The sequence below is a fragment of the Mirounga leonina genome, unplaced genomic scaffold (genome assembly GCF_011800145.1).
Source record: "Mirounga leonina isolate KUSES-001 unplaced genomic scaffold, KU_Mleo_1.0 Mir_91, whole genome shotgun sequence".
NCBI lineage: Eukaryota > Metazoa > Chordata > Mammalia > Carnivora > Phocidae > Mirounga > Mirounga leonina.
In genome coordinates, this window is record NW_023270839.1 from 29,071,886 (window position 1) to 29,360,243 (window position 288,358).

The following is a 288,358-nucleotide window of genomic DNA, read 5'->3' on the forward strand; positions in this document are numbered from 1 at the left end:
GTCCCGCATCGGGCTCCCTGCTCCTTGGAGCCTGCTTCTTCCTCTGCCTCTCTCTCTCTCTCTCTCTCTGTCTCTCATGAATAAATAAATAAAATCTTTAAAAAAAAAATGTAATAAGACATTTCACCAAACTTTATTAATAAAGTAAAAATAAGGATGAGCGTCCTTCTCTAGGTACCTTCTGTTGGTGTTTAATGCTCCTGATGCCATGGTCAGCCCCACTTTAACCCTTCCTTGACTGAGGTTTTCTGACCTGTTCATTAGTTTTCAGATTTTTACCTAACAGGAAAACATTTCTAATATATACCAACCTTAGTGGGAAGGTAGAATTTGATATATACTATTTTGTGTTATACATGATCTTTCAGGAGTTCACTGACTTTCTAAGTTGTGGTATACTTCTTTATAAGTACTTACATGTTTTGGTTTGGTCTATTCATCACACTCATGTAAAACTACAGAAACATGCTTGCTAGTGTCATCTGATAATATGAAGACTGATAGAAGAGAAAAGCTACCTGTCATTTTGTACAACCTTAGATGGACCATGGCTTGTCCTACTCCGACATAAAACATTCTCAGAGGATTATCTTTCAGGACCCAGAAGAAAAACTATGTGCTATTTACTATTTATTATTACCCACTGAGCTGGGGAAAGCCTTGACCTTTAAATAAATTGTTAAAAACTGAAACTAGCCCTTGATCCTGCGAGTACTCAGTTAACATGAAACATTTTAAAAGAAGAAACTTCTGTAAGACAACCTATTTAGCTTGTTTATGCCAAACTGCTCTCCCAGTTTGAGTAAAAAGCTTGTTTGTGCATTGGAGTGCCATTATGGTTGACTATAATTAAGATTATTATAAAAATAGGCATTTTTGGCATGTGTAGTGATTTCAATTATTTATAATATTATATTCAATAATAATAGTACAGGCAGATGGTGCTTGAGAAATTGAAATTATTAGTCCCAATGCAGAGATGAGAAAATTGAGCTTCGGAGTATTAAAAGAATTCCTTTTCTAATGTCCCACAGCTAGTGAGAAAGTGAAAGAGCAAGGACACAATCCCCTTACTTCAGACTTCCTATTCAACGCCTGCTACAATGAAAAAATACTTGCATTGAATTGCATAGATATTTGGGGAAAGTGATCAAGGACAAAAGAAGTTAGAAGTGGTATAAACGAGACTGAAAGGTAGATACAGAACCCTCTCCTCACCTTCCCAAACCATTCAGTGACTTCCTCGTAGCCTGGGGATTTAATTGTTACGTGCTTTACCTGGGCCTGGAATTGTAGATATTTGGCTGGTATTTTGGACATGTTGACTGACACTGTGTAAAAAGAACACTGTAAAGATTCCTTCACTAAAGCTACCTATATTTGCTATAACATGTACTAATTTTAGCAAAATGCCAGAAGTGGAAGAACTTCTCACTGCTAGTCAGTTTCCAATAAGAACAAACTTATGAGCATGAAGGTGGGCGTCCCGGTTTCATTTCTGCCTGGGGCCAGGAGCCACTACCTTTCTCAAGGCAGAACATCCATGCGATAACTCAACACCCTCCATGTGAGCCTCTACGTCCTCTGTCTTCTAGCCTCACAGATCAGGTGCCCTGGGCCTCTCTGCTGGGACACAGCCTTCGTTTGATTTGCACACAGAACTAACTTGAATGCAGTCTCCTCTCTTGAGAACAATCAGAGGAAATGGTTTCATTTGGAAGATGAAAGTAAAATCTCTCCAATATCCTTGGATCAGCCTCTATTTCAAATAATCTACTAAATTTCAAATCTAAAACTAAATCTACTCTATTTCAAATAATTTACTAAATACCCTGGCTTCTTAGATGTTCACAAAGAATGAAAGGATAGACTTGTGCTATTTCCCAGAAAAGCTCAGGTGGTAGTGGAATAAAGCAGAGTTTTCTTCCTTTTTCTTCAGAGAAAAGCTTGAGCTTGAGAGAAGGTAAAGAATTAAGATCCTAGTAAATAAAGAAACAAAGCCTCATACTACCGACATGTACGAGAGCAGAATCTGACTTCTGTATTAAGGGAAATGAATGTTTTCACATTATGGGAACCGCTTTAGCACAACCTTAAAATAGTGCTTTCGAGATGTGTGAGGACATAGAGAAATTTGTCTCTACACTTTAAACCTTTTCTCTTCCACAAGGATTTTGAGTAAGAATACGCTTTGGACTAGAGCTAAGAGAATGGGAAAGAAAATTTCTAGACTTGAGTGTTGCTGCCACCTACATGGCAGGAAGACTACAAACAAAACCCAACACCTTTCCAGAACAGAATCAACTGCAGTGTGCTTTCTATGGTAACGTACTTTAGAAATCCCCAGATGTCTTTTACTTGACTGTCCCAAAGATCACTGAAATGATAGTATTTTATATTTTTGCCTCATTTCCTATCTCCAATTGGACCAAATGGTTTTGTATAGATTGGTGGAAATACACTGATTATTTGAAATAGAGGCTGATCCAAGGATATCTTCCTTATAAAAACAATCCTAAATGCACCCTGATCCCCGTGGCTATGACTGTTTTAGGGATAGGATGGAGGCTCTTAATCTGTTACAGGTTTGTTCTTTTTTTCTTTCTTTCCTTCTTTCTTCTCTTACGATGGAGGCTCTTGATCTCACTGTTATAGGTTTGTTCCCTTCCTTTCCCGTTTCCCCCTTCCTCCTTTCCCCCTTCCCCCTTCCTCCCCCTTTTCCCTTCCCTTTTCCCTTTCCTTTCCTTCCCCCCCCCACCCCCTGGCACTCTTTAAAACACAAAGGAAAAGTTAAAATACTGTTTCTCTGTTGATTATGATTATAAATTGATACAGAGGGAGATAACATAGATGGAGAATTCTTTTGATATAGATAAGAGAGATTATTTCTGTTAGGAAATGTAGTCCCCATTGCACAATTAACAGAAAATCTCTTTAAAAGTCTAAAGGAAACTTGTGATATGTCAAGAACACATCATAGACTGTTCTTTTGTCTTAGATGGCATCTGAGAACATGATGCTCAGTTACTGAGGCTGTGTGAAAACACCTTCTCCCTAGAAAATCCACATGCAAGATTGAAAAGCCAATTATGACTTTATAGATAATTGCAATTAAAATAATTGCGAAGTGAAGAAATGATAGGTTTGCAAGCAAGTACCAACCACTTATTGCTATTGTTTAATGTTATGAATACTTGGTGTTTAAAACCTTAGATCCTTGAATGAAAATCACTGCTACCTTCCCAATTAGTAGTGTGTTGAAGACAGAAGGGATCCCTAAAATTGATGATAGGAAAACATGCTCTATGCAATGAAAAAAAAGCATTTGGAGAAACAATGTCAAAAGGAAGAACCATAGATGCCCAGTATTTCCCCCTGTACACTACTAGAAGTAAGCCATTTCAAACATTCTCAATGGTCTATGACTTTAGTTTTCATAAGATATTAAAATAACTATTTCTTACCATTTGAATTGTCACAGCCTATTTACCTGCAGTATACTTTCTGGGATAAAGGTGAATCTATCCAGACTTAATGAACAGGGCCTGACTAGGGGGTGGCCAAAAACTCAGTAATCAGGATAAATGTATTTTAATACAATATTGTAATAAGTCAGATTAATACCCCCAATCCATGATATCAAAATTTAAAATAAAATGGGATCTGAGAAGGTTGGGATGAGGGTGACAGGAGTGAGGGTGCCGTCCCAGTCTGCCAATGAGATGAGATGAGGTGACCCGCTGTGTCTTCCAGGGGTCGCAGGTTGGATGGAAACCCCCAGGGGCATGCTCATACTGGGAGACTTGCTCATTTCTTGTTTGCGCTTTTCGCATACATGCCATCTGTAGGTTCCTTGCTGATGAAATCACAGCACAAAATGGTCTGGGGACCAGTGTACAAGAAGCCACATAACTTCGTCAGACAGAAATTCACTCAAGACAGCTTTAACTTTGCAACTTTTTTGGTCATGCTATTTTGAAATTATTTTAAAGTGCTCACTATGTACATATTTACAAAGCAATGACTTTCATATTTAATTAGACACAACTTTGGGTACTTGACATGTACAACAAGATTTTGTGGAGAATCAAAGTGTACATAGTATAGTCGTGCTTTTAAATAACTGTGGAATCAAAATGTGTGCAATATAAAATTTCAAAAATTACATGAATAAGCCCATTCTGTGGAAATAAGATTTCAGAATCAATTGGAATTAATGTATTCTGAGCCTTCATTTTAAGCACATGGCATAAAACTGAATTCTTAAAAATTCAATTATTATAATGTGCCCTCTAAAGATTGAAGAGAAACACTGTCTTTTCTAAAATGTTCACTTGAATAATAATTTTTTTAAAAATACAGAACGTTGGAGGGAAATGTGCAAGGAAGGAAATGAAAATCACCCAAATACTACCATCTAGAGATAGAATGTTAATATTCAGCAAAATGTTTTGCTATCATTTTTCTAATGGTGACATATTGAAAGTAGCCTTAACTTAGTTTCTAAAATAGCAACAGAAAGTTTCAGGCCTGAGGCCACCTCTCTAATTGTGTATTTATAATATAATAAATTTTACCTTATATTTGAAGTGCTTTACAATTCAGATTGCTTTCCATAAACCATCTTGTGGAGCATCTTTCTTTGCCCGAACCCTGGGAGGGAGCTTTAGACGCGCTATCTGAACACAGGGTGGCGAGACCTTGGTCCTTAAACTTACATTCTTTTCTGGAGTCTTTCTTCAGCAATACAGCCAGTATATAACTCCACAGTGAGTAATAGAATCCCCACTTGCAAATTTGAAAATATGATATTCCTTGGAGGGAACTAGATAATCATAAATATCACCAAGATTAATGCCAGAAGAGGAACACAAGACGATTTTTTAAATGAGTTTTTATTACCACAACAAGAAAAACTCTGGATACAAACAAATGAGTTGCTTGCTAATATAACTGCTCCACTTGTTACCTAAGGCTAGGCCAAGAAAGGATAAATACCTATTCAAGAAGCCATCAGTTTTGGGTTTTTAGCTGTGGTACCAAGAGGTTAGGGTCACCATGTGGTTGATCCAGTTAATTGGGTGGCAACTTGCTATTTAAATTCTCCTTACAAGAGACATTGCTGAAACATGCTGAACATAAGTCAATATAAAGAAATCATTTTTAAACAGACTCGTGGATTTGTCTACATTTACACATGGATATTTGAGAACATTATTTAAATGTCTTTCTCTAAAACTCTAATTTTTAGGAATTAAAAATTTTAACAGCCAATGGTGTTGGCCTCCAGAATTCATATTGATAAAAGATTATAATTACTCATTTAATATGAATTATTAAATTTTAGCAATTGCACAATGTGATGCCAAAAAAAATCTTAAAAGATCTCATTTAGTAATGTCATGGTTATGCCAGTTCTAATTTCCTTTATCTGGTGATATCATAAAATATTTATCAAGGATTCAATATTGGTTTCCTTAGACCTGGGAAATGCTGAATATGGCAACTGTTTAAACTTATTTTTAATCTTCACTGAAAAGGGAATAATAGAGCCAAGCTATAAAAACAAAGCAGCTTATTTTTAATAAATATACCAGAACTTGAGCATCCAAGTAAGTTTTAACTATTAAAATTGCCCTCTTAAGAGAATATATACATATTTGATATTGCCACCTTCAAAAATGTTCTTGGCCTTCCTTCTTGTAATGGCCTTCAGAACCTATACACAGCTTGTAAGACGATGTTTTCCTTGCTACCTTCCTTTATTTTAAAACTTGTTCCAAGTAGCTTTGAACTATGTCCAATGTGTGTGTATGTGGGGGGGTGGTATATAGGATGATTTTCCAAAGATGATAATTTTCTGTGATTATTCATATTGACAATATTTTACTCTGTGAAGTACAACTCAAAAGTAATTTCAAGCAATGACATATTTTAGGCGGGGGGGGGGAAAGAACACAGATTTATGTCTGCTTTAAAGGAGTCACACTCACTAGGTGTCTATGTTCTGGTATATTCATCCGGGTGAGTCATTAATTATAAGTTCCTTAAAGGTGGAGACCATGCCATTCCAATGTAGAGTTCTCTAATCTCCCCATTGCATCCCAGCATAGGACCTGATGCTACTGCCTCAAATATGTTTGTTAAATTGAAGTGATTGGAACTTCCCTATCAGATAGATAGATAGATAGATGATAGATCATATATTTAACATTTTATTTCCATTTTTTATGGATTAGGCAATATTTGTATTCATATACACACTAATCTTTTTGATGATTTTCTATAAATCCAGGAACTATGCAATATAAGTCACAACAAATAAATCAGATCACTAAGGGGTTTAATAGATGAGCACTTTGTCCTATTTATATTGCTTTGCATATTTTAAGAATTCTTGCTAGTCACACTTCTTTCTGGGACAAGAACTACAAGAGTTTATACTTAATATGGATCAACTGCAATGTGCTGTAAGTAGATATATAGTTCACATCTATATGGCCAACAAGATCAACGTTTGGCTAAAGACATTAGCTTCTATGTCATTAGAAGTCCAAATGAACCTGACCACACAAGATTGGTCCCTGTTATACTATCACTTATTTGGGCTAATTGATGACTAAATGGAACTGGCTATTTGTTGACAACATTTCATGCTTTGATGAGATTTACTGCAGGGTGACTGATCCATATTAAAGCATATACTAAAACAAAATGTCCTAACCTAACAAATCGAATAAGTCTGGTGAAGTTTTAGATTAGATGAAGCAGTATTAAATTTGAGGAAGTATTGTACGTTACATATTTAAAAGCAATGTGGTTTTAATGTTGCTTATATAATCCAGCAACTGAAAAGATGGAAGAAAATCTAAAACTGTTAAATTTATGTCTGCAGACTGGCATTCCTTGTTAATTTTAAAGGAAAGTAAGAATCAGGAATATAAAATGATTTCAACAATGATTTTCTACAATTAGATCAATTCAGATATTTTCAATCAGTAATTACATTTTCAATACACTCTTTCCAAAGTATTAGCATATCTACTTACAACCTAATAACTTGACCGATAACAGCATAGTTTTTATACAACAATAAACAAATGGCATGCTTAGGTTTCATCATTTGTCCCAATCCAACTCCTATAGGTAAGATTCCACTTAGCACAGCTTGCAGGAGCAGACCTTCGCTATCCACGAATGATGCCTTGGCCTACCTAGAAAGGAAACAGATTATCAGGTTATAGCGTGAAATAAAGAAGAAAGAAAGAGGGAAGGAGGAAGAAAGCGAGAGAGGAATGGAAAAAGAGATGGAAGAATGAAAGGAAGAAAGGAGTGAGAAGATAAATGAAGGAAGGACAGATTTACCTATAATTTCTATCTCTCTATATCTCTTTTCTATCCTTTAAGATCATAAAAAATATTCTTATAAGCTAGGCTTCAGATAAATATATTTTAATTGCACACATTATTAATATAGGTTGTTTTTTCTTTTAATTGTCAACAAAGATGAAAGTTTTCAACAAGATGATTTGGGCCAAAAATTAATAAATTTCCAATTATCTCTGTTGCTCTCAGAGAAACCCACAACCGCAATTTTAGGATCAAAGGTTATAAATGTTAGTTGAAAAATGGTTTGAATTATAGAATCAAAAAAGCATTTATTTCTCAGACTACTTGGATGGTTAATGTAGGCTAAAAAGTATCACTTGATTTAAATTATTTTGACTAGGAAACATATTGGAGCACTGTGCCTTAGTAATCTATTTCTAAATACATATATATTAATGACATGATCATGCATAGTAACTCCCACTCCTACTGGCAAAGACTCAAAAAGCTGTTTTTTTGTTTTATTTAAATATATATGTGTGTGTATAAGCCTAGAATTTTACGTTTTAAAAATTATTAGGTTGATGCTTACATTTTTCCATCTGGGCAACTTTTTAAGAATGTTGATATTGTTCAACACAACTAGAAGAAGGGGTTTATGTGTTTTTACTACAGAAATTATTCTTACTCCTTCTAGAACATTTTTTTTAGCACTAACCCTAAGAAGTGTGTTCTCGATAGCTATGATTGATGGGCTGCTCACACATTCCACATTTTTTCTGCTTCATGCATCATCATCAGCCATCTCCAACACTCCAGTCCTGAATCTGTCCTACTTTCTGTTACCCGATTTTTGCTGTTGATTCATGAGCTAGAATAGTAAAAGGGAAAAAAAAAAACAACCCTTCGCCTTGGCTTTTCACAATGTAGTACATCCCCTGGAAACTGTGAGAAATCTACTTTTGTTCATCAGATTCATGCAAATGCAATATTGATTGACAATGATGTATATAGATCTATACACATAACGTGCTATATAAAAACCACTAAAATGTTCTATTAATGGCAGAATGCATACTGATTATAAACTACTTCAGATGTGTGAAAACGCTGATGTGAATGCCTTTTTTTTGCTACTTTCAAGCTCTCTCATCACTACTATTTTCAGCTGAAGCTATGTTTAAGTGCACTGTCCCTAGTGCACTAGGAAGTAAAATTCTTAATTTTCCAAGACAGTAAGGTGATAAAAGCTCAAGGTCTCTCATTAACACTTGGATAAAAATTGTGAATGTCACACTAAATTTTTTATCATCATGAGTGCAAAGATGGGGGACAAGGAACACTTTTTATGATATTCGGGAGAATAGGAATTGAGCTTTAATCATTATGCATGAAGCAGTTAACAAGAAGTTAACCAGCAAGAGACTGCACTAAACTATTTTTGTGATAGCATCTTTCAGATTCAGGAGTGATGAGGCTTTAAAGAGCCAAAGAAAGAAAGCCTAATGGCCCTAAAATCTGAAAAAAAGGGAGCTGTGAGTTCACAATGTTGTCTCGGTGCTTCTATTACTAGACATCAAAGTTATTCCCACAGGTTTTGGGAATGTATAAATGCCAGTGAAGAAGCAAGTAGACTTCACAGAGTGTAAGCCAGAAACTTCAATCTGGGATTCACCTGTGAGTCAAAACTCTTTGCTAATGAATTATTCCAGGGAAAAGACACTGCTGAGGGAGACCTTAACCTATCAGACAAGACCTCCAGGTTCACTAGCAGGGTCAGAGTAACAAGAATGCTCTGGTCTAAAGTTGCTTTGCCAACCTTAATGGACTGCAGGCACTCACCTGGGTATACAGCTTGAACCAAGAAAGAGATCACAATGGCATGAGGAATAGGTAGAGTGCTCTAGAGACCAGGTGAACAACCACTCTACCAGTCCTCTAAATTGTGACCTATATGCACACTCCGGCCCATTTACAAATGGGTCATCCTCGTCAATTCAGTGCTGGAGAAGCAGTTATGTCAATGAAAAATAAACAATCTGCAGATTGAGTTCAAAACCCTTTGCATTCAAAGATAATCAACACATAAAGTCAATCTTACTTTTTATATAAACTTAACATTTTGATTTTATTAATGACATTTTCAAATGTTGCATCAATGTTTAGAAAACTTTAACTTCCCCTTTAAAAAAGTAAACTATTATAGTTTTTCTGTGCTTCAATATCCCTTTGTTCTCTGCATATGGAAAGGAATTGGTATCAGCGATATGAAGCTCTAAAGGCAAAGGAGAATGATGTTCAGGGGATTTGCAAAGAAAAGATTTTATTTGGAAAGAACAATATATGAGGCAATATTCTTGAACTGTGCTTGGATGGGAAAATGATTTTTTGTTTTCATTTTCTATATGCCGTTTGAACAACTGGTTTGTTCATTAAAAATGATGTAATAAATATATTAGTCTTTTAGAGTTGCATAGATAAAACCATGTAAGGTCAATAACCATTAAAGCTAGAAGACTGACCACATTCAACTTTGTAACGGGGGGATTTTGCGTGTACATGAAAATACTAAAAGGACTTTTAAGTGAATGGTAATATGCCAGGTGAAAATGGTAAGAACGATGCGTTCAGATTTAGATGCACTCCTGTCCATGTAGGGAATAACGGATATACCAATGCAATTAGAAGCTCAGCTACTGAAGCACCTCTATTGGTCTGACGACACCTTCCCAACGCTTATCCCTTAAAACCCCCAAATTTGCCTTCTCTTCTAACGAAGGTGGTTAATGTGCTTTCCAAAGGAACCCCACTCATACCTGGCAAACAGAGGTAACTCAGCCACGAAAGTAACATTTATAGTTTTGGAGCTCTCCCTTTGAATAGCTTGTTATTTTTTTAGTTCATTTTTGGACACTGAGACGTGGACAGTCATATTTTCACGGTTCAAGAAAGTCCCTCTACGCCACCAATTTCACAACCTTCCTTCGGGTTCAGTTTTAAGAATTTTCCCTCTCAAATGCTCCTACTTCAAGGAAATGCACTCTCTCATCAAAATCTTTCTTACTAAACAAGCACCTCTGTCAGAAGTGTCTTAATTTCTTATCACAGAATTTTATCCACACAAGGAGCAATAAATAATTCATGTCATTGCCTCTTTGTTGTGTGTCCCTGAACTGCACAGAGCTAGAAGGCTGACAGCTGTATCAGGACAAGCACCAAAGATCTGACATGACAAGTGACTAACAAGTTTCTTTCAGTTCATGGTGAAAGAAGACAATGGCCCAAAGTGCAGAAAGAAATCCTGAAACAAAATAAAACTGCTTCTTTCTTTTTACCTAAGTGTTTGCTATGAGCTTATTTCCAACCCACAAGCCCTGGTCATTTTATAGGACTGCCCAGCCCCCTTTATTCCTCACACTCGCTTGGCCATTTACGCCTGGCCACGGATCAATATGAGCAATTCTTGGAGAAATACGATGTCTCCATGACAACCAAGCCACAAATTCTCAGTGGAAGGCAGTGAGACCAGTAGTGAACTCTCCAGAGGTTTCTAGGCCTATAAGGCAAGATGTCTTAAAATGCAGGAATGGACAGAGGAAAAAGCCAGAGTAATTCATTCTTTATTACCAGTTTAATGATGTCCGATGTAAAGAACAGTACTCACTTTTTAAGTTAAGATTCTTTATCAGTACCTATCTTTTCTAATTAATCTTTGTTTTGATAATACCCTTTTGTTTATATCAATCAGATAAACTATGGAATATCTGAATTTTACTACAATTCCACTCATATTGAGGGATGCCTGAAATGTATTCTACTTTTGAGATGACATAAAGCCAATCTATTCTTGCCAAAAACAAGGAACACTTAGGTGAAAACTTGACTCGGGGATTTAACTGCCTCAGGTTGATAGGAAACTGTTTATGAAGACAGTTTAAAAATCTAGTCAAAAGTAGGTAATTTTTGTCAAAACTAAAAGCAATTTTAAAACACTTTGATGGGCATTTAATGCTACCAGCACCTTCTCCCTTTTGGAGTGGGACCAACCTACACTTGTTTCTTAGATATGAGGGCAGGATGTGGGGTTCACGTTCTGATTAAAAATTTCTGCCAGCGAGCAAGATGCCATTTCTCAGTTCCGTGGGCTGCTAAAGCAGAAGTGTGGTTGAGAAGAGACATACGGCAGCAGTACGTCTTTTGAGGAATCTTGGCATAGTGGAGGGAACTGAAACACAATGCCATCGCCACTGGGCCTATTGGGGTTCCGAGATGACTTAGGGGACCTGGCCTAGATTGCAGGCTGCACCTTTCACTGAAAATTAAATCTCAGTAGCTCTCCTCGGGGAAGGATCAGGGGACTGTTTACAGCTGCCCCCTGTCAGCGAAGGCTACAAGATTTGGAAATCTCTTAACTAAGCTGACAGGCCACAGAGAGGATGAATCAAAAATCTGATACAAGGATCAGCACACAAAGATGCAAGAGGGTCGAGGGTACACAGCAGCCAGAGAAAACAGGAAAGGAAAGCGTTCATTGGGAGGAGAGCGTTAACTCTTTCACTCACGGTCATAAGGAAACTTCTAGCACCTCATGGCTTTGTAGTGATCCGGACATGTCATTCAACTTTCACAGGATTTTTTTTTTTCTCTTTTGATTAATTAGTTGTTAAAAGACTAGGCATGTTTTGAAACAAGACAAAAACAGAAACAAAAATCTATGCTTAAGTGTTTCTGGCTCTATCCTTCTGCTACATTTCTGTCTATTCTCTCTACAAAGAAAACACAAACCTAAGTAACTTGGGACGTGGGTAAATTTTATGGCATGAGGAAGGGTTATCACTTTCTTTTGTTCTGCTTGTTCTCAATAGTTGACGTATCCATGAGTCCATTACTGTTATGCTAAAATCCTTTAGTCCCCGTTAGAGAGCTGTTTGTATTTAGAAAGGTGAATAGACTGTAATGATGGCAATCTGTGTCTAACTCTCCACTTCCGCTCAGTCCCATTATTTGAAATATTTAAAATGCTACCATTTCTCCAGTTTTCAATCTCGGCCTCTATTAACCAGTTTAGCCTAAAATTGATGATAATGAACTAATAGTGTCAGCTTCCCTTCTCAGTCATAAAGCCTTTGTACTTCCTCCAACTGAATCCTTGATGAAAGAGGCAAAGGTAACAGCTCCACACTGTGACCCCTGGAGGTGACCATTAATTTGATAGCGCAGCTGCTAAGAGAAAACAGCATTACAATGTCCTCCCCGCCACCCCCTTCCAAGGACCCCAAAGCTGTGTCAAATTTATCATTTTATACTTGACTATTTTTAAATGGCTTTCACCTGGACTCTCAGACTCTTCCAAAACGCATCTGTCAGGCATGTCCTCAGTGTCTTGGAAGTTTGCCGAGTTTGAGTTGCTGTCATGCTTGACCGGACTGACTGGAGCTATTAAAAAGAGAGAGAGAGAGAAAAGAGAGAGAGAGCGATGAAAAAGTAGTAATAAACACCATTAAAACATTTCCTTTCAGTTCCACAGATATTTCCAGGGACGCACTATGTAAACACAAATAATAAATTGAAAAAAAATGTATCCTCTAAGTATGTATTGGAAGACATGTAATTAGTTGAAAAATCTATAGATGAGACTTTATCTTACAAGAAAAATAAGTTCATTGCATCAACTTAAAAGCTACAAAGTAACAAAGTGATCCCTCCAAAGTAGAAATCATATTTTTAATGCATAAATCTAAAACAATATCGTCAATTAACAGCCATGGGACACAGACGAAGAACATGGGGCTGGTCAGTTAAAAAGAGCAGCTCTGCATGGGTGCGGTGGTTCGTCTTGTCACACAAATCACAGCTGACGAACACTTTCTATAAATTTTGTTTCTCCTTCATCAAATGAGAAACTTCAAACACCAAAAAATAAATAAATAAATAAAAGCCCTATGTAAATAAAATTTAAAGTACAGAATAGTTGGCAAATGATTAATAAGTAGGGCCAATGTTTTGAATGGTGACTTCAGACAATCTGTCATCTTCTGAGTATGAATTATGAACAGAAAGGGGAATGAGCACAGAAATCTAAAACTTCCTATAAACACATAACACCTCTAGCTCTGTTAGAGAAACAGACTCAAGTTTCCACATTTTTGCACAAGTTGTAATACTTGGTCTCAATTATCTCCATAAGTAGCATATTTCCATATTCTATTCATTCAAGGAATCACTTGTCGGGAAAAGTGGACATTGTCTTCATGAAAAAAAGTCAGTGAATAACAAAACAAAGCAAGACCACAATAATATAAATACGTCATACTTACTTGTCTGAAGCCAAACTACATAAATATGTATATTATCGACCACTGCTAATTTTATCTATTGCAAATTGCTGCAGTAAACACTACTACTGTCTCTTCAGGTCTTGATAGAACACACAACATATTATTTATAGGCCATAAATGCAAACAAGAAAATATATAAGCCATACATGAAATGATATGTTTGTTGGCCCAGGGGAGTAGGTCTGGCCGCTGTTCCTAAACCTCCACTGGGAAATGATGGAGCAAAGTCTGGAGGCTGTGTCACTTCACACACATACTCAGTAAGTGACACAAAGGAACGCCACCCAAGGTCCAAAGCAGCATGAGCAGAGCTCACGCCTCTCACATTCCTCATCTTATTTCCACGGAGTGCACATAGCATTGGTGATCATAACCTGAAGCCCACAATATACACACTTTGAAGGAGACTAGGAACATAATTTCGGTTCAAATACTCTCATAAGTTTCACCAATCCTCTCAGAACACAGCGTAGTTCTCCTCTGTTCTGTGAAAGTGTGTGCATAGAGTTTGAATTCACTGCTTTGAAACCTTTTATCTGAGAACAAAACATGGAATGTATGAAATTCTGGCATTTAAATTTTCCAAAAAAAAAAAAAATGGAAGTAGGTGCCATCTCTGTTTTATGTACCTCTGTCTGCCTGGGCCATAGGAGGTATTCTTAAAAGACTTGTGGAATGAATGAGTGAACGAGTGAGTGAAGCAGACGGATCATGCTAGATGTCCTCCTGATCTGAGAGGGTATGTGCTTTGAATTATCTTCAACTAAATCCAATCAGTGCTTGATTAGGCCCACTTGAGAGTACAAAGGGTGCCTATTTGTAAAATGGTGGTGCAGGTTAGTCTGTAATTTGGAGGAGAGACACATATAGCCTAAGTAGTTATTGGTGTAGCTGCCTTTAATTTAATTTTCCTCAGTTTAGATCATACTAACAGATTATTTTGGAATCCACTGATTTTTGTTAACACGTTGAAGTGGGTAATTAAATGCACCAAAGTTGCAGACACTGGTCAAGATTTACTGGACTGTTTTAATAATGTTTTTATTTCTATATATCTTACTAATTTTCTGAAATATTTACATTGATACTTATCATAGGGAATGAATCATACAGCTGAATCTATTATTAACAGCCAGTGAGTTAACACCTGTGTTTATTTGGGCAAATGCATTGCACTTGTCCCATATACTGTTCTTTAAAACTCTCATCCACTCATTCATTTACTTATTCTTCCAGCAAGACTCTGTTCTAGATGTAGAGCCCTCAAGAAGGAAGAGAGCATGGTATTAAAACAACAAAGTAAATGCCTGTAACAATTTCCAGTGGCAAAAAAAGTGGTCCCAGCATGAACTGACATCCCACGCCTCTCAAGAAAGTCAGAAAGCTAGGTGTAGTTGTAGCTGCACGATCTTCATTAGACTCACACTAGTAGGTACTATGCAGCTCTTTTTGTATCTACCTCAGATTTTGGAGGGTGTCATTTGTGGGGGGGTAGGAGAGTAGAAAGGGTTAGTCTTCAGATATTTTGCTTAATTACATTTTAACTTCCAAGTTTGAGAGGGTACAAGATTTCTCATTTTTACTGGCTAATTTATAGAGTACCTGGTTAAATTTACTAAAGAAGAAATACCTACCTTCTGTCAATTGGGACCAGCCCACATTAGAGAGGTTAATCATTGCCATTCCACTTTTTTTTTTTTTTTGATAAGCTAATCTTTGCTGTTGTTCTTTTGGGTGTTTTCTGTGATGTTTCATCATTAAACTCAGACAATAATGAATCATTTCAAAAAACAATGAAATCAACAAATACTGATCTAGTGTTTATTATGGGTAGAGGTCTGTGATGGACTATGCAAGGGGTAAGAAAATTAAAGGCACTTTTAATGTGCCCTCATACAACTTGTGATCTAGTTGAGGTACAATGAAAAGTAGTAGGAACACTAGAGACAATATTCCAAGAATGACATAGTTTTTAGGAATGCAGAAGTAATTCGCCTGTAGTAGGGGGATTGGGAAGTGAATTTTAAATTAGATCTCCTTGAAAAGGTATATGGGTAGCCCAAAGGGAGATCATTCAAGGCAAAAGAAAAAAGGTGTGAACCCAGGCATGGTCAAAAAAATACATTAGCCTAGTGCCACAAATGTATTTAACAGAATGTTGCTGCCTACTTTTGTATGCATTTTTAATGAATTCTCCTAACGTGTCTCTTTGAGCTTTTCCTAAATTGCTGTTGTGGCTAATTCTTATCACCTGTAGAAGTTAGCTATAGACAGGTTTTTCCTTGCCCTAAATAGTCAATAATTTGATCTTTACTGATGGGCCCATTCATCACAGTAAGTTGTCCTTTCACTATACATATTGACTTTTATTTATCAATACCAAAGTCCATTTGTAGCTCATCACTAAAGTTCTTGGATAATTTCAGTAATTTTGAAGATGCATTTTAAAGCTTGGCAGAGAGATAACTTCTGACATCAATATAGTGCAAATGATTGTTAGGTTCATCCTTAACTTAAAATCAACTGTTTATTTCATCTGTAATGGATTCTGAGATAGTCCACATTTGGGGGATGAGGAGCGAAAAAGACAAACTCTTTTTGACCGTTCTACCACCGAAAGAGGTAAGGCTATTCCATTTACTCATCACACACCTAAAATATTCACAACTGAAGGGCCAATGTTCTAAGTATCTTTGTAATATCTTTAATAGCTAAATAGAAAAGTCCATGTACTTTGTGTGGATGTGTTCGACTATGATGTGTTTAACTATGACTGTAATTCTATATCCTAAAGAAATGAATAGTTCAACGGCAGAAGAAACCCAGAGGATTGTATGACAAAGACACTATAGAAAGACCTACTATAGGGCAATGTGATAACAGGGTCATCAGTGGTTACGCTCCTTCATCTCTGTCTATTCTCTAATTTGGTTTCAGTTAACCTCTAAAAATTCCCATCTTCCCTTTGTCATCATTTGTAGAAAGATGGTATTAGTTTTTAAAGGTGGCTAGGCTTAGGCAACAAACAATTCCAAGAACTATTCCCCCTGGCCCCAAGAAGAGAATGACCACTGAAAAATGTCCATTCACCTCCACAAACAGCAGCTAGTCCTTCCAAGTAAGCCAGTTCTGTAGACTAAATAGAGCCCTTCCTTGTTAAAGATCCATGTCATTTACAGTGTAAATAAAATCTGCACTACAAATAATGTTTTCAATACAATGACTTATGAATGATTTAAAAATAGATCCCATCCATCACATGTATGGACTTTTTGGAAGTATTGGGGATATTTATAGAAAACCATTAATAAAAAGATATAACAGTTTGAAATATTGGTCTGAATAGGATAAACCACTGTAGTAGCAGATAAAACTCAGACAAAAATCTTAATCACATCTTATTCAAGGGCATAAAGGAAGGTACAGGTTGCAGAAGTCAGGGAAGACTAAAAGCTGGCTCAGATTTGTGGAATGAGCAGTGGAGAAGTTAAACACCGGAGTTCAAATCTACTAGCTCAATACTGTGCCAAGAGTTGATGACTTTCTCGCTTGATCATTTAGGTCTCTTTTCAAACTTAAGGCATCACTATGAATCAGCTAAAAAAACAAACAAACAAACAAAAAACCCACAACAAAAAACTTTCTACAGGCTTAGAAGAAAGAAAAACTACATTAAATTCAAGAAGTAAATACTAATGCAATACTCACAGATCACCAAAGACTGCAATATATTTTAAATTAGAGGGAGACAAGTCAGTGAAAAGACTTGAAGTGATAACACCAAATTTGTAAATAAAGAGGATGTCATTTGAATAGACCCCAAATTCACTTTACAAAGTGGTTGTCTCAGGACAGATGTCTTATCAGGAAAACATATCTAGCTAAAGAACTATGTACTTATTACCCCTACTTTAAGAGTATCTGCTGAGATAATCAGGTGATAGGACCTCTTGATTATATTTGAATAGCAATAGCTGCATCCTGCATCAGGCTTCAGGCTGACTTTGTGTCAGTGTGGACTGGAAACTAGGGGAAAAAAATCATATAAAGATGCCCAGAATTAAATAAAATATCTAGTGCTTCTTTATAACTAAGTAATAACTGTTTTATGGACAAGTTCAGCAAGACAAGTTAGCATTAGACAACGCATTTTTTTGCTGTCTTTCTGCATTTGTAATCTGACATTGAATACTATTTTCTGGATGACATTTTCTAGTATAATTATTTGAAAGATGACATTTTCAACTGGTCAAGAAATGAATTTTCCAAAACGTTGTGAAGGGTAACTTTTATTTTGGTATCCTTACTAGCTGTATAGAATTAAAGTTGTTGTTTTATTTAAATAGTTTTGGGATATATGTATATTACACACACACACACACACACACAGAGGATCAAATTGTTGACTATTTAGTCTCAGGGGAAAAAAAAATCTGTCTATTGCTAATTTCTACAGGTGAAACACATGGCTGGACCAGCCAATTAATTTGGAGGAAGAAAAATGTGAGTGATAAAAAGATAATTAATGAATCTTTTAACTTTTTATAAAGATTTATTTATTTTTTAAAAGATTTATTTATTTATTCTAGAGAGAGAGAGTACAGGGGGAGGGGCAGAGAGAGACTCTTAAGCAGGCTCCATGCCCAGCACAGTGCCTGACGTGGGGCTCGATCCCATGACCCTGAGATCATGACCTGAGCCGAAACCAACAGTCGGGGGCGTAACCGACTGAGCCACCCAGGTGCCCCTTAATGAATCTTTTTAAACAATGCTTTATTTCCTCTCAGATATAGAAATTCCCCTGTCATCCGGGATGTTTGAGCAATGGGCTGTTTTGGTCAGGCTGATAAACAAGTGAGCACATCTCTAACCCAATGTGAGGCACAGGGCATGTACTCAGAGTACTTATGAAATGACTGAGTGAAATAGCTAGTAAGCATTCCTAAAAATTAAAAAAAAAATGATTAATTTCACTTGTAGCTTAAGGGGAAAAATCTTAAGGTGAGGCCTAGAGTTTACAGCTCAAACATACCCAAACAACCCCACCACCTATTGTTAATGTCAACAGAAAGTCTGCCTAAAGAAGGAGGCCCTATCTGCTTTATTTTTGAATGAAAAATAAAATTCCTCATTGTTTCGCACCCAAATATATGTATTAAATGGAACAAAAATAACTATCAACAATTTCATTAAGAGATGAACTTCTGAGTTCCCGGGGAGAAATATGTTATACTGGACAAAAGCTCAATTAATAGGACCCAGAATATCTGTTCTTTTTAATTCCACCTCTGGTCTTAATAGTGTGACTTCATGACCTTGAGCACACGTCATTTCACTCTCCTGGACTCAGGTCATTTTATTAATAAAATTAGAGAGTTGGACTGGACAACTTCCTTGACATCTTCTGGCTCTGAGACTCAAATATTCCTCCAGATAAAAATCCAAGTCCAACCAACCACCTGGTATATCATTGAACAGGGTCGCAAGATAGTAAGTGCCCACTAGGCTAGCCTTGGAAATAGTGAGGACTTCTGAAGCTCTTTGTGAACTAAGTAAGATCGGTACTACCCTAGGAGTGGCAATGTCCAGTCTGACTGAGGGACAGAGAACATCAGGGCAGCTTCACAGGGATACTTGGGTAGCTGCGCCCCCAGTGTGAGGCAGCCCTACGGAAAATGGCCAGGAAAGGACCGAGGCTATAGCATGGCCACTCCTGAGAACAAACTGACTCCTTGGCATAGAAAAGCACCTGTCAGATGTTTACCGATGGTGCAAAACACATCTTTAAAACAAAATATTTTAAAAAATAAGTTGTATCTCATCCTTCTTAGAATCATATTTATGCAATTTATTTCTTTAAACAACCCCTCTCTTCATTAATCAGCTTGGCAAATATGAACTTCGGTGCGAGATAAATCATCCCAAACTAAATTAACTGGGTCCACGTAACAACTGCAAGAAGTACAGATGCAGTGGAGGAGCCCTGGCCTGGATGTTAGACGGTCTGGGTAAGGGTTGGCTTCACATGCACTAGACTCCTCTGAGGAGTGGCTCCATCTTGGCCTTGGGGCCATAGATGAGGTTCTCGATTATTTTTTGCCAAATAAATGCAGAGGTGTGGTGTTCCTGTGGAACTGTATTTTCCTCAAGTCAAATCTCTTAAAGGGCAACTATTTCTATTCCTTTTTTTTTTTTAAAGATTTTATTTATTTGACAGAGAGAGAGAGAGAGAGAGAGCACAAGTAGGCAGAACAGCAGGGAGAGGGAGAAGATGAAGCAAGCTCTCCACTGAGCAGGGAGCCTGACGTGGGGCTCGATCCCAGGACCCTGGGATCATGACCTGAGCCGAAGGCAACCGCTTAACCGACTGAGCCACCCAGGCGCCCCTCTATTCCTTTTGTATGTAAGAATGGGGCCCATGAAGTCATTTGTCTTAGTCAAGGCTGACATGAAAACCAACTCTAATCAAATTATCTAAACTCTCAGACTGAAACAGACTACAGAGACAGATCTGAGGAAGGCTGGGGAGGGTCCAACAAAGGAAATGTGTAAGGTAAGGAGGGAAAAGGAAAGGAGAATAACAGGTAATAATGCAACTCTTTCTTCTCTTTCTGTTGCATTTCCTCAGTCCCCAAGAGGGTAGATCTTGAGTTACCAGTGAGAGTCTTGCCTGGATTTCTTTGTGTACTTCTTTAGAGCAACCATTTCCTTGGTGAGCAGTGTTCGCAGGAGAGAGGTGGTGAGCAGGTGAGCAGGCACTTTTTAAAACATCAAATCAAAATAATTTCCTCAACTTCCGTCCTTGAACGTTACTGAATAAATTCAGAGTGGAAATAACTCAAGGAAACATTACTTATTATTATTTTTTATATGTTATTATGTCTCATTTGGTGCAAGAAATAAACTGGTCAAATCAGCAAGCTCAATCCCAGCTTTCTATATTAAACCAGAGAGATAATTATTCAAGACAAAGAGATTCAGGAACATCTTATCTGAAAGGACTCTGTCATCACTAAAAGGAAGTATAGGAAATGGATGAGTTCTGAGAATGTATAGAAATTAACTCTCACACTCTTCATGCCATTTAGGTTCTGCAAAAGTCATTTGGCTTTTCTCATAAGGACCAAATCCAATGGTAAATACACAAATGCATTAATTTTACTGTTCAGAAGTTCAAGAAGTTGAAAGCAGGAATAGATTTCAAAGACAAAAATAAATATATCCCTACGTATTGGTAAATTGAAGAACAGTCAATAAAGGGAGAATTCTAAGAGGAAATTTAGAGTAGACTTCGCAGCTTGCATTTGAAAATTTGGAAGGTCAGGAAAACAAAAGAGACCCTTCAATCAAAAGAGCATCAGGCTAGCATCTGAGACTAGAGATAAACGTGATTTATATATGAACTTAAGATAAGGATTCCCAGCATGGGGCAATTTAAACCACAGCAAAGTCTACAGTTATCCATAAGGAAAAATAGCAAAAACATTTTCCTCCTGAATCAGTGGGAGGAGAAACTGTCAAAGGGCCCGACCATTGGAATTCATAAGAGCAGCAAGCCTTCCATAGGCCAAACCTCAGATGACACAATCAGCATGGGGAGAATGGTTGGCAGGCAGTCTCAAATTCCCAGCTGATAGTCGTCTCTATCTCAGGGGAAAACGTTTGTCTCAGATGGTTAATCAAGTGTCAGAGCTCTTTCATCTCCTAGATAGGAAATGGAAAATAAGGAAATCAAATTATCTAGACTATGCCTTAGTTTTCTAGTTCTTTGTCAACATTAAGAAGGATGCAAGGAACAAAAGGTCTAAGTTACCACATTTTGTATCATTAGCCTTGGTTACTCTGAAGGTGATTTATTTTTATTTGAATGTCATCAAATGGTATGTTAGTGTACTTGAGAACTTACTGAAATCGAATGGAAGATATGCTTGGATGCTAATTATGTGCTTAACCACTGTATTATAATATAATCGGTAGTAAGCATCACTCTCTCACACATGCACTCACACCAGACAGAGAAAGCATAGGTGGTCTGTTGGCATTGATTGCTTCTTATGGTCATGCATATAAAATGTAGCCACTCATTTCAAAATATTAATTTTGCTGGGGGATAAATCATCGAAAGATGCCTTCTCCAATCCTCAAGCTGAGTCACTGCATAACACTCAGTATTTGTACTAATATCTCTAAGTGATGGTTGCCCAAAATACAGAAAGGACCTTGATAAGTAGGAGAAACACCCATTTTGATACTAAGCCAGCCAGCAGCATCTATAAATAAAGGATAAGAGAAACATACCTAAAGAGAGCAATGTTTTAAAGAGCAAACATGCACATGGATAAAGGGAAACCAGGAACTGTAATGTAATGAGACTTTCAGAAAACTATGTTCAATACAAGAAAGGTGATATCATCATTAAAGAGCAAAGTAATAGGTAACAAAAGGTAAGGGACAGATATGTCTAGATAAGACAGTATAAAACAGCATCCTAGATTGGTGTAAAATATTCCTCTTACTAAGTTTTTACAAATTATTTGGAAGAATACTCAGGAAAATGCCCAGGACTATAGACAACACTAAGAGTTCTTGAGTTGTGAAATGTGAGACTGATTAGATTAAGTGTAGAAAACAATTGCAAGGCTGAATCACTGGGAATACGTGCTGTGTACACATGTCAGTATAGTAAATTCTGGGAACCATTTAAAGGAAACATGATCCAAGTAACAAGTATATGTAACAAGAACATGGCTCTGAGCTATCACTGACTATGAGTCAAGGACATTAGGCCAATGTAAAAATATAGGCGAATGGTTAACAGAAGGCTGGCACTTTAGGAAGGGGATAGTCAACACAAAAAACCGACCACAAGAAAACCAACAAGTGAGCTCAGGAGGCCTCTGGATCGGGAACGCTATATGTGCCTCCAACCAATACAGGACACAGTGGAATTTAAGAGGCCAACCAAAGGTCTGGAAGGAATTAGGAGGGAGGAGAGTCTATATCATATCAGAATATCTCAAGAAGAAATTAGAAAGACCAAGACTCCGGCATAGAAGTAAATCTGAAGAAGAATGTGAGTAATATTTATAAACTCATCAAGAAGTTATATACACCTACTACTGCCATTTTCTCATCTCTAGTTCTTTCAGCCCCGCAAGATCAATATACTATGACCCTACTTTCCAGTGCCACAGTCACTTCTCTATTTTAATAGCCTGATAAGACATGTTTCTCCCTCTAGTAACTCTTTAAACTGAGGCGAATCCTATCCCTAAAATCAGGGTCTGATCATGTAGCTTCCGTGTAGAAAAAGCTGCAAGCACCTCTGCTCAGTCACCAGTGGGGAATTCTGGAGCCATGGATTTGAAGACCTTTCATAATACAGAGGTTTCTCATTGAATGCTGGCCTTCTCCACTCCTCCCTCTCTTAGACTCTCATATATACTATATAGCTGGACGAGACTACTCAGTGTTCCCTGGGCATGCCATTTATTTTCTACATCCATACCTATGAAGATTCCCAGCTTGAGATAACCTCTGTCATCCACCAGTGTGATGAGTCCAATGCACCTATGGACAGCGATGGCTGGGGAAGCTGACTTGCTCTGCAGGGAATAAGGTTATGTGGACATACAATGCTCATTTCCCTTCCCTTCAAAGCACTTTAGAAAGTAAAAGTCATACATTACAAAATATTGTACCTAGTCCCTACAACAGAAGGGAAATTCACCGATTTCCACTCTCTTTTCCTCACACCCATAAATCATAAAGTTAAATTTACACTAGGGGTTTCATTTCTCTGAACTCAATGTACAGGCATAAAACAAATTTTGTTCTCACAGGACATCCCATTTTTGTTTCATTAGTTCAAGGAAAGGGTCACTCAATTTTTAAAGCATTTGGTTTGATCTTTGCTATGATTCATGCTATCTAACATCCACAGACACACTCTATATACTGAAATGTATCTTATATATGGAATGTGTCTCTATGGACCCTATAATGGTGGTACCTTCACATCAAGTACTCAAAAGCTACCTTATGGGTACATGAGTCTAGGAAAGGTGACCAGAAAAAGAAAATACCCTTATTTGTTGAATATTTAAACATTTATTGTTTTGCCCAAGTTCTTATTCCTAGGTATTCTCTCCCTCTCTCTCTCTTTCTCCTTCTGTCTCTGAAAGGCAAAATGCTTCCCTGGACATAGAGGAGGGAAAGCTTTAAAAAATATTCCCCAAATACAGGGCCTAAATTTATTCTCATTCTATTTTATACATTTACATTCTATGATTAACCATCTCACTGATTCTAGAGAGAAAGGTGATAAAAATTTTTATTAATATAATAAAGGAAAAAAGAAATAAAGATGATTTGTCATAATTTAACTAGATGAAATGAATTCTTGTGATCTTAATGTAAGAACAAACTATGATCTCTAAAGGAATACTGAATTATGGAAACATGATTTTTACATAATAGAACCATTTATACTTACCATTTAATCATATTAAATAATAATTCTTATGACTCTATTGGTTCACATGCTTTTTGTCTCTAAATTCTTTCCATGGAACAGTTAAGTTATTTAAAAAGGTTTTCTCATTCTATTGCTATTAAGAGGCTTTCTCCCCCTTCTCTAATGGCCAAAATTTGATTTTCCATGCTGGGTATCTACAGGGAACCATGATCATCAAGCTTTGCATAGAACCTCCCTTTCTTCATGAATTAAAGATCACATAGATTTATTCCTCAAAAAGCAAATAGGGAGAGAAGATTTGGATTAAACTCATTTTGCCAAATTATGGTTATTACTTTGTTTTAAAACCTAAAGATCCCAGATAGGAGGTTTGACCAAGCTCAGCACAGTTGGAGTCTGCAAAATGGCAGCTCAAACAAGAAGGAAGCAGTTCTCTCTGGGGGGATTTCTCTCATATTTCCTACAGTGAAGAAGTTCAACTTAGGGGCATTTGGTACAGTCAGAGTAGGGAGGTAAACAAAAATGCTTCAGAAGTCCATTTCATTGACAAATCTAAAACACAGATCAAATTGGCCTTCTTCCAAGAATAAACAGCCCCACATCTCCCGCATCCTGAGAAACAGAATCACAGAGATTCCAACCCACATATGGCAGAAGACCCTGGCCTCCAGTCAGCCGGCTAGTTATCCATGGAAGTGGCTCAAGGCTGACACTCAGATTGACTGGTTCACACTAATTTACTTCACACAGATTCCATTTATCTCCTAGAAGATCCCCTGGCAGCAGCTTATAATGGCATATCCTAGGATGCCTGCCTACATGCGTTTTTAAAGCGGCAGCGCTTGATGAATCTGAGTCCAGAAAACAGTTCACAGATTGAGGAGTAGGTGCAATCAGAAAACATTAAGAGGCACAGCTGGGACTCGGTAGCTTGCTTGACTGGTCTGAGCAGCTGAGCATTAACTGTGTCTGCTTTTCTGCTGGCTGCTCACTGCCACTGGGACAAATCAGAGAGCCACTCCCTTTTTCCTTGACTACCCATGCTCCAAAGGAAAAGAGAAAAGAAAGTGCATCACCATCCAAGTAGCACGTGCAGCTACAGGCAAAGCTAATTTGACCATTTAACCTTTACTCTTTACATACTACGATATTGCTGATCTCGGTACAACTACAGTGATAGTTTTAAGGTGCTGGATATTTGGACCAGGCAAAATGTTGCTAGGAAAAAAACCAAGGAAAACGTAACTCCCAATTGTTTTATTTACTTTCAACACTGTGGAGCTCGTTGGTTACCATCTCAAAGCTTGCCCTCGCGTGTCTACGGTAGAGCTTGGAGAAAAGACACAAAAGAGTTTGATATTTATCAAATGAATAAATGGGTGGGTGAACGAATGTATGAACAAACAAATCATATTCTCTGTTTGACATTAAAAGTGTGGCAAACCACTGACTATTTTTAAATTAAGGCATAAAATACGGAGAATCCTAATGGAAACATGGTCAGTGTCCAAAGGCAGAGGGAATTGAGAAGATCTTTTAATAGCAGTGAAGCTAACAGCATTAAAGAATAACAATTCAGTGGCAAATCTAAAGCAGTGACAGAGCACATTTAGTACTTAGAAGGTTAAACACTGGGCTGCAGTAGCTGGTTGATGGAAAAAAGTAGGATTAAGGCTTTTGCATGAGCCTTGACATGATCGTGTTGTCTGCCTGCTGCCGTAAGCTTTGAAAAACAGCTGGGATCATCTTCTTATAAGCTCCAACCCAAAGATGTTTAAGCAGTCCCCAATCCAATTAAACAGAGGTAAAGAGAAGAAAGAATTTTACTGAGCACCATCATCACATTATTTTTCTTAATGAAAAACAGCGTAATTGCGAGTTACACAGATCCTTAATCTCACATTAAATCTAATAGATTGCTGATTTCCACAGAGCATGGCTGTCCCCGCTTTCTATATTAGTGTGCTTAATTTTAGGTCATTATCCTTTATTATGTGACTTGTAATCCTTAAAGCCCATGATTGTGTCTGGATATTTGGCAAGGATTGTACTTGGCAATACAGGGATTCTACTTCTAAAAGTGATGATTTAATTGAAAGATATAGTATGATTAGATGTTGGAAGAATTACATATATTGCTTTTCTTTTGTAATTGGCTTTTTATAAGTGTTTCTTTTAATGACCACTGTTTAAGATCACCCTTCAGTTTTAGGACTGCTTAAAAAGACAGCTTTCACAACTGAAAGACAAGTAGCTGATTGTTATGGAAATTTATCCATATGCTGTTAAAATAGCCAATTCAAATACAATCCTGGCTCATCCACAAACTGGGTAACTGGTCAAGTTGCTTAATCTTTCTGTGTCTCAGTTTCCTCATCTACAAAATAGTAATAATGGTAATGTGATTAGCAGTAATAATTTAACCAGATGTAGAACTGTTGTTAAAACTGAGTTAAAACATGCCAAGTGCTTAGACTAGTGGCTAGAAAGCAGACAGCCTGAATAAATCCACTATCATTACTATTTCTAAATATGTCCTTGCCTAGAAATATGTGTAAATGGCAATAAGATGGCCAGCCTTCAGATCAAGGCTCTTTATTGTCCTAGCAATACAGTAATACTTAAAATTTCTCTGACCTAATAATAAAAGAAATATTTTTCAATAGTTATATAATCTTGAACTTCATTGTAGAAATCAAGGAGATAATGTTAGTGGCCCATTTCTAAAAAAACAGTTTGAAGGGCATGTGGGTTTGTATCCATTTGATGATATCTATAACCAAGTAAAATCCTGCACCAAGTCATCTATGATTCTCCTTTTTCCTATTAAGAGTGATGAATATGAAAAGAAGCAAAACTGGTTTCTGATAATGCAAGCATTCCAAGCAGTCTCCCACCATCACTTAAATATGATCCTGGATTGCCAGATTTTTTTTACTGGTTTCCATTCACATATAGTGTTTTAAGAATGTGCTAGGATTGAAATTGAAAGTCTCAGCCCCATCAATGGCAAAAGCATTACTGGAGGGTGGTCATGGGATGGAGCACAAAACAAAACATAGAAATAGTGGCTTACTCGTTACTGACATTACCTTTCTCACTTATTTCTAGGGTAGATAGTATATCAAATAAGGACAATAAAACAGCTCTTTTCCTTGAACATGAGGTTAAACCATAGGGGAAAAAAGCATCTATCTTAATTAATCACAAAGTTGAAAAAAAAAATGATGTATTTATTTCAGTTCATTATTATGTTTCATGAACATAAATCATACAGTTCTGTTTTTAAAGGTAAGATAGGATAAGTTAAGATTAATTTAGGTCCAATTCTGGCCATGCCTAAAAACATAGGCATGTTTTTAGTTCGATCCGGATATTTTTAATGCTGCTCCCCCTGTCTCCATACCTGTAGTTGGTCACAAAATTGTTCAGATCTCTACAGGATTGATTCCTCTGTGAAAACAGCTGAAATAACTGGATCAGAGACTTGGCAATTGGCAAGATGTTGGCAAGTACATTTAGATCTTAAGTATTGCCTTGCTTTTGGTCTTTTATAACATACTCCATGAAGTCGTAGCAATAGAATTTATTAACAAATCAATATTACAAATTTAAACAAAGTTCAAAATAGAAATAGAGTAAGAAGTGGTTCAAATTACTCAGAAGGGAAAGAAAATCAGATTGTTATAAGATTGTGATGACAATACTTTACCCCAGAAAATGGAGTAACATGTTTTAAAACTTCAAGGAAGGAAAAATTTGAGCTAAGATTTTCTATCCAGCAAAAGTGACCTTCAACTATAAAAGCTGTAAGCTGATATGAGCATGCAATGGTTTAAGGCATGTTATTGATATAAACCTTTGCTAAGGGATCTATTAGAGAATGAGTTTTAAACAACCAGCATAACTGAGCAGACATCAGCATAAGAGCAGGAGGTCATCAACAAATATACATATAAAACTAAGACTAAATGATTGTTTTAAAAATATGACTATATGCTCTGACAATGCAGGGATAGATCAACTAGGAAAATGAAAAGAACTGGAAGGATACAGAGAGTGTATAAAAAGTGAAATAAGCTCACTGATTACATTACCAGTATTATCTGAGAGTAAAAGAATATTATTTCTTTTTTTATTAAAGTATATTTGACATATAATATTAGTTTCATGTGTATAACAAGGTGATCTGACAATTATATACATTACTAAATGCTCACCACAATAAGCGTGGTTACCATCTGTCACCAAAGTTATTACAGTATTATTGACTATATTCGCTATGCTGTACTTTTCATCCCATGACTTCTTTATTTTATAACTGGAAGTCTGTACCTCATACTCCCCTTCACCTATTTCGTCCATCCCTCCACATCCCGCCACTTCTGGCAACCACCAGTTTGTTCTCTGTATTTATGAGACTGTTTCTGTTTTTGTTTGTTTAGTTTAAAAGAATATTATTTCAAATTAATGCTAGGAGAGAGGGAGCTGAAATGTCACTAGCATAGTTATTTCAAATTTCTCATAGTTGAGCATTAATCAGCAATGACAAAATAAAAAAAGTATTATATAAAGGTATTAGCATAAAGGTAAGCATTGGAACAAAAAATAAACTTTTCCAAATACTCCCTCCTCCCTGCACCCTTCATCCTTCCAAAAAAGACAGAGAAAGGAGAGAGATTTTGAAGAAAATCGGACAGACTATTTGGTGAAAGAATATGTACAATTTCATGTATTTGTGTGTATGCCAAATTTACCAACATCATCAGTCAATATTAATGGAGTTAATTAACCTATCAGAAGAAAAGATGATCAGACTGGTTAACAAAGTAAAATATAACACTATGTTGTGTAAGAGATACATACTAAAAACAGAGAGTAGGAAAGAGTAAAAATACAAGGATGGACAGAATATAAATAAATGAAAAGAATGCAGCAGCCACAGTATTATTGAATATGGTCACATGTAAACCAGAGCTCATTAAATAAAGGCACAAAGAAGCGTATTTTATGGTACTAAAAGCTACAATGCACAATGAAGTTATTTCAATTACTAATACATGGGCACGTAATAACCCAGCCACTTTAATAAAACAGAGACTACAGGAAGTACAAAGCGAAACACAAACTAGTGACAGATAACTTTAACATATCTCTCTCAATCTAAAACAGACAATGGAGAGAAAATATTGACAAGTATATAGAAAACTTACACAACTAAATCAATAAGATAGGTCTAACAATGAAACTCTGAATGCTAATAATAGACAGCACACCTGTTTTTAAGTGCACATAAAACATTCATGAAAATTGGCCACATCTTAAACTCCAAAGTAACCTCCCGATAGCCCAAGGAATTAGCATAGACAATATTCTCTGATCATGATACATTGAAACTGGAAATTAGTAAGTATCAAAAAAAACCCCCAAAAACCAGGGCACCTGGGTGGCTCAGTCAGTTAAGTGTCTGACTCTTCTTGACTTTGGCTCAGGTCATGATCTCAGGGTTGTGAGATCCAGCCCCGAGTGTGCTCTGCTCTGGATGTGGAGCCTGCTTGAGATTCTCTCTCCCTCTCCTCTACCCCTCCCCTGCTCACTCACATGCTTGCATGAGCTCTCTCTCTCTCTCCAAAATAAAAAAAACAAAATGAAAACAAAACAAAAAAATCTTTCCACCTGGACATTTAAAAATGTATTACTAAGTAACTTTTGGCTCAAAACGGAAATTCAAGGGGTGCCTGGGTGGCTCAGTTGGTTAAGCAGCTGCCTTTGGCTTGGGTCATGATCCCGGGGTCCTGGTATCAAGCCCCACGTAAGGCTCCCTGCTCAGTGAGGAGCTTGTTTCTCCCTCTCCCTCTGCCTACTTGTGCTCTCTCTCTCTCTCTGTCAAATAAATAAAATCTTTAAAAAAAAAATGGAAATTCAATAAAAATTGAAGAACTTTTTAAAAATTACAATAATGAAAGCATAACATAAAACTTAACAGAATCCATGAAATTAATGCATGATTAATCCCATTATGAAAGGATATTTTTAAGCATTAAAAACCCAATTAATAAAGGTGAAAATGAATTAAATACCCAACTCAAAAAGGTAGAGAAAGAAAAGTAAACCAAAAGAAACCAAGAGGAAAGGATTAGTAAAGATAATGAGTTAGAGAATAAATAAAACAGATAAATCAAGAAAGAAATCCAAAAGTTGTTTTTTAAAAAATAATCATAAAATGAGCCACTAGCAAATCTAATGAGGAAATAAAGGGAAAATTCATGATCACACAATATAAATAATGAAAGGGGGAAATACCTATCCGTAGAGAGGGAATTTTTTTTTTTTTTAAGATTTTATTTATTTATTTGACAGAGAGAGAGACAGGGAGAGAGGGAACACAAGCAAGGGAGTGGGGGAGGGAGAAGCAGGCTTCCCGCAGAGCAGGGAGCCCGATGCGGGGCTCGATCCCAGGGCCTTGGGATCATGACCTAAGCCGAAGGCAGATGCTTAATGACTGAGCCACCCAGGCGCCCCAGTAGACAGGGAATTTTAAAAAGTCCTAAGAGAGGAGATGATGCTCAACCCTATACAAATTAATTTGAAAATCTAGATTAAGTAATTCTATGGAAAAATTGTTAGTGATCAAAAGGCAAATAGACAATTACCAGAGCAGAAATGGGGAAAGAAAACTCATTTGATAAAATTTAATACTCATTTATATGAAAAAAAACCTTAATAAAATAAGGTTGTTGGCTATTTCTTTGCTATTAATAAAATATATATGCCTCCACCCCAAAGCCAGCATCCTACTTAATAAACACCAGTGACGTTTCCACCAAAGTAAGGAAAACAACAGAATGCTCACTATTTCCAACTACTATATAACATTGTGTTGGAAGTATTCATTAATGCAATTAGTCAAACAACAATTTGAGACATAGTAATTGGAAAGGAAGAAGTAAAGCCATTTTTTATTAGAAGATACATTTTCATATCTGGAAACCCCAAAGAATTCTAGAAAAAAACACTTTCAGGCAAAAAGAGAATTTAGTAAAGTAGTATGGTATATAAAATAATAGTTTTTAAAAATACAAACAAAACCAGTTTAGAAGATATAAGGAAAAAGAAGGCTCTATTTACAATAATTAAAAAATAATAAGAAATACCTAAAATTTATTATGAGGAAAACTTTAAAGCACTCTTAAAAGACCCAAAAGTAGATTTGATATACCTTATTCTTGTATGAAAGAACTTTGAGCCAGTATTGAATTATTTAACTATGTGAATCTAGTCCTATGGCATAATATCATTTAAAAAAATGTTCAGAGATATTGTCACAAAGATGCTGTTTTAGAGGAAGAGCATGGCCTTCGATCTGAATTCATAATTTAGTATTCAACAGACTGCACTCAGTCTCCTAAGAACTGTTAATTAAAATATGAGAAGATATACAAAAAACAATTTGAATATAAAATTTTTGAACAAAATTTAAATAGAGTGGGTATTTTTATTGAAATTTCTAGAAATTATTTTTGTTAGAAATGAACTGCATGAGGGACACCTGGGTGGCTCAGTTGGTTAAGCCTCTGCCTTCGGCTCAGGTCATGATCCCAGGGCCCTGGGATCGAGTCCCACATCGAGTCCCACATCCCTGCAAGCCTGCTTCTCCCTCTCCCCGCCCCACCCCCGCTCATGCTCTCTAATAAATAAAAATCTTTAAAAAAAAAAAATTCTTAAAAAAATGAACTGCATGATTATTTCATGCTTTAATATTGCAGAATCACTAAAGCACTACTATCATCACATCATTAGTCCTATGAACAATTGGTGCTGACTCGGTGCCAGGAACTGTGTGAGGTGCTGGGGGTACCCAGTGGTGATCAATCTCTCTAGTTGGGTGGTAATCTTTATATTTCAGTTTTCAGTGAGTCTAAGCACTAAACATCGGCCATTTACTGTACTCAATATAGGGTAAAAGGGCAGACAAAGAAACCAGGCCCAGAGTAGACAGGAGCTGGGAATGCCCAAAATTTCTTCCTAGCAAGAACTACATTAGTCTCTGCTGGATACCATGCATGGAATGAATGGGTTTCATCCACTTATTGTCTCTGCAGCAATGCACAAAGAAAATGGAGGTGCTCTCATGGCAGCAATTAATGCTGGGCAGCAAAACACCACAAAAGTCACTGATTTCCAAAGGCTGATAGGATAAGCTGCATGACTTTGTAATTGACCGCTTGGATTTGTCTGCTGTATTAAGTCTCTGCTGAATGTGAGACAACCTTACCCAATAAAAAATGACAAGTATCAAATTAATCATAGGCTGTCCATCCAACTCTGCTCACTCCTGATAATGGTTTAGAGTTACTGATCATCTCCTACTTAAATCTTCTTTTAAGTAGTCTGTGTTAGCATTGAATCATATTCCTGACCCTCCTTCTTCTAAATGTACCCATTGTGCATGTCTTTCCGAGGTAAGACTTCACAAATCGAAGAACGGCCAGTGCCGCCATATTCCTGTAGGGTAAGCAGAGTGGGCCTGATGTGAGGGCTTGGAGGCTAAGATGCCTCACGATTAGTCTCCATCACACACTGGCCTTGACATTCCTGTTGTGTATCTGTACCATGTGCAGAACCTCAGCTGACTTCAAAGAAAGTGATTTTGAGGAGAGTTAGTCACCAAAAAGAGAAAGGTAGGCATTAATCTTTAATAAGCTCCATTTACTAATTTATAGAGGTGACGGGAATTGGGGTGAGGTGAGAAAGGAAGCACGAGGGAACTATTTGTAGTGAATGCTTAATGAAGTTCTGACCATGCCTTGAACTGAGCTATTGGGGGGAGGGGAGAATGTATAGCTCGATCACATAATAGTACATATAACTTTGTATTTTAAAAGTGATTATAAGATTTTAAAAACTAGCTCTGCCCACTCAAAAATGGAAGAGCCATCTGCTAGGAGGAGCTTGCAGGTCATATGTAGTTAAGACATTTTTAGAACCCAGAGTCAGCAGAGACAGATTAATATAGACAGTACTGCAAATAGTGCTCTCATTTTTGTGGTCATCTTAATGCCAATATACAAAAGGTTCTGAAGGACAGGCAAGAAACTTTAGAAAGAGCTTGCGGAAACTTAAAGAAGAAAGAGAATATCTATGCTCTGGGTAAAAAGAACACAAGCATCTAAGTAAGAAGTCTTTGTGTCAGTTAAATATGGACAGAATTATTTATTCTTAGGGATTTTTATGTCATTCAAGGACATTTTCTTTATTCAACATTTTATTAATTCAACAACAGACATATTTTGGAGACCCTAGTAAATCAGATCCTATCCCAGGTGCAGGGGAAATAACAATAAAAGAGAGGCATGGTTGAGGCCCTCGTGGCTCTTACAGTTAACAAGGAAGAGACACTGAACAAGGAATTACAATCACATGTGATGGATGTCATGCAAGCTGACAACACAGCGCTTTTGGAATATGCAGCAATGGGACTTTAGACTATTTTGTTTCTTTTTTTTTAAATTTTATTTATTTGTCAGAGAGAGAGAGATACAAAGAGCACAAGCAGGGGGGAGCGGCAGACAGAGGGAGAAGCAGGCTCCCCGCTGAGCAGGGAGCCTGATGTGGGACTCAATCTCAGGACCCTGGAATCATGACCTGAGCCGAAGGCAGCCGAGTAACCCACTGAGCCACCCAGGTATCCCATTGACTATTTTGTTTCTTGAGAGAACTAGAAGGTAGTAAACTCTAAAAATCAAGTCAATCTTCAGAAGGTTTCATTGTTAACATGTACATATGTATATATGTATATGTATATATATACACACATCATGTCCTTTAATCCTTAATGCAACCCAGCCAAGTAGGTATATATTTCCTCATTTATCAATGAAGAAACTTTGAAACTCAAGATATTTAAAGTAACATGTCCTACTCACACACATTTGGCTTCAAAAACAAGCCTATTTGAAGAATTTTTTGTTGTTGATGTTAAAGATATGAGAAGAATGGTCATTTTTGACAAGAGCACATTAATGGTTAATTAGTCCCTTATAAAGGTGGAGTTTTACTCCTAAATTCACCTAGACTTTTGTTTTATAATTTAGCCATGTCCACTTTGAATGTGATGCCTTTCCTACCAAAGGCAATTATCTTGTCAGGATTCATAGTAGCCTATCGTTCCTAGTAGTGTGAGCCCCACAGGTACGGAGTGGCACAGCTCACCTATCTGGTGGGGTGGCGAGCATATGCTCCTATTCTAACTACAGCTCAACTGCAAATCAGAAGACCTCAGAACAAGCATGCACTTCAGGTGGTTAGTGGGAAAAGATGAGATGGGGAAGGAGGCCTACCAAGCCTTCACTGCTTCCCAGACTTCTGCCCTGGTCCTCCAAGTGTAACCTCTGGACCAGCAGTGTCAGCAATCAGTGGGGGAACTTGTTCCACGTGCGAATCTCAAGCCTGATCCCAGAACTACTGACTCAAAAACTCTGGGTGTGGGCACAGGAATATATTTTAACAAGCCTTTTGGGTGATTCTGACACAAGCTTGAATCTGAGAATCACTGACCCACTCTACACTCTTTGAACCATTTTTAAGTGCTCATCTAGCTTTGTACCTATAAGTGTAAAGAGATATGAAGGCAGAGATCATATAAAAGACTGGTTTATGTTTTATTTCACACAGAACATTTGAAGGATCAGGTTATTTCTCTTTCTCTCTTACCATGAGGGATACTGAGTTAGGAAGAGTAGTGACTTGGACCCAAGGGAATTAACTAAGGGGTTAGGAGAGATTCTGGGATGATTACTTGTATAATTTAATAACGGAATGACAGAGCTCTGACGACTCTATTAAGGCCACTTAAATTCTGATCTGAGGTCCAAACATACCCTCTATCTCCCTGCTTCTCTCTTTCCTCCATGGTCAATGTTGGGATTTCCAGAGAAACAATGGCAAGAATCATATACACCAGAGGCTGCAAACCCGGCTGTACATTAGAATCACCTAGAACAATTCATGAACCTACCTATGACTAGCCCAACTCACAGCAATTAAATCAGAATCTTGAGCTGGGGGAGGGGAGTGAAGTCCAGGTGATTCCAATTAGCAGCCAGCAATGGGAACTACTGACCGTAGCAATTCCATGGTGATTCAAGTAGGTAAACTATTTAGAGCACCCGTCTCAGTACTGGGCATATGCCACAGGTATTTAATAAATGTTCCCTCCTATATCCCTTTCTCTTACTCTACAAAAAAAGTTGTGGAAAGTAAAGGTACCAATTAACACCGTTTTCTAAGCAGTTAGAGTCCATGTGCCTCTCTACTCCTGACTTCTCAGGGTACTTTGCCTTTGCTAAGAGTTTCTAAAACTCATTATATTTCATATTTTATTGTCTAAATGTTTCCTCCTTGTTTGTCTTTTTTTTTTCCTCAACCCAGTTGTAATTCCTTGAATGCAGGAGTCTCCTGTTATGTTTCAAAATCCCTTTCCTTTCAGGACCTGATGTTTGTGATCATCCTGTTCTCTTATCCCCACTTTTCAAAATCTACAACAGGCAACCACCGAGCTGCTGATCCAGAAGCCATTCTGTTTCTACCGAACCTGCTTTAGCCTTGAACCATGATCTGTTCCCCAGATTTTTGCCTTATTCTTGTGCCCAACTCCATAATACATTCCCAAATTCATGTATTTAAACCCTGGTTCCCAGATTTAGGTCCTAGGATTCCCGGAGTTATCTGTGCCATCTGTCATTATTTGCTTTCCTTTTCATTCATGCAGGTTCTTCTCGTTCATGAAGATACATAGTTATCTTCCTGGCTGAACTGCTGGTGTCTTCCTTGGTAATGCAATTTCCGCAAATCAGAAGTTCAATTAAACTAGAAAAATCTAAGTTTAATTAAATGCAGTCACTTCCTTGGTGGCAAGTAGTGGGATAAACATCGAGGAAACAGACACGATGAGACATAATCTGTGTCCTATAGATGCTTCCCCCACTCATGGGTCTTGTTCAGGGATCAGCAAACTTTTTCCTAAAGGGCCCGATAGTAAATATTTTAGGCTTATGAGCCATACAGTCCCTATTCTAACTATTCAGCTCTGCAGTTTTAGGACAAAAGTAGCCACAGAAACAATGAGTTAATGGGTGTGGTTGTGCTCCAATAAAATTTTATTTACAAAAACAGACAGCAGGCTAGACTTGGTCTGTAGGCTGTAGTTTGCAGACTCCTGGTCTTGAGCATTTCCGGTTGGCTCATCAGGCCACCAGCTGAATTTCCACAGCATAACGAAGGCAGTAATGTTAATTGAGAGCTCATCAGAGTCTCTAAGCCCAGAACTATAACACTAAATTCTCTCCATCCTTATATGTATTAAGCATTCAATTAAACATAGCATTTACTTTGTCTTCCCCTTCAAAGCCCCATCTAACAACCACCATGGTCCAGCAGAGAAAAAGATGTGCTTTGGCTTCTTCCATAGGAAGTGGTTAGGGAAATGATCAGAGACTTCCTGTAAATATATTGTCTCTCACATAAATAGGACTCCATTCTAGAAGTGCTATAAATCAAGATGAAGAGAGAATGAAAGCACTATTAATTCAAGGAATTTACTGGGCCCCCGCTATGTGACAGGTCCTGGAATGAAGGTGTTGGGGATAGAGTGGCATGTGAAACACGCATGATCGCCATCATTTATGATGCATGGGATCTTGCCAGGAGACACACAATACATATGTAAACATAAAACCATGTACCTAGCCACTAATTACACATGGATTTTGCTCTGAGAATGGATAATGAAGTAAAAATAATGGGGCCTGGAGGTCAGGGAAGGCGGTGGCCTGTGCAGTGAGACCTGAAGGATGGGCAGAAATTACACAAAGAGTAGGTGATGGAAGAGATCCCTAGCTGAATGAACACCTTATAGGAGTTTGTGGAGGTCCCGAGGCAGGCAGAAGCTTGGTCCCATGGGGGCTGGGGACCCCATCGCTGGAGCAAAGAAAATGCAGAAGCAGCTGGTAGGGACTGAAGCTAGAGATGCAGAAGGACCAAACCCCAAACGTAACAGAACTCGTTAAGAATTTTGTCCTGTATCCTAAATGCAGTGAGAAGACACTGGGATAACTTATGCAGGGAGTGGCATGATTAGACTTCGATTTTTAAAAGAGCATTCTGACTGCTGTGTAAAAAAATGGCTTGGAGGGGAAATTTGATCAAACCCACTCTCCACCTTCCTCCTTCCAGCACCTTCTCCGCAGAAAGTGCCTTTACGCATCTTAAGTACAGAGTAAGGGGAAGGGTAAAGGGAGAAAGTCATTTCTCCCTTCCCCAGGGTATAAACTGGACACATTTATTACCATAAATTTGCTTCCCTGTGCAAACACATAATTATAATGCTATATACAAATCAAATAAGAAAATCAGAATCCCATTTATGAATCATAAAGTCACCATATCAAACAATTACTTTAAACAATGATTCAAACATTATGGTCTGCACAAAAAGCAGGGAACCAGAGGTGAGAACTCTCTCAAAACAGGATTCCGCTCATGAAAGGCATCAAAAAAGTAGGTAGTGAAAACAGATGTAGTGGGATGAGTCAGCTACAGAAGACGACACACACACACACACACACAGATGTGCACATACACACAAGCACGCACACACAATCTGCTGGGCAGGAAGCTTCTGACCCTGTCTGGCAGTTGGTCTCCATTTAGCATCACCGTCCTTTCAGATCAGGGTCAGTGAGGGAGGAAGTGAAGTGACCACTTGGCCATCTGCTGCTGAGCCCTATTCAGGGAAAAGACAGAATGTGGTTGTTTGGAATGCTCCGTAAGTATCACCTGACATTTTTAGATGATCCCCAAATGAGTTGTTGTATACATCCATCTCTGTGCGTGTGTGTACTTATTATGTATAAACACACAAAGACACAGATTCAGTGTCAGGCACTTTCACACTGGGAACAAAACCGTCTACCCACGATGAGAGTTGTAACGTTAGCTGTTAGCTGTGTGGTATGTTAATGCCTCACTGGGCTCGTGAATGCCACATATTCTCCGCTATTTGTTTACTAGCTTGTCAGAGTTATTTATCATATGCAGTGTCACAAAGCACATGGTCACATCTCATATGTCTGCTTCAAGGGCAGGACCAATGTGACCTTTGACTTTTTGTTTTATGAAAGATAAAATCATTCCTTAGGAACATTGTCTATGTGCACAGCTACGTAATCTGCTATTGAAGGAGTCCCAATCTTCTGCCATATTGCTTGTTAAATGTTTATAGCTAATTTTATAGTATGAGGCTAGATGTCTGAATATTTTCAAATCTATTCTCTACTGGAATGGGTCTTAAACTGCTTCTGTTTCCCTCTGTTTTATTATAGGAGACTTGGAAAATAATGAAGTAGTTTAGAAAAGTCTTTTTGTGCGTGTTAAGCAAACAAGCACAAACAAGCACAGGGATGAAAAAGCTGTTTAATACAGAAGAATGCTCCCAGACATCCTCTGAGTTGGAGGGCATGTTACATATTTGTCACTCATTTCTCTTCCTGAAGCAAATATTAACCAGTAAAAATCTAATGCCATTTGAGTCCATCCTCATTTGCTTTGGAAACCTATGACTGATTACCCAAACTCAGAAAGCGTCAGCATGGTCAGTACTTGTTTCTGGGAAGTTTGGAAGCCCTACAGGAAGCAGGAGAATTCAAAATGTGGGCTCAAAGTTTCAAATTACAGCCAAGAAAATGATTTCAACCATTGTCAACAGTCAATAGCATTTAAATCTCTAGAAATCTTAGGGAAAAAAAGTAAAAAGAGAAATAAAAACGAATGGCTTTCTTTTGAGGATCTTACCACAGCCAATGCTTCAGAATATTACATTTTTTAGACAGGGAGGAGAAAATCTAATGCCCGTAGAAAGGAGAAGTAATTTTATTATCTGGCAAGGTAGTGGCTTCATCATTAAAAAACTCACCCAACTAGAATACAACATCCTTTGACCTAGTAGATAAAAGGTCAGAAAGCAATTTTGAATAATAAATGAGACCTGTTGACCTCCTGACCCAAATGTGGCAGGGTCAGTGTTTTCCCCTTCACCAGATGCTGACGGCAGACACACACACACACAGACAGCTCAGCTAATGAGCTGCCTCAACCCAGGTTGTAGGTTCTGTAGTCTTGTGGGGTCATGTAGCACAAGAGAGGAAAGATTTTTAAAGCTGTTATCCGATGAAAAGAGGTATTTACAGAAATATTTCTTTTCTTTTACGAAGGCTCCGTTCCTGGCTTCTTAAATGCTTCCATTTAGCTGTTGAATTTAGTAGAAACCTGTGTTGGCCAACGTCTCTCTTCTAAGGCTGATTTCCTTTATTACTTTAGCACTGGCAAAACGTAAAAAGTCCTTTTGCTATATTTATTTCATTTATACTATGATGTTTACAACGTGATATTTGTAAGAATTTTCCGAATATGAAAGTGAGCCTACTTATCTCTAAAGATGTGACTTTTGCCCTTCATTTTACTGCAAATCATCTTCATATTTAGATAAGGGATTTAGATGTACATGGTATTAAGCTATATGGGTATTTCTGATATAGTAATTGGTTAAAACGTTTAACCTTATTTGAATGACACAGTGATCTACCTAGAATTTTAAAATTTTTCAATAAAAATACAGAAATAATGGCTTTAAACTAAACTATCTCTCCTTATAATTTCAATCTTTAAAATTTTTATTATTGCTTTTGGGGAAAATTAGCTGTTATAAAGTCAGCTAGGTAAATATTTACATTATTTTAATAAATATCCTTTAACATGTCTCATTTTTACATCTTTGATTAAGAATAATACATTTAATTTGTGTTTATTTGGTATTCTTTTAAATAAAAAAAAAAAATGTCAGGAGTCTGGCCAAATTCCAGTTTAGCTAATTACATTTATCTTGTTAGGTCTCCTTTCAGCTTTCACCTGAAAATGATATTCTTCTTCAGTCTTCATGTTAAACTCTTGCCAATTTGCGAATTGCGGAAGGGTCACTTAGAAAAATAACATTATCTCCCCTTGCAATAATATAATACAGGTGAGAAGGGGATGTTTTGAACCAACTTCCTGTTGTTTACAACAAATTGGAAAACAACAACAACAACAATAATTAACAGTGGAGAATTGGGAGAAAACGTCACCACACCTTCATCAGTTTCCCGTATCAGCCAAAATTAGAAACACAAAATGACAGCCAAAGCTAGCTGTTCAACTGGTTTCAAGCTTATTTCAACCTCATTCAACTAAATAAATATATATTGAACTCTTGGTAAGCATCATTTTGTTATATGAAAACATTGTTGTGCATATTGAACTTTTCTACAAAGCCACAAATTTTCCAAGTAAATGCACTTGAGTTAGATTTATGTTGAGGTCGCATTCTAATTAATAATATGGAATTCTCCTGCTGTATAGACATACACTAGCTAAACTGTGAGACAGGAGAAGAAAGGAAGTGAGTTTACAGGAGCAAGGAGAATAAAATGACACCTGCTAGGTATTGTGAAGCATTTCTTAGTTCCTTTTAAGCATTTCACATTTTCATTTCATAAGGTTTTACTACGATCTCAGTTGTGTCCTGGGGAATGTTTATCAATCTGCTCCTAAAAAAACAAAAACAAAAACCAAAAATCCTAGTTTGAACCATTGGCTGATTTTCTTGGTGTGAATTCTTCCACCTGACCAATTTGAAGCTACCGACTGATGTCCCTGAACACGGAACTGGGCAAAGAGGCGAACGACTGGCTCCCATGAGTAAGTGCTAGCTGGCTCATCGTACCACTGGACAGAGAACAGATATTAGTATCTTCATTTTGGAGTTGAGAAAACTGACATGGAACGATTAGGGAACTGACCTGAGCTGAAGAGGTAAGGATAGCAGGGTTGATACTAGATGCCTTTTACTACTGGGTTCTGAGTTTTTCTCCCATTTCTGTACGGTGAAGCCGGAAGGAGCATCAGAGATGGAACAAGCCGGTCTCACAAGAACAAAGCCTGCTGCCTGAGACACCATTTGTCTCAAACTCCTTTGACTAGATTTACTTCCTTTCCCTAAATAAAGATTGCTTTGTCCTTCTCTAAGCAGGTGCTCCTAAGAATGTATATGCTGAGGATGCATTGGTTTCTCTCTGCATTTAGGTACTTTGACATCCCTGGCCATCCAGTGGCATAGGATGGCCAGTAACAGGTGCATCCTTAAACAAAGTCTGTTCTTTTCTGGAGTCCCTTCTTATAATGTTCAATTGAGGTTATACACCAAATGAACCATTTTGGGGTAGGGCTGTGGTAGGGGAGGCAAATGGTCCAGTCCATTTACTCAAAAACAAAGCAAAAAATTTGTTTTCATCTGGCAGAACTGCAGGACAAATCTGGTCCAAATGGCTTCATTTAGTAGATTTTGAACTGCTACAGCTTTGTTCAGATTTTGAACAGAATCCATATTAAATGTCTAGAGCAGGGGTGAGGAACCTCTGGCCTCTGACTTCATTTCATCTAGGCGATGAGGCACATTAAAGGCAATATCCTGATTTATTCTTATAAATAGTAAAAGGCAAAATGTAGTTGAGGTTCTTTAGCTATAATCTATTAAAATGTCACAAGTTGGGGCTATCATTCTGTAACATTTTCATCTTCTCTCTTTTTGGGTGTATATTAGTTTTTCCCTTTTGGCTTATTTGTTTCTTTCCCACTTTTTTTTTTTTTTAAAGATTTTATTTGCTTATTTGAGAGGGAGAGAGAGAGAGAGAGCACAGGAGCAAGGGGAGGGGCAGAGAGAGAAGCAGACTCCCTGCTGGGCAGGTAGTCTGATGCAGGACTAGATCCCAGGACCTGGAGATCATGACCTAAGCTGAAGGCAGATACTTAACCAACTGAGCCACTCCAGGCGCCCCTGCTTCCTTCCCACTTTTATCCCTTCTCTCCATATGCTGTAAAAAATATATTTATTTGTTGTATTCTTTGCAGTTTTCTAATCTCCATTAATATAACAACAAACCATCTACTATGTCATATTTTTCTCAACTCATCTGTTCCTCCCCTATCACCTACAATGCAAACTAAATTAAAATGAGGTTTGGTTTATTTGTTTCATTTTTATTTTTCTTTAATTAAATTAATTAATTAATTAATTTTTAAATTTTTACTAGAGACGGGGGTGGGCGGCAGAGAGACAGGGAGAGAGAGAATCCAAGGCATGGCTCCATGCCCAGCATGGAGGACCATGCAGGCCTCAATTCCAAAACCCTGAGATCATGACCTGAGCCACCCAGGCACCCCTGGTTTATTTGTTTTAAATTCAGAGCACTTATTTGATTATTTTGCTGGATCTATGGCTTGCTATGGAAAAAATATATATATATTTCCCCACCCAGCATGATAGTATGACTTTGCTAAGAAGACAGAGGGTCTTATATCCATTCCTTAAAAAGTCTTATAGTACTCCACCAGAAAGGGGGGCTATTATATTCATTTTACAAAATAAGGATAGACAAAAGAAATTAGGTAATTTTTTTAAACAAATAGCAAAATAAACTGAGACCTAAATCTGTGTTTCTACATTATTATTCTAGATGTTTTCTAGTATGCTCCAGTGTTTCAAAAGCAAAATGTACACTAAATTTTTAAACATCTTTTCTTTGAAGATAAATGTTTTGGTGAGAATATATTCCAACATTTCTTTATGGAGTAAACAAATACTAGTGGTCTCCTTTACTTGCCAATGTAACTGTTTAACACGGCATAATGAAAAGGTAAGTATATAAATGGGACTCATACAATATCCACCCCTTGGAAGAAACATGTTACCAGCAGTTAAATAATGAGATTGAGTAAATTAACATTAGTATGAAGATACGGGTTATGATGATGAAAACCATTTAAGAGTTTCAGCATAAGCAAAAACTATAAGGTATTGTGTTAAAACTAAGGATTCAGGTTCCCTTCATTTTAGTTTTCATCACGTTGCAGAGAAGTCACTTTTTTTCTAATCTGTTCCCTCACAGAATCCACATAAGTGTTTCTAGAAGCACAGCCTCTCGTAGGGTCTGGAAATCAGCATGGTGACATCCTGCAGTGTTCCTGTACATGGATGGGTGGAACTGACTTATCAACTGTCACCTATATCACCCAATCAGCCATGTGAAGAAGGCTGACTTGGCACGGAGCTGGCAATTATCTGGTGAACCCAGTCCAGTGAACTGCCTAGACTGATAAAAGCTCAAAGAATAAATATAATTGCACTGGGAAATCATCGAGAATCCTTTCTGATGATTCAAAATGCAGTATCTTGACTAGATGCAGTTTACAAAAGCAGCGCAACCAAGCCACTGAAAAGAAGACAAAAAAATACAGACGGCTATCACAGGTATTTTATAACCTGGTTCAAAACATAGCATAAATTGGGTCTTGACAAAAATATAAATTACATTATAAAACATGCTGACGACATGTAGCAGTTACTCGCTCACTCATGTCATACAATACACGTTACACATACAGGACAATGCATTCACATACATCGGGCGCACACACACAATAACCTGAATGAAGAAGAGCACCAATGGGAAGGGGTTTCACTCTGAATAGGCAAAAAAAGAAAAGAGGAATAAAAGGTTTATTGACAGTAGGAAACTGTCGTCAACAATCAAACCATGGATACAGCCAAGGTTAGCTTGGCCAGAATAAGAAACTGCGATTTAAAAGGTAATTTACTTTATTAGCTCCTAGTGTATCAGGCTGTGCAGAGAGCTTAGATGCCAAGACGCAGCGCCACAGCCGGCCGAGCCAAGTGCACAGTGACAGCGTCACTACACTTAGTGTTCTGAGGCTAGGACGTTCTTTCCTGTTTTCTAAGTGGAGGGAGCCATTTGTGTTCAGCATATATTCAATTTTCTTGAACTGTCAGATAATCTTGGAGAAACAAGTTGACTGATGCCTTTAGTACGGTAATGAGAGTACCTCAAGTAAGGAGCACCATGCGTAACACTTTTGTGTGAACTTCGGGGTCCCTTAGACTTGAAGTTGGTTACAAGTTTCATCTTACATGCCATGTCCAAAGCAATTATAGTAACTGCTGCAAGAATACGTTCAGAAGATCTCTAATGCTCTATATGGACCCAACAAGAAACAATGCCTTGATCGATAAGCAATGTCTGCCATCAGCTAGGAATGAAAAAGAGGAAATTCTCATGGCGCCTTTTGTGATCTTGTGTAATGAGATCTAGGCTGAGGTCAAGAGATACCCAGCCCGATGAACTTGGGAAAATGACCGTCAACCATCCTGAGGCTCTATTTCTTTATCTTTAAATAAGGGGGGCTGCTATGACATAATTTCCAAGGTCCCCATTAGCCCTGAGATAATTTACTAGCACCTAATAGGTGTACAGTGAAATTACAATTCAAAAAATGTTTTACATGTATTAATTTCTTGTATCGTTACTATTAATTCATAGATAAAGAAACTAAAGCTCAAGGAGGCTGACCAAAGTGACACAGACAGTGGTGCCAGGATTCAAACGTTAGTTTCCATCCATCCAACACTGCCTCACACATATACAAATGTACATTTCTACAGACGTGCCAACAACATTTCCTACTTTAAATTGTCAAGTGCCAATCCCCTGACTCCTCCCTCCTGGGGTTCCCATCCCTTGCCCATGGTAGAGATTACTAACCTGGCAGCCTTTCTCACTGAGCCCTGAAATAGTATGAGACTCCTCCACACATCACTGCTGGGGCCACTACTAGTTAATGGGTCTCTCACTTAGGAGCGACCAGTCTCCCGGATTTCCTCTACAATGAAAACGGTTTCCAGCCAGAGCCGACCCCTGAGGCCCAGAAGAGAGTGAAAACAACAGATCCTTCTCTCCAGATCTTCCAGATCATGCCGTCTGCTTTGTGGGTCATGAAAGCAAATGAAATGAGCCCTAATGTTGTCCATGGAAAGCATTAGAGAAAGCAGTTCATTACCTTTGCTGAAATGGACTTGAAAAAAATCGACCACCCTGGTATATAAACCTGAAGAAAGAAAATGCTTCTTTTGGTTTCACTGCCATATCTGGACTATATGGAAAAGTGGGTAGAAATGGCTTCTCTTGTTGATGTGGAAATAGTAGCGATGGTGTAACCATGGAGAAGTGCGGGAGAGCTCAGGACCAGAGCCCAGTCCACTGTCTTTCCACTGACAAAGCTCCACTTCTACCCTAAATGTGTTTTGGAATCAATTGCTCATTTTGTAATTGGAATTTATAGCCTCCGTTATTAATTTTAATGTCTTATCCAATCTTAATAGCAAACAATTATCCTGTAATAGTATACCCTTAATTGCCACATTTTAAACATTATCCATGACATATTTGATTCCAGAGTACCTCTTCCTATCATCCAGCAGTTTTTGGGGGGATTGCTCCAGTAGACCCACCTGTTCAAGACAAACTAAATTACAGGTGCAGCCTAAGGTAGTCCTGACATTTTTTTTTAAAAAAGCAGAAAAAATTATCTGTAAATTCTATGTATCAAATTTCATTAGACAACTGAAACTTCATTAAATATTATTCTGTAGATACTACCTTCTATCTTTGGTCTTTAGGGAAATGGCTTAGCAGTGGAATGAAGGAGGAACAAGGATTATTTGATTAGCTCTCAAAATGATGATTTAGCAACTTAACATTCCATTAAAGTATGTTTAATGCAATGTTGAATTGATTGCCTAATTTATAAATTCAAAAAACTTAAAAATCCACCCACTAGGTTGCTGTGTAAGAGAGGACCCTATAATGTATTCAAACCTTATGTAGATGATTTCTTGATTTTCTGTGCAACTTCTTTCCAATTGAGCTAATGAATTAGGCTGGCTTATTCTGATTCACAGCAGTAAATGGCACCTGCCTTTTGGTTTCATTTGTTTGACTGGAGTTTTTATGGTGACACAAGAAAATGGCTTCAGAATAAAAGTCTCTTAATGAATTTTTTTTTCTTTTTGACTTTTCAAACAATGGGACATTGTACTTCTTAACTTACTCTACCTGTATACTTAAAATGTGTATTTTAAAAATTAAATCCATTTTTTTGAGAGAATCTCAGGCATGCAGATAAGCAGTTATCTCTTCAGTTTATTAATGTATGAAACAATGCAAGCATTTAGTCAACAGAAAAACATCAAAAAGGAATAGCAACCTTAAATGGGTTATTCAGTTATAATTTGCTAGGATGTTTTTCTGCTTGAGTGTTAGCATTTTTTTTTTTTAAGATTGGAAGACATGGACTCTGCTACTGACATAGTATTTCCATTTTCTTCTAGCCAGGGCTAGAAAGAAGAAATACTCTTCATTCTCAATATGAACGACCTTTAATGATGATAATTTTTAAGTACAATGAAAGTTTAAGAAAAAGCATGCAGATTTTCCTTTCTTTTTAAAATATGTTTTTAAAGATTAAGTGAAGATCAGCCTCCCCAATAGACTCTTATTTTCCCTTACAGTATCTGTAGGAAAAGCTCATTTGCAGACAGCTGCAATATGAGCTTCCTTTCCTTGCCCTGTCATTGACCTCCAACCTGATCTGAAAGAACCACCTTCTTTCAAAGTGAGAAGTTATTCATTTACTATAATAGCTCTATTCTGGGCCTCCTTAGCAGAAACTGGCAATTGTGCCCAAATAAGAAGGTTTTGTGATCCTGACTACTGTTCTTACACAAGAGGACAAAACCACTAGGAAATTTCTGTTCTGACAGCCACAGTAGGTGGCCATAAAGTTGGTGTTTAAAACTATGGCTGATGTGCAGTGATCACAAAAAAAGAAAGAAAAATCATTAGGAGTTTGCACTTGCTCTGGTTATATACTGGGGTTTGCCAATTATGTTCTCTTAACTTGACAGCTTATTCATTGAGCAAACGCTGCTACATTAGAAGTTAGCTGACAGTCTGCTGTATGCAACTTTAAAATAAAACCACTTCATGAAGAGAAGTGAGAAATATAAATGATAAGCCTATTGGATAATCATTACAAATAAATAAAAGCCTTTGATACAAGCAATTAGTCACAAGCATTACAAGTTGAAATGCAGTCCAGTGTTAAAGAGACAGTTTAGAAGCACATGGCACATTTATCACAGCTCCACAGACAAGTTATTGAGCTGTCTGTGAAAAAAACAGAGCCAAACAGGAAAGCTTTCAGCATCGAGCAGCGGTTGAGGTCCTTGATTGATAGAGCTAGATGATGCAAAGCTGTCCAATGGCTTTCTGCAAAATAAAGTGAAGGAACTCAAGGTCTTTCATGGCGCTCTCTGACCACAGATGAACAGCTACTTTATTACGGCCCAGATTGAGGTTGCGCCTTGCTCCATATTCTACCACTTTCAGATAGCACACGGTTGACTTGACCAACCAGCCATTGTGTTTAACATAAGGGGCTGCCATCTTTACATTGTTTTTTAGAGATTTACTATAAAGGACAGAAGATTGCACTGGTTAAAAGCTTGGCTTCTTTACTTGCCCTTACCAGCAACTGTGTTAACCGCCGTGAAGTGTGTTATGGCAGGTTTCCCAGGCTGATCTACTTCTTCCTTCCTGCACATGTTGTAACCCCAAAGAGTCCAAGCAAGGACGCTCAGTACCATGACCCTAATATGCAAAGTAGTTTGCCCCCCTGAGAATCAAGATGCTGTATTTATTCTTATTTTAATTCTGTGCTTTAAAATAATGAACGAGTTTTAGATAGGGCAAGGACACCCTTCTGAGTGTTGCTTAAGAAAAGGCCATCAACTTTTCAGCTGCTTTTAGTAGGCTTCAAAAACTGAAATTTGTTTTGCATGGAGTTTAACAGGAAATAGTAAAATGCATTGATCATTTTTAGCTTGATTCTTATTAACCAAATTTATTAATCTCAAAATAAATACTTTCCATTCTCCTAAAGTTATTCTTATTTATGTGTCCTCCAAAGAGGTAGAGAGAATAAATAAGAGAAAGACTTGCTTTAGAATAATTTTTAAAGGTTATAGTCTTCCACACTATCTTTTTATACATTATTTCCAAACAGTTCACACTCTGAAGATATTCTTAACATAATCCTTTGCCTGAGATTAGAAGATTAGAAATCTTTAAGTTCTACTCCTTTATTGACATTTTTTTTAAAGATTTTATTTATTTATTTGAGAGAGAAAATGAGAGACAGAGAGCATGAGGGGGGGGAGGGTCAGAGGGAGAAGCAGACTCCCTGCCGAGCAGGAAGCCCGATGCGGGACTCGATCCTGGGACTCCAGGATCATGACCTGAGCCGAAGGCAGTCGCTTAACCAACTGAGCCACCCAGGCGCCCTCCTTTATCGACATTTTAAGGCCAAACATTTTATTGACATTTAGGCTATTTTATTTTGAGTATCATAAATTGCATTGTTCAGAACACTTGGATTTCTATATTTCGTAAATGAGTAAACTGATATAGTACATTAAACAAAAAGGGCTTCATATGAAATTTAGTTCTCAGGATACATTTATTTCTAAAACTTAAGTGTGTAACCAAAACCTAGTATTAGACCTCCTCTCCTCCTCCCCCCAAAAAGATTAGGAATTGTATTCTAGTTTTAAATTTCCTGAGAAAGGAAACAAAGACACTGAAAACTATTAATCTGTCCAGAACCCAAATTCATATCCCAAATGTAAAAATACAAAGCAAAGTAGTTATAAAAAACATAGTTTTAAACATCAGTTTAGCGTCCGACTCTTGGTTTCTGCTCAGGTCGTGATCTCAGGGTGCTGGGATTGAGCCCTGAGTCTGGCTCCTCCGCAGTGTGGAGTCTGCTTAAGAGGCCCTCTCCCTCAGCCCCTATCCCCTGTGCACGTGCGCTCTCTCTCTAAAATAAATAAATCTTAAAAAAAAACATAGTCAAAGTATAACAGCGTTACTTTGTTTAAAGCGGTTCAGGATTGAGAATATACGTCTACATAAAACAAGCACATGTTTTGCTGCCTTCTGGCTCATCTCGCAGCTGAAAGGGGGAAAATGGTTTGCTTCTCTCTAGGAACTCACATATTTCTCAGTACCTCAATTTCTTGTTTATCGAAGTAACTCTCCCCTACTAGATTCTTAGACTATCTAAGACCTTACCCCACAAAAGTAAGAACTCTGCATTTTAACACGTTCCCTGGGTGATTCATATAACTAATCAAGTTTGAAAAGCCCTGCTTTAATGCAGTCCTGCTCAGTTCTGCCTGCATTTTAGGTCCACCTGAGGACCTCTTCAAAAATTGAGATGCCAGCACTCTATGATAGAGCAATTTAATCGGAATTTCTGACAGTTGGGTCTAACCACTGGTATTTTTTTAAAGCTCCCAGGTGATTCACATGTGCGGCTGAAGCTAGCCGCCACCATTCCTATCAGAGCTATGTAACCTACCTGCTGTGTTCGTCTTTCTACGGCAGCCGCTAAGAAGCTCAAGTAGTCCTAGGAATCTTGTAGATAAGTTATAATACGTATATATTTTCTAATTCCAGCTTTACTGAGGTATAATTGACAAGTGCAATAGAAAGATATTTAAAGTGTATGCTATGGTGGTTTGCATTAAGTGTATGAATTGAAAAAGGACTCCTCAATCTAGTTAATTAACACATCTATTACCTCACAGAGTTTTCTTCCTTCCTTCCTTTCTTCCTCTTTCTTTCTTTCTTTCTTCCTTTCTTTCTTCTTTCCTTCTTGTTTCTTTTTGTGAGAACATTTCAGTTCTACTCTCAGCAAATTTCAAGTTTAATTTTTTTAAGACTTCACATATAAGTGATGCCTTGCAGTACTTGTCTTTCTCTCTCTGGCTTATTTCATTTAGCACAATGCCCTCAAATGCCAACTATATTGTTCACAAATGGGAGTAAATTATAATATTAATTATCATTTTCTATTAAAAGCAACAAACGATAACTGAAAAAGTAATGTATATGTAGCTCATGCTAGTCACTGCACTAAACCTTTTCTTATATATATTTTTCATTTAACTCTCAGAGGAATATTTTTCCCATTTTACATATAAGCAAACTGAGACTAGGAGGGGTTGAATAATTGATCAAGGTCAGATAGCTCATTAGTAGCAAAACATCCAGGATTCAAAAGCACTTGTCTGACTACGAGCTTATGCTCTTAAATCTCTGTGTATTCACTTCTTACAACTTCTTTCCGCCTGTAAAATAATGTTCTCTTAATCGCCACCTCTGTTCCTGAGACACACAGACACACAGACACACAGACACACACACCCTACTTCTTTTTTTAGTTCCTAGCTCTGGTTTAGACTCTAGAATAATACGTGGGCCTCAAACTTCAGCATAAATTAGAATCAACTGGGGGGTTTGTTAAAACAGGTCACTGAGATTCAGTAGGTCTTGGGAGGGTCCCAAGAATTTTTACTTCTAGGGAGAGCCCAAGGGATGCTGATGCTGCTGGTCTATGCTTTAACAATCACAGGGTTGGATTAATTGTAATGGATGTTATTATATTACTTGTCTTTATTATGAGCTTCTTCAAATCATTTATGTAAATAGGGTACATATAAACACAAATAGGAAAGAAGGGAAAGAAGGATGATGATATATAAACTATGCTAATTAGAATTGATAATAAAGTTTTAAGTAAGAAGTGATTTCCTATGCCCTGTTGCAGACTCTTCCCAAGAGAAAAATGGACTTCGGCATTCTTTTCTCTACAAAGCTGAAGTTATACCTGGTGTGGGATGGCAGGTGATGCCAGCACTCTAAAAGTCAAAGAATCTGACATTATGACATTATTTAGAAAATAAATGAGCAATTATGAACAATTTTAAGGTCTCCTATGCTTTGTGTTCCCTAAGTTATTTAAATCATATCAAGATACATCTAATTATTCCATGAAATGTTTTGTTTGAAGTGATATAGTGTCTGAAACAATAAAAGCGAGGAATATTGTTGAGTTTATCTCAGTGATTTATGCTCTTAGCGTAAAATTGACAATTTAAGATACTCACTTGGTTTTTCTTTATCACTTTTGAAAAGAAATTTCCCACAAAACAAAACAGTAGCTAGGAAGATGCCCCTAATTATTTGTGTTGGCTATTGGTCAGATGAGTTTCAGAAAACAGTGTTTACATGAATCAGTCTCAGAGAAGACAAATCTTTGCAACTTTATGATTAAAGCCTAACAAGACTAATTTATTAAGTTGGAAATCAGCATAGAAAATATGAAACTATTTGAACAGCCTCTTTTTCTTCGTGGCCTGAGTAAAGCTTAAAAGAAACAAATATGCATCTTTTACTTATAACTTTAGTGGAACGTGTACTCTGAGCTATAAGATAAAGAAAAGCAAGATCTTTGTTGTTGTAACAAAGGCATTTTGAAAATATTCATTAACATCCACATCTGAGGTGAAGCTGTTTGATCTAGTAATAGGAATGTTAGCCAGAACACAATTCTTAAGATTTTTTTTTTTAATGTGAAATACTGTTCCTGTAGAAAGTTGGTTGGATGACATAAAGAGCACGGGCTTGCCTATCACACTGATTACTTGATGTAATAGTAAGCAAGCTTAAGTGAACTGTGTGTCTTCCATCTTTCCAATCACTTAGGGATGGGCCTCAGAGCTCGCCATCCATCATCCCTGGCCTGAAACATACGGTGCATCAGCAATCTTGGGCTGACCTAAATGATAGTAAAAGCCACTATGCTGTTCACAATAAGAAATTGTTGTCCACTGAATTACAGGTTTGTGATTAGATTGCTAACATGGCCAACTTGATGTATAAGTGAAGTGTCCAGGGAAGATATTCTTTAGGATCTTCTGAAGATTAATTTATACCCTTGAAATGTAGACCAATCACAGAGTCAAAAAATATGTCAAGGTATTTTTCTTGTAACCAAGAAAGCCCAGCTGTTACAACAGTCATTAGTTTATTTCTGGCACCTTTATCTGCAACAGAATTTAATAAACAAGGTGTCTAATGGCTACCACCTTGGCATGGCTAGAATTGCCCAATATGACAATTTCGTTAAAGTTAAATTCACAAGGGAGTAGTTATATACTATTAGAGATGTGAGATCTTGCTCATAATTTAAATTTACACATTTAAAAATGTTTAAATCTGTCCAAATGCCTATCTAACATTTCTAGTTGTGTGCTATGCTCTCATACCTCAAACTATGTCTAAAGATACCATATAAATTACTTGGTAGACAGGCTATGTATTATTTCCTCTGCTACCTTTCCTAAGACCAAATAGGTGGAATTTAAAATTGAACATTAAAAAAATTATCTCCAGGTCACCACACAGCCCTAAAAGAAGATTGGTGCAGGAAATAGGAGGCCTGCCTTTGCCTCTGGGTTCTGTGTCTGATTTGCTGTATATGGCCTTAGAGAAGCCACTTGGCTGCCCTCACCATCAGCATCCACATTCAGTATTATAAGGATGATTTTTGCTGGTCTAGCCAAAGTCTTATTCTGGAGGTTGGCATTCATTCCTTCAACATTTACTTCACACCCCTATTGTTCAATCACATTGCTAAATGCATGAAATGAGGAAGGCACAGATCCTGCTGACAGCCTAGTGGAAAGAGACAGACTAGAAAATAGGCAAGTGCAATGGAAAGTTTAGTGAGCAGAAAAACCAGCAAGGCACTTATGAAAAATGAAAATTCTGAGGGCCCGCAAGCCCAGATTCTCAGTCAACAGATCTAGCTGGGCTCAGATATGCAACTTGTTAACATGCACTCCAGATGATTCTAACACAGATAATCAGTGGTCTACAAGATAATTTCCTAAGTGCAAAGAATAAGTGTAGGTGCTTTGGAGCATACAGGAAAAAACCCCAACTGATTCAATCTTAAAAGCCCAGAAAAGGTTTGGGAAAAGGTGGTAGAGAAAGGGAAGCGTCACAGGCCTCATGTGGGCACAATGGAGGGAGGAGAGGGGAGGCGCTCCCATCAATGGAACTGCACAAGAAGGAGAGCTCTGGGGGACCGAAGATAGCTGAGTTAGAAAACAAGAGGCCAAGACAAGAGATCCATCTGCAGAAGTTGGAAGAAGCCTATCGTGAAGGATATTTGTTTCTCCTTTTAATAATTTACTTTTTGAACACGTGCATTGAATGAGATGTGTAAAAAGGATATACAATAAAAAGTTCTTCTTCCATCCTTTCTCCAGTTACCCATTTCTCTTTCTGGAAGGAAACCACCATTAACAGTTTCATAGATATCAAATGCATAAACGATAATGTATTAACATATATTCCTAACACCCTGTCCCAAGAAATAAACGAATAAGCTCCTATATTATGCATAGTACCTTGCATTTCTGGCATGATATTATTTTGGAGACTGAATCACGTCTTATTCTCTGTAAACACTGCATATGGTATATGGTATATACATACACCATGATTTATTTTACCATTCATCTGCTGATAGACAATTAGATTTTTCCAATCTTTGGCTCTTATAAGCAATACTGTAAAGAATAAACTTGTACCATAGTCATTTCAAACATGTGTATTTATTTAAAATCCAAGAAATAGAATTTTGGAGTCAAGGTAAGTATTAGCACTTCACATGTTGGTAGATTTTGGCCAACTGTTCTCCATGAGGCCGTACTAATCTGCAATCCCATTGGCAAGGTATGAGAGGACTGTTACCTTACTCTCCATAAAGAAGTTTGACCTTTATCTTGAGAAATCCAGAGAGTAAATCAAGGGTCTTAAGAGAAGGAATGACCTGCTTAGGCTTATATTTTAGAAAGATATCCCTCACTGCAATGTGGAGAATGGATGCACTGGAGTAGGTAAGATAGGAAGAAAGAAGGGCGATTAGAAACTCAGCAGTTAGCTAAGAAGAGATAACCTGCTACGGATTGTGTGGAAAGACAAGGATATTTATTGAGCATACATGCTGAGCACATAAACTGCATTATCACATTTATTACTTGCAACAACACTGATGGAGAGCTATTATTATTTCTGGTTTCAGAGGGAAAAACAAACAAACAAATAAAGCTGAGGCTCATAAGTTAATCAGTGGTCTATGTTTATGCAGGTAGTACATGGCAAAACTGCGACTGAAATCCATTGAAGTATTGGTTCAGAGCAAGTGCTTTGAACCACTGTGATATCCTGTTTGTGATGGACAAAAGTTGATTCATTTGTAATTTATCAAAGAGGCATAATTGACAGAAGTTGGTAACTGATTGTATGCCGAACATGAAGAAAAGGAACAGATCAGCATCATCTGCCAAGACTTGAAACCAAGAAGATTTACAACTGGGAAGCAAGAAAGGGATGTAGGGGGTAAAACTGATTTTTAGTTTGAGGTGCCAGTGGGAGGTGAAGTCTCAGGTATCTCTTAAGACTCTGAGAATCAGGAGAGCAGTCTGGTCTGGAGAGATAGTTGGGGGCATACGACCACTGTGCTAGGGAGTCACCAGCATGGATGAGCTCATCCAGGGAACAATATTTAAGGAACAGGTTGAAGATGAGGAGAACATGAAAGAAACTAAGAATAAGGGGCGCCTGGGTGGCTCAGTCATTAAGCCTCTGCCTTCGGCTCAGGTCATGATCCCAGGGTCCTGGGATCAAGCCCCGCATCGGGCTCCCTGCTCCGCGGAAAGCCTGCTTCTTCCTCTCCCACTCCCCCTGCTTGTGCTCCCTCCTTCGCTGTGTCCCTCACTGTCAAATAAATAAATAAAATCTTTAAAAAAAAAGAAAAAGAAACCAAGAATAAACCACGAGATAAGAAGAAAGGAAGGAAAACCAGAAGAAAATGTTATCCCCACGCCAAATAAAAAACTAAAAACACTTTGAATTACTTTACAAAGAAATTATTAATACTCTTTTTTTTCATTTCTAAGATCTCTCATGTATTATGAAAATAATGTTCATAAAATGTTCCCTGAACATAAGGGAAAAATAGGTTACTAACACATCTTCACCAGTACTGTCTTGTGGAGGTGATAGTCTAGGGGAATATCGCTTTCCCTAAGCTAGCTGAGAGTCCTGATACATTTCTTTAAAGCTCCAATAACCATGCAGAAAAGTGTCAAATTGAGGATTTAAAGGCAAGGTTGTAGTCCCAGGAGAATGTCTGGGAGTGATTCCTATGTACCTGACATAACTCAGAAGCAGGAGAGTTGCACTCAATGGCTAGGAGAATTCTCCTGCACCACCTCATATAAATCTACAGAGGGCTACCCGAAGGTTTATGTGAGCTGTGTGTCCAACACGTGTTAGAAAATCAGTCTCGTTATATTTTCCCTGTAAATCCTTCCAGGAGTCTCCGAGGTTTAAGGAGGACCTTCACATTTGGAATCGAGAAATGAGTATAGATTTTCTGAGACTGACTGGATTGTGTAATATGCAGTTCATACGATATATTTGGGGGGAAGAATATGTAGGTGCTGTCAGTCAATTGATGGATTCAGTCTCAAGAAGTTCTAACCTGCCCACTCTCCCCAATTCCCTCCTAAGGGGGGAAAAAAAAGACCTCTTTTCAAAGGGAATACATTCTCTGAAAGTGGCTGAACAATCTCTGTAGCATATCTAGTGTGTGGCATGACCTGGACAGATGACAATGATTTTCTTGTTTAACAGTTTATACCATCTGTCTTGTAAATTACAAATAATATCTCCCATGTTAGCAAATCACATTCTACTTCTGAATACACCGAAGTTGAGAATTAATGATTAGACTGAAATATAGAATATAAACACTTTTTCTGTGTTTAAACTGATTGTTATAGGAACAGAAGCCCTGAAAATTATATAAATAAAATTGTACTATTATTAAAACATTCTGAAAGAAACATTTAAATATCTAATATATACTATTAATATTTAAGTGAAAATAATAGCTAAAGTTTTAATAAATAATTTTAAGTTATCAAGCCAGATTTCTTATTTTATAAATAGATAAAACAGTGAAATAATTATTTCTAAGCTTTATTAGGAATATCTTAACTTCAATATTCCTCAATATTGAAGTGAAAATAATAGCTAAATTTTTAATAAATAATATTAAGTTATTAGGCCAGATTTCCTATTTTATAAATAGATAAAACACTGAAATAATTATTTATAAGCCTTATTAAGAACATCTTAACTTCAGTATTCCTCAATTCTATCAAGTTTTATCTTCAATGTCAATTGTTCATTATCCTGAACATAACACACTTAGTTGCCTTAAACAGAAAAAGGAAAACTATTGTTTAGAATGTTCCAAATCAAGCTTTGGTTTTAGACACTTTTTTCTCCTAAGTTTATTTTCTTTAAGTAGACTCTACGTATATTTCTAAATATCAGTCAATAAATGTGTGATTTTTAAAAACGGGGGCTTATTTACATCAGATGTAAAAGAATTCCTTTCCATTTACTATATGAATCACACATATGTGTATGCACTTGGAAGCAGCCACCTCATTTATTGACTTATTTTTTCGGTGCCAACACCCTGATACCAACAGCAGCAGCTTTAAAGGGCGTTTCCTCTGCAGCACGTAAACCTTTGTTTTTGCAGATTCTTTTTTTTTTTAAAATATTTATTTATTTATTTATTTGAGAGAGCGAGAATGAGAGAGAGAGAGAGTACATGAGTGGGGGAGGGTCAGAGGGAGAAGCAGGCTCCTCGCTGAGCAGGGAGCCCGATGCGGGACTCGATCCCGGGACTCCAGGATCACGACCTGAGCCGAAGGCAGTCGCCCAACCAACTGAGCCACCCAGGCGCCCGTTTTTGCAGATTCTTAAGATGTTCCGAAGAGTGAAACCAATTTCTATAGAGTAGAAAATTGGGATTTTTCTAACCAACCTCATACTCAAAACGGTGACTCTGACTTCTTGGTTGCCACTATTTGAACCACAATAACAGGGAGCTCATTATACAGTGAGACCGAGTGGTTCATCATTCAAGAGATCTAAGTTTTAATATTTTTCCTTAAGTACTATATACAAACCTCCCTATATGTCTAGCAATTGTCCTTGCTCTGGCTTCTAGAACAATCCCAACTTTTTTCACTAGGGTGCTCACTAATCATGTCCCTCATGCTAATATTTTATCTTTTGAGGCAAAACATTCCTATTTCGTCTAGTCACTATTTCACTTCATAGCTTAGTCCTCATCAACTCCTGCTCTAAAAGCAGTAACAATCACTTGTAGCAGGACTATAGACCATCTCACTCAAATATCCCACAACTCCATTATGTAGCATTATTTCCCAGGAATTGGGCACTTAGCTTCTGTCGAGGCAACCTATATTATAAGCATATATAACTTAAAGATACTGTTGGCACATACAAATTCGCATTGTCTTTTGAGGTCTAGCACAAAGAATAGAGGACGTTTTAATTATGATATATTTAAACTGTAAAATAATATTCAATTTACCAATTTGTCTTAGAGTAATTAGAAGAATTAGAAGAACTCAAGAGTATTTAAGCACAGTGGGGAATTCACTGAAACATACACACAAGTCCAAGGTTTGCTTTCCTCCTTATAGGACTTATGGTCTGCTCCTTTCTGCATACGTGATCATTCTTCTTTTTCTCTCTCTCTTGCAGATGAGACTTCTATGCTTTGAATTACTATAGCCATCCCATCCCTGTCTTTATGCGGTCATTCTGATTTATATCACATAGAAACTATATTGGGCTTCTACATTCCCAGCTTCCAATTTTGGGGACAGGAAATCTCATTTTGCCCCAGGTCTCTACTCACTACTGGTCCAATTACAGATGAGCAGGGTCACAAGGCTACATGACCAGTAGCTCATGCATCTGCACTGTAGATATAGGCTTCTCTGAAATGTCATGGGCAGCCTATAAAGGAAAGGAAGCATCAACAGGCATCCTGAGAGTTGTCTACAATAATACTATTGAAGCATGCGTCTACTGGCTAAAACTCAATATTAAATACAGAGCCAAGATTGATATCATCCTAGTCATTCTCTTGAATCACCCATTCAAGTCATGAGAATTCCATATGTCAGGAATTCCATCTGTGCACTGGCTTATGAGGCATTTATTTGCATTGGCAAGACCAAATGTAGAATCTGAGTACAGGGAATGAGCCACCTGGACATCTTAAAGAAATATAGTTTCCCTAGCTTTAATTAAACCCTTCCTCACAAAGTACTCAGGTTTGCTCTCACAAGAGTAATGATCTCATTTATCATGTGCCCCCCTGCCCCAGGATGTCACTATGTGAGTGAGTGAATATAATTTGCGTTATTTCAGATGTCTTTCCTTTTTTCTTTTGGTTTATTTGTTTATCTTTACAGTAATGATGAATTACCAAAAAGTGAACCAATAAAAAATTATTAATAATAATGAAAAACATTTAAAGTAGATGGACTTTGTGATCTTCATTGAAAGGTGTGTAAAACTGATGCACACTTTACAATACAGTAGAAGTGAGTTGGTCTTCCACCAAGGACAGTATATTTTTGTAGGTACACACTCTCTTTTTCTCTTTCTTCTTATGATCTCTTTCTCTTACACTGAAGAATTCCACTTTTAAAAAGCTTATATTAATATGAGAAAAAGACAGGAGACAATTTTCAGGATCTAGGACTGGGCAGTTTTTCCAAGACTTGACTCCAAAAGCACAACCCATCAAAGAAAAAAAATGATAAATTGGACTTCATCAAAATAAAAAAAAATTCTGTGGGAGAGAATGGGTGCATTGCTGCCAGAAATTCTTGACCTTTCTCTGGGAACAGCCCTCAGCAGAGGATCCAACTTGACTAGAGATGCCCAGAAAGTTGCATGCCCTGCTGGGGTGGCCTGAGACCAATGACTGACACTGGGGTAAAGAAAAGCCTGGGTCTTTTATCCCTATCCATGCTGTGCTGCAGGTATTGCTCTTCTGGAAATGCTCCTGACCCTCATCAGCATCCAACAGCAAGTAGGGTTCTCCTTGTTGGAGAACCACATCTTTATTATTTCACCATAAATACAAATTTTCCAGAGTGATTGGAGTTTTTTTAAATTCTTATTATTAATTGAAAACTCAACTAAAGGAAAGCAGTATTATGTTGCTGTATTACAGAATACCAGTGCCCATAGACTTGGGGCAGGGAAGAGATAAAGGAGGCAAATTTTTGATCAAGAGACTCTCCCACTTGTCACGGCTTTCAAATACTGCCAACCAACTCTGGGAGCAAATGTTGTGTTAGAAAACTGTTTTTCTTTCTGGGACATTCAAACGTTAACTGAGTTAACTCTGTTCTTTTGCTAAGTACCTCATTTTGTCCAAATGACACCCCCAGATGTGTATGTGAATGTGTGTGTATGTCCTTTATTCCAAGATACCATCAATTCCAAATGGGTTATCAATTTTATAACTGTTGTTAGGCTGAAGGAAGTTCTACATTAATTGTCCACATTTTCTATCTCACAATTGCATACTATTCATAAAATACAATTCCCTTTCTTTTCCAATATCCTAATAATGTTGGAGTCTAATACTGTGTGTGTTGAGGCTAGGATTCTTCTGATTCACTCTTGGCTACTGTCTTTCTGTACAGTGTCATTTGATGAACTGCTTTTTGTGATTCTTGCTTATAATTTTAACTCCTTTATCAATTTTAACATCAGCTGTTTAATTTGCATTTTCTATGTGTTAATGTCATAGTTTTATATTTTTAAAATATCTTTAATTGATATATCCCAGGTGTTATGCAGATCCTCTTGAAAGCCATTTGGAAGCTTCTTAGTCCTTTATAATGCATGAGTCGGTTATAAGGATAGCTCCAGATTGAAAATTTGATGATATCTTATAAAAGATTTACCTACTTCTACTGTCTTCAATCATATCTCTTAGTGTGACAGGCAGTCTTCTGAATACAAGGCCACGTTGTTTCAGTTTTGCATCAAAGTGTAATTCTTCCAAAGAGATTTTAAGTGACAACTAAAAATCCAAACTTAATTTAAAATTTAGCCACAAGCAGTGCTGCTAATATAAATAATTCAACAAAGGTGAAAACTAAACTCCACACAGCTAAGTTCATGCACAGGCAATGACCCTCATTCTGTAGGTGACTGGCGACTGTCTTTAACTTAGATTCATGTGTTCATTCAACAAATACTTATTTACAGCCTAATATTTACAAGCATTGACCTAGGTATAGGTAAGGAGAGTAAGTAACATAGATAAAATCTACACGTTCATTGAGCTTATGCTCCTCAATTAATAAGAGGTACCAGATTTCAGAAATGATAAAATGTGGAGAAAATGTGTAAAACATATCTCTCAGAATAGAGAAAAAAAAATGATGTTGCTTTAGTGTCTTTCAGATTTCCTAATTCAACTATTTCTTTTTTTCCCCCTAATTCAACTATTTCTAGTGCATTTAAGCTTATTAATACTTTTCCAAAAGAGACTGCTTTAATAGTCACATATTTTTCTTGGAAAGATGCTTCATTCATTATATAATCTCTAATGCAAACTATTACAGTTTTATATAACAAATAAGATAAAATCCAGACCTTTTTCTCCTCCTCTTTTTTAAAAAATTTCTATAAAACAAATTAACAGAAAATTTCCATAGGATATATTCCGTTTATTTTTTCTGTACTCAGATATGGAAAAGTATATATGGAGAGGGAGAAGGAGAACATAGGTATTCATGATGGCAGTGCTGGGTAGGATTAGAACAATTCACATATCAAGCCCTCACTTCAGTGCAAGGAAGACTTCCATTTGACACTATCCTAGAATGCATTTAAATAGGCTGCTAAAAATTAAGCATAAAAAATTAAACATAATACATATATATTTAAATTCATATGTACATATGTGTTTATATAATTTACATATATATGTTATGCTTTGATACATATTTCAAAAAGCAGTATAAGGAAATTAGTAGTAGATTTTTTGTGTGTGTGAGCAGTAACCTGTATGTTCCAAACTCAACAGGAGAATCACTACTAACTGTGTTTGAAAACTGCCAAGTGAACATGTACCTCCATGTGTAAATGTGAACTTAATCTTCAATGTTCACAGGAAGTGATTCAGGGCCAGTTTCTACAATATGCCAAGGAGAAGCTTTATTTCTGGGTACTGACACTTTATACGTATAAGGCTATAATCAATAGTATTTGTTACATGCTCTGTCATTGAAATAAAACTGCTTGTTCTGCAAATAAAGTTTTAATTATTAACACAAACATCTTAGTTTTGAAATACAGTAACCCTGTATATCCCCTAACACAGCTTTATTATCAGGCGTAAAAAATCAACCTAGAGTTTAGAAGCCTTAAATGTTGATATTTGAAAGGTATAGCCTGAGCTTGTGTGTTGCTTGGTTTATGCAAACAGGTCATCTATCTTAGAAGGGAAACTGAACTCAAGTTTCCTCATCTGTTAAAGGGAGATAGATATGGTTCTAGCTCACTAAGTTGTTACCAGAATTAAATTAGATAATGTGTGCAAAGCACAAAGAATTTTTGGGCTGCTACTAAAATTGGGGAATGGTAAAAATTTGAATTTGAATACTGATGCCCATAATTGGATTAGCATTAACCCCTTGCATTTCAACAGCTGCTGTCAACACCAACAAGACACAGATATTTAATTGCTAATGTTAAGCCCATGCAATCAACTACTTATACAGTCAACTACTTCAGCAGGGTGGAAAGAAGATATCTCTGGAGCCCAGAGAGACCTAGTCTCCCTGCTTTAGCCCCTTCGATCTTTGATCCATCCACTGTACTGAGAAATATCTAAATTATAAACCTGAAAACTTCCTACAGTATGGCATGCAAAACCATTCACAAGCTGGCCCCACCCCAACATGAAGCCTGCTCCACTCACCCGAGAGATTGCATTCTAATCACACCCCTCAGAGAGCTCTTATGACATTGTGTAATTGTTAATTTGTCAGACTGCACCAAGGGCCGTACCTCAAAGTACAGTAGTTTGGCTGGGGTCAAGTCAATCAGTGCATGCCTCTGACAGCTCCCAAGATAATCACACTTGAAAGGAATCCCCATTGTTAGCATCTTTCACAGATTCCTTGAGCTACCAGTAAGACGAATATTTTACAATGAAATTTTAAGGATATTCAGAAAAAAGAAGTAAGGTATAGTGCCTCCAGTTCCTCTGAAACTCTGGTGGGTTCAGGGCAGCCAGTCCCATTGCCCTAAGCAAAGGACACACTTGATGGACTCCCTGTCTCATTCCTTTTTGTATATGTAACAACTTGTGCAATGCCTATTACTTATTGGGCAAAATTTAGATGCCCATTAAATGATGATTCCTCCCCCAACCTTACAAATTCACACACACAATATTTTTCAAGCTAAAGCTACCTCTTCATAGTATTGAGCAAGTCAAAAACTCAGTTCCTGTAAGAACCTGGTGAAAACTGAATACAGCAGGTTTGGTGGGTACTGAGATGACTAATGAGCACACACTCACTCGGAAAAGGTTCTCTCTCCTAACCCTCTGCTACTCATCTCCAGCCTCACATCGTCACCCTAAAATGACAACTCGGTATGGCCTTTCTTGCTATTTTTCATGAGAAGCCAGAAATCCAGAATATTTGGGGAAATCTCCTGGTTTATACATGTTGGCAATTAAGTTTTTTTTCTTCTTCCCCCATCAAGTACTGTGCAAATTAAACAGAGTATACATACAGGGGAGCAGTCTGAACTTGTGCTCCAGATCTCTAAGACTTGGCAGTCTCTAGAAATTACAACTATGCATCTGAGCATGAAAGATCCACTGTTCTTTCCAAAAGACTAGGATGCTACTTGTAAGCACCCAGGCTGTTCATGGCTGGGTTCCAATGTGCTGTCTTTTCTTATGTAAGGACTTTGGTCAGTACCTGACTCACAAAATTATGGCTCTCATTTTAATCAGCAAGGAAGAATTTCTTCACTGTAAAATCTTATTAAGGGAATTTGATTGCAAATTGAATGTAGTCCAGCACCTCTCCAAAGCTCATTTAAGATATTTGATATTTGAGAGAAAAAGCCTAAAATGGGCATGTTAACTATCCACTGACCTATCCTATTCCAAATTCTATCCCTGCACTCTCAGACCATCAGAATATAATGTCTTAGACTACATTATCTCAGTCAATCAATGATATGGCTTCTGAGCTATGACTCAATATCATGTTCTTTGATTTTATAGACAGCTGATATAACAAATTAACATATTTAAGAGCATTTTTTCATAACTTTTGGAAAACTGGTTGGAGGTATATTCTATCATGCGATGTAATACTGCTTTATATTGGAATTCATAGGAGAAATTCCAGGAAGAACAGATCCAGAAAAGGATGTTTATCCTCACAGTTGCATCTGTATATGATTTCTTAATGGGAAATAATTTCTTTAGTTTCCAGGACAAACTTCAAAGACTACATTAAGTGAAAATAAGAATCCTTGGTTTGTTTCTGAATTTCTGAAGCCCTTACTGACCCCTTTATTTTTCCACTAATGTTAACATTGGCCTTAGGTTTTAGAATAACCCAGTTGTAATAGTTTGCTTTATTTGAGTGATTTTTCTAGGTGGCCAACATTTTTTGAAAAATTTATCTACTAAATTTTACATAATATTACATAATACATATACAATTACATAATTGTTACATAATATATGTAACAAATACAAAATCCATAATATCTATGGATTTAGATTCAGTGACCTACAAAGGATCTTGACTTGAAGGTCCTGGGAGTCTTATTGTCTGAGTACCACTCGTATGCCAAGAATATTTTCTTTTTAATTTATAAATACAATTTTCTAAAAATAAAAATATTCTGCTTCTATCATAGATTTTAGTGGGCATCTGCTTCCAAAATATCTGAAATTTGGGCCTGAATTTTTGACTCTAGAAGTACATTATTTGTGGTTTTTAAATGCATATTGTAATTCTAGAATTCCTAGAATTGTCACATTTGCTCATCACATATTTTTGAGGATCTGTTGGATGCCTTGCACTGACCTAAGCACTGAAAATATAATGGTGAGCAGGTTATACATACTCCTTTCCCATTATGGAGCTCACAGTTTCATGGGGAGTAGACAAGAAACCAGGCAATGACAATTCCAGGGCAGTCAGTGTGGTGACAGAGTACACAACAGGCCGCCTAACCTATTTTGGGGAAAGAGAAAGGGCATCACAGAGAATATAATGTTCCATTTGAAACAGGAAGGTCTCAGGCAAAGGTGGGAGGAAAGGTTTTCAGGCAGGGGCTGTAGACTCCACAAGGCTGTCTTTTTCATTATTGTATCCTCAAAGCCTCCTCACTGCTTGGCTCATGAGAGGCAAATGAATGAGTGATGGAATAGCATGTGTGAAGGACTGACAGCCAAGTGGGGACAGGTCCTTTAGAGGAACTGAAAAGATTTGGTGTGGCTAAATTGTAGAGTTCAAGGTGGGTGGAAGTATACAAGGTGGGACTCTTGAGGTATACAGAAGCCAGGTAAAAATGATCCTTGTGAATCATTTAAATAGCATGCACCTTACCCTAAAGAAAAGGGAAGCCATGTGCACTTCAAGAATTTTTTTAAATGCCACAGTAAAATTTTAAAAATAATTAATCTTTTTCCTTTTCTTCATAAGAACATAACCTTTGGTTAACTCTAGCTGGATTCCCTTGGCAACTTGATAAAGGCAGAGTGTTAACTACATCTCAAGGTGACATTACTGATAGTAAAAATGGATCCTCACTGGTAAATTGTATCTGGACCACAAGGAACTATACACGAACCATAGAAGTGTTCATCATCATATCTTGAGGCTTCCTTGTGAGTGGAGTTGGCAAGCCATGCCTACAGAATTGTTGCCGGAGTTCTAAGGCTGTCCTGCTGGGTGACTGCTGCAGCTGAGCTGCTGGACAGCTGTAAGGACCCCCGGGTGAGGAAGGCCCACTGCTGCCCTACACACAACTATGGTTCCTGGTCTTTGTCCCTCTCAGTAGATAGGACGAGGTGTGGTGTGTGGTCCTGTCGTGAGTCTGAATGTCTGGTTGAGCCTAAAAAAGAAGGGGGGTACTGCACCACAGGAGGGTGGTAGAAGAGTCAATATGAACAGATTTATGTTCACAGGATCACTTTAGCTATTGGGAGCAATTGCCTCTAGGACAGGTTACTCTAAGAATACATTGACCAAAATCAGTAATAGTCTTGCTGGAATAAGATGGAAGCCCACAAGAAGGGGGAAAAGAGAAAAGTATCCTCCTTCCAAGTTTCATCTAGACCTTGAGGTTCTAAAGCCCATCAATTGGGACTTACAGGAATGCAAACTGGTTTCCATATCTTTATGTGTGGGGTGCCTCTGCCACTTACTGGAGTATCATCAAACATGACTGGCAAATAAGAACAACTGGAGGGGAAAGGAAAATACTAAATGGCACCATTTAAAAAAAATCAGCAAATACTATAAAGAGTTAGGTTTGAATACTGTCTCACTCCTTAATTATCTGTATGACCTTAAGTAAGTCACTGGGCCTCTCTGAACTTCACGTTTCTGAGCAGAGAAACAAAGGATTTAGATTCAGTGACCTACAAAGGATCTTGACTTGAAGGTCCTGGGAGTCTTATTGTCTGAGTACCACTCATATGCCAAGTACTATACCAGTCTCTAACCCCTCTCCTTCCCCCCAGGAAAGACATTCAAAATCAAGTAAATACCAAATGCCTTTAACAGAAAGATCAAGGAGTAAGGGCCAACAGCTGGAGTCAGTCCTTAGTCCAAGATGGAACTGAAGGCTCTGTTATTTTTCTACACCTAAATTTCACCCTGTATAGCATGATGATCACATCTGTAACTGAAGAACTTTATTATGTGCTTTAGATTGCTCAAGTGGTGGGGGCTATGGTAGGCTCTGACAGGCCAATCTTAGCTGAGATCACCCAAGCTAGCTGCCCAATGTCCAGAGTACTTCCGGCAACATTTGTTCGTCTAAACCCTCAGTGACTGCAGAGGACTGACAGAACAAATAGGGATAGTTAGTACTACTGTGCTCTTCAACCATCTTGAAGAAAGACATAAAAACCCAGTAAAATTTAAGCCTGACATCTAAAACGAAGTGATACGAAGTGAAAACAATTTTAAAAAGCATGTGTCCGGGGCGCCTGGGTGGCTCAGTTGGTTAAGCGACTGCCTTCGGCTCAGGTCATGATCCTGAAGTCCCGGGATCGAGTCCCGCATCGGGCTCCCTGCTCGGCAGGGAGTCTGCCTCTCCCTCTGACCATCCCCCCTCTCATGCTCTCTGTCTCTCATTCTCTCTCTCTCAAAAAAAAAAAAAAAAAAAAAAGCATGTGTCCAAGAGATCTAAGCACTCCCATATCTTAAGGGGACATTAAAATGTACTGACATATGGTTATGTGACATTAAAAATGCAAAGGAAACCTTCGTTTTTACAAAAAGTTTCAAATGAGGAATTTTAGTGAAAAGCATTGCGTGTACTTCTAGGAAATCTCATCATGATCTCAGGGTAATAGCCATTTGTAAAAGAGCCCCGAACTGAGTCCCTGCCAGGGAGCATTATTGGAAAATGGCCCGTGCCGACGACTTCTCGGAACTCCTCTCTGTGCAAGTCAGCAGCTTGCTTGGCACCCGCTGGGCACCACACCAAGGCTCGGGGACGCATAAGGGTGCCCTCCGAGGTGACAGGGTTTGTGATTTATAATGAGTCTTGAAACAAGGCAGCTAGACAGCAGCACAGGCTATTCAAATCACAAGATCTTCTTTCTTTTACTAAAACATACAACGGAAAGTGGCCATTAAAAAAAAAAAAAGAACAGGGGTCACTAGGCAGGGATCTGCCGCAACGCCACGATGCCAACATATCAGGGGCAGGGCGTAAAGAGGAAACCGCACAGCCTCTCCTCATGACACCGACCAGCGGCTTCCAACCTGCATTCCATGGAATCGCAGCATTTCATCATCTGATTCAAACTATCTTTTTAAAATAGGTACTCTAGCTATTGGTAAAGAACTGTGAATTTAAAAAGCAAATTTTTATACTAATTTTTAATAAACTTGGAAACTATAAACCCATTGATTTATGCTGCCAAATAACTGTTTCTGTGAAGATCCAAGATTAATCTCTGTACTTATACTTAAGTTTATAAAGGTATCGTTGATTAAAAAGGTTGTATGTGTGTTTTAATGTTAGTAGTAGGTAGTTTTACTCTTATTTCAAGTGCTATTGAAGTGCTATTCTGCTAACCAGGGTGAATCATCATTTTTTCACTCTAATGTAGCCAAAGCAATATACCAAATGAATTGGATGGTGAGACCAATATTTTATATGACTGTCAACCATCTGTCTTAAGAAATATCCTTGAACAAAGTGTTTAACTTTGTAATATGTAAATTATTATAAATTAAACTAGAAAGAGAGTTTGTCTATTTGATTGATTGCTTCATTTTTACAAAAGCTCCAGATGCTTAGGGAAGTTTTAAAACACAAATTTGGACCTTTTCTCTAAGAACAAAAAGAAACCAGCCATTGGTAATAATCTTCACATATGTTCATGCTTTACACAGAAGATAGAAGTTATTGGTGAAGCTTGGCTTTATTTTTCTAATATTTTGTAAATTTTCAATTATAGACAATTCCATACAAAGATGAAAGGAACCTAATTTACTTTATAGTGTAGAAACTATTTTGTAGTAAGTTTCTGATATTTAAACAACTATGTATATGGGGAGAGCACAAATTTCTTTCTCTAGGATTCAAAGATGGAAAACTTTGCAACTTGTGTTTTTAAAAAGCACTTCATACTAGGAAAAGTCTATGAAGGTTTACTTGACTTTTTCCATTTCTGATTTGATAAAAGGAATGAATAATTTTGGATTACCGCTACACATTAAAAGGATAGATTAACAACATTAAAATTTATAATTTTGGCTTGCAAATTTGGGGAAATGAAGATTGGGCATGGAGAGGACAGGGAAAATGAGACTATATGCAAGACAACTAAGAAGGGAAACCTGCCAATTGTAATAAATAAGATGACCTTTGATGTCTTCACACTCTTCATATAGTTACAACAGGAGCATCTTAGTGCTTTGTACCATTCGTCACTACTTAGCAGTTTCATTTTTACATTTTTTCCCAGTACCATTTATACTTATGATTTATGCCTACAGAATAAGTACAGAAACCATACATCCCTTACATACAGATTCCAGAAGAAGACAGAACTCAGCTAAGTAAACTTGTAAATCCCATTCCGTAACGGTGTTATAAGACACGTGGTTTTCCAGTAAAACAGACTCCTGTAGCTTCACTTTTCACGTATGGACTTCTTCCAGGGCGGTACTGCTTTCTTAAGCTATATCATGGTGGAATCTTATCCTTTATAATGTTTTGGAGAAAGCTGAGGGTGGCGCCTGCACAATTTGATTTGGTGTAAAAATACACACCAAATCTGATTTCTGTTACATTAAGGCATTCTCTGACAAAATACACAGAACAAGAAATGAAGTGAATTGTGTTTTAGAAATATCTTGCAAGCTTGTTTCCCCGAATACCTGACCACTAATTTTAAAAAATGGATCAAAACCCACTTTAATTGAATATTTAATAGATGATTTAATGCTCAAGTTAAGATACATCTTAAATGCTAAATATAAAAATGATTTGTGTTTGCTTACTGGAAAAATTCGTAATACAAGCAAACATATGTGATAAACTAATATTTAAAGCAAATTTACTATGGGAGAAATGAAGTGACTATCTTCAATTTATAAACATACTACATTCATCAACTTGTATTTCTGACTAATAAGTTGGCTTTTATAATATGAATATCATAATAGTGGATTACCATTAACAGCAGAAATTAACTCATTTTTAAAAATTGTGTAATACATTTTCCCTTAAAATGAGCCGTTGGAAATATAAAAATGGTAATATTCTCCTAGGGAAAGGCTTGAATTAAGCTAAAGGGAAACATATCAATTCCCATAAATAAATGATCTTACTCTTTCGTGAATTCCATCCTCTACACGATGCCCCATGACGTAGTATGATTTATAGGAAAGAATCTAGGATTTGCAAATAGGAGTGTGTGATCTGGTCTAAGGCCATTTTCTAATGAGTCATAACAACATAGCAAAAGTACTGAAGTCTATAGTGCCCTGATTTTCCTCTCACTGAAATGGGCAAAGTCTCCCTTCATTCGATATCTGCAAAGAGAAATAAAAATACATGCCAAAAGCTTTTGAAAAAAGTAAAGTGCTATTTAAGTACTAGAAAAGTCATGCTAATGATCTGGAAAATAATCCACTTAATTTTTTTGTTTCTGAAAATAATGTTCAAATAGATACTCTGGGGGTTCTGAAATGGCCATTTATTCAGAGTACAATGTAAACAGACTTCAGCTAATTTGGGGGGCTTGAACTGTATGATCCCTAAGAAAATTCTAGAAGCTCCTTTGCATCTCTCAGCATTAAACACAGACACATTATGGTATCTGAGTACTACTATTACCTAGAGATTCCCCTGACATCTTTACTACAGAAAAAAGAACGATTAAAACCTTTTATTCCCTTGCAGTATTACCGGAACAGACAGATGTTAATGGGCATGTTACTAATTGACACAGGTGAGGAGGCAAGCCTGTACCGAGTTACAGGTATTTCACCATTACCTTCCGAACCACTGTTTCATACTGCAGGAGATGTCATGTAAAAAATAAATGATACTTCCCAATCTCAGCAGTTTGAAAGAAACATAAATCAATGGCGTAAGGGAAGCAGGTGATGTAATGACTCTAGACTTAAGTAGACGGCTTGAAGAGATGGATCATGAAGCTTAACCTTTGAAATTATTCACTGGATATTAATATAAACACATGGAAAAGCACATTTCAAAGTTACCTTGCTTTGCTAAAATTCTATTCATTAAATCAAGAGTTTTTAAATGGTAAAGAGAAATAATATATCCTATTCCTGGAAACCATCTAATAGCAAACACTTAATAAGCCTGGTCTTACTTAATGTTTCAGTTAAGGATGTTTGTAGAAAAGGAGGTCAATAATGTCTACATAAATCCACACACACAAAAAAGAAAAAAATGGATGGTGAAACCCAAACTTGTCAATAAATGGTAATGATACAAATACATCCAAATGAGATGAGAAATTGGACCAAATATTAATACATACAAGTCGGGAAAAAATTAAGAACTGATCCAAGGAGGACAGAGATTGAGATAATATATAAAGGAAGATAAATAAATTCAAATTAGCAACAAGAACCACAGCAACTTAGGAGGTGATACTAATATGATCTAGACTCTGACAGATCCTGAATGACATTTGGTGTTTGGTCTAAAAGCAGGAAGGCAAAATTTCTCTATGTAATGTGAACATACCTTCCTTCTCCATGTGAGACATGAAGCACTAATGTTCCATCTAGATAACCTAGGGTCATGAAGAGGCAATTAAAAAAAAAAAAACCTAAGAAAAGTAAGTTCTGCTTTACAAATAAAATACTAAACAGGTACTCTGTCAAAACTTGGACACAAGGGTTTCTTTCTATCTCCTGTTTTATTCACGCTCTATTTTGCGCTAAAACATCTCACTTCTCTTAAGATAATTTTTAATGGTTCCCTTTATGTTTTAGGAAAAAATGCCCATAGCAGAACCTTTACATTCTAGGTGCCTCGTCTTCTGCATCCAGACTAGAGCATCCTCATATCCTCTATCTTGTCCACACCAAATTCATCTCCATTTCCTGACCAGGCCACAAAAATCACTCCATGTCTGTCCTCATGTTAATCCTTTTGCCTGAAATATCCTTCTCACACCAAGCTCCTTCTCCTTGGTATTACTTGTGTCCTTCTAGAAGCAGATGTTAAGATGGAGTTAGAAGTGCAAAAGGTTTACTGGAGATTAACACTTGTGAAAGGAAAAAAAAAAAAAAGCAAAAGCATGATTGGATAAGAACCTCTCTATTCACTCTAGAGCAAAGACTGGCTGTTAGAGGAGGTCTGTGTGGACTAACAATAGCTAGGCCCTTGTACCACCACCTTGCTCAGACATTGTCCCAAGAAGAGTATGATCTCTGTTCCAATTTGGGGATGGATCCTGGAGGTGCCAACTGTCAGCTGTCAGCTAGCCACAGTCCTCCCAGCTGGGCAAGGAAACCTTTTAAGCAGAGTGATGGAAGCAGCGCATCTCTCCATGTCTGCCACACCACTATTCTCCAAAGTGCACGTGATGTCTACTCCTGTGCAAAACCTACAAAAAGTCATCCTCAGTTGGCTCTCCACACTTGCACAACAATGGGAATTTTAGTATCTCATACTGCATTGGGTCCCATTATGTTCACCGGGCTCTGCCTTTTGGAGAGTAGAAGCCACATCATATTCTGTTCAGATTCCTAGTAGATAGCTTGGGAAACATGGCACCTATCATATAACATATTCAAAAGAGGCAGAATGAATTGACTAATGGAAGGATGGACCTACCAGCTGGATGATTGATGGATCCAATCGGTTATTCCTTACTCTGGTGCAGAGACACCAAGGGAAATATCTTGCATATGTCAAGAGATATTATGAACATCTCAAAATATAATTTTAATATACTTTAAGTACTAATTGTATGGATAAGATACATCAAAAATTCGTATGTTCTAAGCCAAGGTTTTGGAATTACATTCCTAGTCATTTAAATGAACCTATGTATATCTTTTTAACCATTATTCTTATTTCCAGTTTTCTCAATTTACAGATTGGGCAAAGAGTTCATTTAATTGTTTTTTCTTTTAAATTTTTAAGTAATCTCTATACCCAACATGGGGCTCTAATTCACAACCTCAAGACCAAGAGTCACATGCTCCATCAACTGAGCCAGCCAGGTGCCCCTAGTTCATCTAATTTTTAAATTCTAAGATAAACTATGTTTATTTTGTATTGTAAAATAATAATTTCAATTGAAAATTCTGGATTTTCCTTTGATGACTTCCTTGGAGAATGCTTAGTAGCTCAGTAACACACATTCTTCATTTAATCAGTCAACAAATTGACTCTATGCCAGGCCCAGAGCCAAGCTTGGAGGACACACAGATGAAAGTGAAAAAATAGGACAAGAAGCTCTTTTTCTAATGGAGGAGACAGAACTGCAATCAGATGATTTACTATACAGACTGGGAAGTGCTATGACCAAAGGATAAACAACATGGTGAAGCACAAAGGAAGGAACAAACATTAGGGTTCTAAGAAAGGAACATCTTTAACTAGTTGGGGGTTACTTAGTTGGTTTTATCTCCCTGTGCACTTTTACAAGAGGGGAGGGACAGAAACAAGAAAATTGGGCAGATACTCAGACTGTGTAAGAATCCCTTTCTAGAAGGCAGCGGTTCTCAGTAGGGTTGGTACTGCCCCCTAGGGGAAGGCTTCAGAAACTGCTGAGCCAAGGAACATCTGGTTTCCCCCGCTGATTGTGGAGATACTGGCATTTAGTGGGCAAGGACCAGAAATGCCGGAAGTCTTGCAGTGCTCAGGACAGTCCTTCACAATGAAAAATTGTCCTGACATTTCGCATGGTTTCCACATATTCCACTGGACATTCATGAAACTGAAAGCCCTGTTTATAATTTCCTGAGCCCAGAATGTTAACTTTATTTTACACACAGAGATCTTTCAAAGTTTTTAATACAACCTGAATTTTCTAGGAAGGCCACTAACGCTGTATATCAAGAAATGGCCAAATTTGGCTGCTGTCGTTGTCCATATCTTTGCCAAGAAAATCCATTCGGACACCCATGTCACTGACACCACCATCACATGTATGGTGGTGGACAGGTGTTCCTGCATAGATATGAAAAACCCATGTTCACCTGTAGTAGGTAAAAGAGGAAAAAAAAGGTAACAACTCTTCTTTGAACCAACTGACTTCATTTCTTGTAGCTTATTCTCAGGGGTTGAAAATGAAGTACTCTGCCTTGTTATTGTTTTTGCCTTCAAATACCTGTCAGCATTAATTTTTCCAGGTTTCTAGACAGATAAATTACTCCTGAACTAAATAGATAAATTTGAAGAAGTGCCTCTGAATTAACACTTTAGGAAAAAAATATCATCCCTATAATGATCTTTTCCATTCTCCTCCTACCTACAATTAACATATTATTTAGCATTTCTTCCATTCTGCCTAGACTAGTTCTTTAATACATGTCTGTCACTGTCATTTATCATTCATCTGCTCACTCAGGCAACAAACATTTAATGAGCACCCATCATGCCCCACGTGGTGCATTAGCAGCTAGGAGCACAAGATTAATAAGTTCCAACTTTTGCCCTCAAGGAGTTCAGAGAGGTGGGAAAGAGGCAAATAACAAACAATTAGAGTGCCAGATGATACACACTATTTTAGAAGGATATACAAGAAGTGTAAAAAGCGATGTAATTGAAAATTTCAGTACCTTCCATTGAACCTTAGACATAATAAGTGCTAATAAGAGATGTTTTAAAATTATTCAAATTGTTCCAAGACTGAAAATTGGGCAGATACACTGACGAGTTAAAATGGAAAAATAAGGCTCCTGCCAGCAAAGTGAATGACATTTTGATTGAATGAGATATTCCAGTGGCACGAGGAGAAGAATGGATAATTTTTTCTTCAGCCACCATTCTCTAGCAGGATTGCCTTGGTGTGTGCCAGACACCACGCTATCTGCTGAGAATACAAAGCTGACTTATTCCCTGTTTTGTTTTGTTTTTATCTCAAGGAATTTAGTTGTACCATTTTTTTTTTTCCAGAACTAAGGGATGCATATCCATATTGGGTAGTGAGATTGGATTTGATGGAGGAACTAATACCACACCAAGTCCCAGGCTCAGGGATGGAATCAACAGGGAGGAGGCTGACCCAGCTGAACAGGTTGTCAAAAGGGCTCCCAGTTAGCAGCATAAGGGCTACTGGCTACAAGAGAATGGGATAAGCCAGAAGTCCCGAGACAGGCAGACAAGTCAGAACCCAGGGTGTGAATTCAAATACCGAGGAAACAGTGTTTGAGGCAGTTCCTTAAATCCTCCCATGGAAAAGCTGTAGCAGAATGAGGAATAAGCAGACACATTTCAGGCGAGGCTTGGGGCCCTCTGAAAACATCAGACTGGAAGCAACCATCAGGAAAGAGAAGCGTTCTGGGTGGTTACAAACTAGATTCATTCATATGTCTATTTTTAATTTCTTGGGAGCCTGCTGTGTATACCACCTGATCCAAGGATAGTGACGCTTAGAAAACACAATTGCAGTGGGTGTTTAAGACTATGGATGTCAGGCTGCTAAAGAAATGCAATCAGCTGATTTTCCTTGTCTCCTCTTTCTCTTACTAATTAGGAGTTGGCTGAATCTTTAGTACAAGCTATCCCACAGTCTATCCATTCATCCATCCACTCAATAAACACTTATTACCAGCTACTAGGTAAAGCACCATCCTAGCGGATGGGAGGAGAAAAGATAAATAGACCCGACCCCTGTCCTTGAGGGGTCAGTGTTGGCAGGCCAGTCTGAGCTTGGGAGAACAATAGTACAAAACACATCGATTTCAGCGACAGAATCTAGATCACTTTTTCTTTGTCAATGAATTTAAATGGGTGTGCAGACAATAATCAATAAAGTGGTGCCTGCACAACTGTTACCAAGGAAATATTTAACTCAGTTCCTTGATGCTACCGTCTGTGTGTAGCCGGGCCAGGTTGGCACTCTGATTGCTCATGAGGAAAAGAGACGATGAAATACTCTAGTTCATATGCCGAGATGAAAATCATCAATCTCAATCTCCGAGAAAGATGAAACTACTTCTGGAAAAAGAACGGTGAACTCTATCAGTCTTTCTAAGGCAATGCAATCTTGAAGATGATACAGAGAGGGCAGAGGAAGTGGAGAAGTTCACAAGAATTTATATGGGGGAAAGGGAAATGATGAAATTTCTCCATCAATTTTACAGGAAGCTAAAAATAATACAGGACATATATTCAACCCAAATGACAACTGTGTTTTTTGAAAGGTATGTAATGTATTCTAGGTGCTAAATAATTGACTTGCTTGTCATAAATAAATTCATCTTCATCTAACATATGAATACCTTGATATCTACGAAAGATTGTCTAGTATGTAATTCAAATTAATCTGTAAAAATGAAATTCTATGTTTCCTCTACTCTTCTTCCCCTAACTGCCAACCTCTACCCCTTTTGACTAATATGTATATGCCAAATCTTTTTTGGCATATACCCAACGTGGGGCTCGAACTCCCAACCATGAGATCAAGAGTTGCATGCTCTACTGACTGAGCCAGACAGGGGCCCCTGTATACGCCAAATCTTTTTATTTCTAGCACTTACCAGTTGGCATTTCTAGTTCTCAGGTGTAAAACCTTCTGTTTTTTAACCACTAAAACTTATATTTATATAAATTTATATTACAAATAAAAGACTTTAGTATTAAGTACATCTTTAGTGGAATAGCTTATAGTGACACACCCACAGGTTAGTAGAAATTAGGTATTTGATATTTTCTGGTTAATTTCTTCATGAGAATCTTTCCCCTGTTGTTTTGCCAAATATCTGGGTTTTTGCTGCCTTGTGACCCCCAACCTGGGCAATGCCTATTTCTGTAACTGTCATACAGGAAGCACTTGGTAAATATTTGCTAAATTTAGAGACAAGGAAGGAGAATTGTGGTTAAGTGGGAGGCAATGTCAACTACGGAAAAAGAACCCAAACTTTGAAGGTAGACTGCCTGTTTTTGACTCCTGGTTCTGCTGTTTGTTGGTATGGAGACCTTGGGCAAGGTACTTAACGTCTTCGTATCTATTTTCTCATCTGGGAAATGGGTATAACAATACTACTTATCCCCATGGAATTGTTGCCCGGATCAAATAATTTGAAGTATTTGAAGCACTTAGAATATACTAAGCCTGGGGCACCTGGGTGGCTCAGTCAGTTAAGCATCTGACTTCAGCTCAGGTCCCGATCTCAGGGTCCTGGGATGAAGCCCTGTTCGATGGGAGTCTATGTGTCCCTCTGCCCCTCCCCCTCCTCATGCTCTCTCCCTCTCTCTCTTACAAATACAATCTTTAAGGAAAAAAAAAAAAAACATACTAAGCCATATCAGTGTTACCTGTTTTCTTGTCATTATTATTGTCCTTATTCTGGAAGGCTGAAGCTTAGGAAAGGAAGGCATTGGAGCAATGAGATTCAAAAAGGACACAGATGTTTTCCAGAGAAGAAATTCAAGGCCTATGGGTTTCTCTCTAATGTCCAGTTTCCTCATTCATACATGTATTAATCAAATGATTCTTGGGAGGAAGAAAAAGGCATAGGTGGCTTTAGTACTCTTAGCCAACAGTTACCTTCTCCCACTCCAACTTTTTGCTTGGCTAAATCATGTTCATCTTTGACGTCTTGGATTAGGCATCTTTTTTCCTAAGAAGACTTTATGACCTCAAAGATTGGGTTAGGTGCTTCTCTGATGTGCTCCTGCAGCCTCTTCTGAGGCGTCTGACACACTTCATGGTTACCCTGATGCTAGCTTGTGTCTTCAACTGGAGATTTCCAATTAATTCCCTGTGGCACCCCCAACTCTTGGACCAGTAGGCATAGAGGAGTAATATAGAGGAGAGATGCATAGAGATTTATTCAAAGTCTTGGAGACAGCACAGTGTGCCACGGAGACTATCAAGTTACCTACCCTGAATAACCTAAAGCTTATCACATCTGTCCTCTTAGCTTAATCCACCCAAGGGCTATGGTTGGTATACTTTCTTGCAGAAAATAACAGGAAGGTCCTCTGAAGCATGTATTTTACATATATATATAATATATATATAATATAATGCATATATATATGCTTGTTTATGAACAATATACATACTATTAGTATATCAACATTAGGCCCATTATAAAATATATACAAAAATAGAAATTTCAAAAAGAAGTCATTAATATAACACACACGCGCGCGCACATGCACACCTCTGATATAACTTAAGTTTGGCAATGCCACTTACATCTTATTTGCTTAAGCTTGCATTACTAGTATTATCTTCAATCCATGGTTTCTTGGCAAGAAATCCTTGTCCATTTTCTGAGGGTTAGTTTAGTTAATACTAGAAAAGAAAATCTGTAGGTCATCTAGGCAGGGACACTTGAAACTAAACACAGCATGGACAGCCTTCTGTAATGGGGGTTTTCCAGTCTTCCTTCAGCAATCCTGGAATACCATATGCGAGTGACATTGCACGACCTGACATAGGAATCAAGTCATGGTACCAGGGTCAGCCCATGTATCAAATATTTTTGTTTGGAAAAATAGAAGCATAGATTTTCATTATCTTATTCATCCATATCTAATCTATCAGCAAATACTCTTAAGTTGCACCTTCAAAATACATTCAGAATCTGATCACTTCTCTATCCAAACCACCATATTTGTGCCAAGCTGCCATCATGTGGGTTAGCATAATGACCTCCCAACTGGTCTCCTTGTGTCTATCCTTGGCCTCTGAACTGCAGGCAACATGATCCCATTAAAATATGTGCCAGTTGTTTGCTCAAATGGTTTTCTATCTTGCTCAGAGAGAAAGCCTCACTATGACACTCAAGGCCTTCAATGATATGTCTCCCATTATTTTTCTGCTTCCATAAAGAGGAATGCATTGACCTTCTCATTTAGCCCAGAGAGCTCACAGAGGGTGGAAGATGCATTTACTGTAAATAAAGACAGTCAAAAAAGTTTCCCTGTGAGGCGGTCAACTGTTTCAAATTTTTTCCGCAACCAGACGGATTTCCTTCTGAGAAATTCAACAGGCAGAGGAAGCCTGTCTTGATGCAGTCCTGCCGATGGGCACCAGGACCAGAAAACTTTTCTGTTGAATGGATGTTTATTTCCTTTATTTTCCACAAATGCATGGTTTTACTTAAATAAAGAGCACATTTTCATTGTTTAGTTTTGTAGATAAGTCTTTGAAAACAATGCATGTAATAAAGATTATTTGCAACACCCACATTTGATGCATCATCTTCACAACTACACAGTTTAATGTGAATTTAAATTCAGCTAATAATTTCAGAGTGACAGTTTTATCTACAAAGCCTCCATTTCTATTTCAACCAGTTTATTTGATGGAACAATTTAGAGCACTTGTTTAAACTGATCCAAATAACATTCAAAAAAAAATAAAGGGAAATAACTTTCAAATGCATTTTAATAACAGAAACCACTGCTGTTTTTTAAAGCAATGAATCTTAGCTTCAGATGTGAATGTTAATTCTACAATTTATTAAATAGATGAAGAGAGCAATGTAACTATTATAAAAATCCAGCACTCTCCCATAAAATACTGACACACAAATACTAAGACCTTAAATAAAATACATGCTGTGAAATGTAACAAGTGAAAACACTGAAAATAAAATAAGACACAAAATTATAAAGTTCAAACACACATTATACTTCAATTTTCACTTCACTTGATTTCCACTGCTTTCTAGATGCATCTCATGTTCAAATAGTTCAAGAAACCTGGTGATTTTCTTTATTATAAGGGGGGAGATGGCAATGATTGAACACTCTGCATTTTCTTTGGTAATAGAAAGTATGATTTATGAGAGGAGAATAAAAATCTAAGAAAACCACTCAATAAATTATTCAATTTTTCAGATCATGCTGATTAGAGCAAATTTCCTTCATGCTGCCAGTATGGAAAATGTAGTTTACTGGATTAGAACACAGCAATTAAGAGAATGTCTGGGTTTGCCTTCCTGTTTTTATTAATTTTGTGACTCTAGACAAGGCACATCAACTCTTTTAAGCCTCACTTTATCCATTTTTGAAAAATGGGATAATAATGGAAACAAGATCTCAAAGTACAAGATAATACACCACTAGTGGCATTGAAGATAGCTGGCACAGGGATAGACTTTTTAAAAAATATTATTAATTTTAATGTGTCTGAGAAAGATACATAATTAGTATGTCAAAAAATGTACAGAGGCAATTTCTCAGGATAAGCCTAGGTAGCACCATGGGAATCTCTTTTTCAGAGAGTAGTTCTTTTCAGTGCTTCTCTGAAACTTCATTTCCATGAACAGGGACATTTAAAAAACTAAAATTGTTTACACAAATGACTCAAAGGTTGGGAAGAGAGTCAGGGTTCATGTGAATTATGTGAGAATTAAAGGAAAAAGTGATATAACATTCATAAAGTACTCAGCATAGTGTTGGAGTGTATTAAGAGCACAATAATTGTTATTATTTTTTCTTATCTATTATTGCCATATTAATATAATGCTAATAAACCAAATGTACTCCATTCTGACATTATAGAAGCTTAGGAGTATCCATGCATAATAAAGCCATCATCTGTTACTTTCCAAACGATTTACAAATAAGATGCATTAAGAAACTAAGAAACCAAGGGGCACCTGGGTGGCTCAGTGGATTAAACTTCCGACTTTTGATTTTGGGTCAGGTCATGATCTCAGGGTCATGAGATCCAGCCCCTCACTGGGCTCCTGGCTCAGCAGGGAGTCTGCTTGAGATTCTCTCTCTCCCCCTTGTCCCTCCCCACTCCCTGCCCCGCCCTGTGCGATAAGCACCCACGCACGTGCTCTCTCTCAAATGAATAAATAAATACAATCTTAAAAAAAAGAAGACACTAGGGAATCAAGAAAGAATAAAGGAAATTACCAGGGGGAAAAGGTGGAGAGGAGCTCACAGAGGGACAAATGAGCAAGGACCTGAAAATAACATAAACCATTTATCATAAAATACTTGGTAATAGGTTGCAGTGACACTGGATCTAAGTAAATCTGCCTAGGAATAATCAAACCTGGCGAATAGTACCTATACCATCCCCTTAACCTTTGAATCAGGACATTTGAAATAAATAAAATGGCTTTTTACTTATTTATTTTTTAAAAATCCAATTAAGTAATGCAGTCCATACCACTTAATAAAGGTGCAAAACTTTTCCTGTAATTTTACTAAGTTTCTCTGAATAAATTAAAAAATAATTTTTGTTTGTTTGGCTTTTTTGCTTTTTTTCCAAAAAGAGGGAAAGGAAGGCAATGTTAATTTTTAACATAATATTGCTCAGCAATTTTCCTTTCAATGCATGTTACATGTTTCCACGTAATTGCAATTGCAGTTAGTGTTTTCCTACAGGCAGTATTTCCCACGAACATATGTGCTCAGTATTTTGTGAATGTTTCATTTCATTTAAATAAAATATTCTAAATTTCATCCACCAATATATAAAGTAACCTTAATATTTTTGTATTCTAATTGTTATCACAAATTAACCTTATTTTTTTTTAACACTGGCAAAGGGTCATTTGGTAATGATCCGAAGATAGTAAATATCTAACTTAAAATCCAGCTGTCTTTAATCCTAGTAAGACCAAATTCCACAGTATATTTCTTATACCCAAGAATTAGTTGGGAACAGAACAGGGCCCAGTCTGGTGAACTTCAAATAATGGGCAACCCATGTGATAGCAAAACTTATCAAAAGTGTCACCTTGATAACCCGCCATGAATTTCTCACCCAGAAAAGAAGGCTATGGGCCAAAGGCTAAGGTAGACGTTCAAGCTTTGGGATAAAGCATATAAATGCCACCTAATGACAGTTAACACATGATGAATGACACTAGCTGTCTTTGGGGAGCTAGAAGAAACATATTAACGACACTACGGGTACCTTGCCGAATGAATCAAGAACCCACATGCACTCACTGAAAATTAATTTAAAAAGGAATTTTTCTCTTCTTGCTTGAAAGGTGTAATATAACTACAATTATGTGATATGATCAAAAAGGAGCTCCTTCAAACAAGTGAACTTACCAGATAATTAAAGCTAATTTCTGGACAACAGACAAATAAATGACTTGAAATTGCCATTGAGCTTTATCAAATTGCTTATTGAATTTACCATCTTCAGTGACTGTCTTGGCATTAGGAAATATTCTATCTATTTTGATCTTTGGCCTTCACTGAAGAAGCCTTTCCCTGCTACATATCCTCTCTCCCTACATAATGCTGTCCAATCAGTAATCTTATAAAAATAATAATAAATAAATATAATAGATCTTTAAGAATGACACCTGTTCTAGGATTTGACATTTTAAATGTAGCAACATTTTTCTGAATCCCAAATAAATAAAAAGAAAATCTTTCTGAGAGCTAAAAGAAATACCTAATAATTTTTAGCAACCTGGAACATGTAAATTTGTAACATGTTTCCCTGGGGAAAATATATATTTATTCATAAATTAACTTGTTCATCAAAAGCTTACTAGTGAGGTTGAAAACCAAATTTGTACTTACTTCTTTTTTACTGTTTTTTATTTATTTTTTTAAGTCACAGCTAATGGGCTGAAAAATCAGATAACATTTTACAGCAGAAATTGAGATTCACTTGCTAGCCATGAACCATAAACATTATCATTATGAAGTTACAATGATAAAATTTTGTTATAAAATCAAGTGGTCTACCTGTAAATCAGTTTAATTTTAGTTTCTACTACATTTCTTATTTTTAGGAAAGAAAAAAAAATCTAGCACATGGCTATCATCAAGGTATCAAATGGAAACAAATTTAGGACCCATCATTATCAAGGTATTCCTAAAATATCTCATTAAGCTATTACTGTTAATCTTATTTTCATTTTTAATCACTTAATTTAAAAATAGTTTTATAAACGATACAGATTTTTGTTCTGGAACATATTTATTGATTATGATAGAATTAAGAAGGTTTTTCAGAAACGAGAATTATAAGAAGAAACTGATAGCAGAATAGGTCAGAAACAGGGCACTTGGCTCAGTTTTTGCAGAAATATTCTGAATGCACTCTAAGTAGTAGAAAAAGTTCTGATGAAAGTGCATGCCAATAAATTTACACTTACTTTGCAGAGGCCAGGTGTCTGTAGTACACTGTAACTCTATCTCCTCCCCCTGGGTCCATTCCATCTTCTGCAGGATTTGCCTCATCTCACAGTGGATGTCCTCTGTCATGGACACTGGTTGACTGTTGACTGGTACCTTACTCAACGTCTTCATCTGCTGTTGAACTTCCGCCAAGAGAACAGCTTGTATTGCTTCAGTTACCTATAAAAGTATTTTTTAATCTTTTTTTTTTTAAGATTATTACAAATGTTTGGGGTCTTACATCAAGCTAAGAGCCTGAAATTTTGACTTAAATAGGTTTCACAATGTGAAAATTCCACTAGAATTAACATCTGAAACATTTGAAACGCAGATACTGAGCACTGGAACCCAAACCATCAGGCTGTTCTTTTGCTAACACAAGAGATTCTAAAAGGAAAGTTGAAAGGAGTTCTCAATTCTTTCTCCTAAGATACTCTCATTTCCACCAGAAGATAAAATGAATTTGAAGATATCATATTGCTCTTAAAGACAAGTTTAACTCCTCAAATTATGTCTAGCTCTAAAGCACTATTTAGCTAAAAACACTTGATTTAAACTCAGGTTTAATACAGAAAGTTAAAGTCAAGATTTTAATAATAAATCTCACTAAATTGTGTGTATGTGTATATGGTTTTACACAGTTTAAAAATATTACAAAGCTTGCCTTCCAATTATTGTACATGTCCAGTCAAGGATCTGTGATTGGGTAGAGGGGGAGGGGAATGCTTGTCACAGACATCTAATTCAGTATCTTCATTTTTTAAATAAAGAACCTGGGACAGGACATCCCATAGATATGGTGGACAGGCCTTCTGACCCCTGATTCTATGTCCTTTGTAGTGTATGTCCTCCCAAGGTTCTATATCCTCATCCCTTAGTAAAAGGCCAGTGACAACGTACCTTAGTCTCTTCCTGGCAAGATATGAGGCAAGGCCCAATAGTTACGTAGAATTCAAAGAAAGCCAAGAGCCGAGTCAGTAAGAGAAGAGGAAGAACACCACTGACCTAGGTGAACTTGGGACACTTCCCATTATCCTTCTCCTAGAGCCACACCTCAATGCCTACTCCTCTTCCCCTCAAAAGACTGCCCTATGTCAAGAGGACTCATGTCCCACCACTGCCACCGTCCCGTCTGCATTACCCCCAGTCTACCCATAGGATGCCGTCAGCTAGGGCTTTGGGTGGGACAACACCAACAGATCTAGAGATGCTGATGCCAAAAGCAGAAAAGGTATTCATCTAAATATTTATTTAGTTTCTTCTATGTGCCATGGTAGCGTGTGCAATCTTCAGGCTCCAGGGACACTCAGAGAGCTTAGCTTATGCTGAAGGCAGATGCTCACTGAACTGCCTGCCGGGGCAGAAGGAGCCAGGTGCTTGACTTTTAAATGTAGGAAGCTACCCCTGACCATCCCCCTGTTCTTGTCCACTCAAATGCTCACACTCAAATACTTGGTTAGGTTGTGACAAAAGGGTAATGAAGGATGTGATTTTACTATTGCCTACCAAGTCTACCAACACTGCAGTACCTCCTGTCACAATACAGGTAGGTAAGTGATGCTTACTCATGCATATCGTATGATGAGATACCCGACATTGTAAAAGCTATTGCAAACCATGGTTCTAACATATAGTTCTACATATGACGATACTGGTGAATCATGCCTATTAATAATATCTACCATGTGATGAGATATATATTAACTATTAGATATGATATTTACTAACATATACCATTCTATATTGTAATAAGTGAACCATGCTTATTATGTATATCATATGATGGGACAAACTGTATTAATTATTCATGAACAATTTTCCACCACTGAATTTACTTTGTTTTAATTTTGTCACACATTTTATTTGACAGCACTGCTTCCAAGATGAGGATGATATGGTAGAAAGAGCTCTGAATCAGAAATGAGAAAGCCTGAGTTTCTGATCCAACTGCACAGTTATCACAAAGGCAACTTCTGCAAAGTCATGTACTACTCTGGAACTTCATGTCCTCCCATAAAACAAAGTCCATGATGCTGAGTAAGACTAGGATGAGAGCTTTCAATCACAGAAACCTATATGGAACTTGCTGGTGTCCCTACCTATAAATCAGGAGGATACTGGAGGTTATCTGCAGACTTGTAATACATCCAGACTGTGGTCTATCCTTCCGATTGGGCAGTTTGGCCCTATGCTCCCATGGGATCGTGTCTGCCTTCTCTCACTGGGATTATTACCATATCTGAGGAGCATCTACAGTTGTGATTTAGATTACAATGTTCTATACCACTGGATAACAACTTGGGTCAATATTCTTTCCTAAAAATATATGGGGGTGTATGCAATTTCATTGAACATTTCTAATTATTAGATTTATATATCATGGCCACATTTTTTAACTATTGAATTTTGGGGCTTTTTGACATTGTCACTATCAATGTACATTATACGAGTAAATAATATTGAGTATCATTGAAAAACAAGAGGAAGCAGAAATAACTGCATAAAACATATTAACCATAATGAATAGGATACTCAGTCATAGCTTAAAAGCAAATACTGAATGGCATACACCCAATTAGAAACAAACTCAAACCCACATTTTGTGCTCAGTGTGAAATCAATGCTCAGCATGGCTCCAATCCACAGACAGATGGTACATCTTACAAGCATGTAATAATGTTACCAGTATCTGTATACAGTGGGTACTAAATAAATGCTAATGGAATTGAAAGAGATTCTGTACTTAAAAAATATAACATATAACGTGTAGAAAGTAGAATTTATTGATAATTTCTGACTATCAATACTTAAATCTCTCTAGTATATAAATATAGTTGATAAGTTTTGCTGATAGTTAGTAGGGATAGAATTTTCCCCAACAAAATATAAAATTTTTAGACCATATATTATATAACTTTTTGAATTTAATAATGGGCTAGAATTGAAAGCACTGCAGCTGTAAAGCTGTCTTCCAAATGTATAGAAATAATTTTCTTTGAAAAGACAGATGTGCAAAACATTACACTCTTACGAGGGAATGTGCAGAGATTTAAGTGAAGATTTACAAATCCATTGGCTGGAAAGAGACAGCCACAAATCTGGGCCATATACTTATTACTAGAAGTATTACTATGCCATAGGCAAGCTAAAAATTTTAATGGTTTTCTACTAAAATCTTGACATAGCAAAGTTCTGTAAAATAGCACAGAGCATTATGAAGACTCATGAGAGCCCCTGTGGCCTGCTTGTGGTTCCAATGTCCAGATTTTCCAGGACAAAAGCATTTTCTCAACACTCTGTTCACACTTGACTTTTCATGTCTTTGCAGCATCTCCTGGAAAAGCAATACTTGTCCCTGGAGGCCTGGATGTCATGAGTTCACCCACTGGTGTTAGATTATAAAATCGAGAGAGCTTTAGTGAAGCTTCGGAAACACGCAAATTAGCAACTGCAAAACCTTACTTTGCTTTTCCAGCATTTATTTCTCTGTTGGGTGTATTTCATGCCATTAGACACAAAAGAGACAATCTCCAGACAAATTCATTCACCTGCAAAATTAACATATTTTTACCCCCCCTTCAATTTCTGAGGTAGGATTTTGCTGTTTGACAGAAGCATTCGATTACCACCTAAAATACATTCAAAAGTAGATTCGACTTAACATGATTTGACTAACTGCTCAAATGAACAGCTTTATAAGGAATTTGAGGATTGGTTAATGAACACCTGCAAGAGCCGCTGTTGCTCCCAAAGGACCCAGGAATTATCATTCCCATTTTACACATGAGGAAAATAATCAACAAGTCACACCTATCTTCCAGAGCTATTCATCAGGGTAGTGGCAGACTGAGAGGAGATCTTTGAAGCTCAGACTTCCTATAAAGTGAGTAATAAATGCTCAGGTAACATTTGTCGCCCTGCGAGACTTTTACACAAGGTCACAGAATCATAGAACCTTACAGGTCCATTAGTCCAAACATGTCCAAACCACATTAAAATTTATTTGAAGGCCAAATGAGCAATTACAAAAGATCTTTAGTTAGAGCAAAAACAGAATAAATTTTCTGTTGAATTCTTTTCCTTCAGGATTTTTACCCCTCATTGAGGAATTCTTAGGCTACTGGGGGGAAAATAAATCTTACCTTTAATAGCGACTCTTAGATGATTGCAAACACGCCGGTAAAGTCAACATATACTAATGTTTATTTGATTGTCAAAGAGGCTTTTTGCATGGCTATTCATTCATTCATTCGTTAAATATTTATTGACAGGCTGTTGTGACTACTGCCTTTCTGGGCATTGTTGATTGAGGGGTGAGTGAGATTGACCAAGTCCCTGCTCTCAGTAAGCTTCTATGACAGCAAGAAGACAGAAGATAAGCAAGCAAAAAAGCAATGGAAGCATTTCCATTAAAAGCAATTGCAACAAAGAAAATAAACTGTGTACTGCTATGGTGACTGGAAGTATAGGGTGGGGGAGGGTGTGGTGACAACAAGAGGTAGGTAATCAGGGAAGACTTCGTAGAGGAGTTGGCTTTTGAGTAAAGACCCAAACGATGAATGGAAAAATTAGAATTCCAGCCCAAGAGAACAGTAGGGTCCTGAGGTGGAAATAAGCATTGCGTATTTTGGAAATAAAAAGGTCTGTGTGGCTAGTTAGAGCAGGGGGGAGAATGATGAATGAAGAGGTTAGGCTAGTGGCAAATCATGTAGAAACTTGCAGGCCCTGGTAACAAGTTTCAGTAGCCATTCCAATTGTGTTTATTTGGTTTTGTGGTGTCAACCCCACAGTGTGTTCTGAGTTAACTTTTTTGTTTTCCTATAACTAAGGATAAACATTTGTAATTGGAATTATTGCTATGCTTGTCTTGCACATTTGACATTATTAAGCTCATGGAGAAGAATTAAGTCCCAATAAATATTCATCTAATCAATGCACAGATATTTACTGTACAATGTACAAAGCTACCCAGTAAACTTTCAGGACCCACAAAAGCCTTAAAAGAGATAGAAGGACTTAAATTGGGCCTTGAAGAAACCCGTTCTCTCGAACAGCTTACAGATGAGGTACTCTTAAGATAGAGAAATGATTCCTGAGTCCACATACCAAATTCCCAAGCCTAGGGACTTTTATGTCATGGCACATTTTGAAAGCAAAGAATAGACAATTCTGCCACAAACCGAAACCTTAACAGGCAATAAGGTACCTGTAACAACAGGAACAACCCCTCCTCAGGCCCTCTATTCACCCCACCTAGCCTATGCATCCTTACATATGTCATTTCCACTTCTCCCCTCATTACTGGTCTCTGCATTAGTCCTGGTAAATGAAATGCCCGGGGAGGAAATATTAGCCACTTACGGGTACTCTCAGGTTAAGGGGAATATGCATGAGCCACTCACAGAATAGAAAGAACAGCAGGGAACTCTTCCAGTAACTTCAAGAACAAGCACTATGTCATACCTGCACAGAGTGGTCTCTCCAACAAGAAATGAGCTTCCAAAGTGAAACGTCAACATCGGGTATATGGGAGTCATTCTTACCTAGAAATACAGAGAACACATTTGTATCTCAAGAGTATTAAAACATGGATGCAATCCAATGATCCTCAACCCCGGCTGCATGTTAGAGTCACCTGGGGAGCATTTTTTCCACAAACACCAATGTCTGGGTTCAAGCTTTCAAAGATTCTGATTTAATAGGTCCCAGGGGGAGGGGAGGGCAGGCATTAATACTTTGTAAAAGTACCTCAGATGACTTTCATGTATAACCAGAGTCAAGAACCATTTATTAATTTATATGTATGTCTGACGATTATATGAATACATATTCACATCAAATCAAATTCATCTTTATACCCTAAACCCATCTTTGTAACTGTTGCCAACAGACTGCAATGAATAATGTTCCCACCCAAAACAGATTGCCAAATTTTACAGTTCTTTCCTCATGCAAATAGATCCTGACATACTACCTTGCCATGAATCAGCATCTATCACACAGAAATCATATAAAAGACTTCCTTTGATTTGTCCTTACCTGGCTATACTACTCTGATCAATAGATATAGCACTTATGTTTTAATCTGACTCATTTTGTTATGTATTGTTTCTTTTAAGTTTGCCCTTTTGAATGTCCTTTCTATTTGCCTTAATGTTCAGTGTGAAATTTTAAGAGTGAGCTAGGGCTTGGTTTATTTAAATTGATCCATAGAGTGTCCAGCAGCCCCCTACACAAAAAAGCACTTAATAAGTGCCTTTTCATTAATTGAAAATGTACATATTATCATCCAAATGAAAAATTGATCAATTAAAGCTTTCTGATGGCTAAAGTATATTATCTAGGTGCCAGATCGTGGGAGTGAGATAAGGAAAAATGATGACGGCTTGCATTGGAGGGAAAATTACTCTAATCATTATTTAAATTAATGTATTAATATGTGTTTGAAATTCTGGCATCAACTCTTTAAGATAGTATCAGTCCAGTATGCTTTTCATTGAATCACCATTTTAAATATTAATAGATATTGTCTATGTGTATATATATGTACAAATATATATTTTATAAATATTTTATGTCATATATTTTTTTATATATCACATTAGTGGTCAAGGGAAATGTGATAGAAAGTATTAAACATAATGTGAACTGAGAATATTAAAGGGATATATATGAAACTTCTGATTCATTATTAATATCGTTATTTTTCCCTGATGGAACATATGATGTGAATTTGAAATGACCAAGATCAGTGCATAAAACGTGTAAGTATGATAGAGCACTATGATTTTGAAGTCATATTTTCCATTTCTTCATGCGCACAGCAGGTAAGAGAAAATTTTCTTTTGATCACTCTCCTTCCCCTCCTCTCTCATTCTGATGACCTTGTGACTCTACCATCAAAGCTAAGTATTGGTCTCAACTTTAACTACTTACTGGCATCATGGGGTACTTCACAGTGCACTTTAATGTGATGTTAAAATTTTAATATGAGGTAGAAATGAGAGCCAACTTTTCTTGGCAATGTCAGTGGGCTAAAGAATTAATTGCAACATCAGGGGGAAAGATAAAAAGAAAACGGCCCAGGCCTACCAATATTACTGAGTCACCATTTTTGCTGACAGAAGTGGGTATTGGTTCCTGTCAACCCTTTAGAATGAGCACCTGAGAGTATTATTTTATTCAGGCTTTGACTTTACAGAATTAACCGCATAAAGCGATCCCCTCCTTTCCTTTCACCTCCCATCTTCCAATTACTAAAACACAAAACCATGTTTCCTTAGGATCTACATGAATCCTAAATGCTATAAATGCCACCTCTAAACATGGGAGGGACTATTCAGTAATAACACCAGTTGCTCCTGCTACTTTGGTTGGGGCGGCCAGAGGAAAAGCTGGAGCCTCCATGGCTCTGGTTAGCAACCCTCTCCGTCTCTGCAGAAACCACTTATATTATGCTATAAACTCTAATCCTTTTCTTAATGTTATGAAAAATGAAAACAAGGATGAATGCCCTAATAAGGGCTACTACTTAAGGAGAAGGCAGGCAACCCAGACTGGGACCATTTAGAGGGGACACTAGTTGTAATCCTAACTGAGAAGTGTGTTGACGTAATGCAAAGAGCAAGTGGTTTGGGACCAGACAGAGATGGCCTGGAATCCTGGCCCCTCTGCTCAACAGCTCTTTGCCTCTGAGTGAGTCATCTAACTTCCCTGAACCCCAATTTCCCCAAGGGTAAAACAAAGATAGTCCCTCCTACTATGCAAGGTTGTTTCTATATTGAAACAATATGTATAAAACCATTAGCATAATTCTTTGAATATACTAGACACTCAAAAATTGGAAGTTATTAATAAACTCTCACTTTAAAATATTCCAAATATTCTTTTCAGTAGCGTTGAGAAGGCCTCTATGTACCATTGTTCAGGGCATCTCAATGTATCGATGGTATACTGCAGAACTTCGCCAAGTCTAGAATCTTATTCCCATTTTACAAGTGTAGTAAATACAGCTTTTTAAGGGAGTAAAAGACATGCCCACAGCTGCACAAGTAGTAAGTGGCAGAACTGGATCTTAAACCTCAGCCATCTATTTCCAAAGCCATCATTCTATTTACTATTCACGCATGAATCCAAAGGTATTTGTTTAATTCCTTGAAGGCTTTGTTCTGGGAACTGGGGATGAAGCAGTAAATAAAACTGTCATAAAAAAATGATAACCCCCACGGAGCTTACATTTTAGTAGCAGGACATAGATGGCAAATGAAAAAAAAGAAAGATATATATTACATCAGAGAGTAAAAAGAATTACGGAAAACAGTAAAACAGGGAGTGGGATAGAGTGTGCTGGGGAGAAAGGAGGACACCTTCCTTGATAAAATGGCGTCTGAGCAAGCACAAAGGATGTAAGGTGGAGGTGGGAGGCAGCAGGTTCACCTCTGGGATCCGAGGAAAGAGCATTCCAGGCAGCAGAAGGCCCTAAGACCTGCCTGTCATGTTTGGGTCAGAGTAAAAGGTCCCGTGTAGCCGGACCACTTGAAGCAAGGGGTCTGTAAGTACAAGGAGATGAGGTCAGATGGTGGGGTGTGCGTGTAATGACAGAAGCAGAACAGCCAGGTTATACTGGGCCTTGTACGCTCTCCTAAGGACTGTGGCTTTTATTCAGAGTGGAACAGAAGCTGCTGAAAGGTTTTAAGCAGAAGCATAACGTTCTGACTTTGTTTCCAATAGGTCATTCTGGCTGCTTAATTTCGAATAGAGTATGGGAAGGAGTGTTAGGAGCGGAAGGGTGGTTGGGAGGCAAGGAGAGATGAAGACTCTGGGGGGGCGGTCCTGTGGGTAGAGAGAAACTCAGAACCAATATATCTACTAAAAGATTGGGTGTGGAGTACACAAAAAAGGGGAGGGTCAAAATGACACCAAAGTTCTTGGCCTGAACAACTAGAAGGGCAGATTTGCCACTTACTGAGATGTCAAAGATTTAGAGAAGCAGGTTTTGAGGATAAATTAGCTATTTGGCATCAAAAGAAAATCTAAACACCAAGACTATTATGCAGAAGAATTCAAGGATCAGTATACAACCTTCTGAAAAAGCTATAAAATTCTCTCATATAATAATCATTTATTTGGTAATAAAGATAATGATGTAATAAACTTCCCCATAAATCACAGGTGACCTTAATTTAATATCCAAATATTTCTTTTGCTGAAAAGTTTCAGACTTTCAGGCATTTCAAGATCATTTGATGAAATTCATCACATTACGTGTCTTATAACATTATTAATTTTAATAAAAAATCATGTATATTTCAAATACAGGCAGAATACAAAAGTATAGCCATGTGAAATGCAGACTAAAATAATAAATGCAAACACTGCTCATTCTAAACTGTAGCATGCGATCCAGTTATAGACGGGCTAGTTATTCTATTTCATAAAGGAAAAAAAAATCAGACTCATATCTGTAAGTCCTTTACCATTTCGTAAGTAACCACAGAAGCTTGAAATAGTCAAAATCTCATTCCCAGAACTTTTTGCCTTGCTGTGCACAGATTCCATTTTGAAAGACCTGTGGGAGGAGAAACAGAGGATATCATTAAAGATATATGAAAAGTATTTTTAGAAATAAATTGAAGATTTGAGTGCATGACCACTTCAAAAAATTTTGGGAATTGAACACAGATTATTTTTAGCAATCTTGTTCAACATTAATCTCTTTGGTAAATTTCCCCATTTTGTTCCTACCTAAAACCTTAATCCCAGTTTTGACTCTTAATTTACCAGAATTATTTTGTGACTCACTTTTCCAAGAGCAGTCCCACTACGTTAGGTCATGTAATTTGTGGTTAATGCAGTATTTTTGAATCCTAATATGTTGACATCTGCCAGAGTTCTCCCCAGGTACCGTAAGGACCCGAGGAAGGCAGGCCAGTGATTCAGTCATAGCAACTTTCAGATACTGTTTAGGGATATTCTCATAGGCAGATAGCTCTTTCCTTAAAATACAGTTACGTCATGCGCCCAGTTGTTAAGCCCACAAGGATTTCTCAACCCTCACAACCACAGTGAAATGTCAGTGAAATGGCCAAATCTGTTGGAAGGATTTGGTGTGACAAATCCAATACACATTATTTTGATTTCCTAAAAAATAACACGCAGTCTGACAGCAGATCAACGTCGAAGTGACTGATTTTGGGAAACAGTCTCTAATCCTGACAACTCCTTCAATAATTTGTTTTAATGAAGAATTTTGTGAAGAATTAACTAATGTATGGCAGCAATTTTAAGGCCATGGAGTGGAAGGCAGGCTGAAAGCCCATAATCCCCCCTCCGCACACCAGACACACCCTCTACGGCCTGTATGCCGTATCAGCGGTGAACTCAGAATGAAAACCTCCATCAAACAGTAACGAGTCCCCTGGATCTGTGGGATCATCATTAGGCAGATATAATTTGCTAGCAGCCCAAGTTTTTAAGAATTTGAAGAAATCTTAGCAGTCACCTATCCCACCCACCTCATTTTCTAAATGAGGAAAGCAAGGCTCGGAGGGGCTAGGTGACTTGTCCAAAGCTACGTGTGGCTAGTTAAACAACAAAACCAGGATTTATTCCCAGGTTTTCAGGCTCCAGGCTGACTGCATTTTTTCCATATCATGCTTTTAGTGCTTTATAATTTTCTTAGTCATAGAAAGAAAAGTAAAAGAAGCCTATATGAAACTTAAATGTGTGTATATGTATGTGTGTGTGTGTGTGTGTATATATATACACAGAAGAGAGGAAAATTAAGTAAACAAACCACAAAATTTTACCAGTCTATTCCTCCGTATTAGGGCCACAGAACAGAAAATGGGAAACCTTGTAGTATAGCTGTAGTATAGAAGCATTATAATGTAAGGAAGCATAACATCGAATCCTAAATAATCCACATAGACTTGCTACTAAACTGTGGGTCCACTGAGGGCAAGAACTGTGCTGACCATACAGTGCCTGGAACTGAGCTCCTATCACATAACAGAAATGTCAAGGACCGTTTACCACCATGTATGGGCAGTGCAAACAATGTCTCTTCTGTAAAAGCATCCCAATGATTTCATCTCATGCTAATTATTCTCTTCACTCTGAAAACCAAAATACTTACCTATAGTACAAAGATTTTTCCTCATTCCTTTACCCTACTTTCAGTGTTTTCTATTTATTTCATGTGCATTATTTTTATCATCTGAATTAGTTCCTACCCAAATGAGAAATTTATTTCTATTTCCTCTGTAGGCTAGTGCTAAGGACATATGCAGTAAGCACGTGAATTCAATCCTCTAACATCAGACTGAATTTTAGCAGTGGAAGAAGGTAAACACACAGAGTTAAGGTTGGTAATGAATCAGGCTCTTGAATTAGACTGGTGCTCAGCTTTAAATCAGCCTCTAAGGAGCTAAATTAATCTTGGAGTTGATATCTTCTCTCCGTAAGTCTCAATATCCTCATCTTTACAAAGAGCAAAGTAATAGTACCTATATGCTAGCCTTGCATATTAAATGAAATCATGTAAGTAAAGTACTTACATGGTGACTAATAGATATTAAACATTCAAAAAACAATAGCTATTTTTACTAAACTGTACTTTTTGTAAATGAATTACTGATCGCCACCTCTAGTTTAATATGCCAAAGTATAAATTAAATGGTGGGATTTGAGGCATGAAATTGTAAAACTTTTTCCGATGATATATGAAATACATTATCATTGGCATTTACTTAAATGTTCTTTGTTCATATTTAATTCACAGCAAGTAAAATGGATTTCAAGGTGTGTATGAGTCAATCTATCATCTATCTCTCGGTCTACCTATCTGTTAAATCATTCAGCTCCCAGCACTATGATTTTCCTGACACATATTATGAGAGCAGTGGATATTTGTTGAATGAATAAATTTTAAAATATATAGATTTATTGCCCAAATTATCTTCTGATCCCAAAGAATTAAGAGGAAGTTTTTCTTACATGTGTTTTGAGCTAAAGGAGCTGTTGCACGCTTACTTTTCATTTGAAAAAAGGAAGAAAGGAAGGAAGGAGAGGAGGGAGCGAGGGTAAAAAGCCAAATATAGCAAATAATGATAGTTTTTTTAATGTCCCAAATAACAGTAGTCAAAATCTTTATGCATGTCTTACCTGTCAGTTTCACATGCCAACTCTAAAGGCATGTTAACTAACTCATTAACTACAAATAGTCTGCTCAATAAATAAACTATAGTGCTTGACTCGTGCAAAGAATCACAATTATTCTCCAGTCCTCTTGGCATCCCAACCTGATTTGGAAGCGTGGACATGTATTTATTTGACAAGTCCAAAACTTTTTTGGAAAATAAATTAACTTTTGAATAGTCTGTTTTCATTTCAGCATTGCATTCATCCCACCCCGGCAGCATTAACGAGAAGCGATCTTCATTTGTGGCAAGTCCTAAAGAAACAGAACCCTGAAGCTTTAAAATATTGAGATGCTTAATGCAGAGATTATCTAATTCTTTATCCACTCCCCATGGCAAAAAGCAAGATAGGAACAATTTAGCTACGTCTATTGTGATGCTGGCATCCACTTTTCTTGATGGCTTAGGGTGCATCTTTTTGGAGTTCTTTGTTTTCTTCTGCCTTTTAATGCCATCACTTTCTTCTAAGAATTTGACAGCATTATCTCCTTGGGCTGGGTTTTCACCAACAAGCTTGGCTTGCGCCTCCGCTGAGAGAGAACCACAGGCAGTTTTATTTCTTTTTAGCGTCAATGTTTTCTTCTCCACTGTGCTTTTGGCTCTTCTCAGGATCTCACTACCATAGAATGAATTGGAAGGGTCAACATCACAGATTGGAGTTGGCAGCAAAAGTTCAACAAGATTTTCCAGATCAAACAGAAGGATATGAAAGCCAATGTTACTCCATTTTGTCTTCACAGGCAAGACATTAAAAGGTCCTGAGAAAGACTTGGCATCAGCAACCTAAAGGAGATTAAAAAAAAAAAAAAATTATGTGTCAGGGTTCTTATTTTTTAAGTGATTTTATTAAAATTTCCATATTAAAATGGCATAAAATGAAAGTATTAAGTAGAAGTACAATTAAAGGCAAGTTATTTCAATTATTTTGTCTGCTATAAAAACTTCCCTCTAAATTAAACATTCTATATTCCAATATTCCTTAAAAAATATTTTTTCCTTCCTAAAACTTTTATTTTTCCTTTAAAAAATATGAATTTGGCCTATGAAGTAAGATAGCATCAGATTAATGTCTTTTCATATATGATTTCATATCTTCCTATCAACATAGCCATGAAGACATACAAAGGGAAAAAAGCAGGTTTGAAAATTAAGGAGGGAGAGAGGAGCAAGATGGAGGAGGAGTAGGAGACCTAAATTTCGTCTGGTCCCAGGAATTCAGCTGGATAGGGATCAAACCATTCTGAACATCTACAAACTCAACAGATCGAAGAAAAGAACAGCAGCAACTGTCTGAACAGAAAAGCGACTACTTTCTGGAAGGTAGGACATGCAGAGAAGTGAATCCGAGATGATATTCGGGAGGATAGACAGCGGGGGCGGGGGCCTCTGTCGGCCGCTTCTGGCAAGTGATAGAGCCGCGGAGCACAAAATCGGAACTTTTAGAAGTCGGCTCCGCTGAGGGATGTTGCTCTGGTGGCTAAGCGGGGGGTGGAACCCTCTCTGGCACAATGTGGTCTCAGGACACTTGGGGTCACAGAAAGACTGGGGGTGCCTGAGTGCGGCAGAGCTCCCAGGTATCGGAGTGGGGAAGCTGGCTGCAGAGATGGAGCCGAGAAGTGGGCTCTCAGCTCAGGGTTGCCGTAAACCGTGATCCATGGCACAGTCGGGCCACTGCTCCTCCAGCAGGGACCCAACAAGCGGCAGATCCAGAGAGACTCCCCTTCTTCTCCCGGGGGGAAGCATCGCAGGAGCACACCGCAGGGATCTGCTGGGTTTGGAGACTCCACACAGGGTCATGTGCCAGAGACAGAAACGCTCGGTCAGAGGCTGGGTGAGCACAGAGTGCAGCCAGAGACTGGGGAGATGGGAGTGTGACTGCTTTTCTCTGGGGGCTCACTGAGGAGCGGGGCCCCTAGTTCTTGGCTCCTCTGGGGCAGAGATTGGGAGGCTGCCATTTTCTTTCTTGTCCTCCAAAGCTGTATGGAAAGCTTGCAGGGAACAAAAGCTCCTGAGAGCAAACCTGAGCAGATTACTTAGCCCGGACCAGCAAGGGTGGGCAATTCTGCTTCTGGCAAAGACATTTGGGAACCATGGCAACAGGCCCCTCCCCCAGAAGATCAGCAAGAACAGCCAGCCAAGACCAAGTTTACCGATCAATGAGAATGGCAGAACTCCAGCGCTAGGGGAATACTACTGCACATAGAATTCATGGCTTTTTCCCCATGATTTTTTGTCTTTCAGTTAATTTTTTTAATTTTCTTTTTTCTTTTTCTTTTTTTTTTTTTGAATTTTTCTTTTTCCCCTTTTCAAACAACATGTTACCAATCCCTTTTTTAAAAAGTCTTTTTTATTTTTCATTTTTAGAGTCATATTCTATCCCTTCATAGTAGTTAACCTTATTTTTGGTACATATATATAAGTTGTTCTCTCTTTAAAATTTTGGGATACAGTTTCTTCTAACAGACCAAAATATACCCTAAATCTCTAGTGTATGGCTTTGTTCTAGTCTCCTGCCTGATCTCCCCCCTTTTTCTTTAAATCCTCTTCTTTCTTTTTTCAACCAACTTCTTACCTTATCAATTCCTTTTATAAAATCTTTTATAATTTTCATCTTTACAGTCATATTCCATCCCTTCATCGTATTTACCCTTATTTTTGTACATTTATAAGTTTTTCTTCCTTTAAAATTTTGGGAGGCACTTTCTTCTAACAGACCAAAATATGCCCAAAATCTAGTGTGTGGCACTGATTTATGCACCAGCCTGATCATATTTGATCATATTCCGTTTTTTCTGTTGTTTGTTTTATCTTTATCTTTTTCTTTCTTTTTTCTTTCTTTCCCTTTCTTTTCCCCCAGTTTCAGGTCTCTTCTGATTTGTTTAGTGTATATTTTTCTGGGGACGTTGTTACCCTGTTAGCATTTTGTTCTCTCATTCATCTATTGTCCTCTGGACAAAATGACAAGACAGGAAAAAATCACCTCAAAAAAAAAGAACAAGAGGCAGTACCGACTGCCAGGGACCTAATCAATACGGACATTAGTAAGATGTCGGAACTAGAGTATCTTTAAAATACTAGCTGGGCTTGAAAAAAGCATGGAAGATATTAGAGAAACCCTTTCCAGAGAAATAAAAGAACTAAAATCTAACCAAGTTGAAATCCAAAAGGCTATTAATGAGGTGCAATCAAAAATGGGGGCTCTAACTGCTAGGATAAATGAGGAAGAAGAAAGAATTAGTGATATAGAAGACCAAATGATGGAAGATAAAGAAGCTGAGAAAAAGGGAGATAAACAACTACTGGATCACGAGGGCAGAATTCGAGAGATAAGTGATACTGTAAGATGAAACAATATTAGAATAATTGGGATCCCAGAAGAAGAAGAAAGAGAGAGAGGGGGGCAGAAAGTATACTGGAGCAAATTATAGCAGAGAACTTTCCTAATTTGGGGAAGGAAACAGCCATCAAAATCCAGAGGCACAGAGAACCCCCCTCAAAATCAATAAAAATAGGTCAACACCCCGACATCTAATAGTAAAACTTACGAGTCTCAGAGACAAAGAGAAAATCCTGAAAGCAGCTGGGAAGAAGAGATCTGTAACCTACGATGGTAGAAACATTAGATTGGCAACAGACCTATCCACAGAGACCTGGCAGGCCAGAAAGGACTGGCAGGATATATTCAGAACACTAAATGAGAACAATATGCAGCCAAGAATACTATATCCATCTAGGCTGTCATTGAAAATTGAAGGAGAGATAAAAGCTTCCAGGACAAACAAAAACCAAAGGAATTTGCAAACACGAAACCAGCCCTACAGGAAATCTTGAAAGGGGTCCTCTAAGCAAAGAGAGAGCCTAAAAGTGACATACACCAGAAAGGAAGACAGACAATATACAGTAACAGTTACCTTACAGGCAATACAATGGCACTAAATTCCTATCTTTCAGTAGTTACCCTGAATGTAAATGGGCTAAATGCCCCAATCAAAAGACACAGGATATCTGGTTGGATAAAAAATCAAGACCCATCGATATGCTATCTGCCAGAGACTCATTTTAGACCCAAAGACACCCCAAGATTGAAAGTGAGGGGGTGGAAAACCATTTCCATGCTAATGGACACCAAAAGAAAGCTGGGGTGGCAATCCTTATATCAGACAAATTAGATTTTAAACCAAAGACTATAATAAGAGATGAGGAAGGATACTATTATCATACTTAAAGGGTCTATCCAACAAGAAGATCTAACAATTGTAAATATCTATGCCCCTAACATGGGAGCAGCCAATTATATAAGGCAATTAATAACAAAAGCAAAGAAACACATCAACAACAATACAATAATAGTGGGGGACTTTAACACCCCCCTCACTGAAATGGACAGATCGTCTAAGCAAAAGATCAACAAGGAAATAAAGGCTTTAAATGACACATTGGACCAAATGGGCTTCACAGATGTATTCAGGACCTTCCATCCCAAAGCAACAGAATACACATTCTTCTCTCGTGCCCATGGAACATTCTCTAGAAGAGATCACATCCTAGGTCATAAATCAGGTCTCAACTGGAACCAGAAGATTGGGATCATTCCCTGCACATTTTTAAACCACAGTGCTTTGCAACTGGAACTCAATCACAAGAGGAAAGTCGGAAAGAACTCAAATACATGGAGGCTAAAGAGCATCCTACTCAAGAAAGAATGGTTCAGCCAGGAAGTTAAAGAAGAATTAAAAAAATTCATGTAAACCAATGAAAATGAAAACACAACTGTCCAAAATCTTTGGGATGCAGCAAAGGCACTCCTAAGAGGAAAGTATATAGCAATACAAGCCTTTCTTAAGAAACAAGAAAGGTCTCAAATACACAACCTAACCCTACACCTAAAGGAGCTGGAGAAAGAACAGCAAATAAAGCCTAAACCCAGCAGGAAAAGAGAAATAATAATGATCAGAGCAGAAATCAATAAAATAAAACCCAAAGAACAGTAGAACAGATCAACGAAACTAGGAGCTAGTTCTTTGAAAGAATTAACAAGATTGATAAACCCCTGGTCAGACTTATCAAAAAGAAAAGAGAAATGACCCAAATCAACAAAATCATGAATGAAAGAGGAGAGATCACAACCAACACCAAAGAAATACAAACAATTATGAGCAACTCTATGCCAGTAAAATAGATAACCTGGAAGAAATGGATGCATTCCTAGAGATGTATCAACTACCAAAACTGAACCAGGAAGAAATAGAAAACCTGAACAGACCTATAACCACTAAGGAAACTGAAGCAGTCATCAAAGATCTCCCAACAAACAAAAGCCCAGGGCCAGATGGCTTCCCAGGGGAATTCTACCAAACATTTCAAGAAGAATTAATACCTATTCTTCTGAAACTGTTCCAAAAAATAGAAATGGAAGGAAAACTACCAAAGTCGTTTTATGAGACCACCATTACCTTGATCCCAAAACCAGACAAAGACCCCATCAAAAAGGAGAATTACACACCAATATCCTTGATGAACATGGATGCAAAAATTCTCATCAAAATACTAGCCAATAGGATCCAACAGTACATTAAAAGGATTATTCACCACGACCAAGTGGGATTTATCCCTGGGCTGCAAGGTTGGTTCAACATCCGCAAATCAATCAACGTGATACAATACATTAACAAAAGAAAGAACAAGAACCATATGATCCTCTCAATAGATGCAGAAAAAGCATTTGACAAAGTACAGATTCCTTTCTTGATCAAAACTCTTCAGAGTATAGGCATAGAGGGGACATACCTCAATATCATAAAAGCCATCTATGAAAAACCCACAGCAAATATCATTCTCAATGGGGAAAAACTGAGAGCTTTCCCCCTAAGGTCAGGAACACAGCAGGGATGTCCACTATCACCACTGCTATTCAACACAGTATTAGAAGTCCTAGCCACAGCACTCAGACAACAAAAAGAAATAAAAGGCATCCAAATCAGCAAAGAAGAAGTCAAACTCTCATTCTTTGCAGATGATATGATACTTTATGTGGAAAACCCCAAAGACTCCACCCCAAAACTGCTAGAACTCATACAGGAATTCAGTAAAGTGGCAGGATATAAAATCAATGCACAGAAATCAGTGGCATTCCTATACACCAACAACAAGACAGAAGAAAGAGAAATTAAGGAGTCGATCCCATTTACAACTGCACCCAAAACCATAAGATACCTAGGAATAAATCTAACCAAAGAGGCAAAGGATCTGTACTCAGAAAACTATAAAATACTCATGAAAATAATTGAGGAAGACACAAAGAAATGGAAAAACGTTCCATGCTCATGGATTGGAAGAACAAATATTGTGAAGATGTCAATGCTACCTAGAGCAACTTACACATTTAATGCAATACCTATCAAAATACCATCCACTTTTTTCAAAGAAATGGAACAAATAATCCTAAAATTTGTATGGAACCAGAAAAGACCCTGAATAGCCAGAAGAATGTTGAAAAAGAAAAGCAAAGCTGGTGGCATCACAATTCCGGACTTCAAGCTCTATTACAAAACTGTCATCATCAAGACAGTACGGTACTGGCACAAAAACAGATACATAGATCAAAGGAACAGAATAGAGAGTCCAGAAATGGACCCTCAACTCTATGGTCAACTCATCTTCGACAAAGCAGGAAAGAATGTCCAATGGAAAAAAGACAGTCTCTTCAACAAATGGTGTTGGGAAAATTGGACAGCCACATGCAGAAGAATGAAACTGGACCATTTCCTTACACCACACACAAAAATAGATTCAAAATGGTTGAAAGACCTAAATGTGAGACAGGAATCCATCAAAATCCTAAAGGAGAACACAGGCAGCAACCTCCTCAACCTCAGCCACAGCAACTTCTTCCTAGAAACATTGCCAAAATCAAGGGAAGCAAGAGCAAAAATGAACTACTGGGACTTCATCAAGATAAAAAGCTTTTGCAAAGCAAAGGAAACAGTCAACAAAACCAAAAGACAACCGACAGAATGGGAGAAGATATTTGCAAATGACATATCAGATAAAGGGCTAGTATTCAAAATCTATAAGGAACTTATCAAACTCAACACCCAAAGAACAAATGATCCAATCAAGAAATGCGCAGAAGATATGAACAGACATTTTTCCAAAGAAGACGTTCATATGGCCAACAGATACATGAAAAAGTGCTCAACATCACTCAGCATAAGGGAAATCCAAATCAAAACCTCAATGAGGTGCCACCTCACACCAGTCAGAATGGCTAAAATTAGTAAGTCCGGAATCGACAGATGTTGGCAGGGATGTAGAGAAAGGGGAACCCTCCTACACTGTTGGTGGGAATTCAAGCTGGTGCAGCCACTCTGGAAAACAGTATGGAGGGTCCTCGAAAAGTTGAAAATTGAGCTACCATACAACCCAGCAATTGCACTACTAGGTATTTACCCCAAGGATACAAATGGAGGGATCCGAAGGGGTACGTGCACCACGATGTTTATAGCAGCAATGTCCACAATAGTCAAACTATGGAAAGAGCCAAGATGTCCATCAACAGATGAATGGATAAAGAAGATGTGGTATATATATACAATGGAATATTATGCAGCCATCAAAAGGAATGAGATCTTGCTATTTTTTTTTTAAAGATTTTTTTATTTATTTATTTGAGACAGAACGAGAGAGAGAAAGCACATGAGAGGGGGGAGGGTCAGAGGCAGAAGCAGGCTCCCCACCGAGCAGGGAGTCCGATGCGGGACTTGATCCCGGGACTCCAGGATCATGACCTGAGCCGAAGGCAGTCGCTTAACCAACTGAGCCACCCAGGCGCCCCGAGATCTTGCTATTTTCAACGTGGATGGAACTGGAGGGTATTATGCTGAGCGAAATAAGTCAATCAGAGAAAGACATGTATCATATGACTTCATTGATATGAGGAATTCTTAATCTCAGGAAACAAACTGAGGGTTGCTGGAGTGGTGGGGGGTGGGAGGGATGGGGTGCCTGGGTGATAAGACATTGGAGAGGGTATGTGCTATGGTAAGCGCTGTGAATTGTGTAAGACTGTTGAATCATAGACCTCTACCTCTGAAACAAATAATACATTGTATGTTAAAAAAAAAGAAGAAGAAGAAAGCAGGAAGGGAAAAATGAAGGGGGCGAAATTGGAGGGGGAGACGAACCATAAGAGACTATGGACTCTGAGAAACAAACTGAGGGTTCTAGAGGGGAGGGTGGTGGGGGGATGCGTTAGCCTGGTGTTGGGTATATAAAGAAGGCACGTACTGAATGGAGCACTGGGTGTTATATGCAAACAATGAATCATGGAACACATCAAAAACTAATATGTAATGTATGGTGATTAACATAACATAATAAAATAAAAAATAATTAAAAAAAAAAGAAAATTAAGGAGAACATGGGACGCCTGGGTGGCTCAGTCGGTTAAGCATATGCCTTCGGCTCAGGTCATGATTCCAGGGCCCTGGGATCGAGCCCTGCATCGGGCTCCCTGCTCAGTGGGGAGCCTGCTTCTTCCTTTGCCTGCGCGCTTGCGTTCTCTCTCAAAAATAAATAAATAAATAAATAGTTTAAAAAAAATTAAGAAGTACAGAACACCTGCAAGAATTTAGAAAGTCTTGACAAAAATGGTCTCTTCAAATTTGTTTAAAATTTTAAGTATTTGAAAGTAACCTAGAGGTTAACCAATATCAAAGAGCTTTTCTTTCTTTTTTTTTTTTTTTGTAAGTCTTGCATTATACATTGTTCTTTCTCTGCCTAAAATGATTTTGCCCACAATATTGGCATGGTGGGCTCTCATACTTCAGGTATGTTTACGTTCATTTATGAAGCCTACCTTGGGTACCCTCTCCCCTCATTCCAACCCATTACTCTCTATCCTCTTCCTTGTTTTTTTCCTTCCTAGTACTTATGATTACCTTATATCACATGGAAAAATATTTGTTTACTGTATATTTTCCCCCATAGCATTCAAACTCCACTTTTGCAGGAGTTCTGTGCATTGTTCTGTCCCCCATGCCTATAGCATTACTAAGAGACTCAATAAATATTTGTTGAATGAATGATTATTATATGTATACAATGGAACACCATTAACTATTTTAAAATGATGGTGTAAAACTATTTTTATTGGGAAAAAATGCTCTTTTAGGCAGAAGAAATAATCCCTCTTTTGTGAAACTACACGTATGAATATATAGATATATTTACATATTGATATATTTACATATGTAAGCAGATTTACACACATCTATTTAATATATAATATAAATATATGTATACATTATATATAGTTATAGTCAACATAAATATATATATTATGTGTGTGTGTGTATAGTCACAAAAGGCATGCACCAAAATGTTAACAACAATTAACTGGGAAGAGAGGATTAAAATGATCTTTATTTATACCTCAGGGTTTTTTTTGTTGTTTACTTGTTTTTTTTTTTTTTTAGTTTTATGGAGTTTTTTGCAGTGCTATATTTAATTTACAATCATAAAAAAAGAAAGTTTAAAAAACCAGCCATTAAACGATTTAAAGGTAAAAAAACAAAATGGGGCAAACGTAAAAAAAAATATTTCCTCTAATAAGATAGTATAAAGGTTAATATAATTATTAATAACTGATTTCAAAAATAAAGATTACTATACAGTCTGAAAAATGAGCAAATAGTATCAGTAGCAATTCACAAAGAATAGCATCCAAATTAAAATATGAGAGGAAATGCTTACCACCGGTAGAACATGGAAGCAAAACTGAAATAACAATACCATTCTTACCTATTAATTTGGCAAAGAAGGTTTCTTATATTATTTATTATTATGTAATGTTCAATACATACAACATAACATATAAACCATAAATTTGGTGTTTTTAGGATAATCAATGTTGTATACTAAGAAACATGGGCATACCTATACAGCACCATTATTCATTATTACCCCAGACTAGAACCTAAATGTCCACTGACAGTGGGATGGATAGATATTGTGATGTATCCATGCAACGGAAAAATATACAACAGTGAAAATGAGGGAACTAGAGACATTCAACATCACGTATAAAATGTGTGAATCTATCCACATAATATTGACCAAATAAGCCAGACACAAAATAATTAGCTATATGACTTCATTCATGTTGAGTTAAAAAAAACAGGGGCAAAAAAACCCAACAGGGTTTAAGGATGCATGAACAGATATTAAATCTGTAAGAATAGTAGTTACCTTTCCAGGACAGGAGGACGTAGTTTCTGCAATGCTGAATATTTTATTACTTAATCTTTGTAGTGATTATGCAGGTAAGCGCTTTGAGATAATTCACGGTGCTATCCATTTTTGTCCTGTGCTTATTTTTTACATATTTTATACATTTCATAGTAAATAAATAATGCTAATGAAATGTCAAAGGAATATTAACAAAGTGTCCCTATTCTGGCTAAAGAAATAGAACCTTCCCTGATTCTATACCTCTGCCTACTGTCAGAGGTGACCAATACTTTGAATTTCATGTGTATGATTTCTTTGGTTTCATTTAACATCTTAACCTTAAATATGTATTTCCAACTGACCTATTTAATTTTTTTGTTTTATATTTTCATATAAAAATTAATACATTGTTTATAATGTTCCAATTTGCTTTGTTTGATAGATGATTAGCATATGTATACAATGGAACACCATTAACTATTTTAAAATGATGGTGATGAAATTTATATTTGTGGGATTCAAATTTGTTGATGATTATAGCTATAGTTCTTTCATTTTCACTGCTGTAAAGTATTATGCTATATGATAATACAATTTATTTATCTATTGTTCTTAAGTGTCCGTTTAAATTATTTTCAAGAGTTACTATTGCAAAAAAAAAAAAAACCTACGGTGAATAGTCTTCTGGTAAAGATTTCTGGTTCACATTTGCAGAAGTTTCTAAAGTGACAATAATTCATAAGATATGCACTTCCTTAACTATGAGATTATCCCAAATTCTTCTCCAAAGTGATTTGTACCGATCTGTAAATCTCATAGCATTGTATGACAAGTTTCCATATACCACATCCTCATTAACACAGGATCTTATTTTGGTCAATATAGGAGAAGTTGGTATCCCTTGTAGTTTTAATTTTCATTTCTTTAATTATTACTTGAGTATCAAGGCAATATTTCTTTGGCCTTTCACATTTGTTTTTTTTTTTTTAATAAAGATTTTTTTTATTTATTTATTTGAGACAGAGAGAATGAGAGAGAGAGAGCACATGAGCGGGGGGAGGGTCAGAGGCAGAAGGGTCAGGGACTCCAGGATCATGACCTGAGCCAAAGGCAGTCGCTTAACCAACTGAGCCACCCAGGCGCCCGGCCTTTCACATTTGTTGTATGAAGTGCCTACCTATGGCTTTTATAAACTTTCTAAGTATCCTTTTCTTATCGATTTTAGGGTTATACATTTATTCTGGGAGTTATCTTTTGTTGGTTATGTGATCCAAATACCTTCTATATGTGGCTTGTCTTTCCACTATTTTTTTTTTAAAGATTTTATTTATTTATTCATGAGAGAGAGAGAGAGAGAGGCAGAGGGAGAAGCAGACTTCCCACAGAGCAGGGAGCCCGATGCGGGACTTGATCCCAGGACTCCGGGATCATGACCTCAGCCAAAGGCAGACAGACGCTTAACCATCTGAGCCACCCAGGTGCCCTCTTTCCACTATTCTTTAAAAGTGTTTTCTAATAGGGGCTCAGTCGGTTGGGTGGGCATTGGACTCTTGATTTGGGCTCAGGTCACGATCTCTGGGCCATGGGATCAAGCCCCATGTCGGACTCCCACCTCAGAGCTGAGTCTGCTTGTCCCTTTCCCTCCCCCTTTGCCCCACCCTCTACTTTCTCACAAGTGCGCTGTCTCTCTCAAATAAATAAGATCTTTTAAAAAAGTGTTTTCTGATAAACACTGAGTTCTTATTTCACTACTATCAAACTTAGGAAACTTTTACTTTAAAGATTATACTTTTTGGGTCTTCTTAAAAAGAATAAAAACTTTCCCTATTTAGAGGAAATAAAAATGTTCACCTATACTTTTTCCAAAATGTAAAGATTCAAACAACTTAAAAAAAAAGATATTTATTTATTTATTTGAAAGAGAGAGAGAGAGAGAGAGGTCACAAGCAGGAGGGTGAGGAGCAGAGGGAGAAGCAGACTCCCCACTGAGCAGGGAGCCTGACTCAGGGGCTTGATCCCAGGTTCCTGGGGATCATGACCTGAGCTGAAGGCAGACTCTCAACTGACTGAGCCACCCAGGTGCCCCAGGTTCACACAACTTTTTAATTCTTTAATACTTTTCATTTTTGTGTTTGGTTTGCAACAGGAAATACTTTTCATGGTTTTTATGTTGATATCAATTGTTCTCCAATATCATTTGTGAATTTGTTCTTTTCTCACTGATCTGCTGCCTGGGACATTAATCAATTTATCTACGACTCAGGATATTCTATAGTATAATAGCTTTACAAAAAGACTTCAGATCTGGTGGGAAGGTTCTCCTATCCAGTTGTTCCTATGGTCTTTTACTCTTTCATATAAGTTTAAGGATGTTCATCAAGTTCCAGATTGTATCTCCCACTTATTTAGACCATGCTTAATTTCTTTTGATAGTTTAATGATTGTTCAGAGGGATATTTATATTATTTGCTTATCAATTTTTTAAACTTCCTGTAGCTATGGATCCTTTTTCATTTTTTTTTAAAGATTTTATTTATTTATTTGAGAGAGAGAATGAGAGACAGAGAGCACAAGAGGGAAGAGGGTCAGAGGGAGAAGCAGACTCCCTGCTGAGCAGGGAGCCCAATGCGGGACTCAATCCCGGGACTCCAGGATCATGACCTGAGCGGAAGTCAGTCGCTTAACCAACTGAGCCACCCAGGCGCCCGATCCTTTTTCATTTCTGATATTAGTTTTGTTGCTTTTGCTTTTTTTTCTTACCAGAAGTTTATCGATTTTGATATTCTTTTCAAAGAATCAAATTTTGACTTTGTAGATCCTCTCAACTGAATAATGTTTTTCTTGGAAGATCGTTTCACTGGGTATACTATTTTAATTTCACTTATTTTCTCACAGCATTTTTGAAGGCATTATTCTGTAGTCTTAGGGTTTCCTTTGATGCAGCTGAGATGTCAGCTGGTGGTCTGTCACTCCATCTGTCTTTTCTCTCTGCTGCTTTTTAGATCTTTTTGTCTTTACTATTCTGCATAGAATCATAGAATCACTAGAATTCTTTTAGGTGTGGATGTTTCCCCCCAATCCTACATTGTATCTGAGTATTTCTGTCTCTCCTTAATTTTGTTAAGTTCCCAGACTTACCATCTTGAATGTTTTCCCTCCCCATCCCTTTAACCCCACACAGAACTCTGATGAACTGTTTGTCAGATATTCTATCATCTCTCATGTTTTTTTTTTTTTTTTTTTTATCTCTTTGTCTCTCTGTGCCTCATGCTGGGCATCACTTCATAATTCTCTTTTAGCTTGCTGATTTCCTTCTCACCTGTCTCTACTATAACATTTAACTTACCCATTGAGTTTTTAATTCTGAGTTTTACATTTTTAATCTCTATAAGTTCTGTCTGGTCCCCTTAAAAAACAAATCGTTCATTTTTATAGTCAGTTATTTCTTACTTATATTTTTAAACCATTCCTTTATTTTTTTAAATGTACTTATTTTGTATGGTATATCTATAATTCCAATTTTTAAAATCCTTGTGATTTTAAATTTTTGATTTTGGTGATGCTTTTTTTGTTTTCTTGTATTTTGTAACTGTGTGTGCATGTGTGAGACGTTATCAGTGAGAAGCCTTTGAGTTATGGGTTGAAAATTCATTCTTCAAAAGGGAATTTGTGTTTGTGACTACCAGGTACCCAAGGGGTACAGATGTTTCTTTTACTAGCCCACTAATAGATAGAAAGTAGGTTTCTAAATAGAATTAAAAATTAAAATTCAGTAGCTCCCCCTAATCCATGAGGTGTATGTTCCAAAGACTCCTAACAGATGCCTTAGACCACAGATAGCACCAAACCCTATATTTACCATGTTTTTCCCGATGCATACATACCTATGATAAAGTTTAATTTACAGGTTAGGCACAGGAATAGATTAACAATAACTAATAATAAAATGGAACACTTAGAAGAATATACTGTAATAAAATCTATGTGAATGTGGTCTCTGTCTTTCAAAATACCTTATTCTACTGTATTCATGCTACTCCTTATGATAATGTGAGATAATAAAATGCCTAGTGATGAGATGAAATGAGCTGCATGACATAGACACTGTGGCGTAGCTTCAGGTTACCAGTGACCTTCTGATAATATGTCAGGAGAAGGGTCATCTGCCTCTGACCCATGGGTAACTGAAACTGTGCATAAAGGGGGACTACTGTATTTAGTTTTGATAAGAAAGAGAGAAATGGGTGCTCTCTTACATTTCACGATGAGTGTAGATTGGCATCTCCTTTATAAAAGGCAATTAGCAAAATGTATCAACAACCTTAAATATTATATAACCTTGGATATAGAAATTCTTTTAAAAGTGATTTATCCTAAGGGTAAAATTTCAAAGATACACAAAATTATACAAAAAATAATGTTCATTATAGAAATTTCTACATCAACAAGTTGAAAATCACTTAAATGTCCCATAGTATGGATTTGGTTAAATAGATTATAATATGTGCACATATTAAAATACTAAGCAGATATTTAAAAGAGGTTTTTTTGTTTTTTTGTTTTTTGGGTTTTTTTGTAAAACATACTAATACCACGGCAAGAAATTCACATATAGTGTCTATGGAAAATACCTAGATTAAAAATTATAATCCCGTTTTTATAATATTACAGAGATTTCTTAACATATCCTTTTAATTATACCTATCTCTTAAAGGTTTTATTTTTAAGTAATCTCTACACTCAACATGGGGCTTAAACTCACAACCCTGAGATTAAGTCACGTGCTCTACTGAGCAAGCCAGCCAGGTAATAAGAATTGCCAAGGAAAATGTCAATAATAGATATGGCTATTTAGATGTTTTTTAACACTGTGCCTCTCTCCCCAAAAATACATTAATCAGATTAAATTTAAAAGTGTAAGAAGATTTGCTAGAAAATCAAAGGCTAATATTTCAGATATATAAGCAACTCACAAAAATTAATTAGCAAAATACTCATATCTCCAGAAATAAAATGAGCAAAAGAGACAAAAATACCATGGAGGGGGATAGTTTTTAAACCTTTAAACCACTTGTCTCAATAAAAATGAAACAAGTATAAAATTTTACATACCACACTGCTTTTGAACCCTTACATTTGCTAAAATTTTCTCAAACTTATAGAAAACAAAAAGTAGAGGATTCCATGCTGTTGAGTGCTCATTTTAACAGGACTCTGATGAGATCTAGATGGCCTTATCTTTTTTCAAAAACATCATGGTGGCATGAATCAAGAGTCTTAAAAATATACACTATCATTTTCTCAGGGCACCTGGGTGGCTCAGTTGGGTAAGCATCTGACTCTTGATTTCTGCTCAAGTCATGATTTCAGCGTCCTGATATTGAGCACCCAGCTAGGCTCCACACTCAGAGGGGAGTCTGCTTGAGATTCTCTCTCTCCCTCTCCCTTTGCCCCTCCTGCTCCATACTCTCTCTTTCTATCTCTCAAATAAGTAAATAAATCTTTAAAAAAATATTCACTATCCACGTGATGTGATAAGCACTGGGTGTTATGTGCAATTAATGAATCATTGAACACTATATCAAAAACTAATGATGTACTATACGTTGGCTAATTGAACATCATAAAAAAAAGAAAAAGCTCTACGCCTCACTGTCCTTGTCTCTAATTGAGATGCTACATCATGTTCTTGGAGGATACCATTCCCAGATCTATGCTTTGGGTTTATCCCTGTTTTCATTCATTCAGCAGACATTCAAGAGGTCCTTGTGGGGAGCCTACTAAGTAGAACACAGTATGAGTAGCTGTCCACAGAATATGGAACAAGACTCAGCAACTGCATAGCTGCAGCTCCCACCCTTTACGCTCAAAGGGGAGAGAGATAGGTGCCCAGCAAGAATGGAATAGCCTGGACAAGAGCAGAGTAAGGGCAAATGTAGGAAGCTATGAAGGCCTGAAGCAGGTACCTCATATCCGGCCTTGATGACCCACAAAGTCTGAGCAGAAGTGACAACAGACCGCAATCTGAAAGATTAAGGAGAAATGAACTAAAGAAAACTGCAAGACCAAGTACTTCCGGCAAAGAGAAAAACATGAGAAGACCCCTGGAGTGATGGCCGGAGTTGGGGTGAGGATGTATGCAGAGAGCATGTACTGGGACAATTTTAGTACGGATGGAGAGCAGAATATGGAAATGCAGATGAGCCAGACAGGACAGGAGCCAGACTGCATTAAAGCCTTGCAGACTCTCTTGAGTTTCGAATGTATTCCGCTGTGACGCTTGAACGGGTATTTAAGCGAGGAAGTCACCTATTCACAAACTCTAGCTATGATTACTCCTGAATTACAGGCTAATCAAGCAGGCTGAAGACAAGAGTTCCACTCTCCTATGCACTTCCATTTCCCCAAAGCTGTAATCTCTGGCCACAGTGTCTAGACTTCTCAATTACCGGGCCAATCAAAATCATAGCAATGATTCTAGCAATATGACACACTCCCTGGTCTGGTCTCATCCTCTTATTTTGTGATCCATGCAGCCAAAATAGACCCATTGCACTGCTGTAAACAAAAATCCTAAATTTCTGTCCTAAATATAATCACCTTAAGCCTCAGGAGCAACAGAACACTTTAGAATATTTTTAAATCATAAATATTATTCCAATTTTTTTTAAGATTTATTTATTTATTTGAGGGAGAGAGAGAGAGAGAGTGTAGAGGTGGGTGGGTGGGAGGCGTAGAGAGAGAGGGAAAGGAGCCCGATGCAGGGCTTGACCTCAACAGCCTGAGATCATGACCTGAGCCAAAACCAAGAGTCGGAAGCTTAACCAACTGCACCACTCAGGCAGTTTTTTTTTTTTTTTTTAACATTGCTAAAGTTGGTTTTCATTTGGAAACAAGTCGATTTAGATTCTAAGTGTAAAACATTGTTATATCTTAATGTCCTAAAATTATTGAATATTATAATTCTAGACTGTTATTATTGTTTAAAAATTTTTAAATCTTTTAAGAAATAGTATATTTTTTAAAGTCATGTCACCAAAGGACTTTAAAAACAATATAACCATCATTTTGAACATAAGTAATACAGAATGACAACAAATGTCAATAATAGTAATTATTGAGCTTTCACATTATAGACTGGACATGCACAATATTTAGCAATGTTTAGCAAAGGCTATAATAAATGTTAACCTTATTTATATTTATATGGTACTATACACAATATATTCTGCCAACAAGAATTCTATTAAAAATAGCCTGCCAAAAAAAATAAAAAGTATTATGCTAAATCACGACGGAATAATGTTGTGCAATGTAAACCATCATTTTAACAGAAGTATTTTAGAAACATTCATCAATCTGATTACAGTTAAGAAGTCTAGAACAAGTAGTTAAACACACAAAAGTATTTCATTGAATCTACATCACTGCAAAAGTGTGAGGGCTAAATATAAATTTTAAGTTATTAGTCCATGTGTTGTTGATAGAAGGCTCTCTGATTGCCTGACAGATAGTTCCCCAATATGTGCTGTCCAGGCTTTGTACAAATAGAGAAGGTGCTGGTATTTTCCCCAATATCCCATCATCTTTAGTCCCACTCTCTGAAGTTCCAGGTTGAAGCAAGAGAGGAGGTGTTGTTTACAATCTGGACAGTAACAGGATAATATTAAGGGACAATGGTCCATTCCAATCTCTGAACTTTGGGAGCCTGGGGAGTAAAATGGTACTGATATATCTACATGTGAATGCTCTAAGCAGCAGGTGGGGAGTAGGAAGAGGCACACAGAAATGAGCTCTTTGTCTGAGTACACAGACTTTGGGAAAAGCTACTGAGTCAGAAAGTCTGAAAATGAATCCCAGATGGCCAGCGGAACAGAAATTATTCTTCCACTCCCCGCAAGAACTCAGAATAAATGACAAGTCAAACTAAAGTCAACAACACAAAACTCAAACTCTCAACAACCCAATATACACATAAAAAAGAAGTACCAAAAAGACCCAAAAGTGTAGAAGAAAAATATGTGATAGATGTGAAGGTATAAGTCTAATATCTTTATTTTTAAAAGTCTATTCATTTACTTATTTTTCCTTTATCCTACAGTGTTCAGCTTGTGCCTCTCCTTTTTTTCTGATTCAGAAAGACAAAATGGTTAAACAAGACTGGTTTGAGCCCCTGCCTTTGAAGGTGGATATGCACTGTTTGACAACATGTTCCGATAAAACTTCTCTCTGAAAACATATTGGATCCCCCACTGCATTTGTTGTGAAAGGAGCTGACCTGCCCAACCTACCACAACCACAAAATAAGTCTGATAAAACTGATGCTTAAAACTACCTTCATCTTCTCACTTCTGTGACTGACTGTGTGCAATAATACCCAATACAAATATTTAAATACTATGTGAAAAGACATATAGATGCTAGCTGCAGAAATATTCTAGGTATTTGGTTATGTGAGAGCAGGAAGAATTTAGAAATTAGCTGATCTTAAACCAAGGGAAAATGAGGAACAGAGAAGTAAAGTGACTTGTTCGGTTCCTCATTTGGTAAATGACCAAGTCAGGTTCCCAAGTCCATATTTTTTTTTTTTTTCTGACTATTCTTCAGATGACATTATATGACTTAAATTTCTCCAAGAATAGAATAATGTTTCTTGGGGCGCCTGGGTGGCTTAAGTGACTGCCTTCGGCTCAGGTCATGATCCTGAAGTCCCGGGATCGAGTCCCACATCGGGCTCCCTGCTCAGCGGGGAGTCTGCTTCTCCCTCTGACCCTCCTCCCTCTCATGCTCTCTGTCTCTCATTCTCTCTCTCTCAAATAAATAAAATCTTAAAAAAAAAAAAAAAAAAAAAGTTAAAAAAAAAAAGAAGAACGTTTCTTATTTATTATTTCTAAGATGTACAAAGGAGCCTCATTAGCTAAGCATTCATTGCAGGAAACACCATATTCACAGATGTATAAAAAAGAAAAAGCCATCATTATAGGAAAACATTCACTAATGAACTGATCACTTATAAAACTAGTACCCAAACATGCTTCCCTTTCTTTTCTTCTTTTTTTTAAAGATTTTATTTATTTATTTATTTGATAGAGTGAGAGAGCACAAGCAGGGGGAACAGTAGAGGGAGAGGGAGAAGCAGGCTCCCCGCCAAGCAGGGAACCCGATGCGGGACTCAATCCCAGGACCCTGGGATCATGACCTGAGCCGAAGGCAGACGCTTAACCATCTGAGCCACCCAGGCGCCCCCATGCCTCCCTTTCTAACATAAAGTCCCACCCCACCCATTAGTCAGGCTTTGACTGATTATTAAATGATGTGTTCCAATCACAAAATAGATAGCAAATGCTATTAAAAATGAAAATGAGGAGGGCGCCTGGGTGGCTCAGTCGTTAAGCGGGAAGCCTACTTCTCCCTCTCCCACTCCCCCTGCTGTGTTCCCTCTCTAGCTATGTCTCTGTCAAATAAATAAATAAAATCTTAAAAAAAAATGAAAATGAAGAAAAAAAAGACGAAAATGAAGGATTACACTAAATCCAGACAGGAATGCCAGAACTGAGTTGCACCCAATGCCAGTGACAATTAAGGATCCAGCAGAGGATACCAGTTAACAACTGAAGAAGAGAAAATTAATTCAGATGCTTCAAATGACAATCTTTTAACATAAAGGGTATAAGAGAAGCCTGTGGAAAACTTATCTTTTCAGTACTTTTCTAAATTAACTCTGTGAAATTCAAAAATGAAGTAAAAAGTGACAGATTGTGTACCATACAATTAAATAAGAAAAAAAATACATGTGACAAAATACACGATTTGTTCTATAGTCATTTAAACAATTAGTGTGCAATTGCAATCATAATCTAAACTTAGTAAATATAAAATAAAATAAATTACATTATTTTAATAATTTCATCTCACTTTTTCAGTTAAAAATAAAACCTATTTTTAATCTTTTTAATACTAACTCATCAGATTAACCCATGCTCTCCAATTCTTCTAACTCCTGGTAGATCACTTTCTGCTTTCTGCACGCTAATCATGGGAACTAAGATACTGACTTTCCAGTAATTTCACTCCTCTTGTTGTCATCCTTCTTTTCCCAGGTGCACTTATAACTTTGATTGCATATTTTAATAAGTTATGTAAACACTGAGGCACTCTGCACGTAAAATATAATCCCTAAGAAAACTAAGCGTGGTAATCTGAAAGACCCTATGATGAGGGGTCTCTCTAAAACCCACAGGCTAATTAAATACCGATGAAGCCACTGTAACGGATTAGAAAATAATCACACAAAAAATACAAAGATTCTATACTCTGGTTACTCTGAAAATTTTTAAATTATTTCTATTCATCAAATAAACAAAAATTGGAAGTCACAGTTGATGTATTACAGGTGTAATTTATGCAAGAAAAAAATAATAGGAATTCTCCAAAATGTATCTATCCTCAAGGGAAAGTATCCACATCAAAAGATATATGACAATAAAAGTTTTTCAAGTAGTTTTACAGAAAAGGTAACAAAATTTCTTGAAGTAGGAAATTTTCTGAGAAACAAGTCTACACTGCAGATGAATTTATAATCTAATATAGAAGAAGTTATTTTCAAAACTTAAGCCACAAAAATTAGAAGATATAGTACCTGGATATGAAATTACAGTAGCTGCCTACATCTTTGCTACTAAAAATTTCAGATAGTTGCTTTTGTTTTATGAAAAATACAGAGGTTTTAAAAATATAAGTTGACTCTGATTTGAAGATGGAGAAGTTTAGAATTTGAAGCAAACTATTTTTTCCAAATGTATACCAATAACAGTTGAAATATTTTTTTTTTAAAGAAACACAAAAAGGTTTAGCCAAGCTCAAAAACAAAATAAACATCTCTGAGGACCAAACATGGACCAGAAACACAAAATGCTAAATGGAGCTGAAGTCATAGGTCCACTTAGCGTCAGGTCTACAAGCAGGTGGCTGGGCTTTAGAATTTGATTTCTGAGGATACTGTCAAGACTATGGGGGGTGGATGACCTAGAAAAATTGTGATAAATTCTTAACTGAATCAACCCAAAAGCTAGTTCATTGACCAGACAGGCATACACCCAATATCAGTCCAGTCCAGGCCTCATTCTGAACTGAGGACCTTGAGGAAGTAAACAGAAGCAACAATAAAACCAACAGAGGATATCATCAGCTGAGCACGGAGGGAGGGAGAGAGAAAAATAAAACACATCAAAATTTAAAAACACAAGAGAAAAAACATCTCCTCTAGAAATTAGCTTGTAAACCAAAATATTAGAATGTACGAAATCTAATACTCAGAAAGACGGCTAAAAAAATAAAAGCTGAAACATATATCTACTCCAGATGAAATCAATGCTGTGGAATGAACTGAAAAAAAAAATGATCAAAGAGAAATTAAGGAAGTAACACAAAAATAAATAAGGAGATATAAAAGAAAAAAAGCAAAAATAAAATGAATAAACTAAAAAGAATTTATTAAGAATGTGGTAGAGGCAGAGTAGGAGACACTGTGAATAACTATATGCCAACAGCTTGTGAAATGTCTATAAGACTATTTTTCAACTCAGAACTCAGCTTATGGAGCAGACCTAGGTGGATCCCTTCACTTAGGAAAATGATAAATTAATGGTACCTTGGGGCAAGTTTTACCTAACCCTCTATAGCCATACGTCCATGCAGACAGGAAGGCATCGAAATTCCTGTTCTCCTTGGGTGGGAGCTAAGAATATATTTTCTTACAAAGTCACTATAAGAAGTGATTGGTTGAGGGGTATCTGGGTCAGTTGGTTAGGCGTCTGCCTTCGGCTCAGGTCATGATCTCAGGGTGTTGGGATCAAGTCCCACGTCGGGCTCCCTGCTCAGCAGGGAGCCTGCTTCTCCCTCTCCCGCTCCCCCTGCTTGTACTGTCTCTGTCTCTCTCAAATAAATAAAAATTTTTAAAAAATCTAAAAAAAAAAAAAAGAAATGATTGGTTGAATTTCAAATGATGTTGTTAACATGTATCAACACCATGGGTTAAAAGAAGTTTAGTGAGGGACGCCTGGGTGGCTCAGTCGGTTAAGCGTCTGCCTTCAGCTCAGGTCATGATCACAGGGTCCTGGGATCGAGTCCTGCATCGGGCTCCCTGCTCCGCGGGGAGCCTGCTTCTCCCTCTGCCTCTGCCTCTCTCTCTCTATCTCTCATGAATAAATAAATAAAATCTTTAAAAAAAAAAAAAAGAAGTTTAGTGAGCTGGCCTAGAAATTAAACACTGTTGATGTCATTGTTGCTTTATAGAAAAAAATGCATTCAAAGCTCCAAGCAACCAATTTACAAACTTTGGGAATATAATTTATCCTCATGTTCAGGCTACTTGCTTGTTTCTCTTTTATTGCTTCAAAGCATCCACTGATGTGGCCTGGCTTTAAGTTATGCCTTATCATTACTTATTCTGTATAAAAATTCAAATCTCAAATGCAGTGGCATGTCATTTTAACTCTAAACCCATGTTTTAACAATTCCTTTAGTCTTTCCTAACACCTTTATTGACATACTATATGCATACCATAAAATTCATCTGTTGTAAGTGTTCAGTTCCAGGATCTTTGGTAAATTTGCAGAGCTGTGCGACCATTACCAGAATCCAGTTTTCGAATGTTTCCATCACCCCCAGAAGATCCCTTGTGACGATCTGCTGCTACTCCCCATTCCCATCCCTCCTCCCAGGCAGCCATTGTACACTTTCTGCCTCCACGGCTTTTTCTTTTCTGAACATGTTATATGAATAGGATCATTCAGTATGTGGACTTTTGCATCTGGCTCCTTTCACTTCAGCATAATGTGAGATTCATTCCTGTTTAATATGTATCAATACATTTTTTAAAGATTTTATTTATTTATTTGACAGAGAGAGTGAGAGAGCACAAACAGGAGGAGCAGTAGAAGGAGAGGGAGAAGCAGGCTCCGCAGTGAGCAGGGAGCCCAACGCAGGGCTCGATCCCAGGACCCTGGGATTATGACCTGGGTCGAAGGCAGACGCTTAACCATCTGAGCCACCCAGGTGCCCAGAGTACGTATCAGTATTATGTTATTTTCTATTCCTGCATCCTGATTAGTTTTATACTGGACAAATGACCTTAAAATTGAGGAGAAATAAAAATGTTTTAACATGTCCACCTGAGGTCTTTCTACTGGTGAAAACATGTTTTCTACACAACATTTCTTTCCTTCCACATCTTTACTGCAGGAGTCTAGGGACCTTCACCATTTCAGGTGGCCTTTCCTGGAACACCTCTACTTGGAGCCTGCCTCAAACCCAGCCTGCACAGCGCTGCCACAGAAATTCAGGGTAAACATAAATCAATAATAAAAATAAAGAAAAGCGTTTTGAGCCTATTACTTTTAGATTCTCAAAAGCCCCCAAATGCCTATAGAATTAGGTCCAAGTTTATTGGGTTGGTACACCCAGACTTCCAGTCAAGGCCTTTTCTCCCTTTCCTGTTTACCTCTCCCACCCCTCCTCCTTCATTTGGTCCATTTTCTCTGACTGATCCTCCTGTATGTTTGACTTCTTTCTACGTGTGTGCCTTTGCCTCTGCCTGTCCTCTCTCGGGCTCTACCCCAAATCCAAATCCTACCTCCTTCACTGTTGAGTCCTTGCCCACTGCAGCCCCACTCTCTCCTCCCTCCACTTGTAAGCCATCACTCTCTGTACCACACTCTTACCCTTAGGTAGCAGTCACGGAAAGTGTGAGTGTGTGGAAACTTAATTTTCCCCAAAAGTGAATCTCCTTGAACCCAGGAACTGTATTTTCTGGTGTGAGCTATTTGAGAGCAGGACTCATGTCCGATTTTTCTTCTCCTTCCTCTCTTCCTCCTCCTCCTTCTTTTCTACTTCCCAAGTCAATATTTTGCAAACAGCAGTATTCAAGAATACTCACGGTATGAAAAAAGTGTCTATCTCCTACACAATCAGAATGACGCATGAAATGTGCTGACTGACCAATGGAAGTAGGTTACTCCCCTTTCACTCTAAGACAAGAAGTGAACAAAAGTAACTTCAACTTTACTATGGGTACTTCACCAACAAAGAGCCAGGAGAAGTTCCCAGCTACATGTGTGCAGTCTCCTCCTGTACCAGGAGACAGAGTCTTTTTTGGGGGGTGAGAGCAAAAGTCCGGTGCCACTTCGGTGGGTGGTATCTAAAGACAGGCCCATCGCTGCCAAATTTTCGTGGTGCCTTAGCAAAGCCAGAGATGCTCAGGTTTGCTTTCAACCTAACAGGGCTTGCCTTTCCTTCCAATCATACAACAGAGGGTACCCTGGAATAGAAAAATCACACCAGAAGAAACAATGACGGATTTCTACTCCACAGCAACATGGCAAAGTCTTATTTGAACGTGGTCCCAGAAGTAAAAAAAAATAAAATAAAAAATATATATACAGTCACTGGTATTTTATCAAATAAAATATCCTTCTAGATTTGTAATCAGGATTGTGTACTTCCTCCTAATCATATTTTTTGGCACACACATTTCACCAAATTTCAGGGAAGCATACTGAAAAGTCTAGACATTTTTTTCTTACTTTCAAATATCACGAAGGTATTATCTGCGCTCTAAAATGCCTATTAAATCATGGTTAAACCAACACTAGCCTCCTCACTAAGGTAAGTTTCTCCATCTCCTGACATGCCTCACGGCAACATTCTCCTGCTGAGCCAGGCTTACATCTGAACACCATCTTTTCCTTCTTTCTCCTAATTGCAGTGGGTGTTTGGCATGGCTGCCTGATTATTCTGCTCTCTGTCTTGGCCTTCCAGCCCTTTCTGATTTCTCTACGTCTGTGTTTGTCCTTACGCTGAGAATGCCCCAATGCCCATCTACAGAAAATCTACCCCCAAAGAAAACTCACTTCCCTAAGAGACTTCCCCTTTTCTAATATCTTCTAGTCATCATCTTGCTTTCCTTGGGTATTTCATGACATTGTTATTTCTTTTCCAACATTTACCGCACACACACACACACACACACATCACTATTTTCATCCAACCCAATCTCTAAAAAGCTAAGCATGCCTCGGCCTCAGTGCATTCCACCAGCAGGAGTTTGTTCTGTTAAAAGTTCATTAAAACATGAGGTCTTTTACAGAGGACTTCTTTGAGCCTTAAAGAATCAGACAAGCTGAGTCCTATAACCATGGAGGGTAAATGTACTGACTTCATAGCATTCTCCTTCTAGTAACTGTTCAATACTGAAACATAATAGCTGAAGATGTTATTCCAGGTCTTTTTGAAAAATAACAAAGAAATTCCAGCACATAAAAAAGTACATTAAGTATGCTTTTGTTGATGGTAACTTGGGATTCAACCGTTGGATATTAGTGATGCACATTTCTGTAAACCCATCTTTAACCTTCATGTGACCAGAGAAATTCACTTAAGAAACTGTCGCCTAAGTGAAAAATAAGTGCCTCACAACACTAGCCCATTTAAGCACCTAATTACAGGGTCAGTCAAGAGTCAACCTGCCCCATAACAGATTGCCTTCGTCAGTGGGTTCCTGCCTACCCAGCTAGCGCGCCTCCAACTCCTGACTCCTGGTGTACTTGGATGTCCTTGCGCTGACTTTGGAGTATGTCTCTTCAAAATTTTACTGATGCAGAATTTGGGGTAATTTGGAAAAGGACAAATGTGTTCCTTAAGTAAGCCACTTCTCTATAGATTACAAATGGAAACAACTGTTTTCCATCACTTCTCTGAACATGTTTGTGCTTAAAGTCATAGGACACTTTTCTAGGTCTTTTAAAAACTGTTTGAAGTGAAATTTCAGATGGAAAAGATATATATACCTTTAAAATGTTCATTAAATTGTTAGACTATGCTCCAGCAAGTTTCTTTCAAAACACACTTTAACCAAAAGTGAATGTAAGTGACTTTGTCATACCATTAAAGAGCTCAGCATTTCTTTGAATGTTTATTAATCTGATAGGAAATTTGCATTAATGTTTTTTAGTGAGTATAGTTCTGCAATTTAAGTGTTCATGTTTGCCCTGTTTCCTAATTTACCATTTATCTTTTCCTTATCAATTTGTTAGCCTTTTTGATGTAAAGATATTAATCCTCAAATATATTGCAAATATTTTTCAAGTTTCATTAGGCTCTAAATTTATAGATTTTGAGAATTTCTACAATCTTTTGGGAATTTTGCCACTCTTGGGACTTTCACAGTGCAGTTACTAAAAATATTATTACCTATTTTCCCCTAGTAATCTTTCTATATTAAAACTTCTATTCATCTAATTTTATTTTTGTGAAAGGTAGAGAGTAGGGATATCATTTTATGTTTTATCTAAAAATACACTCAATTGTATAAAGGCCACTGATTAACTTTCCTCTATAATTTAAGTGCCATTATTTTCCAAAGATCACATTATGACTTATATACATGCTTATTCCTAGACTCTTTTTTTGCCTGTTCTTGAGTCATTTCTGAACTCTAATGCAGATGGTAGGGAGATAGATAGATAGATAGATAGACAGGTAGATGACAGATAGATATACTTAACATCTGAGAATGAAACCCTATACCCGTCATTCCTCTTTTGCTCATTTTTCTTATTTCATTTTATACATTTATTTTTCCAGAAGAATTCTCTAATCAAATCATCAGGGTCCCAAAACCTCACCAAGGAGATTTTGAAAGTTATTGTTATTAAATGTATAGATTTGTGACTATGGAAAGCTTTAAAATACTGAGCTTTCCCTGTGGGATTCCATGATGTTATTGAATCAAGGTATTTTTTATGTCTTTGATTTTTAATGTGTTAAAATTTTTAATGTGTGTTCATATGGCTTTTACATATTTCTTATTAAATTTATCCCTATTATTTTATATTTTATATTGTTATTATCAATGGAATTTTTATACTTATTGTTATTTTCTAACTTGGGTGGTTTTTTATATTAGCATATAAATTTTGTCTTCAGTATTACCATGCTTAACTTTATTTTTTGTTTTATTAGGTCTTCTGTTCTATTCACTTTTATATAGATTATCCACTATTATATTTGAATAAAGGGAATTTGTTTCATTCTTTCCATTCCTATTCTTTTTATTTCTTTTTCTTAACCTTTGGTGTTTGCTAATACTTCCAGGAAAGAAAAAAAAAACAAGTTAAGTAATAATAGGTATGGCATATTATTATAATCAAGTTGGTATTATTATTGCTTTTTAAAGATTTGTTTATTTATTTGAGAGAGAGAGAGAGAGAGAGCATGAGCAGGGACGGGAGAGGGAGAATCTCAAGCAGACTCTGCACTGAGCATGGAGCCTGACACGGGGCTGGATCTCACAACCCTGAGATTATGACCCAAGATGAAGCCAAGAGTTGGATACTTAACTGACTGAACTACCCAAGAGCCCCTATCATTGCTTTATTTTATTTTATTTTATTTTATTTATTTGACAGAGAAAGACACAGCGAGAGAGGGAACACAAACGGGGAGTGGGAGAGGGAGAAGCAGACTCCCCGCCGAGCAGGGAGCCCGATGCGGGACTCGATCCCGGGACTCCAGGATCATGACCTGAGCCGAAGGCAGTCGCTCAACCAACTGAGCCACCCAGGCGCCCCCCTATCATTGCTTTTTAAAAAAATGATTCACTTATTTCCTTAATGTTGGCTGAGGTGGGATGGTTTTCCTCGGTCCATTTATGTGAATAACCACCCCTCTTTAATCCCTGTTATTAAATTTGATGTATGCAATAACAAGAGGTAATTGAAAGAATACCAGGTACATTTTAACAACATAAACTAGTAAAGATTGCATATTAATTTATAATCCCAAATAGCTTTCCTCATCAAATATTTTCTGAAAGAAAAAGCTAAAATAATGTTTATTGGGAGCTCAGTAAAAATCTAACCAGGTCTGGATGTATTAATATAGAAGAAAGTCTGCCAAATATTTTTGACATAACAGAGCAACTTGTAGAATAGCCTAATATCATCAATCTCATTTCTACATGAAAGAACAACTTACACACATGTACACAGACCTACACACACGTTTTCATTTTATGGTCTGGAAATAACACAGGAGGAGCATCATAGAATGGAGGCTAACACAAGGGCTGTAGCTTCAAGAGCGAGAGAGGATTCTTTACTCTCCATAAATGTCAGCGTCCTCCCTGGACTGTCAAGCATGCATTTCCTAAAATTCAGCCTTGATCCATTAGTGATGCATGAAAACCAGTACTGCTACATTGTATTTTGGAAAGTCTTAAATTACAAGATAAACCATACCTGAAAAGTCAAATTACTGTATATATTACTGACATGACATCCAGGAAAAGAAAATGCTTTTATTCCCCCCCCCCCGCCTTCAAATATATCAAGACATGCCATCTACTTTAACTGATTTAATACACATTACCACATAAAAATTTCATGGAAAGTACAACTTAAATACTATTTTACCTATGTCTCTGAAGGCTGTTTACCATTGGGATTCGGCTTATTCTGGGAACTCTGCTACCACCCTTAAAATACGCATTTCCATTAGCTGATGGAGAGTCCCACATTGGTTTACCCTTTTTCCTAACACACTAGTTATTTTCTTTTTTTTTTTTTTCTTTTTTTTATTTTATTGAGAGAGACAGAGAGAGAGCATGAGAGAAAGGAGGGTCAGAGAGAGAAGCAGACCCCCTGCTGAGCAGGGAGCCCGATGCGGGACTCGATCCCGGGACTCCAGGATCATGACCTGAGCCGAAGGCAGTCGCTTAACCAACTGAGCCACCCAGGCGCCCCAACACACTAGTTATTTTCTTAACAAGACACACATTCCTGATGAATGGGCTCCTCCCGTTGCCTGCTGCCTTGTCCTTTGGCTGATTTGAAGGTAGAAAATAGAAATTAGGAAGAAAAATAAAGGAATCATTAATAGATGTAATGATAAATTAACACATCCAGTATTAAAAAGCTGTCGCACAATTTTCACTTTAGAATTACTTGGACTAAAAAATAGAATTTTTTAGATATTGACTTAAAAATTTTCTGGTTTATGAATACTATGACATGGGGCATAATGAGTGCCTGGTCTCTATACCAGCAGCAAATTAATTAATTAATGTAATAACAACTCAATGCTTATCGGGTAGAAGACTTTAATTCAGCAAGTCCAACAATCCCTGAAAGTGTAGACACAGGACATTAGATTTTTTTTTTCCCCCCTGAAATGCCTTCCTCTGTCTGGCCTTGAAAAGATGATAAAACTCTATTCTAGCCTTCAAAGCTGAAGTCACTAGTTGTTTTGATGCACAAAGCCTTATAGTTTCTAAAATAGACAGGAGCTGGTTTAGGACGTGTTTCCCACCAAACTGCCTTTGGAGTAATCAAATGCAGTGCTGAGAACCTGGTCAAAATGAAAGCAGCTGGTAGAGGAAAGGCTGAATCTGGTCTGGAGCTTTCTAACTCCTCACGTGTCTAGTTTTAATCCAGAATAATCCTAAAGGGTATTTGCTTAAATTAAAGGCTGAAATGTGTGTATGTTTGTGTGTATAAAGAGAGAAAATAACACTTCAACAATTTAGTAATTTCCATGAGCTAACCTAAAATGTCTAAATTTTAATTGGAAAGATATTTCCATGGAGAATTATAATAACATGCCCATTGAATTTTAACATATAGAAACTCAATGTATGAAAGACTACTTTATCCATTAAAAATGTACACAGTAACAAACTTTTAAAGCACTATTTGGACCTTCGGTTATAAAAAACATAACCAAGTTTAAGTATTATGTTTAATTGTAAATGCTAAGTTAATACTGCTCTCTATATAATTATTTCAGGAATGACTTGAGGAAAATGGGGCATCTCTCAGTCATGACATGAAGTGATCCTTCAAGTAAAATAAAGTATTTGAGGAAGGTGAGAGTACCCATATGTTTACTGATCTTTATTCATTCAATAAGGATGGAGTCGACACTTTAAAGCAGACCCCGAAACAAATTAAAACACAAACTGCATCTCCCAAAAACAACTGGAAATGTGAAATAAGATTGATTTAACAATGTTTGTGCTAGCAATTAGAAATTTTTCTCCTTTAATCTATCTTTTCTCAATGCTATATACAGTTTATCTTAAGATATTTTTATGGAAAAAGTCTAGATGTTCAAAAGATCTCATTTATATTTCTCCATGGGAATTTTATCTTCATTGACAGAAACCAGTAATATTTTTAAAAGGATTTTTTTTTATTGATTGACTAAATGAAAAAGATCTACACAGGGCTTTGCTCATATTGCACCAAATACATTTCAAAATTTATAACAAATGACTTAATTTTACAGAAAACCATAAGCAGGTAGGGATATACCAGTTACAAAAAGCATATATCTTAACAAAGATATGAAAAACCATTGGTGGAACGATAGGAACAAACAAGCCTCCCAACAATGCATAAATCAAACAACAAAGTGTAAATGAAAGTGCGAGCCATTCATTTTTAGATCTGTTGAGCCCTTGGTTGCTGGAGATAGTTGTTGGCAGTAAAAACTGTCTCCCTCCAAAGGGTCGGTGGAGAGCAGAGTGATTGGCAGCACAAATAGAAGACAAAGGAGAAAAGCTTCAATCTGCAGCTGATGCACAGGAAGAACATGGGGAGCTGAGTTTACAATAGAGAACATTACCAAGCTAATGGCATGGGCAATCATGGGGCCACCACACATCCCCGGTATCAGCAGGGCATCCATTTTCAGCTAAGTGTTAGAGTACCTTTTTGCTTTCTCTCACCACTGCAGGGATAAAACAACCTGGTGGGGGAAACACACTGACTGGTAATAAATTACTATATTGGATACTTTTTGTTTTCTTTCAGCAATGACTTTACTGTGTATTCTTGCTATCATTACCAATTAAAGTGGAGCCTGCTTTAGCGAACTGTATCTAACGGTATATCAGTCCCGATGCTCCAATTGCTTTGGCAAGTATCACAGGGTCAAGAGGCTCCTTTGACCTTTATCATCTAAGTCTTTCTGACCATTCACTATTTGAAGCAATCTCAGCTGAACAGATGGGCACTTTCTGTGACACTATAAAGCTTAGAATATAAAGATAAATGAAATTGTGTTTCAGGCTTCAAACTGGTTTAGGAGCGTAAAATATTGTTAGTGTATCGTACAAAATCTCCAGTTTTAAAGTGCACACTCTGACTCTGGCTAATGGGTAGAATTGCTTTTGCTTCTTTTTTAATTGTAGATTTAATTTTTTTCATCTGAGGAATAGCAGAATTTTGTAAAGCATGACTAAGGGTTACTTGGTTACATTTTAATTACTATAATAACAGCCCATTTAAAAAGGCAGGGTTTACTTTTCATTACTGTGCAATGGTATCATGCATGTTTTCTCTTTTAAATTAATGATGCATCAAGAAAGTTATACTGTACACAGAAAAAAAAACTAAGACTATAAATGTTGGATGAAATAAAAATGAAGATTTTAATTTGCTTTAGACATAATTTTTTTCTCTTAAACTACATCATTCAATTGCTGGGAGGAGATTCTAGTATTTTTTACATATCTGGATGTGAAAGGGAAATAATTAAGCAACAGCTTTATATTTCATTAATCCATTTGTGTTAGTATATCGTCATGGTTATTTGAATATTTAGAAATTTTTACCTACTTAAAGAAGATGATGTATAAAATTTTCTTAAATTAAACTGAAGCCTGGTCTCCTTTAAATAAAGTCACCATATAATTTATTGTTTATACCAAGCCACTTTTGAGAGGGAAATAGTACATTATTATTAATTACACTGGAAAAACAGGCATGTACTAGGAAGTCTCAGTGAGACTGGGTGCATGGTAATACTATTTCAAAGGAAAAAAGCAATGAATATGCTTATTTAAAAAATCTATATTTCTATATCACTCTTGAAATGTGACTATTTTCTGTAAATCACAATTATAACTCTGTAAGTCTATCCTTAAATGACTAAAAAAAGAAGTTTTTGTTTTTGTTTTTTAAACTTTCATGTTCAATTTATTAGTTCCAATTCTTAACAGCTTCCTAATTGCAGTAAACAACAAAAAATAATAACCAAAGCCCCAATAATAAGAATATTATCAAATTGTTCAAAGCTTTCTATTTCTATATTTTGTGCTTCTAAAGTCCATGAAGCTAGTTTCTGTTATGGTATTTCCAAAATAACCTCTCAGCAGTCAACTAAATTTCTATCAGGCAAACAGATTTGGTTGCAGGCAGGTGAGAAACAATAGATATAACAGATTTAGAGTTAAACCACTCATCATATTTGAAGAGCTAACAAGTTCAGAGAAAAAGAAGAAAACAAAATCAGCTGGGGTGAGAAAAAATGTTTCAGGGCACTCTAGCTTGGGAACTGGCTAACAGACTAGAGACAAAGGTTAGGGACAAATGCATCCTCCCCTACAAGGAACCACAATCACAGGTGTGTCCCCACCTTCTGCAAAGGGATAAAAACCAAATACCAGCTTTGAAATTTCAGGGTTTTCTAAGTAATTCTGAAAAGCAAATGCACAACACAGTCTCCTTTCTAGACAATAAAATACTTTAATGACAGAAATCAACTTCAGGGAAAAGCTCTCAGAGAGTTCGGGGGAATAAAAAAAGGCAAGTTGAGGTATGGCTACATAGGAATTATGGAAACTAATTCACATAACCAAATGCTCTGGACTGAATGTGTCATCCCAAAATTCATATGTTGAAATGCTAATCTCAATACTATGGTATTGGGAGGTGGGGACATAGAAAGGTAGGTGGGTCATGAGGGTGGAGCCCACGTGTATGGGGTTAATGCCCTTATAAGATGAGGTCGGAGAGTCAGTTAGCTCTGCTTCCACCATGTGAGAATACAATAAAAGACAGCCTGGGAGCCTGGGTGGCTCAGTTGGTTAAGCGTGGGCTCAAGTTGGTTAAGCATCTGCCTTTGGCTCGGGTCATGATCCCAGGGTCCTAGGATCTAGCTCTGCATTGGGCTCCCTGCTCAGTGGGGTGTCTGCTTCTCCTTCTCCCTCTGCAGCTCCCCCTCCTTATGCTTGCTCTCTTTCTCTCTCTCTCTGTCAAATGAATAAATAAAAATCTTAAAAAAAAAAAAAGACAGCCATATGCAACCAGGAAAAGGACCCTCACCAAACACCGTATTAGCCAGTTAACTTGATCTTGGACTTCCCAGTTTCCAGAACTGTGAAAAATAAATTTCTGTTTTTTACTAGCCACCTAGTCTAAGGTATTTTGTGAGAGCAGCCCAAGCTAAGACACTAAATCAAAACAAAAGCAAAATCTAGTAATAATTAAGGGTCTTTGCTGATAAACCTATTTAACATTCTACAGAAGCCCCAAAATTCCTCCAAAATATAGAGCATCCCAGTACTAGAGACACAATAGAAAGAATTGCTTATATTGTGCAAAGCTCTGGTGAGAACTCCATTAGAACTCTGGATAAATCTGACCAGATTTCAGGAACAAAATGTGAAGGAGTGGAATTATTTCTGCACACAGAAAGACTAAAAAATAATATGGGTTTCCATATTATTTTCCGTATTATTTCCAGGGTCTGGAAATTTGAAAAGATACATTTCATTATTATAAAATCATAATAATACAGAATACAAAATGTTAACTCAGGCACCAAATTCTGAATTATTGAAGAGACTAAAGATATTTACATATAATTATAGATTTAAAAAAATCAATAAGTAAGGGGCGGGGTACCTGGGTGGCTCAGTTGGTTCAGCTCAGGTCATGATCCCAGAGTCCTGGGATCAAGTCCAACATCAGGCTCCCGGCTCAGCGGGGAGCCTGCTTCTCCCTCTGACCCTCTCCCCTCTCATGCTGTTTCTCTCTCTCTCTCTCTCTCAAATAAATAAATAAATAAAACCTTAAAAAGATAAGGGGCATTTGAATGAGAACTTAACTTTCTGAAAAATGTTTGCTATACTGTTTCTGCTTTTAATGAACAATAGTAGTACTACTTACATAGTATTACAAATATAGATAAACAAAAAGAAAATCAACCTTATCCATAATCACACCATCCAACAAGATTCTTAAATTTTTGAAGTAGAAATCTGGAAAGAAACCATGATTTTCTATTCCATGCTCATGGATTGGAAGAACAAATACTGTTAAAATGTCTATACTATCCAAAGCAATCTACACATTTAATGCAATCCCTTTCAAAATACCACGAACATTTTTCACAGAGCTAGAACAAACAATCCTGAAATTTGTATGGAACCACAAAAGACCCCAAATAGCCAAGCAATCTTGAAGAAGAAAAGCAAAGCTGGAGGCATCACCATTTCAGACTTCAAGTTATATTACAAAGCTGTAGTAATCAGAACAGTATGGTACTGGCACAAAAATAGACACATAGATCACTGGAACAGAATAGATAACACAGAAATAAATCCACAGCTATTAGTTCAATGAATCTTCGACAAAGCAGGAAAGAATAGCCGGTGGAAAAAAGACAGTCTCTTCAACAAATGGTGTTGGGAAAAATGGACAGCAACATGAAGAAGAATGAAACTAGACTATTTTCTTACACTTATTATACACAAAAATAAGTTCAAAATGGATGAAAGACCTAAATGTGAGACAGAAAACCATCAAAATCCTAGAGAACATAGGTAGCAACTTCTTACTAGACATGTCTCCTGAGGCAAGGGAAACAAAAGCAAAAATGAACTATCAGGACTTTATCAAGATAAAAAGTTTCTGCACAGTGAAGGAAACAATCAACAAAACTAAAAGGCAACCTACAGAATGGGAGAAGATATCTGCAAATGACATATCTGATAAAGGATTAGTATCCAAAATCTATAAAGAACTTACCAAACTCAACACCCCCAAAACAAAGAATTCAGTTAAAAAATGGGCAGGAGACATGAGTAGACATTTTTTCAAAGAAGAAATACAAATGGCTAATAGACACATGAAAGATGCTAAACATCTCTCATCATCAGGGAAATACAAATCAAAACTACAATGAGATATCACCTCACACCTGTTAAAATGGCAAACTACTGATTTGAAGGGTTACATGCAACCTGATGTTTATATAGCAGTATTATAGCCAAATTATGGAAAGAGCCCAAATGAATGATGAATGGATAAAGAAGATGTGTGAGATTTATATATATACACACACACACACACACACACACACATATATGTAATAGAATATTACTCAGCCATTAAAAAGAATGAAGTCTTGCCATTTGCAAAGACGTGGATGGAGTTAGAGAATATTATGCTAAGCAAATAAGTCAGTCACAGAAAGACAAATACCATATGATTTCACTCATATGTGGAATTTAAGAAACAAAACAGATGAACGGGGCGGGGTGGTGGGGGAAGGCAAACCAGAAAACAGACTCTTAACTATGGAGAACAAACTGAGGGTTGCTGGAGGGAAAGTGGGCAGGGCGATGGGTCAAACAGGTGATGGGGATTAAGGAGTGCACGTCTTGTGATGAGCGCCAGGTATTGTATGTACGTGATGAATCACTAAATTCTATACCTGAATACACTGTATGCTAACTAACTGGAATTTAAATAACTTACAAAAAGCAACAAGGCATTTCCACAAAATTTCTTATAATTTTATAGATAAAAGAGTCTTAGAAATTAATATCTGTGTAGTCATTAGTGTATTTACTGAATGCTTCCAGTCTCTGACACCAGATGGGCGGGAAGTTTTTCCCACACCAAGCAATTCTTAGACACAAGGTGGGACATGTGTCCTATAATTTAACTCAATTCTGACACTATCTATCTGCAGATAACATCACTACAGGTTAAGTGATTGGTCCGATGAGACCACCCCACTTCAGATGTCAGTTAGAAGTCCAGGTTATCACCTGTATTACTGACCAACCAGCTATAGATGGAGGGTTCCCATGACCATCTCCCCAGCGTTGGTGATTGGCTAGTATGGCTCATAGAACTCTGATAAACAGTTTGCTTACTTGATTACCAGTTTGCTACAAAGGATATTAGAGGATACAAATGAAGTGTCAAGTTGAAGAGCTACATAGGGCAAGGTATGTAGGAAGGAACAGGGTACTTCCATGCCCTCTTTAAGAGCACTGCCCTCCCATATCTCTGTTCAACAACCCAGAAGTTCTCTGAAACGTGTCCTTTGGGTTTTTATGAAGACTTCATTGCACAGGCATGGTTGATTAAATCATTGGCCATTGGTGATTAATTCAGCCTCCAGCTCCTCTCCAGTGCCTGGAGATGAGTGGGTGGGGCTCAAAGTTCCAACCATCTAAGCACCTGGTTGGTTCTTGGCAACCAGCCCCCATCCAGGCTTTTCCAAAACTGACCTCATTAACATAAACTCTGGTGTGGTTGAAAGGTTTGTTATGAATAACAAAAGATAGCTTTATGGATCTCCTTGCAGGAAATTCTAAGGGTTTGGGGAGCTCTGTGCCAGGAACCATGTAATCAACCTAACTACTGCAGTGCCAAAGTTGAAATTAGAATACAAATTGACTAATCCACTCCAGTGTCCTTTCCACCATATAAATGTGGTCTCACTTGCTTATGTGCTTTATGTTTTTCTTAGAAATTACTACAAGACACAAAAACCATTTTTTTCCCTCCCATTTCTGAAAGGTGGTCACAACTTTTTGAATAAATACTTCATAATTCAACTTTGGTGTAATCTGCATTCTATAAAAATTCAGTGACACTAACAGAAAAAAAAAGTACTCAATATCAAATTTAAAAGCAATTTAGGCAATTTCATTAAAAAACTAAATTATATGAGACAGGCAAGATACATGCTCCCATATGTCCTCTATGCTCTCTTTAAATGGCAACTATCTCTTTCCATTTTTGTACTTCTCTCTGCATGTAACTGTCAATTGAGACAACAAGTATGTGTTGCTAAATTACTCCGTACTTATCCCCAAGAGATGAAAACTAATTAAAAGAGATGTGCTGTAGATATGCTGATTTGACTTACTCCAAACACCTTTGCTTCCCAACTATGACATGTAAGTCAGTGCTACCATGTTGATGCCTTTCAAACATCATACTAATAAGCTTCTAATTGGCCAAAAGGTCAGAAAGGATGTAGCTTGGAGGAAAAATAACTTAGTTGGAATTAATTTACCACCAAGTAAATCAAAGGACCAAAAAAAAAAAAAAAGGTGTTTCCTCCTTGGAATGATTCTTATGTGTATTTACATAAAGGATAACCAGTTGAACACTTACTTTGGGTATATATCTCTGTGTGGCCACTAGATATTTTAGTCAATTCAATTTAACATATACTTATGAAATTGAAATCAATACCTAGGGAATACAGTCACTTAAAAGTATATAATTTAAATTAAAGTTTATGGAAAAAAGTTCTTTCAGATGACCACTTGACAATAAATAGCCACATATCTAGTAATTGATCAACAAGATCAAGTTTGTAGTCTACCTTAAAGAAATAAACATTGGGGGGGAAAAATGACAAAAATGTCCAAAAAGCCAAAACGGATTTCACAAACCAGGGCCCCCACATTGATTTAAAATAGTTATAACTTTTAGCAAAAAGGGAGCATTATGAGAATATCTGTTAATGACTATAACCAAATACAGTTTTTCCAGTAGAAAGCTCCTACTCCTCTTGCAGCCTATGACACCGAATTATAATGGAATCTCTTCACAATATTGCCTTCTGCAGGGGTCAGAAAATCATGGCCAACAGGCCAAATATTGCCTACCACTTTCGTTTTTAAATAAAATATTCTTGGAACGCAGAAATGTTCATTCGTTTATGGATCGTCTATGGCTATTTGGGTATTGTGGAGGCAGAGTTGAGTAGTTATGACAGACTGTATGGGTCACAAAGCAAAAAATATTTACTACCTGGTCCTTTACAGAAAAAGTTTGCCAACCCCTGGCCTGTTCTAAATTAACAGGAATTTTAAATATACACAAAAATATTTCAAGGCAATATCACAATATAAGCATAAAGCATGTAATTTAAGGTGTTAAATATCCGTGATTCAGATAAGTTATGTTTTAACAGAGGATTCTAAAGCTTGTACTGGTTGTTTTTATGTCCCTTATGTGATTTTCCACTCCATTTATAAATTGTTCCAGAAGGCCAAGGCCAGGTTCACAGACTTCTTTTTTTTTTTTCCTGCAGGACTGTAAGACATGGTCATCTTCCACCATTCCCACTATATATTCTATCTCTGGTCCTATCGATTTCTCATCAGTCCCCTATTCACTACTCCTCTATATTCTGGGTTTTGGATCTGCTGTTGCCCACAGCAAAATCTCATTCATCCATCAAGATTTAGACCTAACCCCACTTCCGTATTTGTGGACAGCACTGGTCTCGCCACCTACAGGGGCTCCAGTAGCAATTTGGAATGCAGATCTACAAAACACACATATTGTATCATGGCTTTTTCCATCTGATGTTCAAAAACCCAACACTCATTAGTAATTTCCTTCTTTTTTTTTTTAAGATTTTATTTATTTATTTGAGAGAGAGAGAATGAGAGACAGAGAGCATGAGAGGGAGGAGGGTCAGAGGGAGAAGCAGACTCCCTGCCGAGCAGGGAGCCCGATGCGGGACTCGATCCCGGGACTCCAGGATCATGACCTGAGCCGAAGGCAGTCGCTTAACCAACTGAGCCACCCAGGCGCCCCAGTAATTTCCTTCTCTTGCTCCACCTATACAATAGTTTCCTCTTCTCACCACCCCCTCCCAATCCGATCTTCCACAAAGCAACCAAAGTGATCTTTTCAAAACATAAATCAGAGGTGTCATGACAACCAGGACTTGGTTGAAATTCCCCGTATCAAGAAAAGTGTCTGGCACGTGGTAGGTGTTCAATGAATATTTACTGAATAAACATTTTCTTCTGTGCTCCATGCTACACCACTTAACATACAGACATAGCAGTTCTTTGTTTTTAAGGAACTTAAGGCCAAATTGAGAAGAAAAGAAAAATAAATACTTGAAAAGTAACTAGGTACTCCATAGTTAACTTACAAGTGTCTGACTTCTAGGCACATGTTAAAGAGTGCATGCAGATGCTGTGGGTAGCACTGAACTGGGTGGAGAGAAGAACATCTGTACAGGAGATAAAGGCAGGAGGAGATGCATGGGGAGCAGAGTCAGCAAGGCAGCCAAGTGGAGGAGCCCTGGCTTGTCTGCAATTACTGAGGTGCTTCCTTCCTGGAGGCAAGGAGATGGGGAAGAAGAGCAAATCCTAGGAGGCTTGGTATCTCCTGGGACTGCTAATCCAGCACGCTACCCTATGTTCCCACATGAAAGAGTTAACTACAAGCACTGACTGTGATACACATCACAGAGTGGAATCAGCCCTCCTCCCCAACCCCTCCTCAGAGAGAGTTCAGCAATTTGCAAGTGATCTACGAAAATAGGAAGCAAAGTGTGCCACTTGAGGGATGCAGGGTTGTGCCAGAGACTCTGCATTGGGGAATGAAACATAAATCAGGCCTCTTCATATTTATTACACTTACATTTCTAAAAGTTATTACAAACCTGTTGATTAGATTGTTGCTGGCTTCAGGGGTTTTGTATTGAGGGGAGGGCTAAGTAAAGTAATTATTTAAAGGAAGCAGAGGGCCTATGATACACACTATAATCCTCAGGCTATTTTTGAATGCTTATATTAGATAATTTTGTTACTAGAAAAAAGAGTCTGAGATTTAAGGGCAAGTGAATGGGGCAATAATATAAACTTTGCTGGGGTAAGAAACCATCTCACCACACTGCCTTTTCATCTTTCGTAATCTATATCAGCTCACTATTGTGCCCATCATACCCACAGTGAATCATTCCTCCCAGTGTGCTAAACATCCTACATTTCATCACCAGTGTTTAATAAAGTTTTTCTTATAAACTTCTGAATTGATTTGGACTGATCTAAATATCAATATACGTTATAAACTTTTGAATTGATTGTTTAAATATCGGTGGGGAGCAGTTGTGTTCAACAGCTTCTTTTCTTTGTTGTTATTGACTATTTTTTCTTTGCTAGGTCATCCCTCTATAAGATCAAGTCACATGTAAATCCAATTTGGACTTAAAGCTATTGTCTAGCAAAATAAATATGTATTTTATTTCTAGAAGTCATTTATTTTTTTTCTCTATAATTCAAGAAAGGCTGTATCCTCCACCTTCTTACCATCTATTTTTCATGTTTATACCTCATCAGCTTTCAGTCCAGGTGTTTATTCACCAAATATTTCTGAATGCCTGCCTTGTGTCAGCCATGTGTTAGGTGACGAGGATACTGTGATAAACGAGCAGAGCAGGTCATTGCCCTCTTTGAGCTTATATTGTTGAGGAGGGTGGAGAAGATAAAAAATGAAATAAAAAGTATGCTGAGAAAGAGAATAATCGAACGTGGGCTGCTACTTACTTTAAGGGAAGTGACATTGAGGCTTAGACTTCAAGGTGAAGAACCAGAGAGAAAAGATTCTGGCAGAAGACTAGCAGTCGGGGAAATATGAGTTTTTTAAATAAGGCCAAGTAGCTGGGAATTAAATATCTGTGTTATGGTCCCAAATCTACAGTTGACATTTTTCTATATCTTTTTCACATATGCTTCATAATTTTGGATTTTATTCTGAGGATGAATACAACTCAGATTAGTATTACCTGAATGTCCATTTCCAAGACTCTTTTCTTCCCATTCAGGTCATTCTGGTGGAAGCTGAAAAGACTAATTCATAAACCATGATGTGGGTTCAACAGATTGGAACATCATATAGCTGAAGAATATGTATAATCATTATAGGACTTTACATCACCTCCAAGTAAGTGTCAAAATCAAATTTAAAACTCAGAATGTATTTTTGCTAAGAAAAGAAAATATATAGTTCCCAGATTAAGAGATATAATACAAATTACACAACAATAATACTGATTAGCAGTTTGAATTTTATGAACATTTTGAAATATCAAAGGAGATACTTTGTAGGTTTCAATTATGCATCAAGGTATCCAGAACTTGGAAACAAACAAGCAAAAGTCACCAGAGGATATGAAAAACTCCAATTTATTTTATTTTTTATTTTTTATTATCTTTTTTAAAGATTTTATTTATTTATTTATTTGAGAGAGAGAGAATGAGAGACAGAGAGCATGAGAGGGAGGAGGGTCAAAGGGAGAAGCAGACCCCCTGCCGAGCAGGGAGCCCGATGCGGGACTCGATCCTGGGACTCCAGGATCATGACCTGAGCCGAAGGCAGTCGCTTAACCGACTGAGCCACCCAGGCTCCCCTGAAAAACTCCAATTTAAATTCTTTCCCAAGTATCACTTAGGAACCATCAACTATACCTGCTCTAAGTGAGGAAACTTTTCATTACAATATGGTGTTGAATGTTTACTCTGAATGAAATTCAGCATATCCTGAAAGTGGGAATTAAAAGCAACCACATTAAATGATTTATCAAAAAGACATCAGGAAACTGTAAGAGGGCTGTAAAAGTATAAAGGGACATAATGTTTCATTTATAATGAAGTACTGATTATCTTGTAGATTATATTGTTTGTTTCTGTTATATTTCATGATCTATGAATTAAGCACCAATTACAATGCTTTCTTTGCAAAAAGATAAAATGGGGACCAAAAATCCTCAGGTTTAATCCATTTGTAAAGAATAAACAGATTTTGATAATTACTTCCTGTTATGAAACTGAATTCTGATAAATAAGAATATAATGTTTTAAAATTCAAGAGCTTAGTCGTAGAATCAATGGACATAGAGTATTAGGTTAAGGTAAAAAACCCATCAAGCTGTTGTCTCATTAACTGGGCCAGAAAAACAGTAAAGCAAACCATCATCTGGGGCACTGTTCGTTATCCAGAAACTTATTTCTGGTGCAACTCATTGCATCTGCTATATCTGATCCCAACTGTTCCCTTGAGTAACACAGAGAGTTGATCACTTAAGTTAGATGTATATTTCATAGCAGAATTTATTATGATTAATAGAATTACCATAAAAAGGAAAATAAATTTTTGAATGAAATATACTTAAAACTGATAGTTTTCTACTACTGTCAACCTAATTCTATGCATCCTTGATAACACCAGAAATTTCATACGTAAGGTAAAAAACATGTTCTAAAGATTGGTTAAGCTGATTATTAACATAACTGAACATCAAAAGCAAAAAGGAAAAATATACTTAAGAGACCTTAAAGACAAAAAAAAGAGACTTTAAACACAAACAATTCATTATCTATAAACGACTTTTTTTTTTCTATAAACGACTTTAATTATAAATGACAAAGTTGAAGAAAAGATAGGTCCTTGGTAATTAAAGATGTTAGACTGCTAATCATATGATAAAGTTCTAGAATTTTGTGAAAGTTCCAGATTTACATAACTTCTTAGATTTGGAGAGCCATACCCACTGTCAAATTATTTTCTTGGTTAAGCCTCATGGTAATCATGTAGGAAGATAGGACTCATATTATACCTTCCATACTCTGCTGTATGATGATCGATGCCATGCTATGGTTTCGGCAAAACAGGGTTTGACTGAAGAGACAAAAGAGACAGATCTCCTATGGCACAGGCCAAATCCTCAAAGGAACAGACAGGATGAAGAGGTCCCAAGAGTCTTAATTCAAATTTCAGGAATAATTAGTACTAGGACAGCTAATCAGGGCACTTAGGCAGAGTTAAATGTTTCAGAACCAGAAGAAGGTAAATAGTCCTATAACGGCAGCCACCCTGAGTTAGAACAACTTCCCATCTGTAGGCAGAACTGTAAGAATGCCCCAAGATTTTCAGCCCCTTGTGAAATATACCCTCTTTCAGGGCGCCTGGGTGGCTCAGTTGGTTAAGCGACTGCCTTCGGCTCAGGTCATGATCCTGGAGTCCTGGGATCGAGTCCCGCATCGGGCTCCCTGCTCAGCAGGGAGTCTGCTTCTTCCTCTGACCCTCCCCCCTCTCATGTGCTCTCTCTCATTCTCTCTCTCTCAAATAAATAAATAAAATCTTTAAAATATATATATATACCCTCTTTCAGTTATTCAACCAAATACAAATCTAGGTACTGTAATTGGGTTTTCAAATCAGTTAACTTTAAAATGGGGAGATTATCTGAGTCATCCTGATTTATGCACATAGATTTTTTAAAAGCAGAGAGTTTTTAAATAGTTGTTGGCAGAGGGAGAAGTCAGAGATTCAAAGTATAAGGGGACTTATACAAAACAATTTCTCTGCTGCTGGCTTCAAGCTTAAGGGAGCTTTTTTGGCAAAGTATGTGTTGTCCCGGGTTGATAGCCGGCAAGAAAACAGGGACCCCAGTCCTACAACCACAGGTAACTGAACTCTGCCAATAACCTGAACAAGCTTGGAAAAGGGCCCCCAGCCCCAGATGACACAGCAACCGCAGGCTACCTAGATTTCAGCCATGGGAGACCCTGCACAGAGAATCCAACCATCCCAGACTCTTGGCACATGAGAAGCTGTGATATAATAAATGTGTATGGCTCTAAGCCTCTATGATCGTAATAATTTGTTACATAGCAATAAAAAATTAAAACATCATCATTTTGAAGGGTTCAGGCAGAAGAAGCCAGCCAGAGTGGTCATCCAAGAGAGCTGAGATTGAGGTTCTCTGGAAAGGCAACCTGGAAGGAAGAGGTATACTAAGCAGGATTGATTAGAGAAAAGAAAAGAAAAATCAGAAATCCAAGGAAAAGTTAAATCCTATCAGCTAATCACAGAAAAAGCAGGGAATTCTGGAATTCTAGGACTATAGGAGCAATTCCCAAACTGACTTTTAGTCCACTGGATCCCCTGCTTAGTTAGCAATGAATGTTTATTGAAGGAAACGGGTGGGTAAGTGACAACAGGACAACCTGGGAGCCCAGGAGTTAGCAGAATTCGGCAGGTCAGAGCCTGGCTGCAGGCTCCATCCATCAGTGCATGCAGCTATACCGAGACTGAGAAGAGCAGAGACAGGAACCAATAGGCCCAGTACTGGATCTAAACCTAATTTACTGTATGATTCAATCAAGACTAAGCTCTAAAATCCTCCTAGTAAAGAAAGGAGAGGAGAAAACAGGTAACCTGATCACTTCCAGTTCTAACGCGCCACAGTGCCAGAAGTGGAAATAAAGGCTCTGGTGAACTTGTGCTCCTCCATTACTACTCTTTATGCATCCAAATTAAAATTTTACTTCAAGGAGCAAAAGGGAAAACAAAACATTTGCTACCAGAGAGTAAATAGAGAGGACCAAGTTCTGTGTAATGACCGGAGACCTCTCGTGCAAGCAGGAAGAAAGTGATAAAGGTGAGTACGACTTTGTATTTTGTGAGCTTTCATATTGGCTTTCTAGACACCATCAAGTCTGGGACAACATGTGAAGACCAAAAAATCCCCAAAACCTAAAATTTTCATTCCTATGTGAATTTGCCCCAAGTTAAGTATGTGCATAAGAAGTCCCTGCTGCTCACAGCAGTTTCTTATGACCCTTTTTTATATCTGGCGGAATGATCATACTTGGACCCAAAGCTTATGCAGGATATTTTAATTTAGGATCAAAACAGCTGTTTCCAGGGTAATATGGGCTTCACTGTATATAGAGAATTGCAAATAATGTCATTTATGTCATTATTTGCGTTTAATGTCATGAATGCCACTGGGGATGAAGAGGACTGGTTGGGCCTCCAGGATGTCACTATTAAAATGCAGTTCAGAAAAACAGATGGGGATATTAGCTGGATACATTCTTCAGTAAGTTCATGCTCTTTTAGTTCCAATGAATAAAGCTAAAGTCTTAATACATTTTGTTTTTACCAACATAGGGGAAACATTCCATGAGAATAAATGCTTTCTTTTCTGGGAATTGCTTCCTGTTACATTTTTGCATTTGCAGCTCTCTTAGGACCAGTTTCAACATAAGTCATTGGTACAGAAGTAGTGCTCCTGTTGGGATTCCTTTAAATGGGTCCAGATGGTACTCTCAGTCAATAAGTGATATTACCAGCTTTCAAGAGGAAAGACTTTATTCTCCTTCTTTTCTTTCCTGTTACAAGCCACTAACCCTTGTAGTTAACATCTGAATTTCTAGAAACATCATTTTTTATACCTGAAAATATCATCCACTGTGGTAGTCATAAACTATAAGATAAAAACACAAGATACTCCTGATACAGGATGATACCTTGGTCACTGAAGAAACTCCAAGGTTCTGCAAAAAGGTAACATTTACCATTGCTTTGTCATCAGAACTAGCAAACTGTCTAGCAACGGAACATCCAAATCCACTGAAGTGAATTTGCATCCCAGCAGGTACAGACCTCTTTCAGTAAGTTGAAAACCTTTGGGTCCTCTTTACAAGAAGCAGGGTCTTAACAAATCTGGGCAATCACAGGTTTTTAAAACGCAAAAGCAATTTACAACTGAGAAGAATGTAAGAAAGGGAAGAAGAAATGAGGGAGGAAAAAGTCCCTAAACAGGGTCATATCTATGATATGGACAAGATTACAGAATTCATAGTTTCTACAGTATCTCTGTAAAATTATTAATGTAGAAATGCAAGCAATTTGAAGCCATGCTTTAATAAATTATGTAACATTCCCTAGGTTAAGCTAAAAAGTTAAAATGCCTGGTATGTTTAACTTCTGACTCAGGTTTCCATGCTAGCATATCCACCCTGCAAGTGAACTCATGATGATAACCAGACTATTTAATTCAAAAAGAGTTATGATCTTAGATTTCTGTGTTTCTTACAGGGTTGATGAATACTTGAGGGAGGGGCAGAGAGGAACTGAGCTAAATTGATGCTAAATCTAGTACTAAAGAAATGATATGAACATTTATTCACTGAAAGGGTTTACTTTAGAATTAACAAAAGAGATAACCTTTTTTGGAACCAGCTAAAACCAAAGCAGAGCAAACCCTTTCTCCTAGAAATCATGACTGCCTATCAGCAATTATAAAAACAATAACGCTGACCTTGAATCAGCCTTAAAGGTCTTTGTATACAATTATATTATCAGCTTTATGAATTTTCAGTTGCTATCTCAGCCACAAATTCAATAAATGCAGAGTTGCTCAGTAATAAGAAGATGGCAATTTTAACAGTCTTCACTGAAAAAGGCATTTGAGAAACTCATTTTACCAGCATTTTTTCACGTTAAAAACTGACAGTTCTTTCAAATCCTGCTCAGCACACCTTTGATGAAGACTTGTGACATCTTAGGTAAACCAGAATAAAAACTGAAATCATATTCAGACAAAACCAGGAACGACTTAAATAATATCTGCAATCCTAGGAAATCAGCAGTCAGCTAAATGGCTTTTACACCTAGAAAATTTTTCTTTTATTCAATATTAGGATTCAAAGTAAACTCCTGAAACATCTTATTTTCTCATCTTGAGTTCATAATTTCACTTCCTCTTCTGTAATCCTAAACGTAACAGCCAGCAACAGCACAGAACCCAAAGCAAAAGCGCCTGCGTGTGGAGTTACTGAAATTAACAGATTGCGTATCTTTTACCACCAGCCAGGTAGCATAGCAAACTCGGATTGCTGAAAACTGCTAGAAAACTCTTCAAAACCAGCCAAGTCCTCTGCTTTAGGGAAATCTTTGACAACGCTGGGGACATTACTGGCTGTCAACATCTGTGGGTGTTGCTATGGGCACAGTTACAAAGAACCCCGCCATCTACACAAAAAGGTATCCATGCAGAGAAGGTGGAAGGGACACAGATAAATTGATAAGAAAATCAAAAAGAAGAAATAATTGCACTGGCAATATACCATAGGCACACAATTCTGAGACCATGTTTTACACTAATTCTCTTCCAACTGCAGCTAGAGAATCCAAATTCAACTTAACTGTAACTGTGACTAAACATGAACCAGGGGGTGGAAATAATATCCTACAACTCTGCACGCATACCAATTGTCACAAGTCTTAATTTAAACCTCGAAGTGAATTGCATTTAAAATAATATTTAAACTTCCACTTATAAACCCTTGATAATCGTTTATAAATCTACGGAAGAGAAAAGAACAGGTTACCATGAACAAGAACCTAATATCGATTTTTCGGCGGTGCAGTAAGGCATCTCCATTCTATCTGGCTACTGTCAAAGCCACTCTAACAGCTGGAGTCAAATTGCACTATTTACAGCAAGAGCCCTTGTCAAGTGGACCGTAAGTATCCTAACAATACACTATTCAAATGGCACTTTGCCACACAAATTGCTGACTTGATGAATAACCCATGTCAATGACTAAGGCCAATATAAAAGTTTCATTTTTATGAGAGGCTTTACATTCACACATTAAGTAAGCTTTCTTTGAAGAACCATTAGGCTATATATTTCAGGGACGCTGAAAATAATTAAAATCTGTCTAACTACATCAAGGGAACTTGACAACATTAATATGGATCTGGTGTTAACTACATTTGTCACACGAGTCAGAACAGTGCCCTTCTGTTCCTGGCACTCCCCACCGACACGTGCAGCACAATGTGGGACTTCAACCAGCCACGCACCATGACATACGAGCATTCTCCTTTTGTGCCTCAAATCTACACGGTCAACGAATGTTTAGATACAAGCAATGCTTTGAAGTCCTGTGAGGAAATTCATGGTTGCTTCTGTGTGCAGAGGGACAGCTGGGGTCATTTAATGGTGTGTTTTGTACTTTTCACAGTGACTCTGAGACCTCCTAAATTAGTTTTGAAAGAAAGCTGTGAGATGCTTTTCATACTTTTCCTCAACACTGAGGTGACCACATCATAAAGTTTAAATTTATGCCATAAAATGAGAAAGGGACATTCTTCATAAAGGAGCCATCAAAAGAAGGTATTAAGTATTACAGAGATGCTTATTTAACTATTATATGTCATAGGAGTGGTTATACTCTATCAAAAAGTTGTATCACTTCACATGTTCAAAAAGCAAATTGGTTTGTATATTTCTCTGCTACTGTATATTTTTCTGTCTTAATAAGAAGAGTGTTGTCATTTAGAAACTCAAGTTTTGTCTACGGCCATACCACCCTGAAAGTGCCCAATCTCGTCTGATCTCGGAAGCTAAGCAGGGTCGGGCCTGGTTAGTACTTGGATGGGAAACTCAAGTTTTAAGCTGACATTCACTAGATCAAAATACTCAGAAAAAAATCTTAATCCAACGTATACAGAGAGAAATTCCTGTATTTTAGAAATTCCTATATTTTAGTGACGTGCTTGGATGTCTAATAACAAAGATTTATTTTCTTTTAAAGTTACCCAAAATTGATGCAAAATATTTTGTACATTAGAAAAAAATAGCTATATGCTCTTCATTACATTAAAAACTATACCAAAAATTAACTACTCATCAAGAAGGTGAAAATTATCATTCTTTATTAAGGATTTATCCCTATGTATGCAATTAATTGTTTTCAAATACATGTTATTTGTTCTTTTCTATAGTGATTAAATTTTGGTAATAAAATATAAATAATTCAATCAAGCCTGAGTTAATGTATATTATGTAATGTTGCCACATGAATTATTATTTCATATTTATACATGTAAATTTACAGGTAACATTTTAAAGCATTATCATTTAGAAACTACTCTAATTCTGTTCTGGTTATGTTTTTGTGTCATGAAATATGAAAGAACTAACATTTCATTTTGATAAAGTAATCAGTAGTGGGATCCAATTTTTTATTGGTGGCCTACCAGTGCACCATCTGTGTTTTATGAGAGGTAGCAGGATAAAGCCCTAATAAGATTTTTCGGCAAATGGTACCAAACAGACATCACTCAAGGTCAAGTGAGGGTTAAAAAATATGTATTTCTAGAAAGCTCACTGGAATATAAATAAATGTAAATGAATTCCTTATCTATAATCAATTTTATATGTTTGGAAAAAGATGTATGTACAAGTACATCATTTAGAGGAAATGCCATTAAAAAATCTTGCTTGGATTGGGAGCTATCATGTGCACATTTGTTTTTCTCAAAAGGCAGATTTCCAAACACATGTGCATTTCATGATTTCTATCAGGGAATAGACATGATACAAGGTCTTTGGGATTGCATTCTACATAGTGCAGAAGAAGTTGGAATAAGTTGTTTTATTAAAAATTCAGGTATCCAGGGAGAGAAGATGTGTTGGCTGTTTTGCCAGTTCCTCCTAGTGCCTCATGGTCTCAAAGTCTAGAGAGGACTGTTTAGATCAGAAATTGGCAAACTGTAGCCAGTGAGCATCAAATCTGGTCCACTGCCTGTGTTTGTAAATAAAGTTTTATTGGAGTACAGCAACACTTGTTTGCTTAAGAATTGTTTATGGTAGCTTCTTTGCTCCAACAGCAGAGCTGAGTAGTTACAACAGTGAAAATCTGGCCCTCAAAGCCTAAAATGTTTATCATCGGATTCTTTACAAAAAAGTTTGCTTATCTCTGGTTAAGTTCAACACTGTCTGATACAAATAAAATGTAAACCACATATATAATTTTAGAATGCCTAGTAGCCTTATTAAAAAAAAAAACAACTCTTTAGAAACAGGTAAAATTTAATAACATATTTTATTTAACCCTATATATAAAAAGATCATTTTAACATGTGGTGCTAGCCACATTTCAAGTGTTCAATAGCCATATGTGATTAGTGGCTACCATATTAAACAGTGCAGTGCTAAACAATCAACCAGGGGGGCTGTTGGGCCCTATCCGGTAGAAAATTAGTCTTTTTTTTTAAGAAAAGGGCATTCCCAGGACACGACAATGGGTCTAAATTGTGACAGTTAAAATAATCCTATTTATTACTCATTTACAGACAAGAAATGCAAAAAAAAAAAAAAAAAGGAAAGAAAAAGAGTTTAAAAGTAAGCAACCAACCAACAGACAAAACAGGCCTTTTCTCCTTAAAATATGATGCAGCTACAAAGATTTCTGCCATGTAGACATGATTTTAGTAAGGTTGTTTATTTCCTACTTTGAAGCTAAATCCCTCCCACTGCAATTTAAACAGCTTCTATCTTGTTTTATCCTCAGCAGAATCTGAGAAAAGCAGTTCCCCATCACTAATATGATACTGTATTCCTTTAAATCCTTTAAGACTCTGGCCCTCTCCTACTCCAGAGATTTTTCTTTGTCTAGCTGCACAAATTCAACAACTCCAGCATTTCAAATTGGACCCATTTTGAAAATGTTGTATTGTGTTTGTTATTCTCTATAGAATCTGTTCCCAAATCCATATGCACTCTTCCAATGCAAGAAGAAAACTTGAATATAGCATTCAAGTAAATTCCAAATATTTCGAAACACAAGTGGCTCGCCACACAGATCTAACATGCTTTTCTTCCGTTTAAACAATTCACTCTACCATTTGAAAGTATTTCACTGCATGTCACTAAAATCCACACAAAAAAGTTCTGAGACACAAAGTAACTTTAGACATTTCTACATTTCACAGGGTTCCTGTACCTCATTTTCCTACCTCTAAAATGAGTGTGATTCAAACCCTCTTCTTTCAAACTATTTTTTTTTCTTATGAAAACCCATGAAGGATTTTATTATATTAACAATAAGGAAAATGGAGAATTTCCAAGCACTCTTGAAATTTCACACGTATTAAATTTGTAAATAAAAGATTAAGATAAAACAATCTCAAGAGCTTAAATCAAAGAGAATGAAAGGAAGATATGCAGCACATAACTGGAGAAGATAGAACTTAGGGGAAGCACAAATAAAAACAGCTCTAATTAGCAGTAAGCTCAATAATAATAGAAGTATGGTGTCTAGAACAAAGGAGGTGATAGTCCTGTTTGATTAAACTCGCCAGCTCTGAAGAGAGCAAAGGTTAGAAATCGCAGTCATCTAAGGCAAAGGGCACTTGCAAGGAAATAAAGCTGGAATAAGCCTAAAAGTAGGAAAACAAGACTCCGGCATTTTACTGCTTCCTGGAGTCAAGAAAGAAACAAAATTACATAAAGAAAATGAAATCTATATATACTATTACCACTACCTAAAGGGTAGCTCTGAGGTCCTCCAAGAAACTGAAAGAAATAGTAATCAGTTTACCTTCTGGGAATTAAACTAGTAAAATAGGCACTTGATGAATGAGATTTGCTACTACAGACCCTGGGCGTCTGACATGCACGAGTCAAGACATCTCCTTCTCGTCTGCTATTCTAGCATATAATTCCCCCTATAAGATGCACACTTTGTTATGCATAGAGAGCAGGAAAGCCACATTAAGACGGGAGTGTGGAGCAGTCATCTGGGCTCACCCACCGGGCTTTATTTACCTCAATCTTATAACATGTATGATTCAATTTCCCACATTTGGAGACTAAGACCTTATGACTGTCATTTTCGGTTGTGAATTCCAAGTTTCATCAGACTGACATACTTTTCCTTATAAAACAGAACCTATTTCAAGAACGTGAAAAGCAGTTTTGGGAATCTAAAACCAATCTGACTAAACGAGAAAAGAAAAACAACAAACCAACAATGACAGGCTGTAGCCTAATGACTGGTTTTAACATCTGAAGGAGGAAAGTATGAACAAAAGTGGGTGGCCTAAATGCAGTCTTAAAAAATAAAGATGCAAAATTTAGGAATTTGTCAATGTACATCAGCCTTATCCAAGAAACGCAGTACCTCGCATCAGACTCTCAGAGCTCAGGGAATGAGCAGCCCCTGCCCCTGAACCCCTCTGTGAAAACCCATCTCCCTCTTCCTCGCTGCTACCCTTAGCTTTGCTGCAATGACAATGTGCTGAGTGATGAACAAAATTTCAATGACATTTATCATCAGAAACTAGAGCATTGTCATTCTAGTTTGTACATGCATTTCTTGGGTGTTTGGTTAGTGTGGCTCAGTTCTCAAAAGGTTGATAAAGCCTGGCCCCACTGATGAAATCTAAATCAAGTCTTTAAACCCAAAAAGCTGAAGATCGCACGTGGTGCCCCCACCCCCAACCTGCAGCTTTTTTTTTAAATTAATTTATTTTTTAAGTAGGCTCCATACCCAATGTGAAGCCTGAACTGATGACCCTGAGATCAAGAGTCACATGCTCTATTCAGTGAGCCAGCCAGGTGTCCCACACCCCTCTTTTTCTCCCACCTTGCAGCTTTGAGGCACAGCTTGAGCAGCTCATGAAGCTTTCTTAGAGATGACATATCCTTTTGCCTCTAACCATATATATGCACATGAGATAAAACAAAGCCTTATTTAAAGTCCTTATTAATGGTATTTTAAGTCTTCATAATACTATTAAAATAATGGAAAATGTTAACAAATTAGTGAAATTTTGATTTAGAAATCCCACTTCTGGAAATATATCCCATTAAATAATACTGAATATGAAAAAAAGCTTTAAGGTTCATAGATATGTTATTCATAAAAGTGAAACATAAAAAACAATCCCTATATTAACCACAGGAAAATAATTTAATCAGTAATAGTATATGCAAAGTATAGAGCATGATGCAGTCATTAAAAAGTCATAGATAATATTATGAAAATAGGTTTACATAGAAAATACTCCATTAGATATATAATATAAATGGCATAGTTACAACAACATGATGAGGGGATAACTTAGAAATATAGATGACAAAAAGATGGAAGAGTCCCTTAAAGAAATCAGATTAAATTACCGTATTATTTTACAACTGAAAGTTCTTCATCCAAATCTCTGTGAAGGTGGTTGACTTGGTTTATGGAACTAAATGCAAACTCCATCACTGTGTATTAATTAAAGCTTGGAATCCTAAAGAGCTGGTGATCTTATAGAGGCTGAATGTATAAAAAAATTTCCATACAATAACCCAGTTTTTGTGATACCTTTTTGGTTTATCCATAAAGAAGAGGTCATATATACTCAACTGAAAAACAAAAATGGATCCAGACCACAGAATATAGCCCCACCCCCAACTGAAAACCAACTACAATTCAAAAGCTAATATAAGATTGACCCAATTACGATAGCCAGAACCTATCTTTTCAAAAAGAATGCTGTACCAAACCTAATAATCACTTTAAAAGTTATCCTGATTCACCCGAGATCACTTGGTAGGTATGTCTGGTAGATGTAATCACCTCTCAGTTCTTGTTTCTGTGCTGACATTTAATAGCCACATATCCATGAAGGAACATCACTTCTTACTCAGGGTTGATCATGTTCTCTGGAAGCAGCAACTTGGTTTGAACTTACCTTACATGAAGACTCCACCTGCAGACCAGGGCAAGGTATTGGCCCAAACTGATAGGAGCTGGAGGATCTCTGTTCTACACTTTTGTGCTTATGTGTCTCTGAGGCAAATGGAAGTACAGAATCAGGCTTTAGAAGCTGTGAATCATCACAACAACTGAGAATAATTCTTGCTCTTTCTCCTGTTTCATGTCTTTCCAAAGTGCCTGGAAAACAAGATTAGAAATAAAAAAAATTACGTACAATATTTACTCCAAAAGAATGAAAAGAACAAGACTTTTACCAGAAAAAAAATTTAAGTTAAAATTAAAATTTTTTAAGTGATCATGCCTTCTTACAAGCGAAAAAGCAGCCTGGGAGCTTTCTCTCAATTATTCAAATCATCATCTAACAAAGGCTGAAATTATGGGCTTGAAAACCTCATCTTCCTCTTTGTGCTTTTTTATCCACTGAAATCAACAGGGCATTCAATAGTTTTTAACAGTAAAATCTCTTACTTATTATATAGTATGCAAGTGATCAATAACAACCAACTATGGAATATTTTAGTGCTGTCCCCTAGTGTTTCAACTCACAAACAACAGAGAACCACAGTGCTGTTTGCTAAAAAAAGAGAAGTTTCTGTTGGTAATATATGTACATAATTTAAGTGGGATAGGACAAGCAAGAACACAGATGCTTTGTATTGCTACCTCCTTTTCCCAAGGGCCCTCACTGCTTCAGGAATGCAGACTACTCTAGAATTTTATTATTGTTGCTATTATATCCTTTGACTTTTCTTTATGTTATTAGAAGAAAAAAACAAACAAACCCACAAACAATCCTTTGCCCTCTTCTCTGCCATTCCTTCAGTTCCAGAATTTCAAGATGCTGGTAAGTTCAATTCAAATTTAAAAGGAACAAGTACAAAGTAGAGCAAAAGTATCAGAAAACAACTCACAAGGAGTTAATGCTTTTATAAAATACATGCCAAACTCTCACTGAAATCTTAATAAATATGAATTAATCATGACCGCTGTCTCTTACAAGTTCATTTACATTATTCATACTATATTAAATATAAAACTGTTATCCTACTAAGTAAAGATGCTAAGGAAAATTAACTTGACATACAAACAATACAGATTTCATCTCATATTACTCCTTCCCTATCAATGAGAAAGTAGTTGTACTAATTGTTAAGAAGGAGAAAAGTAATTCTTATTAGTAATGTTTTTTTTAAAGATTTTATTTATTTATTTGAGAGAGAGAGAGAGAGTGCACAAGGAAGGGGAAGGTCAGCAGGGGAGAGAGAGAGGGAGAGAAACCCAAGCAGACTCTGAGCTGATCACAGAACCTGATCTCAGGACCCTGAGATCACGACCTGAGCTGGAACCAAGAGTTAGATGCTCAACTGACTTAGCCACCCAGGTGCCCCTCTTCTTAATAGTATAAAGAAAATATAAATTTAAAGGAATTACAATAAGGAAATAAAAAGAATTCTATATTACTATCTTTAGATAAATAGATTCGAAGATTAGGACTATCCAGTCTTTTCTCATTTTCTCTTCCATATCATTTCTTTACAGCAACTAACCTCTTTTAGTTGGTACTTTGGATTCTAAATCAGCAACAGCTACTATGCTAAAATATTTGGTGGAAGTTTAGTCTCTAGTCTCTTAACAATGGCATATTTTTTTCATTCTAACATTTCTGCATTCATAAATTAACACCTTTAGCATATAAACTCACAAACATGTTATTTTTTCTAGGCTTTTTTTTTCCCCATCAAGATTGATATATCTTGAACAAATAAAGCTGGCAGCAGCAAGAAAACCCCTTTTCTCAAGGACAATAATAACAAAAGTTTCTCAAACCAAAGATAATATTTATTACTCCTTTCTGAAAATGACTGCATTCCAGAACTTGTAACTGTGACCCCCTAGCAAACCTCACTGACTTTCTGAGGTATCTCTCTTTGAATATGGTATCACCATGGATAGTTTCTCCTCATAGGGTTTCTATGGTTCTCAAACTGTGATTTTTTTTTTTTAAAGATTTTGAGAATTCTTGGGAAAGAATTTATTGTACTTTAATACATATAATATGTGCCTTATACTATACATTTTATACATACATATACATTATTCTATACCTAATGTCTTACACAGACATAACTATTTCTTGCATTTCTCAGTGATGAAAATACCCATGAACTTGGGCAGCCGTAATCTATTTTCATTCATGCATAGATAAATAATCAACTTAGCATCTACTGTGGGTCATTCATTCACTATGCCAGATGCTAGAAATTTATGCTAAACAAGAATGACTCAGTTCTTTCCCCTTAACTTTTCCTTTTTAAGTCTTCTACTTAACATCTCATGGTTGTGTAGAGGCAAGAAAGATCTTAAAACTAAAATGTTATAATATATAAAGTAACACAAAGTTATTTTTACTCCAAACTAAAAATCTCCCATTCTAACAGAATGTTGGACACTTGGTTTTGTGAACAATAGCTTCCATCATGAGTAGCTGTAAAGTATGTGAAAATAATTATTTTGTTCCAAAGAACTGGTGGAAGCACAAATGTGACATAAGGAATCATGAGGGTGAGTCAATTTCTTTTAAAGTTATCATAGACAAGTAAACAGCACGTTAAAAAAAATGGAGTGATTTTATTAAAAGTTCAAGACAACAGCTTTTTTTTTTTTTAAAGATTTTATTTATTTATTTGAGAGAGAGAAAATGAGAGGAGAACATGAGAGGGGGGAGGGTCAGAGGGAGAAGCAGACTCCCTGCCGAGCAGGGAGCCCGATGCGGGACTCGATCCCGGGACTCCAGGATCATGACCTGAGCGGAAGGCAGTCGCTTAACCAACTGAGCCACCCAGGCACCCCAAAACAACAGCTTTTAAAAGCCCTTGGTCAAAACACTGAGAGTGGATAAATAGCAAATCCCAGGTATGCCAGTCACCAAATCACTGTTGATTAGTTCCAAATTCACCCTACATTGCCTGCTCTGTGAAAATGGTTATATGCTCTTTAAATATTATTCCTTCAACAGCTGGTACAATGTTAACTTGTGTGGATGAAAGGTGATAAAAAAAAAAAAAAGAGGGGCACACCTGGGTGGCTCAGTGGGTTAAGCGTCTGCCTTCAGCTCAGGTCAAGATCCCAGCTCCGTGTAGGGCTCCTTCTCCCTCTGCCCCTCCCCCTGCTCGTGCAATCCTGCTCGCGCTCTCTCTCTTAAATAAATAAATAAAATCTTAAAAAAAAAAAGAAAAAAGGAAAGTCTAGCAGAAGAAAACGGTTCTGTATGCTGTGCTGCAGCAGTGTGGGGCAGCCTGAAGCACCCAGCATGCAGCAGCTGCCTTGGGCACACATTGTAGGACAGAGTACTTCTAGTGAGACATCTCTCTGGGAATGCTTTTCCCTAGCCCCTTAGGGAGCCTATTTCTGGCAAGCTCCACACCACACCACACCAGCTTCTCTACCATCCAGTGACCACAGCTATGACCTTTCCTGTAAAGTCAGTATCTCAGCCCTGGGGCTGGGGTGTCTCTTCCTTGAGCAGCCTATCTCAGCTCTAGGGGTAGTAGCTACTCCTTAAATCTGCTATTCCTATATTCTCTAGAGTCTTCTTGAGTTCTTCCCAACCAGTTCCTCATATCAAATTCTTTGTGATGGTTAATAATTGTTTATATTAAATTTTCTCTGGTCAAATTACCGTGTCATTTCTCTCCCCTGATTAGACAGATTGCTATACCGTGATAAAACACTTCCGATGCAGAATGTTCTTTTAAATAGATCCTGAAATTATGGGATTCATATAACTTCAGGGATGTATTTAAATTGTTAGAAGAGTCTATGGCAAAAACGGTAAGCAAGGAGGAACGGCATGACCCTGAGGACGTCCAACAAGCAGAGCCTTTGTAACTCTAATGACGGTCTTTGGCGGCAGACAGAATTATCACTGCTTCCTGATATTAAAGAAGTATCAGAAACCGAAGGTTTACAAACTTGCTTAATTCAACATCCAATTTCAAGAGAATTATTGCTTTCCAAAATGAACTCAATGATAACTAGATCTTTTTTTTTTCTTTTGCTCTGTGCTACGTCAAGAATACAAGCTAACTCACACTTAACTCTTCATTTGAATCAATCTGAACACAATAAGGAAAGATACGTGTGAATTACATATGATTTTATGTGATAATATAATTTCCTCCCTGAAAGTAGGTATTATGTGAAAAATACAATAAATCTATTCCAAGTAAAATTGTATTGTATAAAAATGCTTTCTATGCAAATATGTAAATATCTTGCAGTTTTTCTATTGCTTTTCCATTAACATGAGTTTTAATACAATTTGTTCTAATCATAAACTAATAATAGTACCTCTGAGGATGGAATCAATCCTGAGAAAAGAGAGCTTGGAACAATTAGTGTCCTAACAGAGTGAAGGAAAGATGTACCGGTAAGCATTAGAAGCACTTTTCAGTGATCCCAAATTGCTTATTCCTCAAAAAGCCAGTGCACAGAAATACAAGGAGTAGCAAGATCCTCTGTGCAGAGCCCTAGGCCCATATTGACAATATCTCCACTGTCTACCCTGCTTTCACTGCCAATTCAACATTGCATACCTAATCACTTTTTTTTAACCAAAACTTTCCCTGTGTTCCCCCTTTGCAACCCTGTCTAGCTATCACCCTCTCTACCTGTCAGGGATGACAGCCTGCAGACATCACTGGATGGTGGCTCAGAGGAGACCTGAGGCCAGATTGCCCTGCACATGAATCCTGGTTTTACCTTGACAGTCGTGCGGCTCTGGGCAAGTCATTTTACATTTCTGTGCCTCCGTTTCCTCACCTGTGCAATGGGGTTCATAATTATTCTGACCTCACAGGGTTACTATGTGGATTTCACTGAGTAGATATTTTAAAAGGCTTAGAGGGTTCTGGCACACTGTGTGTGCTCTTCTATATGATAGCCCCCATCTGACACATGACAAGTTCTCACTCAGCCCCTTGTGAGCAGTTTAACAAACCTCCTTGGCTCTGTGGCTCTGGGATCTGCCTGATACCTGGGCCTGGGGTCACTGCACATATGACCAGAGTGGGCCCCCCACCGCCTCCTACCTGAGACTCAAATCTTCTCAATCAGCCTTGCCTCTCAGGCTAGTTATAATCAGAATCAGTAGGATTATATTTTTGACTTATTTTTTAATCCTCTTTAGTAAACCAGGCTGAAGTCTGGCATAAATTAAAGGCTAGATAAAAACTTCTTAATGGATTATATGACATCAGCAACCTGGCTAATGATTTTTTACTGTGGCAACACCTGGGATTAAATCCAAACTCCTTGACCTACAAGTCATATTCTTGCCTCTGCTTCCTCCTGTGTCATCCTCCCCTTGCTCACAAATCAGATCTTTTTAAATACCCTTGAAATAAACACATCCTTTCCTGCTAGCTCTGTCTCACTCTTTAAGTATTAGCTTAATATCTCACCTCCTCAGAGAGGACTTTCTAAAGTAAATTCTTATCCTCTCTTGAATTGTTCTCTATCTTAGCTTCTTTCCTTTATTTTATAGAACTTAACACATTTGTATTTGGTGTATTTGATTTGCTTGCTTAAATTCAGGGCTGCCCCACTTCCAAATGCTTTTTTTTTTTTTTGCAAGTATGATTTCTATGAGCTTGGAACAAAGCAGGGGTCAATACTTGTTCACTGAATGAATAAATTAAATGTTACCCTTTTCCCTGTAGCAGGGGAAAGAGAAGGCTGTGAAGGCATCAGAGCATACCAGGGTCTCAGTGTGACGGGAGTTAACACCAAACTATTCTCATTATAAACTTCAACCCCAGAGCCAGCAGGCTGCCAGCAATGGGATTAGTACATTCACATGACAGGTGCCTCTCCTACCTCACCACTATGTGCTGGGTCCTCCTGATGCCCCAAGAATTTGGAACTGGAAAAGAGCGAATCAGTCTCTGAATGAAACATGTTAGGACTTGTGGAGTAGCCATTTCTTGCTCCAAGGACTAAGGAGCAAAAAATGCTAGTCTACAGAGAAAAAAGAATACAAAAATGCACAGAGAGACACGGGAAATGCACAAAGAAGGAAGAAAAGAGAGACAGGAAGGGAGGGAGAAAGAGACAGACCTTCACCTTTCTAGTTCTGTTTTTAGTCCCTTCCTAAGGACTACTGCCCCTGAAGTCTCTGCAACACACCCCCGAGTCCTTACAATAAATATTTCTTTCTGATAAACCAATCTATTTTTATTTTTAAATTTTTTTAGATTTTTATTTTTTTAGATTTTTTAGATTTGAGAGAAAGAAGCAGAGGGAGAGAGTCAAGCAGATTCTGCACTGAGCTCAGAGTCTGACGTGGGGCTGGATCTCATGACCCTGAGATCATGACCTGAGCCGAAATCAAGAGTTGGACATTTAACTGACTGAGCCACCCAGTGGCCCCTAAACCACTTCAATTTGGCTTCTGTTTCTTAGCTACCTGAAGGGCCTAATAAAGAAGGAACAAAGATGTTGAAAAAGCCAAGTTTGAGAACATCCAAACAGATATGCAAAGTTAACAATGTAGAGTTCCAGGTAGAGGTAGAAGAATGAAGACAAAGGCTTAGGTTTTACCAGCAGATGGGTGGGGACTAAATCCCAAGGAAAGAATGCCATCTCCAGGAGAGTTTGGAGTGAGATGTGTCAAGACACCAGCACAAAACCTTTTAGCAATTTCTGCACATAAAGAGGAAAGGGAAGGAAAAGAGGAAGATTCAGAAACTGTTGTAAATCGGTATCTTGCTAAAATATAGCCACATTTTAAGTGCATTAGGATTGTCAATATTTTTAGGATACCTACAGATTTTTTTTGTTTTTAAATAGGGCAAATAATCACTTTGTGATGTGCCTGTTATGAAATCTAATTTTGAAGTATCAAGCTATCTTAAAGCAAGATGTATTACCATGAAGGATGCTGCTTTCAGTTGTGCTAGAAGAGCAAGGCAAAGTAAAGAGAACACTTTTAGGTGATCAAATATTCCTTACACATGTAACAGACTTGAATGTCTACATAAAGAAAGGAAAGAAGGAGTAGTAATATTCCACACTTTAATTCCCTTCCAAATAGCCAAAACCTGCTCCCTTGATTTTATGTCTCTTATAATTGGCCCATATTTTTAATATTTGCTATCTTCTATCTAAACATTTTTTTTCAACTCCCACTAATATTTACCTTTGAAAATCAACAAAATTATCATGGCTCATTATCAATTAATGAAGTTTTAAATTACTTATTTTATTTTTTAAAATTTAAAAAAAATTTTATTTATTTATGAGAGAGCATACACAAGTGGGAGGGGAAGACGGAGAGGGAGAGAGAATCTCAAGCAGACTCTGTGCTGAGCACAGAGCCTGATGTGGGGCTCGACCCCAAGACCATTAGATCAGAGCCTGAGCCAAAACCAAGAGCGGGATGCTTAACCAACTGCACCATCCAGGTGCCCCTTAAATTACTTACTCTAAACCCCCAGCCAGACAAACTCTATCTTAATACTCAATAATTAGGCCCACTAAATCTGTGGGGAAAAGAATAGCTACTAGTCCAAAAGGGATAGAAATGGTTAAAAAAGAAATCATAGTCACTTGATGAATCCATCTGCAAATGATTAGAATAAGATTCAAAAATCCCCAGATAGAGTAACATTGTATCACATTATACAGAAACATTTTATTGGGGGGCGGAGCAAGATGGCGGAGGAGTAGGAGACCTGGATTTCGTCTCCTCTCAGGAATTCAGCTGGATAGGGATCAAACCATTCTGAACACCTACAAACTCAACAGGAGATCGAAGAAAAGAAGAGCAACAACTCTCTCATCAGAAAAGCGACCACTTTCTGGAAGGTAGGACGTGCGGAGAAGTGAATCCGAGGCGATATTCGGGAGGATAGACAGCGGGGGAGGGGCCTCTGTGGGCCGCTTCTGGCAAGTGATAGAGCCGCGGAGCACAAATCGGAACTTTTAAAAGTCTGCTCCGCCGAGGGACGTCACTCCGGTGGCTAAGCGGGGGGTGGAACCCTCTGGGACAGTGTGGTCTCAGGACCCTCGGGGTCACAGAAAGACCGGGGGTGCCTGAGTGCGGCAGAGCTCCTAGGTATCAGAACAGGGAAGCCGGCTGCAGAGATGGAGCCCAGGCGCGGGCTCTCAGCTCAGGGTTCCCATAAACCGGGATCAATGGCACAGTCGGGCCACTGCTCCTCCAGCAGGGACCCAACAAGTGGCAGATCTGGGGAGACTCACCTTCCTCCTCTGGGAGGAGTGGCGCGGGAGTGCATCATGGGATCTGCTGGGTTTGGAGACTCCACCCAGGGTCGGGTGCCAGAGATAGAAAGGTGCGGTCACAAGCCGGGTGAGCACGGAGTGTGGCCGGAGACCAGAGAAATGGGAGTGACTGACGGCTTCTCTTTGGGGCTCACTGAGAAGCGGGGCCGGAGTTCTCGGCTCTCCGGGGCGGAGATTGGGAGGCCGCCATTTTCACTCTCCGCCTCCAAAGCTGTACGGAAAGCTCGCAGGGAACAAAAGCCCTGGAGAGCAAACCCAAGCAGATTACTTAGCCAGGAGGGAGCAAGGGCGGGGCAATTCCGCCTCCGGCAGAGACATTTGGAAACCGCGGCAACAGGCCCCTCCCCCAGAAGGTCAGCGAGAACAGCCAGCTAAGACCAAGTTTACCGATCAATGAGAACGGCAGAACTCCAGCACTAGGGGAATACTACACATAGAATTCATGGCTTTTTTACCATAATTCTTTAGTCTTTCAAAGTTAATTTCTTTTTTTAACTGTCTTTTTTTCTTTTTCTTTTTTTTTTTTTTGAAATTTTCTTTTTCCTTTTTTCAACCAACATCTTATCAATCCCTTTTTTAAAAAAACATTTTTATTTTTCATTTTTAGAGTCATATTCTATCCCTTCATAGTAGTTACCCGTATGTTTGGCATATATATCAAAGTTGTTCTATCTTTAAAATTTTGAGATACAGTTTCTTCTAACAGATCAAAATATACCCTAAATCTCTAGTGTATGGCTTTGTTCTAGTCTCCTGCCTGATCACATTTCTCCCTTTTTTTTTTTAAATCCTCTTCTTTCTTTTTTCAAACAACTTCTTATCAATTCCTTTTATAAAATTTTTTATAATTTTCATCTTTACAGTTGTATTCCATCCCTTCATCATATCAACCCTTATTTTTGTACATATATAAGTTATTCTTTCTTTAAAATTTTGGAGGCACTTTCTTCTAACAGACGAAAATAAACCCAAGATCTAGTGTGTGGCACTGATCTATATACCAGCTTGATCATACTTGATCACATTCTGTTTTTGTTGTTGTTGTTGTTGTTTTGTTTTGTTCTGTTATTGTTTGTTTTTATCTTTATCTTTTTCTTTTTTTTCTTTTTCTTTTTTCTCTCTTTCCCTTTCTTTTCCCACCGTTTCAGGTCTTTTCTGATTTGTTTAGAGTATATTTTCTGGGGACGTGGTTACTCTGCTAGCATTTTGTTCTCTCATTAATCTATTCTCCTCTGCACAAAATGACAAGATGGAAAAAATCACCTCAACAAAAAGAACAAGAGGCAGTACCGACTGCTAGGGACCTACTCAATACAGACATTAGTACGATGTCAGATCTAGAGTTCAGAATCATCACTTTAAAGATACTAGCTGGGCTTGAGAAAAGCACGGAAGTTATTAGAGAAACCCTTTCTGGAGAAGTAAAAGAACTAAAATCTAACCAAGTTGAAATCAAAAAGGCTATTAATGAGGTGCAATCAAATATGGGGGCACTAACTGCTAGGATAAATGAGGCAGAAGAGAGAATCAGTGATATAGAGGACCAAATGATGGAAAATAAAGAAGCTGAGAAAAAGAGATAAACAACTACTGGATCATGAAGGCAGAATTCGAGAGATAAGTGATACCATAAGACGAAACAACATTAGAATAATTGGGATCCCAGAAGAAGAAGAGAGAGAGGGGCAGAAGGTATAATGGAGCAAATTATAGCAGAGAACTTCCCTAATTTGGGGAAGGAAACAGGCATCAAAATCCAGGAAACACAGAGAAACCCTCTCAAAATCAATAAAAATAGGTCAACACCCCGACGTCTAATAGTAATACTTACGAGTCTCAGAGACAAAGAGAAAATCCTGAAAGCAGCTCGGGAGAAGAGATATGTAACCTACAATGGTAGAAACATTAGATTGGCAACAGACCTATCCACAGAGACCTGGCAGGCCAGAAAGGACTGGCAGGATATATTCAGAACACTAAATGAGAAAAATATGCAGCCAAGAATACTATATCCAGCTAGGCTGTCATTGAAAATTGAAGGAGAGATAAAAAGCTTCCAGGACAAACAAAAACTAAAGGAATTTGCAAACACAAAAGCAGCCCTACAGGAAATCTTGAAAGGGGTCCTCTAAGCAAAGAGAGACCCTAAAAGCAACATAGACCAGAAAGGAAGACAGACAATATACGGTAACAGTCACCTTACAGACAATACAATGGCACTAAATTCCTATCTTTCAACAGTTACCCTGAATGTAAATGGGCTAAATGCCCCAATCATAAGACATAGGCTATCAGATTGGATTAAAAAACAAGACCCATCGATATGCTGTCTGCAAGAGACTCATTTCAGACCCAAAGACACCCCAAGATTGAAAGTGAGGGGGTGGAAAACCATTTACCATGCTAATGGACACCAAAAGAAAGCTGGGGTGGCAATCCTTATATCAGACAAATTAGATTTTAAACCAAAGACTGTAATAAGAGATGAGGAAGGACACTATATCCTACTAAAAGGGTCTATTCAACAAGAAGATCTAACAATTATAAATATCTATGCCCCTAACATGGAAGCAGCCAATTATATAAGGCAATTAATAACAAAAGCAAAGAAACACATCGACAACAATACAATAATAATAGGGGACTTTAATACCCCCCTCACTGAAATGGACAGATCGTCTAAGCAAAAGATCAAAAAGGAAATAAAGACTTTAAATGACACACTGGACCAAATGGACTTCACAGACATATTCAGAACATCACATCCCAAAGCATTGGAATACACAATCTTCTCTAGTGCCCATGGAACATTCTCCAGAATCGATCACATTCTAGGTCATAAATCAGGTCTCAACCGGTACCAAAAGATTGGGATCATTCCCTGCCTATTTTCAGACCACAATGCTTTGAAACTAGAACTCAATCACAAGAGGAAAGTCGGAAAGAACTCAAATACATGGAGGCTAAAGAGCATCCTACTGAAGAATGAATGGGTCAACCAGGAAATTAAAGAAGAATTAAAAAAATTCATGGAAAACAATGAAAATGAAAACACAACTATTCAGAATCTTTGGGATGCAGCAAAGGCAGTCCTAAGAGGAAAGTATATAGCAATACAAGCCTTTCTCAAGAAACAAGAAAGGTCTCAAGTACACAACCTAACCCTACACCTAAAGGAGCTGGAGAAAAAACAGCAAATAAAACCTAAACCCAGTAGGAGAAGAGAAATAATAAAGATCAGAGCAGAAATCAATGAAATAGAAACTAAAAGAACAGTAGAACAGATCAACGAAACTAGGAGCTGGTTCTTTGAAAGAATTAACAAGATTGATAAACCCCTGGCCAGACTTATCAAAAGGAAAAGAGAAATGACCCAAATCAACAAAATCATGAATGAAAGAGGAGAGCTCACAACCAACACCAAAGAAATATAAACAATTATAAGAACATATTATGAGCAACTCTATGCCAGCAAATTAGATAACCTGGAAGAAATGGATGCATTCCTAGAGATGTATCAACTACCAAAACTGAACCAGGAAGAAATAGAAAACCTGAACAGACCTATAACCACTAAGGAAATTGAAGCAGTCATCAAAAATCTCCCAACAAACAAAAGCCTAGGGCCAGATGGCTTCCCAGGGGAATTCCACTAAACATTTCAAGAAGAATTAATACCTATTCTTCTGAAACTGTTCCAAAAAATAGAAATGGAAGGAAAACTTCCAAACTCATTTTATGAGGCCACCATTACCTTGATCCCAAAATCAGACAAAGACCCATCAAAAAGGAGAATTACAGACCAATATCCTTGATGAACACAGATGCAAAAATTCTCACCAAAATACTAGCCAATAGGATCCAACAGTACATTAAAAGGATTATTCACCACGACCAAGTGGGATTTGTCCCTGGGCTGCAAGGTTGGTTCAACATCCGCAAATCAATCAACATGATACAATACATTAACAAAAGAAAGAACAAGAACCATATGATCCTCTCAACAGATGCAGAAAAAGCATTTGACAAAGTACAGCATCTTTCTTGATCAAAACTCTTCAGAGTATAGGCATAGAGGGTACATACCTCAATATCATAAAAGCCATCTATGAAAAACCTACAGCAAATATCATTCTCAATGGGGAAAAACTGAGAGCTTTCCCCCCAAGGTCAGGAACACGGCAGGGATGTCCACTATCACCACTGCTATTCAACATAGTATTGGAAGTCCTAGCCACAGCAATCAGACAACAAAAAGAAATCAAAGGCATCCAAATTGGCAAAGAAGAAGTCAAACTCTCACTCTTTGCAGATAATATGATACTTTATGTGGAAAACCCCAAAGACTCCACCCCAAAACTGCTAGAACTCATACAGGAATTCAGTAAAGTGGCAGGATATAAAATCAATGCACAGAAGTCAGTGGCATTCCTATACACCAACAACAAGACAGAAGAAAGAGAAATTAAGGAGTCGATCCCATTTACGATTGCACCCAAAACCGTAAGATACCTAGGAATAAATCTAACCAAAGAGACAAAGGATCTGTACTCAGAAAACTATAAAATACTCATGAAAGAAATTGAGGAAGACACAAAGAAATGGAAAAACGTTCCATGCTCATGGATTGGAAGAACAAATATTGTGAAGATGTCAATGCTACCTAGAGCAACCTACACATTCAATGCAATCCCCATCAAAATACCATCCACTTTTTTCAAAGAAATGGAACAAATAATCCTAAAATTCGTATGGAACCAGAAAAGACCCCGCATAGCCAGAGGAATGTTGAAAAAGAAAAGCAAAGCTGGCGGCATCACAATTCCGGACTTCCAGCTCTATTACAAAGCTGTCATCATCAAGACAGTGTGGTACTGGCACAAAAACAGACACATAGATCAATCTAACAGAATAGAGAGCCCAGAAATGGACCCTCAACTCTATGGTCAACTAATCTTCGACAAAGCAGGAAAGAATGTCCAATGGAAAAAAGACAGTCTCTTCAACAAATGGTTTTGGGAAAATTGGATAGCCACATGCAGAAGAATGAAACTGGACCACTTCCTTACACCACACACAAAAATAGACTCCAAATGGTTGAAAGACCTCAATGTGAGACAGGAGTCCATCAAAATCCTAAAGGAGAACACAGGCAGCAACCTCTTCGACCTCAGCCGCAGCAACTTCTTCCTAGAAACATCACCAAAGGCAAGGGAAGCAAGGGCAAAAATGAACTACTGGGACTTCATCAAGATAAAAAGCTTTTGCAAAGCAAAGGAAACAGTCAACAAAACCAAAAGACAACTGACAGAATGGGAGAAGATATTGGTAAATGACATATCAGATAAAGGGCTAGTATCCAAAATCTATAAAGAACTCATCAAACTCAACACCCAAAGAACAAAGAATCCAATCAAGAAATGCGCAGAAGACATGAACAGACATTTTTCCAAAGAAGACATCCAAATGGCCAACAGACACATGAAAAAGTGCTCAATATCGCTCGGCATCAGGGAAATCCAAATCAAAACCTCAATGAGATACCACCTCACACCAGTCAGAATGGCTAAAATTAACAAGTCAGGAAAAGACAGATGTTGGCGGGGATGCGGAGAAAGGGGAACCCTCCTACACTGTTGGTGGGAATGCAAGCTGGTGCAGCCACTCTGGAAAACAGTATGGAGGTTCCTCAAGAAGTTGAAAATAGAGCTACCATATGATCCAGCAATTGCACTACTGGGTATTTACCCCAAAGATACAAAAGTAAGAATCCGAAAGGGTACGTGCACCCCAATGTTTATAGCAGCAATGTCCACAATAGCCAAACTGTGGAAAGAGCCAAGATGTCCATCGACAGATGAATGGATAAAGAAGATGTGGTATATATATACAATGGAATATTATGCAGCCACCAAAAGGAATGAGATCTTGCCATTTGCAACGACGTGGATGGAACTGGAGGGTATTATGTTGAGCGAAATAAGTCAAACAGAGAAAGACATGTATCATGTGACCTCACTGATATGAGGAATTCTTAATTGCAGGAAACAAACTGAGGGTTGCTGGAGTGGGGGGTGGGGTGGGAGGGAGAGGGTGACTGGGTGATAGACACTGGGGAGGGTATGTGCTCTGGTAAGCGCTGTGAATTGTGCAAGACTGTTGAATCTCAGATCTGTACCTCTGAAACAAATAATGCAATATATGTTAAGGAAAAAAAAAAAGAAGAAGAAGAAGGTAGCGGGAGGGGAAAAATGAAGGGGGGGAAATCGGAGGGGTAGACGAACCATGAGAGACAATGGACTCTGAAAAACAAACTGAGGGTTCTAGAGGGGAGGGGGGTGGGAGGATGGGTTAGCCTGGTGATGGCTATTGAGGAGGGCACATTCTGCATGGAGCACTGGGTGTTATGCACAAACAATGAATCATGGAACACTACATCTAAAACTAATGATGTAATGTATAGGGATTAATATAAGAATAAAAAATAAATTAAAAAAAAGAAACATTTTATTTACTTAAAATTACATATAAATAAATGTGACACAGTGACCGACTTACTATCTATCATGGTGCTTTTCCTCAGAAGAACAATGTAGAAGATTTTCCTCAGAAGAACATTATCATAATAGGAACATAAAATCCTCCCAGGCCACTAAAATCACATATACTGTAAACCTACAAATTTTATTTTATTTTTTATCTTGTATTTTAATTCCAGTATAATTAACATATATGTTATATTAGTTTCAGGTGTACAATATATAGTGATTCAACAATTCTATATATTTCTCAGTGCTCATCAGAATAAGTGTGCTCTTAATCCCCTTCATCTACTTCACTCATCTCCCCATTCACCAACCCCCAGTCTGGTAACCATCAGTTAAAACTACAAATTTTAAACATTTTGTTTTATGAAAAACTAAAAACATTTTCAATTAAGTACTCTGCTTATTATGGGATTGTTAAAAATCAAAATTTGGTAAGTAATTCCTATTATGTAAATAGTAATGAAAATAAATTGTACTTATTTGAAAAAGCTTAGCAACAACAAAAAACATGTAAGTGTACACCTTATAGAATTGTCTTTTTTTTTTTTTTTTTTCCCCCAGGCAGGCATTTTCTAACTGATTCCACCACAGTAATGGACTGTGAGAGAGTGGGCGGTTATATTTCAGAAGCACTATCTCTAAAACAGAATAGGCTAAAAAAAATGGCCTCACTATTAAATTTAGTAGTCAAAGTCATGAAATCAGGTTTCAGCAAAACAGCTGACTGACAGCTGTCATTAAACTCCATGTAGCAAGGAATTTGACCACTGGGTCTGTTGTAAGATTTATCATCTATCCTCAGTTTCACATGAAGTTCATTGCCTTGCTCACAGAATCATATGGAGATCGACCTGGTGCCCCCTTCCTAACAAAACCATTTCACAGTTACTGCATCTTACTCCAGAAAATGTATAACTGATGGGGGTTCTGACCAGAAGGAGGGAAACTGGAGGTATCAAACTTAGCTAACTAGAAAGTGATGGAAGGATGTGGAAAGGGAATGGATCCGAAAATATTAAATTAGGCATGAAGGTACATACCTTCATTCTTTAATATGTTTGAATATAATATATTCAGCTCTAGAATAGACTGTCAAGGATGTGGCTCATTTTGTTCTATATAAAGGTCCTAATATGATAACAAACTCACCAATGGCTTCACGTCAACCTTCTATACCTTTAGGGCATATAGAATACATTGTTATAAAGTCCCTGACCACCACGACCTTAACCCTAGTTCTGCCACCCCCTCCAGCACATTCAGAGCAACACTGGAACTTATCAGCTGGGCCACACATCTAATGCTGACCGCTGACCTCCAGAAAAACAGAATAAAGGGGGGGTGGGGTGAAAGAAAAAAGGGACCGAAACACATAAAGGTTTATAGTTGCTGAGATGTCTAAGGAATACAAATAATGCATTCATTTTACAATGCATCATGGAACACTACATCAAAAACTAATGATGTACTGTATGGTGACTAACATAATAAAATAAAATTAAAAAAAATTTAAACTAAGTTTCTTTTTTTAAAATGTATTTATTTATTTTTGATGTAGTGTTCCATGATTCATTGTTTGCGTATAACCCCATTCAGTACATGACCTCTTTAATACACATCACCAGGCTAATCCATCCCCCCCTCCCCTCTAGAACCCTCAGTTTGTTTCTCAGAGTCCATAGTCCCTCATGGTTCGTCTCCCCCTCGGATTTCTCCCCCTTCATTTTTCCCTTCTAAACTAAGTTTCTTTTTACAAGGTATTTACTCATTAAATATTCCTTCTTCTTAAACATGTGCTAACACCATAGAATCTACTATGACTTAATTTTTAACCTCACCCTAAAACTAATACAATTTACAATCACTTGAAGTGGTGAATGTTTACAGAAAAGTGTTTCTGTATTATGATGTGACGAATATATCTAATTAAGTTTATAATTACTTATATGCAAAACATCAAAATTGTACTGCTTCTGAGTATTGCAAAATGTCATTCATTCTGTATTGTTTGATTTTTTTTACACGGGGTATGCTTATTTTTTAATTTTAAAGTATTTCAAGAATAGTTCTTTATTTCCCCTCATGCTTTAGGTTGAAGGTTAAGTTAATTGGAGGATACAATATCCTCGATGAGATTTTATGCTATCATTTATTCACTTAGGTAAATATCTTGCTGAGTTGATTTGGAATTTTGCCTGGATAGAGGAATTGTACTGGGAAAGAAAAGCATGGGGCACAGTCTGCTGAATAAGGTTCTGGATAACAGGTGAAGGCATATCAAAAGTCTCCTTTTTGGGAGTGGGTACAGTGGAGCGAGCAGGGCACAAACACTTTAATTGCAATCAATTTCCCCTTTGGGACATGGCAGTCTTTCCCTTAGGCAAATAATGAGTGATCAAAGCTCCAGCAGACATGTCAGGGTTTAATTTGAAAGCACCAATGCTTTGTGTACCCTCACTATAGTCCTGGCTCCCCAGGTCATCTGTAAAATTTCATTCCATGTTCCTGCAGCCAGTGACCCAAAAATCTTTTCCCATCTCTTCAATCTTCTATCGCATGGACTTACTCAGAAATGGGAATCTCCAGAAAGGATCCTACCTGCACACCGATATGACAGGAAGAATTCTAAGATCCCCAATGACTGTGGTCTTTATATGATGCCTTCCCTAGTGAATATGATGAAACAGCACTACAATGATTATGTTGTTACATGGCAAAAAAGGGACATGGCAGAGAAAATTAAGGTTTCCAACTAGCTGACCTTAAAATAGGGAATTATTCAAGTGGGCCAGGCCTAATTAGGTGAGTCTGTTAAAAGCAGAGAGTTTGGGGGGCACCTGGGTGGTGTAGTCAGTTAAGCAACCAACTCTTGGTTTTGGCTCAGGTTGTGATCTCAGGGTCTGCTTCAGGCTCTGCGTTCAGCATGGAGTCTCCTTGAGATTCTCTCTCCTTCTCCCTTTGCAACCCCTCATGCTCTCTCTCTCTTTCTCAAATAAATAAATCTTAAAAAAAAAAAAAAAAGCAGAGTATTTTCTCTAGCTCATGGAACAAGGGGAAGTCAGATAAATTTAAAGCATAAGAAGGACCCAAAGTATCCTTACTGGCTTTGAAGATGGAGAAGCCCACATACAAGGATCAGAGAGGCCTCTCATAGCTGAGAGTGATAGCTGGTGAACAGCCAGCAAGGACCTCAGAACTACAACCACAAAGAACTAAATTCTGCAGAGGCCCTGAATAAGCTTGGAAGTGAATTGTACTCCAGAGCCTCCAGTTGAGAGCCCAGTTGGCAGAACCTTGAATTCAGCCTCGTGAGACGCTAAGCGGAGAACCTAGTTGAGCTCACTTAGACTTTTTATAGAACTGAGACAGTAAATGGATGTTGCTTTAAGGAGCTAAATTTGCGGTAATTTGTTACACAGCAACAGAAAACTAATACAATTAGGACTTGTAGAAACACTTTTACTGTGGACCATGTTTAGACCTCAATTTTTTTATTATTATTTTCATTATTTTATATGTGAGATTCCTGCCTCATAAAATAAATAATTACATAAACACATAAAGTCATAAAAACAAATGTGAGGACTGGTTAGACATTTAATTCTTTTTTAATAACCCTTTTCCCATCCTCCTGCTCTATTAGGAGCCATGAAGATATTTGCTAAATAGCTTGTGATTAAGCAATCATATACCACATCAAAAAAAAAAATGCCTTCTAAAACACTCAATTATTTTAGAAAAAAATTGTATGTAAGATTCGTATTTTTTCTTCCTCTTTATCATCTTCATCATTATCAAAATTACCATTAGTTACCATTAAGTTTATGTGCTAAAGTGCTTTGTTCACTTAATATACATTTTATTTAATTTTTAAAACAATTCAGCAGGTTATAAAACAAACGAACAAAAAAACCTCTGAGGCTCAGAAAGGATATTTGTGTGTATCAAATACCCTGTGTGTCTCAGGGTATTTGTATCCTCTGGTTGGGAGGATGAGTTAGGACAGGCACTTGGATTAAAAGCTAGGAAGGAACAGTAATGCCATGGAGTGCAGTTGCATTTCCACCACAGACCCTGAGGACTGGCATGTTCAGCACTGAGTTTAAAGTAGATAATGTTTGGAAGAGAATTGAAGAGTTTGACTGTCAAGGTAACCAGTTAAGAAATTTTCAATAGTTTATGTAAACGATAATAAAGATCCCAACCTGTCTCTAAACCATTTTATTTTTAAATGTTTTTGGCACCTCTGAAATATATAATTCCATGTTTTACTGGAGGCTTATAAAATAAATGTAGCACACAGTTTATCTTTCAATGACCCAGGTTCATCACTAGACACTGTTGATAGTATTGGGCCCAGGAAACAGTACTACCCTCTGGGATTACTGATTAGTAGGACTTTCATTGAACAGGTTGTTTAGGTTTCTTTCATAGCCAGGGGTCTTTGGTGGGTTCCTCACTCTTAAAAATTTTATTTCTTTATTTGAGAGAGAGAGAATGAGAGACAGAGAGCATGAGAGGGAGGAGGGTCAGAGGGAGAAGCAGACTCCCCGCCGAGCAGGGAGCCCGATGTGGAACTCGATCCCAGGACTACAGGATCACGACCCGAGCTGAAGGCAGTCACCCAACCAACTGAGCCACCCAGGTGCCCCGGGTTCCTAACTCTTTAGAACCATTTTCTTTTCCTTCTTTAGCCAGAGCACTTTTTTTTAATTTGAGTAGAGTTTACGTACAATGTTGCATTAGTTTCAGGTGTACAACATAGTGAGTGGACAAGATTATAGGTTATGCTAAGCTCACTACAAGTGTAGCTACCATCAGATACCATACAATACTATTACAATATCATTGATTATATTCTCTGTGTTGTGCCTTTTATTCCCACAACTTATTTATTCCATAACTGGAGGCCTGGATCTCCCATTCCCCTTCACCCATTTTGCTCATCTCCCCATCTCCCTCTCCTATGGCAACTATCAGTTTGTTCTGTGTGTTTTTAGATCTGTTTCTGCTTTTTGTTGGTTGCTCATTTTTTTAAAATTCCACATATGAGTGAAATCATGTGGTATTTGTTTTTTCAGTCTGACTTATTCACTTAGCATAATACCCTATATGTCCATCCCTGTTGTGACAAATAGCATGATTTCATCATTTTTATGGTTGTGTAGTATTCCATTATAGATATAAACCATGGAAGGAGTCCTACAGCATATAGATAGGTCCTCTGGCATCAGCCATTGCCTTCCTTACTCAGTGAATTAGAATTAGATTCTAAATTAGAAAACAACGGAATATTATGCAGCCTTAAAAAGAGAGAGTGTTCTGACAGGTGCTATAGTGTGGGTGAACCCTGAGGACACTATGCTAGTGAAATTAGCCAGTCACAAAAAATATATATTGTATGATTCCACTTATATGAGTAGTCAAATTTACAGAGACAGAAAGTAGAATGATGGTTGCCAAGAGCTGAGGGGAGAAAGGAATGGGAACTTATTTTTTTTAATGGGTACAGAGTTTCATTTGGGGAAGATGAAAAAGTTCTGGAGATAGATGGTGGTGACAGTTGCACAATAATGTGCATGTACTTAATCCCACTAAACTTTGCACTGAAAAACTTAAAATGGCAAATTTTATGTTATAGGTATTTTACCACACAAAAAAAGCATCTATGTTGATAAGATAGCCCAAGGAAAATACAAACAAAAAGAGAAGTACACCGAGAAGAGACCCAGGGAATAATATAAAGAGGGCTTGCAGAATCAGCACAATGAGAAAGAGGGGCTGTTGGCCATCAGGGGAAGAGGATGCCATGTAAGGCTGAGGATGGAGAGACAAGAAGGACATTGGTGACAGTGATTGCAGACAAGTATCTGCTACCCAGAGGATGACAACTCATCTTGGGAGTGAGGGGACCTCAAGAAGAACAGTTCCATTGGAATAGTGTAGACAAAAGCCGGATTAAAATACATTCAATAAATGGGAGACAAGAAAACAAAGACAGAGTATAGATGGCATTTTGTAGAAAACTATCAATTACTTTGGGGAGAATGGCAAAGATAATAGAAACTCACAATTCCTTATCTAAAACATTTAGGGCCATAAGGCTTTAGAATTCAGGATTTTTCAGATTTTGGAGAGATAAGATAATGCACATATGTATATTGTATAACAGCTATAGGAGAGTCTAGGAGAGCAGACAGTAATCAAACAAGTCATTTGTCTGCAGGTAAAAAAAAAAAAGAATATTTACACTTAGTGGAATAAATAACTTCATATGAGCTAAGGTTTGGTTTTGTTGCTTTAACACAAACTAATAAAAAAAATCCCTTTTGTTTTCAGAGCTTTTTATATTTTAAATTGTGGCAAAAAGAATATGGAGCTGTATTCAAAATAATTGGTAGCTAGGAGGCCAGAAGTAATAAAAGAGATAATCTCTGAGATGAATTGCTAGGATGCTCTGTTTACTGTAAGGTAGGATATTACATCGTGAATTTGACTTCTTATATCTACATAGGTAAGCTAAGTCACCTAATTCCAAATCCCAAGTTTTACTGATTGTTTTGTCTCTGCCATCTATAATTAAATGGTAATTTGCTAAGAATTCCTTTAAAACCAGTGCTTTAAAGAAAACACAACTTCCTTTATAAAATCATTGATGATGGATAGCTTCACTAATAGATCAATCTTGGAAAAATGATCATGGTTGTAAGAAATGAAGATAATAAAATTTTTAAAAAAAATGATAGACATAAAATAAGGAACATGTAACAACATGGTTTTCAAACTAGACTTACAAATGATGCTTCTAAAAGTAAGAAAAATGTGATGATTAAAAAAGTTAAACCTCCAGTGCAAATCATGGATTAAAAGTAAATTGTTTTGTCAAATCTTATTCCAATTATTTTCCTGGAATCCCAGCCCATAAACATTCTCAGTTCTGATTTATCATTTAGTAAATGATTTGGATAAAGTCTTTATCGGATAAATAAAAGACTTTATCCAAATCATTTAACTAAATTTACAAAAACAATTTGCTATCCACTTAAATGATGAACTAACTATAAGATGACATCCTGTGTCCCTCAGTGGAGCTTCTATTACTCTGATGCTTCCAAGAGACTGCAAAAAGCCCTTTGTCTTCTCAGCACACAGACCTAGAGGGGAATGGAATCCACAGGCACATGAATGTGAATAGGACTGGGGAAAATAGTGGACCAATCCATGCCCAGGCCTTTTCGACTGGCTGACATTAGCAACCAACATTTTTTGTAGCACAGGAGATAAAATCTGACATTCCCACAGTCAAATTCTCTGCTCACCACTCCCAGCCAAGGACTTGACCTTTGGATTTGTTTTCACCTGATTCATCCCTAGAAACATGAAAGACCCTTCCCATCAAATCCTAACAAGTAGGTCAGTGGTAGAAGTTGGATATTATTGATACATTCCGATGAATAAAGTGCATCTGATTATCCTTAATCTTTCAGCCAAATCAGAGAACCTACTTTCCCAGAGAGTAACAATCATTACAGTCCACTGAGTCTTGCTTTTCCAATCATTTCTGCGGCAGCTGGCTACTGGGAAGTTACTAGGGAATTGAAAAGAGGCAGCGTGAGGAGGGGCAGTTGGCTCCTTTGGGTTTATTTCGCCAAATATGGCAGCCGTGAAACCCACTAACATTCCAAGTGTCCATAGAAAATGCTCGCAGACGGGCCAAGCAAAGGAGGAGCCACAGAGCAGTCATCCTGATTTGTTCCTCTTTTGGCTGCCGTGGAATAAGCTCCTGAGATTTAATTCAGACACGTAACAAACATATCCAAGCAGCATGTGATCCAACAGCGTAATCAGACCGCAGGAATCAGTTAAAAGTGATGATAGCAAGTATTTCCTTTACTTAAGTAAAACCCAGGAAGATAGTAATCGACAAGGGAAAAAATAAAGCAGCGAAGGGTGGGACTTAATTGGTGAAAGTAACTTTAAGAGAAAAAAATATTTAGCTTTATCATTTGAAAGAGATTCTGTTGATTTTCATATTTGTTTCTGAGCATACAAAATGTTCCAACGATACCCTGCAAATATCACAATATGCCTAATACATATTAACATGCCAGATTATTAAAAAAAAAAAGGCGGGTTGAGTAATACCTTAATTAAAATGCACACCCACACTCACATACATACATACACACAAACACCTATGTATGTGTTTTATCAGATAACCATTAATCATATAATGTAGAATTTAAAAAATAAGTCACAATGAATCAAAATAATACAGAACCATGTTCATGTGAAGTATAATTCTATAATAAAGTTTAGATAATTGTTCAAATATTTATAGCTAATAAGGATTGAGAAAGAAGCAAATCCAAATTTGGGGAAAAATACTTGTGTTTATTTTGTTAGTAGCCTTTCAATGTGTTATCTAGATTTTAAAGGACACAGTAGAAACTACCTCATGTAGAAAACTTTTCTCTTGAATTTTTCTACATCTGTGGAATTGCCTCACTTTGAAAAGATTGTGAACTTCTACTAGCAAACTAACAGTTATATAATTTCACCAAACTAGATGTCTTTGTTCACTAGATGGAATTATAGAAGACTACTGTGTGTGTGTGTGTGTGTGTGTATGTGTATGGTATAGGGCGGTGAGCATGCATGTAAGGGTGTCTAACAAGGCTTTATAGCAATGTAAAAAAATATACAATGAGACTCCTATGCCTCTCTTCAGTGATACATTGTTAATTGTCAGATTTAATTTAATGAGATTAAATTAAATTATTGTATTTTTATTCTGGTGTGTGTGTGTGTGCGTGTATATCTAAATATCAGGTATTCATATATTATATAAATATATGAGATATAAATATATAAGATATATATTTAAGTGTATAAGTACATAAATATCAGATACATCAGATATTGATCTATGCTCCCCAACTGTACTACTACCATTGAGTAACTTCAGTGCATCCCACATTAAAAATCTTTCAGACTAACAGAAAGCCTTAACTTTTTTCACGTCCTGAACCCCCTCAGTAGTCTGGGGAAAACCAGTGAACCAGCCCTTTTTCACAATATTGGTTTAAAATGTCAAAAATAAAATACATAGGATTATAAAGGATATCAATTATATTGAAATGCAATCATCAAAACATATTAAAAACCAAGCTTATATGCTTCTTTATTCATGCATGAAATGACAAGAGCTAGTGGTGTGCCTAAAACTTTATGGCAGTGGTAAACATGGTACTCTGAGATACCGGTGACAATTGTGATGTGATACGAAAATACCTGTGACATCTATTGTTGACAATGTCACAGTTATTGCTAATACTGCTGTGAAGCATTCCCTACATTCAAAGTGGAAAGAAAGGCTTCATTTCATTTAGCATTCCCTTTAAAAAGGGATTTGTGGATTGTGGAGTGAGTGAAGGGAAGCAGCTTTCTAAAGCTCCCTGCTACGCCTCCCAGGGTGTTACATTAATAATGAAAATAATGAACTAATAAGTGGATAATGCCTTCCAAGAGACTTACACGGTATAAAAATAAATATAAGCATGTCTCTGTATACAATAATACATGAAGGAATAAAATACTGAAGTGTAATGTATTAACCGTTCATAATGATTATCTGCAAGTGTTGGGATCCTGTTGCTTCTTCAAGATACCTTCTTTATACTTTCTGTATCTCTGGTTTTTCTTTTGATTGAGTTGAAATTGACATAACATCCAGTGAACTGTTTCAAAGTGTAAAGTCGGTGGCATTTAGTACATTCCCAATATTGTGCAAACAGCGACTCTCTCTAGTTTCAAGATTTTTCATCACCTCTGAGGAATATCCCCTACCCGTTAAGTAATCCCTCCCTCCCCAGGTTCTCCTCCCCTCATCTACTGGCAACCATTAATCTCTATGGATTTGCTTATTGAGGATATTTCATATAAAATGAACCATATGATATGTGATCTTTTGTGTCTGGCTTCTTTCACTTAGCATAATGTTTCCGAGGTTCATCCAAATTGTGGTGTGTATCAGTACTTCACTGTTTTTTAGGGTAGAATAATATTTCATTACATGTGTATACCATAATTTGTTTATCCATTCATCCATTGATGGGCATTTGCATTACTTCGACCTCTTGGCAATTCTAAATAATGATCTTATGAATTTTTATGCTCAAGTTTCTGTGTGAACATATATTTTCATTTCTCTTGGGGTTATACCTAGGAGTGGAATTTCTGGTTCATATGGTATTCTATGTTTAACTTTTTGAAATATCACCCAACTGTTTTCTACAGAGGCTGCACCATTTTATATTCCCACCGGCAATATACTAGGGTCCTTATTTCTCTGTATCCTTGGGAAACCTTGTTATTTTCCTTTTCCTTTTTTTTTTTTCTTTTTTTTGGATTATAAGCATCCTAGTAAGTGTAAAGTGGTATCTCATTGTGATTTTATTTTGCATTTCCCTGATGGCTAATGATGTTGAAATCTTTTCATGTGCTTGTCAGTCATTTGCATAGCTTCTTTAAAGAAATATTTTTTCGAGTTCTTTTTCCTTTTTAAAATTGGGTTGCTTGTCTTTTTGTTGTGTTGTAAGAGTTCTTTATATATCCTGGATATTAAACCCTTATCAAATATATAATTTGCAAATAATTTTCCCCATTCTACAGGCTGTCTTTTCATGTTCTTTTTTTTTTAAGATTTTATTTATTTGTCAGAGAGAGAGAGCACAAGCAGGGGGAGCGGTAGGAAGAGGAAGACACAGGCTCCCCGCTGAGCAAGGAGCCCGACACGGGACTCGAACCCATAACCCTGGGATCATGACCTGAGCCAAAGGCAGACGCTTAACCGACTAAGTCACCCAGGTGTCCCTGTCTTTTCACATTCTTGATAATGTTCTTTGATACATAAAAGTTTTAATTTTTATGAAGTCCCATTTAGTATTTTTCATTTGTTGCTGTAGTTTCTTTTTTATTAGAGGAACCATGTGGCGTGTGTGTATGTAGGTGTGTATACAAATACACATATATGCTTATATGTATGCATATATATTTGTGTATGTATATAAATACATATATATGCATGTATATATGTGTGTGCATGTATTTATATGAACACATATATAGTTAATTAATAAAATAATAAATAAATAAAATTAATAAAAATAAAGCCAGTATTCTCACATAGAGTAATGTCTTACATCTTTTCTGCAAAATTGTGTTACGTGTCATCATCATCATCATCACCACCACCATGAGGAAACTAAGGCTCTGATCAATTTAATTTAGTGATTTGCCAAAGAGTGAAAAAAATTAACAGAGGCAGAATCTACTGTCTCTAAATATTAGGCAATAACATTCATTTGATACATTAGGAGTGACTAATGAGTCATAAATTCAAACTGCTATGGTAATATATGAAGGATATATAATAAGTACAGATGACATTTATCTAGTGCTAACTGCTGTGAAGAGATGGGGAGTCTTTGAGGAATTCAAAGTGGACTGAGTAGAACAAGAATTCAAATGTAGCAGTCTGAATCCCAGGACTCATGATCATAACCCCTCTGGATGCTAATTCCCATTTGAGACATTAAACTTTGACAATTGAGCAAATATTTAGTTGTTAACCTGCAAACAAAGTTCATATATACAAGTGTGTACATACACATTGACATACACACACACACACACACAATTTCATATGAGCCAAAATTTCAAATTATAGTGTAGCTGTGATAACGGGGGTCAAAGAGGAAGAAATAAAGATTCAAAAATAGGCAACACACTAAAAATACGTGTTGAGTAATAACATCAGTAATTATTATAATAAAGAAGAAAAGGGCTTGGAAACGTGTTGTAGGAAAAATCCCATCCTGTGCTTTAATGTATCCTATTTTTCTTTTCTAAAAACAATCATCCCAAGAGGGTTCCATCTGTAATATACCACAACAAAATAAGGTGGCTTTGAGAAAATAACATACTGGGAAGACAATTACCTGCCAGATGCTGCATATCCAAAATCTACCTGTAACACTCACATGATGAAGGTCATCCTCTGATTGTGCTGACAAGGCACCTGTACCTACAGAGGGGTGACCTTGGTAAGAAAATGAAGCAAAACTGTCCTTCAGGGGCGCCTGGGTGGCTCAGTTGGTTAAGCGACTGCCTTCGGCTCAGGTCATGATCCTGGAGTCCCGGGATCAAGTCCCGCATCGGGCTCCCTGCTCGGCAGGGGGTCTGCTTCTCCCTCTGACCCTCCCGACCCTCCCCCCTCTCATGCTCTCTCTCTCTCAGTCTCTCTCTCTCAAATAAATAAATAAAATCTTTAAAAAAAAAAAAAACAAAAAAACCCCCCCAAAAAAACAAAAAAACTGTCCTTCAGAATGGTATGGCTGGTAACTAGTGGAATTAGAAGTTTATTTTATATGCTATATACTACAAATAAAGACAACAAGACAATACTTGTGGGCTGGAAAATGACTTCTCCATGTAGTGACCTTGTGTGATATTTTGGTGTAGCAAAATAAGAATTTAACCACACGATTCTATTCTATTGGGGAAAATATTAACTGCACATTTCTGGGAATCTGTGTCCAGCATTCATCAAATATATCCCTCACCCTAAACAATTAAAGCAAACTCAGATCTAGAGTAGAGGATTAAATGCTAGATATTTTCTAAAAATATGGCCTATTAGCTATTACTTGACAAACCTTATCTTACCTTTCTTAATAGTTTTATTTTTATTTTTTATTATTTATTTATTTATTTATTTTTAAAGATTTTATTTATTTATTTGAGACAGAGAGAATGAGAGACAGAGAGCATGAGAGGGGGTAGGGTCAGAGGGAGAAGCAGGCTCCCCGCCGAGCAGGGAGCCCGATGCGGGACTCGATCCCGGGACTCCAGGATCATGACCTGAGCCGAAGGCAGTCGCTCAACCGACTGAGCCACCCAGGCGCCCAATAGTTTTATTTTTAAAATTTTCTTCTTAAGACTATGTATTTTGAAGCCACAAAAGAATAAATGCTTCATTTACATGGTATCATAATAGACTAATGTTCTGACTAACTGGTACTAGTTTCACTAAGAAAATGAAATTAAGAAAGAAAATTCAACACCTGTGGTAAAAAAACTCTGAAATGTGTTTGTCTTCTTCCTGACCTCCTTAATTTCATATGCATAGGCTTTGTTCCAATGGTCTGTTTATAAGTTAGCTGTTTTAAAACTCACAATGTGTTTTCCCACAGAAACCAAGTCATGACCAGAGGCTGGGTCCTCAGGCCAGGCTCTTGGAATAAAGCTTCCTGCTCAAGGTCACACAGCTCACATTACCCGAGCAGAAGCAGGAAGAAATGAATAAAAATAGACTCACGTGGACCCTGAGTTCTTACCTCGTCACTGGCCAAAGACTTCGGTCCTCCTTAAACTCCAGGCTGTAAGCCTGTAAGATTTCCTCAGGACTGCAATTCCACCACAGATGTAATACCTTTAAAAAGTCTTCCTGGGGCGCCTGGGTGGCTCAGTTGGTTAAGCGACTGCCTTCGGCTCAAGTCCTGATCCTGGAGTCCCGGGATCGAGTCCCGCATCGGGCTCCCTGCTCGGCAGGGAGTCTGCTTCTCCCTCTGACCCTCCCCCCTCTCATGTGCTCTCTCTCTCATTCTCTCTCTCTCAAATAAATAAATAAAATCTTAAAAAAAAAAAAAAAAAGTCTTCCTGAAGCAAGGAGTGCCCACCTCCCCAGCAGGAGGCATGGGAAATGGATGGGCAGCTGCCCATAACCTGTGCAGGGGACTATCTTCCCATGGGCACAGGAAAGACTGCTCTACGCAGTGATTCACAGGTTTGCCTCTCCTTCCTTCTCACCAGCTGTTGCTACTGCTGTCCGAGTGCCTGCCAGTAACAGTCTCCCTCCTTGCAATCTGCTGTTTCTAATCTGTCATCTGAGAAATCAGATACCCAGAACTGTTAGCACTGTGTGTAAATTTGAGAACCAAGCTCTGAGAGATAGCCCGAGACCCTCTCTTTCAGGAGAGCATTAGCAGGTTTCCTGGCAGCCATTTCTTTTCTTCTCAGAACTTTCCTTATCTAATTCCCTGTTTGACAGTCTCAAAAAGCTGACCTCCATCTGCAAGAAGTGTTCCTGTGTATAGTACAATGGAGAACAAACCAAAGAGAGACATCCATCCTAGTGCAGGTGCCCTCTACCTAACCTGGGAACCTTTAGACTCAAAAACATCTTTGCATTCCATATCCTCATAGCAAAATGGGTAAAACCATACAGTTAGTATGGTGTAATGGATTAAAAATTATAAATTGCTTTAGCATGAGTTATTATGAAAATCATGATCTTTAAAAAGAACTGCCATCCTTCTTAGAAGTCTATAAAGCACCCTGCATGGCAAATCCAGCCTGCTCCCTGCTTTTGTAAATAAAGTTTTATTGGAACACAGCCTCACCAACTCCTTTCTATATGATCTATGGCTTCTCCTGTGCCACAAAGGCAGAGCTCGGTAGGAGATCATGTGGCCCGCAAAGCTTAAAAACTTCACTCTCCAGTTCTTTACAGGAGTTTTTCTGATCTATCTTACTGAGTTTCATTTTCAAGCAAGTAAGGTTTCATTTTCACATACACACACACACACACACCCATGTGTGCGTGCACACACGCATACAAAGACACACACACACAAACTGCTTAATATGGCATATTTCACAACATAGGCCATAAGCTTAAAAGAAGACCTTCAGTAGTAACAACTGTTTTATTAGTAACATGTGAGAAATTCATTGCACGAGTTTTCTGCTATGTAAATCCGGCACGGTGAACAGAAAAGTCCTCAGAATTATCTTAAATTCAATTCTTAAAAGAATAATGAGCTCAGAGCTGAGATTTATTTCTGGTGTGTATTTTAGGGGTAAAAAAATCAGTATTACATTATCCCTATTGTGTCTCATAGCAATGAGGGTGACAAAGCCGCCCAGGGTTGTCAGTGCCAAACACATTGTGGGAGCTCAAATATTAATCAAAATGACATCTCCAGTTTTTTCCCTTCCTAATCAGGCCTAAACATCATGGGACATCCGGCAAATCAATAAGAGAAACTAGATGCCCTCATCACTCCCAACCTGGCAGCGCTGCATTTTTAGCCAGAAGATGAGGCCTTCGCTGTTACATAAATACTTCTCTGCTTTGGTTGTTTGCCTCTCCTGGGAGATAAGCATGCCCACCTGTGACCCCAAACTTTACCCTGGCATGTATCTGACCATGCCACCTGTCACAGTGAGAAACACTTCTTACGATTTCAAGATAAAACAGGCATGGGGGTATGTGGCTCTAGACTATGCTTGTGCATTCTACCCAAAAGACTAAATAAATGAATAAATAAATCTTCAATGAAGTGAGAACAGGCTGTTTTAAAGTGTTGTGAAAAATGGATGAAGTCTCATATTCTATCTTCTACACTTGGGGAAGGTGGTGCAGGGACTGACTTGTACCCCACACTCCAACCTTCCACCAAAGTGGGTATTTGGCCCAGTTGAGAATTAATTACTTTTTAGCTTCATTCCCCTCCCACCACCTTTTCTTTCTAGGCCCCTTTCCCGCAAATCCCTATCCCACTGACACCTCCTATTTTCTCTCTATAAGCTTTGGGATTGCTCTAGTGCTGAAAGATGCCTTAGTGTCAATTTTTCCCTCCTTCAGGTATTTAGAGGAGTCAGAGTACTGGAGAAATGGAGCAGGGAGTAGGTCTGTTCACATATGAAACGAAGTTTGAACCTTCTAGCAAAGCTTAAAGGAAAAATCCCAGAAAAATTACCTGGAGTAGAAAATACACAGACTTATACCCGAGGAGATGAGACAGGCCCTGTGAACTCCAGAAACCCTAAGGGAGACTTGGAGGAGAAAGCTGAGGATCTACCTGCAGTTGGCCAGCCATGATCTAAAAGCCACTACATGGGCCAATGTTAAGGTGAGCTCATTTGTACTCAATCTACTGAGATCCAAGAAAATTTGTGTTAATTCATTCATTCATTTATTGATCCATGTGCCAGGCACATCAGTGAGCAAGCACATTCTATAGCCTCATAGCCTCTTTTCTGCCTAATTGTTTTGGTCTTAGTTGGTATTTTTCCTCTAACTGTATGAAACTATAAACGGAAAAGCTTCTTGATCTGGATTTTCCCACTTCTACAGGAAGAGGATGAAACAGAAATCTAACACAGTAAATGAGATGGAAGAATCTTAGCCACATGAAATCCAGCTTGAGAAAAAAAGTTGTTCATTCAATTCTAAACGAAACTGGAATTGCAGAGGTTAAAGGCAACCCGAAACAAAGCCAGTAATAGACACAGACTAAAAGGTATGGCATAAATTTATCCAAAAAGGATAAGCATGGTGAATGGTGAGCAAAGTCAGGGTGTCAGCCATGGGCACAGTGTTGGGGGGGTTCAAATGAAATTGCTAATGGGACAATGTTTTGAAAAACTGAAAGGGCACAACACAAATGTGAAGGAATTTCCATAATTATTAGTAATATTTTCACCATTATAGGTTCCATCTTAGTTAAGGTTAAGGTTGTGTATGATGTGTCCATCATGGCCACGATGCCAATTATTGTCCATTTGACCACCCACTCCACCCTTTCCCTGCTCTTCTGCGTCTGCTCCGGCCCTTGGCTAATGCCTAGAACTGAAATGTCCTTCCTCTCTGACTTCCACTTGGATCAAACTAAGGAAGGTGATTGCAGAAGGACAGAGAAAATAATTTCTTCCAACTCTTTGTCTCAGTCCTGCATCTCTGGGAGGAGCGTTTTCTCTGCCATGACTTCAGGGAGTGACCATTCCTCCACGGTTTCCACTCTCACACGGGGCCACTAACACTATTCATATCCTCTTGTTGCTTCAGCCCTAGGCAAGTGGTGAGAGCTTCCTGATACTGCCAGTGTCTGGGCGATGGAGGCCTCACTATCCATTCCTTCTCAGTTCCCTAAGTCCTATCCACACCCTTATAATAGCCCTTTCATTAGTCTCTTCATTTGGCCCACCTGGGTTAAATTCAATTTTCTGCCAGGACCATGACTGAAACACAATTTTGGCATCTATTTATTGACATAGAAAGATTTCTGACAGAAAGTAGATCAAAATATTAATAGCAGTTATCTTTAGGAAGCGGGACAGGATTATTTATTTTTCTTTATTTTTCTCTATATTTTTCAAATGTTCTGCAATATTTGGTTATGGATTGGGGAGTATAAAAATAAATGATAAAATTAAAAGAAAATGTGGAATAAATACAGTTTCAAGAAGTACTAGTGTTTGGGGCTCCTGATTGACTAAGTGTCTGCCTTTGGCTCAGGTCATGATCTCAGGGTCCTGGGATGGAGCCCCATGTCAGGCTCCCTGGTCAGTGGGGAGTCTCCTTCTCCTTCTCCCTCTCCCTCTGCCCCTCCCCACCGTTTATGCACGCGCTCTCTCTCAAATAAATAAAATCTTAAAAAAAAAAGTACTAGTGGTTTGGTTTCCTCTTTTATTGCCCACCCCATCAAAAAATACATAAGTAAAAAGTTGCATAGGCTGAGAGGTATCCTGATGGAGCAATGGAACTGTAAACATTTGTCAATGCCCAGCTATTTCTTTATTCTCGCTAGATTCTATTTTCTAGAAAAAAATACATTTGATTAGCAAGTCTTCACAATTTCACAACTGAAAGCAATGCAATTGCACATATTTATGTGTTTTAGAGACTTAGATTCCACAAGCAGAAGCCAAAATTTTGCTTCCTTCTTTTATCATATTAATAATAGTTAACTATTACTAAGGGCATAGCACCTACAGGCACTGTTTACAAGCATGGTCAGTATTAGTTAATTTAATCCTGACAGGAAGGCGGTATCATTACTTCCGTTTCATAGATGAAGAGATTGACATGCAATGGAGCCAAATTGCTTGCCTGAGGCCAACCTTTGTTAGCAGGTCGTGGAAGCAAGCCCAGGCTTTAGAGCTCATTTTATCCATTATACTCAATTGTCACTCCGGTTGATAGATTACCAAAGAATTGTAAAACTCTCCTAATTTTGTGCACATTGTGCAAAGAAAGATGGGGCCCTCATATTGGTTTGCCGCTTATTAGCAATGTAATTTTGTGCATCTACAAATCAGAGTTAACAAATTCCTCATCAATAAAATGGGGAATAAAGTCTCTTCCACCACCCTAGAAGTTGTGATAATCTAATGGGAAATGAACATGGAAGGCCATCAAAGCTGTAAAGCAAGGTACAAATGTAAGGCAGAATTACGTTGCACCCACACACCAGTACATTAGTAATCATCATTAACACATGAAAGTCAAATGTAAAGAAAATAGCCATTATTTTGGTGAAGTATGACTCTATAATATTATAAACCATCCAGCCTGTTAATAACACCCAACATAAAACCACCACTGATTAATCAATAAAAATCATGCAATGGCTTCAGTAATATGTACTCTCAGGAGCACTCCCCTGACTCCCATTCATTAATTACCTTGCTGTATTTGATAAGTTCCCAGCATCTGCCTGAAATGTGTTACTCTCAATCTTAAGTTATAGAGTAAAACTTTTTCGAAAACTTTAATGTTCACACTGTACATTCTCTACGCTACCACATCAAAAGTTCAATTGAGCCACTCAATTTTCAGTTTCCCTGACTCGACTTTTTGGAGTTTTGTAATTAATTATATTCCACTATTACTGATCATCAATTAGCTCAAAATGTTGCTGAGATGGTGAGTATGCTGAAGAAGGCAGAATTTAATGATAATTTGAGACTGGTAGGACACTAAATTTCTCTCTTGTTAATAATTAAAGTGAGATAACTTATGTTTTTATTTATAGCTTCCAGAAATATCCGGCTCATTCCTGCGCACTGCTCTGTCAGCTAATCATCAGTTGGTCAAGCTCTGACTTAGGCCATTGTGCTTTATTTTCCACACACGCCTTCAACCAAAGCCATGAAATGCAGCCTAACCAAAGGTTAGAGCAGGTAAGGTGGTCACAACATATTCTCTGGAACTCTCCACCTAGCCAAATGCTTTGATGCATAAACATATAAAGAATGAAAGGGGTAAAAGTCCAATTTACCTGTTTCAATTTCCCAGATGTAAGCGGAGTCGTCTGCACATCCAACAATTAGAAAATTCTCAGCCGGGTGCCATTTTATCATCCTCACAGGGAAAAGGTGCTTCCGGGCATGCAGGAGGCACCTCTTCTCCTCAAGGTGAAGGACAGCCACAGAATGGTTACTGCACAGACAGCAAATTACCTGATCACTTCTTAGCTGTGGGGAAAAAAACCCAAAAACCAAAAAAAAAAATAAAAAACCAAAAAAAAAAAACAAAACAGCATTATTTGTAAGTAATCATCAAACGCTTTCCTTAAAATTAAATCTGATTTTTTTTCCTCGTAACATAAAAATATTTTGTTTAAACACCATTTACAAAATGACATTTCTGCTTTCTACAGGACCTCTTCACCTAACATTGTAAAGAGGAGCTTTAAACACCAAGTAGATTTTAAATTCAACAACTCATTACGAAGGTCAAGAGACACAAGTGAAAAAGGAGAATTCCAAGCCAAATCTACTTATAAGATAAATGAAGGACTTGACCATCACGCAGCAAATTCAGGCAGTGAGGCAGACATTGGAAATAATGCAGAATAAAATAAACCCCAGAACTAATTTGTTGCCACAAAAAGAAGCTATTTGTAGACACAAGCTTAGGCCCAAGGGTATCGTGAGCTGATATTTTCCACTTAGAGCCTCAGAATGTGATTTGGTGCTGTTCCCAGAACTATTCAGATTCTAATCCAAACAGGAAACTCAGTGTAGACACAATCTAAAAGAGGTAAGCACTAGATAGTTCCAACTGAATGCACAGCTTCAAAGATACAAGGACCAAAAATAGGCTCACAGGACAAAGATTTGTAAGATACTTTTTAAAAAGTCAGCATGTGGTTACCTTGAACACAGTTTAGGACAAAGACCGACCATGCTGGGTGCTGTGAGGCTAATCTGGGAGGAGTTTACAGGGCAGGTCTGTGCCTCACCAAGAGGGCCCTGTGTTAGTCAGCTGGTGGTGGGGGTGGGTGGGGTGGCTGAGGGGAGGAGGGTTAGCTGGGTAGTGGCTCTTTCACCTCTTTGTTTCTTTTCTAACCACTTTGCTATGTGGATGCTCCTACTTTCACTAGGGCATCTAGCCAGAGTTTCAGCTGCTGTGTTTAAACCATCAGTTGGGATCCCTTGAGAATCTCCTTGTGCCCATTACTGACCTCTTTCTGTGGGGTGCTGGGAAGCAAGTTATTTTTCCTAATTCGTTCTAAGGAGCCTACAGAAATCCTGAGGGGGGAAAAAAATCACAAAATGGCAGGGGTGCTGTATGGGGAGCCTGGACGGTAGGACAGGGCAGATGGCACTGCCTCCTCACTACTACCCCTTAGAGAACCTGCACAACCCACAGCCTCTAGAACAGAGGGCCCAACGTACTTCAGGAAACTTATACACACATACAAAGTGTGAACATACACTTAACATGCGAACACAGATCCTATAGCTGGAGGTCGACATACACTAGAGACCCACACTTGGCCAATAGATTCTCTTTTCTATGCATTTGAAATTGAAAAGCTAAAAGAGGTCATAGGAAGAAGTAAGATTAAGGAGCAATCACAGAAAACAGACTCTTGGGGTAGGGGACTTGAAGAGTAAATAACCTTGGTTCCTGAATTTAAGTTCAAATTTCACTGGGTCCTTGTTGTAGTACTTTGTTTTGTATGTCTAAAATATTGCCTCTTATGCCCTTTCAATAAACTCCTTTCTTATTTGGCTTGGTTTGGAGTTAAGTCATTTATGATTGAGGCAGAAGTAAAAGAGGTCAGGATTTTGACTACTGTCCTGGAGCTTTAAGGAAAAGAAAAATGATTTAAAAAAAGAAGAAAAAGAGGGAACTTCAGCAATAAAAGACATATCAAAGTATCCCAAATCACCATATGGAAGTCTTTTTTAAAGTCTCTTCACTTGGTTTCACTGATTTGTTTAATCATTTGTGTTACTGAAATATTTCCTTCATTATGTCTTATTACAAAATTACAGTGTAAGTTTTCTCTGAGTTTACTTTGCAGCTGATTTTTTAATGTTATTATTACAGAGAAATAATTTTGACAAGTCAATCAACTGATTGACAAACTCAGGAAACTCAAAAGTTGATTGTTCGTATTTTAACAAAGATGTCAGCTTTGTGGAAGCTGAATTTAAGTTTATATTACATGTGAAAATTATATTTGAAAGTATTTCCTTTTGTCCTGCACAAGGCAGATGCTCAGAAATTTGTTAAACAAATGAAAGAGAGCAATTAAAAAACCTATTTAAGAAAAAGAAAATATAACTATCAATATTATTATAAAAGTAAATTATTCAAGGCAAACATTATTTTCTAATTTATAGATTCCTATATATTTGAATTGCTTCTACATTGTCTATTACTTTTAGTAAAGAATAATTAAAAAAATAAAAATGAGAATTCCATTAAGATATAGAATTAGGGAAAAAAAGAAAAAAAAGTAAGAATTAACTGGTTTTTGTAAAGACAAGAATTGACAAAACCCTTGCTTTAGAATCAAATTATTTGCATAAGTTGTAATAGTAATAATGCATATAAAAATTAGAAAGGAATTCATAAAAATTATCCAGTTGTAGTATGGGTACACAGAACTTTTTTCTGTGGGAAAATGGGTTAATTGCCCTTATGTTTTTTTAATATGTAACATAAATTTATGTTATGTTTTACTCTTTGTCTTAACTTACTCTGAAGTTCTCTGGTGACATCAAAAGACTTGTTACTGGACCGGCTTCCAAAAAGAATTTATGCAAAACTTCTTCAGTGAAGATATTCCACAAGATGACACACGAGTCCTGGTCCCCAGACACAAGCCAACTTTGGTCTAATTTCGAAGAGAGACCATGTGGGTAAAGTAATGAAGTAACACTTTGGTGATGGCCTTTGAGAACTTTGTAAGGAAGGGAATCTGGAAAACAAACACCAAATAATGAAAAAAAAATTTTTTTGCTCAAGAAATAGTGCTAACATTTTCTTTTATAAAATTTTAATGAGAAGAAAATACGTATAATTAAAGCTAGGCAGTTGGTTAAAAAAATGAATGAACAACCCTTGGACCATCTCAAAAGGCAAGTACCTCCTCATAAGCTAGCTCATGCTTTTGATGAAGTCTGGTTGTTCGAAGTCTGCTAATTCTTTAAGGATGTTAGCAAGTTAGCTAGCACCAATGTTAGTTTAGTTAGCAAGATAGCCAGCACCAAAATTAGCTAGCACCAATTCCAGTGCCATCAAACAGCAAAGGCTGTTCTAAAAGAATGAAAAATTCACACATTTTGCTTCTACAAAAATTAATCTCAGGACTTCACTGTTGCCCCCCCAATAAGCATAACCAAGTCTATTATAAAAGAAAAGCATAGTTTCACAGAACAATTTTGCCTTAAAAAATATTAGAGACCACCTAGTTTTATCTCTTTGTTTTATCGATCAAGTACCAGAGGTGCAGAGAAGTTAAGCAACTTGGATCCAAGTGTAAAGAGCATGGCATAATGTTTGAGAACAGAGCTTTGCTGTTACACGAATCCAGCTTTGGTCTTCTAGGTATGTCCCTTACTAGATGGGTCACCACGACAAATTGCTTTTCCCCTCTAAGTCACAGGTACTGTACATGAAAAACTTGGGATAATAATAGCACTTACTTCACACAACACTGTTGTGTGGAATAAATATGATAATGCCCTTCATTTCCTAGCCCTAGTACTTGGTAGGAATGTGGATATTGCATACCATAGCTGTACTAGAACATAGGGCTACTGACGCCCAGTTTCCATACTGCTTCTTACGTCATCATTAGCTAAAACTTAAAAAAAAAAAAAAATGGACAAGACCACAGACCACAAACCGTCTTTACTAAAATTGAAAAAGAGTCCCAAAGAATCATTGTTATGTCTATTAAAGAATCATTAGTTACTTCTATTCCATGAGGCACATCCTCATTTTATATCCCTTAGCAAAGCAAGATGAATATTAATTCAAATGTTCAGGTCAAATGTAGATTTGTACTTGTTTTATGGATAAGAAGAAATTGGCCTAGATAAAAAGTGCTAAGGTCTTAAGCTTTTTCACTAACTTTTAACAGCAGCTATTGAGCTGTGTAGCAGTATATTACCTGTCCTCTGTTCATTGCTATTTACTCCTCTATCTTAGGTAATCACTGAACATAAAACAGTAACATTGAATAAGTAGCAAAAGTAAGCTGAGAACAGTAACAAGATGTGTCTTAAAAGGTGAGATTTGGCTTTTACTCTTAAGGACCTTGCAGTCTAGTAGTATCCATGCGTTAAAACATATCAAGTATCTACACATCCCCAAATCTCAATCGCTTCCTGTATATTCCTTCCTTTACATAAGACAAATTACCACACAACAGTATTTATTTAATAGGTATTCACTGTTGCAATGCACAAAAATGTATAGGAACATATCTACATTTCATTAACAAAAAAATAAAAAATTAAAACAGGAAGATACCATTTTCTCCTGATTGGCAAATACTAAAAAGTTTAAATGCACACAAAGTTGGCTCATGTGTGGGGAAAAGGCATTTTCATAGGCTGTTAGTGGACATACATATACATAGATGTATGTTCTTTGGAGACCATTGTTAGATATATTTTCAAAATTAAAAATACTCATAAATGTCGATTCAGTAATTCTACTCCTGAGAATTAATACTATCGATATCCCCACATATATATGCAAAGATGGTAAATTCAGCATTGCCTCCAGTAGCCGAAGACTAGAAAAAATGAAACACCTATTAACAAATTTTTTAAAATTAAAGTTTTTATTATTATTAGTCATTTAAATGGAACTCATAAAGAATGTGCTCCAGAATATTTTATTAAGATATGCTTCAGGAGATTTCAGTAAAGTGTACAGACTATGCCTCTATTTGTGTAATATTATTAAAAGAATGCATATTGCTATGTTGGTATGCACTTATATATGCATAGAAAATTTCGAGGAGGGTATAAAGAAACTTATTAGCAGTTGTCTTTGTTGAAGGGAGCTGGAAGATCAAGGAAAAAGAGAAACATATTTCTCATTGTATAAACTTCCACTTGACTTTAAAAAAAAAACTAGGTGTTTTTACTTTAATATTAAAATATGTACACATTAATTAGCAAATGGCAGCAAATTCTTTAAGCTTCAGGAATCTTCTTATTACAGCTTGTTAAAGTTGAAGCTTAAATAAATTAAATAAATAGGGTTAAATAAAATTCAATGACCTTTTAATAAAGAACCGCCTTCTAGAAGTCCTGCTTTGGCAGCATTCAAAGCCTGTGTAATGAAAATTGTCCCATCTTCACAGCCACATATTAGTTTATCAAGACTTGGAACATACTCTGATGAAGTGACTCCGACTGTTGCAGTCCCAGAGACATGGTCAATAATACTTTGGGACATGGTACGATGCTTATCAAAATTATCTTGAAGGGTCCATGTGGCAGTTATTGGTATTTCTAAAAGGAAAACACATAAAAAAGGGAAAATTCAGTTTATAAATTCATCATAGATATGGAAAATGTTTTCAAGGCACCATCCCTTGGGGTACCTAGAGGCTCTTTTGCCATCCTAACAGTTGGCTAACTGCAGAAGAGTTCTCCTGTGATCCATTGTCTTTATTCCAAATGCTATTTCATTGGTCCTCTGTCCTTCAAGGAGTCTCAGAAGAATAGGTGTGTATTCGTGCATTCATCTTAGACTTAGGTCACCTAAAAAGAACTGAGAAACTCTTGCAGTGATGTAAAGTGTTGGTCCAATCTCATAAGTTCTCTATGTGTCTCAGCAACATTAAGAAAGAAAACTGGGGGTCTCTTAGTTATGTGAAGAAAATGGAAGAAATGTATTCTTTAAATATCAAGGGTATGAATATCTCAAAATTGCTCCTGGGCAATTATCCATGAGTACCAAGAACGCTGGTTATCATTTTGCATAGCTTGCCACCCAACCATTTGAACTGGGCATCAAGTAGGCTCAGGAAGGGAGAGAAGCTTGGACTCGGGAGCAAAGAGGGCAAGTCAAAGCCAACCTACCTTTCTTTTCTTTTCTTTTTTTTTTTTTTTAAAGATTTTATTTATTTATTCATGAGAGACAGAGAGAGAGAGAGGCAGAGGGAGAAGCAGGCTCCCAAGGAGCAGGGAGCCCGATGCGGGACTCGATCCCAGGACACTGGGATCATGACCTGAGCCCAAGGCAGATGCTTAACCATCTGAGCCACCCAGGCGCCCGCCAACCTACCTTTCTATGAAAGAAAACCCAGGTCTTTCAGTACATATGCCACAGTGACTATGAAAACCTAGAAACCAAACCTGAGACAAACATCAAGTGCTGTCGTAGATGACTATGGTTCTACTTATAAAGAAGATTAATTAGATGCTTACTTAATTCTGCTGCTGGCTGTGGAACATAGGTGAGAAATCCTAGGTTTACCATTAGGTGGCCTCAGCAGGGGCATGGTGTGTATTTTAACTCTTTTTTTTTTTTTTTTAAAGATTTTATTTATTTATTTGAGAGGGAGAGAATGAGAGACAGAGAGCATGAGAGGGAGGAGGGTCAGAGGGAGAAGCAGACTCCTTGCCGAGCAGGGAGCCCGATGTGGGACTCGATCCGGGGACTCCAGGATCATGACCTGAGCCGAAGGCAGTCGCTTAACCAACTGAGCCACCCAGGCGCCCGTATTTTAACTCTTAAAACTGAACTTGTGGGAAACTTTTCCATGCACTGTACCAAGTTCTACATCTATTTTTTGATCCATTTCTTTTTAACCTAGGACTATTATGAACCATTTTGAAAACATCTGGAACAAACACACTCTAAGTTATACCAGTGATTTTGCTAAACAGTGGAAACTTGCACTTAGAAATTCAAGTATTGAGTACCTTGTTTCTGCTGTGCCCCAGACAAGGATTCACAGAGATGACTTAATTATTTGGGAAAAAGAGAAAAAGAGTAAGACAGTCTTCCTCAATTTGGAATATGTGGTCTCAGGGCTTTGAAGGTTCTTCACAATAATGTTTACTCTAATGATTTCAGTTTTGTATTCTAAGAAAAACTAAAATAAGCAAATGCTAAATGTTTTAGTGGCCAAGTTTATATCTGTTCCTGTTGCTCTAAGCAGCTGCAACAATACCAATAGAGAAATTGGTTGAAAAGGTACAGGATGGGGCACCTGGGCGGCTCCAGTCAGTTAAGCATCTGCCTCCAGTTCAGGTCATGATACCAGGGTCCTGGGATCGAGTCCCACATCGGGCTCCCTGTTCGGCGGGAAGCCAGCTTCTCCCTCTCCCCCTCCCCCTGCTTGTGTTCCCTCTCTCGCTGTCTCTCTCTCTCTCTGTCAAATAAATAAATAAAATCTTTAAAAAAAAAAAAAAGGTACAGGATATAGGCATGACAAATTCAAAAATATTGAGTATGGTATATCAGCCTATCCTACATTCATACTGCAAGCATTCATTTCAATAAAACACCATTCCTGTTAAATTGATGTTAATTTGAATTATATCGGTTTTATTATTGTACAAGATCTACAAACATCATGTTTGGGGTGCCTGGGTGGCTCAGTAGGTTAAGCATCCAACTCCTGACTGCTTAGTCAGTTAAGTGTCCAGCTCTTGATTTCGGCTCAGGTCACAGTCTCAGGGTCGTGAGATTGAGCCCTAGGCTGGGCTCTGCACTGGGTGTGGAGCCCTTTTGGGATTCTCTCTCTCTCTCTGCCCCCAAAATGTTTATACCTACCTTCATGTTGACATCTAATGCATAGTGGTGCATGAGAAAATCTGTCTTATTTGTAGCCTCGTGTGACACAAATGAGAAGAATACTGAATTAATTACAAACTCGTTCTCAGAAGACATATGATTATAAATAGATTAGAAATTGTCTTACCTCTAGGAGAACCATCAAACTTGGATACAGGAACATCAGGGATATGCCACAAAGTAATTCTTCCTGAGACTGCTCCAGAGAAAAGTACCTTATAAAAAGGCTCTTTCCGTTCATTCATGTAGCCCATAACAAAGGAAAGGCTCTGGTCCAAAACAAAAAGTTAGCTTTTATGTAGAAAAAATATCTAAATATAAAATGACAACCATTGGCTTAAAATGGAGGGACAAGACTTCATAGATGAACTAAACTGTTTCCATTTTTTTCCTGGTCTTTCAAAAATTCCAAGTAATTTAAGTGAAATAATCTCTTACTCAAGACAAAAAAAAATTGATAAAATAGAAGCAAAGTCATCAGCTAGACTTCAGAGAGTTAATATTTAACATTTACTGAAGATGTTCTGTCTGCGTATGACACATACTGTTAGGGGTTTTCCATCCATTCAGCTAAATAATCCTCACAATAATTCTGTGAAGTTGGTACTATCATTGTGTCCAGATTACAGATGAATAAACTGAGAGTGAAGACGTTGATTTACCCAAAGTGAAACAGACAGCATTGTGCTTTGGAGTCCAATAATTCTGACTCAAGAGCCCATGTCTTCGTGACCATACTCTACTGCCCACTAGGCGGCCTGATTTCTTTATGGCCCCTTGAGTTCCAATTGTCAATGAAAACAGCAACAACTAATATTTGTATGGTAATTTTGTCTTACTAATATGCTTTCTACTTTCTGTTGACTATTTTTCAGATTTAGTGTATTTGATTTTACATATTCTAAGTGGGCACATATAAAAATGAGTCCATAACATAAATAAAAAAGTAAACAAACATTATATTTATATAAATAAATATATAGCTATAGTTTATATTAATATATATTATATATTTATATATGTGAAGTTATAATGTTGCTGAGGCAGAGTATGAATATTGGGCACCAGAGTTCTGGAAGATATGTTTTTACTAGTGAATGAGTCTAGAATCTCTCTAGTACCTCAGTGCAGTGTAGATGTTGTTTGGGCAGACTTGCATACAGAGATTCTGCACAAGGGATCAAAATAATGAAGCAATTATAAAAACAAAAACAAACACTTCTTTTGATGTACAAATAAAAGGCACCCTGGAAAGAAAGCCAACTGCTGGTGCTAGAATTAAAGAAGTCTACAAAAGTGATAGTTCCTAGTCAGAAAATAGGCTTGAAGGTCAGGACTTTGATGTATTATTGGAAAAATTCTATAATGTATCTGTGGAGAATATTAAAGGCCAAAACACTGCTCTATTTAATCCTCACAACAAAGCTACAAAGTAAGTAAACATGGTTATTATTCCTGGTGTGGAGATACGAAAACCAAGACAGGAAGAGAAAAAGAAAGGAATCCAAGACAACGCAAGCAAGATGTGTAATCCTTTATCATCTCCCAAAATGAGAGCATTGCAGGAGAGAAAACAGTTCCTATGAAGTCAGTTCTCTGAATAAATCTTTTTTTTTTAAGATTAAGAAGGCACTTTGGAGTCTTATACTTGTCAGGCCATCACTTTTGTAGGTGTTAGAAATGGTGTTGATAAAATTTGGGTAAACTGGCTTCTTAAACTCTCTTGACCTTGAGGAACCTTAGCACTGACTAGTCCAACTCCCTCGGGATTTTGATCTAGGAATGAAGCTCCAGAGAGGCGGGTGGTTACTCAGGTTGGTGGCGGGCAGCATGCGTCCGCTCTTGCAGCTTGGGGCACTGCCCGGTGGCTCACAATCCTGGGCTACTGTCAAACCCCTCTGCCCTCACTTCTCACACCCACTCCTTGTCGCCTCTGCCCCCATCCTTCCCAGGGGTTCCTTCTCCAGTTCTGCTATTGACCTGCAAACCTCCTCAGAGCCCCTCACCATATGAATTCTGATTTTTCATCACAGTCCCCATACACATCACAAGGAGCACTCGTCCTCCGAGAGGGAATACCTCTAAGAGGTAATAAAATGGTCTTTAAGAGTGAATTCTCTTGGGTTAACTGCCTGGATTCAAATCCTGGTTTAGCACATACCAACTCTATTAAAAGAGGCAATTACTTGATCTGGACAATTTACTTAACCTCTCTCTGTCTCATTCTCCCTAACTGTGAAAGAAGGCCAATAAAAGCACCTATTATATGGGATCGCTGTCAGGATTAATGAGTTGCTAAAGGTGAGGTGCTTAGAATGGTGTCGTACATTTGGTACACATTCAGTGAATATTAACCATTCTTATTATCCACTTTTCAGGACAATGAGAAACTTGCTCCAAAGTCTCACTGCCAGACTCTGGGGCCAAACAGCCTAAGTTCAAATCCTAGGAATTAACCTTTCTGAACATCAGTTTCAAAGTGTGGTCATAGTGGGAATGCATGTAAATGAAGGAGTGTCTGACAATAATAAGGCCTTGGACATAAAGTTACCTAACATCGTCATCATTGTTTTTGCTCTTAGTTCATGCACCCAAATTCCTTGTCTGCAATCCTCAGGCTGTTTCTATCCCAGCTACTCCCACCTCAGCATTTCAGAGTTACTCCATAGCTAAGACCCTGGAAAGCCCAGTACCTCATCTCAACAACCAGGACCCCTGTCACAGGCCTCAGTGATCATCAGCTGTGATCCGAAGTTAGGGAGACTCTCATAAACTGCTGAAAGGAAGGGGGAATCTCATTTTGCTACCACAACTTCATCAGCAGATACGTTCCTAGCATCATAAATGTTAACTCTGGGAACACATTATTGTCAAACATTGAGATTTGATTCCAAAAGAAGAGTCTAGTTAATACTATGTATTTATAGAACCCCCTTTTCTAAACTCATTGTACCTACCAAGCTCATCTCCGCACCCCACCAAAATGTTACCTTTTAACTGCAGGAGACTAAGAAGTCTTATATTTAGTGAATACTGGGGATGTTTTGAATAAGGAGAATAATGTCATACTTTAATTTCTTGGCAGACAAACTGCAAGCAAGGGCATAAGGATGGGCAGACCAGCTTCTTTAAGATTCCGATTATTCTAGTCATATTTCACTGGCTTCCAAGTACTTCCCACTTTTAAGATAAAGAAGTAACTGTGGTTGTCTAAACAAGAATTGTTGACAGAAGACCCATATATCTATGTCTCTACATTTTGAGGAACAAAATAAGATGGCTTCCCCTAAGATTAGTATCTTTTAAGTTAATTTGTAATTGCTATCCTTTTTCCGCATAGTGGTGTATAGCATTGATATTTGGAGTAGACTGGAAGCTCTTAAAGGACACTACTTATATTTTAGCTTTTAGGGGAAACTGCTTTATAAGAAACACATTCTGGAGCTAAAAGAAAGAATGGGTAGGCAGGTCCTTTAAAAAAATGACTAAAAATGCTTTTCTGAGTAAGCCACAATACTGCTTTTATGACCAACAGCAAAACAAGACTCGGGTGCCACCCACAAATGACCTTTGAAATAGTGCCTGATGCCACAATTCTAAAGTTTGCCTGTGCCTCGGTGGCACTAAGAGTTCTGATTCTTGGTTGGCACCTTCTTAATGAAGTTTTTGCAACAAAACCTTGCAGATATCTTAGGGACAATCATGGAACTATAGGCTCTCCAACAGCATTGCTACTTAATTAAGCAAAACATCACTCTGTAAAAAATAACATGCTTCCTTGGTTGACACATCAGTAATCCAAAACTCCTCCAATCTCCATGAAATACTTCTTTGGATAATTAACTGATGACCAAGTCCATAGGTTAACAACAACAACAACAACAACAACAACAACAACAACAAAACAACCTCACTTTGGTTAGCACTACCAAAATAAAATAACTTTAAATGTTCAGGCTTCATAGAGTGTTAAAGATATAATTCAGTCAAGTAAAAACACACAATTATATCCTCAACTCTGCCAGGAATCACAATATATTTGTTTTTGTTTTAGCAAGAAAATTTATTCAGAAAAAGAGCTAAATATATGCAAAAAATGATAATATTGAGTAAAAAAAAGCAGGATATAAACCATTTGATAAAGCGTAAAAATTGGATTAGATACATCAAAATGATAATATCTTTGCATCAAACCATTTATCCAAAGGGTCAGTGAAAAATGTGTTATGTGTATGGGTGTTTAACTTTGGTAATTTTTCTATAATAAATATATATTGTTTAATCAGACTTTAAAAAATACATTTTTCAAAGGCAACGTTTTCTCTTCAGTACCCATTAACAGTTAGATTTGATTTGCTCGTTGATAACTTGCTGTGGTTCTTCAATTCAACTTTTTCAAGTCTGACTCTGCTACAGACAAAGCAACACTTAACTAAGATGAGGAGTGAAACAGTTTTGAGGCAGTCACTCTCTCCTTGCATTACCTTATTTTCCTGCACAGAAGTAGAGCACAGTAAATGAGGATAAATGGTCTCTTTAAGCACTCTTCCATCAGCAGGGTATAGGCTTTTGGAAAGCCCACTGCATGGAGAAAAATAAAAAGCAGAGTTTAGAACTTTGGGGTTCTTTATTCGTTTTTTTTTTTTCCTCCTCCCACATTCAAAAGCCGGATGGTACCATTCAAGTTTCTAAACTCTAGTTAGAAATTGTTGGGTTAATAATTACAAGTGACTTTTTGAAAACCCAGCACCAGCTGTACAAGTTATACATGGTTAATCTCATTCCTTCATCCCCTGCTGTTTTATACAAAGGCTGAAGCCTACCAAGCCCAGAGTAAATCTTCTAGTGCCAAAGTTGTTTTGTTCTGGTTTTTGATCATGGGCGGCATGCAGGGACTTTTCCATAATAAACCTCCCAAAGTTCATTTTCTACCTGAATGTTTTGTATGCCGTTCCCATCTGAGCCCACCTGTTCAGCAGCTGATAGATATAACTGTGACCATCTTCTGTCCAGATGATGATTCTGTGAGCAGCAAGCACCTCTCCACCAGCAAAAAACTGCCCACTTCTACTAACTTCAGTTCGCAGAAGGGAAAAATCACAATAATCATAAACCTAAAATACAAAATTAATGACACACATTAACAAAAGCTTCTAATCTAATCTGCCAATGAGATGAAAGATAAACTATGCTTATCAAGACCATTTAGATGGCAGTGTTAATGCAACAATATACTAAATATTAATAACAGGACACACTGTACTCAAAGTGATATTTTACTGGTACTTATTTTTTCACATTTACATTAAGGTAGGTTTCAGTGAATAAGCTTTGTACCGTTCCAGAATGTGCCCATTAAGCACAGAGACCAAAAATCCCAAAATTTACATATAATTTTATTTCTTCCATATGGTAGCCCAACTTTAAATTTTTAAAATTTATTATACAAAAAAGTGTATACAGCTGAAATCTTTTGTTAGACCACATACTTTATATTTTTGTTCAAAATATATTATCAACATGTAAGTTAAGACAATATCATTTTATTAACTGGACCAGGTATATGGAACACTAAAGAAAAAAGGGATGCCATCAGATGATACAATAACTTAGTTTTTCTTTCTTATTGGAGATATCAGTGAATATATTCATAAGAAAGGAATGTATATTCTTAAAAATGAATGTAGTGACTAAGCAGAAGAAGAAAAAAAGTCTAAAAATAAAATCAGTGTATGTAGGTGAAAAGTATTAGTTTTCTTTTTAGTTCTAAAGTGCAGGCATTAAATTTTAAAAATAATCTAGAGATAAGTGCTCACTATAATAATAGTTTGTTATTAATAAAATTAGGATATATTTTAGATATATAATCTCCTGAGAAGCAAAATAGCTGAGTGCAGGGAGAGGAAAATTGATAAAAGTGGGTTATAAAAGACAAATCATTCCATGCTCTGGTAATAATATAGAGTTTGGATCATATTTAAATCATATTCTTATAATTATTGCATTGAGCAAGAAAAAATTACATTTGTATATCACTGGTATTAATACCTTCCAACATTTAGAAAATACCACCAGTAAAAGTCTCTCTGTATATGTGCAAAATCGTATTGTCCGGCAGTTCAGGGAGTCGAGAAATTTGGATTCCTTTTCATAGACATCTTGCTTTTCCTTCAAAAGTAATGGGAATATTTTAGTACTAGTTCTAGGTAATTTATACATGACTGTATAAGATTTGCCCCATCGTACATCTGAAGTAGATCACACCATTTTTATAAAAAACTACCCCAGTTTTCTTTTGAGTTTTCTGAAATAAGAAGTTATTTTGCAAAGGAAATCATAAGCAGGATTCCTTATATAATCATCCAACAAACATTCTGGGGACTGTGCTGGATGCTGAGAATGTAAAGATATGAGTAAGTTTCTAATTTTCAGACATGGCAGAAAGATAAAACAAAAAAAGTAAAATATTAAAGAAAAAACCTGCAGTACCTTAATTACTAAAATAGAAAAATGAATAAAATGCTTTAAAAAAAAAAGAGTGGCCAATATAGGACACCTAGAATACTATATTAGCAACAAGTTTCTGACAATGCTGGTGTGTATTTCTTGGGCTCATTATGCTAACACAATCCCTAGGCTTCCCCAACCAAGAAATTCCAAAGGAGAGTTCAGATCATAGGGCAGCTGAAACAATTTTATCATCAGCATAAATACTATGACTGTTCTCTCATCCACCACCTCAACTTGTAGCCAAGTTGATGCAGGGAGCAGGTAAATATACTGGACTCTCAGTGCATGTGACCCCCCCAGCCGTTCATAGTCATCTCCCTGCTACCACTCACATATACTCAGAAGAAAGGCGTCTTTCTTTCTGCTGTAAGGCTCGGAAAGATATTCCTCTATGACTTATTTATTTATTTCTTTTAAAATGTAACCAGTGTGTGTGTGTGTGTGTGTGTGTGTGTATAAATAATAATATTTGTATATTCCCTGACAACAGGTTGGAAGGATACAATCGAATTGTTACCAATGCCTACCCCTTGGAAGAGTGATGGGAGGAAGTACATGGAGATAGAATTATTCATTTCTACATTATTTGAACTTTTTTTTTAAAGATTTTATTTATTTATATGAAAGAGAGGGAGAGAGAGAGAGCACATGCACATGAGCACGAGGTGAGGGGAGAGGGACAAAGAGAAGCAGACTCCTTGCTGAGTGCAGAGCCCTATGTGGGGCTGGATCCCAATTCCTGATATCATGACCCTGAGCTGAAAGCAGATGCTTAACCGACTGAGCCACCCAGGCACCTCAACATTATTTGAACTCTTAACAGTGAATGGGTAACACCTTTATAATTAAAAAAATTTCAATAAATATGCTTGAAATTAGAGAATAAAAAGTTTCACAAGCCAACCTGAATACTGTTGATAGATGAAGAGAGATCCCATACTTTGAGCTCACCGGCTACTGATACCACCAAGAGAGAATCTTCTGTAAAAACAATAAAGGTCACGTATAAGCTGACCCCTGTTACAACTAGTTGCTGTAAAGATCACAGCATAGTCATTTAAGCATTACACAGGATTATGTAGGTGGAAATTATTCAGCCTTGGTTTTTTGTTTTTTTGTTTTTTTATAAAAAATAAACATTTTAGATCACATTTTAAATTTGTTTTAAAATTTCAAAGTGACCCCCATGTAATAGAAGAGCACCACTAAGAGCAGAACTACATTGAAAATCATTATGTTGTCAATATTACACCTTCTTATTTCAGAAACAAGTAAGGAGCCATTACAGAATCTGAATCCTCTCATTACATGAATCGGAATTCTCTACTACATCCAGAAGATACAGCAAGGCAAAAGTTCCAAGAGTCTTGCTAATCCACAACAAATGCATGCTTGTCACTCTTGAAAGTACCAATGAACTGAGTCATGGAAACAGTCTCCTCTTTTCATTTCATCTTGACCTCTTGCTGACTTTCTAATGACTTGAACCACTGGTATGAGTATTCTCAGTTTTCTTGATCTGGCTTAGAGAACTGTCCCCACCAACAGGTAAACATAAAGGAGTATTCTGAACTCTTGCCCATCAGTCTGACAAATCATTCAAAAGTGGTATTTTTATATGCACTCTCTTAGTGTTATATAATACCCAACTATTACCTTGAATTCTCATGGAGTGAACAATGCACATGCAGTTGACCCAATCAGGAGACTGAGACGATATGAAAGTGTGAATAACAGCCAAACTTCTGGCATCAATGATAAGAACATCTTGATATTCTCCACAACACAAAAGCCAACCTTCCCCTGTCATCCGGAATGAGCAGTGGTAATACTATGAAAATGGAATTCAAAGCAAAAAGTTAATTATCATTAGCAATTAACATAATTTGGGCTATGGTGAAGACTCTCTGGATTTTAGTTTTAGCATCTATTCAATTAAAGTATTTACCTGCTACTGAATAGCAAGTAAAGTCTCTTTTAGCTCAATTATTCCATATTTTTGAAGCATTGATTTGAGACTTTAGTCTCATTTGTAATTAACCATTTTTCTGGAGGAAGGGGGATCTTTTAGGAAGAAGGAATCTTATTCCAAGTTATGGAAAGCTCACAATTGTTTTATTTCTAGAACGCTAGGTAGAATTAAACAACAACAAAAAAATCAGGTTCCTTTTCCTAGCAACATTATTATACGTTAAAGAAATAAAAGTGTTTGAAGAGTGTGAGAATTCTTGTGCCAAATAAGTTTTGAGAACAGCTTTTATCAAAGATTGAGTAATATATTGTACCCTTGACAAATTCTCTCACTGTGCAAGTTTTGGTCCCAGAAATGACTTTGTGAGTATTGCAGTGCAAGTCATCAATGCCAAAAGCAATGAGTAAAATATAAAAAACACTGTGAGCACCATTGGTATAATGCAACTGCCTCACCTGTATGATTGGAGTCCATCTACCAAAAGCCAAAATCTGTTTTAAATACTGGGAGATGATTATAAAGGTACAGCGATGCTTTGTTACCTTTTCATGAATAAGAAATTCAGAAATTAAGAACCTATCCACCCAAAAAAGGTTAAAATTGAAGACAAAAAACTTTTTTGCTTTATAAAATAGCATGTAATTAATATGTGTCTGTGTGTGTGTTGTGAGTGTAATGAAGAAAAAGTTAAAAATTGTCTTTCAAATTTGTCTGTTAGATACCGAAATAAAGAAAGAATCAGAAAAAAAAGATTGAATGGTAACTTTTAGGAAAGAAAAATGCCAAAATAACAGATGATAACTGACACAAGGAAAAAATATCCTCCAAAGACATTTCTTTAAATGTGTGCTTCGCAAATGCTCTAAAGGAGTTCCAGAATCCGGAAATGTTCTGAAGGAAGGGAAGGTACTTACACAGATTGCAGTGTGCCTGTAAGGAAGAGTGGCCTTCTCCACGCACTGTCCGTTGGTGACATTCCAAACACACATCTCCCTAGCAGAGATAACTTTGCATCATTCTCTGTCATTTCTACTCAATTGGCTGAAATAATTTTTGTGTCACCAAGTTTTTCTTTAGTGCTGCACTTAAATGCAACCTGATCGTTTATGTGGCTTTTTGTTACAGATTACTGAGCAAGAAAATGTTGTGGTCATTAGCAGGGATGACATACTGTATCTGTGTCTTTTTGTTTGGGTAATTACACCCTGCCGCCCGCCTACAAACCTTACTTTAGCGCCAACCTGACCTAAAGCAAATTGTGTGGATCCAGCTATCGCAGTCTGTTAGAGTGATAGTACAACAGTCTTTTCATGGAAACTGCATCCCCTTGAAAATGGTTTATTTCACTGAACTTAAACTACATATTCTGAAAAGCATAATGCATCGAGGGCTGCATCTTCTGGAGCTGAGGTATCATTTCTATAAAAATAAACAGTGCCACCAAGAGGCTACATTTGGTCTATCATTGATAGGGTTTATTTCTTTGCTTATCCTGAAATGTTGAAATCACACATGCCACTACATATTTAGAGAATTCTCATTGTTTAGAAAACTCTGACTTGCTTTCCTATATGTTACAAGGATGTACATAAAATTATGAAATACAGTGACAAAATATATCACCCAGCGTAGGGCAATTTAAATCTACATGATTTCCGTTCACAAAAACCAGAACAGCTGTTTCACAGTTGTTTGGTAATATCCTTCAGTTTTGACACTTTCAACACATAAGCAAAACTTTCCATGAAAGAATAAATGAAAGCTTTATTGGCTTTAAGGGAGAAGCTGCTATTAAGAAGCAAAAGATATGAATTAATAATAGTAAATGCTAGATGCATTTGGTGTTTTGCTGGGCTTTTTTGTTTTTCTGGCCAAACACTGGACATCAATCTTTAAATCAGTGGTTCTCAACCTGGGGCGATTTTGCCCCCCAAAGAACATTCGACAATGATAAGAGATATTTTTGATAGTCACAACTAGGAACACACTACTGGCATCTAGTGGGGGAAGGCCAGGAATGCTGCTAAATATCCTAGGATGCACAGGATGGCCCCACAACAAAGAATTCTAAGGTTCTCCAAAATGTAATTAGTACTGAGGTTGAGAAACCCTGTTCTGGATATAGAAACAAAATATTCATAATTTTTTTCTGTTTATATCCGACTTTATTCCAAAAAGGATTTGAGGTAATATGGAAACTCATGCAACTCAATAAAACAAGGGAAAATTGTGTGTGTGTGTGTGAAAAATAAAACTGGGAAAGAGAAGTTGAGATAATATATCTCAAAGGTAAAAAGAAATAGAACCTTAACTTGCTATTAATATAAAATTTTAGCTTCATAAGGAACTGGAGTTTATTAGCATAGTTCTCAACTCTAGCTGTGCATCACCTGCACATATTTCTAAAATTGTCCATAGAAATTCTAATTCCACGGCTCTGTGTTGGAGTCCTGGCATATAGGTTTTGCCAAGCTCTTGGTCAGTTGGTCTGTTTCTAGATAAGTCTATCTCTAAACCAGTGGTTCTAAACTGGCTATACATGAGAATTATCAGCAAACTTTTTAAAAATACTGATGTCTGACCCAGACATCAAGCCATGCTAATTAAATCACATTTTCCAAGGTTGGAGCCTGGGCATCAGTAAAAGCTCTCTCAGTGATGCTAATGTTTCTAAATTCTCCTGGATTCTAATGCTTTCCCTGTTTGTTTTCTTATCATCTTATTTTCTATCTTAAAGTAAAAAAAAAAAGTAATACAAAATACCACAAAGCAAAAACTGACTCTTTGCCTGTCAATTCTTTTTTTTTTTTTTTTAAAGATTTTATTTATTTATTTGAGAGAGAATGAGATAGAGAAAGTGAGCATGAGAGGGGGGAGGGTCAGAGGGAGAAGCAGACTCCTTGCTGAGCAGGGAGCCCGATGCGGGACTCGATCCCGGGACTCCAGGATCATGACCTGAGCCGAAGGCAGTCGCTTAACCGACTGAGCCACCCAGGTGCCCCATGCCTGTCAATTCTTTTTAAGGAAAGAAAGCAAATGTGTTGTGTACCAAAAGTAGCATTGACATTTTAGCTGGAACTGTACAAGTTACATACTTAATAAGAACACAGGAAAATTGACTATTAAAATGTACACTCTTCTTTTCCTTTTGAAATACCATTCCCAACGTTTCTACTGAGATCACCTTTAATCACATAAAAAAAGTTTAACAATTTCCAAAATTTTTAAATTCTTGATTTTTTAATTTCATTGAAAAGAACACAGAGGAAAATATCTACAACATATAAAGTTACAAAACTGCTAAATTCCCACTAAATTCCTGGAGAAAAGGCATTTTTTTTCCTTATTGAATTCTACATCCCCACCTCAGCACCTCAATAAAAAATTCATCCAGTGGATAAATAGATCAGTCGCCATTCTTCTGTCCACTTTTCTACTTTCAGAAATACACTATTTTCTCTTGGCCCCATTCCTATTCTTATATTTGTGTGCTTATAAAACGGCTATGATTTCTATTTTAATGCAACATCTAGAGGGAGAGGAGATAAACATGGTTTGCCATCTTGAATTCCAAGTCCCTTATATGCTTCAAATTCTCTTTTCTCTTGTCTTCCATTACACTTTTGGGATTTCATTGGCCTTCTCAGGTTCCATTCTTATGCTGTTTTAAATGCTGATTTTCCTTAGATTTTTGTCTTAGGCTTTCTTACATTCTCATATTTCACACTCTCTCCGGGTGAATTATCTACTCCCATCACTTCAGGTACTATATATATGACGTTGGAAGCCCAGACCTGTTCACTGAGCTCTAGATTTCCACATGCAACTAGCTATTAGATATCTCTCTATGTGGATGACGTGGGAGACTCCACACTCCTCATATTCACAATGAAGCGTAACATCCATCCTCCTTAGTTTCCTATCCTCATAATTAACTGGTATCATCACCAATGAGTTTCCCAAGTCATTCTTGACATCACACTTTCTCTCACTGCCCCCATTATAGGATACTCACTACACCAGATATGTTCTCTGAACAAGCAGCCTCAGCACTGTCCAGGAGCGTGTTAGAAATGCAAGTTCTTGAACCTCAGCCTGGACCTACTGAACCCATACCTCTGGGAGTGGGGTCCAGAAATCTGTATTTACACAGGCTCTTCAGGTGGTCCTGATGCAAGCTCACGTTGGAGGAACATGGTTCTAGAAGACTCTAAGACTGGGCACCTGCCTAACTTTCTGGTCTCATCTCCTGCTGCTGATTGAAAATTTTATTAATAAGTAATAACCCTCTTTATCAATGCCAAGTCTTTTTTGCCTTAAGATTTTATTAACTATGTGTAGTTATTAATATAAAATATTTATACAGCTATATCAACATTATTTTGGTCAGTATTCATCTGATAAATCTTTTTCCATCCGTTTACTTTTAACCTTTCTATGTCCTTATGCTGTTTTTGTCTTTTAAGTTATATGACAATCTTTGTGATTTAACTAGAGGGCTCAGTCCTTCTACATAACTGAGATTACGGTTTTAGTCAGATTTAGCTCAACTACCTTATCTTGTGCTTTCCATTTGCCCCAGTTATTTTTGTCTCCTTTGGATTAAATAAAAATTATTATTTTTTCTTTTCCAAGTTGGAAGTTCTGTATTCTATTTCTTTTATTTTTATTTCCCCTCTCTGTTCTTTTAGCAGCTACCCTGGAAATATTAACATGTACATCTAGCTTAAATTCTAACGTTAATCAACAGCTTTACCCACCTCTAGAACACCACAGCATGTGCGATCTGGTCACTAGCCAACCCTATGCAACTGTTGACTAGAATTGTGTGAATATGTATGGGGCAGGGCATGGGAGATACATAAACACTGTTGTGTAATAGTCTGTATTTATTTACACTTTCTAAAAATTTTCTGGTTTTGTTCAATATTCCTTCTTCCATCTCAGTTCTTCCTTCTGAATCATGGCTTTTCTTACTGAAGAATATAATTTAGAATTCTGCTGCTTATAGAGGATCTGTTGGCAGTGAGCATTCTCAGTATATTTATATTAAACATTATTATTTTGACCTCATTTTTAGGAAGATATTTTTGCTAGACATGCAATTCTAAGTTGGCAGATATTTTCTCTCAACTTTTTGAAAATATTTCACTGCTGTCCAGCTTTCATTTTACTGCTGAGAAGTCAGCTTAATTACATTCCATTATAAATAATCTGCTTTTTCCCACTAACCACCTTCAGGATCTTTTTTTCTTTGGCATTCTGTTGCTTCAACATCAGGTCTCCAGGTAGTATTTCCTTTCAGTCATCCTGGAACTCACTGGGATTCCTGAATCTTATGCCTACTGATGAACTAATACTTTGGGAAAAAAATGAAAAACTGAATCACAGCAATTTGGGGTACCATCTGAACATTTTGGAAGCAGAAACACTAAGTCTACGGTCACTTCCTGAGTCTTCTCAAAGCTAAAAAAATCGTTGTTGGGGCATAATGGACCAAGTCTAGTAAGTGTAATAACTTCCAGTAGATTAAACTAGGATTTGTTAAGTATGCAGCAGCTGAAATGTAGATACTGCCTAAAGAATATCTTATAGATGCAGGCCAAGTTTTGCATCTTGAAGAAACAGAATTCCAGAAAATTCAAATCATCTTGGGAAAGGAAGATCAAACCAGGCTCCTTGGCTCTTTAATAATTATATTTGCAGGGTCATACAGCTGAATTCATCTATCATCAAGAATATGTCCATTAACCTTAGTTTCTTTTTTGGAGCTAGACTACTGTGGGCAAAAACCTCAGGTTGGAACTCAGTTACTTTCCAGAGCTATTTCTCATTTAGCAATTAATTTTCCTCAACTCTCCAAGTAGTCTCAGGAAAAAAAAAATCACCATCTCCCAAATTCTCTAGACTGGCAACACTCATTTATCTCAGCTTGTGTAGCAGGCTTTGCGGCAACCCTAGCATATGAAAGCTACTAGCAATTATTAAGAAAAGAATGTACTAGGGCATTTCACTCTAGCCTCATCCAAAGTTCAATCTCTCTAAGTTTAACAATGATGGCTTTGCTGTAAACTATGAGAATAGGTACCTCTTTGATATCCATTTCACTAGCATTTTGTTAAACTATTCAGTTTCTCCAAGTTGGACACTCATTATCCTTTTGGTTCTCAGAGTTCAGGGCCATGTACTTTCTCCTCAAGTAAAAAAAAAAAGGAGGGGGTTCTCTTGTTTCAGCCAGTAATCGAATCCCTGATTCACAAATGCACGCTGAATCAATTCCGCATTCCCGAATCTACTTTGGCAAATACCTCATCAGCAGAGTCCAGCTCCTAGTAGTTCTTCCATCGGTGAGGCTTTTTCTTACAGCTTAGTCCTATTTCATTGGAATAAACCTTGCCTCCATGAAACTGTACCCAAATCACAGTCTATGTTCCCTTCTCTCTCCCCCCATCCCACTTACCATTGAGCCCTCTCCTCTGCTTCTCCTATAATGATTTCAGACAAGTGTATAACATGAAGATTATAACTATTGAGTTGTTTTACAAAACAATGAAGGCTTGGATAGGTTTGCTTAAGAGCTCAAAGTGAGTTACTACATGAAAAAAGACAAGCACCCAGACGTTTCCGTTTTCAATTCTACAACAGGTGGCATTTGCCTTTATATAGTGAGGCTGCCACAAGGCCTGATAGATAAGTTAAGAGTGTTTATTTTGGCCTTAATCCAGCAAGAAAAAAAAGAGTTAAATTGGGAGACACAGTACTGATCACATTCCTTGGGATCATCACACAAATTACTTTACCATTCAAGATCTAAATTTTCCTCTATGTAAAAGGAACATGATAATCACTAAGGTTTCCTTCAGCCCCAGAATTCTGTACCCCATCATTGTTTTTAAAAAGGGAGAGGCAACAGAGATGGTCACAAAGTTGCGCACATCTTACCTACCCATTTTCAGCAGCACTGACGACGTAAGGTTGTTTCGAGAAATCCCTTGCTCTTGCCAAACATGTTACTGAAGCCGAATGACCAAACAGAAGTTCTTTAGCTGAAATCTGAAATGATGAGGGTAAGCTTTTAAACAGCTATAAACTTTTGAAGAATATAAACATCACATTATATAAGTATTCATAATTCTGATTAGAAAATCCTGTTATATTATGTTTTTGCTCTACATAGGTTTCAGGAAAACTGATCTATGCCATATCAAAATCCACAGAATAATAAACATCTAGATACAGGGCACCTGGGTGGCTCAGTTGGTTAAGCGTCTGCCTTCAGCTCAGGTCATGATCTTGGGGTCCTGGCATCAGGCTCCCTGCTCGGCGGGGAGTCTTTCTCCCTCTGCCTCTCCCCACAATTCATGCTTGCTCTCTCTCTCAAATAAATTAAAAAAAATCTAATAAACATCTAGATATAGGAGATATCTTGTACACAGTTCTTTGTTTTTGGTTTTGGTTTTGTATCTATCATGAAACCTAAATAATCACCAGACCTGTTTTACAACATCTAGGTTTTGAATACAAATAAGTCAGTGTTGATGTTTATTATGCACAAAATGTGCCTCAGTTGATAGTAGCATATTAATGAGCAAATTTCAGAATTCAGAAATGAGTTTACAAAATAATACAAGGAAAATATTACCTTTTTTGTAACCATTATATCCTTATCGTAACCTCATTTCATTTCTTGCTCCAGAAATAATAAAAATTAATTTTTCTGCATTAAAAATAATGTTTTAACTAAGTTGATATTGAAAATGCTATTGTCTTTCTCCTGTACATGAATTTAAAAATACAGCACCAAGGGCTAATTCTTCCATTATCTCATGTATGAAAGATGCCTATAGCTCCTTATTTTATAAAACAAGATTAAGAAAATCAAACTACAAAACAAAAGACATGCAGGATCCCCTCAAATGAAGAAGAGTTTGTCAATAGGGACTAAAACTTTAATTTGAATGACTAGAAAATTTGTAGGTAATAAAACTGACCTTGAGGGTAATAAAAATCTATTTCCAATGAATTAATATTCATTATGCTTTTTCTGAACATGCAAACATATCCATAGGTGATCATACCAATGAGGACAAATTACTTCAAAACACAATCATTCTCTGCCTTCATCTTATTTCTATCACAATCAGAAATGCTTCCCTAGAGATCTGTTATTAGACCAAATTTCCAGTGCTACAAAGAAGTTTTGTGGTATGTTACAACCATTTACCTTATTCTACCTTTTTCCTGGGAAATCCAGATGGTTGTTCCATCTCAGGAAACAACACACTATCTTTTCCCATCATTACATTTTGGAATACATACCCCTATGAACTTAACACCTTTCCATATATTACAGGCCAAATTAAGCAAGGAATTAGAGCAAATCAGGGAGATTTCTTCTCCCAGAGAAAATCTGCTATGGACAAAATACCATAATGGTACTTCATTGTTTTGAATACGGAGTCCTCATTCTACTACTAAATCCCCACATGTAGTTAAATAAACTGTGACAATTCATTATAATCTCTTCCTTTTATCATATTCTGGAACTGTTGGAATAAAACAACAAAAAAATCCAAACACACCTACTCATTGTCATGATGAAATCCAGGAGACCTTTACTTCTATTCGTTGGCTCTACCTCCATGACTTATTGCCCACCCCGGACCCCCACCCCGCCAGGAACTTCCAATAGCGCAAATGGGAACACAAAACTTGATGAGCATCCACCATACCCAGGCACTGGTGCAACTATGAACAGGGTTTAATGCCTATTTCACAGATGAAGAAATCAAGGATCAAAGAATACGTCATTTGCTCCATATGAAAGTCGGTAAATATCAGAGTTAGAACTTGACCAAGCTCTCCATTCTTTTTCTGTACACAATATTGCTATTCTTGCTATTCTTCATTTTGTCATTATTGTGTTTCCTTTTGAGTATTAAATAGGAAGAAAAATAGAACATAGCAATACTAAGGGAATATATCTGGGAGGATGTTCAGCTCAGCTTTCTCTATGTTTAAAAGTGTTATAAATACCAGCAATCAATATCAGGAAGGACAAGTGAAGTAGTTCCTAGCATGAAACTTGGAGAAGCTCCTCACTGGCAGACCTCACTAAGAGGTCTTTGGGAGTCAGATCCTGAGCCTGGAAGCAGCATGCATAACAGGAGCATGTGATAAGAAACTTATTCTCTACTCCCCTATAGCCTGCAATCCCACCACCCGTGGACAGGGAAAAACTGAGATGTGGTCCCAATCTCCTAAAAAATACTTGGATACTCCAAGATCTCCAGAACTTAAATCACCTCCTTTCCCTTCCTATTCTTATTCTCTAATCACCTTTATTCCTTCTACAAATCCATGATATCATCACATCACCAGTCCCACCCACACCCAAACCCTAAGTCAGTAAGGTATACTTGACTATTCCTGCCCCCTCGACCCACACTCCAATCAGTTGCTCAGTTCCACACATTCTTTCCTCTCAATATCTTTCCATTTTCATCTCCTTTTCATCCCTTCTGTCCCTGATTTGGTTCCTACTCAAAAACCTTCTTGACTAAATTAATGAAAAGGCTCCTACCATAGTCACTGCCCCTTATCACTTCTCTCCCTCCCTTCTGTATGCCCTTCACATTAATACCAAATGATAGTCCCAATCACAAATATACTAATATAGGATTATGTCATCTCCTTGCATAAATAATCTCAAAATCCCTAATATTATCACTGCTTTTAATTAGCATGTGGCATTAGCTCTTGCTAGTTAATTTTTTTTTTTTAAATCTAAATTCCTCAGCACTTCAGGTACTCCGAGTACCTTGTATCATCTCATCAGTGCACTGCATCAGCCTATGTCCTTCTTCTACTACACTGCAGCCCCTTGGGCAGCCAGGACCAAGTCTTCTCATCTGTGTTTGAACCCAGGTACCTAGCGTACTACCTAACTTATAATATGTAGTCAATAAATGCATGTTGAACAAATGCTGAATACATACAGGAACATAAAAAGGAATGTAAAAAGATACAGATGTGAGGTTTCCAAATTTCTTACGCTTATTGCAACCTACATATTACAAGACAACTACTCCAGCCGGAAAACACTATACTTGGAACATTAAAAAGCGTAGCAAGTCCATTTAAGCCATTTAGAAGTGTGAGTTTAAACTCTAAGAGATAATAAATGTGAAGGCCACTTTTCAAAAACTCAGCTGTTGCAATAATACCAGTTCCTTCTTTCAGGAATGTTCATAAACATTGAGCTGAGCTGGTCTCCTATGCAGTTGTTGGCAGTCCTGTAGTGTAATTCTTCTGTGACGGGAGGTGTTAATTAATTACACTATAAAATAGAATTACAATTAATTGTTAATTTAGGTTTTAAAGTGACAAACTTTAAAGGCTAAAAATAGTCTTTGATCTTTAAAAGGCTTCTTAATGAGAGCAGTATACTTTAAGTACATCATTAGTTTAAATGTTCAAATTGGGTCCAGAGGCTGCTAGCACTAAGCAAATATCTATTCCAATATGTTAAATGTTTATGACTTGGGACAGGGACAATTAATTGCTAATCAATGGGCCAAATCCTAGGTGAGGTCAGGTTCTGAGATAGGAAGACAACAATAGTAAATTGGATTTAGAGCTTTGTGATGTGATCTTTAAAAATCACATGCAAGCAGAGACCACAAGAATAACAAGAAGGCCAAACTGACAGAAACACCCAGATAATTAAGATACTATTCATTTAGTTAATAGTGGTTTTCAAGGGTGCCCTTTGTTTAGATTAATGAGCCGTGATTTTTAGAATTATATTTACATGTCTGTAGTTCAGTTACTTAAACATATAATTCAGGCTGTAAAATGGTAAAACTTAGCATAGCTTAAAGGACGATAACACTTAGTTGGTAGCTAAGATTAGCAATACTCATAATCTAATTTTCAAATATGATCTTGATCCATCATTTTCTCCAAATTCAGAAGTAAAACCAGTTTACTGCTTCAGTGAGCACCTTTTTAACAATCATGCAAAACTCCCACCGTCATGGCAGGTAGAAGCAAGTTGTGCTTATTTTGTGAGTGTCATCTGTTTCAATATGAATCATTTTCACTAACCTTCAGTTCAGGTGAGAGATTCCAGAGACAGAGTTGACCTTCTTGACTTCCAGTCACAATGGTTTGCTGGTCATCAGTGATCATGATGGCAGTGATGCTGTGTGGAGGGGCCTTCTTTCCCCAGAGTGCTACTGCCTGCAAGGAGGACCTCATGCTGAGAGGATCCTGAACAAAGAAGAAAATGGACACAGTCATCATTCATACATTTGGGGGACTGATCATGTCACAAATGGATTTACCATGATCTAAACTCTGGGATGTATTCTCCCAGAGATGGGGAAAAGAGTGCTTCCCAGTCAATTAGAGGAGAAGGCAGTCAGGAGACATTGAAATTACCATGCCCACACACATCTTTGACTATGGGTGATCCTGACTTGCTTCAAAGTCCAGCGAGGCCTCTCAAGAAGATTAGAGCTGACTATACACTATAATTTGAAATCTGCTTTGCGTACTCTCTCTCCCAAAAAATGTCATCACCTCGCCTAAGTAACAAATATCTGAACTTTGTGGTTAAGAAGTAAATCTTTTCTATAAAAACAGTGTCTCCTAGTCTTCAAAGATACACGTTTGACTCTCCTGGTATCTATCATATTCATGTTCCACCTATATTACTTCTAATAATAATTTTTATTTCACCCGTTTTTGTATTTGATATCTTCCTCAACAAGAATTTTCATGAGATTACTACTTGCGTTTGTTAGTTACAAGGGTTAAGATGAATATATACTTGTCAAAAAATGCTTGCCTGTGTCCCACCCAAAATGATCTGAAATATACCTAGCGATATGTGCATTACAGTCTGGGACACACTAAGTTAAATGTTTCCCCCATTCTTGTCTGAAATACAAATAATTTGGTGATGAATAATGCTTTAAGCGTCTAGAGAAGATTAGTAAGTTTCCTCTTATGACTTAATGGTATATATTTAGTCTCATTAAAAATGTCAAAGATGGGGTGCCTGGGTGGCTCAGTCGTTAAGCATCTGCCTTCGGCTCAGGTCATGATCCCAGGGTCCTGGGATCGAGTCCCACATCGGGTTCCCTCCTCGACGGGAAGCCTGCTCTCCCTCTCCCACTCCCGCTGCTTGTGTTCCTGCTCTCGCTATCTCTGTCTCTGTCAAATAAATAAATAAAATCTTTAAAAAAAAATAAAAAAATAAAAAAAATGTCAAAGATAAGAGAGGGAGGAAGATACCAAACTTACTTCCCACGTTTAGCTTACTTTCCACGTTTGGCTTGAGAAAGTTAACAAAATGAAAACCTTCTGTCCTACAGGACTTCTGTTATTAAATTTTATGGTATATATTATTTATAATGTCTGATTACACATAGACACACACACACATGTAAACATGAGTATGCATTTACACCACGAGCACAAATTCGATGTAGGCAGTGCTTAACCCATAAGCTGGTTGCTTTCAAAATTTTATTTATCGTTCAGTTGTTTGGTATTCAGTATCAGTTCCTGATGGTTCGCTTCTTAGCTCAGTACACAAGTGGTCCCCAGGTACCACAAAACCAAGATTTCTATGGGAACTATTTGGAGCTTTGCAATTCAGACTATCAGGACCACACATATTAATCACATTACTAAGCTAACCAAAGAGTTCTGGTTTCAATAACACTGTAATCTGAACTTGGACTTCTACCTCAAACACAGAGAAACAATACTGTGTGTGCGCATGCGTGCGTGCGTGTGTTTTAATTGTTGACTCATGGCCATGCTTGTAAATAAGTCTAGGGAATTCGAAGCAGTGCAAATCTAAGAAAAGTCTGAAACAGGACCTGAGTCAGTTTAAGTGTTAATCTCCATTTAAGGACAAGACGCCCTCCTTACTCAATGAAATGGAATCTAGAAAAACTCCAACACCACTCAGAAAGATAAGGAAGCTTATTTCCCAATCTCCCAAGAAAAATATACCAAATCTAAACCACAAAACAGGTTTGGAATAAAAAATATTGTTATATATATATGATGCCAGAATCCCCACATGCAGAAATATACGTAAATAATTGTTCTCAGGTCAATGATACCAGTGGGAGGCCTCTCAAAAACACTACACACTTATGAGGATATCTCAAATTTTTAAATTAAAAAATCATGCCAAGTGTTAAGAATGTAAAACAACTAGAACTCATACGCTGCTATTGGAAATACATGATGAAAAATAGTTTTGCAGTTTTTTTATAAAGTGAAACATGTGCTCAGTACATTACCCAGTCAACCCACCCCTAGGTCTCACCCAAGAGAAAAGAAAGCAAATATTTATACAGAGAGTTCTACATGTAGGGTTTTATTTATAATAGCTAAAAACTGGAAACAACTCAAATGTCCATCATATGAGGTGAACGGATAAACAAATTGTGGTATAGCCACACAATGGGATACTATTCAGCTATAAAAAGGAATGAATTCTTAATTTGCACAACATAGATGAAATTGAAAATAATTATGCTGAGTGAAAACAGTAGCTAAAAAGAGTAAATACAGTATGACTCCATTTGTATAAAATTCTAGAAAATTCAAATTACTTTGGGGCAACAGGAAGCAGGTTAGTTGTTGCTTGTGAACAGGAAAAAGGAGCAGGGATTACAGAGATTGCGAAGGAGAATAAAGAAACTTCTGAGGATGGTAGACATGTTTATTATTTTGACTGCTGTGATTGTCTCATGAATGAACACATATGTTAAAACATATACAATAATACACTTTCAATACATATATATAGATATATAAGTATACTGCATGTCTATTACACTTTAATAAAGCTTTTTTCTTTTTTAAAAAAGCATTTTGGAAGATACTTTTACAATCAAGGCTGCATATGATTCTCATAGAAACAACTCCAGTGGCAAATAAGTTTGCAATAAGAAATTACAAACCATTCAAGAAAATAATAAACCATTAGTAAACAGAACAATCAGTATCCCCAGAACTAATAATAAGAGAACGATATAAAACACTGTGAAAGAAGAACAAATATGTTAAATTGCAATAAACTATTAAAGAGGGGCACCTGGGTGGCTCAGTCAGTTAAGCATCTGCCTTTGGCTCAGGTCATGATCCCAGGGTCCTGGAATTGAGCCCCATGCCAGGATCTCTGCTCAGCAGGGAGCCTGCTTCTCCCTCTCCCTCTGCCTGCTGCTCCCACTGCTTGTGCTCTCTCTCTCTCTCTCCCTCTCTGTCAAATAAATAAGTAAAATCTTTAAAAAAAACTATTAAAGAGACAAAAGAAAAAACTTGAAACCTTAGGGAAAAAGACAACCTATAGAAAAATAAACAGGCAGAATTTTAAAGAAACAAATACTACTTCTAGGATAAAATATAATCATTGGAATATAACAAATGTCAAGAGAATAAATCAAAATAGACTCAACTGAAGAGAGAATCAATGGACTTAGAGATAATTCTCAAGAAATTACACAGAATAAAAAAGGCAAGGAGTGATTAAAAAATAGATGTTGAGTGAAAAAAAATCAGAGAGTTAAGATCAATCAGAGATACTAAGAGCTATAGACAGAATGATAACACCCAACATTTATCTAATATAAGCTCCAAAAAAGGTAGAACCCTTTCCCTTCCTGGCTAGTTCAGTCCTAAAACCATTAGGTAGAGAAAGCATGTTTGGAGTGTCAGAGCTCAGTAGCGTGAGGAGGGCATCTGTATAGGAGAACACGTGGGGTTGGAGCCCAGGGAGGATGAGTAAGATGCCCAAACGTGGGCAGCCCTGTGTGAGATGCACAGCCCAAGCAGAGTGAAAAGGGACAACGTGTGCAAGGCTGTCTCATACTGGGTGTTGGAGCCTGAACAAGTGCCCAAGAAGGATAAGGAAGGCATGCATGCTGGGGTAAGTTCAGCATGTCCTGGTGGTATGGGCAGGGGTACTACCAGAAAGTGTAACCAGATATAGGGAATACAGTGGCTGAGCAGAATATTCACATCTAGGGTCACAGCTCTACAAGGGATGATGAAGCCATATAAGGATCAGGAGGACATCCACACAAAGGGCAGGGCAGTAGCATTTATAGTGGTTCCATTCAGAGTAATTGATTAAATAATTAATATGTGAATAGGATAACAGGAACCAGGTTTCTTACTATCAGAAAAGAGAGTTGGAAATATAGAAAGGAAGAAAACTAGAACAATCCCTGTTGTGTTGCAATGGAATCAGAGGTATTGGTATGAACACACACACACACACACACCCATGTACACACTTCTCATCTCTGTTCCCTGAGGGCTTAGGAGCAACAACACTCCCATAGCAACAAGCTCACTTAGCATTTTCTAAATACTATTCTTTACTAAAAGGAACCAGGGTTTCTTGGGAAATTGGTTGGTGCCAGGCCTGGAGCAGGAAAAATACAAGATGATATTGGCACATGTTATTGTTGAGAGCAAGGACGTGCTCACAGTGAGGGGACATAGCAAAAGGACACAGAAGCCAGCTTGAATGAGTGCCCACTGGCCAAATTATGGACAATAGGACCATCAAAGTGAATAACACTAGGAATAGATTGAAACTCATTGAATAAAATGGGAAACCACGGGTTCATACTAATTACAAAGGAAATAAAAGAATAACTTCACGCAGGAAGAGCCTGGCAAGTATAGGAAGTAAAAATGATCAGTGATGGGGCAAATCAGATTCACGCACCACCCAATAGGATGCCGTGAGAAGAACACGTGTTCCTGCAAAAGATGTGTGACCTGAATCTAATCATGATGAACACAAACTGAAGGACCCTATGAAATAACTGAACTGTAATTTTCAAAAAGGCCAGGTAAGGTCAAGAAGTCAAAGACTAAGGAATGCTCCAACTAAAAGACTCAAAAGACATGACCACTAAATGCAAGATATGGTTCTCACCTAGATTCTCTTACTACAATGGACATTACTGGGATATCTGGCAATACTTGAGTGGAATCTAGGACTGAACAGTAGTTATGTATCAATGCTAATTTCCTAATTTTGAAGGGTTCATTGTGATTGTGTAGAAGAATATCTTTGTTCTAAGGAGTACAAACTAAATTCTTAGAAAATGGAGTAACAGATTGGCAACTTGCCACTAAGAAGTCTTCATGAAAATAGTTCTGTGTACAATACTTACTGTTTACCCCTAAGTTTGAAGTACTTTTTAAAGTACATTATTAAAAAATTAATGGGTCTACCATTTTCCAGAATATTTCAAAGATATGAAAACTTAGATTTAAGAATCCAATGTGTTAAGAAGGATTAAAATAGAAATAAATGGACACCAAAGCACATCCTAGAGAAATTATAGTACACTAAATCCAAAGCATGCAAGAAAATAAGACAAACAACCTGAAAAAGGAACAGCAAGTGTGCTTGCTCAAAGAAGATCTCTCCACAGCAAAATTATGGCCAGAAGTTACTGGAGTATTACCTGTTAAGTGCTGAAGATGAATGTCAACCTAAGTTTTTATACTTAGTCATCACTCAAAGTGAGGGCAATATAAAGACATTTTTCCAACAAATAAGGCCTGAGAGAGTACAGCATTCACAGCCCTTGCTGAAAGAATTACAAAAGGATATACTTTAGGAAAATATATACTAAGTCAAAAAGAAAGGAATAAAGTGGAATACAGATGCAATGGTGAGCAAGGACACTGGTAAACACACAAGCAAATCAAAATGAGCACTACCTTAAAATAATAATATTAATAATGATGAAGATGATTAATTAGAGAGTTAAAGAGGTAAACTAAAATTAAAGAAGAGGAAATGGATCATTCTAATATTCTTGTACATGTGGGGAGTGAGCAGAAATACTTTAAATTTTCTTAAGGTAAGAATCCATGACAAGCTATTTAAAAAAAATAGTATATAACTTCCAACTAGTAGTGTGGTAAAAGGCAATAAAGAAACCAATAGAAGAAGGAAAAAAAATTAAAGCAAAGAAACACGGAAAACGGAAAATGCAAAAATAAATGGTAATTCACATTTAAACATACCAGAATTTAAAATAAGTAGATGGGTTAAACTTGCTAGCTAAAAAACAAGGGTTTTCAATGATAATAGAACCCAGTATATCCTACTTATAAAAAATTCCTAAAGTATTTACACAGTAAGACTGAAAATAAAGGCATAGACAAGGCTATACCAGGCAAATAGTAATGAAAGAAAACTGGTATGATAGTAGACAAATAGTCTTTAAGGTAAAAGTATTATTGGGGAAAAATGGTCACTATATAATGATTAAACAAATTATTCACTAGAATGGGATAATAATAGTCTCTACTCTCTAGGTACCCAACAGCAGAGCCTCAAAATACATAAAACACAATCTTGCCAAACTACAAAGAAAAATCAGACAGATTTACTATTAAAGAGGAAGATTTCATATATCACAATCAGTAATAAGCAGATCAAGCAGACAAAAAAAAAGTGAGGGTATAAAATACTTGAATTTGCATTTGTAATATCATGGACATATATAGATTCCTGCACCCAGCTATTAAATAAAAGCACATTTTATTAAATCATGCACATGACATTTACAAAACCATGAAACATGTCAACAAATCCCAAATAATTATATAGGCAACATTACCTGATCAAAATGAATACAGATCTGAACCTCCACTCCTCAACACATACATACACAAACAAATGTTTCAAATGCTCCCTTTCTAAATATTTGGGAACTAAATTATATATACTCTAAATGTACCTTGGGCTACCAAGAAAACATAATATAAATTAAATATTAAGACCCAAAGACAGTGAAAACTTTGTATAATAAAATTAATCTTTCCAGATGTGTATGTTTTAGATTAGAAGCGAAATTATAGCCTTAAATGCATATATTAATATGAAAAATTAATGAGCTAAACATCCAAATAAAAATTTTATATAAAAGATCAAGGTAAATACAAAGAATGCAAGACAGACAATACTATACATTAATAATACTTTTTAAAAGAAAATAATCTACGAAAGCAAAACACAGTTCTATGAAAGGAGAAATAATATGAATTATGAATAAATCTATGGCACATTTGATAGAGAAGGAATTAAAAACACCAAAAATATATATATATAAAGAGAAAATGGTTGTAATCAAAATTAATATTTTAAATGGAAATATAAACAACTGTATATCAAAAATTTGGAAAGATTAAGTGAAATATTTTTTTACAGAAATATAGATCACTGGAACTGAATGGACATGAAATAGAAAACACAAATATGCCCGTGACCTGAGAAATGGGGGGGATAAAACTACACATACATACACATACACACTTACCCATTTTAGCAAAAACTTTCTATTGGAGTGTAATCTTGGGGAATCAGGAGGCACAGTCATACATATGAAAACATAGAGAGTAGACCCTCTAAATTCTCCTAAGTAAAATGACAGCTCATATAACAGCTCACTTCTGTTCACATCAACAGATTAGAGAATGAGGGAGCAAGAAGCAAAGAAAGTGGGAGTATAATGATTTCCAGCTAAAAAAAAGCACAGAAAAAAAGGTAAATCATAGCAAAGAAAAAGAAGACCAAAACCCCCACAAAACCTGTTACTCAAGCTGCAAAATCATGGGCCCAAATCTCCATCACTCCTGAGGGCTCCATTCCAATCCAGGACGATTATTACCCATCATGGCACTGACTGGCTGAGTAAAAGATGATGAGATGGCCAATACACTCTGCTTAAGAAGGCAGAGAAGCAGGGTGCCTGGATGGCGCATGGGTTGAACACCAGGTCACGATCTCAAGGTTGTGAGGTCGAGCCCCATGTCAGGCTCTGTGCTCAGCATGGAGTCTGCTTGAAATTCTCTCTCCCTCTGCCCCTCCCCTCCTCACACACACACTCTCTCTCAAATATTTAAAAAAAAAAAAAAAAAAGGTAGAAAAGCAGGAAGTAGTAGTTTTAGCAATTCTAAGACAAAGAGTTAAATAGTAAGTTTCACTTATCAGGGAAATTCACTTTGGGAGCATAGCTCATTCCCCTGAATAGGAGGTAAATGTGATACATGTGAGGATCACAAAGCTGGTAGTGAGAAGAACCGCATGGGTGTGTTTAACATTCTGTTGCTAAGAAACACTACTCCTAACTTTGTATTAGTCTTTGCAGCATAACTTCTAGTATTACAACAAAATCACCACCTGAAAATCATTTGCACTTTGGCCTCACTCTTAGCTTACTAACATGTGCTTCTCAGAACTAAGAAGTGGTAGAAAAGGGAGTACTCAGGGTCACACTGTTCCCAAGGAAACTGGGCATTTTGTGTCCATAAGCAATGTGCGCTTGGCTCTTGTCTAAAGGACTCTTCTGTCACCTTTTCAATCTTACCTGGGAAACTGGAATCAAGGAAATTTGTCTAGACTGCTAAGCAGAACTGTAGCAGAAACAAATTTGAGGAACATTAGCCAGAGAATTAATACATTTGTAATGATTAACTATTATTATGCTGAAGATATAGTAATTCCTGAGGTGAGTTATTTATATCCCTGTTACTCTGGAAAATTAGCTTCTCTTACTTGAATCGTTGCAACGTTCTCTACCCAATAACCAGTCACTTTGTATTATTCTGGTTTCCTAAGTTCCCCTAAAATTATCGGCTCTGCAATGATGTCTCCCTAATGAAATGAAACACAAGGCAAGGACACAGGGCAGGCCTTGGTTAGTACAGTGTCTCACCCATAGGTACTTGAAAAATGTTATTTTAAATTTAAATAATATTATCGCATTATATGATTTATTTTTTTATTTTTTTATTTTTTTTAAGATTTTATTTATTTGCGAGAGAGACAATGAGAGACAGAGAGCATGAGAGGGAGGAGGGTCAGAGGGAGAAACAGACTCCCTGCCGAGCAGGGAGCCTGATGCGGGACTCGATCCCGGGACTCCAGGATCATGACCTGAGCCGAAGGGAGTCGCTTAACCAACTGAGCCACCCAGGCGCCCGCATTATATGATTTTAATGCTTCTTTCTTCTATATTCTTTGTGAATATGGGAATCATTCCTCAATCATTATTATATTCCCTACAGTGCCTGAATCACAGTGCTTTCAACATGAGAAAACAATAAATCTTAGTTGAATAAATTATTTTCTTTATCATTTTTCAGTCCTATATTCCAAAAGGAGAGAGCTGATTAAGATCAAAAACTTTAAATCAGGTTAGACTTAAATGTGAGTCACTTAATCACTCTGCTCCTGTTTTCTCATCTCTACCCTGGAAATGATAATGATGCCTAAATCAGGGTTACTGTCAGGGTGAAATGAGATCATGTTTATAATGTGGAAGACAGAGTGGTATTCAGCAAATTACTATTATTGTTATTTTAGCTCCACACATCTGGGTCATGGCAGCAGTTACCATGTATCAAACTTTTTCACCATTACCCTTCTTATTCAAATTGAATTCATTTCAAATTCACTAGATTTTAAAATCCTCCCAAGGCAGGGACCTCTGTCTGTTTTATCCATTGCTATATTCTCAGGGCCCAGAAAAGGATTTAGGACAGGCAGGAACTCAGTAACTATTTGTTGAATGAATAAATACATGAATGGGAATGCACACTGTAGTCTAAAAACTCAGGTCTAGCAAAGTCTCCGCCCAGGCACATGTTTACAAATGTTTAATACCTAACAAAATACAAGGCACTTGGAATTTAGAAAGTCAAATAAGTCCAGAATTTCATAGATTAAAACCCTTAAAAGTCATAGGATTCCCAACACATACTAATTGGAAAACAAAAAGCACCAAGGCCAAAGCACAGGAAATCAGACCTCAACCAGAATTCATCCTGAATGATCTAGATTGCGAAATACAGTGAAAACAGACCTGGAACTCAGAGACGTAGGTCTAGGGCTGCCATAATTATCTTTATTTCCGGATTATAAAATTAATACGTAGTAAAATGACACTATCACCTGCATTGCCTACATTTCAGTATTCTTATCAGGAATAAATTCAGTGATATAAGTAAAAGCACATGCGTATAAATATACGAATTATGCTATCATTATATCTTGCACATATTACTCATATTTTATAAACTCCCATAAATCTAGAATTTATGGCAAGAAGTGGTCTTAGGAATCATTAATCTAATCCCTTTCACTTATAAGTCAGCAATGAGAAATGTGGTCTAGATAACTCTTAAGATCACTCCTAATTCTGAGATTCTGAGAGACTAAGCAAATTGTACAGTGAGAGTAAGTAACTGATTAAAAGATTGTACATCTTGGGAGTCACTTTTTTTCCAAACTCTTTTTCTTTTTTTTTTTTTGAAAAAAATTTAGAAAGTAACTCCAGAAACCTAGTACCTTGTTATCTACAGAAGAGAGAGCAAATCCACAACGAGACCCTGTACAATTCCCCAGAAACTGGTAATCAAAAATAAACCTCAAAGGAAAAAAACAGTCTATTGTAGAGTCTCTAAGGGACACTCTGGGATATGGAGGAGAATATTGCCCTATCACAAATAATTACGTGTCTAGATGAGTTTTAAAAGCTTTGGAAAGGGATTACAAATCTCTATCATAGCCCTCAATTTATAGCTATTGTATTCCAAATCTGAGTGCCTAAATGATAGTTCGGAATGTCTAAATTAAGACTATGTATAGATGTTTACAGGCCTTTAATGACTTCTAAATCTGGTCTATTTAAAGGCAATTTAAAATAAACACTCTCACTGGAGAAAAAAAAGTGACTTCAAAAACAAACAAAACAAAACAAAAAACACTTCCACGGCCATGGATAAAGTCACAGACTCTATTATAAAGGGCAAATAAATGTCCTTCATTTAGATCTTAGTCACAGTACCAAGTACAACATTTTATATTTTGATATTGTATTTTGCAATTTATATAAGCAATATGATCAATAGTTCATCATATAGTCAGTATAGTATGAAAAGAATCATATAAATGCACACACACACACACACACAAAACTCTACTTTTTAGTGACTCTCAAATAATTTCTACACAAATTTTTAACAGCAGTCTACCCAGATATCACAATGGATTTTCAGGATGAGAAGATGAATGGCCTTCAAGAAGCTCACAACCCATAGTTTTAAATTCTTTGGGAAAAAAACATGTAAATGACTCACTCACTAAGTATATAGTTACATATATATATATATACACACATATATGTGTGTATATATATATATCCCACCCAATGTCCCTAAGTGGCTATGTAACAAGCACTCTGGACACATCCAAGGGCTTATGAGAACACAGAGCCTGTGTTGTGACCTATAGAAAGTAGTTGATGTTTCAACTTTCCCTTCCTTTTGATTTTTGTCCCCTTCCTCAATTACATATAGTCTCTCAAAACCCCTGTCATATATATATATATTTATTATTTTGTCATTTCTTAATAATATAATGAAAAACATAATTTTGAGGAAAAAGGTTATTTTAGATCTAGTAATTATCAAAGTGTGTATTATAAAGCTGGTTTTGATACAGTTTAAATACATACAAATTCAATTTATACTTAACTGAAAAAAGAACATAATATTAAATTTAAATGTGTTATTTACATATATAATATTTAATACATTAAACTTTAGGTATATGTCAAACAAAACCAAAACTACTTTTGTGAAATATTTAGATTTCCTACCTTGTATGGTTAATAAAGTCAAACTGTTTGTTTTTTATAATTTCAACATTTTGTTTCTAAATAAGAGAGATTTCAGACTGTTACTTACAAATGGTTTTTAGTCATTCGAAACAAATGATGTTTGTGACTATATTTACTTCCCAGAAAAAAAACCATACTCAGTGAAATCATTGCAATTTTCTCCTTCTTATATTTATGTTAGTTTTCATTATCTATTAATATTAATATAATATTGATTTCTTTTAAAGATTTTATTTAGATAGAGTGAAAGAGCACAAGCAGGGCAGAAGAGCAGAAGGAGAGGGAGAAGCAGGCTACCTGCTGAGCAGGGAGCGGCATGCAGGACTCCATCCCAGGACCCTGGGATCCTGACCTGAGCCAGAGACAGATGCTTAACTGACTGAGCCACCCAGGCATCCTTTTAAAGTACTAGTGACAGCTGGATGTTCCACCAGAAGAATCTTTATCAGATGAATGCACCCAACAGACTCAAGAACACTTTGTAAAGTGAATATGCAGAATAATTGTTTTTATTCTCATTGACACAGGACTTCAACAATAGAGTTCTCTGTGCTTCTTTTCTGTAACCATGACAGAAATTAATTAATCAGAGCTTCCCAGCTGTATGCCATGACACATACTGGGTTGTGAATAGTTGATAGGAGGGGTAAGAGAAATTGAAACCCTCAACCCGGTATGGGTACAAAGATAATCATTTCCTGTGTTTATGCTTTGACATGAAAAAGGGTGAGAAATACTGAATTAAGTAAAATTTGTCAAATAACATAAATAATTTAAAGCTGTAGAAGGTCCAGGGCATTACAGAGTTTGGAAAGCCATACTCACAATTAAGAAATAAGCCTATTTGATGGATGCAGCCAAGCTGATACCCACTAACTCTGGCACAAATTCACATGATGAGCACCTCCCAAGTTGTTTCATTTTCAAGGGAAAATGTCTTCAAGTAACTATTTTTAGGTAAAAATAGCAAAGAGTGCTATTTTTTCACATTCTCACTCCAACAATGTGAGCTTCCTGATCAGCTCCCAAACCCACTGGGGCTCTTAAATCACCTGGGGGTAAAACATCTGCAATACTGTAAATTACAGATGACAAAGGATGGGCATGTCTTTTCATTGTTTGATCCCTAGTCCCTAGCACACTGCTGGCCACATATATGACATTCAACAAATATTCCTTAAATGACTGTATTTCACCTTAAAACTGGAGCAAGATTTCACCGAAACTAGAAGAAAATTTAAGGATGTAGAGTTTAACTCTTATTTTGCTAATGAGAAAGCAGAGGAAAGGTGATGTGACTTTCTTACTCTGGTAGAACTTATATTTTGGGGGAAGTCATCACCCTGGCATCCCTCTTTGTGTGCCACCCAAATGGATGGAAATAACAAAATTTCTCAGTATAGGTTCATCGTTAGGTTTATTTAGCAGACCACCATCTCCATTAACTTAGTTTAAAATAGTTTATTGTGAAGAAAAGAGGCAAGAAAATAAAATAGAGTCAGATAAATCTTGGTCTTTTTCTTCCCTTAATGGCTATCAAATATTCTTTGAGCCTCAGTTTTCTCATCTACAAAATGGGGAAAATAATTACCTTGGAGAACTGGTGTGAAGATAGATGAGTCTATACAGAATAGGTGTTTCTGTACAGAAAACACCTATCCTAATTATTTTTTCATAACTGGCACTCAGTAAATGTTTACTGAATGAATGAATGAGGCTATGAATCATGATAATTTTACATAATGGGCAGAGAATGTGACTATTACTTTCTAGCAATAGCTTTCTTAGTGTGAGATTTCCTTCCCTACTTTTGCAATACTGTCACTACAATGTCTTTTCTTGATGCTGTGTTTATATACTAGAACATTTGGCCATGAAAATGTACAATTTTTATTATTCTAAACTCTATAATTTAATCTTAAAATTACTGACTCCTGGTCAGATTAAGGTTGCCAGATTCAGCAAATAAAAATACAAGATGTCCAATTAAATTTGAATTTCAGATAAAGAACAAATAAATTTTTTTTTAGGGTAAGTATGTCTCAGGCAATATTTTGGTCATGTTTACACCAAAAAATACTTTCACTGCATAGAACATACTTATAAAAGTTGTTTATTGTTTATCTGAAATTCAAATTTAATCAGATATCCTGTAGGCATCCTAGGGCCACTGGCAATCCTACGCCATGCCCACAAGGGAGCCTTGAAGATCACAGTCCCTGTTCTACTTCCTTCCACAGATGAGAATATGAAGGCCCAGGAGAGTTGCTTACGAAGCCCAATTCAAAGAGAGCAGCTGAGAGAACCAGAACCAGGTCTCCCACCAACCCATCCAGAATTCTCCCCCTGCACACCATGACAAAGACAACCCAGACTTCCTTTCCAGAAAGTCTTAGTAATCTGCTAAGCAAAGGTCTTTATTATTTTGGTAGTTTTTTGAAAAATTTAAACAAACAAATAAAAAATAAAAAGTCAAGCAAAACAACAACAATAAAACCTCTTGTGCATTCAAGCTCCAACATGGCCTCCACACCTTTTAAAAGTTGGGCTAACACACTCCTGGTCCTTTCTCCATAAATAATGATACCTAGCAAGTATAAGAAAAGACAACCCACCATTACAGCCCCCATCCTTCTCACCTTCATCTTCTTCCCTAACAATTTGTTTTTATTTCTCTGACTTGTCTGGGGCTAGCAAGATAATGAGTATGATGCAAATGTGGTTTTGTGGCTGGTATCTACTGGACACTGGAATTGTTTACCTTGTCATAAAAAACTTCAGAGACATGCCCATATACTGAGTCTCTCGAACCCCTTGACTGAGGACAGCCAACCAAAAAAATACAAACGGTGAAGTCCTCAGTTACCATGCACGAATTCTGAAAATAATCTCCTGATCAAAGGAAACATACGTGAGGAAAATAAAAATAGTAAAGCAGTTAACAATCTAAGCTTTAGGATAAAACAGATCTGGGTTTGAATCTCAGATCTGCCATTTATACAGTTTTATGACCTCGCAGAATCCCATCTCCAAAGTGGAGGGGGATCCCAACAACTTTCTTCAAAACTCAATATATGGGTGCTGAGGGACCCAAATAATTTATTTCATGATTCTTTTCTTCAATTTGAGCCCAGAGGGAGTTTTGTTTCTAATTTTAGTGTTTAGGTTAAAGTGCTTGGAGCATAAAATCCATCAAATTGTACACTTGAAGTGAGTACAGTTTATTGTATGCAAATTTTTACCCTAATGAAGTTGAAAAAACAGAGAGATTGGATATCAGAGTAAAGTAGTTTGGCCAACATCACACAGCTAGCTAGTGAGTGACAATAAATGGGGGAGGGCAAATAGGGCTTTCAGAAGGAACAAGGAGTAGAAGTAGACTGGAGAGAAAATATCTGGGTGTCACGGTGGGCCACAGTGCAAGCTACTTTAACCCCCAGGAATATGAAGCAAGCAGTCTCAGGATTCCACAGGAACCAAAGTGTTCCTGCACAGCTGGTCTCAGCAGAAGCCTTGTCTGCCAAAACCTGTCTGTTTGCAGATGCTCCCGAAGCAAAAAGGTCTTATTTTATCAACAGATTGTAATCAGATCACTCCTTAGAAAAGGTTAAAAAAAATGTTTCTACTAAGTCAAAGACTGCCCTAGGCATATTTAAATAACACGTAAAATTCTATTTGGTCTACCCAGTGGAGCTTGACTATTTCAAAATTAACCCCTAACCAACAGAAAAGCCACGCTCCTCCAAAAATGTTATTACTGAGTGACTAACTGCTACCTAGGAAACTCTAGAAAGTAATGTGTCCTAGGTAGGGAATGCCTTAGCAGGTAAAGTTAATGGTAAAATAACACAGGGATCAAGGAATGAATTAAACAAATAATGCAAAATCTCTGAACTCCAAGCATCCATGAGCTAGAATGTGTGTAAAACCAACCAACCAAGGAATCACATTCCTATCACTATACCAGTGAAGTTTCCATCATAGCTTACAGCTCTTGTGGGCCAAAGGTTTTCACAAAATATTGTTCCAACTTCACCTTCTTGTTCATTAAGCCATAGTGAAACAGAGCTAACACAGCCAAATTAATGCCAAGAGTGTTCCATTTACAGTCACTGTCAAAGAGATGAGCATCAGGCTAGTAAAAGAAACACGAGAAGGACAACTCATTTCTTTCCTTCAATTTTATTTATATTCAATCGGTAACAACTTCCTGGAATTCCAATCCTCTTATCTAAAAACCCTGGTTTTAGGCTATAAGACAAGAAAGACAAAGTCACATCTCTCAAGATGCTCAGTGGTATCTAAGAACACAGGCATGTTTGGCATCACCAACGGTGTAATGATATGTAAGGTAAATGCAAGTGTGTTTGTGGAGGAAATACAAGTGGAGCTCGAAATCAAACACTGGAAGGATTTCCCCAGGGAGATAACACCTAAGTTTAAACCCTGAATCCTTATATACTTGCTGGTTTTGTGCCCCAAGCAAGTTCCTAGTTACTTTAAACTTTCCTCACCCATGAAATGGGAATAATATCTACCTTACCTGGTTGTAATAAGACTAAGGAGACAGGATGTACCCAGTGTCGAGGCCCTGGAATTAGTCAGCCTAGATTTGAATGCCAACTCTACTACTATATGTCTTCAGGCAGTTTACTTTACAACTGTGTATTGGATTCCTCACCAGTAAAATGTAAATAAGTAATAATATCAATCTAATAGGATTGATATGAGGGATGCCTGGGTGGCTCCGTCGGTTAAGCATCTGCCTTCGGCTCAGGTCACGATCCTGGGGTCTTGGGATCGAGCCCCGAATCAGGCTCCCTGCTCCTCGGGGGGCCTGCTTCTCCCTCTCCCCCTGCCTGCCACTCCCCCTGCTTGTGCTCGCTCACTCTTTGTCAAATAAATAAATAAAATCTTTAAAAATAAATAAATAAATAATGGGGTTGATATGAGAGTTAAATGGGATAATCCATGGAAATCATTACATTCCATTGTAAGCATTCAATATATGTTAGCTGCTATTATTAAAAGGCTTTTTTCACTCTGTGTATTGAAATCTTGCTAAGTAATCTGTATATAAATCCTGCTAAGTAAATAGTAAAACGATAAGCAGAATCCTTGTCATTTATAATCCTTTATTTTATTTTTCACAATTTACAGTAAATTCCATCTAGTAAGTGAAGAAAGCAGTAAAGATGAAGGTAAAACTCCAAAGGTACCAAACTGTCAAAGCAGAAGAAAGTCTACCATCTTTCCATCCATTATGGGTTGAATTGAGCCCACCCCAAAATTACTTGTTGAAGTCCTAACCCCCGTTACCTCAGAATGTGACCTCATTTGGAAACAGGGTCATTGCAGATACAATTAATTAAGTGAAGAATGAGGTCATACTGGATTAGGGTGGGGCCAGAATCCAGTAAGACTGGCATCTATATAACACTAGGACCTTTGGTGACGGACGCACACAGGGAGAGAGATGTGGAGATGAGGGCAGAAATTGTGTGATACTTCTACAAGCTCAGGAATGGCACAGATTGACAGCAAACCACCAGCAGCTAGTGGGGAGGTCTTAAACAGATTCTTCTTCACATCCCTCAGAAGGAAACAACCCTTCCGACATCGTATTTCAGACACCCAGCCTCTCAAACTGTGAGATAATAAATTTCCATCACTTAAACCACTCAATTTGCAGTACTGTGTTATGACCTCCCTAGCAACTAATATACCATCTGACTGATAGATTTTGTTTTTTTTTAAAGATGTTGTTTATTTATTTGAGAGAGAGAGAGAGGAGAGCACAAGTGGGGGTAGGAGCAGAGGGAGAGGGAGAAGCAGATTCTCCGCTGAGCAAGGAGCTGATGTGGGCTCAATCCCAGAACCCCAAGATCATGACCTGAACCGAAGAAAGCCTAAATGACTGAGCCATCCAGGTGCCCCAGATTTTGTTTCTTTCAAGTCAGAACATAGATCTTAACAATAAATATAACAATTCATAGCAACACATATAACTATTCTCGAGATATACATACTTAAATTTTAGTCTAAATCACATAATCGGTCATATACTAAATTTTCTTTTCTACTTCTTTTGTATAAATCACCTTTTGATCCATATTATAGGTTCCCTGAGGAAAGCATATATTCATTTTATTCATTCCACAGGTATTTATTGAAAGCCCAAATAAATTAAAAAAGAAAACAAAAACACAGATTCCTGACCTCTAAGAATTCACAACCTATGAGTCAAGTCATAAGCATGTAAATAACTGATGTGAAGTTTGCTGGGACATGTATTCCCTAGGTACAAGACCAAACCACACCTTAATCCCATAGCAGTCGATGGCAAAGGATTCTCTCTTAGAAAAATTATGTGTTTTCCCATGGGTCAGTTGCCTCCTTCTTTGGTCCTGGTATTTATTTTGCTTCTCCCAACTTCAGCACAAGCTGACATTGGAAGTCGGTCCACAGCCATCATGATGAACCTCTCCCTCCAGAAAAACAGATGGAAGGCACTCCCACAGGTAGGAATATGGAGCTATGTAGTTGAGTCCTGTTTGGAGAAGCCTCCCTAAGGCCCATGATTCTGGTATTTTCTGACTTTGCCCACAAAACAGGAATGCCTCAGCCAGGGAAGACTGCAAACCCAACCTTTTGGGTTCCAGGATCCCAGCAGAAGCTTGGCCAAAACAGAATGACATCAAGAAGGCTTAGGATGGATGGATGAATGGATAGATAGATAGATAGGTAGATAGATTTTAAAAAAAGGCTTATGAATGCAGAATTCCATGGTGGTTTGGAGAGAGTGATAGGGGAGGCACACGAGTTGAGGGTCATAATCCAAAGGGACTTTAGCCTTATTGAAAAATTCAGTTTTTAAAAACAGATATTTCCTGGGACTCCCAGCCCATTCTAGCATTAATTCAAGACACAGGTGGTGAGCCATTTGCAACCAGACTTCTCATTTTTGTAGATTTTCTGTCACACTCAGCATTGATGTTATTAGGAAAAGGAGGCCTGGTAAATCTAAATCCCTAGGCTAGGATTACATCACTGGATCTGTCTGACTACAAGACCCATCTCACTTCGCACAGGGCTTGAGAGTGAGCTTACACACAAAGGCACCACTACCTAACTGATGGTTTACAGCTTATGGCTTCTGTTTACGGACAAACCAGTCCTCCTATTTTTTAAAGACAAAACAAAACAAAAACAACTTAGGTTCAACCACAGGAGTGGTTAAGGGGCCAAATCACTCTTTAATCTGAAGGTAAATACATGAGTAGATTTTCTCTGCTCAATCTGCAAAACCTATTCATTACATGTGTGGGAGTGCACGCACTGGCAAGCATGTTTTCTAAGCATGAGGACTTAATACAAAAACAAACAAAATAAAAACCCATTGTCACCCAGGTATCCTGGAAATGGACTCTTAGGACACAGTGAGATTGCCATACAGCAATGATTTCAATGTCGTCTGTGTCACCAGAGGTAGCTGAGGGAGACAGGCAAGGGCTAGACTGGACCTCCATGCAGCTCATGGCACTTTCCAACATATCCTGGCCTCTGCTTACTCTAAAAAAAATCCTTGGCAAGGGGAATTCCTCTCGTGGCCTCTGCTCTGCTGGGTTTTTACTGACCAAAGAAGTCACTGTCCCGTGGCATCAAGAAATTCTGTCCCTAGGCCATAAATAAATGCCCAACTCCTATAGTTCATGGGTGTACGAGAGCCCCAGAGGCCTGGAATCGATCCAACCCATTTTAACTAGCAAGAAACTACCTAGTAATACCTTGTTTGTATTTCTTGGAGGAGGGACACCAGAAACACTTATTTCATTCTACACAATAATTCACCACAATCAGAGGGAGCACAGCAAGGGCAACACCATCTCCCAGCTGCTGATTACATCAAAGGCTTGCAGCACAAATTCAATTTTATGATGTTAATCTCAGCCTGCCACTCAGAAATTTTCTCTGAGGGATATGATTTTTCTCTGGATTTCATTTTAAGAATGATTTTTTTTTCGTGCGCAATCAATAAAGATATGTTTTCATCAAAAGACTCTATCTTGGTAGAATTCAATTGGCTATTTCAATCCCTTTTGGTGACACGATATTAATTAAAATAGTTTATGTTGCACTTCAGCTAGAAAAAGAGGCAGTGAAAATAGCAGCTACTCAGAACACATGTTCTATACACATCAACACAGAGGGCAGAAAATAATTTTCTCTTTCTCCAGGCGACACACATTAGCTATTCAAGAGATTTGCACTAACTTGGTTTATCTCTGTTATCTCACTGAAAAAAAAAAATTAAAGCTCTTCCTGCTTGCATTTTTTGTTCAAAAGGAAATCAAAATGCACATGAAAATGTTGCTTCACATGCTCACTTTTCATTACCTCAAGAAGTAGAAAAATAAGTGTCTGTGTGCCCATGTGGCATGATGTGTTACTAGGAATCACAGTCACTGTTTCCCCTAACTAAAAACAAATACATAAATAAAAATATAAATAAATACAATGCTATGAACATTTATTTTTATTTTCAATTTCTAAATAATGATCACAACTGAGTACACTGTATTCTCAAAGAAACATACAGAATTAGCATCAAGGTTTTCACATTCAAAAAAGAGGAGAAAATTATGAAGTGGGTTATAGAAAATAAATGAATTGTTCTGACAGTAGTTTTGCAAGTGGCAGTTAGTTCACTTAACAAATATTTATGAAGCACCTATTGGTCGCCACTTGAGACTGGGGGGAAGGCTTTTAATTCTGGCCCGCCATGTGGACAGACCATGGAACCTCCATCACCACAGAGTGAGCAGGGCTGAGGCCTGGTTCCCACCAAGCATATGGAGTGCACAGGGGAGGCTAAAAGTTAACCCTGTCTGGGGAAGGAATCCAGGAAGGCTTTTCAAAGGGAAGTTCAATTACTGAAATATTCAGCTAATAATTTACATCCATAGTTTAAAAAAAATGTTTAAAAAGGTAGCTTAGTATCTAACCAGCTTTCTATAAACCAAATCTTCTCACCTTCATACTCTTGAAGTCACCAATCCTTTATATTTCTTAACGTAAGAAGGTGGTACTAAAGAAAGTGGGGTACTGATACTCCAAGGCATCTAAGAATTTCATAGGACTTTGGGTAGATTTCACCCAACAGTCTATTTCTTCAAAGATCTTTATTGGTGATGCTCCTAATCTGGATGTCCAAAAGAGAGAATCCAGAGAGAAAAGCATCAAATTGAGGAACAGAGTGAAATTTATAGAAATCCAAGTCCCTATTTTACGAATTAAAAACAACAAAAAGGTAAATTGACTTGGTTAAAAGCAGGGAGTGGACTAGAGTTTGGATTTGTTTAGACACTTGAACAATAATGATAAGGCCTAGACAAACTACACTGTTCACCAAAGAGTGTATATAAATGTGTATGTATACAAATGCTGGAAAAACATTGGTTAAAAAAAAGAAAAAGCACCCATCAGCATCAGCAGCACTATGGGATTTATTAAAATTCAGATTCCTGGGCCTTGCAATGAATGTAATACATCAGAATCTCTAAGGCATAGGATCCAGAAATTCGAATTCTTTTCCTAAGATTTTATTTATTTATTTCAGAGAGAAAGAGCGAGAGCACACATGAGCAGGAGGAAGGGGTGGGGGAGAGGGAGAAGCAGACTCTCTGCTGAGCACAGAGCCCCATGTGGGGCTGGATCCCAGAACCCTGGGATCATGACCTAAGCCAAAGGCCGACTTTAACTGACTTGAGCCACCTAGGTGCCCCCAGAAATTCAAATTTAAACTAGCTCTCCAACATGTTCTTATTATACTTGAGGCTAAGGATCTTGAATCAAACTCAGCATTCCATATGCACAGCACAGATAATGAAATACTGAAATTAACTGATGAAATTAAAGTAATATTCGCTAAATGAATGACCGAAAGAATTCCCTCAAAAAGTTCTTACTCAGGATCTAGTCTGCTTGGCCTAATGAGAATGCCAATCCCTGGCCTGATGTAGGCCTTCCATAGCAAACAGGCCTGGTCTGTGCCTGGCAACTGTTTTTCCCTATAATGACTGAAACTGAAAGTAGTAAATTCTTTTGTTGTCTAAATGGCTTGTGGAAATGTTCCTTGCTTTGCATGGCTTTGCAACAAAAGAGCCTGAGGTCTAAACGGGTTCACTCTAGATATTCAATTGTTCAGCAAATTTGTACAACGTTTGCAAGAGGGATAACTCATGCATGATCAAGTTGGATTTTGAGGCAAAGTCTACCAAATTTAAAAGGATTTTAAAAGTTAACAATACCAAGGAAAAGTCACAAGAGGATAAAATCCTATAAAGAATTCCTCTCAAAATGTTCAGTTTGCATTTTGGTAATCCTAAATGAATAACCAATTTTCAATATCCCCTCCCCATATAAATTTTTGTTAAGATGCATTGCAATAGCTTAGACAGAACCAATGAGTCTCAAGGAAGGCCTAAATAAAGTGCAGGGTCAGAGATCCTATCCTGCAAATGTAGGAATGCTAACCTTTGCCAGCAAAGAACTCTCAATGTGGGCGGAACTCCTTTTACAGAGTCTGACCCTAAAACGAGGCTAGCAACACAGCCTTGGTGTGATGAAGTAAAGCCTTCAGTGGCTGGGGAATGGGGTAGTTAGTGGTAGTGGAAGTACATAGAACTTCATACTTTATTCTGAACAGTAAGCGCAGTTAGAACATGCGTGAAAGTCATAAATCCCATCCACACTCAAGGCTAGATTAGTGTTTTCTGTACTCACGAGAAGGAGATGGTAGACAGAACCACAGTGATTGATTGTCATCTGTACATCGGACAGCCTTGTGTTTTATATGCGACTAAATCTTCCAACAAAGTTGTAAGGTAGACTCCCCGTAGGAGAGACTTGAAGATTAAATCAGTGTCCGATGGTGTAAAATAATATATGATCCTCATTTTACATTTGAGGAAACTAAAGCTCAGAGAGGCAAAATAATTTACCAATGTCCTGTAGCCAGGAAAGGATGGGGCAACACGGGAACAGTGTGCCATGATTTGTGTTTGTCATGCTCTCTCACCCTGTCCTACTTTCAAACACAATTTTCCCTTGCTCCAGAAAGCTCTTTTTTTTTTTATTTAAAGATTTTATTTATTTATTTTGAGAGAGAGAGAATGAGAGACAGAGAGTATGAGAGAGGGAGGAGGGTCAGAGGGAGAAGCAGACTCCCCGCAGAGCAGGGAGCCCGATGCGGGACTCGAGCCAGGGACTCCAGGATCATGACCTGAGCCGAAGGCAGTCGCTTAACCAACTGAGCCACCCAGGTGCCTGCTCCAGAAAGCTCTTTCTCAGCATTTCTACCTAGCAAACTTGTACAAAACTGGAACCTTCCGAACTGGAACTAAATTTTAACTCCTTTGAGCATCCTCTGGCTGATATTTAGCACCCCTCTTCCCCCAGCATTCCCTTTTCTACCTTTATCAGATCAGTTATTACTCTGCTGTAATTATTGCTCTGTCTGTTACCCTAAACTATATTATGAATACTTGGAAGGCAGAAACCTGTCTTTTTTTCCCCACGCATTCTGCTTGGTCAAAAAATGTCAAAGGGGAAGTCAAAGAATTAATGTATTAGTTATGAATGAATGCGATAAGGCTTCAAGAGTTTTCTCTCTTTTCTCCCTTTGTTCCCCCAGACAAGTCAGTGTGTAAATGATCATCTTGTACAACTCTTGAGGTCTGTACAAAAAGCAAAAGGCAGATGTACAAAAATATCCTTGACTATAGATGTTCATTCTAACTTCTATCAAAGCAGTCTAAAATCAAATCCGTTTTCTGGGCCCTCACAGCTCACCACTGACTCAGAGGAAACATACAGTCAATTAACCATGAGGTTGACTGGTTCAATTCATTGCAACTTCTTCACCCTATACTTCCTTACTTGTTAAACACCCATGTGTAGGACTTAGTATTTTTCCAGGTTAAATTTCATCTCGTTAAAAGAAAAAGAGGAGGGGAAGTCAGTGTTGAAGGAAAAAAAAGTTCCTATCATTTATTGACTTTTAAACTGCAGACACTTTGCTACTTCTATGATATGCATCACTTAATTTGCTCTTCATAATGACCCAGGCCTTATTATTATCTTTATTCTAAACATGAAGAAAATGAGGCTTGGAGAACAGAAATAGCTTGCTCAAGATCAGAGCTAGGAAATAGAGACAGATACATCAGTCTCCAAAACCCATGCCCTTAACCACTATACCACATGCTCAAGTGCGGCAGGCAGGAGTGGTGCCTAGTAGGTTAGGACACTTTCTGGAAATGTAAGCAAACTCTAGAAGAGATACTTCTCTAGAGCAGTGATACCTTGCTCTAGAATGAGGATCTGCCTTTTATAGAAGAGTTCAGAGATCTGAATGTCCTTTAAAACCAAAGACAATCTTATTTTGAAGATAACAATGATACACATAAGGGGCTTGATGAGACCCCAGAGTTAATTTGGGGGTCTGCCAGGACTTCAGAGATGATCTGGTACTAAAACTCAGTGCACAGGTTCTTTTATTGCTGATCCCCATCTCATTTCCCTGCCTCCAATTTAGTCTAGAGCAGAACTGAATCTAAATATGTTAACTGGGAAATTACAACTATACATTCAGAACAGGGCTCCAGAGATGTCCTTTATAATGCACTGATGAAATCACTAGTAAGAGATGCCATATATTGTGAGTAACATTATTAAATAACATAAAGAATAGTGAGTTGTCAAGCCACGAAGATAGCCGAATGCAGCAATCTCAAAACCTTGAAATGTTTGTAATACCATTATTTTCAAGGTTTCATGAAGTTGTTTCATAACCTAAATACACTTCTATTCCAGTCGGCCTCTATAAACTGGAACTTCAAATTTCTAAAGTATTCACAGCATTGGATAGGTTGTTTAATGTAAGATTTTACACGCAGGGAGAGACTTAGCTGCTTTTTTATTGATAATTATAATTTAAAAATATCTTTCCCAAAAGGAGGTAAAAATATTGGAACTCAACACAGAGTCCCAATTTTTGTGGTTTGAAAAAATAATAATCACTTTACTACATCTCTTCAGGGACAGTTTCCTTTTCTCCTCCAGCCCTTTGTATTCTTTACAGAAAACACTATTGGTGCATTTTAATACTGAAGGAACTAGAGGGCGAAGGAACTAGAGGGCAAAGGAACAAGGAGTCACAAGACCAAATTAACCACAAGTACTTGCTTGACAAAGGTGGTTGCTTTCCTCTTCTCTGGTCTTTAGGTGGTAAGAATTAAGGATTGAGTAGAGAGTGAGTTGTGTTTTGGGGGGACAGGCTAAGAGGGTGGGGAGGCTGGGAATGGTAGGTGGGGATGAGGAGGGAAGGAGGATGAAAGAAACAAAAGTTTCTAACCCTTTCTTCCGATAAAAATATTCCTAACAGGTGACTTAGTCTCCAAAAGGTGACCTTGAACTCATTAGAAAACTGGGAGGGGAAGGAAGAAAAAGTCCACGCTGTTGTACAACAGTGTTCTGTTTGCATTTAGTTAACTGTTTAGAAATGCACACAAAAATGCTGTAATGAACGAGGAGGACGGAATGAGGAAGCACCCGTCCCTAAAGGGAGTATTCCTACTACTTCAACTTTTCCAGATTTTTGTCAGTGCAGATATCTCCCCGCCCCCCGCCCCGTGCCCCTTTATTTTCCTGCCCCTTGTTCAACTCTACAAGTGGCAGTCTTGTGCCTGCAGTCTTTCTTACTGGCTCAGCCGCAGATGCACGAGCAAGGAAGTTTTCGCCAGACGCCCCGCTCCCCACAGCCTGCAAGGGGTCATTCCGGCGCTGGCCCGCGTCCACAGGCTTTTCCCAGACACTAGATTAGTTTTCTTAAATTGCTCCAACCAACTCCTGTTCCATAGAAGTCCGACTTCCGAGTCCCAAGAAACTCTTCTCGGTAGCGAATGGTGGGCCCCTACAGGTCTCTGGGAGCAGACGTCTCTCTCCCAGGACCACTTGTACGAGGCCCTCACCAACCTTCCCCTCCCGCTCCCCTACACACACACGCACACACACACACACACACACACACCCGAAAGGACCAATTTGACAGATGCGTGGCTTCGGTCACTACTGATGCGCCATCTGGACAAAAGTTTGAACAGAACTTTCCACGTGCAAGAACTTGGAGCAAAAGAAGAGGTTTCAGTAACTACTACGCGCGCTCACCTTTTTTCCTAGCCCCTCAGGATCCAAGCTCAGGTCGCGCGTACTCTTAGGGCGGGAAGCCTAGCGGCAGCACGACCCCACAGCAGTCACAGACCCACCGCCTAGGACAGGGAAGCCTGAGCCGAGCCCAGGGGACGCCCAACCTACCCGAACCGCCGGGTGGCGAAGCCACAGGTGTCAGGGCAGCCAGGGAGCCCAGCAGCGGAACAGCGGGGCGGCCCTTGGGGACTGCCCGGCCCCGCCCCCGGCCCCGCCCCCGGCCCCGCCCCCGGCCCCGCCCCCGGCCCCGCCCCCGGCCCCGCCCCCAGCCCGGGCCCCCAGCCCCGCTCCCGCCGCAGCTGCCCCGCGCAGCGCTCCCGCCTAAGTAGTCCCGCCGCCCCTCCCCATCTCGCAGGTGGCGGCGGCTGGAACAGGCCCCCCCGCAGCCGCCGACGTGCCCTGTCCTTCCAGGGCTGGAGGGAGTTCAGTTGAAGCAAAGTGAGGGAAATCAAGGTAGGTCACGTGGCGTGGACCCTGAGACCCTGCCCTGGCTGGGACTGGGAGGCGCAAGACCTTTGAGGAGGGGTGAGGAAGTCCGCTCCAGACCTCATCCTCCCAGCAAGGGAGAGTGACAGTCCAGGTGTAGAGAATAGATGAAAAATTCACTTTTTCATTGAAAACCAGCAGTCAAACATGAAACCAGCGTTCAAACCTACTATGGGTGGACCAAGTATCACAACTGACTGGCTGGTTTAGAAAAATGGGAGGGACGTTTTGTTTTTCTGAGGTTTCTTAGTCATTCTGAGGTTTCTTAGATTTTACTTACGAAATCCTGTGGGCAACTTAGCCCTGGATTCTAAGACTCCTGGAAGCAGGTCCACACTCCCTTTTCACTGATACCTGGCTTCCCAAGAACTAAGACTATTTTGGTCAGGCCCCGTGAGACCACAAGTTGTGGGGCTCCTCTGAGGGCAAACTGCACATATCCTGGATCTTCCTGTGTGAAGCCCCTGTGACTAGGACGGTCCTCTCCCACCTCCATCATCCTCTGCGCCTGGTTACTTCCTATTCTTAGTTCATCCAGAGTGTCACTTCCCGCAGGCAGGTTAGGTGTTTCTGCTTTTCCCTCCCAAGACGCCTCACTTCCTCTGTCATAACGCGTGTCACAATTTACTGGGATTGTTTGTTGCGTTGGCCTCCCCTGCTTGACAGTAAACCCAATAAAGGTGGGGACAGTAAAGGTGGTAGAGTTAATATATAATAAGAAAGTCAGACAGACAAATACTGTATGCTTTCACTTATATGTGGAATCTAAAAAACAAACGAACAGACAAAACAAACAGGCTCATAGATACAGGAAACTGTTGGTTACCAGAGCACAGAGGGATTAGGGGTTGAAAGAAACAGATGAAGGGGATTAAAAGGTACAAACTTGCAGTTATAAAATAAATAAGCCCTGGATGTAATGTGCAGCATAGAGAATATAGTCAATAATATTGTAACAACTGGGTATGGTGCAGTTGGTGATTACAGTTGCGGGCATCATTTTGTAATGTATAAAGATATCAAATCACTGGGGCACCTGGGTGGCTCAAATGGTTAAGCATCTGCCTTCAGCTCAGGTCATGATCTCCAGGTCCTGGGATCGAGGCCCATATCGGGCTCCCTGCTCGGCAAGGAGTCTGCTTCTCCCTCTTCTTCTGCCTCTCCCCACTGCTCCTGCTCTCTCTCTCTCTGTATCTCTGTCTCAAATGAATAAATAAAAAAAACCAAAATTATAAAAAAAATCAAATCACTATGATGTACACCTGAAACTAATAAGATACTAATATGGCACTTATACTTTAATTAGTTTTTTAAATTAAAATTATTTAAAATAAATAAATATTGTGGGCTGATGACATGCATGTAAGTTGAATGTTAAGGTGCCCTCAGACCCCAGTTCTTTAATAAACTTCTCTTGCCTATCCTTACCTTCTAAGTCTACAGGATTTTACTTCAGAGTTAATATTCCCATCCCTATCACTATCCACGAGCCTTTATTTTATCTCTTGAACAGAACCTTCTCCTTCAGTCTTCATAGAGGTGCAGGTGTGGTTCATCTTACCAGCTCTGCTGTAACTAGCTCAGGATTTTAAAGGCCCTCAACTAAGTCTAAGTCTCAAATCAGGACCCTTGATATTTTTAGGACCTATAAAAATGGGGGAAAAAGGAAAAAATAACTTTAAAGTTGAAGAAAGTTTTAATAATATATAATATTACTTTATTGGTCTTTATGCCAATGTAGTCATTGACAGTGTTAATTTTCCAAAACCTGTAATCCTGGAAAACAGTAAAAGTACCCTTCCCACTTCTTTATTTTCCAGAAAATGGGAAATGGTTTACTGCAAAGACTCTTCCTTTCCCAATGACTTTTTTTTTTTAGGATTTAAAAATAATGTTTTATTTTATTATGTTATGTTAGTCACCATACAATACATCATTGGTTTTCGATGTGGTGATCCACGATCCATTGTTTTCGTATAACACCCAGTGCTCCATGCAGTACATGCCCTCCTTAATACCCATCACCGGGCTAACCAATCGCCCCTCCCCTCTAAAACCCTATTTGTTTCTCAGAGTCCATAGTCTCTCATGGTTCATCTCTCCCTCCAATTCCCCACTCCCATTTTTCCCTTCCGTCTCCTAATGTCCTCCATGCTAATCCTTATGTTCCACAAATAAGTGAAACTATACGATAATTGACTTTCTCTGCTTGACTTATTTCACTTAGCATAATCTCCTTCAGTTCCATCCATGTTGATGTAAAAGTTGGGTATTCATCCTTTCTGATGGCTGAGTAATATTCCATTGTATATATGGACCACATCTTCTTTATCCATTCATCTGTTGAAGGGCATCTCAGCTCTTTCCACAGTTTGGCTATTGTGGACATTGCTGCTATGAACATTGGGGTGCATATGGCCCTTCTTTTCACTACATCTGTGTCTTTGGGGTAAATACCCAGTAGTGCAATTGCTGGGTCATAGGGTAGCTCTATTTTTAAATTTTTGAGGAACCTCCACACTGTTTTCCAAAGTGGCTGTACCAACTTGCATTCCCACCAACAGTGTAAGAGGATTCCCCTTTCTCCACAACCTCTCCAACATTTGTTGTTTCTCTCCCTGTCCATTTTTGCCATTCTAACTGATGTAAGGTGGTATCTCAGTGTGGTTTTGATTTGGATTTCCCTGATGGCTAATGATGATGAACATTTTTTCATGTGTCTGTTAGCCATTTGTATGTCTTCTTCAGAGAAGTGTCTTTTCATATCTTCTGCCCACTTTTTGACTTGGTTGTTTGTTTTTTGGGTGTTGAGTTTGAGAAGTTCTTTATAGATCTTGGATACCAGCCCTTTATCTGTAGTGTCATTTGCAAATATCTTCTCCCATTCTGTGGGTTGCCTTTTTGTTTTGTTGACTGTTTCCTTTGCTGTGCAGAAGCTTTTTATCTTGATGAAGTCCCAAAAGTTAATTTTTGCTTTTGTTTCACTAGCTTTTGGAGATGTATCTGGAAAGAAGTTGCTGTGGGCGATGTCAGAGAGGTTACTGCCTATGTTCTCCTCTAGGATTTTGATGGATTCCTGTCTCACATTGAGGTCTTTCATCCACTTTGAGTTTATCTTTGGGAATGGTGTTAGAGAATGGTCGAGTTTCATTCTTCTGCATGTGGCTGTCCAATTTTCCCAGCACCATTTATTGAAGAGACTGTCTTTTTTCCATTGCATGTTTTTTCCTGCTTTGTCAAAGATTATTTGACCATAGAGTTGAGGGTCCATATCTGGGTTCTCTATTCTGTTCCATTGGTCTGTATGTCTGTTTTTGTGCCAGGACCATGCTGTCTTGGTGATCACAGCTTTGTAATATAGCTTGAAATCGGGCAACGTGATGCCCCCAGCTTTGTTTTTCTTTTTCTACATTTGGCAATTCGGGGTCTTTTCTGATTCCATACAAATTTTAGGATTGTTTGTTCCAGCACTTTGAAAAATGTCTTGGAATTTTGATCAGAATGGCATTGAAGGTATAGATTACTCTGGGTAGCATAGACATTTTAACAATGTTTATTCTTCTGATCCATGAGCATGGAATATTTTTCCATCTTTTTGTGTCTTCTTCAATTTCTTTCATGAGTGTTTTGTAGTTCCTAGAGTATAGATCCTTCACCTCTTTGGTTAGGTTTATTCTGAGGTATCTTATGGTTTTCGAGATTGAAGCAGTGATCAAAAACCTCCCAAAAAACAAGAGTCCAGGGCATGATGGATTCCCTGGGGAATTCTACCAAACATTCAAAGAAGAAATAATACCTATTCTACTGAAGCTGTTTCAAAAAATAGAAACAGAAGGAAAACTTCCAAACTCATTCTATGAGGCCAGCATTACCTTAATCCCCAAACCAGGCAAAGACCCCATCAAAAAGGAGAATTTCAGACTGATATCCCTGGTGAATATGGATTCCAAAATCCTCAACAAAATCCTAGCTAATAGGATCCAACAATACATTAAAAGGATCATCCACCACGACCAAGTGGGATTTATCCCTGGGATGCAAGGGTGGTTCAACATTCACAAATCAATCAATGTGATAGAATACATTAATAAGAGGAGGGAGGAGAACCATATGGTCCTCTCAATTGATGCAGAAAAAGGATTTGACAAAATACAACATCCTTTCCTGATTAAAACTCTTCAGAGTATAGGGATAGAGGGAACATTCCTCAAGTTCATAAAATCCATCTGTGAAAACCCACAGCGAATATCATCCTCAACGGGGAAAAGCTGAGAGCCTTTCCCTTAAGATCAGGAACACGTCAAGGATGCCCACTCACGCCACTATTGTTCAACATAGTACTAGAAGTCCTAGCAACAGCAATCAGACAGCAAAAAGAAATAAAAGGTATTCAAATTGGCAAAGAAGAAGTCAAACCCTCTCTTTTCGCAGATGACATGATACTTTATGTGGAAAACCCAAAAGACTCCATCCCCAAATTACTAGAACTCACACAGCAATTCAGTAATGTGGCAGGATACAAAATCAATGCCCAGAAATCAGTTGCTTTCTTATACACTAACAATGCAACTGTAGAAAGAGAAATTAGAGAAACGATTCCATTTACAATAGCACCAAAAATCCCAATGACTTTTAAGACAAGACTGGACACAGGTCCTCCAAATTCCCATTCTTCGCGTTGTAAGTGATTCACTAAACTGTGCTCACTAACCAGTCTAGACAAACTACTTACTACCTTGACTCGATCAAGCTTTGGTTAGGCTTCTCTTTTTCTCCCAGGCCCTAAACTTTGACCTACTCTCAGCCTGAACCAGCATAAAATCCTGCTTAACAGCTGAAAATATGCTGACTTCTGGATAAAACTCTCTTTTTCACTACAAGATCATGCCACTCTGGCTCATCCCACTTCCCTGCTTTCTGTTCTTTCCAGCATTATTTATGCCTCCCTTAGGAGAACAAAAAAGACATTTTAAACCTAACTTTTGAAAGGCTTGCCAATCTAAGGATTAAAGCATTCTACCTATTGCAGTTGTCCCTTATAACATCATTTTGGATGAAGTCTCCTTACCTCAGTCTAATTTTTTATTTGATCTTGTAAAATATAATTTTTAATATTGTTTATGAAGAAAGGGGTCCTGAAAATAAAAGTGCCCTTCCTCAGGTTTCTGTCTGTAGAATGGAAAAGTCGGATTAGATAGACCAAGGTCTTTTTTGGCTCCAAAATTAATGAATGCAGAAGCTGAATTTCCAAAAAAAAGTAAGTCAGACCTTATAGAATTGGCAGGAAGAGCAAGCTGGCAGCTGAGAGCCAAACTGAGGACTTGAGGTCTTTTCTTTGGCTAGCCTGGTATTGTTGCTGTTTTGTTTGTGTTTAACTGAATTTAAATGTCTCAGTCCTCACCACTCCCTATAGTCTTCACCTTTTTATTACCTGTTTGACCACCAAAAAATATTTAAATTTGTGTCCCTAGAAGATTTTTGTGCCCTCAGGAAAGTGAGAATTACAAAATTCCCTTTCCTTCCACCACATCGATAAGGATAGCCAGGCACTGATGTCTGTTAATCTTTATACTGTAGGATTCAGGTGTTTGAATGAAAGGATAATATTTCATTTACAGTTGAAATGTGTTTCTTTGGTGATAAGATGCTATCTAGTGCAACACTCTCCTTTTTAAGTGCTGAAAGATTTTTACTAGATAAAATGAATATCCCTGGTGAGTGTGTGGTAATTTAACTTCAGATCAGAATAGATTCTCTGACATATTATAATATGAATATGAATAGAAGGAATGTGTAAAGAAATTGGTTTGGCTAATTCTGTGAAATAATAAAAAATACCTTGTAATGGCTTTAATGCATGTCCGAAACGTATATGACACTCCTCTCTTTGGTGGATCCTAATTACCTTCCCCTTGAGTTTTGTCTGTATTTAGTGACTGGCTTCTAACAAATAGAATGTGGTAGGAATGATGGAGAGTAAATGTTAAATGCACATCACAAAATGACATGATTTTCACCTTATTCTCACTGTCCCTTGGGTCATTCTCTCTGGAAGAAGCCAGCTAACATGTTAGGATATTCTCAACTCTATAGAAAGGTCCATGTGGTTAGGGACTAAGGTCTTCCACAATCAGCCATTGAAGAGCTGAAGCCATTTTTGGAATTGGCATCTTTAGATCAGGCATTTTTAGAGTTGTGGGTTGTTTTTGTTTTTGTTTTTTATTATAATGTCTTATAGATCTTCCCAAACCCTTTTGATAGCCTATGTGGGCATTTGTCTTTCTTCTTACCTGTCCAGTATTTGCTCCTGTTTCCTGTGTTTAGAGAATCCCACCCTCCTTATGAGGCAGAGCCTGTGTCTTTCTGAAGAAGCTGTAAAACAGGGCCATTGCACACCGTTTGGTTCTCCATTAGACCCTGGCACAGACACATGCTGTCGGCTGGCCAGGCAGATTCACCGGCCCAGACAAGATACATCCTGATGTAGGAGGTGGCCGCAGTGCAGGGACTTCTTGTAGCAGCATCCAGTGACCAGCCACGGAGGTGTCAAGGTCTGTGCCCAAGGCTGGTGGCAGTGAGGCCTCCATAGGAAAGTGCTGCAGGATGATTTTGGATTTTGGATTTTGGATTTTGTCATGACTGCATAATATCTAACCTTAGGCTTTCATTTTCTGAGAGAGAGCTAATATCCCCTTACAAAGTCCTTTTCTGTGTGGATTTCCAGTTATTGCTTTCTTTTACACACAGTGAAAAACCCGCACTGATGCAGGCAGATACTATCTCTATTTTGTAGATGAGAACATTGAGGAGCAAAGTTGTTACATGATATGTCATTAGATATAAGCAGTTGTATAAATAGGGGCGCCTGGGTGGCTCAGTTGTTAAGCATCTGCCTTCGGCTGGGGTCATGATCCCGGGGTCCCGGGATCGGGCTCCCTGCTCAGCGGGAAGCCTGCTTCTCCCTCTCCCACTCCCCCTGCTTGTGTTCCCTCTCTCGCTGTCTGTCTCTCTGTCAAATAAAGAAATAAAATCTTTATTTATCAATGAAATAAATTGATTAGTACAGATTGGGTTAAGCGAACATTTAAATTTAGCATTTAAAAAGTAAAGGGCTTAGATACTAAAAAAAAAAAAAAAATGTTTTTCTTTAAACCGCATGAAAAGCTGGCTATCTGCCCTGACTCAACATTATAGCGTTGAACCCCTAATTGCTACAAAATGGACCATGTTCTTCCAAATTTCCCTGATATTATACAGATACTTCTTGTAAATACTTTTCTCTGTCCATCCCTGCCTTCCACACATTTCAATCAATTTGCCTCTTGTTACTTCGAAACCCAGATTTAGTGATGATTCATCTTTGCAGCCTCATCTGAGCCCTCAGGAAGAGATAATTCTTCTCACCCACTTTTAATGCTCTCCCAGGGTTCTGTTCCTGTCCGTGATAAAATTCTTATTAAACTTGTTTATCTGTCTGAACAACCCAACCCCATCCAAACAAAAGAAAAAGAGTGACTCCAGACTGCCCAAATAATAGAAGAGTCCTGAAAAATAAGGGGCTTAGGACAAAATCTACTTATTGAACAGGATCCCAGTGCTTTAATGCCATCAAGGGTAACAATGGTGACAGCTAGGGATATAACATCATGCAGGACACTAGAGACATTTTCTCAAAATAAAATTGAATGATTCTAGAAAAAGACTGCAAAAAAATGACATGTGCAAGTTTCTCAGGTAAATCAGTGAGTACCCATCTGACTGTGAATGTCACTACTTGACAAATCCAACTCTGATGCAGAGTGTCCACTTAGATTTATTATCTTTCACTTTTAATGAAAAACAAAGGATCATCAGAGTTTTATAGAAAGCCTCTAACATGAAAGAGATTAAAACATACCAATTGGAAAAGGGAAAAGGAAGAAACAGAGACAATTCAGGGAACAGAATGAAATTTCAAATAAAATATTCTCAGGGAGAGGAGGAATTGAAGCCATTAAGGAAGACTGAGATATTATATTTATTTATTTAATTAATTTATTTTTAAAGATTTATTTATTTATTTGAGAGAGAGAGAGAGAGAACACAAGTAGAGGGAGGGACAGAGGGAGAGGGAGAGAGAATCCTTAGGCAGACTCCCCACTGAGCGCGGACTCTGACACAGGGCTCAATCCCAGGACCCTGAGATCATGACCTGAGCCAAAATCAAGAGCCAGCCGCTCAACCAACTGAGCCACCCAGCTGCCCCCTAAGATACTATATTTAAAAAAGAAACAAAAGCTTTTTATCTTGATGAAGTCCCAATAGTTCATTTTTGCCCTTGCTTCCCTTGCCTTTGGCGATGTTTCTAGGAAGAAGTTGCTTCGGCTGAGGTCAAAGAGGTTGTTGCCTGTGTTCTCCTTTAGGATTTTGATGGACTCCTGTCTCACATTGAGGTCTTTCAACCATTTGGAGTCTATTTTTGTGTGTGGTGTAAGGAAGTGGTCCAGTTTCATTCTTCTGCATGTGTCTATCCAATTTTCCCAACACCATTTGTTGAAGAGACTGTCTTTGTTCCATTGGACATTCTTTCCTGCTTTGTCGAAGATTAGTTGACCATAGAGTTGAGGGTCCATTTCTGGGCTCTCTATTCTGTTCCATTGATCTATGTGTCTGTTTTTGTGCCAGTACCATGCTGTCTTGATGATGACAGCTTTGTAATAGAGCTTGAAGTCCGGAATTGTGATGCCACCGGCTTTGCTTTTCTTTTTCAATATTCCTCTGGCTATGCGGGGTCTTTTCTGGTTCCATACAAATTTTAGGATTATTTGTTCCATTTCTTTGAAAAAAGTGGATGGTATTTTGATGGGGATTGCATTGAATGTGTAGATTGCTCTAGGTAGCATTGACATCTTCACAATATTTGTTCTTCCAATCCATGAGCATGGAACATTTTTCCATTTCTTTGTGTCTTCCTCAATTTCTTTCATGAGTATTTTATAGTTTTCTGAGTACAGATCTTTTGTCTCTTTGGTTAGATTTATCCCTAGGTATCTTATGGTTTTGGGTGCAATTGTAAATGGGATCGACTCCTTAATTTCTCTTTCTTCTGTCTTGTTGTTGGTGTATAGGAATGCCACTGACTTCTGTGCATTGATTTTATATCCTGCCACTTTACTGAATTCCTGTATGAGTTCTAGCAGTTTTGGGGTGGAGTCTTTTGGGTTTTCCACATAAAGTATCATATCATCTGCAAAGAGTGAGAGTTTGACTTCTTCTTTGCCAATTTGGATGCCTTTGATTTCTTTTTGTTGTCTGATTGCTGTGGCTAGGACTTCCAATACTATGTTGAATAGCAGTGGTGATAGTGGACATCCCTGTCGCGTTCCTGACCTTAGGGGGAAAGCTCTCAGTTTTTCCCCATTGAGAATAATATTTGCTGTAGGTTTTTCATAGATGGCTTTTATGTTATTGAGGTATGTACCCTCTATGCCTATACTCTGAAGAGTTTTGATCAAGAAAGGATGCTGTACTTTGTCAAAAGCTTTTTCTGCATCTATTGAGAGGATCATATGATTCTTGTTCTTTCCTTTGGTAATGTACTGTATCACATTGATTGATTTGCGGATGTTGAACCAACCTTGCAGCCCAGGGATAAATCCCACTTGGTCATGGTGAATAATCCTTTTAATGTACTGTTGGATCCTATTGGCTAGTATTTTGGTGAGAATTTTTGCATCCATGTTCATCAGGGATATTGGTCTGTAATTCTCCTTTTTGATGGGGTCTTTGTCTGGTTTGGGGATCAAGGTAATGCTGGCCTCATAAAATGAGTTTGGAAGTTTTCCTTCCATTTCTATTTTTTGGAACAGTTTCAGAAGAATAGGTATTTACCCCAAAGATACAAAAGTAGGGATCCGAAGGGGTACGTGCACCCCGATGTTTATAGCAGCAATGTCCACAATAGCCAAACTGTGGAAAGAGCCAAGATGTCCATCGACAGATGAATGGATAAAGAAGATGTGGTATATATATACAATGGAATATTATGCAGCCATCAAAAGGAATGAGATCTTGCCATTTGCAACGACGTGGATGGAACTGGAGGGTATTATGTTGAGTGAAATAAGTCAAACAGAGAAAGACATGTATCATATGATCTCACTGATATGAGGAATTCTTAATCGCAGGAAACAAACTGAGTGTTGTTGGAGTGGGGGGTGGGGTGGGAGGGATGGGGGGACTGGGTGATAGACACTGGGGAGGGTATGTGCTCTGGTAAGCGCTGTGAATTGTGCAAGACTGTTGAATCTCAGATCTGTACCTCTGAAACAAATAATGCAATATATGTTAAGAAAAAAAAAAAGAAGAAGAAGAAGAGGGTAGCGGGAGGGGAAGAATGAAGCGGGGGAAATCGGAGGGGTAGACGAACCATGGGAGACGATGGACTCTGAAAAACAAACAGGGTTCTGGAGGGGAGGGGGGTGGGAGGATGGGTTGGCCTGGTGGTGGGTATTTAGGAGGGCACATTCTGCATGGAGCACTGGGTGTTGTGCACAAACAATGAATCATGGAACACTTCATCTAAAACTAATGTTGTAATGTAAGGGGATTAACATAAGAATAAAAAAATTAAAAAAAAAAAGAAACAAATAGAGAATGAAAAAGTTTGTTTAAAACAATGTTAAAAAGTATATATTTAAAAAATTTTAATTCCTGTGTAGTTAGCATACAGTATTTTCTTTTTCTTTTCTTTTGTTGCCTTTTTTTTTTTTTAAGATTAAGAGAGAGAGAGAGAGAGCAGAGGTGGGGGTTGGGGGGTGAGGAGGGTAGAGACAGAGGGGATGGGGAGGGAGAAGCAGACTCTCCACTGAGTATGGAGCCGGACGCAGGGCTTGATCCCAGGACCCTGGGATCATGACCTGAGCTGAAGGCAGACACTTAACCGACTGAGCCACCCAGGTACCCCTGTTGCTTTTTAAATTCTCTCTTTATCACTACTTTTTGCCGTTTTAATTACTGTGTGGCTTGGTGTGGACCTCCTTCGGTTGATTTTGTTGGGGGCTGTCTGTGCCTCCTGGATCTAGATTTCTGTTTCCTTCCCCAGATTCAGGAAGTTTTCAGCTATTATTTCTTCAGATAAGTTTTCTTCCACCTTTTCTCTCTCTTCTCCTTCTGGGAACACTATAATGCAAATATTGTTACGCTCGATGGGGTCACTGATTTCTCTAGGTCTATTTTAATTTTTTTTTTTTTAATTTTTTTCTTCCTCCCGTTCAGCTTGTTGGTTTTCCATTACTTTGTCCTCCAGGACCTGTCTGTTCTGCTTCCTCTAGTCTACTATTTATTCCATGTCTAGTATTTTGTTTTTTTTTTTTTTCCAAATTTTTATTTAAATTCTAGTTAGTTAACATATAGTATTTTACTGGTTTCAGGAGTAGAATTTAGTGATTCATCACTTACATATAACACCCAGTGCTCATCATAACAAGTGCCCTCCTTAATACCCATCGCCTATTTAAGCCCATCCCCCATCTTCCCTCCTCCATCAACCCTCAGTTTGTTCTCTATCATCATAACAACCACCATTTTAATAATATTTTCAAATTTCAAAAGGCTTAACCTCATATGTAGATAAGTTATATTTATTTATCTGGCTTAAGCTATCAGAAAAAGAAAATAAGATTGTCCTGTTACTTTTTGTGTTCTATTAACAGCCCTGTAAATTGTGGTAATGATCTGATTTTTAATTTGAGTTCTTTATCTCTGATTGGTTCTTTTTATGTTTTCTCTCTCTTTTTGAGGGTCTCAGTGAAGTCCTCCACTCTTTTCTCCAGCCCAGTTGAATATCTTTATGACCATTACTTTAAATTCTCTATCAGACATATTACACTTCTTCATTTCATTTAGCTGTCTTGCTGTGATTTTTGTCCTCTTCTTTGATTTGGGACATATTTGTCTGTCTCCTCATTTTGTCTAACTCTCTGTGTCTGTTTCTATGTATTAGAAAAGTCAGCTATATCTCCTGCTCTTGAAAGTGGTGGCCTTATGAAGAAGAGATCCTATAGTGCCCTGCAGTGCAGTGTCCCCTGTTCACCAGACCTGGTACTTAAGGGGTGTCCTGTATGTGTGATGTATGCACCCTGCTGTTGTGGCTGACCTGTTTTTGCCTTCAGTCCAGTGATCTGCAGTAGCTCTCTCTATATGTTGTGATCAGGGTTTGGTGCCTGTGTTGTTAGTTGGCCAGTCTGAGGATACGCTGGGCATGAGTTGAGTCAGACCAGGTGTTTCTCAAAGGTCCCATGGTACTGGATTATAGGGTGCTCTCCCTGTGTTGTCCCTTGAGAAACTTTTGTTTGTGGGCAGAGCCTATAGTCAGACCAGATGTCTTCCCCCTTCTGGGGCCTCAGTTGGACTGGTGTGAGTGGTTATCTTTCTCTCTTTCTGGGGCAGGAGTCACTTTGGAGTGGTGCTGGCCCCTTCAGGGCTACTTGCACACTGCCAGGCTTATGATACCAATTTGGATGGGCTTTGGCCAAGGACATATTGGAGGGGGCAGGTCCACTGGAGAGTGAAGGGATGGGACATGTGTTGTTAGCAGATTTGTGCAGGTCTGTTGTGGGAGGAGATCTGGAGCTGCTTTAGAAAACTCCTGCTACAGGGATGAAGAGGGTGGGTTTGCAGTAGAGCAGGGGGATTAGGATCCTGTTGCAGGATACCTGCAAGGTCCATGCTGGTCTGCTGTGTTAGGGGACCTACAGTCCCCCTGACTGAGGCTTGCTGTGTTGGACGGGGAGGGGCATGCTGTTAGCAATTTCAGTGGATGGTATTGGTGTTGAGCTTGTCCCTGTGTCTAGGCTCAGAGGTGGGGGAGGGATATGGAATTGACCAGCTCCTTTGTTCCTAGAGAAGTATCCTAAAGATCCTTGCCCCTCCAAAACATGTTCTGAGATTAGTAAACAAATCTTTCTATACATCCCAGGTGTTTGTCAAACTGTTGCTTCTGTGCTTTATCTCAGTAGGGCTATTTATTGTGCTGTCTCTTTAAGAGCAAGGACTCAGATTCCTATCACTTTCTAGCCTCTGGACAGCCAAGCCAACTGATTTTTAAAGTTCCAGTTGTTAAGCCTTGCTGATTGTAAGAACTTGCAGAATTTGGCCCCTCTGGTTTCAAAGTCAAATGTTACGGGGCTTCGTCTTCCCCGTGCAGGTTCCCCATGCCTGGGGTGCTTGCTGTGAGTATCTCTCTCCTTTCTTCGTGTCTGCAGTGTCCTTACCTCCTGTGGATAGTCCCACAGCTCCATTTAGTTCCTGAAAGCACACCTCTGTACTTCCTATCCTCTTTGATGTGGCCTCTTCTCTACATTTTGTTGTAGAGAGTCTGTTCTGCCAGTCTTCAGGTTGTTTAATGGGTTATTTGCAGTGATGTGGGTGTTATCTAGTTGTACCCATAAGATAGGTGAGCTTAGGATCTTCCTAGTTTTTCATCTTCTCCAGAAGTCCTAAAATGTATACATTTTAATAGAAAGGTTGAAAAACAAAGTTAAGTCAGTATTTCTGAAAGTGAAGAGATTGACAGTGGGAAAGAAAAATAAACTAGAAGTTAATCCAGGAGTTCCAACACATTACCAATCATTCTGAGAAGAAAGAACAGTGAAAAACATAAAATGAGACTGATAGATCCAAAAAATAACAGAAGAAAATCTAAAATAAAGGACATACATCTTAGATGGAAAAGCCTCCTGTGTGTCCAGGAAAATAAAAATAAAATCCTGTATGCAAATATTTGTTGCAGTTTTATTCATAAGTAGAAATAACTCAGATGTCCTTCAAATTGTGAATATACAAACTCTGATATAACCATATGTACATACCTCTAGGGAAAGACTCAGTATTGTAAAAATTCTCCCAAATTACAGTATCGATGTAATCCCAATCAAATTTGCATGAATATTTCCATACAAATTGGCAAACTGATTCTAAAAACTATATGAAATTATATGAAAAGACAAAGGAACTAGGATTCAACAATTTTGAAAAAGAAGAACAAATTTGGAAGATTCAGAGTCTCTGATTTCAAAACTTACCAAATTACAGTAACACACTATACTGTAGTAGTAGTGATGAAAAGAGAGAGACATCAGTGAAATGAAGTAGAGAGTACAGAAACAGAACTGCACAAACATGGTCAGTGATTTTTTTTTTTTAAGGTACAAGGCAATTAAATGGAGAAAGGGTAGTCTTTTCATCAAATGGTCCTGGAACTCTTGTCATCCCTATGTTAAATGAATAAATGAATGAATGAGGAGTGAATAGATAAATAGGTAAGTGAGTGAACCTTAACCATGCCTTGTACTTCGTACAAAAATTAAGTCAGAAATTATATCTAAACTTAAAACACAAAACTATAAATCTTGAAGAAAACATAGGGGAGAAATCTTTGCAATCTTGGATTAGCAAAGGTTTCTAGATATGACACCAAAAGCATGATCCCTAAAAGGAAAAAAAAAGATGGAACAATTGGGGGCGCCTGGGTGGCTCAGTCGTTAAGTGTCTGCCTTCGGCTCAGGTCATGATCCCAGGGTCCTGGGATCGAGCCCCACATTGGGCTCCCTGCTCAGCGGGAAGCCTGCTTCTCCCTCTCCCACTCCCCCTGCTTGTGTTCCCTCTCTCGCTGTGTCTCTCTCTGTCAAATAAATTAAAAAAAAAATAAAGATGGAACAATTAGATATCATCAAAATTAAGAACTTCTGGTCTATGATGAACACTGCTAAGAGAAAATAAAAGTCACAGATTGGGAACAATTATTTTCAAATTATATATCTGATGGAGGACTTGTATCTAGAATATAAAATGAATTACTCTCCAAATAGTAATAAGTAAACTAACAACTGAAAAAAAAAATGCCAAAAGATCTGGCCACATTGCCCAAAGAAAAGAAATTACAGATGGAAAATGAATACATGAAACATATGCCTGACAGCAGTGTTATTAAGGAAATGAAAATTAAGCCACAATGGAATATCACTAAAACCCTATCAAAATAATAAAATTTAAAAAAAGGAAATGGACATTGCTAAATGCTGGTGAAGGTACAGAGAATGTGAAATTCTCCTCTGAAATTCTCTGTGTTGCTGGTGGGATTGTCAAACAGTGCAGAGCTTTGGAAAATCAGTGTCTTACAAAGTTAAACACTTACTTTATGATGTAACGGTCCTACTCCTTGATATTCAGCAGGACTGAGAGTTCTGCTGCCTGTGCCCAACAGCTTTGGCCTTCACATCTCCACACTGCAGTTCTAAACTGTCAGTGGCTTTACTCGGCAGTGTCCACGACATACTTTAATAAATTAATTTTCTGCTGAAATTTCTAGAATGTGTTTCTGTCATTCACAACTAAACCCAGCAATGGATAATAAGAATATAGCATTTCCTGTTGACATTTCACATGCATTCTTTTACTAGATTATAATCCCCCATACCCAGGCTTCGTGTTCTGAGAACCGTGTTAACACCTACAATGGCAAAAATTTGTAGGGACTGAAACACTGGGAAGGGAAGTCTGGGACTTACAATTTTTATGCTATTCAGCTAAAACTGTAACTATAAGAATTACAGAATTTTAACCATTATCAAGTCCAATATGGTATTTTAACTAGGAAAATGAGAACTTTAAAAAGTTAAGGGATTCCCTCAAGGTTGTCCATTTGTTATGTCACAGCTGGGCTCACATATCAACATTAGTTCAGTGGTCTTTCCACCACCTCACATCATCTCTGCAAAGATTTTTTAGATCATGCTAGTAACTTCTTGCTCATTCCTCATATCAAGCACTTAATGTTTGGGGAAAAAATGTGTTAAAAAAAGAAAATTGAATAGATAGCCCACTTATTGACTGTGGTGTGTGTGTGTGTGTGTGTGTGCATGCATGCTTTTCTGAACTGGAAATGAGATTGAAGATCCTTGGGTGACTTTTAAAGAAGTTACAAACCTATGAAACTAGAAGCTTAAAAAAATGATGGCAGCTTCTTGATTATAGTAATGCCATGAGCAACCTTTAATATCATATTTTAGATGAAAAGGTAATATTTAGGCAGGTTATTTTTCTAACACTTGATTTCAAGGTCAAATATATTTCTTCTTCCTGTTTTAGAAGTGCCTACATTGAAAGCAAAATGAGAAAAGACAAGTAAATATATTTTTATGATAGAATTCTTGATGTTAAAAAAGATAGATATTGAAGCAATTTGAAGTTCTTACTATAGCAGTGACCAAACCTAGTTATTTTCCATGCTGTAAACGCTTCATGCAAAAGCAGAATAATTACCTGAGACAGTATTATAAAATGAATGACCCAGATGCAGTTTGGATTTTGCAGTTTTCTTGTGTATTCTCAGCTGTCTATATAAATGATTACAACATTTTGTACTTAATAATCAGCAAATGAAAGTTTCCAGAAGAAAAACTGTCCCATAGATTTTAGCACACTCTGACATGAAGGGAAGGTTAATTCACAGAACTTAATTATGTTACATCCCAGAAAGGGCCAAGGAACAGAGTAATCTATGGTTAGTATCCTAGTACTTTGTACGTTATTCTGAGAAAATTCATAAGCTAGAACTGAACTCCAGTTTATAACAACAATACCTTATGCTTGGATAGTGCTTCTTTAACAAACTTTCACATACAGATATTTTCTAATATTCCATTTTGTTATGTAATGCTTTTATTTTTTTTTTTTTGTTCATCTTTAGTTATTTTATATGAGTATAGTTGGTGTACAATGTTACATTAGTTTCAGGTGTACAACCTAGTGATTCCACAACTCTGTATGTTAATGCTTTGCTCATCACAATTGTAGCTACCTTCTGTCACCATACAATGCTATTATATTATCATTGACCATATTCCCTATGTTGTGCCTTTTATTCCCATAATTTTTTCATTCCATAGCTGGAAGCCTGTATCTCCCGCTCCCCTTCACCCATTTTGCCCATCCCTCCACCCTTTTCCTTCTGGCAACTATCAGGACTGATTCTGCTTTTTGTTTGTTTATGCATTTGTTTTGCTTTTTAGATTCCACATATGAGTGAAATCATATAGTATTTGTCTTTCTCAGTCTGATTTGTTTCACTTAGCCTAATACTCTCTGGGTCCATCCATGTTGTCACAGATAGCAGGATCTCATCCTTTTCGAACACCATGCACAAAAACTCAAAATGGATTAAAGACCTAAATGTGAGATCTGAAACCATAAAAATCCTAGAAGAGAACATAGGCAGTAATTTTTTTGTCGGCTGTAGTAACATTTTTCTAGATATTTCCAAAGGCAAGAGAAACAAAAGCAAAAAATCAACTGTTGGGACTACATCAGAATAAAAAGCTTTTGCACATAAAGGAAACCATCAACAAAACAAAAAGGCAACTTACTGAACAGGAGAAGATATTTGTAAATGATATATCACATGTATATTTTAACTGATATGATGTAAGGAGACGTACAAATAACAGAGAAAGAAAATCATTTACTTTTCACTTTGCATTTTGCTTTGGAAATTCTGCATAATGTCATTTTGAAGTGAATCCTAGTTGTCATCCTAAGCAATTGTTTCCTTTAGATTATCTTTCATGTCTTGCTCCCTTTAATTGAATCCAGCTCAGTCCATGGATGATACGAACTTCCCTCAGTTCTTAACTTTCCATCCTCAGAAATAATCCAGACCACTTCCCATTTGCCCACTTTTATCTGTTGGCCCATCCTTTCACTGGTTCTTCAGTCTTCTCTATTTCCACCATGATGCTCTGTTTGGTTCTAAGTGTCTCCTCCACTCTACTATTTACCTCCTTGTCCCCATTTTTTCTCCTTCCAATGGAATGCATCTGCTCCTAAAGTGGGGGGAGGAGGGATGGATTTAAAATGGGGGAAAGAACCATGGTGATGTATACTCCTTCTGTGGGATTTAATACCTCATCTGCCTAACTCTAAAGTTAATGCTTAGTCCATTGATTTATAGGCTTTCTCTTCTGTTAAAATGCATTGCTGTCATCAATTTAGAACTCCCAAAATAACATTAACAAACATCTCAAATCTCCTTGGTTACCACAAAGGGACATTGCCCCAAATGGTTTACTAACAGGTCTGGCTACTGACAAATTTGTCAAGTGGGAAAAGTTGGAGAGCCTGACTCTTTGGGAGCTTTCAGTCAGTTTATTTGTTCTGGCTGTCACTTCAACTTGTTACCTCCAGAGAGCAAATTATTCCTAATTTCCCCCCTCCTAAATCTCATTTTATCGGAAAGGGCATTGTGACCCAGTTTATCAAATTAACCTCTGCTGATGGGTCAGTGGTGCTGATGGGTTATCCCATGTCGTTATGCATTCAAATACACAATCAGGAAATGTTTAGGCTCTTATTATTTACTCAATACATATGTAGTTAACATCTATTATATTTTAGGTTCTGGGGGGGAAAAAAGCAATGAATAATCCATAAGACCTTGGTGCTATGTTGTAGACTTCAATACATTTTTTCAAACGGACAGTGTGAACACCTAGGAAGAATATCTCCCCAGTCAACTTCTTGATTCTAGCGCTTCTTTTTTCTTTCTCCCCTAGTAGTTGCTCTCTATTTTTATTATTAATTCCCCATTATGTATCATAGGAAAGGCCAGAGGTATTGAAGTTTTTTGTATCCCTTAGCATGGATTAAGGTATTTTTAGCTTGTACACTAATTGATCACTGTGTTTACTACCTTTATCTCTCTTCCTTAGAGGGAAATATTTTAATTCCCAAAACCTTATCAAGATCTTCCCAATTTAGGCTATATTCATTATTGATTAGTCCTTTCTTCTCCACTTATTTCCAGATAACAGCTAAGGCTCACTTAAGACAATGTGTGTCTCTCAGGGATCTCATGTATGTGCAAGAGTTCTAAAATGTCATTTTTTAACCCAGATTAAGAATGTATTGATGAAATTTCAGATATCCTAACAGGGCCAAATAATGAGAAAGATTCACATCCAGAAAAGGAATCCAGTTGGCTGAACCTCCTAAGACCTTTCCTGGAAACAAATAAAAGTAATGGCTGTAAAAGGCTAGAGAAGTTAGAAGCCTGTGCTTCTTTTGTAGGATGATAGCATAGCAAAGGACCTGGAAAGATCATAAAGCAGCAGTAGTTCTCTGCTGGGGGCAGTCCTGCCACTTGGGGGCATTTTTGGTTGTGACCCCCAATGCCTGGGGTTGCTTCTGGCATTTAGTGCCAGGGGCCCAGAATGCCCACAGCACATTGCTTACCACAGAAGTATAAGCAGCGCTGTTAGTTCATTTCTTTGTCTATGGCCAGGAAACAAATGGTGGAATAGTTTCCCCAAGGTCATATGCCCAGTTAGTGGCACGGCTCGAGACAACTTGGAACTCCATTCCAGGATTTTTCTCACTAGACCAACTTGTGTACATGACTGCTCCTTATCCAGCCAAAGGAAAATTGTCCTGTTCAGAAGAGTGTAATCTTCTCCTCAGATGTATTCCTCACATTCTAAATCCTTTGGGATGATTTTCAGTGACATTTCAAAAACTACATAAGAAAACCAGTCTCATTCTGTAGTAGTAACTTTTTAAAATATATTTTAGGAGAGGGGGAGGGAAGTTATATTGTTTATCCTCTCAAAAATGCTTTTGTTAAAACTTGATCATTTGCTTTTTTCTCTGCTTAGTCCAAATAACTTTTGACCACTTTAGGAAATCAAACCTATCTTCAAATGTATATATGATGTGTTGTTTTTAAGCATTGAAAGGAATGAACATGCAGTTCTTATTCAACGTACGGCATTCATTGCAAGTGTAGCATGTCCCAGATGTTGTGTTAGGTTCTGTGGGTGCAGGAGATACACTGTGAGAAGAAAAGAAAAGCATGATTCCTACCTTAGACATGTGAGAAGGTGAATCCAATATAGTGGTTCTAGTGACATTATGGGATGCTATATGAATGTTGAGAAAGGGCACTTAAATCCCAATGTTGGCAGTCAGATAGGCCTTCTGGAGGGTTGATGTCCCAGTTGAGAATTGAGGGGTAGCAGGTGATAATCAGACAGGTGGTAGTAAGAAGGAGGTTGGGGTAAGAAGAATAGGAGATGGAAATCTAGACAAAGAATAGCATCTGAAAGCTTGGGTTGAATAGGGAAATGTGTTGCAACTGTAGAAAAGCCAATAGCTTACTTTGGCAGAAACATAGATAAGCTTGTCTGTCATTTGAGAAATGGAATGGAAGGGATAAAGAGGCAAAGATGAGACTGGATGAGACAGATAAGCCAGGCCAAGGAATTTGGGTTCTATTTTGAGGGAAATCAGTTACCATTGAATAGTTTTAAGAAGAGAATTGGTAATTATAAAAATAGAACTTTCAATAAATCATTAGCTTCTAAAAGTCAGAGCTTCATAGGATACAGTCTTAGATGCAGTATATTCTTGTTGACATTCTTGTTGAAATCATCGCCGCCACTCCCATTGATGTTGTAAAATGTGTTTCTGGTCTTGGAGTGAGTTTAGCACAGATCCTATCCTTCTACTCTCAGTGACAAGCCCCTGTTCCCAACCAATACTCCTAATTAGTGCTCATCATTGCTGGGGACAGATGTTGTCATAGTAAAGAATGAGGAGATGTTAGGTCAGAGTGCACAAGGACAGTGTCAAAGAGGGAGGATTGCATTATCATACACACAACACAATTAAATATTAATGAAAAAATGGCACTTTTCCTATCATTACCAGGCTTTTGTTTTGCAAAGATAATCTATTAGACCAAATGGTGGAAGATATATAGCATTACTTCTATCTGAATGAATGTTGGAGATGTAATTAACAATGTTTTTTTAAACAATGTGTTTTCACAGATTGCTAAAGGATAGGTAGGCAAGAAGTGTCCACTGTATATAAATGCAATAATTACAGAGGTATTTTGATTGTTAACCAAAGAATGTTTTTTTATGTGTAACAATAGTAGCACTTTATTGACTTGTTTCTACATTAAATTAAAGCCCCAACCTTACTCACATGTTTACTTTGTAGAAGTTGTTGAATTTTGCATGCTGATATACAAGCAAAAATTCAGTTTGAGCCTCAATAAAACAGAAGTAAAACATTCTTCAGAAGACTGACTATGAAAAAAGTAATAAACATGGTAGGAGTGAAAGAATAAAGGTTTTCTCAAGATAGAAGACCTTTGTACTCACTTAACATCAGATGGCAAGTAGACAGGTGCCAAGAGATTAAAGATACTGGAGAAGGGAAAAGAAATGGGACATTTGTTTTTTTCTGAGACAACATGAGGGAATGAAAGGAAATAAATTGAGATATGAGAACATAGAGGCAAATGGGTGAGAAACAGAAAATCATTGTTTATTTATATCTCTGTTTTCTAAAAGAATTTGATTTTGAGGCAACTTATAAAAAAGGACACAGGAATAATAAAGTTAACAAACAGGAAAAAAAACCCTGAGGACTCAGAAAGGAGGAAGAAGCAAATATGATATCATGAGGTCTAATATAGTTTGGGTGATGGAGTATCAAATTTGGCCCTGAAGTTTTTGGCAGTTGAAGAAAAGGGGAAAAGTGATATGTTTCCAGTTATCTCTTGCTGTATAACAAGCCACCTCACACCAGTGACTTATAACATTAACAATTATTTATGATTAACTCTTATAGTTCTGTGAGTTGCTTGTAGTTCAGCAGGGACTTTCTGGCTCTTGGTCTTTCATGCAGTTGTAGTCAGTGGCTAGGGTTTGAATCATCTGAAGACTTGTTCATTCACATATCTGGTGCCTGGGCTGGGAGGACTCAAACAGATGGGCTAGAATAGCTACCGGGAAGACTCAAACAGATGGGCTAGAATAGCTAAGGCTCCTCAGGTGTCTTCCTCTCCACGTGGTCTCTCTAGCATGGCAGCTTCAGGGTACTTCCAAAGGTACATGGTCCAAAAAGAGGCAAGCAGAAGCTGGATTCCCTTTATGACCTAGCCTTGGAAGTCACTCAGCATTACTTTCTCTGCAGTTCTTTAGAAGCAAGCATCTAAAGTTGATACATGCTTAAGTAGAGGGGAATTAGACTTACCTTTGTGAAGAGAAGAAATGCCAAATAATTTGTAGCATGTTTTAAAATTACCACATGATGCAACAGATTTCTCATTGTCAAAAAGGCAGCAGTGTGTCAATTATCCAAGTTCACACCTGATGTTGTCAGTCTGTTTTAGACATAGTAAGGGGGAAGATCACCAATGGTAAGAGTAGAGATGAACAAAGAGTAACATTAAGGAGAAGGGTGTGTGTTTGGAATTTCTCTACATAGAAGCATGTGACCCTAGCACAGTAGAGCCTTGCTTCTCAAAGAATGGTCTAGGACCAGTAGCATCTGCACACCTAGAGCTTGTTTGAAATGCAGAATCTTGGCCCCTACCTCAGACCTACTGAATCAGAATTGCATCTTAACAAGACCACAGGGGATTCCTATGCAGAATAAGGTTTGAAAAGCACTGCTCAAGAGGTTGAGTAGAATTGTGGGGTCATGGGGAGGAACAGATTATTCCTGTATACACACTTAGAGTTGGCTATGTGTCCTCCTTAATAGGACAGTGACAGAATATGAGCGGGATAAAAAAATACTAAAGAGAAGTCATATGATTTTGAGAATTCCACACATTCATTGACCATTATGTCTAGGATGGATGTTAGGTATCTGGGTGGAACGGAAATGGAAATAAGGGGAATAAGGGAAGAGGGGTGCAGTTATGGAGGAGGAAAGCTGAAATAAGGCTAGGGAGCTGATGTTGCAGAATTATAAATAATGGTATTTAAATAAATGGCAGCCAGAAAGGGAAAATACCAAGTTAGTTTTCAGAGTGCACTGAAATTGTGTTAGGTGGAATGTTAGTTGAAGCAAGTAGGTTATTGACCGAGACATAACCGTTGTTTTACAGAAACATCTTAAGTAATGACATTTATTATTCTGATAAAGATCCTATATATAGTTAAGGGCAGACAACCAGCAGAATGGTATAAAATATAAGCAAATTTCAGTCCATCATCACTGATATTTCAAACTATGTTTTGTATTAAGAGTGTAGAGCTTGCAGAGTGTAGAGATCCTTGGAAAAATGGCTGATACCAGTTCTGGGCCAGGAAATGCATAAAATGTGTCTGGAATATCTTGGCATATTGAAGGACGAGAGGGTTATTAAAGACAAATGGGTTCATATCTAATGGACACCAGAGCCAATTTGTAGAGGGTTGCACTTGCCAAAGATGGGGTAATATTAGCAACAAAAAGAATAATAATGATAATGGATTGAGACACATCAAATATATTAAAATCCATTAATTCTTAATGCTACTTGCACACAAAAACTCTCATTAGTCACCTTTGAATATGCTATGGAACCAACACTTTATTCTGAAAACTGGTAAATGAAGTGAAACAATCAAGCATTTATATCACATTTCTTGTACAAATAGTATTTAAAGGTGCCAAATAGTTAATTAGGGAAAGACTTTCCTAAAAGAATTTCAGCGAATAAATGTGGAAGCAATGGCAGAATTAGAATATCACCATTGAACTCCTAATGAAATAATGGATTTAGGCCATGATCATCAGTGGCTATTAAAACTATTCAGTGAATTGCTTATGGGGAGCTTTGTCATGGTGGAGCTGGCTGATACTGCAAACCCACTGCCCAGTCTTAATGTCCCAAAATGAGAAACAACTAGGTATGATGTGTCTCCTAATGGACTACACAACACTGCTATAAAATGGTCATGCCATAAATCTAGGCTGAATCTGATCAAGCCTTTAGCTTCCCAGAAAATATAAGAGCCAGAAGAATGTATGAAAAGTCCCCAGAGGGAGACAATCAGCAAAGTTTAGAAGGTGGAAATCTACTTTCTTCAACAAATAAATTATAAGGGAAGAAAAGCTGTGAGGGAAAATTTACAGATTAAAATATATGTGAGAGATACTTTTGGGGTTTCCGTTCTGACAAGCAGAGAGCTGGAAAATCATCACTTTCATTCTTACAACAAGATAAAAATGCTGAAAAAAGACTCATTAGAGAACTGAGGTTACAGGGTAACTGCCACCCCCAAATCTGGAGAAACACGTGAATACAGAGAATCTTAGCCAGGATCAACTTACATGGAGCAGAAACCACTGGAGCCATAAAAAGGTAAAAGCACTTAAATGGTAATTTTGATGAATTCCTGGAGGCTTATTGTGGACAAGGTTAAGAGTGAGAAACTACCATGGTCCCAATTTCCTTAAAATTGTCCCCAAACTTTGGGGGGGTTTTACTTCCAGAAATCTACCAGGTTTTCTAGGTATAGATCTGAGAAAAAAAACACTTTGGATAGAAAGAGGGAAAATTAATGATTCTGAATTATGCCCATGGGAAACGTAACCATTTGAAATACTCCAGTGTAGACTCCATGACAAACAGCTGTCCTTCTTAATATAAGTGAAAATACTTTATCAGACCCGCATTTGACCCAGTGGCCAGGCAATAAGCCAACGTTAGCTCCTCTAGCTTTCTTTCCGCACCTAAAAGGAGAAAAAAGAGACTAAGAAACATTTATGAAGGTCACAGCCCAGAGACATGTATTCTAAAAAGCTCCTAAAAGGACTAAAAGCCTGAGATATAATCATAGGATTATAGAACACTCTCCCTTCCCATACCTTACCATCACATCAACAGGGCATCGGTATAGGAACAGTGGATTACAGATGAGAAAGTTGGAAGACACAGACTCAATTTAAGAAATTGCATTTAAAGAACCACTGCCCCCCCGCCAAAAAAAAAGAGAAGAGGGGAACTTAGAAGACACTAGAAGAAACCAAAGCCTTTGTCACTTATAGCTATAGCAAACTTTCAGCACAATCCAACTCCTTGCTAGATCAACATAAAACCTCACACTACAGGGGCGCCTGGGTGGCTCAGTCGTTAAGCGTCTGCCTTCGACTCAGGTCCTGATCCCAGGGTCCTGGGATCGAGCCCTGCATAGGGCTCCCTGCTCTGCAGGAGGCCTGCTTCTCCCTCTCCCACTCCTCCTGCTTGTGTTCCCCTCTCGCTGTGTATCTCTCTGCCAAATAAATAAAATCTTTAAAAAAAAACAAAAAACCTCACACTACAGGCCTGTTAATTTCAATTCCCATTTCTCAGTATACCATGACCTGCTTTCAACAAGAAATTGCAAGGTATTCTAAAAGGCAAGAAAAAGCACAGTCTGAGGAAACAAAGCAAGCATCAGAACCAGGCTCCAATATGGCACAGATTTTAGAAAGATAGGGAATTCAAAATAACTATGGTTCATTGATTAATATATGAAGTGGTCCAGTGGAAGCAGAAGATAGCATGAAAGAAAAGTAATGTAAGTAGAGAGATAGAAACTCTTAAGTAAAAATTGAAAGGGAATGTTAGAAATCAAAAACACTGAGAGAAATGAAGAATACCTTTCATGGGCTCATCAGACTGGACATGGCCAAGGAAAGAATCAGTGAGCTTGAAGATAAATCAGTAAAATTTCCCAAATTGAAATGAATAATAAAAGAACAAAATTTCCAAGAACTATGGGACAATTACAAGTGATATAACATAGGCATAATTGGAATACTAAAAGAAGAGATAAAAGAGCAGAAGAAATATTTGAAGTAATGGCTGAGGTTTTTTGTTTTTTTTTTTAAAGATTTTATTTATTTATTTGAGACAGAGAGAATGAGAGAGAGAGAGCACATGAGAGGGGGGAGGGTCAGAGGGAGAAGCAGACTCCCTGCCAAGTAGGGAGCCCAATGCGGGACTCGATCCCAGGACTCCAGGATCATGACCTGAGCCGAAGGCGGTCGCTTAACCAACTGAGCCACCCAGGCGCCCGGCTGAGGTTTTTTTGAAATCAATGACAAAACAAACCACTACAGATCCAAGGAAACGTAGAGAACACTAAGCAGGATACACACACACACACACACACACAAGACATATCAAGTGGCATAAAATCAAAGATGAGAAGAATTTGAAAGAAGTCAGAGGAAAATAAAACACCTTACCACTAAATAAACGATGATAAGAATTACAGTGGCATAAACCAGAAACCATACAAGCAAAAAGAGTTTGGAGTAAAATATTTAACATGTTGAATACTTAAGTACTTAAGTATTTAAGTGTGTTTTATGGTCTAGAACATGACCTATACACCTAAATACTTAAAATACTATATTCAACAAATTTTTCCTTCAAAAGTGAAAGAGAAGTAAGTACTTTCTTAGAAAACTAAAAACTGGGGAAATTTATCAACAATACACCTGCCCTGCAAGAACTGTTAAAGAAGTCCTTCAGAGGAAAGGAAAATGATATAGATCAGGAACTCAGATCTACATGAAGAGCCAGTACAACAGAGAAGGAATAAATGAAAATAAAGTAATAATTTTTTTTTCTTATTCTTAATTGATATAACAATTAATTGTTCAACATAATAATTGTAACATTAGATGATTATGGCAAATGGATTAGTAAAATGAGTAACAGCAATGTTATAAGGCATGGGAGGGAGGACTCAGGAATACTCTTATACGGTACCTGCACAACCTGTGAAGTGGCATGGTGTTATTTGAAAAGTAAACTTAGATGAGCTGCAAATATTGTACACTGTAGGGGAACCACAAAAAAGGGGAAAAAGTAGTGTAATTTATTTGCTAACAAAGAGAAAAATGAAATCATGTGAAATGCTCAATTAAAAACAGAGAAGGAAGAAAAATATTTTTAAAAAAGGAGCAAAGAACAAATGTAATATATAGAAAACAGTTGAAAACATGGTATATATTAATTCACCTATATCAATAGTCACTTAAAATTTGAATGTTTTTAATACACCAATTAAATGACAGAAATTGTATGGTGGATAAAAGCACAAGGCCCATGTTGTCTACAAGAAACTCACTTCAATTGAAGAGACACAGATAAGTTAAAGATAAAGAACATGAAAGGACATACTTGATAACACTAATCAAAAGAAAGATGGAGTAGTTATTGTTAATTTCAGACAATCCAGACTTAAGAACAAGAAAAATTACCAGGAATAAAGAGGACATTACATAATGATAAATCATTCAGTTCTCTAAGAAGACATAATAATACTTAACATGTTTGCTTCTTGTAATAGAACATCAAAATATGTAAAGTAAAACTGATGCAATTACAAGGAAATATAGATGTCCATAATTATGTTTGGAAACTTCAACATCCCATTTTCAGCAATTGATAGATCCAATAGGCAGAAAATCAATAAGGATGTAATTGAACTAAACAGCGCCCTCAATCAACTGCATCCAATTTATATTTATAGAATGTTTACTCCCATAACAGCATTATGCATGTTCTCAAGCTGATAGAACATCAACTAAAATAGGTCATGTTCTAGACCATAAAACACACCTTAAATTTTTAAACAATAGAAATAATCCAAATTATGTTCTCAGACCAAATGGAATCAAACTGGAAATTAATCAAAGCAATACAAATATAGATTAAACAACACATTTCTAAATAAATAACACATATCAAAGAAGTGTCTTAGAGATATTAAAATATTTTAAACTAAATCAAAATGAAAATATATCTTATCAAAATTTGTGGTTATAGGAAAAGCAATGCCTAGAAAGAAATTTATAGCACTGAATGCACATATTTTTGAAAATAAGATACATCTAAAATCAATTTAAACTTCCACATTAGGAAGATACAGAAAGAAGAATGATATAAGCCTAATCCAAGTAGAAGACAAGAAATAATAAAAGTTAAAGGAGATATCAAATTGAAATTGAAAACAGTGCCTTAATAAAGAAAATTCTTGTAAACAAAGTAAAAGCTGATTCTTTGAAAAGAACAATAAAATTGTTAAACCTCTAGCCAGACAGAGTAACCAAGAAAAGAGAGATGATGCAAATTACTAATATCAGAATGAAAGAGGGGTATTACTACTGATATCATGGACATTACATGGATAATAAATATTATGAACAACTCTATGCCCACAATTTTGATAACATAGATGAAATTGACCAATTACTTGAAAGATACTGTAGGGGAGGAAAAAGATTTACTCATTTTAGGTTCTCAACTGTAACAAAACACAGATTAAGAAGAGAAAGGCAGTAAGCTTTTTCACACATATACCTCATATTTACGGGGAAAAACTCAAGAGATGAGTAACTTAAAGAAGTGGTTTATATAGCTTTGACTTTTATAACATCTTAACCAAATAACAATACATCTTTAGAGGAGTGATAAGACAAAGGAAAATAGTTTTAGGCTTCCAGTGGTGGCAAACTGTGGGAAGGTAAATATATAAGGGGAAACTAATGGAGTAGGGGTTTTCTTCTGACTCCTATGGTGCCATTCTGGGCTGATCAGAGTCTAGGTTCCTCTTCAAAAAAAGCAAATATATACCCTGCCTTTAGCAAGGAAAAAAAAAAGAGCATAGAGAGAGCTTTTCCTATGTTTACTGCTTCTTACTTGCCTTCAGCTCAAAATAATGTTTATGTCAAAGAGGCATGTTTTAGGGTGAAATATTCTGATTTTCTTCAATATAAACTACCAGAATGCATACAAAGACAAATAGATAATCTAAAGAGGCCTATATTGAATAAATTGTATCAAGAATTTATAACCTTCAAAAAGGAAAGCTCCAGGCCCAGTTGGTTTCACTGATGAATTCTGCCAACTATTTAAGGGAGAAATGATACCAAGTCTCTACATTCTCTATTAGAAATAAGCAGCAGAAGGAATAGTTCTTACTTTATTCTAAAGGCCAGCATTATCCTGATATCAAAACCACGTAATGGCATTACAAAAAGATTGCAGACCAATATCTCTCATAAACATAGATGCAAAAGTTCTCAACAAAGTATTAGCAAATTGGATCTAACAATGTTTAAAAAGAATTGTATACCATAACTAAGCAGGATGTATTCTAGTTATTTAAGGCCAGCTCAACATTCAAATTTCAGTTCATGCAGTCCACCACATCAGAAGGCAAAGGAAGAAAAATGTTATGATTCAGAAGACATATTTGACAAAATCTTATACCCATTCATGATAAAACTCCTTCAACAGGGGTTGTTGGTAAAGAACATCTAAAAAACCTACAATTAACATCACACTTATTGGTGAGAAACTGAATGCTTTCCCCTAAAATTAGTAATAAGGCAAGCATGTCTCTTCTCACCCCTCCTGTTCAACATTGTGCTGGAAGTCATAACAAATACAATAAGAAAAAAAAAAAAAAGGAAATAAGCACTACACAGATTAGAAGGAAGGAATAAAACAGTTTTGGTTTGCAGATGATATAATTGCCTAAAAAGTCACAATGAATCAACAACAACAACAAAAATCCTGGAACTAAGTGATTATAGCAAGGTCATAGGACATAAGGCTAATCATAAAAGTCAATTGCTGTCCTATATACCAGCAACAAATAGGTGGAATTTGAAATTAAAAACAGAGTGCTATTTCCATTAGCACCAAAATAAATAAATAAAATGAAGTACTTGGTATACAAATAACAAAATATGTATAAGATCTAAATGAGAAAAACTACAAAACTCTTAAGAAAGAAATCAGGGATGCCTGGGTGGCTCAGTCATTAAGCGTCCGCTTTCAGCTCAGGTCATGATCTCAGGGTCCTGGGATGGAGTCCCACATCAGGCACTTCCTGCTCAGTGGGGAGCCTGCTTCTCCCTCAGCCTGCTCTGCCTGCCACTCCCCCTGTTTGTGCTCCTGTACTCTCTCTGTCTGACAAATAAATAAAATTAAAAAAATAAAAAGAAATCAAAGATCTAAATAAATGGAGAGATATTTCATGTTTATGAATAAGAAGACTTAATATTGTTAAGATGTCAGTTCTCAACTTACCTATAGATTCAATTTAATCCCAACTAAAGTATTAGTACGTTATTTTGTGGACATTGGCAAAATGGTTCTAAAGTTTATCTTGAAAGACAAAGACCCAGAATAGCCAATACAATACTAAAGAAGAACAAAATTGGAGAATTGACATTATCCAACTTCAGGACTCATTATAAACCTACGATAATCAAGACTATGTGTAGTATTAGTGAAAGCATAAATAAATATACCAATGGATGAGTATAGAGAGCCAAGAAATAGACCCATACAAATGTTGTCAGCTGATCTTTTACAAAGGGGCAAAGACAATTCAAGGGATAAAGGATAATCTTTTCAACAAATAGTACTGGGACAAGTGGACATTCACATGCAAAATAATCTAGACACAGACCTTGCATGTTTCAACAAAATGGATCATAGACCTAAATGTAAAACATAAAACTAGAAAGTCTGGATAATTTTTCTCCTCAAAACCCATAACCCTTGCCTAATCATGATTAAAACTTAATTTCGAATAGAGGGGCATCCTGCAATATCTGATCAGTACTCCTCAAAATTGGCAAAATTGTAAAAACAAGGAAAGTCTGAGAAACTCACAGCTAAGAGGAGCAATTTTTGTTAAGTGTTGCCTTTTATTTATATATGTTACTGAAAAAAAAAATTATTTCTCCTAATGGAACTGTTTGTGTCATTTCAATTTGGACTTGACTTTTGTTCTTAAGTATAGGTCACATGTTTCTATTTCTTTGTATGCCTACAAGTTTTTTTAATTTATTTAATTTATTTTTTATTTTATTATGTTATATTACCATACATTACATCATTAGTTTTTGATGTAGTGTTCCATGATTCATTGTTTGCGTATAACACCCAGTGCTCCATTCAGTACATGCCCTCTTTAATACCCATCACCAGGCTAACCCATCCCCCCACCCCCCTCCCCTCTAGAACCGTCAGTTTGTTTTTCAGAGTCCATAGTCTCTCATGGTTCGTCTCCCCCTCCGAATTACCCCCCTTCATTTTTCCCTTCCTACTATCTTCTTCTTCTTCTTTTTTTTTTTTTAACATATGTATTATTTGTTTCAGAGGTACAGGTCTGTGATTCAACAGTCTTGCACAATTCACAGCGCTTACCAGAGCACATACCCTCCCCAATGTCTATCACTCAGCCACCCCATCCCTCCCACCCCCCACCACTCCAGCAACCCTCAGTTTGTTTCCTGAGATTAAGAATTCCTCATATCAGTGAGATCATATGATACATGTCTTTCTCTGATTGGTGTGTCTACCAAGTTTTGACTGGATACCTTCTATAGTAGACACGTGGAAGAGTGACTTTTATTCTAGTCAACACTTACCTTGGCTCCATACTCAAACTCATATTCTTTCCCCTCTGTAGTCAGTAGCTGACATTTCCCTCAGATCAGTGATTTTCAGACTCTGGGGTTTTGTTTTGTTTTAGGGTAGTTTTTTGTTTTTAACTAGTTCCTCCGTGGTCTCCCTGTGAATGTTGATTTAGTGGTTGGCCAACACTTCAGGTCAATATTGGATGCATATTTGGGGACTCATTCCCTACGTGGTTCTTCCCTTCCAACCTCTCTTCTGTAGTTTACTGTTTGCTCCTCAGGCCCTGAACTCTGACCTCCTACCCCTCAGAGCAGTAGGGCTTTGGCATTCTGCTGCCTTAAACTGCTGTGCAGATTGGGAATTGTCCTCAGGCAAGAAGCTACAAATTCCCCATTGACACCAGGTGCAATTCCTGTTTTACCAGAGTAGATTTTCTTCCAGTTTCTACCTGCTTTTGGTTGTTCTCCAGTGTCTCCAAATGGATTTTCTTCTTAAATAATTTTGTTCAAATTTTAAAACTTTAATTTGTGGATCATTTGGTCTATCCAGGCTACTCTACCATTATCAGATCAAAGAGCCAGTCCATGAACTCCTTTTGGAGGTTCAGCTAAGTTTAGCTAACTTTAAAATGAGAACTCTGTCTGCCCTATTTCTTGCTCGTTATTCCATAAGCATTTATTTAGTGCTAAGTACCAGGAACTTTTCTGAGTTCTTTGCAGATACTAACTCATTTATTTCTTACAGACAAGCCCTATGGAAACTGCTATTATTATTCCCATTTGCCAACAGAAAAACTGAAGTAAAGAGAAGTTGTTTCTTGCCAATGTTTACACATCTGGCAAATGGGCTAATTGCTGAACCCAGTCTACTGTTTAGCCAGAGCTCATTCTTCTTCTCTATGAAAAAAACCAAAGGTTGATGCAGGGATTCTGAATGCCCCTCAAATCATGCCATCATGCTGCCCTTTATAATTTATGGGAGTAAATAAAATAGAAGCCTATATCAAGATATCCTGATTATAGGGCTGGTTCTCCCATTAATTTTACACATGACTTTGATATATCATGTCTCTTATCTCTCAGCACCAGTTTTCTTATCTATAAAGCGGAGTGGTAGTAAATTTAACTCTAGCAGTGTATTCCAAAACATCAGAAGATGGTGTCATCCACCTGACACCAGAACCTGCATGTTATACTACTCGGGAGTATACCATAGGTGGAGAACTTCTGTGGCATGAAGGTGAAGGTCATTGGTTTTGAGAATTTTGAAGAATTGTAATGTCAAGATGATAAAAGGAATACTGACCTGGATTTTTTAAAAAATATTTTATTTATCCATTTGACACAGAGAGAGCACAAGCAGGAGGAGTGGCAGGCAGAGGGGGAGGAAGAAGCAGGCTCCCCACTAACCAGGGAGCCTGACATGGGCTAGATCCCAGGACTCTGGGATCCTGACCTGAGCCGAAGGCAGACGCTTAACTGACTGAGCCACCCGGGTGTGTCTTGATCTGGATTTTGTAATTGCCTGTTAATTGTCTACATTCCCCCACTAGAAGGAAAAATGCCATTGGAGAGAAGAACCTGTCTCTCTTTTACGTGTCCTACCTAATGCTTAGAAAGTGCCTAGAAAGCATATATCAATAGTAGATGCTCCATAAATATTTATGGAAAGAAGTAAGGAAGAAAGGAACTACAAAGGGTCTATCAGAATTGCAAAAGATCTGTTTTAGGCATTACCCTCATTTTATCAAATGTATTTTAAGTTCCTTAAGTGTATGTGACTTTCTTTTCTTTTCCCCTCAGTTATTCTGACATTGTTTGTAATCGGTGTTTAATAAGTAATTATTGATTGTTTGAAGAGTGTCAGAAAAATTCATGGAAGACTTTGAAATGGGCACTCATTCCAGTTGTCTCTGCCTTTCAATATATTTGGCTGTTTTACAACTCAGTGAGTTATATAAAATTAATAGTAGTACAAATGATTTTGTCCATAGAAATGAAAATTAGTTGTGTCTGGTGGAGTGTAATTAACTGTTGATCCATTTTATTTTGGCATTCCTTATCTGACTATACACATATGGTCTTTGAATTCTTCTTTGAACAAGTTTTAAGAACTTACTGGTTTTCTCATTAATTAATGAGTTAAGTAAGATCTTTGACACAGGATCATTTTATATCTGTATGAGTCATAATTATACCCTCTTTTAGCAACTGTCCTTTAACAAGACAAAACACACAATTTCCTTTTTGTTTTGTTTTGTTTTGTTTTTTTCTTTTTTTTTCATTCACAGCTACATTTCTTCTTAGAAATGAGCACTGATAGTTTGTGGTATCTCAAGATCCAATCATTCAGTTATGAGGACCCACCTTGAATAGTTTGTGTTTGGGGTTAAGCATTGTGTTTCTGCCTAGTTGAGGTACAACTTCCTTTTTAAATTTCAATCCTTCCACAACTTTTAAAGAAGTGGGGAGTCAGGTAGAAATTTGCGCTACCTTGCTAAACATGTTAGGACTCTGTCCACCAGATGTCACCCTTACATCTTAGGAGCCATAGAAAACAAAAGCGCTAACTTTCCTTTTGTAAGTAGGTTATTTTTGATAGTGCATATATAAACTGGTGGTATCAATTTCTTAATTTCTTAATATACTGGTATTTAATTTCTTAATATACTGAGGACTGAGACGGGCAGGATTGGAGGCAAAACTCAGGTCTTCATGTTTCTCCACATTCCTGCTTACCTGACAGACACTTTTCCATATAATGTTGCAAATTTTTCTTTCATTACTTAGTTATGATACACCCTTTTATAAAAGTACTCTCCTAATAATTAAAATATGGTTATTTACAAATAGGCCTAAAAAGCATGGTTATTTTCTGGATCATGTAAGAGTCCTCTTAATTCTAGAGTGGTATCCATTCAGACATCATCCATAGTGACAGTCTTTTAGGATTATGATGAAAACTGTCTTCTGGATCAAATGTTAGTCAGACTCCTCTGAGCCATTTTTTCAACTAGGCTTGTCCTGGGGCCTTGTCTTTGCCCCATCTAGTCCATTTGTATTAAGAATCCTGCAAACTTGGGATGCCTGGGTGGCTCAGTTGGTTAAGTGTCTGCCTTCGGAGCAGGTCATGAACCCCGGGTCCTGGGATTGAGTCCCCCATGGGGTTCCTTGCTCAGCAGGGAACATGCTTCTCCCTCTGCCTACTGCTCCCCCTGCTTGTGCTCTCTCTCTCTGACAAATAAATAAAATCCTTAAAAAAAAAAAAGAATCCTGCAAACTCAGTTTATCGAGAATCGCCCAAATCTGATCACCTTGACTTGCCTTCAGCAAGAATCCTGTTGGTTGGTTTAGCAAAAATCCCTCTTCCCGTGATGCCTCCTCTTAGTAATTTTTTATCCACTGACACCTCACTCTCTTTCCTTGCTATAAATTTCCAGTTTTCTTTGCTATATTTGGAATTGAGCCCAGTCTCTCTCCCATTTTGTTATAGTCTTGACAACTATTACAGTAGTGCTGTATTTTAACACTTGTTAAACATATTTTAACAAGTATGTGTGCTCTGTAATGAGAAACTAAGATGGGCCTTCCTCATCAGACGTTTTCCATCATTTTCCAAAATTTGCATTTCAGTATTTTAATTTTTTACATTAATTTTCTGGCTTTTCAAGGCAAATGATACCAAAGATAAACTAATCCATTTATTTATTAGAATTCATTTATTAGGAAAAAAGGAAGTACACATGGACAGAGAACCAAAACTTTTTTTTTTTAAGATTTTATTTATTTATTTGACAGAGAGTGACACAACGAGAGAGGGAACACAAGCAGGGGGAGTGGGAGAGGGAGAAGCAGGCTTCCCGCGGAGCAGGGAGCCCAATGCGGGGCTCGATCCCAGGACCCTGGGATCATGACCTGAGCCGAAGGCAGACGCTTAACGACTGAGCCACCCAGGTGCCCCGAGAACCAAAACTTCTATAGCATTTACTCTATGTCAGGAACTTTACATGTGTAAGTTATATGTTAGTTAAATTCTCTTGAGTTTTTTGAGATTTGCTTAAGATGTTAGAAAACCCCATGCCATGCACAGTAAGGAATACCACCTGTCTGAGGATTCTTGATGGGGGAGGGTCCAAGGTGTCTCGCATTTCGTTTCTTCACCTCTGGCTCTACCCTCCTCAATTCTTTTTTTTTTTTTTTAAGTTTTTATTTAAGTTACACTTAGTTAACATGCAGTATAATATTAGTTTCAGGTGTACAGTTTAATGATTCAACACTTACATACAAAACCCGGTGCTCCTGAATTCTCGATCTTACTTGTATTTTTCTTTCTATGATTATTCTTCTCTATGCTTTCTAAAGACCCAGTATGGAACACAAAACGTTTTCTTTTATTTCCCTTCAAATGCTAGTCATACAGAGATTCAGAAAGTTTAATAATTTGCTTTAAATATATTGATGGCGCAGAGACATATCTTCAAGGTTGTCTGCCTTGAAAACCAGAGCTATTTCTATTCACTTTTCTTTCTGAAATATTTGCCAACTACATATGGTGGGCAGGGAAACTAATAACATAAAATGGATTTGACTTACTGTGAGATAGGAAGCCACATGAAATGATGAAAATTTACATATATGTGTGTGTGTGTATAAATTTTTTTTTAAAGATTTTATTTATTCATAAGAGACAGAGAGAGAGAGAGGCAGAGGGAGAAGTAGGCGCCCCGCTGAGCAGGGAGCCTGATGTGGGACTTGATCCCAGGACCCTGGGATCATGACCTGAGCCGAAGGCAGACGCTTAACCATCTGAGCCACCCAGGCGCCCGAGTGTGTGTATAAATTTATGTAGGCTCCATGCTCAGCTTGTAGCCCCACATGGGGCTTGAACTCACGACTCTGAGACCAGGCCTGAGCTGAGATCAAGAGTCAGATGCTTAACCTACTGAGCCACCCAAGCACCCCATATAAATTTTTAGTTCAAAGGGAAACTTCTATTGTTTAAAGCAGTGATTCTTATATAAGTATCCCTTAATTGATGTGGTTATTCTTACCATAGGTTTTGTAATAGTTAATTGTATATGAAATAATCTAACCTTGAAACATGTGCAAAAAAATTCTGTAGTCCCTAATTCTCTAAGAATTGGTCACCTCTCTACCAATGACTATACCAGAGTGGGCCACTAGGTGTCATTCTGGCACAGAAATGATCTAAAATTGCCCTGGAAAACAAGTGAGCTCACTTTCAAGGTAGGAAGATGCTCTATTTTGCCTTTTAAAGTACATGAATTTTGTGTCCACTCAGCCCTGGATATCCATCTGCACTAGGGAAAGATTAAAATTATTTCACTGAAGTAAAATTATTTTACTGCCAAAAGAAAGGTAATAGATAGCTTTTGATATCCAAGGTAGGATTAGTCCTAACAGACTTAATAATAAAGAAAAATCTCTTTGAGAGTAGTAACAAAAAAGACAATATAATAGGAAGTAAACCTAACAAGAATGTGCAAAACCCATGTGAGAAAAACTTCATGGCAGTCTTGAAAGACACAACAATAGATTTGAGCAAATTAAAAGGCTTCCCTTCTTTATGGATAGGATGTGTCAATGACATGTAGATGTCAGTTCTCCTCAAGTTAGCACTTACATTTAGTGCTATCCCAATTGAAATACCACAAGTATTTCTGGAGAAAGAGAAATTGATTCTAAGGTTTATATAAGAAAATAAGCTTGCGGGCACCTGGGTGGCTCAGTTGGTTAAGCGACTGCCTTCGGCTCAGGTCATGATCCTGGAGTCCCGGGATTGAGTCCCACATCGGGCTCCCTGCTCGGCAGGGAGTCTGCTTCTCCCTCTGACCCTCCCCCCTCTCATGTGCGCTCTCTCTCATTCTCTCTCTGTCAAATAAATAAATAAAATCTTAAAAAAAAAAAAAAAAGAAAAGAAGCTTGCAAGAATAGTTGTGAAAGTCCTGTTTAAATAAAATGAGGGGAAAAAAAATGGGTCTAGCCCCACCAGATATTAAAACATACTATAAAGTCTCTGTAATTAAAACAGTATGGTATTGGTGGATAATAGAGACTAGTGGAGAGAATATCAAGTCTAGAAATATACCAAAGTGTATGTAGAAGTATATTGTATATTACATGTGGCTGCTCAAATCCCTGGGGGGAAAGATGGGCTTTTAGATAAATGACAGTGTGGCAACTTGAAAGTCATTGGATCACCCTATGTCATACAAAGAATGAACTCCAAATGGATCAAAGGTATCAATGTAAAAATATCATATAGGTTAGAAGGAAAGTATAAGTTAGAATAAAATATGAGAAGAAAACTACCCTGAAGAAATTTACCCTGAAGTGCTCATCTATTAATATGAAACAAAACATACACATGGTTACTTATTCCAGCCTTTCTTCTAAGCACAAGAGATTGGAAATAACCTTAATGCCCAACCACAGGAGAGTGACTAAATAAAGTACGGCACATCCACACAATGGAGTTATTTGTGGCCAAAAAATAAAATGAGGAAGATATCTAGAAATGGAAGATCTCTGATATGGAGTGTTTCCAGACATATTTTTAGTTGAAAAAAGAAGTATAAAAGAGTATATATAGCATACTAACTGTTGTATAAGAAAGAAGAGGATATAAAGATAAATACACCTATTTTTTGTTAAGGAGGAGGAGGAGGAGGAGGAATAATAATACAGGAATTATAAACTAGAAACTCTTGAAAAATGGTTACCTAAATGGGAAGAGTGGGAACAGGATGAAACTTCTCTTTGTTCCCCCCCTTTTTTAAAATATAGTTTTGGACCTTGACCAAATTTTTGCAAAACAATTGCTCTGGCCTCTAAAAATATTAATGTCATAAAAGACAAAAACAGTTGGGGAACTATTCTAGCTTAAAGGAAACTAAAGAACTTTTTTTAAAAAAGCACACGAGTTATAAAGAAAAGCTGTGCACTTTTGATGTTTGCACTTCAATGAAACTTTAACCTTAAAAGTTGTAAGTCTTCTATGATGCTTTCAGAGAACACTATGAAAGAGCATCCGTAACCTTTCTCTGTCCCACCTCATTTTGCTGATACTTTTGAGTAGTCATCAGTACCGTATTAACATTAGAAGACAGGGAAAATAATCCTCCAATATGAAAAAGAAGGGAAAAAAAGCTTGCTATTGCTGTGAGATGCATCATGTCCTCTTTTCAAATTTGATCTCAAATCTTTGAAATTCAGTAGATTAACCTAGTTTTTAGAAGGTGGTTCACTTCATTTAAGCATAAAAATCATGTTGGAATTATTGCTTAAATTGAGAAAAGAGGTGTCCGGGTAGTAGGAAACAACATGTTAGTTACTTTAATGAAAGTACCTGCGAAAATTTTTGACTTTCCTCAAGTGAAAAAAATGTATTTCTGTGTGAAGTTGGAAGTTAAAATCCATTACTGGAAAATAATTTGAGCGTATATTATTTGTTTGTTTAACTGCAGATGGTATCACCTGATATTTTTGCCTGTGACTTGAGGTAAGGACAAACTTATTAGATGATATTTGTGGAAGAAAATTGGTCTTTTAGGAGAGCATGAGAAATCAATGTGTTAAATACTCCTGTACAATCCCTCATCATCGTAAGATAGATCATTTTTAGTTATCTAATCCATCAAATTAAATTTAAGCAAAATTTGGTTCTTAATTAATCATATTAGGATCCAGAAAGGAAAACCATTAAGTCCATTGAAGAGTTCAAATTATATATTAATATTTATTGTGGTAAATTTCAAACATGTACACAAGTAAGGGGAATAATATGATGAATAATAATTTTCAACCCATGTCTAATCTTGTTTTATCTATACTGACCTCCATGTCCCCTCCTCTGAATTTTTTGAAGCAAATCACAGACATCATTTAAGATTAGATTATATATTATTAGGACCTTTATAGCTATTCCTATTATTATAAAATGGATACATCTAAGATACTAGCATTAGTAGACCTCAACACATAAAGTAATACATTATGTTTCTATAGGTCTTTAGTTTATCAAACTCTACTAGTACCTTGTGGCATATGTCACATGAACTTGACAGCTTCCCATAACCTAGTTTTTTTTTACAAAGATTTTTTTTTTAAGATTTTATTTATTTATTTAATTGACAGAGAGAGAGAGAGAGACAGCGAGAGAGGGAACACAAGTAGGGGGAGTGGGAGAGGGAGAAGCAGGCTTCCCGTGGAGCAGGGAGCCCTATGCGGGACTTGATCCCAGGACCCTGGGATCATGACCTGAGCCGAAGGCAGACGCTTAACCAACTGAGGCACCCAGGCGTCCAGTTTTTTTTTTTTTTTTTTTTAAAGATTTTATTTATTTATTTGACAGAGAGAGACATAGTGAGAGCAGGAACACAAGCAGGGGGTGTAGGAGAGGGAGAAGCAGGCTTCCCGCGGAGCAGGGAGCCCGATGTGGGACTCAATCCCAGGACCCTGGGATCATGACCTGAGCCGAAGGCAGATGCTTAACGACTGAGCCACCCAGGCGCCCAGTTGTTTTTTTTTTTTTTTTTAAATGAGGTCTTTTTCTATAACAATAAGTAGGGTTTGTTTTATTGTGTAATAAAATGTCAATTTTGGAATGTCTGCAATAGTTTTATGGACAAATATTTTACAAATGATCAATGTGTGATATTACAAAGTCATGCATGAGGGGTGCCTGGGTGGCTCAGTTGGTTAAGCGACTGCCTTTGACTTAGGTCATGATCCCGGAGTCCCAGGATCGAGTCCCGCATTGGGTTCCTTGCTCAGCAGGGAGTCTGCTTCTCCCTCTGACCCTCCCCCCTCTCAAGCTCTCTCTCTCTCTCAAATAAATAAATAAAATCTTGAAAAAAAAAAAAAACGAAGTCATGCATGAGTAAAGGATCTGTTCAAAATATAAGATAGACGAATGGATTTTAACACGATAGAGTATGAGAAGTTCAGTGATATGGCTTCATATTCTACATTGTAACTAGCCTAAAAAACTGCCATCTATTGAGTTTTGATATAGTGTCAAAGAAGAATATTTATAATCATCTAAAAGACTATTAAAATACTACTCCCTCTTCCAACTACATATCTGTGTGAGGCCAGATTTTCTTTATATACTTCAGCCAAACAGCATATTAAAACAGGTTGAATGCAGAAGCAGATGTGACAATTTAATTGTCTTCTGTTAAGCCTGATATTAAAGCATTTTCAAAATTGTAAAACAATGTCACAGTTTTTTACTTTTGAAAATATAATTTTTAAAAAACGTTTTTCAGGGTTAAAATGTATTGATTTATTATTGTTATTTTAAAGTAAATAACAAATATTTTTTAAACTCTTAGTTTATTTCCTTATTAAGGTAAGTGTTGATAGTTATAACCCATATCAACAAAAGTTCTTTGTGGTCCTCAATTGTTTTTAGTTGTAGAGGATTCTTGAGACCAGAAAGAATTAGAATCGCTTATCTAGCTTATCTCTCATTCAAGAGAATGGAAGGAAATGGGTACAGGCATACTTGGTTTTATTTTGCTTTGCTTTATTGTATTTTGCAGATACTGCATTTTTTACAAATTGAAGGTTTGTGGAAACTCTGCATTGAGCAAGTCTGTCGGTGCCATTTTCCCAACAGCTTTTGCTCACGTTGTGTCTCTGTGTCACATTTCGGTAAGTTTCCTAATATTTCACACTTTTTCATTATTATTATTGTATTTGTTATGGTAATCTGTAATCAGAAATCTATTTTAATTGATTTAAAGCACAATGAACCATGCCCATATAAGATGGCAAGCTTGATCGTTAAGTGTTTTTTGTGTTCTGACTGCTCTACCAACTGGCTATTCCCCTGTTTCTCTCCCTCTCCGTGGGTGTCCCTCTTCCCTGAGACACAACAATATTGAAACTGGGCCAGTTGATAACCCTACAGTGGCCTCTAAGTGTTCAAGTGAAAGAAGAGCTACATATCTCTCACTTTAAATTACAAGCTAGAAATGATTAAGCTTAGTGAGGAAGGACTGTTGAAAGCTGAGATAGGCCAAAAGCAGGGCCTTTGCATCAAACAGTTTGCCAAGTTGTGAATGCAAAGGAAGAGTTCTTAAAGGAAATTACAAGTGCTACTCAGTGAACACATAAATGATAAGAAAGCCAATGTTGCTGATAGAAAGTTTTAATGGTCTGGATAGAAGATCAAACGAGTCACATATCCTCTCAAGCCAAAGCTTAATTCAGAGCAAAGCCCTAACTGTCCTCAATTTTATGAAGGCTGAGAGAGGTGAGAAAGCTGCAGAAGAAAAGTTTGAAGCTAGAAGAGGTAGGTTTATGAGGTTTAAGAAAAGAAGCCATCTCCATAACATAAAAGTGCAAGGTGAAGCAGCACGTGCTGATGTAGAAGCTGCAGCAAGTTATCCAGGAGATCTAGCTAAGATAACTAATGAAGGTGGCTACACTAAACAACAGATTTTCAGTGTAGGTGAAACAGCTTTATATTGGATGAAGATGCCATCTGGGACTTCCGTAGCAGGAGAGAAGTCAATGCCTGGCTTCAAGGCTTCAGAGGACAGGCTGACTCTCGTGTTAGGGGCTAATGCAGCTGGTGACTTTCAGTTGAAGCCAATGCTCATTGACCATTCCAAAAATCCTAAGGCTCTTAAGAATGATGCTACATCTAACTCTGCCTGTGCTCTATCAATGGAACAACCAAACCTGGATGACTACACATCTGTTTACAACATGGTTTACTGAATATTTTAAGCTCACTGTTGTCACTGACTGCACTGAAATTTATATATATAAATATATATATAAAATATATATATATATAAAATATATTTATATAAAATATATATATTCAAATATATTTCAAATATATATATTTCAATATCTATTTCAAATACATACATATATATATATATTTCAAAATAATACGGCTCACTGACAGTGCACCTGGTCACCCAAGAACTCTGATGAACTGTATAATGTGGTTAATGTTTTCATGCCTGCTAACACAACATCCATCCTGCAGCCCATGGATCATGTAAAAATTTTGACTTGTAAGTCTCATTATTTAAGAAATACATTTCAAAAAGCTATAGCTGCCATAAATGGTGCTTCCTTTGGTGGATGTTGGCAAAGTAAACTGAAAACTTTCTAGAAAGTATTCACCATTCTAGATGTCATTGGGAACATTTATGATTCATGGGAAGAGATAAAAATATCAACATGAACAGGACTTTGAAGGAAGTTGATTGTAACCCTCATGAGTGACTTTGAAGTGGTCAAGACTTCAGTGGAGGAAGTAATGACGGATTTGGAGGAAATAGCAAGAGAACTAGAATTACAAATGGAGCCAGAAGATGTGACCAAATTGCTGCAAGCTTATGATAAAACTTTAATGAATAAAGAGCTCTTACTTATGGCTGAACAAAGAAAGTGGTTTCTTGAGATGGCACTTACTCCTGGTAAAGGTGCTGTGATGATTGTTGAAATGACACCAAAGGATTTAGAATATTACATAAACTTAGTTGATAAGACAGCAGCAGGTTTTGATGGAATTGATTCCAATTTTGAAAGAAGTTCTACTGTGGATAAAATGTTATCAAACAGCGCCATATGCTACAGAGAAATTGTTCATGAAAGGAAGAGTCAATCCACATAGTGAAGTTCATTTTTTCTTACTTTAAGAAATTGCTATAGCCATCCTGATCTTCAACAACCACACCCTAATGAGTCAGCAACCATCAACATTGAGGCAGGACCTTCCAGCAGCCAAAAGATTATGACTCTGAAAGCTCACGTATTTTCAAATAGGGCTCTATTCTTTTTTTCTTTTTCCAGCTTTTATTTAAATTCCAGTTAGTTAAAAAAATAATAAATAAATTCCAGTTAGTTAACATACAGTGTAATATTAGTTTCAGGTATAGAATTTAGTGATTCATCATTTACATACAATACCCAGTGCCCATCACAACAAGCACCCTCCTTAATACCCATCACACATTTAACCCATCCCCCCCATCCTCTCCTCCAGCAGCCCTCAGTTTGTTCTCTATTGTTAAGAGTCTGCTTTCTGGTTTGCCTCTCTCTTTTTTTTTTCTCCCCTATGTTCACTTATTTTATTTCTTAAATTCCACATATCAGGGAAATCATATGGTATTTGTCTTTCTCTGACTTATTTCACTTAGCATAGTACTCTCTAGCTCCATCCATGTCATTGCAAATAGCAAGATTTCATTCTATTTTATGGCTGAATAATATTCAAGTGTGTATATATACTATATCTTCTTATTCCAGTGAATGGACATCTGGGCTCTTTCCATAATTTGGCTATTGTAGATAATGCTGCTGTAAACATTGGGATGCATGTATCCCTTCAAACTCATATTTTTGTATCCTTTGGTTAATTACCTAGTAGTGTAATTGTTGGACTGTAGGGTAGTTCTATTTTTTATCTTTTTGAGGAACCTCCATACTGTTTTCCAGAGTGGCTGCACCAGTTTGCATTCTTGATTTAAAAAAAAATCCTGTTTGGGCAGCACGTGGGTGGCTCAGTTGGTTAATCATCCAACTCTTGGTTTCAGCTCAGGTCATGATCTCAGGGTCGTGAGACTGAGTCCCACCTGGGGCTCTGTGCTGGATGTGGAGCCTGCTTAAGATTCTCTCCCTCCCTCTTCCTCTGCCCCTCCCCTCCCTAAAAAAAAAGCCTGTTTGGAATAGGAATTCAGCTTGGTTGGTTGCATTTTGGGGCCAGGAGGACAAATAAAAGACCCAGATAGTACTTTTATTTCCTTCCATTTCTCACCATAATTTACAGGCTACAGATTGAATTTGACCTGCCTTGGAATTAATTTTTTTTTTTTTCATTCTTCCCATTAGGAAAACCTTGCTGACTCTTATCCAAGGTTGTCACTTATTAAAAAATATTCTCCTCCATAACTTAGACACAAAGAAACTTTTATATTTTAAATTCTTTTTATATTTTAAATTCAGACACAGCTTGGTGTTTTGGCCTCCCTTCTCATAATAATTGGAAAAATACATAGCATATGAAAGGAAAACAGTATGACTGAAACAATCATAGATAGAATTAGAAATTACCTATTTAGAAATTAAGACATTTCTACTTGGAATTAAGACATTTCTACTTGTTACTATTTATGTATACGAAATTAATTAAAGATGGAAGAGTCTCTTCCCAGCTAGACTCTGAGCACCTTTGAAACAGTAGCTATCTTATTCTGTTTGGTTAGCCCATTGCCTACTCAGCAAGTGAAACACAGAAAGTACTTAATTCCTATTTGTTTAATTGTAGAATAAAATTGACTTTCTTTAAAATGTACTTTTCCTCTAATTTAAAAACCTTTATTCTGCTCTATAATTTATCTCATTATATAGCATAGATACTAATTACCATTTTACATAATGTATTAATTGGGGGAAAAAAATAAGGATCACTATCTCATCAGGATTGATGCATTGGAAATCCACAGAATTTCCTTGTAGATAATCCACCTTTTCTAACAGTTTTTAATTTTTTTCCCTTTATCATTTGGTAAGAACAGGAGGATTTTTGTTATTAATTTTAATTAAGGAAGATGGTTAATTTAAATGGTAAACAGGTATTGTTGGGGAAATATAAACACAATCTCCTCCAACCCAGAAATCCTCTTCACAAAGTTAGTTGAAAAAGAAGATACTTTACTATTGAATAAGCATTAAAACGGATGTGATTGCACACCTTAGGTAATCAACTAAGAGACTGCAAAGATGGGGAAAGCTGCCCCCACACCCCGCTTTTATATAGCCAAGCAGATACAACCCATTACATACATGTTCTTAGAATAAACAATAATCCTCAAGTGGGAGAACTTGACAACGCAGTTTGTCACACACAGTTCATCCTAACCTTACTTGGAAATTGGGGTGACCATCTGTGATATCTACTTAGCCTTATCCAGAGGAAAACCAAACTTTTCATGTCTTTATGACAAGAGATAGTTTTGCAATGTGAAGCAAGGTGCACAGGGAAGTTACCCTCCTACAGAAACTGGGAGATAGTGGTGCTATCTTCCTTGATTTTTACATTTCAAACAGATGGCTCCCAAGTCCTGGAGAAATTAATTTCTCTTTTTTTCCCTCCCTTTACAAAATCATTCTTTATATTTATTTAAAATTTTTTTCGCATTGCAGGTATGAACCGCTAAAAGGCATGGTTCAGATAATCATGTTAGTGAATGGGTCTGAAAAAGCTTTCTTCTCTTCTTCTGGCGATGTTGCACTCTTGTGGTTTTCCTCTTGTGTCACTGGCTACCACTTCTTGGTCTCCTTACAGGCTACTTTTCCTCCACTTGACCCCCAAATGAAGGAGAGCATCTGAATAGAGTCAAACATTCTCTCTCTTTGTTCACTATCACTCCATAGGTGGTTTCTTCTCATCCCATGGATTTAATGCCATCTGATATTGATGAATCTAAGTTTATATCTCCAGCTCTTATACCTCCTATTAGTTCCAAAGTTTTATACCCAATAGCTTACTTGAAAGCTTGACTAAATAGCTGAAAAGCAGCCCAGACTTTACATATAGTAGTAGAATCTTGATGTCTCCCTTCCTCCAGCCTTAATTCAAAAATGACACCGTTATTCATTCAACTGGTCAAGCAAAACACAAAACAAAACAAAGACCTAAGAGTCATTCTACTGATGTACATGGTTTATCCTAAGTTTTGTTAATTCTACTTCTAAAATGCATTTCATATCCACTTCCTCTCTCAATTCTTATAGCCACCAACCCCAGTCCATGTACCACCCTTTCTCAGGAAAGAATGAGAAACTGGTTTAACCTCTTCTCCCATTTATCAGCCACCATGATCTTTTGAATCTGAATCTTAATACTTTGGTAATTTTATGATAAACCTTTAAGAGCTTTCCATTGCACTTAAGTTAATTCTTTTTTTTCTTTTTAGTTTTTATTTAAATTCCAGTTAGTTAGCATACAATGTAATATTAGTTGTGGGTGTACAATATAGTGATTTGACATTTCCATACTATACTTGCTGCTCACCACAAGTGCACTCCTTAATCCCCATTACCTATTTAAGCCATAACCCCAACCAGTTCCCCTCTGGTAACCATCAGTTTGTTCTCAATAGTTATGTATCTGTTTCTTGGTTTGCCTCTCTTTTCCTTTTTTTCACCTTTATCCTTTGTCAGAGAAAGATAAATACCATATGATTTCACACATATGTGGAATTTAAGAAACAAAACAAATTAAAATTCTTTATTGGGATGTTCTTCATACTTTTTATTCAAGTGCCCTTAGGTATTTAAAAGTGGACAGCTAAGAACAAATATTGGAGAAAATTTCCTTGCATTATTAAAAACAAACATTTTAAAATAAAAAGGCTATAAGTTCTAAGTATATTTAACTACTCAGCTATTAAATATAACAAGCAAAATTATTTTGTAAAATCATCCCTTAGTGAGATAACACATGGGAATTCTCTTCAATTAGATCAAATTTCTGTGGATTGTAACATTTTTTTACAGCTAGAATAAGACAGGGTTCAAGATCCAGCATGACTGCCATTCTTATTGTACATTTTAGGATTTTTTTGCATAGCCAAATTTCAATTGTATAGGTCATTCTGATATACCTTAATAAGTGTGACTGAGAGATGTACCCTTAAGTCATTATATATGGCTACAATTGTAATTTCATTTCATGGTTAAAACTATTAATTTATAATTATGCATTTGATGGAACAAGCACATCCTATCAACATCTGAGAGGGAGGAATCCATCCTAATTGACCAAAGCTGGTTTTCTATATTCAGAACATGTAATTTGGGAACATTTTGTTCTACGCCCATACTTAAGTGGATATTAAGAATGCAATTTAATCAACTCTGCACAAATTAACAGCAAAGAGACAGTATTAGTCATCATTAAGTGTGTGTTTATAAAATGTGTACTATTTACAGGAGAGTCTATAACATATTCCTTTTAATTTAATCTAATATATGAATCGCAAGAATATATAAAATACTGGATAAGTGGCTTAGTGACAGCAAGCGGGATGCTTTCAACCAAGTGAAGTAAATATGGCTTTATAGTACTCAGTGATCTTTTGGCAAAAGTCAGTGAGATGTGTCTTTTCCAACTCTGAATAAATATTAAGAAAATATTTTTAAACCTCTATCTTATTTCCAATATATGTATATTTTTCTTTATAATGTAATGTTGATTGGAAGTCAACTTTTTAAAAAAAATCTTTGACCTTGGGGTGCCTGGGTGACTCGGTCAATTAAGTGTCCCACTCATAGTTTCAGCTCAGGTTATGATCTCAGGGCTGTGGGATCAGTCCCTGATCAGGCTCTGCACTCAGCTTGGTCTGCTTGGGTTTCTCTCTTTCTCTGCCCCTTCCCCCACTTGCACTCTCACTGTCTCTGTCTCTCTCTGTATCTCTAAAATAAATAGCTAAATCTTAAAAAAAATCTTTGACCCCTTCCTTAAGATCATGCAAAACATGCAGCTGAGACACTGGATGGTAGCAGATATCACTTCGGCTATACTAGCAGATTCACCCCAAATTATGGCCTTCTTTAGATCTGGATCTAAACTACATCAAAAACTAATGATGTATTGTATGGTATGGTGATTAACATAACATAATAAAAAAAGGGGGGTAAGCCAAAAGGAATAAAATACCATATCTTTGACAGTATGTGTATGGTAGGAAAACAGATTTTAGTGTTTAATTGACTAGGTTCAAATCTCAACTGTGCTGCCAACTAACTATATGACGCTGGGAATGTTACTTTACTTGTCTGTGCCTCAGTTTCTTTATTTGTAAAATAGAGGTGATGTTAACAGTAACTATGCTCTAGGTTTGCTATGAAATGAAATGAACAATTCAGAAAAACCTTCTGATTCCAGGAAGTATTCATTAAGTATTAGCTGATATCATCCAAGACAACCACTTTTGATGATTTGCTATTATGCTTTTTTCTCATGTATTTTCAATGTTTATTATAATAATAATAAATGTATGTATATATGTGTATCCTGCTTTTCTTTTGAAATTAATTTTTAATAATTTTTTATGACTACAAAATTGTTACGCACTCTTTGTAACAAAAAAATAAAAACCCTATAGATAACTCATTGACTCAAATATTGGTCTGATCATGAGAGCCATTTAAAATGCTTTTTTCTAGAGTATCTTAGAACACTGATATAAACAGCTGAGGACAGTCCTCCTCATCTGTGAGAAAGCATAATATAACTGAAAATTGGATGCTGATCCCAAGGGAAATTAGACATCCTTCCCCACAATGTGTCTTCAGAGGGCACTTATAATGGGATCCTTATGCTGGCTGCCTCAGTGATGGATATGTACCTAAAGCCACTGTCTCCATGGGAAACAGTCCCATTTACCACTCATCACCAGTTGCTATCTTGTTTCTCTCAGGATAGCATTCCCAGAAGACTTCTTCAGCAGGAAAGAAGCTCTAACATATTAGGGAACAGAAATATCCGAAGATTCCTACCTTAGTCAGCTCAGGTGCTATAACAAAATACCACAGGCTGGATGGCTTCAGCAGCAGAAATTTACTTTTCACAGTTCTGGGGGCTGGAAGTCCAAGATCAGGGTTGTTGACAGATTAGGTTTGTGGTGAGAGTTCTCTTCCTGGCTGGCAGATGGCCACCTTTTTGCTGTGTCTTCACATGATAAAGAAATAGAAACAGAGAGATAGAGGGACACAGAGAGATATTTCTTCAAAGGCTATATTCCTATCTGATTAGGGCTATACCATTATGATCTTGTTTAATCTTATCTCCAAATATAGTTATATTTGGGGCTAGGGCTTCAACATATGAATTTTGGGAGGATAGCAGTTCAATTCATAGTAGCTCCCATGTACTGTGCAGGTGAAGAGGAATTCAGGGAATGTCAATCCTACATTCTGAATGTGCATTTTCTTTGCACGATCATGTGACAGAAAAGGACTTCTCTGTTTTGTTTAATATCTATCATCATCATGAAAACATTTAATGAACATCTTCCTGTGTGCTAGGAAGCACACAGTATGCTGTGTCCTGGGGCGTGAACTGTTCTTCGGAAAATCCATTGCCTCCATTTGTAAGCTCATGCTGTGTTTCAGGTCTCCTGATGGCTTTTACCTCAACCATTTGGCCAAACTTACCTCTCACATAATATTCGAGTATGAACCACTCACTGTACTTCATTTCTTCATTCTACAAATGCTTCTGAGTGCTAATCACGTGCTGGGTATGTTGTAGGGATTGTGGAAACAGAAGCAATGTAACCTAAGTTTCTGCTTTCATGGATTTTAAAGCCAATATGGGGTTCAGACAATGAACAAACAAAATAACATGCTATCGGTTAGTAACCCTTATTGTGAAGAAATAATAATAAGGATAGGAGGCAAGAGAGCAATTTAGGTGAATATGTGTGCTATTTTGGATAGGGTGGTTAAGGAAGCTTTCTTGGATCATGTGGACATTTGAATAGGGACTTGAATAATTGAGGGAGGAAGCTGTGTGACTATTTAGGGAAAGGGCATTTCAGGCAGAGGGTAGAGCAAATGCAAAGTTGTTGAAGTAGGAACATGCTTGAGGTATTTGTGTAATAGTAAGCTGGCCAAAGGGGATGAGTGAAGTAAACTAGGGAAAAGAAAGATTGAAGAATTTAATTGAAGAGATAACCAGGGACCAGAGCATGTGAGATTGGGGGTGGAGCATGGTAAGCATTTGATTCAAGTAGGTAGGAAACCCTTGGAGTAGGGGAGGGAGATTGGTGGCTGTGTTTAGAGTAAGAGGTGGCAGGCCAGTGTGGAGAGAAGAGGTACTCTTGCTTTAGCAGTTGTCCAGTCTAGAAGACCCATCTCTGCCTCACTGGTATGCATCACTGCATTCCTGCTTCCTCATCTCTACTCTCATCTCCTTATTCAGCATCATTCCACTTCTCTCCACTTAATCAGTCCTTTGTGATTCTCAGCTCACCTCACTGACTGATTTCATTCATGTTCAACATGTTTTACATTTTATTTAATATTGCAGGTGACTTCTTTTCACATCTTTCAAGTACTTTAACATTCTTGGTTTCTGCCAACTAAATCCATTAATTTTGAGAATGATTTCCTAAATTTGTATTATTCTACCTTACTGAAATAATGTTATTCTTACTTGGAGATTTCTGACTACAAAGTCTTATCTAAATGGAATGCACAAGAGAATCCAGAAAAATAAGCCTCTGGTCTGCCAGAAAAGATGCCCCAAATCCGTGCCCTAAAGTTTGCATGTTTTCCTCCTACAGTCTCATCTCCACAAATGACCGTTAGAAGAGATATATAATAAATGTCCCTGGCATACTGTGGCAGGAAGTTTCCCTCCTTTGTTTCTGGGAATCCCACTTATTATCCCACTGAGTGTGAAGGAGAATTTGTTTTTCCCCAGCTGACAGGATAGACCACTCAGCTCTGTCAACATGATGTAGGGTAAAGTCAGTCCCATATATCTAAACAACTCCATCAGTAGGAAATAGTTGGGATACCCAAAGGAACTGAATAGGACATTTTGACCAGAAGGAGGAAGGATGTACCTGACATTTTTTAAAGTTTAGAAGTGAGAGGTCCTAGGAGGGCTATAGTTGACAGATTAAGAAGAATTTCTAGCTCTTAAGTGTTCTGTTATTTTCCTCCACTTCCATTTCTTTCCGCTGTCCACCTTCCACGTTGTCTAACTCATTTCCATCTCTCTACCTGGGGGAAAAGAGGGTAGATTTTGTATATCAGTCTAATCAGTTTATTATTTAAGAACTAGAGAGAAATTTCTGGAAATAATAAAAAATAAGACAAAATGCATAGAAGTGTCTTAGGAATGCCTGCTAACTCATTAGCCTTTGTAATGGTGACTGCATAATACATTTATTTAACTTTAGCATCTATTTTTTATGTTGAAGAGTAGGCACCTGAATTAATCAAGAATAATGAGCTGGCCCTGAAAATAATGAGCAGTGTCTAAACAACTATGGCGTAGGTTTTCAATGAATGTCTCCTGAAATGAATTCAATTTCAATACTAATCTGTCCCATTAAATGAATTATATAATCTGTCCCAATAAAATAAATTATATAAAACTTGTAAATCCAGCTCATAATTATGACAGCTGTGAAAACATAAGAAGGCCCTTGGTAGACTCCTTAAAGAGAGTGAAATGGATGTTTTACTTAGTTTTCCAAGAGGCTGTTCCAAACAAAAGGTTCATGGCAGCCATACTCTCAGTTTCGAAAGGGAAAAAAATACTTTACTTATATAAAAATCCAATAGAAACAGAAAGAAGAAAAGGAAATCTGCATGGAGATGAGGGCAACAGTAAACAGTGAAGGAGAATAAGTCAGAGTTACATCAAATTGGGTACCTACAACATCCAGCCTCATCAGCTGGGGAAGCCCCATGAAGACAGCTAGGTTGGAGTCCTGATTGGGAGACCTGGGCAGTGTCCTCCCTTCGAGTGAGACTTCCAACTGACCATTCCCATAAGGGCCTATATTTATAGGGCAAATGTTGGGGGTCTGAACTTAAACATTTGTTTGCCTACCTGCAGTTTGGAGCAAGCTGCATTCCTATGTTATCATGTCTTTTTACATATTAAAGCCTGGGCTAGGTATGCTTGCATCTCCTCCCAGGTTCCATTCTGGCTGGGGGCCAGCCCAACCTGGAGCGAGAGGAGATGCAAGGCAAAATTTACTGCTCTTAGCATCCAGACCAGAAGGGTCAATTCTGACCCGGAGGCCAGCTAATGTCAACTAACCAGGCTCCCAAGGTCACTTGTGCTGCAGAAGTGTCACAAACAACATTCTTCAGGGCAAATCACAGAAACCTCCGTCCATACAATACAGAGGCCCCTATACTTGGAGAGATCTGGCTTGAAACTTGCTACTACCAGTTATCAGTTTTACATGAGGCATAATTTTCCTAAGTATTTTCTTATCTATAAAATGGTAATAATGATTGATACCCCTCTTAGACTTTGACAAGAAAGTTCCCTGGCCTAGGCCCCACCCAGTTCCTTTTCTGACTATGCCCCTCCACAAGGTGTGAAGAGTTAGCAGGGCCAAGGAGAAATGAGTCCACAGTGCCCCAACTCTGTCCCATAGCCCAGCCCTGAGCATGGAGGCCTCCAGATTTTCAGGCTTATGGGGCTCTGAGCCTGCCTGAGATGACCAAGGAGGGGTTGCTTTAGAGGTGGAAGGGGTATGTTCTACTGGGGATCCACAATGTGCATTTCAGGTGTTTTGTGCAGGGTAAGTGGAGTCTGAGGTAAGAAAAGTGGGGTGCACCTGAGATGGGTACCCTAGTTGATAAAAAAACCCCAAGGAGTTAAGAATATGAAAATGGAACCTGGAATTTTAGATAGTTATGAAGCATGTTTTTTAAGGTAGGGGGTAGACTGTACTGTATTTAGTGTGTTGTTAGCTTGATTCAGTATTATTTTTAAAGATTATTTATAATTTGAGAGTTGCAGATTCACATGAAGATGTAA

The 288,358-nt window shown here is 37.5% G+C and overlaps 1 protein-coding gene across 2 annotated transcripts; it reads right to left on the bottom strand.

The window, feature by feature from the left end:
* Positions 1-6,892: 6,892 nt before the first annotated feature.
* WDR72 (WD repeat domain 72) lies at positions 6,893-235,158 on the bottom strand. Of its 2 annotated transcripts, XM_034994225.1 has the most exons (20): positions 235,000-235,158; positions 209,129-209,293; positions 204,966-205,072; positions 198,934-199,012; positions 197,704-197,878; positions 196,952-197,028; positions 195,586-195,705; positions 194,506-194,651; positions 194,019-194,118; positions 189,665-189,809; positions 187,008-187,241; positions 184,467-184,687; positions 181,748-181,943; positions 147,740-147,942; positions 94,245-95,062; positions 91,556-91,647; positions 87,543-87,622; positions 82,058-82,259; positions 12,661-12,765; positions 6,893-7,214 (listed from the first exon to the last, which is right to left on the bottom strand). In XM_034994225.1, the coding sequence occupies exons 2-20, from the start codon at positions 209,279-209,281 to the stop codon at positions 7,159-7,161; spliced, it is 3,309 nt and encodes a 1,102-aa protein (XP_034850116.1). In that variant the 5' UTR covers positions 209,282-209,293; positions 235,000-235,158; the 3' UTR covers positions 6,893-7,158. The 2 variants fall into 2 exon arrangements, with proteins under 2 accessions (XP_034850116.1, XP_034850115.1); XM_034994224.1 differs by lacking the exon at positions 235,000-235,158 and having other exon boundaries at positions 209,129-209,673.
* Positions 235,159-288,358: the final 53,200 nt, after the last annotated feature.

What these genes read in the sequence shown, in the direction of transcription:
- WDR72 (XM_034994224.1), bottom strand. Translation starts at nt 209,326, where the DNA reads ATGATGACTGTGTCCATTTTCTTCTTTGTTCAGGATCCTCTCAGCATG. An exon ending in ACAGGCACACTGCAATCTGT is followed by an intron (nt 197,879 to 198,933) that starts GTAAGTACCTTC and finishes CCATTTTCATAG; the next exon opens with TATTACCACTGCTCATTCCG. An exon ending in CTGTGCAGGAAAATAAGGTA is followed by an intron (nt 189,810 to 194,018) that starts ATGCAAGGAGAG and finishes TTTGTTTTGGAC; the next exon opens with CAGAGCCTTTCCTTTGTTAT.